The 286,857-nt window shown below is 45.5% G+C and overlaps 7 protein-coding genes and 3 non-coding genes across 23 annotated transcripts; 8 read left to right on the top strand and 2 right to left on the bottom strand.

Annotated features, from left to right (window-relative positions):
• The first annotated feature begins 34,727 nt into the window (after nucleotides 1-34,727).
• On the top strand, nucleotides 34,728-34,800 carry TRNAE-CUC. The gene has a single exon. It is a non-coding gene; the product is annotated as a tRNA-Glu (tRNA).
• Nucleotides 34,801-44,398: 9,598 nt separating this feature from the next.
• On the top strand, nucleotides 44,399-49,717 carry LOC117040704 (autophagy-related protein 101). Of its 2 annotated transcripts, none has more exons than XM_033138651.1 (3): nucleotides 44,399-44,491; nucleotides 47,256-47,512; nucleotides 48,484-49,717. In XM_033138651.1, the coding sequence occupies exons 2-3, from the start codon at nucleotides 47,261-47,263 to the stop codon at nucleotides 48,886-48,888; spliced, it is 657 nt and encodes a 218-aa protein (XP_032994542.1). In that variant the 5' UTR covers nucleotides 44,399-44,491; nucleotides 47,256-47,260; the 3' UTR covers nucleotides 48,889-49,717. The 2 variants fall into 2 exon arrangements, with proteins under 2 accessions (XP_032994542.1, XP_032994543.1); XM_033138652.1 differs by lacking the exon at nucleotides 44,399-44,491 and adding an exon at nucleotides 44,543-44,672.
• A 1,188-nt stretch (nucleotides 49,718-50,905) lies between these two features.
• On the top strand, nucleotides 50,906-57,493 carry ATP5F1B (ATP synthase F1 subunit beta). The gene is made up of 10 exons (XM_033138650.1): nucleotides 50,906-51,053; nucleotides 52,419-52,601; nucleotides 53,426-53,600; nucleotides 54,313-54,434; nucleotides 54,711-54,895; nucleotides 55,249-55,407; nucleotides 55,814-55,936; nucleotides 56,141-56,353; nucleotides 56,539-56,740; nucleotides 57,262-57,493. The coding sequence occupies exons 1-10, from the start codon at nucleotides 50,921-50,923 to the stop codon at nucleotides 57,354-57,356; spliced, it is 1,590 nt and encodes a 529-aa protein (XP_032994541.1). The 5' UTR covers nucleotides 50,906-50,920; the 3' UTR covers nucleotides 57,357-57,493.
• On the top strand, nucleotides 52,653-52,725 carry LOC117043060. The gene has a single exon (XR_004426140.1). It is a non-coding gene; the product is annotated as a small nucleolar RNA SNORD59 (small nucleolar RNA).
• On the top strand, nucleotides 54,573-54,644 carry LOC117043062. Its single transcript, XR_004426142.1, has one exon. It is a non-coding gene; the product is annotated as a small nucleolar RNA SNORD59 (small nucleolar RNA).
• Nucleotides 57,494-91,593: 34,100 nt separating the features above from the next.
• BAZ2A (bromodomain adjacent to zinc finger domain 2A) lies at nucleotides 91,594-131,983 on the top strand. Of its 6 annotated transcripts, none has more exons than XM_033138649.1 (29): nucleotides 91,594-91,768; nucleotides 99,053-99,190; nucleotides 101,694-102,239; nucleotides 103,879-104,043; nucleotides 107,269-107,490; nucleotides 108,407-108,598; nucleotides 108,702-108,762; nucleotides 108,887-108,995; nucleotides 111,278-111,379; nucleotides 111,864-112,074; nucleotides 113,633-113,694; nucleotides 115,019-115,099; nucleotides 115,191-115,424; nucleotides 116,932-117,186; nucleotides 118,773-118,987; nucleotides 119,674-119,748; nucleotides 120,169-120,331; nucleotides 121,227-121,286; nucleotides 121,482-121,626; nucleotides 122,904-123,484; nucleotides 124,550-124,778; nucleotides 125,286-125,441; nucleotides 125,537-125,700; nucleotides 126,384-126,667; nucleotides 127,820-127,952; nucleotides 128,324-128,470; nucleotides 128,784-129,022; nucleotides 129,416-129,559; nucleotides 131,411-131,983. In XM_033138649.1, the coding sequence occupies exons 2-29, from the start codon at nucleotides 99,055-99,057 to the stop codon at nucleotides 131,577-131,579; spliced, it is 5,280 nt and encodes a 1,759-aa protein (XP_032994540.1). In that variant the 5' UTR covers nucleotides 91,594-91,768; nucleotides 99,053-99,054; the 3' UTR covers nucleotides 131,580-131,983. The 6 variants fall into 6 exon arrangements, with proteins under 6 accessions (XP_032994540.1, XP_032994536.1, XP_032994537.1 ...); XM_033138645.1 differs by having other exon boundaries at nucleotides 91,651-91,768; nucleotides 122,907-123,484; XM_033138644.1 differs by lacking the exon at nucleotides 91,594-91,768 and adding an exon at nucleotides 92,628-92,647.
• Nucleotides 131,984-146,445: 14,462 nt separating this feature from the next.
• RBMS2 (RNA binding motif single stranded interacting protein 2) lies at nucleotides 146,446-213,259 on the bottom strand. 4 transcript variants are annotated; one of them, XM_033138642.1, is made up of 14 exons: nucleotides 213,191-213,259; nucleotides 166,445-166,635; nucleotides 160,956-161,014; nucleotides 159,969-160,060; nucleotides 158,655-158,812; nucleotides 153,726-153,805; nucleotides 153,395-153,504; nucleotides 152,426-152,472; nucleotides 152,138-152,231; nucleotides 151,820-151,870; nucleotides 150,608-150,718; nucleotides 150,432-150,512; nucleotides 147,277-147,363; nucleotides 146,446-147,045 (listed from the first exon to the last, which is right to left on the bottom strand). In XM_033138642.1, exons 1-13 carry the CDS (start codon nucleotides 213,242-213,244, stop codon nucleotides 147,283-147,285), a joined length of 1,209 nt encoding a protein of 402 aa, XP_032994533.1. In that variant the 5' UTR covers nucleotides 213,245-213,259; the 3' UTR covers nucleotides 146,446-147,045; nucleotides 147,277-147,282. The 4 variants fall into 4 exon arrangements, with proteins under 4 accessions (XP_032994533.1, XP_032994532.1, XP_032994531.1 ...); XM_033138641.1 differs by lacking the exon at nucleotides 213,191-213,259 and adding an exon at nucleotides 212,966-213,143; XM_033138640.1 differs by lacking the exon at nucleotides 213,191-213,259 and adding an exon at nucleotides 167,185-167,319.
• A 19,811-nt stretch (nucleotides 213,260-233,070) lies between these two features.
• On the top strand, nucleotides 233,071-260,789 carry GLS2 (glutaminase 2). Of its 5 annotated transcripts, none has more exons than XM_033138635.1 (18): nucleotides 233,071-233,275; nucleotides 236,091-236,190; nucleotides 237,664-237,785; nucleotides 238,006-238,135; nucleotides 239,404-239,483; nucleotides 240,972-241,135; nucleotides 242,389-242,447; nucleotides 244,462-244,494; nucleotides 246,056-246,114; nucleotides 246,351-246,417; nucleotides 247,364-247,414; nucleotides 249,952-250,128; nucleotides 252,512-252,643; nucleotides 254,152-254,238; nucleotides 256,367-256,428; nucleotides 256,908-256,984; nucleotides 258,443-258,506; nucleotides 259,401-260,789. In XM_033138635.1, the coding sequence occupies exons 1-18, from the start codon at nucleotides 233,094-233,096 to the stop codon at nucleotides 259,555-259,557; spliced, it is 1,803 nt and encodes a 600-aa protein (XP_032994526.1). In that variant the 5' UTR covers nucleotides 233,071-233,093; the 3' UTR covers nucleotides 259,558-260,789. The 5 variants fall into 5 exon arrangements, with proteins under 5 accessions (XP_032994526.1, XP_032994525.1, XP_032994524.1 ...); XM_033138634.1 differs by having other exon boundaries at nucleotides 254,152-254,244; XM_033138633.1 differs by having other exon boundaries at nucleotides 254,152-254,259.
• Nucleotides 260,790-261,329: 540 nt separating this feature from the next.
• SPRYD4 (SPRY domain containing 4) lies at nucleotides 261,330-264,790 on the bottom strand. The gene is made up of 2 exons (XM_033138639.1): nucleotides 264,681-264,790; nucleotides 261,330-262,232 (listed from the first exon to the last, which is right to left on the bottom strand). The coding sequence occupies exons 1-2, from the start codon at nucleotides 264,769-264,771 to the stop codon at nucleotides 261,685-261,687; spliced, it is 639 nt and encodes a 212-aa protein (XP_032994530.1). The 5' UTR covers nucleotides 264,772-264,790; the 3' UTR covers nucleotides 261,330-261,684.
• Nucleotides 264,791-272,851: 8,061 nt separating this feature from the next.
• Nucleotides 272,852-281,308, top strand: LOC117043031 (aquaporin-4-like). The gene is made up of 5 exons (XM_033142655.1): nucleotides 272,852-272,866; nucleotides 276,034-276,477; nucleotides 278,310-278,474; nucleotides 279,859-279,939; nucleotides 281,070-281,308. Exons 1-5 carry the CDS (start codon nucleotides 272,852-272,854, stop codon nucleotides 281,271-281,273), a joined length of 909 nt encoding a protein of 302 aa, XP_032998546.1. The 3' UTR covers nucleotides 281,274-281,308.
• Nucleotides 281,309-286,857: the final 5,549 nt, after the last annotated feature.

Genomic DNA, 286,857 nt, shown 5'->3' with positions numbered 1-286,857 from the left:
CACCCGACTTTTGAGATTTAATTTAAAAATAAAATAAAATAAACCGACTTGGTGGAACGGTCTGTCACAAGAGACCAGGGCCCTGCGGGATTTGGCATCTTTCCGCAGGGCCTGCAAGACGGAGCTGTTCCACCTGGCCTTTGGGTTTGGCTTCAGTTTAACCCTGATGTTTCATTCTTTTGGTGTGATTGGTGGGCTACTTAAAAATGAGGCTGCAGTCTAAATTAAATTTTAAGTTGTATTTTAATCTGTATTTTAATGAATTGTTTTATGTTTCTGTTGTGGTTTTATTGGTGTTAGCCGCCCTGAGCCCAGTCTGGCGGGGAAGGGTGGGGTATAAAAAAATTTATTATTATTATTATTATTATTATTATTATTATTATTATTATTATTAAAAGTAAAAAAGTAAGCCCCTAGGCCAACTAGAAAGTGGTGAAGCAAAAGTGTGCAGATAATCTTCTAAGCAATTTCTGTATAATGAGCAAGTCTGGCTGTTCCTGTCCTTTAATGCTTTTACTAGCCAGTGAATGAAGTCAAGAGCTGTGATTGACAAGTCCGTTGTTTCGACTCTAGGCAATAACAATCCCTGGGGTCCCAAAGAGCTGCTTCCCCCCCCCTCCTTCTAGTGCACTTTTCCTGCTTCCGTCTCATTTTCTAGTGCCTAAAATCTCCTTGGTTTCCCCCCCCCCCCAAAAAAAGCAACCAGGATGCTTTTTTCCCTGTGGTGGGTTCGTCTGAGATCAGGTACTCCTTCAATTACTACTCTACAAGAATGTGGTTAGATATTAAAGACTGTTCCCCGCCCCCATGACAAATGCAAAATGTGAAAACTTTGTTAAGAGGCTTAGGCACTCACTAAGAATTCACTTAACAGTAGAATGCTTTACATGTCTACTCAGAAGTAGGTCTATTTGTGTTTCATGGGGCTTACTCCCAGATAAGTGGGCACACAATTGCAGCCTAGGTATTGGTTATGTTCAGTACTATTTTTCTATAAAAAGAGGTGCCGGAACTCACCATAAACACCCTCATCCCCTTAGAACGGCAATGGCGCCCACCTGAGAAGTGCCAGAACTGAGTTCTGGCTGGAAAAAAGCCCTGGTTATGGTTGGCATTGGGATAAATCAGGGGTCTTGTAACAGCTATGACACAAAGCAGATGCATCTTTTATGCAAATCTGGTTCCCCTTCCGTGAGTTGGTTGGATGGCCCAATCCACACACTACTCCCATAAAATCCTGTTGGGACGCCTGAAGTCTTTGGGATCTTATTACCCCTGTGCCATAGAACAGCAGGAAGTGGGAAGCCATTTGGCAAACAGGTGAAGCAGTCTGGAGCTCAGAAGAGCTGGAAGTCTCCACCAATCTCCTTGGTGAGATCTGTATTTTATTACTTTTTTGCAAGCTGAGCAGATCCCAGCTTGGGAATCCAATGGAACCGTTCTGTTGCAAGGGAGGTTGCAGCATGCAACATACTAGTTCTGTCCTACTCCTGCCATTTTGTGTGGCAGCAGAGTCCTTAGTTAATGCTCTTGTACTCAGGCATGTTGCCAAAAAGAACCATGCTCTGCCTACTGGCTCTGTCCACCCTTTTGTGTGATAAGCATACAACACAGAGGTCAAAGCTGGACAAATGGGTAGAATCCTCTTTCTCCTCCCCGTTTTTTCAGAGTGCCTTGAATAAAATTATATGACAAGTATGGGCCAGTCCTTTGTTACGAGCAAATTAACATGCAGTGAATTAACAGAAGCTACCACTACTATTCTCCGACTTCTCGATTTTATCTTCTTGTAAGGGCTTTCCAATATCTCCTTTGTTCCTCTCATGCCTCAACACCATCCTTTCATCTTGGCATTACACAGTTATTGCTGCTGTTGTTGTTGCCAGTTTATAATTCTTGGCCCATGCAGCTTTTTGAAATGGAGAACAGGTGAGAATGGTTTTTAGCCAATATGCAGGATGCGCTTCGCCAGGTGGAAAGCTTGACAATATTTCGTTTCATTTGTGAATCACTTCCCATGAAACATCCCAAAGCAATTAATATATATATACTGTGTGTGTGTGTGTGTGTGTGTGTGTGTGTGTATACCATTTCAAATCCAATACAGATAGAGGGCATTTCTGGATGACATGTTTGTTGAACATCATATGTTTGCAGGGAGACTAGACAATGTTGGCTATTTAATGAGCATTTATTCTGATTTACTTGTGGGAAGCTGAGGTGACATTGCATCAAGGAAAGTGTTATCTCACACTTTCCAGTGTGTGTGTGTGTGTGTGTGTCTGTCTGTCTGTCTGTCTGTCTGTCTGTCTGTCTGTTTGGCTTGTTGTAAGTCACTTGAGCTTACCTTGGGCAAGATAAGATGACTAACAAATTATTATTATTATTATTATTATTATTATTATTATTATTATTATTATTATTCCAGTGCATTTTCCTTTTACTTTCCTTGCTGCAAAAAGTCCGATCTATTCAGGAAGCGAGTTTGCTTTGCAAGACTCGCCAATCAGTTTATAATTGCACAACCTAAATTTGCTGGTACGTGATTGAATCCCACCCAAAAAAAGAGTTGGGAAGTGTCCACAAAACTGGAATAAACTACAGCAAACCTTTTTAGAACTAAAATATCCGCCTGATGAAGTTAAACAACAGATCAACAGAGCCAGAGTGTTAACCCAGAAAGAACTTGCCGCAAGACAGACCCAAAAAAGAAAACAACAGAACACCACTAGTAATCACATACAGGTCACAAGTTAAAACAGTACAATGCATCATCAGAGACCTAGACAATGACAGTTCTCTTTCTCAAGCTCTGGGAGGAAGACATTTCATCGCGTACAGACAGCCACCCAATCTTAAACAACTCCTCACCCACAATAATACAACAGGACTCAACATGGACACTGGTACCAGAGCCTGCAATAAACCCAGATGCCAGCTTTGCTGCCACATAAACCCGGACAACACCATTACTGGCCCCAACAACATCAAACATACCATCTCAGGACTATTTAATTGCTCATCTTCTAACGTTGTGTATGCAATCAAATGCCAACTTCAGCTCTCTATATTCAGCTCTCTATATTGGACAAACAGGCCAAACCCTATGCCAAAGGATAAATGGACATAAATCTGATATCAGGAATCACAAGACAGAGAAACCAGTATGAGAACACTTCAATCTCCCAGGACATTCTATACAAGATCTCAAAGTAGCTGTCTTAATACAAAGGAATTTCAGAAATAGACTGGAAAGAGAAGTTGCTGAATTGCAACTCATTACCAAACTCAAAACCACAGAGAGACCTGGTCTGAACAAAGACATTGGATTCTTATCTCATTATACATGACAAAGCTATCTTTAGCCATCTCACCCCTTGCTTTTTCCTTTAGGACTAATTGCATTCGTTTACAGTCATCAACAGGTTTTCCACACCCATCAGCCAATCACCCATTCCCACCACCCTTCTGAGTAATACCCCTCCTCACTCTCTCACTATATATAAGGGTCTGGTGACTTCTATTTCAGTGTATCTGAAGAAGTGTGCATGCACACGAAAGCTCATACCAAGAACAAACTTAGTTGGTCTTGAAAGTGCTACTGGAAGGATTTTTTTATTTTTTATTTTTGTTTGGAATAAAAATATCCACTTAAAAGATGTTGAAATGGTAAGGTCTTCAGCAGATGTCCTAAAGCAGGCTTCCTCAACCTCGGCCCCCCAGATGTTTTGAGACTACAATTCCCATCATCCCTGACCACTGGTCCTGCTACCTAGGGATCATGGGAGTTGTAGGCCAAAAACACCTGGAGGGCCGAGGTTGAGGAAGCCTGTCTAAAAGGCTCTAGAAATGGCAAGATGCCTTCTCCCACCTCTCAGCTTTTTTAGCCAATGAGTGACATCAGAACTGAAATTGACAAGTGTGTTGTTGGGACTCTAGGCCAGGAGTGGGGAACCTCTAGCTCCCAGGAGACCATTTCCCCCAAACCACGCCCACCTGCCCATCAGCTGATGTCACTGGGTCACATGACATAGGTATTTCTTACACAGCCCCAGGGAAGGTGCAGGAGAGGCTGCCCTAGCAATTTTCTCAGGGGTTGATGGTTTTGTCAGGAGCCGATGAGAACTGTTCTTCTTGACCTGAATATCCTCCTGCCTTGTAACTTCTCAAAAGCAGCTGCAATAGCTGTGGTCAGAAGGCAAAAGGACCCCCTTGGCAGAACGAGCAACACAGCAGGGCTGCATTTTGAAGTCAGTGAAGTAATACACAGCACCATCCAAAAAGGCTATTAAATTACCTCCTTGCCCCTTTGCTCCTCCAATAGAGCTGCTTCCCGATCAAGACTCTAAGCAAATAATTAGACCACAGGGAGTTGTGCCAATGCAAGGAATCCCCTCTCAGATACTAGAACCCCACTGTGGTTGGAAGGCATCTGGTTGCCACGGTAACATTCCCAGCTCCTCTTAGAGGAGCCTCATGGGCATGTCTCAGGTAAGGTAAATGATAGGAGCAAGCAGCTGAGCTTGGATCCAAACAGGCGGCCGAGACATTAGAGGTTTCTGCTCACCTCTTGCCCACAGTCCCCGGATTTTCCTCTAATTTCAGGAACCAATTTGCACCCATGCTCTTCAACCTCTCCCAGGCTGCGTTGCACTGTCAATATTGTTTGTGCGATGAAAGTTTATTCCTGCATTGCAAGGGGGTTGGACTAGATGACTCTCGGGGTCCCTTCTGTCTCTGCAACTCTATGATTCTATGAAAGTGGCTCGGTCACCCTAGCACCGCACAACAAATTCACCTTTGTCCTTTAAACCGACTTCTTGCCTTTTATAAAGTGATGAGGTGAACAAACAGTGAGACAGAAGACAAGGAGAAACCCAGCTGCAAGCTAACTGGGATGGATGCTTATTGTCATATAACCACCCCATAAGCAAATCAGAATGAATGCTCAACAGAGACTTTGGGTCTTTTCAGGCACATTGATTATGGAGCTATTTGAAGGGAGATTTGATGACCACTGGCTATTTAATGAGCATTCATTCTGCTTTGTTTGAGGGGGTGTCAGATGCTGCTGCATCAAAACTAATGTGACCTCCCTGGCAAGAACATGGAAAGGTGAGGAGGTACCAACAGTGGAAGAATGGCAAATGAAGATGATGGACTATATGGAACTCGCAGAACTGACCGCCAGAATCCGGGACCAGAGGGAGGAGAAGGTGTCACAAGATTGGAAAAAATTCAAAGACTATTTAGTTAAATCAGTAAAATTGAACATTTGAGCAGAATTAAATAGAAGATCGGCTTTAGTAGGTTTATGTTAGATAAATCTGTTAGGAAGAAATTTTTGTGTGATGATTTATTTGTTAGAAAATATGTTAAGATTCGGTGTTTAAGTTAAGATTTATATTTGATGAGGTATTTGATTAAGTAAAGTTAAGCATATTAAAAATTGGGCAAATGTTAATGGAATAAGATACAAAGCTACCTAGAAGATAGATATGATTTTGAAGACAGTGGAGGGAATGGGGGAAGCCCCCAAAACAGAGAAGATAGTACCAAGAAAAGTAAGAAGATAAGTGTTAGTTTAAGGTTTGTATATGTTTCTCTTTATTGTTATTGTTTGATTGTGTTTATGTATTGTGTTTTTATAGTGTTAATGTTGGTGTTTATGTTATGTTTTCTTTTGTGTTAATGGAAAATAATAAAAATCTTATATATATAAAAAAAAAACTAATGTGACCTCCCACTTTCCATCACTTTCCTTAGTGGGGAAAAAACCCTCCAATGTTTTGGGGATCTTGTTGTGCAAGACCTCCTGATCAGCTAGAATTGCACACCCTGAGTTTGCCAGTATGTGATTAAAACCTACCCAAAAACAGCGACAATCTGGAGGCTCCCTGGATATAATCCAAATGATGTGTTAATCATGGTGCGAGCAAATAAGAATGAATGCTTGATAAACAGGTCACCTGGAGGTGCCAACACACACACACACACACACACACACACACACACATTCTCCAAATAGAAGGATCCTTGCTGAGGCACAAATAACATTTCAGCACAGAGTACCTCCTTCAAGATGGATATGAAAGAGAGAAGCACCTCTTGCAGAGCTTGACCAGCTACCTAGCTGAATCTTTTGCCAGGTATGCTCTTTCCATGGGAATTGAGGCTCACAGAGAGCTGGGTGCGAGGAGTGGCAGCATTACGATGGGACAGTAGCTCGGTGCCAAGAGGTGGGTGGGATCACAGGACGGTGAGCCCATGTGGAAACTCTGATGCCCTTGAACAGTAAGTAATATCCCCCAGGCAGCAGCTGTAAGGCTCACCACCTGTTGTGCTGTTGATTTGTTCTCCCCAAAATAGGCCAGGAATCATGATCTCTCTGCTCTTCCCCCACTGGCTGGAATAATTCTCTACCTGGCACCAAATCAAAGGCTGCCTAGTGTCCCTGCCTGTAGTGGCACTCTCCTTTGGGTAAGGGTTTCATCAGGTCGCTGAAAGAATGGTGTTTAAATACAGAGAGGAAGCAAAGAGAGTCCCGTCTCCTCCTGAGGAATATGTGACTCACCAGCTATATCCTATGCAATCCACAAGGGAGAGATTGAATCAGCTATGGGAAAGGTTGCTTTGCACAGAGCATTGGGGGCTGGAAGAATAGCATTGTGAATCTTTCAGTCCAGAAACCAGAGGGGCAGAACCTGTAACCCCAACGGCGCAGTGTGCAGGGGGCCACAGGGGCAGTCGCCCCGGGTACCAAGTTGTTAGGGGCGCAAAATTTCAACACCCAATGCTGTCTCAATACAGCTGTGCGCTTCCATCGTTGGGTTCCGTTGAAAACGGGTTCTCCATGCAAACCAGGAAGTGACCTCTCCAGACAAGGAAATGACTCCTCTTATCATTGCCGCTGTGATCTTCTGGGTGACGCGGACACCGTTAGGCAGTTAAATGCACATGTGAACTCTGTCCTTTCCCCTCCCTCCGCAGCCCGGGGCACTGGCAACCCACGCTACGCCACTGCACCAAACTACAAATCATAGAATTGTAGAGTTGGAAGGGACCCCGAGGGTGATCTAGTCCAACCCTTTGCAATGCATGAGTTTCAACTAAAGCATTTATGGCAACTGGCTTTAAAACCTCCAATGAAAAAACAGCAGGTTTCTTTGATAACAATTCATTAAAGAAATATGAAACCGATATAATTGTGAGTTGTAGATACATAAGAACATAAGAGCCTGCTGACATACCCTCCAACATTCCTCCAATGAAAATAGGAAGTCCTAAGGAAAAGCGGAACATAGTAGGTGGATTTCAACCCAGGTCTCTGAGCCACACTGGACCAACAATTATAACTATCAGCCTGAGTTGGGGAGGGCTCAACTCACGGCCATGTTCTTTCAATTATGTTGGCATTGCCCTCCCTTCCTTGGAGAAAAAACATGGGCCTCCAAATCTTTGAGGCTACTTTCGAATCCCAAGTTGCCCTTTAAAGTTATGATGAGCCAGGAGAACATGAAGTTCAATCCGTCACCCAAGAGCCAACACAAAACTTTCCTCCAAGGATCAATGCCAGGCGAGGCGGCAGCTCTTCTGGCCAGATCCAGTTAATAGGCGGGCTGCCTATGTGAAACATCTCGGTTATCCTGAAAATCAGGAGTGATGGGTCGGCGGTCGGATGTAGCCAATGAGACGAACTCGGAGCAAAACACCCTGCCTCAGTGATATACCTTAAGCTTCTCAGCGGGTCCCCTGCCTCAAAGCCATGACATGGAACTACTTGTACAGTGTGGTGACCCGCTGGCATGATGCCCACGCTGAAAGAATGTGTGTGCCTGTCTCACACCTACACATAACCAGCACAGATATTATTCTTAGTAATACAGTGGTCACTGTGCCTCATTAGATCATCTATTTTAAAAAAAGCAAGAGCTTTTATATATTTATTAAACTTATTAGTTGCTTTCTTTCTTTTTTTTACAAAAGTAACTCAAGGAGACTCGGGTGACAGGCAGATGCTCAACAGATGCAGCACTGCCAATCATGGGTGCCTCCACGCTGAAACACTACACCTTTGTGGAGTGCAGCTGGCGATACCCTACCCACAAAGTAAAAATCCAGCAGCAATCTTTAATAGTATAATAATTTTAGTATTTGTACCCCGCCAATCTGATTGGGTTGCCCCAGCCACTCTGGGCAGCTTCCAGCATATACAAAAACATAATAGAACATTAAACACAAAAAACTTCCCGATACAGGGCTGCCTTCAGATGTCTTCTAAAGGTTGTATGGTTATTTATCTCCTTGGCATCTGATGGGAGGGCGTTCCACAGGGTTGGTGCCACTACTAAGAAGGCCCTCTGCCTTGTTCCCTGTAACCTCACTTCTTGCAGTGAGAGAACCGCCAGAAGGCCTTCGGAAGACCAGTGTCTGGGCTGAATGATGGGGGTGGAGATGCTCCTTCAGGTATACAGGGCCAAGGCTGTTTTGGGCTTTAAAGGTCAGCACCAACACTCTGAATCGTGGAAACAAGAGGTTTACAGCTCCAGAGGTTGGTTCATGTTTCCATGAAAGTAGCCCCTTTGACAGAGGTGGTATTGCATTCTTACAAAGCAGGTAGCACTAGTGTCTATTTGGAGAGGAGTGTGCAATGGTTACCTTTCTCCGAAGGTCACACCTGACTCCTTAAGTGCTCAGTAAGTAGTAGGTCGCAACTGGGTCTTCTTCTCTGCCTCCCCAGAACGCCTGGCAGCAGCGAAATATTCTAGGCTTCATGAACTTGTCATTCGTATACATTCGGTGCCACTCTTGGAACGAGACAGCCCTACCCCCTGGCAATGAGATAATAAAGGAAGCGATGTACAAGTGCCTGGTCCTGTAGGAAAGGCAAGCTCCCTCCAAGATGAGCGTGTGTGAGAGTAAACAGCAGCAGCAGCTCCTTATTCTCAACCGTCACAAAGTCATGTTCCCAAACAGTCTCGATCCTGGGCTCGTCAGAAAGGCAGCCCTGGTCAGAGAGAGCACAGTCACCTGACCCCCTCGCCCCCCGCACATACTTGGGAACATGTATCTTCCCAGGGAACATGGGATGTTCTAATTAATAGAGGGTGTTAATCGCGGCAAATCTGTTGGGAGCTGCATGCTGGCAATGGGCGAAGCCAGAGACAAACGTGCTCTCTGGATTAATTCATCTAAAATAAAGATCTTTACAAAGAAGCTATCAATCGCCAAGCAGAGTTCCCCTCACAGAGCTATCATTCCCAGTTCCTTGGGAAGAGGGGTTGATTGTTCAACCACTCAGGGGGGCAGATAGGGGTCTCCTAACAGCTCTCAGCACCCCTAACAAACTAGCTTGTTTCCCTACACCTATGGTACAGAAGGACCTTATCAGGATCTAACAAGGAAGATCAGGGAGGAATGCCAAGGTTTTTACGATGTGTGGGTGGAAGGAGAACTCTGTGGCGGATGCCAGCCCTGGTTTTGTGGTCATTAAGGATCTGTTGTCTCTGTTGAAGAGGAATCTAAATGAATTTTAATGCTAGCTGCAGCACACTTTATGAGCCAACAACGGCAGCGAGCGCACCAGATATGCCCCACTGTCTTTGGGTTTATAGACAAGGGAAGAATACACCTACGTACACAGATCTGGGGAACCTGGCTCAATCAGCATTCCCACCTGCATGTACAAAGATCCTTAAAAGACCAATGCACATAGTTGGATGCAAGGGCACTGGCTTGCCCCCGTGATTGAGGGGACTCGTGCCACACGACATCACTTGGGCTCCCATGCTCCTTGCTGACGTCACTCGGGGAACGTGCAAGTGCGGTGAACCCAACTCCCCTTCCTTGACCAGGGACCCAGGTAGCGCTGTGGGTTAAACCACACAGTCTAGGGCTTGCCGATCAGAAGGTTGGCGGTTCGAATCCCTTTGACGGGGTGAGCTCCCGTTGCTCGGTCCCAGCTCCTGCCCACTTAGCAGTTAGAAAGCACGTCAAAGTGCAAGTAGATAAATAGGGACCACTCCGGCGGGAAGGTAAACGGCGTTTCCGTGCGCTGCTCTGGTTCGCCAGAAGTGGCTTTGTCATGCTGGCCACATGACCCGGAAGCTGTCTGCGGACAAACGCCGGCTCCCTTGGCCTATAGAGCGAGATGAGCGCCGCAACCCCAGAGTCGGACACGACTGGACCTAATGGTCAGGGGTCCCTTTACCTTTACCCCTTCCTTGAAAATTTTGAGGGGCCCTAAACCCCCCAGCCCTCCCTAGACAGCTCCCCTGGCAGTATGACAGCAGTACCAATGGTATATGGAGCATGTTTTCTATGATCTCAACCGCATCAAGAGCATGAGAAGCATTACGATGGAGGCAGAATATGACCGGGAAAAGACAAGAGTGGCTGCATCCTTCTGCTGGCAAGGAATCTAACCAGTTCCTTTCGGGACATGTGTGTGTGTGTGTGTATTCTGAGAAGGGACCCTGAATAATATAGGGTGTTCAGCTTTGTGGGTGTGGAATGTTCCGTTCCATCTCAATTCACAGCGGGCGAGGCAGGAAGGGGACTTGGGGGGGGGGACATTTTGCATGCTGGCCGGTCGTGGGTATCTGCTCCCTGCACAGTGGCAGCATTGAGGGCTCGGTGGAACAATGCGTGGGCGGGAAGGGCCATAAATTCAGATGCACGCACAGAGCTCATGCAGCCAGAAAGGCTGGGTCTTCATGGGCAAGGCAAGTTCTTGCCAAAAATCAGACACAATGGCATCTCTCCTCTGTTTTGACGGCAGACTTGGGAGGCGCAAAGCAGCTCCTGGCTCAGAGGAAATCGGTTTTGTTCACCTTTGAATCAGAAAGTACCCAGTTCGCACAGCGATCCTTCGAAATTTGCACTGTGAATGCCGTTCTCCAACCAAAACAAGGCATTTAAAGGATGCATATGTGCATAGAGAACACATATATTTAGTGCAAAGAACATCCAGAAATGCATTGTGTAGAGGGAAGCAGTTTCCAAAAATGTGTGCATTAGTTGCAACCGAAAGTGTGTTTATTAGGAGACAATTTTGCACCAAGGTGCTGAAGAATTTCCATGAGGATTAAAAAACATAGTGAGGAAACGTGGACAGCTGAATTTAAGAGTGGAAAAATGAGAAACTGAGAGAACCAGCACTGACAGATCTGACAATCCCTGGCCTGGCTACAGAGGGGAGCCCCTGGAAAGCAAAGTTCTGTTTCCTTTGCAAACGCTGAGGCTGTGTACACACCATATGTTTGAAGTACCTTCATTTAAAGCACATTCCCAACTCAAAAGAATCCTAGGGACTTTATAAAAGCCTGTTAAAGGTGCTAGGAACTGTTATGAGGTTAACTGCAGTTCCCATGATTCTTTTTTGGAGGTCGGATGTAACTTAAAGGACTTTGAATGTATATCGGTGTGCGTGAAGCCTTGAAACATTGGTAGGGAGGACCACTGGGGACCACTCCCCTTTGTTTCCACCCCAATACAGGGGTATTGACTGCATGCCGCTCCGTAGCCAAAGTATGAGGAATCCTGAGCCAAGCGGAACTGCTGCTGCATCCCATGACTTGTGCACAATGCTCCTGTTAAGTTAACACATCCCAAAATAGGATTTTCTCCCCACCCAACCGCCCGCCCCTTTCTCTACTCTCACCATAGCTGCGCTGCCGATTCAAATTCTATAGGCTTTTGACAATTTTATTGTCTTCCTTCCAGTTAAGCAGAGTGGCGAGTCCAGATTCTCGGAGAGGGCATGGTAATGCCTGCATTATTTCCGTTGAATCTGAGGCCCTGGCAGTGAGATGAGCTGCCCCTCCCCCGACCGTTTGCCCTCTCCAAGCTTGGGGGGGGGGGAGGAGAGAGAGAGAGAGAGAGAGGGAGAGAGATAATGAAAGATGAGCCTTGGTCGTGCCAAAACGCTTTTCTGTGAAGGGTGTGACTGGCAAAGACTGTACATACTGTACTTGGAGGAAACCTGATCTTAATGAGAACATCTGTGGCAGAATAATTCCCATTCCCACTCAGAGCATGCTCAGGCAACTGTTTTCCTTCCCTCCCCCTGACCCTGTGAGGGGGGCTCCCCTCCAGCAGGAGGAGGTCAGGTTAGCTCCAGGGGAGCTCCATTCACCCTCAAAATTTCATAGAATCATGGGACTGCATAGTTGGAAGGGACCCCCACCCTCACCCCGAGGGACTTGTCCAAACCCCTGCAGTGAAGGGATCTCAACTAGACCATCCAACCTCTGTTGAAAAACCTCCAAGGAAGGAGAGCCCACCACCTCTCGTGGGAGTCCGTTCCCACTGTTGAACAGCTCTTGCTGTCAGAAAGTTCTTCCTGATGTTTAGGTGGAATCTCCTTTCTTGTAACTTGGAAGCCATTGGTTTGGGTCCTTGCCTACAGGGCAGGAGAAAAAAGCTTGCTTCACCCTCCATGTGGCAGCCTTTAAGATATTTGAAGTTGTCCGTTTTCCCATCAAATGTTTTGGGCAATAGACTTTCCAATGGTCAAATCTCCCTCCTTTGCGACTGTAATAGTGGTGCCATAGAATCCTTACAGCATATTTTTTTTTGCTGCCCAATTCATTCGGCAGCTTGGTCCAAATTTTTGGTTCCACTTTTGAAGAAAACCCAAGATGGAACTCAGGATGCTAAATTAATTTACTTATTAAATGACGAGGAACCAAATAGAACCCATATGGTTGCTAGGTTTTTGACTAATGTGCCATTTACAAAGAAGAGGAATGGTTCTCTTCCCATTTATGACAATGCAGAAAATAATTAAGACCTATTATTGGTGCGATAAAATAGCTGATAAATTAATTTTAACAGGTTTTTATTTTAATTAAAAAAAACTAGTTCAGTTGGACTACCCAGATCTCAGTGTGACTTAGATGGAAGGGTGTAAATGGGTTGCTTTAAAATTGTTTTCGTACTGTATTGTTTAAATTTGTTAAATTGTTTTACTCTGTGTGTATTATGATGAATGTGTTTTACGATGTGATATGGGCCACATGGCCGAAATAAACCTACCTACCTACCTTTGAAGTTGTCTATCATATCTCCTCTCAGTCTCCTCTTTACCAGGCTACAGGTACCCAATCCCTCAACCGTTCCTCATAAGGCTTGGTTTCAAAGAGGGTGCTCCAAAGCTGTGTTTGCCAAACTTGGGTCTCCAGCTCATTGCAGACTACAATTCCCATCATCCCTGACCACTGGTCTTGCTAGCTAGGGTGTTGTAGTTCAAAAATAGCTGGACTACAACCCCTAGATGTAGTGCGTTTTCTGCCTCTTGGGCAACTCTTCCAGTATTCTGGTCTGAAACTTAACCATACTCAACATTACCCATGATTTGTAGTTGGAGCTACAAATCCCAAATGTACACTGAAAATAATGGTTTAGTTTCCTGAGCTAAGCCTGCCCTGGAAGGGCATGTTAAAAGATATATCAGTGCGTCCTCCTTTACCCTCTTCATGCAGAGAAGTTAGAGAGATGGGGAAACTTGTTTGCTCAGGGTAGATTTAATACTTGGTCTGATGCAGATGTAATGTTTTGCAAACCAACCACAGCTAATGGTTTCACATCCTGGTTTTATGGTCAGGGTTTCCCAAATCTGGGTCTCCAGCTGTTTTGGGACTACAACTCCCATCATCTCTATCTACCAGGAGTAGTGGTCAGGGATAATGGGAGCTGTAGTCCAAAAACAACTGGAGACCCGAGTTTGGGAAACCCTGGTCTAAATCATGGTTTAGGTATTCAAAGTTCAATGGAGGCTTAACCATGGTTGAGGAAAACAATTCACGGTTATGTATTACGTTAAGCATTATGTATTATGCTAAGTATTGTGTCTGCATGACGCTAAAGTAAACCTATAGATGCCTGGAGCCAGATTCTTTGTCTTCAGGGGATGAGGACCAGGACCCTGAAGCAGAAGTGGAAGGACACATGCAGGAGACCAACCCCAGAAGTGCTTCCACTGGTGGAGCTTGTGATACAAGTGCCCCCTCTGGCCTGAGGATCCTGTGTTGCTATCCTCAGACTCCATCACAGAGGCTGAAACCAGAGTCTCCCCTGCTCTGCCAGAATAGAAGACTAATGGAGCTAGGATGCTGGAACTGAAAAGTGATGTTCAGCAGAGAGTGAAGATGCACTTGCTTCCGCTCTATAAGGTCCGGTCTCAATGTGATGCTTGCTGAAGCAGCCTCAGAGTTCTGCTCTCCTATAGCACAGCCTAAGCCCTGCCTGGAACTGCACCAGACATTGCTTTCCCTGAGATCAGTACCTGACCAAAAGCAATAGCCTGCTAATGGATTGAATGACTTTAACATCAAAGTGTGTAACATGCAGCCCAACCACACTACCGTAAGATTGGGTCATCCAGCCCAAACCTCCAGTGGTGGTGGCCTGTCCTCTATGTGTGATGGATCTTATTGGGTTCCAATTGGTCCTTCTCTCCCCCCCCCCACTCTGAACAATAATGATTGTTCCATCTCCTGCTGTGACACCGCATCTTGCTGATAAGTTTTCTCTCACATCCATTCAGATTCAGGTGCCTCCTGTGGCATCCTCAGTCTCTGACTATAGCAACCACTAGGGTGATTTGTTACTATGTATGAAGGATGGTCCATGGGGTCACGAAGAGTCGGACATGACTGAACAACAACAACAATGAAGGATGCAGACAGGGCCCTTTTCTCTGTGCATCAGGTAACCTGGACCCCAACTAAATACAGTGGTACCTCGGTTTACAAACTTAATCCATTCCAGAAGTCCGTTCTTAAACCAAATCCGTTCTTAAACCACTTTCCCTAATGAGGCCTCCTGCCGCCAGTGCCCTTCCACCATTTGGCTTCCGTTTGTACACTGAGGTAAAGTTCACTACTTCCGGTTTTGCAGAGTTCATAAACCGAATAGTGTTAACACGGCTGTTCGTAAACCAAGGTACCACTGTATGCTTGTTCTTCCTCCTTACCAACTGCTGGGGAAGGGTCAGACCCCATCTCTTGGCCCACCCAGCACGCCGTTTCCTGAGCCCCTCATATCCATCTGTTGTTCTAGCTGCAGCTACACTTGCCACCAGTCGACCCGGCTTCAGCCAGCTTTGTCGGTTCTAGTTCCATAATCTCTAGAGGAAATATTCCCTGCCACCAGCAGAAACTTGGCCGTTCTTTGTCTTCTGCCTTGCATGTGGTTCTTGAGAGTAAGGGCGGGGGGCCGGGGGGGGGCTGGCAATAGCTATGCTAACAAGAGGGGCATTGACATGGCCCGAGATAAACAGCTGGCTCCCCGCCCTCTCCGCAACAACGGCCTTTCTGTTCCATATTGATCGCTAATTTCCAGAGCCGTACAATAGTAAAAGGGAATCTGACGTAAAGGCAGGGATGGAATCCCAGGCTGTTCTTTTTTTTTTCCAGGCCTAGATGCCACACGTTTTTGGCCGTGTGGGTTTAGGAAATCCTTGGTCACTGCGAAGACAAGGGCCTCCTTGCAAGGGCGCTGTCAGAGTTCCCGATGCATCAGCCTCCTTCTGTGCTTTTGCCTTGTTATACAATCCACCCCCGGCTGGCTGGGCCAGAACATGGGTCCCTTTGTTGGGTGGCAGTGTGCGTCTGTGTGCGCGTGCACACTGCGGCGCAAAGGCTGTTAAGTAAGATTCCGTGCCCTCCGCATCATATCTGTGCTTGGGGGAAATGCATGTGAAAATTCAAGGCGCAGGCTCCCCCGCGACAAATGACTTAGCACAAAGCTCTGCCGTATCCCTGTGTGAAGTAACTTCAGCTTGACGTCCAACACGCCTTGTCCAAAAAGTATTCCTTAGCAACTTTTCTGTATCCTGAGTGAAAGCACCCTTATTAAAACAACAACAACAGCAGCACCACAGGTGATCTAAAACATGCAACTGCAAAATACAAACACAACATCCAAATGCAATTGTGTGTAGTTTTGTCATAGACTGCAAACAATGGAAACTAATCTACCAGACATCCTAGCCATCATTAAAAACAGTTAAAAGTCATTTCCTTAATTAAGAATGTATTTGAGAACAGAGATAAGACAGAGTAAGGGGTTGTAAACATTCATATTAAATATCATTTAAGCAAAGGGGTTTGTCAGGAAGTCGGTCCAGAGGATGGGGAATATATGTGAAGATTAAACAGGGGAAACCCTGTCCTTCCCCCCCCCTTCTGTCCCTTTTTTTCTTTCTTTCTTTTTTTGTTGTTGGTTTTGTTTTTGTTTTGTTGTTTTTTGTTTTGTTTTGTTTTGTTATGTTTTTCCCCCCTTCTTTTTTCTTTTTCTTTTTCTGCTAATAGAGATGGGTACGGGATATTGTACAATAATCGGTTATAGTACGAAAGTAAGACATAGACAACTTCAATATTACTGCAAATAACTTTATTAGTACTGATAGATTTTCTGTTTATATTTGTTGTTGGATGCATTTGAAATTCTGTGGAAATTTGGATTTATGCAAATAACAATTATCTAAAAAAAACAAACAGTTAAAAGTCATATAACGAACGACTCTGGCTATTGCAGAGAAAATTGCTCAAGAAAGGAAGGCCTGGAACATTTCCGTGTTGTTTGGTAGGATTTTCTTTCTTATGTGTCAAGTTCAGATATGCAAAACTCTCTTCCCATGCCAAATCGCAAAAATTGGCTCTCATGATGTGCTTTGCTGTTTTAATTTTCTTCGAAACAGATTACCTGCTCTGTATTATCTTGAATTTACAACTTTTGCACAGCTCCCACATTTTGCGATTGCGTTTGTACTTTTGACTCTACGTTAGCAACAGAAAAAACCTTGCAAAAAAAAACACAAGAGCGTGAGAAGTCTTGCGGCTCCTTAAAGACTAACAGATTGATTGTGGCATCTGCTTTTGAGAGCTAGATGACACTCCATCAGCTACATTAAGTGTTTTCCTTATTTATATTTCATTTAACTTAAAAAGATTCAAAAGAGTGTCCTGGGAAGTTTACAACAATAACTCCTGTTATTCTCAGCTGGCAGGCATATTAATATATAGGCACAGAAAAATAAATTAGGGCAAAATGACCATGAAATGCAATAAAGCATTGTCTGTGACAAATGCACAATTCATAATAAAGCAGGGGTGGGGAACCTGCTTCCTTGATGTTGTTGGACTACAACTCCCATCATCCCTGACCATTGGTGATGGGAGTTGGAGTCCAACTATACTGGTGGGCCACTTTTGGATGGTGCAAGGCAATTCTCTGATTTTTCTTTCCTTTTTGCTACAACAGCCTAACAGTTATTCCTCTTTCCCTTTGCAGCAGAAAATGGTGCTGGGTAATGGTACATGTTCACCTCTAAACCTCGGTTTATTACCCCTTTCAAAACTCCCAAGTTACTTGAACTCCTTAACTTCCTCAGCTCATAAATATGCCTTCATAAAGGCAAGATTCAATAACTTCCCATCCAATGTGTTGGGAAATAGATTTTCCAACGGACAGATATCGCTCTTATGTGACTGTAATTGCAGAGCCCCAGAATCGTTGCATCACATAATCCTCGGATGTGCTTTTCACTCATCGGCCAGGAATATGTTTCTTGCTCCGTATCTAAAGGGAATTGCAGATGATTCGAACGAAGCCAAGCTGAGATACCTGCTGAATGATGAAGACCCTTTAAGATCACTTTCGGTTGCTAGATTTCTGATCAGCGCCCTATCCCTAAAGAAGAAAAACAGACTTCCGTGCGGCTCGGATAACCCTTTTAAATTATGATCCACGATGCAACTAGGGGCGATACCATATTGATGTCCTGTATATATTTCTGAACAGAGGGAATGTTTTATCTCGCAAATTCACTGTATTGTACTGTACTGCATCTTCCCAAGTTTTGGGGTGTTTTAAAGCTGGAATATAAATCAAAAGTGTATTTATATGTTGTCTTGAGAAATTGCTGTATGATGGGCCAATGGCCGTAATCTATCTATCTATCTATCTATCTATCTATCTATCTATCTATCCTCTTTCCCTTTATTTAGGATCTTCTATTATGTTCTCCATTGCGAGACATATAAGCATTCTGCTTCTGGGCACCTCATATTCACTCCGTGACATCTGCAGTTGATTATAAACTGCTCCTGGGCGCAAGCAATACAGCGCTTGCAACCCCCCATCAGCAAATCTGCCAGGTCAAGATGTTCCATGGAAAATCTCATTATATTTATAGAGTGGTGTGTGGCCTTCAAGATCCTTCCAGGATGGGTACGTGGGAGCCAGATGTTTGGAGAACAGGGGTACTTCATGCAGATCCAGAAGAAGAAGAAAAAAGATCTCAGAAAGAAAGGAAGGAAACCTGCTGCCAGCAATCATCAGGACTGTGGGAGTAGGAGATTACTTGCAAGCACAGCTCAGGGATAAAACAATCCAGTCCCGACAGGCTTGAACCATAAAAGTGACATGGGTTCTTTGATGCCTTAAGACTCTGTCTTGGCTATTAAGTTGCTCGCACTGGGTAGAAAAACAGAAAGACAAGCTAGGAGAAAAAGCAGTCTCAACAGTATGTTGGGAGATTGTAACTTATATCATGATAAAGATCTTTTCCTCAATAATAACGTCATGCATTATATACATGTTGTCACAAAGACTGGTGGGGACGTTTATCCTGTTTTAACAATACTTTCAAATTAGGGTTTCTTTTGTATCTGCAGAGGAGGGAACTTAACATCTTACCCAAGAGCTGAATTTGAAAAACTTGACTATAAACTCTGAGAGTATATCCATCATGTTTTATTAAATATTGACTGTAAAGGAACTAAATTTTATATCAAAAATGGGAGAGAGTTATGCGACATTCTGTTCCAGGCATGTGGTATATTTGAGGGGGGGGGGAGAGCCTCTATTTTTCATTCATTTGAACATTAGTTTTTTTTTAAAGCCCACTTTGTATATTGTATATTTTCACAGGGGAAATTGCAAAGATGTATAAAATAGATATGAGATGTTGTTAAGCTTTGCTACAAAGGCAGGGCTGACTTTTGCATATGTGGTCGCTCTGAAATAAAGCTTTTGTAAAATGAAAGCAGAGACCACATTAGATATATAAAATATTCAACTGCCACCCAATGCCACATGCTATTAGATAATAACAGCCTCGTGCCCAGGGCCGGTGCGTCCATTAAGGCGAGCTAGGCAATTGTCTAGGGCGCCAAAATGGAGGGGGCGCTGGCCAGGCTTGGGCGGGGGTGGGTGGGTGGGACGGGCTAGCAGCAGCTTCTCCGCTACAGCAGAGAAACTGCTGCTTGCCTCTCCACCACCCCCACCTCCCGCTAAAGCAGGCTTTGGCGGGGGGCAGGCAGCGGGGGGCGCCAGAAGGTGGTCTGCCTAGGGCGCAACAAACCCTAGCACCGGTCCTGCTAGTGCCTAGCACTGCTGTGGAATTCCATGAAGCCAAAACAAAATCAGTAGTTTTGAAAGGTTCAGTCTGCCTTCTTGATTCAAAGTAGCATCTAATTGTATCCAAACGTAGATGGCAGCGCGCTCCCTTATCTCCGAAACGGTTGTGCAAAATCTGGTAACGATATCTAAAGAGGTATCCAAATACATTCCAACAAACAACCTTGCAAAATGTATAGTAGATATTAAGTTTTCAATTATAACGAGAAGTAACAATGGGTGGAATTCAGTTGAGCACCAAGGAGATTGTTCTATCCGGCAATGGAATGCTTGTCTGACCCCTTTCCCCCTCCTGTGCTGTGTTCAGGGCAGATCTTCTGACCATCAGAGTGGATGGGGGGGGGGGCTTGGAGGGAACACAAGGGGCGAGAGGGAAACCCCAGTTGAATCTGTTTCATTTCTTGCAAAATGTTATTCCTAAGAAACTGCCGGAATAGGCATTGAACCATTTGTGTAAGATCTGTTTTGGTTTGGGTTTGCATTTTTAAAGCTGATACAAAAATTATGTTTATTTATATCTTGTTGAAAGTATTACAATGAGTTAAAGTTAATAGGGGGGAGCAAAAAAAGGGGGGATCACATTCATTTAAAAAAATTAAAGCAGAAGAAAACAATACATATACTGTACATGTAAATGGATATACTTATTGTTTCCTTCAAAAATACATTGATTCATGCATCACTATGTTTTGATACTTTCCATTTGTCTATGCATAATCTTCGTCTAAAAGCGATCCACTCATGGGTTGCAAGAGATGACATGTTGTCGATCTATTGATCCAAGGAGACCGTGTTTTTATCCTCCCAACGTATCAGTATTAATCTTTTTGCCGACGCAAGGGCAAGGAGAATCCATTTATGCTGACGGATTGTCAAGCCCCATATATTAGGTACCAGTATATAGTTTAGGATGACGTTGTCACCTGAAATTCTGAACTCTTTCCCCGCAAAGGTATGTTCCTGAACATGCCCACAAGCTGAAGGCAGCAATGCCTCTGAACACCAGTTGCTAGAAACCACGAGGGGAGAAATCTCGTGTTCAAATCCTGCCTGTGGGCTTTTCACAGCCATCTGGTTGGTCAGTGTGAGAACAGGGATGCTGGTGGTTTCTTCCAGTAGGTACTTGGTGATTCCCCACTGCTTCCTGCAGCTAGTCCCATTCTGGAGGCTACCTCCCTTGCTTAGTTCTTCGCTCCATCACCAACAACTCTTGCTTAGTGTGCCTTAGTAGCAGTGTTCCAAAGGAAACAACTCTATCTGTCTAAATATTTATCTATCTATTGAGAGGGCATGGGGCTGCATGGCCTGAAGACTCTCTGTAGAAGACTCTGCTGAAGGTGCCCTGCACTTCTGAATGTGCCACAACACAACTGGCAGGCACATTGATGCACGTGAACTGGTGACAACATGTACCCAATCATGGGGAATGCTAGCGAGTCAGGAAAAAATCCTTTCAGCAAGGCAGTCCGAAAAGGCAGAAATACAGCAACTAGAGACGTACCTCAAGGGACAAGGGCAGAAAACAGGCACTGTTCCTGGTAAACAGAGACAGTTGGTACCTACGCAACCAGTCCACCTGAATGAAGCCACGGCACATAAAGACCTCTTTCTGCAAGATGCTCTTTGAGGCAGGTGATTGGATCAACCTCGTTTGTATGATGTTGATCAAATCTCCTTGTAATCCCAGCCTTTTTGGCGATGGTCTAGAAGCAGCTGGGAGTAGCAGTTTTCACTAGGACAGCATGTGCAGGGAAAGGGCACGTCTTCCTCTTCTTACACTCTGGAGAAACAAGCCTCTGAGACTGTCTCTGCCCCTCCTACAGCTGCAGCTTATATTAATTTATAAGCAAGTCAAGGCTAAATTTATCGACAGGAGTGATGATGACATTGATGAGTAACCTTGGGAGAGGAGCCTCAGTTGGCTTCTTTGCTTCCAGGGTAGCTGCAAGTGAAATTCACGCAGCCTCCTGGTTCTGACCTTAGCCTTTGGCAGCAGATGGAGTGAGGACCAAAAACTGTATCTTCCATACATGACTTTTGATGGACTAGATCTCACCTAGATGCAGAGCTTAACTCTGCAGAAGCTGGTGAAAAGCTTAGAGACAGCAGATCCAGCATCAATACCCAAACTAAGCAGGTTCTGACCAGAGAATCCCCTGGAGGAGAGACTATTAGGAAGCACACTGTATGTATATTTTTCTGTCTTTTTTCTGGTTTCTCTAAATGGCAGAGAAACTAGTGTTATAAGAATTTAAGGTCTCAAATATATAAATTAAATGTACAAAGCAAACACGTACATAAATATATAAACCACATGTCTAAAACAGTTACAGGTGGGTAGCCGTGTTGGTCTGCCATAGTCGAAACAAAATAGAAAATTCTTTCCAGTAGCACCTTAGAGACCAACTGAGTTTGTTCTTGGTGAGCTTTTGTGTGCATGCACACTTCTTCAGATACACTGATACAGAAGTCACCAGATCCTTAAATAATGTCTGAAACAGTACAGGAAGACAGTCCTGAAACCATTTTGACTCTCCCAAACTGACCAAATGTTTCTCTGCAAGGAGGGAGGAAATGAAAAACACCTCCCCATTGTCTCTGTGCTCACAAATCCTGCTTTAATAGCACATTTAAGATATGAATAGGGTGAGCATGTGACCTGGATTCAGGAATTAAGTAGTTATTTTAACAAAAGAGTGGCCAAAACCCAGATAATGCAATCAGGCAACCTGGCAGACAGGTGATAAACAACACACTCAGGATTCTACAAAATAAAAAATAAAGAAATTCCTTCCAGTAGCACCTTAGAGACCAACTAAGTTTGTTCTTGGTATGAGCTTTCGTGTGCATGCACACTTCTTCAGATACACTCAGAAGTGTGCATGCACACGAAAGCTCATACCAAGAACAAACTTAGTTGGTCTCTAAGGTGCTACTGGAAGGAATTTTTTTATTTTATTTTGTTTTGACTATGGCAGACCAACACGGCTACCTACCTGTACTCAGGATTCTGTTTTAGACCACCCCCTGTGATGAATTTCTGCTGGAGACCACCTCTTTCTGTGACGTATTTATGATGTATTGGGGTGGATCCTGGGCTACACCCCTTCTGTGATGTATGTATGATGTTTCTGGGGGTGGTCTTGAGTTTGAGGGTGGGCAATTTCAAAAGTCTATATAAGGGCTGACACACCTTTGTTCTGGGTCCTCCTCCTCTCTCCTGCATGTGGGGGGAGAGCACCCTGTTGCAACAGTTTTAATAACGATCAGGCTTACTAGCTGCTTTGCTTCTCAATATACTATGGTTGGCCTATGTTATTTTCTCCTACCGATAGGGAACCCACTTAAGGACTCTATACAGCTCTTGGATAGCCCATAAGGGAAAATAGGGCAGTTTTTGTTTACAACACTAGGAAGCTCCTCTAGACGGTTGGAAAATCTTGGTTTACAGATATTGTCACTCTGCAGTACTTCTGATGATGATGTCCTGAAAACAAGGTTTAAGAAGACTCTATGTGGGAGATCTATAACTATGATATTTTGTTTTCGTTTCACTTCAGGGTAGCCATATGGAGCTGCTAATTTGGACAGGGGCTGTGTTGCAATGGGAAGGGTATTTCACGGTCTCCTCCTTTCGCTTTGTTGTTCAATGTGAATCTCCAAACTCTCAAATCTACAATTACCTATTCAAAGGAGGAGGGGGCAGAACACACCCATTCTTTTTCCTTGGTGGATTGAACAGCAGCTGGGGAAGGGATGCAACTGAGATTGAATAAATGATAAAGGAGGGAAATATTAAAACACTTTCTTCCTCCGCTGCTGCTTTGCTAGTCAAACTAGCAAACTCACACACCTCGTTGGGAGTTTAAGGAAACACAACCGCAAGAAATTCTGATTCATGGGTCTGTCGTGCCACTTTTAGTTGAGCTCTTAGGTTCTTGTGGAGGAAATCTCAGAAAGATGCTCCGTTAATCAGAACAGACTAAGAATCATCAGTGAAATATGGACACAACTCAGCCTGTTAAGCAATTTCAAGGGATGCGGGCATCAGTTAAGGGCTTAACTTTTGTGGGACCACAACAAAGAGGGAGAGGCTCAAAATGTCTGAGTTATTCACTTAGGGACGGACTTGTTTGAAATGGCTTAACACAGCCAAGCCCTCTACCCAGAGAACCCTGGGAACTGAAGTTCAGAGACTAGGATTGCCCACTTATCAAGAAAAGGGAGAGGGGGAACCTGGCCTAGACTGCTCATGCTTGCCAGGAGGAACCTGAGGAAAGAGGCTCTATGGTGGAAACTAACCCCCCTAGCAATCATTCAGTGCTCACCAAAGGATGACAAAAATGAGCCCAGCCCCTGCTCCTCCTCCTGCATAAATCACTCGCAGGAGTTTACTGCTGCTGCGGTACTCAAATGACCCGGAGACTTGTCTGACCTCACACTCAGGTTTAAAAATATGCTTTAATTGCAACAGCCCCAGACACTTAGCTCAGTTGGGCCATATATCAGGGTTAGACATCTCCTAAGTCAGAAGTAACATTGATTTCAGGATGGACGCCTTTGCCGATGAGAGGCAAGAAGGATGGGGGTGAATGGCTATTTCCTATGGCAGCCACCCAATTGGGGACACCTTAGTCAATTCATTGGATGAGCTGTAGCTGATAGAATCTATTGATTATAATTGCACATATTTGCACGTGGGCGAAAACCATAGTTCTGAAGCAAAACACACACATCCTTTTTTGGCGGATGTGCACATGTCATAGCCAGGCATCATTTTTAAAAGAGGCATTGCTTCCTCTGAGAGAGGGGATATGCCTTTTTTAAGATGTTGCCTGCAATTTTGTGTTTGTCTTAAGTGAAATACATTTTCAGAGGGAAATCTGCTGCCTAGTTAATTGGGAACGTATATTGGTGAGGAGGAAACCTGAGTTTGCTATTTGTCACAAGTGAAAAGCGTAACACATACCTTTCTTAAGAGTTGGACTGAGAAACATAAAGGAGAATATGTCTGCAGTACTGAGTTACATGTCCCACTTGTCATTCCCTCTGATAGAAAACTTGGGTGCTGAGTGCTGACAGCACTGGAGCCAAAATGGAGCCACTGAGAACCAAGGAGTTTTCAGCATGTTCCAAGGTGCCCCAGGATTTGTAGAAGCATTTAAAAAAAAAGAAAAGCCCAATCCCAAAAGCAGCTCGATGCCGACTGAGCACACCCTCTAGCCATTGAATATTAAATGTCAGCTGACAAGTAGAAATTGAAGGGGGTTGGAAATGGAGTATTTGAGAATAGGGCATGGCTGGCTGATGGGCACCCTGGGCAGCAACATCCCATGGAAGAGGGATGTTGAACACACTTCAACATCTTCTTGCAGATCCCACTTGTCACTCCCACTAGTTGTAAATAACGAACAGTCAGGTGATGACTTTCAATGGAGATGGATAGGGTCACTGAGAAACAAGAGGAACGTATCAACATGCTTGGGGAGTAAACTCAAGGTTATAAAAAAAAAATTAAAGTGAGTGGGCCAACCCCTCCAGAAACGGCCCAATGATGCCTGAACATGCTAAGTTGCCATGGAATCTTAAAACTGTAGAGTTGGAAGACACCCCAAGGATCATCTAATCCACCCCCCCACCGTGATGCAGGAATCACAGCTAAAGCATCCCAAATGTCCATCCAATTTTTGCTTAAAAACCTCCAATGAAGGAAAGTCCGCCACCTTCTGAGGTAGCTTGTTGCACTGCCAAACAGCTCTTACCATCCTGGTGTTTAGGTGGAATCTCTTCTCTTGAAATTTGAACCCATTGGTTCAGGTCCTACCCTCTGGAGTAGCCAAAAACAAGCTTGCTCCATCTTCCATGTGACAGCCCTTCAGATATTTGAAGATGGCTATCAAATTACCTTTCTGTCTTCTCCTCTTCGGGATAAATATACCTAACTCCCTTCAACTGTTCCTCATAAGGCTTGGTTTCCAGACCCTTGATCATTGAGGTCACCCTCCTCTGCACATGTTCCAGCTCATCAATACCCTTTCTTAAACTGCTATTCCCAGGAACAGGCACAGTACTCCACGTGGAAGAATAGAGAAGAATAGAAGGAAGAACAGAGTCGTATTGTTACTTGCCTTGATCTGCTCATCATACTGTAGTTCTGTTGATGCTGCCTGGAATTGCATTAGCATTTTTTGCCGCTGACTGTATAACACTGTTAAGCTTATAGTCTAAAGAGACCCCTAGATCCTTTTCACAAGCTGGCAAGCTGTGTCCCCCATCCTATATTTGCACATCTGGTTATTCCTGCCGAAGTGCAGAACCTTACATTTGCCCCTATTGAAATGCATTTTGTTAGTTTTGTCCCAGTTCTCCCATCTGTTAAGCAATTCTTGAAACCTGATGCTATCTTCCGGTTTGGTGCCATCTGCCAATTTGATTAGCAGCCCCTCTATTCCTTCATCCAAATTTTTGATAGAGGTGTTGAACAACACTGAGCTCAGCACCCCACTTGCCACTTTTTTCCAGGAGGACAAGGAAACATGGGTGAGCATTCTTTGCTACTAATCCACCAAACAGCAACAATGCCTAGCCCACATTTTACCCACTTCTCTGCAAGAATATCATGGGGGACTTTGTTGAAAGCCTTACTGAAGTCAAGATACATTACATCTAGAACATTCCCCTGATCCACCAAACTTGTAAGTCTATATTAAAAAATATATATGGCACTTTTTTAAGAAACCCATGCTGGCTCTTCATAATCACAGCATCCTTTTCTAAGCGCTCACAGACCAACTGTTTAATACCTTGCCTGGTATCGATGTCAAGCTAACCTCTTTGTAGTTGCCTGGGACCTCATTTCCCCCCTTTTTGTAGATGGGGACAATTGCTCGCCTCCATTCTGCAGGATGTTGGGTGCTAGTTGGAAAAGAAAAATTGAAAGGAAAGGATGGAAAGGAATGACAACGAATGAAGAAGACCAATCCTGTCCAAAGGTGGGGGGTTCCAACTTGTTCTCACAAGAGCTGGAATAGATATAAGAAGAAAACCTCCTATAGTTCAAAACATGATATTGGGAAATGATTGATATTGGGAAATGATTGACGCAACATCCCTATTTGAAACTTAGAAAAACCACCACCTTTCCAATTGTTCCATTTCGATTCTCATCAAATTAGTGTCTTTCAACCATTCTCCCTGAAGATTAAGGAACCACCATTTCCCCCCATGTTTTTAAAACAATAGATGTTGGTCCTTCAGAAAAAGGAGGGGGGTTATTGCTGTCTCTAATTCATGCTTCTAAGATATGGGGTGAAATCTCTCTATAGATCCCAAGACACGCTTGCTCCCCGCCCTGGATTGAAGGTGACCTACTAAGGGTGGCACGACAGAAACACCTGATGTTCAAAAGTGATGCAATCAGCAGGTTATTATTTTGGGCCCGACACTCTAATCAATCATGGTGTAGCTTTACCCTGCCAGGCAGGGTGCCGAGCTATGCGCAGAGGTGGTAACAGCTGTAATCCCATGCAAATTATACTGTCAGAAGCCAATACCACCTGAGTCAGCAGAAGCCGGGGGGGGGGGAAGCATCCCTGGTGAGATGCCTCAACAGGATTCCATCGATGGCGCCCTGTGAAGAGAGCACTTTTGTGCCCTATGCCTAAAATGGCTAAATGTCTAGCATGCACACATGAATTGCACACAGCGATTCCTACACAAGTGCCATAGAACTCTGGAAGTGGCAATGTTCCCTCTTTCCTCCGCCTTCCCCTGCTCCACTGCCCACTGACTGTACTGTACATGCAGCAAGGGGCACTGCCCAAATCATGCCAAAGGGAGAGAAAGTCTGCCCTCAGCTGGTTGGAATAGTCTGCTTTCCCTGTAGCCCTAGGACATGGCCCTCCCCATGATGCTTATTGGAAGCACTGGATTATTACAAGAGTCCAAGTTTGATGCACATTTTGAAATGCATCCACATTTCCTAGAACGGCTTTTAAAATTATTTAGGCGTTTGGAGAGAAGCAAGAAGACATGGATGTGTTGCGAAGCGGAAGACCTGCCTACGCTGAGCCACAAGGCTTTGCCTCAGACTTGTATCTCCTGCCACCGGTTTCTGAACACATTATAAATAGCCACGGCTCTTCATCTTGGAGCAAACCCTACATTTCAGATATGAGCCAAGGGATGGGTTTCACTTGCTCTAGTCTAGGCCAAAGAATCAGAAGCTGCTTTTTAAAAAAAGCCCCCCCCCCCCTACCTCTGCAAATGCTTATACGTAGTGCCTCCAGAAAGGAGGAAGAGTGTGGTATGACACTGCTTGAAATGTATAGTGAAGATGGGGGTCAAAGCCTTGAGGCTCAGTATTGCTGTGTGACAACCCAATCTCCAAGCAGTGCGAGATTCTGGGGGGTTCCAGGCACTTACCCAGGGCTTGTGTTTCCTTTCGGAATGAGGCACAGCAGAGACTGCGGTATCTTTATGATGGATGGCTTATTTACACAGATACTCAACCTAAGATGGAGGGGTTCACAGCATCAACACCCCCCCCAACGGGGTCTTGTTTCTCCCATAGCTGCAGCCCTGGATTCAAAGTGAAAGCAAACCTTGCTCTCAAACATTGCTCCGACTCTCTCTCCAGCTTCCTGCTTTTCTTCCAGGTCACATCACTGCAATCCCAGCTCCAAACTCTGGTTTCATTCTTCTAACTAACCAACCAACCATGAGCTAGACAACTGGCCCCACTCACTTTCCTTTATTTCCCTTAATGGCCTTACCTCAACATAGAAAGCTAACTTATATTTAACACTTGCTAGATCCAGGGGTTAGAAGGGCCACTGCCTACAGACTACTCACCCCCCCCCCCACTAGGGATGCATGATATCTGGTTTTCAACATTGCAATATACAGTATCACCAGCTAAACATTGCAACATACTGATACGATGCCTGAAATAAGGACGGAGCTATGTAGAGGCATTAGCCGGCTTCACGGTTTCCCCCACATTGTGACTTTTGCATTGCACATGCACGCATGCATAATGATTCGCAATATATTGCCAGGTCAAAAATTATCGTGATATGGACTTCAAACCAGTTTTGGACAATATTATATTGCCCAGCCCTACCCCCCCCCCCAATCCGTAATTCATAACAATGAACAGGCCTTCCTTTTCACAACAGACCACTGCCCTTTCTTTTCCCCCTCGCCAGATAATTTTAAAAGCTATATTTAGAATCATAGAGTTGGAAGAGACCACAAGGGCCATCCAGTCCAACCCCCTGCCAAGCAGGAAACACCATCAAAGCATTCCTGACAGATGGCTGTCAAGCCTCCGCTTAAAGACCTCCAAAGAAGGAGACTCCACCACACTCCTTGGCAGCAAATTCCACTGTCGAACAGCTCTTATTGTCAGGAAGTTCTTCCTAATGTTTAGGTGGAATCTTCTTTCTTGTAGTTTGAATCCATTGCCCCGTGTCCGCTTCTCTGGAGCAGCAGAAAACAACCTTTCTCCCTCCCGTATATGACATCCTTTTATATATTTGAACATGGCTATCATATCACCCCTTAACCTTCTCTTCTCCAGGCTAAACATACCCAGCTCCCTAAGCCGTTCCTCATAAGGCATCGTTTGCAGGCCTTTGACCATTTTGGTTGCCCTCCTCTGGACACGTTCCAGCTTGTCACTATCCTTCTTGAATTGTGGTGCCCAGAACTGGACACAGTATTCCAGGTGAGGTCTGACCAGAACGGAATACAGTGGTACTATTACTTCCCTTGATCTAGATGCTATACTCCTATTGATGCAGCCCAGAAATGCATTGGCTTTTTTAGCTGCTGCATCACACTATTGACTCATGGTCTACCGAGACTCCTAGATCCTTTTCACATGTACTGCTCTCAAGCCAGGTGTCACCCATCCTGTATTTGTGCCTTTCATTTTTTTTTGCCCAAGTGTAGTACTTTACAGTTCTCCTTGTTAAAGTTCATCTTGCTTGCTTTGGCCCAGTTCTCTAATCTGTTAAGTTCATTTTGAAGTGTGATCCTGTCCTCTGGGGTATTAGCCACCCCTCCCAATTTGGTGTCATCTGCAAACTTGATCAGGATGCCCTCAAGCCCATCATCCAAGTCATTGATAAAGATGTTGAATAAGACTGGGCCCAAGACAGAACCCTGTGGCACCCCACTAGTCACTTCTCTCCAGGATGAAGAGGAGCCCTTTGGGTTCGGTCAGTCAGCCAGTTACAAATCCACTGAATGGTAGCATTGTCTAGCCCGCATTTTACCAGCTTCTTTACAAGAATATCATGGGGCACCTTGTCAAAGGCCTTGCTGAAATCAAGATAGGCTACATCCACAGCGTTCCCTTCATCTACCAGGCTTGTAATTCTGTCAAAAAATGAGATCAGATTGGTCTGACATGACTTATTTTTCAGAAACCCATGGTGACTTTTAGTGATCACAGCGTTCCTTTCTAGGTGCTCACAGACCGTTTGAATTTAGAGAATGCAGCCGTAATGCTATGCCCAAGCACAGGGCTTCACCATAGGCTGAGGGAGGCTGTTTCCTCAAGCAAAGGAATGTAGGGCAATTGTATTGTAAATATTCAGCCAAACTAGTGGCCATTAAAAAAACCTAAAACCTAAAACCAGCAGCCACCTCTTTCTTGTCTGCCACCATGTTACCAGAGCTGGCACCTGGTTCTCATAGAACTAGGGCAGCATTAGGAAAGCCTCTGGGTTGGATGGAGAGGCCAATGAATGAAGCTAAAATGTTATTAGTGGATCCTCCTCCGTTTAAGAGGTTGAAAATGCCGGCCCCATCCCTCTGATGAGACCAGGCGCCAGCCCTGGCCACATTTTTCTCACTCATTGAGTCTCTGGCAGAGAGCAAGTGAAACCCATCCCTTGGCACATGTTTGAAATCTAGATTCCCAATCTTGCCATGGCTATTTATAATTCGGAATGCCCACAGGGTGTATCAAACTAGCCGCTTCCACATTCAACCTATCTTTCTGAACTATCCGCCCACATATCAAATAAGGTATATATGATCTTGAGACAAACAACAGCTTCAGCTTAGGGCATGTAATTGGAATGGGCAGTGATACTGGGCAAGTGGGGTTGTACATGCACCTTCCTTCTTAAGGTGTACGAGAATCTGAAATACATTGGCCCTAAAGCAGTGCCACCCTGCCACCCGCTCATTGACCCCTTGAAAATTGATGAAGATCCTGGTGGACCACATAAGGATTTTTCTGCCTGTAGTAGCAACTGTAACATGCCGTGCTAGATGCTGCATGGTTTTTTTATTGCTTCTTTTATTTCTTATATTGCATTTTAGTGATAGTTTAGATTCCATAGACTACAGTGCAAAAGACAACAATAATAAAATACAATATAAGAAATAAAAGAAGCAATACAATTAAACATCAACACAAATATTTAATGCACTATGCCTGCTGCATTTCATAGACACACCATGGACCACTTGAATGAAGCCTGTGGACCACTGGGGGTCTGTGGAGCAGTTTGGGAGCCCCTGCCTTTGAGCACAGGTGAGAAACCTATGTCCTATATGTAAATAGTAATTATATCACAACCATGGGACTATTTAATACATGCAATTATTAAAATGCATACATTGGGGGAAGTCCGTTTCGACACCAGAGGTGGAATTCAGTGTTGCGCTGATACCATTGTTTTTTCTACCTGAGAACATATGCTGGAAATGCAAACAACAAGCAGGCATTTTTCCAGGAAGAGACGGTTTGAATCTAACATTGTAATAAAAGTGCCTCCACTGTTGACAAAGAGGAATAATTCTCTGTTCATAAAAACACAAAGGAGCATCCGGTGGCGAAGACTGGATTTGTCTATTATTATACAAATGCTCACTGTTTTATTATGTTTTTACATATGTTGGCAGCCGCCTAGAGTGGCTGGGGCAACCCAGTCAGATGGTCAGAGTACAAATAAATTATTATTATTATTATTATTATTATTATTATTATTATTATTATTATTATCTGCACAAGCATTTCTGCTTGCCAGGCAGAACAATCTCCCCCTCTCCTCCCGCTGTATGCTGTTCTAGGAGGTTCTCCCAGAGACAATGGGGGGGGGGACACAGAGGGAGAGAAGATGAAAAGAGTTTCACTAGCAGGATTTGTGGTGCTGACTCCCGCAAGTGCAACCGTGTGGTTGAATCCGGCCCCAAAGTCTTTTTCGAGTTCGTATAAAAATAAACTTCTGATTTCTCAGGAGAAAAAGTATCGCTCTCAGATTCCAGCTGGAGTTGTGGTTACAAATGATCTGAATCCGACCGGGCAAAGACCATGTGGGTGGGAGGGCTGGCAGGCAAAGCAGAACACCCCCTTCTGGCATGACAAAACAGGAGAGCCTGGAGAAGCTCATCAGATGGCATCGGCCAACTCAAATGTGTTTTTCTTTCCTTGATTGCCAACTGCGGAGAAGAGGCTGCCTTTCAGAAGTGCTGGCTCCCCCTGATGGACGAATGCTGGCCACAAGCATTCCCTCCCTCTTCGTTGTCAGAAAGGAAGCACAGGTTGGATGAGGCAGAGGAGCATGGGGTGGGCAGGAGGTCAGTCCGGATTTGCTGCCAGGTCTCTTGGATGATTTGCAAGGGTGCCGACCCCCACATTGTTCAACAGCGGTAAAGATAACAAAAGAGCTTCCCCTCTAAATTGGGCTGGCATGCTCATTAGAAGACACAAATGCTCCCCTTTGTAACACTCTCGTTGGTTTGAACTTGCACAGCATAAAATGTGATTCCGGACGAGCCCTTAGATTGCATTCCATCTGCACATGGTGGTTAGCAGGGGTCAGCAAACTTTTTCAGCAGGGGGCCGGTCCACTGTCCCTCAGACCTTGTGGGGGAACAGACTATATTTGGGGGGGGGGTAAACGAATTCCTATGCCCCACAAATAACCCAGAGATGCATTTTAAATAAAAGGACACATTCTACTCATGTAAAAACACGCTGATTCCTGGACCATTCACAGGCCAGATATAGAAGGTGATTGGGCCAGATCCAGCCCCCGGACCTTAGTTTGCCTACCCATAGCATAACACTTAGCAGTGTATTGTAGCAGCCTGCAGCTGAATAGTGAATTTCATAGATCTACATAGGGATCACAGAATTGTAGAGTTGGAAGGGATCCTGGGAATCTATTCCAACTCCTGCAATGCAGGAATTAATATGCAGCTGTCCCTTACAAGCATCAAACCTACAACCTTGGTGTTATAAGCACCAAGCTCTAACCGACTGAGCAATTTAACCGCCTGATCCTAAGCATGTCTGCTTAAGTCCCATTGAACTCAGTTAGACTTCCTTTCTGGGAAACATGCTTAGAATTGCACGTTTACTTGGAGATAAGCCCCCTTGAATTCATTGGGGTTTACTCCCAAATCAGCTGGGAGACGAACCTTGCAATTTATCGTTGCAATTTACCGTGCAATTTAACCTTGCAATTTACCGTGCCCAAAGAAATCCGTAAGGATTATCTCAATATCTTATACACAACTATCGTATCAATTATATCCAGCACCCATGCAGTATATCAATTCATTACAAAGACCACTTGAATCCCAGATACACAAAACTGCATAAGTATGTACTCAACAGTATTGCATACACAGATAAATTTGAACTCTGTAGGCAAAGTTGTCATTTTAGCCACATCAGAACTGAATAGGGTTCTCCCCTTATACGGGGGGGGGGGGGTTAATGGTGTCCTCCATTTCTCCCAGATCAAAAGGGAACAACAATTTCCCATGAGGATTATTATGGTACCCGAATTTAACTGCTGTGCCCATTGTCTGATGCTGGGAGAGCACAGAGTGCTCTTTAAAGAGTGGTGGACTTTCAGCCTGAAAGCTTGGCTAATTATTTATCAGAACAAGAAAAGGAAAAATAGAAAAGTTTGGAGATCTGGCTACTCTCCGTGCCTTCTTGCCACTCAGCATCTAGGTGCCAAAATTCGCTTGGCTTTCAGTGCACTTTAATATAATAACAAATCTTTAGCTATTCAGCAAGCAGACTTGGTTTTGGAGGCACCTTCCTCCCAGGAATTAAAACCCACTTCTATAGTAGGTTTAAACAAATAGATTTCCCCTGCACATTACACAGTCATGGAATCCAGCTCCCTTAAGTAGAAAAGGGGGGGGGGGAGAGAAAAGCCCTCTAGGGTACAGCAGAATGCATCCCAAAGCAGCCCAGGAGGTATCTAAGCAACACAGCCGTCTCCTAGGTGAGAAAAGAAATGAGGCTGTGATGGAGCTAATTTATGTCACAACAGTGGCAGAGCCCTTTTCGTAGGGATGAGTAGCAACCAATGAGGATTTCGCAGCTGTCACTAGGCTGCCTGCAGAGCAGTCTTGCAGGAACATGGCTGTTGGTTCCTGGCCTTGAAGGATGCTTCTGTATCTCTAGCACTTGCGTGGTAGAGCACTTAGCTGATGTGGCTTTTCCGACTGCATAAATACAACTCTGGGGTGACAGAAAGCCCCACCTCTACTTTCTGAAGAAAATGGACCAACATTTTCCTTTGTTGTTGTTCAGTCGTTCAGTCGTGTCCAACTCTTCGTGACCCCATGGACCAGAGCACGCCAGGCACGCCTATCCTTCACTGCCTCCCGCAGTTTGGCCAAACTCATGCCAGTCGCTTCGAGAACACTGTCCAACCATCTCATCCTCTGTCGTCCCCTTCTCCTTGTGCCCTCCATCTTTCCCAACATCAGGGTCTTTTCCAGGGAGTCTTCTCTTCTCATGAGGTGGCCAAAGTACTGGAGCCTCAACTTCAGGATCTGTCCTTCTAGTGAGCACTCAGGGCCGATTTCCTTGAGAATGGATAGGTTTGATCTTCTTGCAGTCCATGGGACTCTCAAGAGTCTCCTCCAGCACCATAATTCAAAAACATCAATTCTTCGGCGATCAGCCGTCTTTATGGTCCAGCTCTCACTTCCGTACATTACTACTGGGAAAACCATAGCTTTAACTATACGGACCTTTGTCGGCAAGGTCCTGGAGGAGGAACTGGCAACCTACTCCAGTATCCCTGCCGAGAAAACTCCACAGACATTTTCCTACCTCTCCATGTTATTAGAAACAGAGATCATCCAAGAAGCTGAATGTTGGAAGGTTCAGGACAGGCAGGAGGAGGAACTTTTATCCCAGGAATTTGCTCCCACAAGATATAGTGATGGCTGTCAACTTGGGCTGCATCAAAAGGAAATTAGGCAAATTCATGGAGGTGCAAGCTGTCAAGGACTTCCAGACAGCTGGGGTAGCTCAGTTGGTAGAGCATGAGGCTCTCAATCTCAGGGTTGTGGGTTCGAGTCCCACATTGGGCAGATGATTCCTGTATTGCAGGGGGTTGGACTAGATGACCCTCGTGGTCCCTTCCAACTGTACAGTTCTATAATAGTTGTAATGGCTTTCTACTACCTACAGGACCAGAGGCAGAATGGCAAGAAAGTGAGTGTGAAAGTGCTACTGGGTTTGTATTCCTGCTAGCATGGCCACTGGTCATTTGACAGTGGGAGACACAGTCCAACAACACATCCTGCTGCGTACAGGGTTCCCATAAGGATCTGGCTGGCCAGTGTGTGAAGACAATGAGAGGTCTTGGGTCTAATCTAGCAGGCTCTTCTAATGTTCTTAAGGAGCTCCTTAGCTGGGCATTTATTTAGAAGGTAGCCACAGTCTGGGATTTGTTGGAAACTCTGTAGAAGAATTTGGGTTAGGACTTTCTGGAGGACACCAAAGGATGCATGTGATGATGCAGGCAAGAAGCTCAAATTGCTAGCAGCAGTTACTTTAATGCACGGATGGGGAACTTGCAGCCCTCTGGATGTCGATGAACTACACCTCCCATGATCCTTGACTGTCAGTCATGGGGGCTGGGGCTGATGTGAGTTGAGAGTCCAGTGAAATCTGGAGGGCTGGAAGTTCTCCCCACCCGCTGCTGCTTTAATAAATGGCAATGTGCAAGGATGAGATGGGGCTGTAAGGAAGAACGGGGAGTGCTGCGAGACCAATAGTACCTGCAACCTCCTGCTTGCACCACTGAGTAAGCAAACACCCATTATTTATGACCTGCCAGGGTCAGGTCCTGCTCAGTTCTTGTAATCATCCTCAGCAGCCATCTGCTTCAGCTAGTTTATTTATTCTTATCCGTTCCGTGTGCTTCTTTCTGCCATGCGCCAAAAATGCTCCATCCCTGTAATCAGGAATCAGGAGGGCCCCCCCCACCTCATCCTTGCCCAACCAGCCTTTCCCTCTTGACCTCCGCCTGACCTTAGAGGAAAGGGAATGTTTTGCAATTCACCCACAAAACAGGCCAATCTCGGGAGCTCAAGCAGGAGCCCGTCTGAAGGCTGGGTGCCACATGTGCGCCTGGCAGTCACATCCTGCTCAGGAGACATCCACACACCCTATTCCTTGGCAACGCACCGATATTTATCCATAATTACATGTTACCTGAGCTGGGGAGCCTGAGGCAACTTTGGTGCACGTGAGACAGGGGGACGTTCCCTCGGCACTGTTCTGGCGCACAGCCCAGACGCATGGAAACATCAGAACAGACACGTCTCTGCTGTCACAGCTCAGTGGCACGGCATCCTGGTATCAGGACGGGGCAGCAGTTTGAACGAAAGGGGATTTGAAAAGGGAGTTGGCACCTTTTTAAACTGCCCTTTGCTACTGTTCCTTCAAGATAAGTCTGACAAACAAAAGGTGTTCAGCTTTTCCTGCTGCATGTCTCCAGACCGGGGGACGACTTGCCGCTAAATGTATGCGCACATGTGCAGGCTCCTGTCACAGCAGGGAGAGAGGTGAGGCATGCAACAATGCTGGCTACCCTAAGGAAAGACCACGGGCTCCTGCTGGAACCTTTGGAATACAGAAGCAAACAACTCGGTTGCTGCAGACTGCAAGAGAGGCCATAGTTCAGTACTGGGTTTTTTGTTTCGGTTCTTTTAATTTCTCCTGAACATATGGTGTGTTTCTCCCCCACTACTGAATAAACCCAAAGTTACAATGCCGCCAGATGCATGTTTCTTCAGGACTCTGTTCCGCTGTCTTCATTAGGGTTTACGCCCCAAGTAAGCGGGTGTAAGATTGCAGTCATGGTGACACGGATCTGGGGTTATATAGTATAAGGAAACCCTGAGCAAAGCACATTCAGCCACAGCACTTCTCACTTGAATTTGCTAAAGTTTGCACCTTCTTAAGCTGCCTGCACGCCAACTGTTTGAAGCACGTGACTTTCACCAAAGAATCTGGAAACTGTACTCTACCCCCTCACAGAGCTACAGTTCCCAGCACCCACAACAAATAGTGGTCCCCAGATTCTTTGGGGGAAGTAATGTGCTTTAAATGTAAGTTGAGTGTGCAGCCAAATGCACTATACATTGAAGGCAGTATCGTGCTACTTTAAATAGCCATGGCTTCCCTCAAATAATTTTGGTTTATTAAGAGCGCTGAGAATTCCCTCACAGAGCTACAATTCCCAGGAAGGACCACTCTGGGGATTGTAGTTCTGTGAAGCGCTAATTTGGATCCCTGCCTTTCCCGTGCAAAAACTGCATCGGTTTTCTATTTTAAATCCCCAACCTTAGCAGCCTTCTGTGTGCTAAGTCACCTGCTTAGGAGAGGAAAAACAGCTCCATGGAAAAGCCCCATCTAGAAAGAGCCGGGCGTAATGGGAAAGGCATTCAGGGTGAGAAGACACTTCTCCGCGCTGTGGGTTTCTTGGGGAAGGACTTGGCAGGCAGGCCAGGCCAATGAAATAGAAACAAGATCCGCATTTAGCAGTGCCCTTGACTGTAAAAAGAACAGGCGAGTAACCCATACCATAAATGTCCAGACACAAAGTCATTTTGGACCACAGACAAGACACATGAGATGCAGTTAGCTCGCTCACACTTAAACGCACCCCAATCTGAACCCTGGTCAAGTTCAGGCTGCAATCAACAGGGCACTTGCCTGCACACCTGTGTCTAGGAGGTGGAGGGGTATTGGTTAACTTGTGACCCATCATTCTACCTTTGACATCAGCTGAAAAGCAACTGCTCTTCTTCCAAAGGTGACATAATTGATCATGAGTTAAATAATCCCCCCCACCTCCTAGTTTCTCAGCTGATGTCACTGAGACACCATGAATTATCTCTGAAAATGTGTTGTCTGTGTGTAAGGGAGATCTCCATGGCTGATGGAGTGTTCTTGCCTAGTTTATGTAATGGGACAAAAGCAGAGAGCCTCATAGGTTATTTTTAAGAAAGGGGCAACAGGGAGGGGAAACTCTTGGTTCCCAAACAAGCCGGCCAAGCATGTAAAAAAAACCTTTAAAAGGGTGGGAGGGCAGAAAAAATACTTGATGGGCTGGAAGAATAAAACGGCAGGGACAGGAAAAAAAGGTTGCACAACACATGAGTTTAATGGTGACTCCCTCAGCCATAGGAACCCTGGAAATTGTAGTTTCCAGACTGGGGGTGGGAATATATGAACATAGGATTTTCTGCACCCTCACCACATATCCTAGGATTCTTTGGGCAGTTTTTTTTATAAAGAGTGAAACACTTGGGACAGACACTTATGCCAGATTTGGGTCAGAAGATGTTTACTGCCTCCACTGTCCCTGATGGCTGGGGGTACAAGAGAGACAGTTTGCAGAGACGTGTGTGTTCAGTTTTGTGCTTTTGTGCACATAAATAGAGGCAAATATTAAACCAGACAGACAGAAAGCATGCCTTATGATCTCTTAATATGCGGGAACATATTTCCCAGGAGGAGGGTCATGTTAAGTGAAGTCATTAGTGAGTAACACAGACTTTGCTCTGTTTTCTAAAAGAAGTAAGTTGTCTATCCATGAGGACCTCTAGCAAGATGTCTAAATGGCCAAACAATTAAAATCTTTGTATATTTGCTCAGAAGCAAGTCCCGAGTTCAACGAGCTTTGTTCTTATGTAAGTTTACATAGCTCTCATGCGAAAACAAGGCAACTCTACTTACGGACTAGGGCTTCCTTTCTAAATAATAAAAAGGGTCACTTGGGTTCTTGGGAATGCTAAATTCAAAGACCAGCACCAGTTCTGCTGCTTGTAATAATGCAGCCAAAGAATGCACAAAGGCCTGAGCATCCTAACCTCTGGGTGTTTCATGTTTAGGCTGCTCACAGCATAAAACTCTTTTCTGGCTTCAGTTGCTGGGTGCCCCTGTCTACACAAGTGCCTTTATCTGAGTGTGCTTTTTACCTTACCATCACAACCTCTAATTTATGGTCATAACTAGTTCCAAGTTGGAAATCCCAGCTTATTTTGCTCTGCTTATCACAGCAGCAGATCACAGTGGTTTCATAAAGAGGGAACATTCTGCACCTTCTGTGTTTTCTCTAGCCATTGCTGATCTTTCTGTTCACTCTTGGACCAGAGGCAGATTAACCAGAGAATGTAGCACTCCATTACACAAGGGACTAATATAATAATAATACCTTTATTGTCATTGTACAACCTGTGTACAATGAAATTAAACAAGCCTCCCTCCCCCCCCCCCCAAAAAAACACTCAATCTCTTATCGAACAACACACCGTTCTCTAAGCTTGGCATGGAGCCTAGTTGCTGGGCCTGGCTTTTGGGCAGGTGCAATGGGGAAGTTCTGTTTTAAAGGTTTCCGATCAGAAGCACACTTTCAAGAAGCTTGCACGGTCCATGTCAGGAACGTTGATCCGGCAAGGAAATCAGGCAGCTGCTGAAAGCAATTGGGAGACAGTAAGGCCCATCCGTCAGGCCAGACGCACTAAATTGGTTCTTCACTTTATGCACATGCATGTCTATGAATAAAAGCATCAAGTTGTAAATGGCCTTATTATCATAGAGGCCATTACGAATCAACTTGGGTCAGGCTGAGGTGAAGGGAAACGCAACTTGTGCAGCATTGTTGAATTAATGTATGTAATTGTAATTTCTTAAAACCCTCTAATCTCCAAGATTACTAATGCGTTTCCAATTTTTCTAGGATGCTTTGCTAGACCCAAACAACAATAATACATAGTATTTGGTTCACCCTGCGCTCAGGGATGCCAACAAGTGCAGATCCAGACCAGAAATGAGTTTAAATCCTCAGAATTTATTTCAAACATTGGGGCAATACCCCCATTTTTTTAAATGGAAGCATTAAGAGTAATGCCATGTGGCCTAGAAAGGCTTCCCCTGAAGTACAGGGGGACACAAGGCTGGCTGAAGCTGATCCATAATGAGCGAAAGTTCGTCACTCTGCACAAGCTCAGAGTCATTATTGTTTTATACGCTCCAGAGCAGAGGCCCCAGAGTTAAAATCAAAATTCCTTGATTCGTATCAAAGCCTATTTTGGGCTAATTCACATTCCTTTTTGATGGACCCAGGTGATGCTGGGCTTTCAAATTCAAGGCGAGTAGGCTAACTAGCCCTCACCATTAAATTTTGTTCTTCTGTCTATAGCCCTGTTTTGAGGAGTTTCTACTACACTTTACAGTCACGGGTAACAGTCCACAAGTTTGGCTGCCAGTGACTAGAGACATAGGAGAATTCAAAATGAAACCGGAGAGGAAATTACCAGTTCAACCCATGTCTGGAACAGAAATCAATCCAGCAAAAAGAATCTGTATTCATTGTTGTTTATAGTCTGCAAATTATATGTAACTGATTTCTCTTCCCCCACCCGCCACTTGCATTGGAGTTTCCCTTTGCTTTTAAATGAATGCTGTGCGGCATTATACAATTAATTACATAAAGTGGACAGCTAAACAAATAATGTTGGGGTTTTTTGGTTGGAAACTGAACTGCAGCAGAATGTAAACAGTCGCTGCATGCAACTAACACAGGTCAGAACAGATGCCTTTTTACATCCTTACCAGTGACCATCTCTCCACGCTAAAAATCATTCCTCCTCTGATCCAGACTTCATGCTGCACTTTGAAAGCCCTCAGACCTTCCAAATCAGAGACTGAAGTCAGAGATAATACTCTACTCCTCCCCAGAAGCTAGAGGTCAGAGGATGCATGGGCATAGCTAGGATTTATGTGGGGGGCAGGCAGGTGGCAGACACCCACTTGTCATCAACCTCTGTCTGGCTCTGTCTAGCAGATTCGGAATGAAATGTCTCAACAACAGTTGTTTTAAATTACTTGCTTTTGACCCCAAGTGCTCAGAAAAATCTGCCAAAATCTTCAGTCGTTGGAAAACCAGGAAGTTAAATAAAAAATTAACACCAGGGAGTACCTTTCGTGTGGTTAATGAGTAAGCACGCCTTTTTCCATCTTATTTAAAACAAATCTGAACTAAAAGAATTTTCATCAGATTTGCTGAAAACCTTTTCTCTCCAATTCCTTTTTTTCCAATGCAGTTTTTCTGTGCACACTCAGTAAGCATAGCCCATTGAGGTGCTCCCCTGTCTTTGTTGACCTTAGCCAGGTCTTTAGTCTCTGCAAGGTACTGAATGACGGCTCTACGGTACAAATGGTGGATGGCTGAGCAAGAGAGATGAGCAGCACCTTTTTCTAGGTCTGCTATGTTCATCTCTTTTAATTACTCTTTGCTGAGTTTCTTCTTCTTCCACACAGAGTACCATGGTTCAGCTTCGGAGTCAAAGTCTTGCAACTTATAAAAACTTGAGAACTGCTTGGCTTTCATCTTGAGGTCTTGAACGCTCATCTCCAACATGACAAGGGGGTGTAGAGCCAAAATTGAAAAGGCAGGTGAAAGTTCTTCTGAGAAATGTTGCTCTAACGAAGACACCAAAGAGTAAGGAATTACTAGGAATCTCTTCCAGTACTCTAAAGGGCTGGACGCTGGAGGGTTGGAGCCATGTTGCTGTCTTCCAACAAATCTTGAAACCGCCAATTCCACTCCAACTTCCTCGGCAATCTTGTAGACATCCTCTATGAGCTCTGTAGCAACTTGCTCCGGATCACTGTGGTGAGTTGTTATTACTCTAAGCAGCAGTTTGATGTGCTCTGAACAATGGAGCATTTGCAGACAATTAGACTGCAGAACATTTGTCACAGTTTCCAAGAAGGCGGAATACTTGGCTATCAGAGCAATGATGAATTGAGCTTTGGAGGCACCAGAACGTAGTTGGAATGCCTGTTTCCTTATATTGCTATTTCCTTCTAGCGATAATCTCTCCAACCCTTCAATGATGCTCACAAAATGCTCTTTGAAAACTGGGATACTTTTGGGACCATCGCGTCTCACAGAGGAGTGGAATGTTTAGAGCAGGGGTCAGCAACCTTTTTCAGCCGTGGGCCAGTCCATCGTTCCTCAGACCTTGTAGGGGGCCGGACTATATTTTGGGGGGGGGAAATAATGAACGAATTCCTATGCCCCACAAATAACCCAGAGATGCATTTTAAATAAAAGCACACATTATACTCATGTATAATGAGTAGGCAGGCCCCACAAATAACCCAGAGATGCATTTTAAATAAAAGGACATGTTCTACTCATGTAAAAACACGCTGATTCCCGGACCGTCCGCGGGCCGGAATCAGAAGGTGATTGGCCCACGGGCATTAGGTTGCCTACCTCTGATTTAGAGCGTAGTGTCCGGGCTGAACAATAGGGGTGGAGACGCTCCTTCACGTATACTGGGCCGAGGCCGTTTAGGGCTTTAAAGGTCAGCACCAACACTTTGAATTGTTGGGGTCCCTCTTCCAGGGCTTTTTTTTCAGGCTGAACTCACCAACTCAGTTCCAGCACCACCACTCAGGTAGGCGCCATTGCTATTATGAGAAAACGTGAGAGGTGTGTTCAAGGTGAGTTTCGGCACCTCGTTTACTAGAAAAAATAGCACTGGTCTCTGCCAACCATGGGTGGACTGCCTTCCATCAAGTAAATTTAACAAAAATGAAAATACTTAACTGAAAGTAGAAATTATCAGAATATCTGAAATCACTTGGATGATGTTCTAGCGACTGCGTGCAACTAACACAGCTCAGAACAGAAAATGGTGCTTTTTTACATCCTCAACAGTGACCGTCTCTCCACCCTAAAGACCATTCCTTCCCCGATCCAGACTTCATGCTGTACTTCGAAAGCCCTCAGACTCTCCCAAGTCAGAGAATGAATTCAGAAATAATACTCCACTCCCGCCCAGAACCTAGAGCTCGGAGGAAGCAGTTCAGAATTCCCGCTCAAACGCCTCCCTCACTTACCCCTCTCCCTCTCTCTCCCCCCCCCATCTTTCTCTTCCTCTATCTGCCCCGCCTCTTCCGGTGACGCCGCGGGCCCTTTGCTGAGCCTGCGCATTATTCGGAGGAAGAACAGTTTCCGCCTGCGTTCCAATGACCGGAAGTGTCCGGCTGAGCAGGCGAGGAACTGGTGGCAATGTTCCGCCGCCGCAAAGACCCCGTTAAGTTTGAATATGTAAGAGTGGACTTGTACTGTTCTTGTGGCGCTAGGCCTGCCTTTTTAGCGCCCCCTCCCCACAGGTTCTTAGCAGGGTAGTGGGCTTCCCTCCGTCCTCCCCGATTCCCAGCTGTTTCTGGGGGCCCTGCAGAAAACGTGCACTGGGAGAGAGAGGTCTAGTAGCCACTAACATGAGAATGGGGGTGGAGAAAGGAAAGGGTTTATATTGCCAGAAACAAAGCGGGTTGTGTGTGTTGTGGGAGGGTGTCAACCACTCTAGCAAGGATGATAGGATGTGTGTAAGAGTCTCCACTCTCCCTATAGCCATTTGTTCGGATACAGCCTCTTTTCCCCCTCTCCCGTGCATGTTACTGGAGAGAGAAGGTGGAGGTGGACACGGAAGTGGTTGTGTGTGTGTTTTTTTAAGTAACCTTTCAAACAACAGGTAGGTAGCCGTGTTGGTCTGCCATAGTCAAAATAAAATAAAATAAAAAATTCCTTCCAGTAGCACCTTAGAGACCAACTAAGTTAGTTCTTGGTATGAGCTTTCGTGTGCATGCACACTTCTTCAGATACCAAGCAAGATTCACTTCTCACACTGTGTCATAAAGACAGTGCAGCGAACTAAGACCTTCCCATTTTTAATTCCACTTTACAACTGCATGTGGCGCGGAAAGGCGTTATAAACAAGGGAGATACGGCGTGGTATTTATTATACATTGTACCCCACGCGTGACAATGGCGTTTGAGAAAAGTACCAGCACATTGATGCCTCATATGCAAAAGCAGTTTCCAGTGTGGATTGCACCCCAAAGTTCATCACTGGAAACCTCCCACCCACCCCCAATGTCCTGATCCCCAAAAGCATAAATCTACTGGAATATAAGCCTGCGGGCAACGACGGTGGTTTGTCTTTGTAGTGAACCTTTGTACAGAAGCCTGCCCTCCTTTGGATTGTTACCATCTAGCTTGATGGATTCTGGAAAACCTGAAAGCTTGCACGCTCTTTTGTTTGCATTTTTATTTAATAGTTGGCCTAATAAACGCATTGCCCTTATACGGATTTGGAAAAAAACCACCAACTTTAGGTATTTTTAATGTATACATAAGCGTGTGTTTTTTCAAACCCCAAAGCTTTCAAATGACAGCACGATCCCATAGGAACTATAGATGGCAAAACAAAATAAAAAAATCCTTCCAGTAGCACCTAAGAGACCAACTAAGTTTGTTCTTGGTATGAGCTTTCGCGTGCATGCACACTTCTTCAGATACACTGAAATAGAAGCCACCAGACTTCTATAGGTGGCAACACAGAGATCGGTCCGTTCCGCAGGACCAGGAAGTGGCGCCCTTGTGACGTTCCATTCTCGCTGCGCGTCGCTTGTTTTGTTGGAACGTACCACGAGCGACGGGGGGGGAGCTTGCATTCCCTAAGCCCTAGAAGAGGGAAAGGAGTGAAGCCACGCCTAAAACGAGCTGCATCGGTTACGCAACAACCCCTCTACCATTACACACATCTCAGAGGATGCGGCAGGAAGAATAGCATCGGCTTGCGTTAAGAGGCTAGATTTCTCTTTCCCCCCCTTCCCATTCACCTTTAGTTGGGCTGGTCCGAGGGTTAAGTTGTTCGGCCTGGGAAGCATCAGCGGTTGCGGCAGGTGAGTCTTCAGTTCATATTCTCAAAGGGGGGGTTGGGGGGACAGCTCGCCTCCCTCTTTCCGTACTGTGAGCGGCGCGCGGCCCCTCGGCCTGCTGGTTGCCTTGGTAACCAACCGTCGCCACCCGCTCGTGCCTGTGGCTTCGTGGCCTTTGAGGGCGCCTTGATAAACCACAAAACTGGTAAGGGGCGAGCAGTGCCGGATTTACATATAAGCTAAACAAGCTATAGCTTTAGGGCCTCACTCTCTTGGGGCCCCCCAAAAAAATTGAAAGGGGGGAAAAACCTGGATGTACATTTCCAAAATATCACTGGTTTGCTCATTACTATATATAGGGTGCCTACATTCTGCTTTTTATAATTATTAGTAGTTTGCATCATATATTTACACCTATTATTATTTCATGTTATAGCAAGTTTCTAGAGACGAGATTATGTGTCTTTGTAAATTGCGTTTCTAAAGGAACTTTGGTTATGCCAATGTGTTTGCATTATTAAGTTTGTTATAAAAAAAATCATTTTAAGTTAGAGCTTAATAATTATTTCACTATTAATATACTTCTTCTTAATTGTATTTCACTATTAGTATACAGGGTGAGTCCTTTAAAAGAGGCCCTGTGGATACAGAGTACAGTACACATGTTCCACCGGGGCCTCTTTTAAAAAGACTCACCCTGTACTTAATTGTATTTCAGTTGAACAATTGCTTTGATAAAATACATATTTTGTTATGTGCAAATGGCTTTAGATACCTATTAGGTCCATAAATTACCATATGGCATATATTCAACACAAAAAGCAGCGACAATTTGTTGTTGACAAAGGACAGCTGGACATATAAAGGGCCCCATTACCTTGAGTAGTTTAGGGCCTCATCAAACCTAAATCCAGCCTTGGGCGGGTGGGTCTGTTGCTTTGGTTTAATTATCTTGTATTTTATTCTGAGGACCGCCCTGAGATCTTTTGAAGAAGGACGGTATATAAATTTAATAAAAAATATATAAATGAATAAAAAGCCAAGCACTTATTTTTTGATTGGGTTTAACTGCATATTATGCAGCAGCCCCGCTGCCTCACAAGGTTGTTTGTTGTGTGTTGCCTCACGGAAATTGTCAGGGAGCAGACCTGGTGAACCCTTGCTCGTAAATAATAGCTTCTTAAAACAGGACTGGATTAAGACCTTTTGGCTTTAAGTTTATGGTCTCTTTTATACCCTCCAACATTTCTCCCATGAAAATAGGGACATCCTATTCATAATAATAATAATTTTATTATTTATACCCTGCCCATATGCTTCTAACATGTATAACAACTTCCCAAACAGGGCTGTATCTCCTTTGCATCAGGGTCGCGTAACTTTACTTGACCTGCTGACCTGCGAAAGATAAGCACATAATTTTTTTCCTGGCATGCAGATGAAATGATAGGCAGAGCTTCTCCTGCTTGATTTCTCTGCATGCTTGACTGCTTTTAAAGGGCTCAGGCAGCGATGTGACGTGAAACATTTTCCATAATGGAACATTTGCTGCTCCCGTATTTTCTATAGAAAAATGGTCATTCCTAAAATGCATTGTTACATACCGGTAAATTAGTTACATAGGATTGTATACAACATTGCACAGGCAGCGCTGTGAAGGTAAGAACTGCTGAACCTTCCAAAATTCCCTCTTCTTCGCATCTCTAAAAAGTACAAAAGTTCTGTTCTCTGATTTTGCTAGGGAGCACCTTCCTACAAGACTCCTTCCTTGGGCAACTGTTCTGGGCACCATTCAGGCTAGTTCAGGGAGGATGATATGCACAAGCATGTTTCACAGGATTAATCTGTGCTTCTTTTAATTCTACTTAGGTTTTTTGTATAAGCTTAGAAATGTTGAGCAAAACTCCAGGGTATTTCTCCCACGCTTCTGGGACTCAAGCAATGGTTTCTTATTTAGAAACACTCAATTTTAATATTCTTATTTAGAAACACTCAATTTTAATATTAAATCAGGAACAGATAGCAAGCCTACAGTCTGGCTATATCTCTGTCTTTTCTGATATTTTAAAATTCAGGTTAAAATATATGAGGCATAGATTAAATAATGGAAAATAAGCTATTTTTCAATGCTGTCTCTGATTATAAGAAAACCTCTGAATTGCTAACAAAAATAATCTAAGCTTACTAGCAGAAGTATTGTTAAATGACCACCAATGAATGTCTGCAATGAAATTCAGCTTATTCAGGTGCATTTCCAAACTGAAGCCACACATGAAACCACTAGAGGGCAATCCGGACACTTGCTTGAAGTCAGCTGCTATTTGACATTAAGGTCTACCTTTAAGTCACTCTTGAAGCACGTTTCCCCCCTTGAAGAGTTCTGGGCATTGTAATTTGGTCAAGGATTTCTGGGAATTGTAACATTGTGAGGGGTTAACTACAGTGTCCATAATTCTCTTGAGGGAAAGAGAGTTTGGAGTTGGAATTCCATTGTTGATGTGGAAGAAAGAAGACAAAACAAATCTGTGTTGACTAATTTGATTTCCTTGTAGAGGAAGAAAATGAATCAAGTGTTCTTATTTTCCTTCATCACACACACCCCTTCTCCCATTTGCACAATTATTTTATCCCAGGCTTGTTATTTTCGTTTAAAACCAGCTCAGTTTACTTTCATAGCTTGACACTTTGCTGTTGGGTATTCCTACCCTCCATAAATATTGCCATTCTCTGTTTTGGTTGCACTGCTTTTTTAATGGGAGGGCAGCTTATCTATTTTCCTTTGCAAAAGCCAGGATGAACTGTCGTTCAGAGGTACTGGAGATATCAGTGGAGGGGCGCCAGATTGAAGAAGCGATGCTCGCTGTTTTGCATACCATATTGCTCCATCGCAGCACAGGGAAGTTCCACTACAAGAAGGAAGGGACCTACTCCATTGGGACAGTTGGCACGCAAGATGTTGACTGTGACTTCATTGATTTTACCTATGTTAGAGTTACTTCCGATGAGCTTGACCGGGCATTGAGAAAAGCTGTTGGGGAATTCAAGGTAAAGCTTTCTGTTGCTCACTGTTTATTTTTTAAGTACATGAGACTGCCCATGAAGACAGTTAAAAAACTTCACTTTTTCCAAAATGCAGTTGCGCTACCAAGGTTTGGGCAGTGACCAAGAGAGTGGAACAAGTGACTCTAGTCCTTTGCCACCTTCACTGGTGACCAAGTTCTTTCCAGGCTCATTTCCCTAAATAGCCTGCTACTGGATAGTTTGCAGAATCACCTCATCCCATATAAACCTGCTCAAGAACTCCATTCCTTTTCTATGTCCAGCAAGTCTTTATTGCAGCTGTCCCCAGGTCTGCATGGAATCATTCTCCACATATCTTAAGTGTTTTGTACAGCATGGCTGGGTGATAGTTGTGACCTTTTTAAATAAGGGGATTTAGGACACCAAGGAGTTCTGTCTCCAGTTTTATAAGCACATTGTTTTGCTCAACTGTTCAGTGGAATTGGGTTAGATTTCTATCATATAAATTCCACATACTATCAATTAATGTACATAATTTAGAAGACATATTTTTTAATCTGCATTCTGATAACTATCAGTAGGATGTTCAAATTTGAAATTTGGTAATATATGAGAAAGAAAAATGGATGCCAGGCACAGTGAATGACAATGCCCACATAGGGCTGAAGGGAAAGAATTGGAATGAATGTAGAAAGACAGGGTCTTGTATAGTGTAAATCCATCTAGCCAATTGATGACTGGAGCCAGAGTTAACTCCTTTTAGCAAATGTTGCCTTGAGCAATCCTCAGTCTTGCGAGTCAAGAAAACGTTCTTGATCTTCAGAGTTCTGAAAAGCTTTTGGATCGTATGAAATTTTGGCCACACGACTGTCTATCCACCTTGACTGTGGATGCACAGCATGATTCTTGGTACAGGGAGCAGAGATTTCTATATGTTGTGAAGGTCTTTGAGAATCAGCATTGTAAAATGTTCATTGGTGGTTCTGTATTCCCAGGATGCGCTGCGGAACTCGGGCAATGATGGGATGGGCCAGGTCTCGCTGGAGTTCTACCAGAAGAAGAAATCACGGTGGCCATTCTCTGACGAGTGTATCCCATGGGAAGTGTGGACAGTCAAAGTGAACGTGGTGAGCCTGGCTAATGAGCAGGAGCGGCAGATCTGTCGTGAGAAGGTTGGTGAGAAACTCTGTGAGAAGATCATCAACATTGTAGAAGTGATGAACCGACATGAGTACCTGCCCAAGATGCCCACCCAGTCTGAGGTGGACAATGTCTTTGATACGGGGCTGCGGGATGTCCAGCCCTACCTGTACAAGATTGCTTACCAGATCACTGACTCACTTGGAACCTCTGTCACTACAACCATGCGGCGCCTCATCAAGGATACCCTGGCACTCTGATATCCATGAGACTACAAGACCTGACATTATTGAGAGGCAACATGAGCAACTGGCTTTCTGTCCAAAAGCACCAAATACATATTTTCTCCCAGAAAATCTGGGAGTCTTGATATGCAGGTGCCCTGTTCTAATTTATTAATTTCCAAGTATCTCCAGGGCAAAGACAGAACCAGCCTTGGCTCCTGGATTCAGTATATCAGTTTACCTAGAACACAGCCTCTCACAGCAGAAAAGGAAACCAGGATTCTTCCTTCAGCCCCCTTTTCTGTTAGACTTAGCTCTACAAGCTTAGAAGGTGTGCCTCTTCATGGGAGAAAATAGTGTGTATTTTTTCGTGAGCATTTCCCTAATATAGGACAGATGATAACTCCAAGCTTGGTTCTCTCTGTGACCAGATGCCTTTATTTATTAACCGTAGAGTCTTTTGTTAATGGAAATCTGCCAGAGCTGGGGTTACTTATCTTGGCAAAATGGGTGCCTTTCCTCCTGATAAACCACTCCTCCTCCTTCACCCTCCTCTGACTTTAGGATAATTGAATAAGATTATAAGACTCCCTGTCTTGTGCATGTCTGTTAGGGCAGTAGAGGGCTGCAGACTCATTTTTTCCCTTGTGAGTCCTGGTTGCAAAGAAGAGCTAAGTCCGAAAGACCTGTTCAAAAGGCTGTCTTAACTTGCCAATCTAGTCCTCATCAACCCCACAGTTGCTATTTCTCAGTAGAGTTTGGAAGTCAGGCGCTTGCATTTCTAAAAATAAGGATCTTCAATTACTTGTATTTGTTTTTCCAGTGTAACGTAAATGTATAAGTCTGAGAATTAAAATTAGAAAACTCAAATCTCTGCCTCTGTCATAGTATATACTATACAATAATAGTTTTCAGATGCCGTATACTGAAAAAGTTGGGAAAGTGTCTACCGGTATGGACTTGGGCAGGAGAAACCTAGATTCAAAGTCCAACATTCAGCTAGTAAGTTCACCATTGAGTCTTAGCCAATCATCATCTCAGCTTAGTTTGCCTTTGGGGGCTTGCTGTGCAAATAAAATGAAAGAAAGGAAATTGATCTGTGACAACCGGGAAATACACATGTGCAGCCTTAAGGTAAAGGGACCCCTGACCATTAGGTCCAGTCGCAGATGACTGGGGTTGCGGCGCTCATCTCGCTTTATTTGCTAAGGGAGCCAGCGTACAGCTTCCAGGTCATGTGGCCAGCATGACTAAGCTGCTTCTGGCAAACCAGAGCAGCGCATGTAAACGCCGTTTACCTTCCCGCTGGAGTGGTACCTATTTATGTATTTGCAATGTGTGCTTTTGAACTACTACGTGGGCAGGAGCTGGGACTGATTAACGGGAGCTCACCCCGTCGCAGGGATTCGAACCGCCAACCTTCTGATTGGCAAGCCCTAGGCTCTGTGGTTTAGCAACTGGGTGGGTGCAGCCATACACGCATTCAAATCAGTGTGCTCAAATAGGATCACAGCCTTTCTTGCAGATACACGTGGATTTATATCAAACTTAATTGGATTCTGAAATTACTGGTTCACTTTTACCGGTGGCCCTCCAGATGTCCCTTCGACCTAATGTTGAAAACTTCCAGTTTAAAGCAAGGACAAATCTGGGACACGTGCTCAATCCAGTCTCTTTGGTATACGCTTAAAAGTTAAACCCGCCTCCCTTTATTTTGACTAATCATATCCGTAAGGTTGGGATCTTCCACAATTTCGGACAATGATCAAGCCGGGTTTCCTTGAAAGGCGTCGGCTCTAACCTATAGCGGAGAGCTATAGTGGGAAAGAGCAGTTCCCTGGCCCAATAGGCTACTTGCATCCCCCCCATGGCACCTCCCTTTTCGCTTAGCCCTTTCCACCTCGCGATTGCTCCAGCGGGTGAATGACAAGGCAGCTAACCCAATAAGCTTCAGGGAGCCGAACACACCCCGGCCAATAGCCGATTCGGACGACGCCATCCCGCCCTTCAGCAGGAGCTGATCGAGGCTGTCGGCGGCGGTTGCTCTTTCAGTCAGCCGGTGGCCGCCATGTTGGGTTTCGCGGGTCGCTGCTGCGCCTCTTCGGCCGCCTCCTTGCTGCGGGGCGTGCGGAGCGCGCCGAGCCCGCTCCAGGACCTGCTGAAACTCCGCGGCGGGGTCGCCTCAGCTGCCACCGAGGCCCGTGAGTGAGCGGAGGGCGAGGGAAGGCGCCCGAGGGCGGGGTCACCTTGGGGCCTAGTGGCGGGTGTGAAGCGCTGCGAGGACGGCGTGGGCCTGCGGGGACCCAGCAAAACCTTATGCCGAATCTGCTCCTCTGTAGTTTGCAGGGCTTTCTCCGTTGGTTTAAGTGAAATCTCTGCAGTCAGGCTTTTTATTATGTTCTTATATATGCTGTAAGCCACCCAAAGTGGCTGGGGAAACCCACCTAGATGGTCGGGGTCTAAATAATAAAATTATTATTATTATTATTATCAGGGAGGGCAAACATAAGAGGCTCCTCTGGATGAGCCCCACTTAGCTCACGGTCCCGTTCCTTTTTTGTCGTAAATGTTAATTGATTTTCATGCAATTTAACAAATTCAATTCGGTTTCCGCGCAATATTCCTTTAGCATTTTGATTTCCCAGTCTTAACATCCACGGTGTTCCTGTTCAAATCCTTTTTACCTGCTATCTTAAATATTATACTTCTCTGTGACGGGTTCAGTTCCCATTTGGGGCGGGAGGGACGACACGCATCTGTGCCCCCCCCTCCCAGCAATCGTCGTTCGAAGGCGTTTCTAACATAGCAATCCTAGCGCTTCGGTTGGGGAAGCGTGCACGCGAAAGCCCCGTGAGCGTGAGAGCGCAAGGCAGCCCTTTCACGCGACGTGTGGCCCCTGGCAAGGATCGGTTTTTTGGGACTGGGAAGCGAAGGGGCCTGTTTTAACAGCGGAGGTTGTTGCAGGGGAGCCAACAAAGATGGCGATGGGAAAAGGCTTCCGCAGTGTGTCGGGATGGCGGTGATAAAGGCCTGGTCCTTGGTGTGCAAGCGTTTCCAAAGCACGCGGGACTTAGTGCCTCTGTTTTCACCTGCGACAAGGTGTCCGGTATGAAGGGGCCTGGCCTTTAAGGGAAGGTTATGCCAGAAAGTGGGGAGGGGGGTTGCTCCTGTAGTAGTGAGTGGGGGGGTCTGGGTTGCCAGTGCTGGACTCAGCTAGGCTGGCATAGAGAGCTTCCTTGCAGAGTGTCTGCAGTGTACAGGGAGACAGGTAGAAAAGGAATGGATTGCTGGAGTGGAGCATCTCTGTAGCTGGAAACTGGCTCATGGGTGTATAAAGGGAGCAGTCTGTTCTCTACTTAGTCTCACACTGGTAACCTCAAGGAGTTGGAAATGAGGGTTACAAGGTCACAGCCTGAAGTTCTCCTTGATGCAGTGGGTTCTCCAGGCCAAAAGGGTGGGAGTCTTGAGCTAACTTCGGTCACATTTGCTTCCTTTGCAGCCTTGGGGGTGGGGAAATGCTCTGTGATAACTGCTTAATCGTCATGTCTGCCATGGTTGTCCTGTAGGACGGAACTATGCTGCACAGGCGGCTCCTGCAGCTAAAGCTGGAGTTGCCACTGGGCACATTGTGGCAGTCATTGGTGCTGTGGTGGATGTCCAGTTTGATGATGACCTGCCGCCGATCCTCAATGCACTTGAGGTGCAAGGCAGAGATACACGGCTGGTGCTGGAGGTAGCACAGCACTTAGGTAAGCCCCATTTGTATTCCTTGGCTTTTCTCTAGTCATGTTTTAACACTTCCTTCCTTGATGATCAGTAAAATGACTTTCGTTCTTCTGAGCTTGCTGAAGCCATATTTATGATCTGAGAAGGAATCTTAAATTCACTGCTGACCAGAAGGTAACTGGACGTGGGTCATGTTGACTGGTGGTGTTGGTCAGTGTTGTGGCCCAATTTTAATTACTTATCAGTCTCCAACCCAGGAGAATGTAGGAGTTTCTGAGGGCACTGGCATTTTATGGCCCAACACAATAAGGAGCAGATTACCTATTTGAAATTCTCAAACCTAGAGATCCCTTGCCTTTCCATCTTGACCTTGGTATCTGATTGTAATGAGCTTCATGTTCTAATCTTGAAGGAAATCTTTACTGAAGTGCTTTTTCAGTCATAAAACTGTTAACACAATGTACAGTGGTGCCTCGCTAGACGAAAAACTCGCTAGACGAAGGCATTCGTCTAGCGGAAGGCTGCCCCGCTAGACGAAAAAGTCTATGGGGCTGCCTCGCAAGACGAAAAATTTTCGTCTTTTTTTTTTTCGTTTTGCGGAGCGCGGCTGTCATTGCGGGGCACCACTGTACTGAATTTTAGCTCTATTCTCTGTGTATGTTAAATGAAAAGTACATTGTTTCCATGCCCAATGTTTATGTCATTCTCAAACAGAAGTAAAGCTTCCTTTAGTAATTTACCACAGGGGATTAACATAGAGTATTTCCCCCCTGTAAATATTGAAATTTGTTTGCACTCATTGGGCTTAGTGAGAAATGCAACTTACAAAGTTTGTTCTCCATTATAGGTGAGAATACGGTTCGTACCATTGCTATGGATGGTACTGAAGGCTTGGTGAGAGGCCAAAAAGTTTTGGACTCTGGTGCACCCATCAGAATTCCTGTAGGACCTGAGACCCTTGGCAGAATCATGAATGTGATTGGAGAGCCAATTGATGAAAGAGGCCCAATAACAACCAAACAGTAAGTGTGAATCTGAAGGTTAAATGATAGGCAACCATTCATAGGCTGGTAGCAAAAGCATGTTAATTAGCATACTTTCAATTTTATAGAACTCTTGCTGTCTTCATGTTCAACTGTTGTTGAGTTTAGATAGCAGAGCACCCCTACAGTTTATGAGGGTCTAGAGAATTTTATGGCAGAAGCAATGTTATTTCTTTCATGATCATTCTTTAATCTCACAGTTCTTAGAAGTTCTGGACAGCATTTCCTGGCCATTAAGAGCTACCCTAAGCAATGCAGTGCTAAATTATAAGCCATATTAATAGCAGCATCCTAACTGTACTGCTGCGGAGCAGTTCCTGTATAACATATTACTATAGCTGACACATTAGTTTTAGCACTCCATGTTAGAAAATTAAAATAAACTTAATAAAGTTTTGTTCAAAATACATATTTTAGATATTGCATTTTTTTGTGGACCTAGTGTATAGATTTCAAATCCTGTTTTTTCTGCTCCAACTCTTACTGAACTTAAAACTAGACACGTGCAGTTTTTCTATGATTAAAACACCAATGAAACCATGGTGTTGCAGACTTCTTAGGCCTAAAGCAGGCACAGTGTGTGAATACTAAACTGGGGCTTGGATTTAAGAATTATCGGTAAACACTTTGTGATTACCCAATATAAGAGCACAATTTTTCATAATGTGTGGCCAAATGTCTTTTTTTGCAGACTTGCTGCTATTCATGCTGAAGCACCAACGTTTGTTGAGATGAGTGTTGAGCAAGAAATCCTTGTGACTGGCATTAAAGTTGTAGATCTCCTTGCACCATATGCCAAGGGTGGTAAAATTGGTAAGTTACCAGAGGACCCATGTTGAATAGGTTCTATCTGGGGTAGGGTGGTCAATGTCTTGAATGCCCAAATTTCCTGCCCTGACAATTTGTGTTCCTCTTGTATTAGAACCTAAAATCCTGACAACTGCTTTGTTTCCTTCACTGATGAGTAAATTTATGACTTTCGTTCTTCTGAGATTGCTGAAGCCACTGTTATTTCTGAGAAGGAAAAGAAGGAGAATGGTAGAGGGTGCATAATAAAAGGCTGAATACTAAACTGACTTTCTTTCCCAGGGCTGTTTGGTGGTGCTGGTGTAGGCAAGACAGTACTGATCATGGAGCTTATCAACAATGTTGCCAAAGCCCATGGCGGCTACTCAGTGTTTGCTGGTGTTGGGGAAAGAACTCGTGAAGGAAATGACTTGTACCATGAAATGATTGAATCTGGAGTCATCAACTTGAAGGATACCACATCCAAGGTGAGCAAGCTATTCAGGTGGGAAGGGACTAATCTAGGCCCCAAGAATTCAGTATTGGTTGACTTTATCTGCCATCTCAAAAGAGAATTTTGCAACTTCCACCAGAAATTGGTCACTGTGTTTGAGACTAGTCTATAGAATTCTGAAAACCTGGTCTGGACCTTGCACCAAATGCTCAATAGGAAGGACACAGGCTGAAGAGGGTTTCTTGTTAACATTTGTAGTAGCAAGAGCCTGCCTTTGGAGGAAATACCTTCATATGTCATTTGAAGCTACCTTGGTGTGACCTGGGAAGGGCTGATGAGGGGCATAGAAACTTTCTAGCCCGTAATGAATTTCCTCTTATCCTTCAGGTCGCACTTGTTTACGGACAGATGAATGAGCCTCCTGGTGCTCGTGCCAGGGTTGCTCTAACTGGATTGACCGTGGCTGAATATTTCAGAGACCAAGAAGGTCAAGATGTACTGCTCTTCATTGACAACATTTTCCGTTTCACACAAGCTGGATCTGAGGTAAGGCTGGATGTCCTAGGTTACCCTCCATCAGAAGCTTCAATTAAGCTTCCTAGTGAGAAGGCCTCAGTCTTTAAAAAAAAGAGAGAGTTTCTGCCTTGAGTGTTGGATGTCTCCAGGTGTATTTAGGATCCCCTACCCCTTGAAGGCAGAAATTTCTAGTTCTTGGCGCCTTCTTCCTGTTAGGACCTCTGTTTTTTGCCTTACTCGTTTCCTGCCTGCTTGGAGCAGGCCACATGAACAAAGCCTGGCTAAAGCATGTGTAGAAAAAAAAAACTAATTACAGCTCTTGCCAGTTCTGTGTAAGTATCAGGTGTGTAAATAGTTCTGTTTTGCAGACAGGTAGAAGATCTTACATTTGTCAGCCACACCGGTGTTGAATTACTGCACATTCCTTCTCTTCCAGGTGTCTGCCTTGCTGGGCAGAATTCCCTCAGCTGTGGGGTACCAGCCTACTCTAGCAACTGATATGGGTACCATGCAAGAGAGAATCACAACAACTCGGAAGGGATCTATCACATCTGTGCAGGTAACAACTGTTAAAACAAGTCCTCTCTAAGGATGGCAAAACTGCCCACAATGTTCACTGCTTTGTTTAACAACAAACTTATCCCTTAATTCAATTGCTCTCCCCCTTGAATCCGACACAGCTGTTTTTCTTCCTTCAGGTGGTTAACATTTAAACTGCTTGCATATGCAATATGGCACTCTAATAAGTCTTCTCTCTTCACAGGCCATTTATGTACCAGCTGATGACTTAACTGATCCAGCCCCTGCGACTACATTTGCCCACTTGGATGCCACCACCGTGTTGTCTCGTGCCATTGCTGAATTGGGCATTTACCCAGCTGTGGACCCTCTAGATTCCACCTCTCGTATCATGGATCCCAATATTGTGGGGCAGGAGCATTATGATGTGGCCCGTGGGGTGCAAAAGATTTTGCAGGTGAGGAGGGTGGATTAGGCACACAATTACTTAATATCTCATGCAAAAAAAAAATCTCTGCACAAGTTTATGCCAGTAAACTTTACCCTGGCTGGTAGTACCACTGGAATGTAGATTTGGTGCGTGGCCTGTTCACCTTCAGGGTTCCTTTGCTGCTTTTGGTCACATGCATATGTTCTTTCTAGGACTACAAGTCCCTCCAGGACATCATTGCTATTTTGGGTATGGATGAGTTGTCTGAAGAGGATAAGCTTACCGTGGCTCGTGCCCGTAAAATTCAGAGGTTTCTGTCCCAGCCCTTCCAGGTTGCTGAAGTTTTCACTGGCCATGCAGGCAAGCTGGTACCCCTAAAGGAAACCATCAAGGGCTTCAAAGCGATCCTGGCAGGTAAGAAGTTGTCCTGGTATTTTATTTATTAAATTTGTATACCGCTCTTCATCCGAAGATCTCGGGGCAGTTCACAGAATAAACACAAAAGTACATAATATAAGCAAGAACAAAACAATCCTTCCCTTTCCCACAAACACTTTTAAAAGGATATAGGAGATCAATCAGCCTGGTTGAAGAGGAACATTTTTAAGTGGTTCCTAAGGGTATATAATGAAGGTATAATCCCTGGGGAGAGCATTCCACACCTGCAGCTATACAATGTCAGCAGTTTGCACTTGCACCCAATTTATGGTAATTGGGGTAATCATAAATGGCCCCCTACAATGGGCTTGCAGGTGGCTCCAGGCAGTTCATACTGATTTTCCACTTCTGTCCTCTAGCATGGAAGGAAACCCCCAAAAGGGAACTGGGCGGATTTGCATGGCAGCACTTCATGCTGCCCAGAAACAAGTTTGCCAATCTGCTGCTTTTCCTGAACAGTTTGTTGTCTGACTTGCTGCATATCTTTTCCTTTGCAGGAGAGTATGACCACCTCCCTGAGCAGGCTTTCTACTTGGTGGGGCCTATTGAGGAAGCTGTGGCAAAGGCTGAGAAGCTGGCTGAAGAGCACTAATGAGTCTGTGGCTGAGGGGGAAATTGTTCTGCATCAAACTCCCATTGTTTCATATTGTCCAGGTTCCCAGCTGGGAAGTCATGTAACATGTCTGCAAAGTATTTAAAGTTTTCAATAAAACTTCTGGTGAGATCGTAGAAGTGGCATGTCATGTTGCAAGTGCTGACGTGGGAGGTAATAGCACATCTGCTGTAGCTTGCTGGCTCTCTCTGCCCCTTAACTGCTGCTTGTCATTTCCCCAACAGTAGACCTGCTCATTCCTAAGATTAATGTGCTGGCATGCAGCCAGTTACTCATCTGCAAGCTCAGATTCCTTGGAGACTAGGCCTAAAATGCCTCTTCAGTCTTAGCTGTTTTCTGAGTGTCTTTATTACTAGATAAACATGATGGATAAATCATTGCAGCTTCCAGAATGTGCAATGGACTTTATTCTATCCCGTTTATCCTGAGTGGTACAACTTTTATTGGATGTGCACTTATCTCATGATCAGTAGCAGCAGAAAAATCCAGATAAAGTATCCTTAGTAGGCTTCATCTTGCCTTGACATCCAGTAGGTGGTAGATGATCTGGCCGGATGAAGGGGAAAGTGTAACTCCTCACATACTTGTTTTTAAAACTTGATTAGATATATAGTAAGCCTAGTTGATCTAAAAAGAACTACTGGCCTCACTAGGAATAGAAGAGCTAGCGTATTTTGCCTGTTGCAAAAGCAGCATCAAGTCCAGCACGTATACAAAAGAAATCTCAACGGGCTGAGAGTAGGGTGGGTGCAGGTTTAAGTGCTCCCTAACTTCCCTCGCAAGTTACAAACTTGGAGGACACATGGTGGTTTCTAGACACTTCTTTCAGACCTAAGGTCAGTGGTAACTGGATGAAACAAGCTGTCTACATTCTTAAGTAGAATCTCATGTTATCTTTATGTTAATGGATGGCTGTTCCTCTAAAAAACATGGTGCACTACAGCCTTGTACATAAGCTTGCTGCAGTTTCTATGCTACAGTAGTATGTGTGCGCTGAGACTTTTCCATGTGGTCTTGTCCTCCCTCCCCACTATTAACATTTTTCATTCTTAAACCACAGCTAATGATACCGTATCGGAAAGGAGCTGTACTTTGCAGAGCAGCTAGTACCCACTGCGTTCCTGAAAAATCAAGTGGCATACTATCAAATGTTCAAGCATTAAAAGGTTCTTGCAACACTTCAGTAGCAAGAATGGAGAACCACATCGGCCAGCAGTCTCCATGTATCTTCCAGCCCTTGCTCCACCATTTTTCCCTGGCTGCCTCTTTTAATAAAAACCTAAAACACTCAAGTTAAGTTACACCAGTGATCCAGCTAGTAAGTGGTTTATACAGCTTTTTAAAAGAGAAAGGAAAAGAGTAGGAAGGAGGCTAAAGAGAAGACATATTTTTTATTCTAAAAGATCAGACTACGGGGTTAGTGCCTGTTTCAAAGCAGCTTTTTAACCTCTTGTTGATGCATTCATCTTGCCCCAACTGCAACAAAACATGCCTCTCCTGTATCGGTCCCTACTGTCACAGCAGGCGCTGCAGCCTTCCTGCAGCTCGGCTTCACACCCAAAGGTGCACTTTTGTCTACTGAGACGAGACAGATGCCAGTTACAAAAGTGAATGGTATTCATCTTGTCTTGAAAGCTGGTAACCCTACATCTTGGTAGTGCAGCTGTTACCAGGAGCTCACTGTATAGATGTTGAAATGTATTACTAAGCTTTGTTGCACTGGAAAGAGTAGGAGTCATGATAGCTGTGGTGTGCAAGTAATGTGTGATTAATTCAGATGAAGCCCTTGGGATCTGTAATCGCTCTGTTGCCAATTTCACCATCTTACTGCTCCATTTCAGTCTGCCGGTAGGAGTGAGAGCACAGGTTGCAGGTTGCCTCTGGTCACAATTTTAAAAACAACCATTGTTTGTGTGGTTGAGCTTATCTTTATCATAACTTGCTCTTGAGTAGACAGGGCTTACATTTGCAATGGGCCTGTTTCAAAGTGCCCCCTTGTGGCTGCAATGAGACATCACTACAATAACTTTGGGTGCTTGCTTAGGCCTGCACTGGGGCATGCATAGCTGGATTCTATCGAGGCTATTTCTAGACTGAATTATGAACACCCATGGGCAGGTTTTCTCATTTGCAATTTACAGTCTGCTTTAAAGCATCTGTACTGAAACGAAAGTACTCTTGCTTCAAAGTAAATATGCGTAGGATTGGAGCAGCCTTCTAAGTTTATTTTGCATGGCAACTCTAAATCCCTTAAGCCTGAAAAGACAGACCTGAAAGCATGTGGCTAATATTTGTGGAAATCTCAAAGGAGAGGTTTAAGAGTATTTCCAGTACTCTTGAGCTTCAGGGCCAAGCTTTTCCTCTTTATTCCTCCCCATGAGCAGTCGAAGCAGAATACATTAGGCAAAACTAGCTAACATAACCATGTTGGGACCATTTATGCAAAGTGGTTTTGTTCATTTAAAGCAGCCTTCCCCAGTGTGGTGTCCTCCAGATGTTTTGTTTCTGTATATCTAAACATTCCAAGCAGCACAGCACTGGCTGAGGCAGACAGGAGTAATGGTTTAAAACAGATGGAAAGCACCAGGTTGGGGGAAGCCTGATTTAAAACATCTGTATCTTGTGATTCCTCTGAAGTTCAATGCTACTAACAAGGAATATGCAGAGGCAATATTACAGCTACCCAGTCAAACACTAAAAGCACCACTCTAAAGGAAGGAAGCACAAACAAACACCCCCGTAATAATAGGCTTGTGCAGAACTTAAGGATTTACTTCCTGGATCAGACCAGATGCCTCTGGAAAGCAGAAGACCATGGGTTGGGGGCAACAGTCCTCTCCCATTGGGTTGTTCCCAGGATTTGGTTCCATTTATACCATGGCCCATAAGTGTGCATAGCCTTATCTTTCATGAATATCTCCCTAATGCTTTTTCAGAACCATCCCTACATTAATGGTCGCCACTGCTTACAATAACCAGTTCCACAAGTTTATTATGTGGCCTGTGAAGAAGCATTTCTGTTTCTCTGTTCTTGAACCTGTTGCAAATCAACTTGATTGGCATAATCCTGGGCTCTTGTATAATCACAGTGGGAGTGCAACAAAATTATCGAACCTCTCCGTTCGCAATTTTCATCAGCCTCCCTCCTTAACACACATACATCTTTTATTCTTTTTGTAAACTAAAAATAAAAACGTTTTAACCGTACCTAGTAACACCTGCACTTGCTTGGATTGCCAAAGGTGGAAAGTTCAACCCCTGGCATTCTCAGTTAAAAAAATGATCGGGTTGCGAGTGGTGTAAAAGCCTGAGATCCGCCAGCCAGAAAAAAACAAATAGTATGCCGTGGCAGGAGGTAGCTTCCTATGTGTGCAATCAGGCTTTCTAGTATGTTATTTACAGGACTGACGCTCCACCCTTCAGCCAAAAAAGCTTACGAAAAATCAGTGCTAAGGCCGATCCTGTCCTCAGGCTTATAATTTAAAAAGGCATGATGCAGGAGAAAAAGGGGAATAGGAGTGGAGAAAGCAACCCAGGCAAAAGTTCCTAAAGTCATGGCTCATGCCAGTAGTGGTTCCAGCTGCCTCGTCCTTTAATTTAGTTGCTCCCCCCTGTACCACTGCCGCTATTGTCAGGTTGATGCAGATTCGGTTCATGTTGGCGCAGAATGTTGAATTCGCTTTTTCTTTCACCCTGCGTAGAACCTGCATGCAACCAAACGCCCTGCTGCTGCTGTTGCTGCTGTTCTTTGCCTCTGGCGTCGTCGGTGTACAGGTGAAACTCGAAAAATTAGAATATCGTGGAAAGGTTCATTTCTTTCAGTAATTCAACTTAAAAGGTGAAACTAATATATGAGATGGACACATGACACGCAAAGCGAGATATGTCAAGCCTTTATTTGTTATCAGTGTGATGATTATGGCGTACAGCTGATGAGAACCCCAAATTAACAATCTCAACTTTGGGGTTTTCAGCAGCTGTACGCCATAACCATCACAATTATAACAAACGAAGGCTTGACATATCTCGCTTTGCATGTCATGAGTCTATCTCATATATTAAACTCCAGTAGCTAATGAAAACAATTGCTTACATAAATGGACTTTTCCACAATATTCTAATTTTTCGAGTTCCGCCTGTATATGGGTTTCCCCCCTTCCCAAGAGCCAGCCAAGGAGATGCAGAAGCTTGCATTGGTTCAAGGAGGTCTTTTTTCTTTTTCTTTTTCTCCCTGCTAAAAGGATTGGAAGCTTTGCGCATATCTTAAAAAACAAAAACAAAAAACACAACCTCTTCCTGCGTGGGAAGCCGCTCCCTTGGGAAGCTGCTAACCACCAGGGCAGGCAGCAAAAAAAGAGGAAGAAAAGCAACCTCCAGCCCTGCCTGCTTTGTCACTGGGAAATGCCTGGTCTATTACTGCAGGAGAGCCTTGCCACGTGGTGCTATCCTGCCTCCACTCCCCTTTAATTAGCCAGATGATGAGGCCTGTTTGAGGCCGATCAATGGGAAGAGGTCAGAGTGCTCTGTCTCCAGTGCGGCTAAACAGAAAAGAGGAAAAGCGACGTCTGGGCTTTTCCTTTTCGAGCGCTAGCTTCCGAAGTCCTCATCTAGAAGCAGGGAGGGTGGAATAGAAAGCTGTCCTCTGCTAATTGCTCTCTTTCTTGTCATGCAGGAGATGGCATGGAAAATTGTATTTGGCTGTGAGCAACTTACTGGGGCTGGCACAAGCTATTTAATTGTTTGCGCTAGGTGAAAATAGATGTTGTCTTTTCCCCCCCCACCCCTTGACACACACATGCACAGCACACACCCTTGTGGGGACATTTCTTCAGCAGGGTCTTTACTCTTTCCCCTTGGGGGGGGGGTTTAGTTGTGCGGGGAAAGGGAATACGAGAGAAGTGTCCTAAGACAGCCTTTCTCAACCTTCGGGTCCCAGATGTTGTTGGACTACCAATCCCATCATCCATGACTTGCCCCTGCCGCCTATGGATGATGGGAGTTGTAGTCCAGCAACAATCTAGGAAGCCAAGGTTGAGAAAGGCTAGTCTAAGATGATGCGCTGGGTGTACAGAGCAGTGGATACGGAGAAACTTTACTTTTTCATCATTCTAGGGCTCGGGGACATGTTCTGAAGGTGAATGTTCAGGACAGGCAAAAGGAGGTCTTTCTTCACAAACTAAGCACAGTTAAATGACAGAATTTGGCCACCAATATGGATGAATTTAACTACACCTGGAGGTCTCAGGGCGGTTCACAGAAAAAAAATCACACAATATAAAATCAAAATAAGAACAATAACCCTATAACACCCCCCCCAAAAAGAGCCAGATTTTAAAAGGGTATAGGATGTCAATCACGTCAACCAAAGGCCTGGTTAAAAAGAAACATTTTTGCTTGGTGCCTAAAGGTGTATAATGAAGGCGCCAGGCGAACTTCCCTGGGGGGAGCATTCCAAGATGGGGAGCTACTGCAGAGAAGGCCCTGTTCTTGTGTTGCCACCCTCCGGACCTCAAGGAGGAGGCACACGAAGACGGGCCTCAGAAGATGATCTCAGGATCTGCGTAGGTTACAGACCCCCTGCCTGAAGCCCTGGGTACTTGTGGACAATACGGAGCTAAATGGGACATTGGTCTAACTCAGCATAATGCAGGTTCCTCTGCTGCAAGTTTGTGTCGACAATACCGAGTTTGGCGGTCCGACTTTATATAAGGCCTCTTCCTATGTTCCTTTTGGGGGTTTTCCTGATTAAGCCAAAGGCCACAGCATGCTGCTATCGCAAGCAAAAGCTTTTACCACCTTAGTTTAAGAGGGGAAACTCCTAATTCCTTTCACCCCAAAGATGGCCAGCTTTCATCAGTTGCGATCTGGCCAGAGTTTTGCAATAATAATAATAATAATAATAATAATAATAATAATAATAATAATAATAATAAATTGCAGCTTCAAAATCTGAAGACAGATTTTGATTCTAGGACCTGGGATGGCTGGCTTCCTGCTGGTTGCTTTCTGGTTGCTTGCGCAGTAATCTCACCATGCTGAATGTGGGATCCAGTCTCTGTACCTTGTGAGGAAGGCCTGTATTCAGGGCCACAGCCTATTCTCCCAGCTCAATCTACAGCAGCTGGAAGAGAGGAAAATGTGTGGGGGGGGGCAGATGGAGAGAGGGAAAAGCAGAGGTGTACCCAGGGGTTGGCGAAACCAGCCCCTCCCCAGGGCGCAGGGCTACGGTGGTGGTGCAAAAATCACCTGTCAGACTATGGAGTGTATGACCGTACAGAAGCCGCTGTTGCAGCGAGATCAAACTCAGGAGAAGCGTCCTGGCCTCCTCACTCAACATCTCAAAGGTGTGCAGTAAAGTGCTTTGTGTCGGGAGGGGAGCGATCGTCGATGCAGCTCCTTGCACAAGGGACCCTAGGTACACCTCTGGAGGAAAGTTATAAAAGCGGGCGGGTCTCCGGAAGAATAAAAGGCGAGACTAATTAATATAACAAAGGGAAATGCATTGCATAACTGCCAGGATCTCGTGATCCATCACAAAGTCCAAAGGTGTCCAAACGTACTGTACTCTTCCACAACAAGCCCTCTAGAAATAAGGCACTGCTGATTTGCAGTCTTATATATGCCCAAGAATAAAAATAAATGAATGAATTGTTAACCCTTGCTTGACCGTCTTTTCATGTCTTTTCCCTCCCTCCCCCCCCACCCCGCCCAGTTAAATCTCTTTGCCATCTTCCCCATACTAGAAAGACACTTCTTCCACCCCAGAACCGTTCCACAAAGCACATTTTTCAGAAGTGTAACAGACCTTTATGATTGTTGTTTAGTGATCAGGTTAGGGCAGAAGGGGAAGTGGCAGACTTCAGCCCTACTGGAAAATTAAGCAGCGGAACCCAGTTTGTTTTGCAATCTGACTATAACCTGGATGGGTTATGCCAGTGGTTTTCAACCAGTGTGCTGGGGCACCTTGAATGATGGTCAGGAGTGCCGCGGGCAACACTGGCCTCTGTCCCTCTTTCCTTCCCTCCCTCCTCTGATGCGTCTCTGCCTCCCAAAGGCATGCACAGCTGTTCGTTGCAGCAGCCCTGGCTACAATCTTCCCAGGCAAATGGTGCCTCTGGGGCTGGCCAGGGAGTGCTTCTCAGGCCCCTGTGGGGCAGTGGGAGGAGGCACATTTGGGGGGCAGGAGGGCAGCTCAGAGACCAGGGGCACCAGCTGCAGCTGCCCAGAGGACTCCCAAGGAGAGGGGAGAAGAGAGGAGGCCGAAGGAACCCTCCACAAGGGAGGGGTGAGGGGCTGCCAGCTCTGCAGGCAAGGGGTGACACAACTGGGCTCCTGAGCCCCGCAGGTGCCGCAGAAAATGAAGTTGGTCAAGGGAGCCGTGGACCCCAAAAGGTTGAAAAAAAATTGGGTTACAGATTCAGAGATCAAGAGAAAGGTTGAGAATGTTACTGTTGTATGGGATAACGGCAGCCAGAGTTCGAATAGCCAGAAACGGGAAAAATAAGATACTACCTAACATTACAGATTGGCAGAATCTAATGATAGAATATCTACAGCTAGCGAAAGCTTCTGGAAGGGTAAGAGAACAATCAAAACAAAAAGTCCATAAAGAATGGAAATTGTTTAAGGAGTATATGGAGAATAATGGTATAGGAAAATTCCTATTAGCAGAATTAGACTGAACCAAGTAAGATATTAAATTAGAGTAAGTAAAGAGATAAAAAGAAGGGAATAAAAAAAATGTATAACTGTGCGAAAACTTGGGTAAAGAATAACATATACAGCGATACTAATTGGGAGTCTTTTTATTTAAAAACAAGAATGTTTTAAATTTTGGAAAATATGTAAAAAAAAATTGTTTTGTGTTGTTTTGTTTTTTGAAATTTTTTGTAAAATTTTTTTTTCTCTTTTCTTTTTTCCCTTTTTTGTATAGTGTGTCATCCTTTTTGTTGTGTTTATTAAGTGTGTGAATTGTATGAATGTTTTTAAAATAATAAGGTTTATTAAAAGAGAGAGAGAGAGAGAGAGAGAGAGAGAGAGAGAGAGAGAGAAAGGTTGAGATTCACGGTGGATAAGGTGTCACTTAAGGTTGTGCCTTACTCCCAGTGTCGGAGGTGGTATGCTTCTCAATACCAGTTAGGAACATAGGAAGCTGCTGTCAGACAATTGGTTCACCTGAGTACAGTACTATAATAACAATAATAACAATTTATTATTTATACCCAACTCACCTGGCTGGGTTTCCCCAGTCACTCTGGGAGGCTCCCAACAGAATATTAGTAATAATAATAAAGCGACAAAACATCAGACATTGAAAACTTCCCTAAACAGAGCTATCTACACCAGGGTTCTCCAAACTAAGGCCTGGGGGCTGGATGCGGCCCAATCGACTTCTAAATCCGGCCTGCGGACAGTCCAGGAATCAGCGTGTTTTTACATGAGTAGAATGTGTGCTTTTATTTAAAATGCATCTCTGGATTATTTGTGGGGACTGCATGGTGTTTTTACATGAGTAGAATGTGTGCTTTTATTTAAAATGCATCTCTGGATTATTTGTGGGGACTGCATGGTGTTTTTACATGAGTAGAATGTGTGCTTTTATTTAAAATGCATATCTGGATTATTTGTGGGGACTGCATGGTGTTTTTACATGAGTAGAATGTGTGCTTTTATTTAAAATGCATCTCTGGATTATTTGTGGGGACTGCATGGTGTTTTTACATGAGTAGAATGTGTGCTTTTATTTAAAATGCATCTCTGGATTATTTGTGGGGACTGCATGGTGTTTTTACATGAGTAGAATGTGTGCTTTTATTTAAAATGCATCTCTGGGTTATTTGTGGGGCATAGGAATTGGTTCATATTTTTTTTCCAAAATATAGTCCGGCCCCCCACAAGGTCTGAGTGACAGTGGACCGGCCCACAGCTGAAAAAGTTTGCTGACCCCTGATCTACACTGACTGGCAGGGTTTCAGGCAGGAGTCTCTCCCAGTCCTGGGTCTGAATGTCCTCCTTCCAAGCAAGATGCGCTACCACTGAGCTACTGCCTTCCCACAGTTGCTTTGCAGAGCTCAAATAGAGAGGGTGCCAATTGCATTCAGGTCCTGATGGTGAGCTTCCCGAAACAGGATGCAGACCTAGATGATGAGTTTTTGGCCTGATCCAGGCAGGATTCTTCTCACGTTCTTCGGGGAGGGTTCTGTTATTTTTGCAGTTTGGCAGACCCTGAGCAGCTTCCCCTGACGATACGATATAATTGACGTGGATTGCCAAATGGCTTTGCAAACTAGCACACCCAAGAGCCTGCAGCTTAGAGCCTGCCCTATAGAAATCTGCCTGGCATTTTCACAATTGCCCCTGCTGTCCTATTTTGCTTCCTCTGGGACTCGCCATTCCTGCTGAAAAACCGGCAGTTTCAATCATTCTTAGCATATGATGTTACATGCTCACCAAGCAACTAATTGCCCTGCCCTGGAGAGCTGTATATCACCCCAGGAGCAGGCGTGTGGCACAGTTTCTGGATTCCCTTGGAAATAGGAGGGAAATGTAGAGAATGGGATGTTTTTAACCCCCAAGCACTTTAGACATCCTGGTTTAGACTTCATGTAAACCTAACCCTAGTCCCACAATTGTTTGCAATGCCAGAGCTCAGCAACAGAATTTATGAAATAAATAATATGGCCTACAGTATAACAATCCCAACCAGGACTGGCAGCTCAGGGCATAAGATGCCACTGACCTGGAATGGCTGTTTGGCAGGATTATAAACCAGTTTGGATCGTCAGCTGGCAGGAGCCCTATTTAATGTTTAATGGGTCGCTGCCAGGGAAGCGACTCCATTAGGACAAGCAGGGGCGCTACCCCACCAGCCTCTGCCCTCAAGCCAGTCTGCACCTCCCTGCCTTTTTCCTTGTAACCAATCATGGGGTGGTGTAACTCTGCCTGCCATTTGGCTCTGGCTTCACCACTGTCGGAATACGCTGCACGGATCCGCTATAGGATCCACATTTATTTAATTGTTTAATGAAGTTTTCGGGAATTACTTTTGGTATTACTACGCGCAAAAGCGAAAGCAAAAGTAAGAATGAATAGTTTGGTTCACCAATGAGATTAATCCGCCTTTATTTCATAGTTCCGGTCATGTTCAAAGTTATTAATGAGCGTTAAACTTGCTTCCCGCCTTTTTGGAGGGCAGCAACAGTGATTTTATTGGTTGAGGCATTGATCATGATGTCACGTTTGTTCCTAAATAAAAGGCTGAGGCTCCCCCGCTTAGGCACGTTTTTCCTATGTTCTTTTGGTTCAGTTAGACGACGTTCTGCCTTAGTTTAGTTTAAGGGTATTGGGAGCGGGCTGGATGGGTTTTTCCTTTAGTTAGAGTTAGATCGCGGAAGATCATTCGGTTTAGCTTTAGTTAGGTTTCTTTAGGTTTAGCCTAGGGCTAGGCTTGCGGAAGATATTTCGGTTTTAGTTTATTTAGTTAGCCTTGCGGAAGATTGGGCGCGCAGGGACTTTGAGCTTAGGAGAACTTAGCTTAGGGGACGAGCCTACGCGGGTTCTGCCAAAGCCACTAAAGATATAACCGGTGTCTGTCTTTCTTTGGGGTAAAAGAGGGAGTAAAAGGTTTAAGGTAAAAATTTTAATTTCCTTAAGTTGATCTATTTATTCAGAGTCAGGGCATATCCTATTTCTCGAGGCAACATTTTTCTTTAAAAAGGCAATTAAGAACTCATGCACCTTCGGAGTCATTACCCGGCTTACTCAACCTTCAGATTGTGAGACCTGGCCGGCGCCCGTGCTCAGAAGCACGCAGAACGCTGGCCGCTTTCCCCGCTACTGGTACCTCGTGCATGAGCAGTCCAAGTTTGTGCACGAGGAGCTCCAGCACCCAAACCCCGACACACCACCTGTGCGTATGCCTGCCTCCTGCCCTACCGGTCTTGATGGGCACCAACCAGTGCCGGATTTACATATAAGCTAAACAAGCTATAGCTTAGGGCCCCACTCTCTTGGGCCCTCCCAAAAAAGTTTAAAGGAAAAAAACAACAACTGGAGGTACATTTCCAAAATATAAGATAAAAAAAAAACAATTAAACCTGCATTCAGCAACAGCGTTTTGTGTTGTGTAGGCTCCTATGAGGAGACTCATAGGAGGAGACTCTTGAGAGTCCCATGGACTGCAAGAAGATCAAACCTATCCATTCTCAAAGAAATCAGCCCTGAGCGCTCACTAGAAGGACAGATCCTGAAGTTGAGGCTCCAGTACTTTGGCCACCTCATGAGAAGAGAAGACTCCCTGGAAAAGACCCTGATGTTGGGAAAGATGGAGGGCACAAGGGGAAGGGGACGACAGAGGATGAGATGGTTGGACAGTGTTCTTGAAGCTACTAACATGAGTTTGGCCAAACTGCGAGAGGCAGTGAAGGATAGGCGTGCCTGGCGTGCTCTGGTCCATGGGGTCACGAAGAGTCGGACACGACTGAATGACTGAACAACAACAACAACAAGGCTCCTATGATGTAAGTAATAGGCCCCGCCTGCTAGCCTGCTCCCTAAAATTTCACTGGTTTGCCCATTTCTATATATAGGGTGCCTACATTCTGCACGGACCGGTTGCATGGCAACATGTGCTTTAGATACCTATTGGGTCCATAAATTACCATATAGCATATATTCAACACAAAAAAACTGTGACAATTTGTTGTTGACAAAGGACAGCTGGACATATAAAGGGCCCCATTACTTTCAGTAGCTTAGGGCCTCATGAAACCTACCGTAAATCCGGCCCTGCTCAGGATCCTACCTATCTTGTTTGTGTTTGGTATCTTCTGTTGTTGTTGTTTAAATCTGCTGCTTGTCAGCCTTCGTCCTGAGTGTCTGACCTCCATTTTTGACATCTTGATTCTCCTGCTTTGAGACTGTCCGGCCCATCTGGCTTTAACCTCATTCTGCCTTTGGCTCCCTTCTTTGGCCTTGATGCAGCTGTATCGATCAGCTCTCTTGACTCTTTGCTTGGCAGCCTGACTTGCTCATGGTATTGATCCGGTGCAGATTGATCTCCCTAGGCTCTGATCCTGTGAAGGCTGCTCACGATCCACCCTCGGTTTGATACCAAGATAGGACTCTCCTGACGGCAGTGTGGAACTAACAAGGTCCTAAATAGTTGCTCGGGTAGGTGCTTAAAATTAACTCATAGCTGAGAATGGGTTACTTTTTCTTAAATGCAAATAAAACATCTACCAAAGAACATGATCCAAATGAGAATTTCTACAAATTTCTACAAAAAATCATTGTAACAAGCAGGGTGCTTCTTGAGCTTGCTTTCCTGTGATCAGTTACAGAACAATCCTATATGTGTACTGGAGGGTGCGGCACCAAATAATAATAATAATAATAATAATAATAATAATAATAATAATAATTTATTGTTTATTGTTTATACCCTGCCCAACCACTCTGGGCAGCTCCCAACAGAATATTTAAAACACAATAAAACATTAAAAAACACCTTATGTGGTTATTCATTATGATTTGTGTTCACGACAGTTAAATGCGACCCCATTTCCAATACCTTTTTGGCCTGCAAAAGTTTTGGATTGGAAATAATTCTGCTTTGTTTCCAACCAGTGCATGCCCGACAACTTCCTGCTGAGACCCTGTATGAAACTCTTCATACCACAAAGGTGCCGGGATTGTTGGGCTTGGGTTGTGGTTTGTTTGTTTTTTGTCCCGCTTTCATTGTGCTGTAGCACAAGAGTGTCCCTCCATTCAGCAAAAACGCAGTAACACTGGGGAAGTATCGCAGAAGAACTAATGAAGCAAAATTATGATGTGTGGACAGCCGGGTATAAATCCAGCACAAATGCATTGTGAGTCAATGACATATTGCAGACAGAATATATCTATATAGGCAGACAGACAGACAGACAGACAGAGACAGTCTGGATAGAAGACAGAGAGACAGACAGAGACAGAAGTCTGCCCCATTGAATTCAGTGGGGCTTTCTCCCAGTTATGTGTGTACACAACAAGTATTTGAGGGCTCTTCCTGTTACTTGGTTGGGCGGCGGGCGGACTGCCTGTGCAGATTTATGGCCCCATATTGCCGCATGGGGCAGACCCTCCAAGTGTCCCTATTTTCCAGGAGCAGCATTTACAGAAGCCATCCCGGTTTCTGACTTCATCCCAGAAAGTCCCGCTTTTTCCTTAGGACGTCCCTATTTTCATTGGAGAAATGTTGGGAGGGCAGCGACCCCCAAGTCAGGGAGCTTTCAGAAGGCATCTGACGGCAGCCCTGTAGGGAAGAAGAAGAAGAAGAAGAAGAAGAAGAAGAAGAAGAAGAAGAAGAAGAAGAAGAAGAGGAGTTTGGATTTGATATCCCACTTTTCAGTACCCGAAGGAGTCTCAAAGTGGCTAACATTCTCCTTTTCCTTCCTCACCCACAACAAACACTCGGTGAGGTGAGTGGGGTTGAGAGACTTCAAAGAAGTGTGACTAGCCCAAGGTCACCCAGCAGCTGCATGTGGAGGAGTGGAGATGCGAACCCGGTTCCCCAGATTACAAGTCTACCGCTCTTAACCACTACACCACACTGGCTCTCCTAATGCTTAATTATGTTTTTATTTATGTTGGAAGCCACCCAGAGTGGCTGGGGCCAACCAGTCAGATAGGTGGGGTATAAATAGTATAATAACAATAACAATAACAATAATGGAATAGGATCCCCCTGTTTTCATCGGAGAGATGTTGGGTGGGTATGATGGGGTAGCCTGCCTAGGTTACAACTTCCGTGAGGTTTCAAGGCTAGGTTTTCCCCTCACACTCCAGGTTGGAACAAAAACTATGCCACCCCTTGAGGCCTGTTGACTTGTGAGCAGGCCTGGCTGTGTTTGGCAGGATTTACTTCCAGCCAGGAAAGTGTGCAGTGAAGATTGTTGCCTTAGTTTCCCAGGTGGTTGTGTGTGTTTGTGTGTGACCCTTATTTCGGCTAGGGGCCTAATAACAGGGCCTCTTTGGCCCCTCGCCCTCCATGCCTTGCCTTGAGGGGCCTTGGCCACACATGCCTACTTGCAACAGACCATTAGAGGAGGCATAGGAACCTCTTCCTAGGGACCAAGGTCCCTTCCTCCCCTTCCCCCACAAAAGGGGGGCACCCCCCCCAAGTTGATAGGCATTTCCAATCAATAAAGTGCCAGCCCACAGTGTCATGTGACTGATTTTTGCAGGGTAGGAGGTAAAACTGTTAGCAGGAGGACTGGACTTAGAGTTTAATGGTGAATTTTGGACATAACATGTAAAAGATTCGGATTATTAAATAAAAAATGCAGGAGGAAATGATTAGCAATAGGACCTACAGCAGGGCTGGGTTTAGGTTTCATGAGGCCCTAAACTACTGAAGTTAATGGGGCCCTTTATATCTCCAGCTGTCCTTTGTCAACAACAAATTGTCGCTGTTTTTTGTTGTTGTTGTTGAATATATGCTATATGGTAATTTATGGACCTAACAGGTATCTAAAGCCATTTGCACATAACCAAATATGTATTTGATCAAAGTAATTGTTGAACTGAAATACAATTAAGTAGTATATTAATAGTGAATTTTTTGGGGAGCCCCCCAAAGAGTGGGGGGCCCTAAGCTATAGCTTGTTTAGCTTATACGCAAATCCGGCACTGGCGAGGAGGGAAGTCCAGAAGATTCTTTGGAATCTTGTTTTTATGTTATATATTGGGATATGTGATTGTAAAACTCGTGATTTGAAAACCAAATAAACAAATTAACATATATCAAGATTCTGCAGGGCAGGGCTTATTTGGACACCCCATTATATTATATTCAAGTTGGCACCCCTGAAAGGAGTGCCGGGGCGGGGAGTCCCTTCTTGGCGGGCATCTTCCCCCTCCGTTCACTGCAAGGATTCTCCTCGACGTGCGTGTCCCGCATTTCGGAAGTCAGAAGCGGCGGCGCGGATTGCGCCCCCGCGCGCGCGCGCGCCTATTTCTTTTATTTTTATTTTTATTTTGCAACCTCCCTCGCTGCTTTCCCTTCCGCCTGCAAATGGCTTCTGCACCTTTAAATAATTCATAGCCCTGTCTTTTTTTTTTTTTTTGCCTCTGCCTCCTGCATGGGGCTGGCTGGGGAGGAGGCAGCAGCAACAGCAGCCGCCCGAGCCTGGTGACATCAGCGCCAGGGCTTCAGCAGCCACCTGCTCCCAGCCAGAGAGAGGAAGAGAGAGGAAACTGCTGGGAACCCCCGAAGATCCTCCTGCTGCTGCTCCTTCCAGCCCAGATCTCCCCTCCACCCATCCCATCCCTTCGGGGACCCCTCGCCCTGCAGGTAAGGGGCGCCGATTGCATGGGCCACCGGGGTTGGGAGGGCTGGCTTTCTGCGTGCAGGGAACCCCAGATGATCCCACCGAGCCAGGCGGAGCCTGGGAGTTTTCTCTTCACCATCAGAAAGCTCTTCTTCTTCTTCTTTTTAATTTTTTTGCCTCCTCCTCTTCTGCCTGCAGCAGCTGCAGATTGGAGCCTCCCGGGTCCCAAAGGCAGATGCGTTCTGGGCGGTTTCTGTCTTCCATGACTCTTTTTTAAAAAAGTCAGGAGAGAGTAAGCGGGGAGATCGGGCGGTGGGGTAAGCCCCCACCCCACCCCGGTGCAAGTTGCAGAAAGGAAACAAAAGTTGGCCGGCGCTGCTGCTGCGTAAAGCCAGGAGGTCTTGGTTTGCTGGGAGCGGAACTTGCACTCTGGAACCCCAGCTGCAAGCATGCTGGCCTGCTGGAAATAAGTAAAATTAACCTTGGATCCCGAAAAGGGCTTTGGAAACAAGAGTAGTACGTAGTACTAGGTTGGAGGAAGTTGTCTGGGAATTCGGGGTTCTGGGGTTTCTCAAGAGTGGGGAGGTACCTCTGCAGAGGACATGTGGCCTTGTGGTTAGAGCAAGGGCACCTTATCGTCCATTGTTCAGGAAGTAGCAGTGGGGTGAGAAGGGGACAGACAGCTCTGCAGAGCTGGAGCAGAACCCTGAATTTCAGGTGGGCATCATGGGTAAGAATGGGCGCAGCAATAGAACTGCTGGCATGTTTGCAAAGCTAAGCAGGGTCCGGTATGGTTTCAGATTGGATGGGCAACCTTGTATTGAGACTCCTGCGTTGCAGGGGGTTGGACTAGATGACCATTGGGGTCCCTTCCAATTCTAGAATTCTGTGATTCTTCTGTCATGAGCTGAGTGTGACTGGATGACTATTCCGCTTCAGCTCGGGGTGGGGTGGGGGATATATGTGTATTTATTTTGCACGCTGAGCATTGTCGCTATTCTCTCCCCCCTCCCCTTTCGTTTCTTGCTGAAAAACTGGGGTGCCATTTCTGCACCCCATGCAGGAAATGAATGAGCTTGCAGAGCTCTTGAATGAAGGAGCATTCTGGCTTGGGTGGCCTTAGTTGCAAGATAAGTTCAGACGACAACGCGTGCGCCCCCCGCCCTCCATTTCTGGCCTGGAAGAGGTGGGGAATTCCAACTGAGAATTATCCCGCATACCCTTGTGGGTGCTCTGTTTATAGTGAAAATAGGGGGAGTGGTGTTGGGCAGCAAGCAGTTTGCATTTGGGCACCAGTAAATGCCTGACTTTTCCGTCTGCTGGCAGTGCGGCAGAGCATTCTCTTCTTTGAACGGCTTCCTGTCTCTGGCACCACTCCTGGCTTTCCTGAATTTGTGCAGTTGGCTCGTAGTTCACGACCAGGGGGCTATTCATTCAGTGTGGCTTGATTGAGGCAGGAAATCCCATAAGCGACTCTTCCTCTGCCCTGGCAGTAAAAATAAAAATAAAAATAAAATTTAAATCATGCTAATAAATTAAATAACGAAACCACCTGCCGCCCTTTCAGGACACTCCAAATCAATACCTGCCATCATGGGCATATAATAACTCTGCAATCTTGACCATAGCATTCTCTGAATTAAATTGGATTGTGGGTGTGCAGCTACCCACCGAGGCGCCACTTCTTGGCATGACTAAGAGAGACAGGCTGGCAGTGTTGGGGTTCCTGAGTTTCCTATCTGCCCAAGGCTGTTGGCTCAGCAATCAAATGATTGGTTAATAAAGGAATCTCGGGGAAGGGGTAGCCCAAGTCATTTTGCTGCCTGAGGCGGAAAGACAAGAAGGCAAAGTCTTGTTCTGAAGCTGACCTGATTGACAGCCGACCCTCACGTCAATACTAGCAAAAGGAGGGACAGTGTGGCCTTAGGGGTCGTAGGGCAGGGCAGGTGGCACACACAGCTCTGCTTCCCAACACCTCATTGTCACCCATTAGTTATTGCTTCATGAAGCAGCTGACTCACTCTGTCTAATGGTAGGGCCAAACATGACCTTGGGAGCTTCATGAAGCCAGTTCCCTTGAATCTCGGATTTGTTTGTGCGCTTCTGGACTTGTATATTTATTCTACCCATCGCTGGTGTTAGGAAGAGTGAAATTACTTGAACTATAAACAAGGCTGTATATGATTTGTGCTTTCCCCTCCCCGCAAAGAAAACTGCAGCAAGAGAAGCTGGGTTCTGTATGCCTCTGTATTGAAAAAAAAGCACGAAACCCCAACACACATAATAAGAGAAATGTGCATATATATATATTTTTTTAAAAAAACCCAACAATTCTGCATTTTAGTATTTTGCATGACTTCTTTTGGTTTTGCTAATCATGAGTAGGGGTAATGAAGCAGCTGGGCATTAAAAGCCTCTCCTCTAACCCACTGGAAATCGTATTTAGCCACCTCTTTTGGCAAGCATTGCCTACACATTTTCAAACACATCTTTGCGTCATGCAGAGAGGGGGGGGGGTGAAATTAGCAGGAGGCTGTATTCTCTTCCGAATACCACAGTCTTGTGTTCTGGCAGAATCACATCCCTTCTTATAAATGAGGGTCAGGCCCCCTTTTGAATGAAACCGCTCTATTAAAATGGTAAAGGAAGTATTATTTGTATGGCATATTGTGCAAAACAGGCCTGTCTTTTGCAAGAGCGTCGATTTCACAATAGCTGATAACTGTTCATGGAGGTTTAAGGAACTAGGGAGATACCAAGGTGTGGAACAACATTTACCCAAATAATGCCGTTCAGGCATGATGATGATGATAATTTATTTCTTTATACCCCGCCCATCTGGCTGGGTTTCCCCAGCCACTCTGGGCGGCTCCCAACAGAATATTAAAAACACGATAAAACATCAAACATTAAAATCTTCCCTAAACAGGGCTGCTTTCCTATGTCTTCTTAAAGTCAGATAGTAGCTTATTTCCCTGACATCTGATGGGAGGGCGTTCCACAGGGCGGGCGCCACTACCGAGAAGGCCCTATACCTGGTTCTCTGTAACCTCACTTCTCGCAGGGTGGGAACTGCCAGAAGGCCCTCAGAACTGGACCTCAATGTCCGGGCTGAACAATCGGGGTGGAAGACTAATTGATTATTGGCAAATTGATAAGTAGTAGCTGTTGTTTTCCTTTCCATCAGGTCAGCTATGCACTGTGGAAGTGGTTTGGAAACCTGGTGCCCTGTGATATTGTTGGACTACAACACCGGTTGGCCTCAGCTACCGGTAGCATGGCCAGTGGTTGGGGTGATGGGAATTGAAATCCAGCAAATATCTGGAGGACCAGAGGACCACTGCCCTGTGCAACTGGACGTTCAGTCTTTGAATACCTCAGCATATTCCTTGCCACATCCTTTGGTTCAGTTTAGACATCCTGCTAAACAATAGTTAAGGAAGTAAAGCATGGCCTGGCGTGGAGTCTGAATTGACAAATCATGGTTTGCCATCAGTCGGCAAATCAGACCTGGAAGCCATGGTTTTAAGTGGGTTGGTTTGCAATCTTCACCTCCAGATTACTGCACTTAGATATGAGAATGCACTTAGATCATATGAGATATGAGATTTGCCTGTACATCGGGGTGCTCAAACCATAATTTGAGTTCTGAACAGTGGAGTGGTTCAGCTATAACATAACATTATAATTTGCTAATTCTTGGGTATGGAAGACAGGCCTAAGCTTGGACCTGACAGCCAAACCTCAGTTAAGATGAAGTCCAAACCAGCTCTGCAGTTAGCAAAAAAACATAATTTAGAATTATATCTGAATGGTAGATGGCACCCAGCCTTCAAAATTACCGTGAATGATGGGATGTTTCACATACTTACAGAACAGCCATAGTCTGAAATATTTTTTGGTCCATAAACATTCAGTGTTTTCCAAAACCTAGGGTGATTCGCTGAAAGAGTCCTCTAGGACCAGTTAACCACAGCCTGGGGGCAAAGTGATAAGGAGAGAAAAGGTGAGCAAGATTCTGGAGTCTGAATTCTGGATTCTGGAGTCTGGGGTGGAGGGATAGGTGTATGTTTATCTGGGATGGAGAGCCTGTGGCCCTCTGGACATTGCTGGTAGTGCAACTCCCATCAGCTCCAGCCTGCATGGTCATTGGCCAAGGATGATGGGAGCTGTTATCCAGCAATATCTGGAAGGATACCCGTTCCCCATCTCTGGCAGGTTTGGGTGGTGGTGTGTTGATAAGTTGCATGAGTGAAGTGCACAAATACTCGATTGCGTTTTTCTCGGTTGGGAGGCGGATAATAAACTTGGGCAATCTTGTTTCGGAGGACAGACAGAGCGAGGAGAGATAATGCTTTCATGTATTTTGTTTGGGGGACGCTGCCTCCGAACAGATCACTCCTCCAAGGCCACTTTCCCACTGGAAAGTAGCTCAGTACAGCAAGCATCTGTGTGTGGGCAGCAGCCTGTGCCCACGTGGGAGATATCGCTTTCTGTGTCTCTGGTAGCGTCGGGAGGAGAATATCTCACAAAAGCCTCTCCTCGCACACTCGAGATCACAAACTGGGTAGCGCTCCTTAGCCTGCTTTCCACTGCAGCCCTGTGCATTTTTATGCAGAAGCAAATCCTCTGCCGGCAGCAGGGCTTACTCCCAGGGAAGCTTTTCTAGAATCGCAGCCTCTCAAACGAGCACACGGTGCTGCTGACAACCAAGTGTGGGCCAGGGAGACCACCACCCTTTTGCAAGCATCCTTGCGCCTTGATAGCTCAGCTGGTTAGAGCAGGGGTCCCCAAACTAAGGCCCGGGGGCCGGATGCGGCCCAATCGCCTTCTAAATGCGGCCCGCGGACGGTCCAGGAATCAGCATGTTTTTACGAGTAGAATGCGTCCTTTTATTTAAAATGCATCTCTGGGTTGTTTGTGGGGCCTGCCTGGTGTTTTTACATGAGTAGAATGTGTGCTTTTATTTAAAATGCATCTCTGGGTTATTTGTGGGGCATAGGAATTCGTTCATTTATTTATTTTTCTTCAAAATATAGTCCGACCCCCCACAAGGTCTGAGGGGCAGGGGACCGGCCCCCTGCTGAAAAGGTTTGCTGACCCCTGGGTTAGAGCGTGGTGCTGATCATGCCAAGGTTGCAGGTTCGATCCCTGTATGGGACAGCTGCATATTCCTGCATTGCAGAGGGTTGGACTAGAATGATCCTCATCCAACTCTACAATCATATGTCAGTAGGGGTGCTAACCCGATCCACTTATTTCGGATGCATGGGTGGTTTCTGTTTCTTTCTTTTTTTAAGCGTCCTTGTGCGTAGGGCAACCTCTTTCTCAATCAGACGGTGTCGCTCGGGGCGGGGATGCTTGTCGCGAGTGTCTCTCTTTCTCTCTCCCCCTGCGTGTGACTCACAAGCAGGCAAGAGGAGAGACGACTGCTCTGGCTGAAGGCCTGGAGGAGAAAAGTGTGTGCGCGCCCGCCCGCCCGCCCTCCTGCTTGCTTGCTTGCTTGCTTGCTTGCTGCTGCTACTTCTTGGCTGCTTGGAAAAGGAAGTGTTTGGCTCCAGCAGCTGGGGAAGAGGAGGGGCTCCCTTTACAAAAAGCCCCAACCATCTGTCTCTCCTCGCCCGCCCGCCTGCACCTTGCAGCAGTGCCGCACCGTGCAGGGCGCGCAGCCTCCAATGGCCTCCGGGGGTTGTTTGTTTGCATGCGCGGGTGTGGGCGGCTGCTTTTTCACCAGATCCTGTGACACACAAAAGCGGAGTGGGGGGGGGGGGAGAGAGGGAGATGGAGGAGTTTCCAAGCCTCCAGGGAGAGAAGCAATCTAGATCTGTCCAGCCCACCTTCGTCCTTAGCGACCACCACCGACCACCCACCCAGGAGCAGCGCTGGGCGCATTTCGCAGGACATGGGAAGCGCATGTTGATTCTCGCTGATCCCCAGCCATCTTCCCAAGCCTACACCCCCCACCCCTTATGCTTTGCTTTCTCTCCTCGGCCCCGCCTCTCTCTCTCTCTCTCTCTCTCTCTCTCTCTCTCTCTCTCTCTCTCTCTCTCGATCCTCCGAGGGAGCGAGGAAATAGATGGCGAGGCAGCGGCGTGCCCCGAGGAGGAGGCCGGTCGGCTTGTTGTCTGCAGAAGCTGCGAAGCGGGTGGCTGAATGATGCGGCGTGGGCGGCTGGCGAAGAAAGCTCTCTCTCTCTCTCTCTCTCTCTCTCTCTCTCTCTCTCAGGGAGAGGAAGGGGGGGAACCCTAAGGGATCTCGCCAGGAAAGAGCCTCTATGAAGGATTCCCCCCCCCACACACTTGCAGGAGGAGTGCACCTCGAAACTGCTCGCCTGTGCCTCAGATTGCCTCATTCCTTTTATCCAGAGACATTCACTTCTCAACTTGGGTTCTCTTCTGCACTACTGGCCCGGCCTCTTTCTTCCACACAGACCCTCCAAGGGTCCCTATTTTCCAGGATTTTCAGAAGCCGCCCCGGTTTCTGATTGGATCCCGGAATGTCCCGCTTTTCCTTGGGGAAAGCCCCTATTTTCATTGGAGAAATGTTGGAGGGTGTGATGTCACACTGGGGCTGACTTCCCCATCTGCTAAATGGGCATAACACTCGGCCCTAGGTTTCTAGAACTAGTGACACAAGAAACCTCCCTGGCATTTTTGCCCTCGGCCTTAAACTTTTGGAATTAGCCTGGTTATAAGCCTTTCTCCAAAGCTTTAACTTTTCGAGTACATGGAGGTGATATACACAGACACGATCCCAGTAATCCTTAGCAACAGCCCAGGAGGCTAGGTCATTACTATCACTCCTGCATTTCAAATGGAGGAAAGCTGAGGTACAGCGACTCCTATAAAGCCATCTGGCAAGGTCATAGCTGAATTTGAACCAAGGACTCCCCGCAGACAAAGAATGCCTTTGGTCTCCGGAAGGACCAAGACTAGCAGTTTTCTTCCATTTGGTTCCCTTGCGTACATTTTGGACCACAACTCCCATCAGTGCTGGTTGGGAGTGATGGGAGTTGTAGTCTAAAACATCTGGTGGGCACCTAGTGGGGAAAGACTCAACAAGAGGGTCTCGGAACTGAATCCAGCTTTCTGCTTTAGATCAGCCTGACCCTAGAAGGGTGAGGAACCTCAGGCTTGGGAGCCTCTCTATATCTGACCTTTGGAAATCTTCCCAAGGACACAACCCTCACCGGCCCTAGTTTGCATAAAAACACAAAAACCCCCAGTGTTTTTGCGTGGCTGTATTGTGTCCTTGAACTCCGACAATGCCTCCTGCTTGTAGAAGCAAGCCCACTGTCCAAAGTTTAACATTTACATTTGTTTCTCCATCCCACTGGTCTCGCCCACCTCTAGCATGTGGGGAAGGTCGCCCAGAAGGGAGTACTGTCCGCAGGCTGGGGCAAAAAACAAAACAACAAAAAAACGATTCCCCTTCTGTAGAAGGTCCCTCCTTCTCACTTGGCGACCTGCAGTCAACAAGGCCACAGGTCAGAAGGGGACAGACAAGGGCAGGCCTTGCAAAGAGTATAAAAATGCAGCTCCTCTGCTCTCTCAGCAGACAGAGGAAGAAGCATGCTGTGTCTTGTCTAGGGTTGCCATATTTCAAGCAGTGAAAATTCAGACAGAAAAGTTGGGCAAAAGCACTTTAAAAATGCCGTTTTTGAGCTATTTTTATGGGAAAACGGCACTGCCGACTTGGACTGCCGTACACCCGGATTTCCCAAATTGTTTTGTGTTGCAACGAGGAGGGGAGGAGATCTGAGCAGCTGTCAGATTCAGTGTTTGCGTGCCCCCCCTTTCTCCACCGTTACAAGAGATTGCAGTCTGCCCCAGCAGATTATTGTGGGGAGGGAGGCTGGTTCACACATGCATGCAACGTTGCTTGATTTCTCATCGCTTGATGACTTAATATACTGACCTCCTTCGAGCATAGAATGAAGCTGCAGAGCCATCCTGCCCTGCAGGGACCTGCACCCACTCAGCACCCGCATATCAGCTGCGGATGCCATGGAAAAGCACAGAAAGCAAAGCCTACACACATAGACACTTAGGTTTTCATGCGTTCTGGATTTCATGCTGGGTTCCAGAATGCATGGTAAGTCTGTATGTTTTACAGGTTTATGCAAGTGGACTTTCCTTTGCAGGTGTCCGCAGTTAAAGTGTGGACGTTGGGGTCAGGAGTAACGACACCATACAACATTGGGAGCAGGGCCTGTAGTGCAGCCCTGCAGCTCAGTTCTACATAGAATCATAGAACTGTAGAGTTGGAAGGGACCACGAGGATCATCTAGTCCAGTGTTTTTCAACCTTTTTTGGGCAAAGGCACACTTGTTTCATGAAAAAAACCACGAGGCACACCACCATTAGAAAATGTTAAAAATTTTAACTCTGTGCCTATATTGACTATATATAAAGTAATTCTCTTGAATAGGAATCAAATAAACAAATTTTTCCCACGGCACACCAGGCAACATCTCGCGGCACACTAGTGTGCCACGGAACAGTGGTTGAAAAACACTGATCTAGTCCAACCCCCTGCAATGCAGGAATCTCTTGCTCAACGTGGGGTTCGAACCCACAACTCTGAGATTAAGAGTCCCATGCACTAACAACTGAGCTATGTGATACCCCATCCTCTGATGTATGCCCAACAGAGGGCTTTGATGTCTCAAAGCTGAACGGAGTATTTTGTTAGAGGTGCAGTGAGTTCTGCAATGGCTCGTTCAGTTTCACACTCTCATCTCACCCCTTGAGGAACATGTGTACCAGGTAGGAATTGTTTTATGTCCGGAAGGTGGTTGATCTGTGCTTTTCCTCCAGATGATCTTGGATTCCAGCTTCCATCAGCCCCAGTTGGAATGGCCAATGGTTTGAGAGGATGGAAGTTGTTGTCCCACAGCAGCCGTAGGTTAGCCATCCGTGATCCATGTGACCTGAGTGTCTTTTTCAGCCATGATGGCACTGAACACATAGGACTAACCACATGAGGACAAGCCACAATTTGCCCCGTGGAAGAAGCCTTCCCAGTTTTTATGAAGGTTGTTGTTGTTGTTCAGTTGTTCAGTCGTGTCCGACTCTTCGTGACCCCATGGACCAGAGCACGCCAGGCACGCCTATCCTTCACTACCTCTCGCAGTTTGGCCAAACTCATGTTAGTAGCTTCGAGAACACTGTCCAACCATCTCATCCTCTGTCGTCCCCTTCTCCTTGTGCCCTCCATCTTTCCCAACATCAGGGTCTTTTCTAGGGAGTCTTCTCTTCTCATGAAGTGGCCAAAGTACTGGAGCCTCAACTTCAGGATCTGTCCTTCTAGTGAGCACTCAGGGCTGATTTCTTTGAGAATGGATAGGTTTGATCTTCTTGCAGTCCATGGGACTCTCAAGAGTCTCCTCCAGCACCATAATTCAAAAGCATCAATTCTTCGGCGATCAGCCTTCTTGATGGTCCAGCTCTCACTTCCATACATTACTACTGGGAATACCATAGCTTTAACTATACGGACCTTTGTCGGACCTTTATGAAGGAGCATGCAAAATCTGCCTCCACAATGGAGCTCAAGGCCACTAGGACACAGACCACACAGCTCAGGCTTGCTTAGCTTCAGTGAAGTTGCTTTGCCTTTTTAGTACCACGTCATGGCATAATGGTGATTATGAATTATTCAGGGGCCCGGTTTACAATGTACGCTGCGGACAGGAAAAGCAAAGGCTGGCCCTGGTGAAAAGGGCTCTTGTCTCTCAATGCTTAGAAACAGGTGTGCAGCTCTGTGTGTGATAGAAAAGATGGAGGCAGAAAAAAGATGAGGGCAACCTGTTATGTTACCCATGTTAGAAATACTGAGCCTCTTGGTGTCCAAAATCTGGAGCTTCCAGGAAGGACTCGGCGGTTAGGGGCCTGGTTTGCACAAGTTTCTTCTGGCGTGAATTCCCAGCTTGGATTTTGATCCATTGTCTCAAAACTTTGCGTTTTTCCTTATTCCTCTTCATTGCTCCTTCCCATCACCTTTGTTCCACTTCCTCTATAGGTTGTGTTCATATAGAAGGATGGGTTGGTTTCATCTTGTCTGGGTATAATGTATAAGTTGACCCTTTGGAGGATTCGCACTGCAGCCCATCATAATCACTGGTACGGTGGCTGCTTTAGGGTCTGCACTTGCAATATTTGGCTGTCCTGCACTGTCTCTGCATTTCCAGGTAGGGAAAAAAACAACAACCCTGAGCCCTTCCTTCCACATCCTGCTCTTTAGCAGAGGAAAGTAGACACACAGCTTTTAGCCTGTGGACCTTCTCTGTGCAAGGACCATGTCTTTGCCATATTCTGTACCACATGGAAAGGTATGTGGTGAACCAGGTGTTTTTCTTGCGATCAGGTATTCCAGAGAGTGATTGCAAATAAGTTTAGGATTCTTGGATACGGATATGATGGAATCTAGAGTGGCAACGAAATAAAGCAAAGCGAGGAGATTAAGTCCTGTCTGCTTTACAACTCCAAGTATCCTTTCTGGAGAAGAAACGATCTATCCTCAGTGTTTTATTTCGGCTTCAATTTATCTCATTTGCATCCTGCCTTCCCTCTAAAATGCTGTGGTATTGTGCATGCAGGTAACCAATTTTGCACAACAACCATGTAAGGTCAGTTAGATAGAAACTTAGCCCAAGTTTAGCCAACGAACTTGATGGCTCAGGATTTGAACCCAGGGTTCAGTACTCTTACCTAGTGCATATATTGCCTGATTCTCAGCAATCCTTAAAACAGTCCTGCATGGTAGGCCGGTATTCTTATCCCCATAGGGGCACTGGGAAAGAATGGCTTGCGAGTTCCGAAGCAATGGTTCACTTGCTTAATTCTTTCTGGAACTGGCAACCTGCAAGTCGATCTCTTGAATCTAGCAGGAAAAGGTAAGATAAACACCATTCTTGTACAGATCTAAATATGTTGTCACATACAAGTGTTGGCAAACAGGCATCTCCTCTCCATCCAAACACTGTCACACTTTTGAGTCACAGCATGGACAGGCATATATTTGTGTATGGGGAAAGGGGGGGGGGGAGAGAGAGAAGCAATGGGATTTTCTCCTGCATCTGTTTTATGTTTCCCTCTGCCAGCCAGCCAGCCAGCCAGCCTTTCAAAGCTGTTCCATCCCCCACCCTACGCTAGAGAACACAGGAAGATTTCTGCAACTCACTCCATAACCTACTTTTGCCTCCAGCAAAGGAGACGGGCAAATTTCTCTTTCTTCACTCATTGGGTTAAAAGGGATCTGAGTGCTGGCTGCTTTTGCTTTAATGGGCCTGTCTGGTTCATCCCAGCACCCCCTGCAGGGAGTCTGGTTCTGGAGGTGCTGGGCAGACTGGGATTCTTAGCGGCAAGTGGTGAATGGCCCCAGGCTGGATGGAAGATGAGCCACTGTGTTTTCACATTATCTGCATGGGAGAGGAAGTGTTTGGATGGTGACATCATGTAGGCGTGCATTCCTAAAATGGCTGGGTATCCCTTTTTCCTCCACCCGCAAGGTCACTGGAACCCTGCGCAGCTAGGAACTCGGCGCTGGCTCGGTGTTCCTCCTACAAGGACAGTACCCTTTGTATCTGTGTGATGTCTGAATGACTGAGGGTACGTTGTGTTGTTTGCTGTTAGCACCAAGACTCCAGAATGTGCCGCATCTCTAGAGAACATTGCTGTTAAAACAAAATAATTGCACGTCTGTCCAAAAGACTTGGGTTGTAAATTATCGTGTTTTAAGCCTCAAAGCTGAGGTTTTTGTGCTGCTGACCTTTATCTTCAGCAGCACGGTTGTCCCGAAATATGAGATGAAATAAAGAAGAAGAAGAGTTTGGATTTGATATCCCGCTTTTCACTACCCGAAGGAGTCTCAAAGCGGCTAATATTCTCCTTTCCCTTCCTCCCCTACAACAAACACTCTGTGAGGTGAGTGGGGCTGAGAGACTTCAGAGAAGTGTGACTAGCCCAAGGTCACCCAGCAGCTGCATATGGAGGAGAGGAGACGTGAACCCAGTTCACCAGATTACGAGTCTACCGCTCTTAACCACTACACCACACTGGCTCTCAGTGTGGTGTAGAGGGGCACGTTTGTGTGTGCATAGAGTGTCTTTTCCTCATAACTGAAGCCACAGTCTGCCACCACTTAGTCAGCAGTAAGGGTTGGAGTCTTATAAGAACGCTAGAAGAGACTGATGGATCAAGCCAATGGTCGGTCTAGTCCAGCATCCTGTTCTTACAAATGTCAGTGCAGAAACCCGGAAGCAGGATCTGAGCACAAGAGCACTCTTCCGCTCTTGTGTTTTCCAGCAACTGGTATTCAGAAGCATTACTACCTCTTTGGCTTTCTGGCAAGTTAGCCACCCCCCGCCCCCATATTATCTTTTTTTATGTTGTGCTTAATTTTTTTTAAAAAACTATTTTTATTAAAGATTTTCTTGATTTACAGAGGTAATGCAATGTCTCTCTCGTATTTTTCCATATACCAGGTAACATTTTTACAAATCGGTTGTTGTTGTTGAGACATTAGGGAGAGAAGGGGGAGAGAGGTGGGTGGGATGGGGAGATGGGTGGGGTAGGATGACGATGTTTCTGTTTTACTTAATATGTGTAGGGTTTGGTGTCAGCGTTGTCTGTGCAGGTTCTCTGTTGTTCGCTTGTGCTCCTTTGGTGGTTGACGTGGGGCGTGATTGTTCTTTTGTGGTTGGCTGTGGTGTTCTTTGGTCTCCTGTGTGAGTGGGCCCAATATTATCTTTTAACGAAACTGCAATCCTATACTTACTTACCTGGGAGTAAGACGCATTGCACTCAATGGGGTTTACCTTTAATAGATGAATGAGATTGCATTGCATTGTGTGTTGGGGGGGATGTAGGGTATCAAGTCAAAGTTTATTTGTTGTTGCAACCATCCTGGTCATTGCAACCAAAAAGGTGGAAAAAGTATTATATGCATGCTGTGCATAGAATATGCATAGATACACTGTTAAAATGCAATTATAACCAAGTTATACATATATACGTTAAAATTCAGACCTACACAAATAAGTTTCTATATTACATTACCGATCAGTCTTTACAGTCCACCATATTGATGAACGTTCTCAGTTTTTGGGCTGCAACCGCGAATCTTGCAGCTCATGAACTTACTGGATCCAGACAGCAAATATGTGATCTTCACTTGATCATCCACATCAGGCATATTACACAATACTTGTAGTTCACAAATGTATTTAGCTCTCAGTTCAGAATCCATAGGGCAGTATAGTACATAATCGTATAGATGCAGGTATAATCCAGATTAATAAAAAGAAGTCAGTGTTGATTCCAATGTGACGTTGACTGTTCTTCCTTACGGCGCAATCCTATGCAAGTCCCATTGAGTTCAATGGGACTCACTCCCAGGTAAATTGTGTTTAGGGTTACATCCTAAACCACAAGCTTATTTTTCTTTGCGGTAGCCTGATTCACAGTGGTGACACTGTGGGCCTTATTGGCAGGTTTAATTTATTGCTAGCGGATTACGATTTCGAGAGCTTGGATTCCTTATTGGAATACTGGAGTGGCATATGGTACGCTTTTAACACCTTCATGTTTTGTGGAAGCAGGGAACAGAACGATGGTGTGTGTGGTTTTTGGTTTTTTTTTTTAAAGAATGAGGAGGGTCTTCTTTCAGTTCTCCAGCCCTAGGAAATGTGATGTTTTGTGTTCTTCAGCAAATGTTTCATTTGACTAACCATTGACATCAGTCTATGGATACAGTCCAGGCACCAGGACCTATGTGGTAGGATTCTACTGTATTAAGCTGCGATGACTGGGGTTGATGTGAGTTTTCTTCCGAAACATCTGGAAGGCACAAGTTGGCAAAGGCTGTTTTAAAAGCCTGGGGGGGGGGTAGAAGTTGCTTGATGGGTGGAGGAGGGGGCGGCACATTTGCAGGTAAAGGATCTCTCCATAAAGGCTTGCACCCAGCCTCGAGTGGGCTGCAATATACTGGCACTTTCAGCAAAGCCTGCAGAGCTACTGTGAGCATGTGATCAGAGGGAGCAGGCAGCGCTGTGACCCTGGAGTCTCCCTCCTTCTGCTGACTGTGTGAGACCTTGATGAGAGCGCCGGGCCGCACCGCGGCAATCTGTGCCTCAGTTTCTCCATCGGCAGAGCACAGCCAAACCCCTAAACAATGATTAATTAATGACTGCCTTCCAACGCTTTGAGGTGGGAGGCTGAGCTGAGGCTAGATAACAATGATGAGTTGTTTTGCTGCGTCTGGCTGACTCAGCTGCCTGGATTCAGCACAGAATGGAGCTAATTGGGAACTGAGGAAGGTTTGTTCTGTCTCATTCCTCCCCCCCAATATCTGATCTGTGCTCCCTGTAAATTCTGGATTTCCCTATTGCCCTTTCTGGGCAGGGCGAGAGCACATGGATGTATATATATAATTTTCTACCAATCTCTTCTGTTGTTTGTGGGATTGTGTGTGTGTGTGTGTGTGTTCTTCCTGTGTCCTCCATCTGCCCTCTGGTGTCTTGTCCTCTGGCTCAGCTTGTCCTGCAGCCACAAGAGATGTATTTTTTGGGCTCTGTTGATGCTGGCCTCTGCATCTCAGGGAAGGAGGAGCTGGCAGGGCTCTGGCAGCTCCAGTCTCCTAATAACCACAAGTGCTGCAAAGCCAGAGCTGGCAGGGAGTGGAGCGTATCTGCACAGGGGAGAGCACCGCAGCTTTGAAGGCTCAACATACGTGTCTTCCATTGTGCGGGCTTGTCAGAAGCTGTTCAGAGTATACCAGCCCTGAAAGATTTGCTAGCACTTCAGCCTGTGAATTGTGTTAATCCTAGAACTATACAGATCAGAGTGCCACATAGTGAAGCAACCGCCCACAAAATTGCGATTGAGGCTATCAAGTCTTCAGTAACTTGGAACTCAGTAGGGGAAGTTTAGCTCCATCATTTGCTTTAAAGCAGCGCGTGCACACACACACACACACACTTCAAAAGGTTGAAGCTCTAAGGGAATATAAGCAGCCAAAAAAGAAAGGAAAACCAAAGACATATTGGAGGAAATTGCACATGGTTGAGAGACTTCACCTTTTGTAGCATGAAATTTAGACACTTCCCCCCCCCCATATGTCTTTCCCACAGCTACAGTGTGATACATATCATTGTTCACCAGTATAAAATGTTCATCTAAAATAAAGTCACTTGCTTTTATTAGGACTAACTAAAATGTCACAGTGGGCACACAAAGCAGCAAAGGCACATTAAAAAAAAAAGTACGAGGAACATCATATACACCAGTGTAGTGAGAGGAGTGGAACAAATAATCTCTCATTCACTTTTAGAAAAGTGTGCTGAGACAAATATATGCTGACAGAGCTCCCAAGCCCATGGTGAGTGTACATTTTAGGGGAGACAGGCACAAAAACTTCTTTTTTCTTGGTCACATCCAGAGATGGCACTTATAGGGCAGCAGAAGATAATGCTATAATTCCTGAGCTAAAGAGTCAGCCCAAAGAACTAATAATATGTAGAGTGCTCCATCACCAGCCTACAGAAATTCTTCCACATTGTATTGCTTTTTGGACTCAGGGTGCTGACCCCTGTAACTTGGTAACTACACCTTCATCCTCCTGGCATCAAAAGGCCTATCTTGTGGCATTTGTTTTCCTCCATCATTTTTTTATGTGAACATCCCTCACGTGCCTCTGCTGAACTACCTATCACTACACTTCCACCTTGCAGATTGTCTGACAAGTTGTTTAACACCCATTTCTACATTTCCACAATGACCCCAGAAATAGGTCTCTTAGCAGTCAAAGGTTCTCATCCTGGGCTCTCTGGCTTTCCCTCTACCCTCCCACATGAGAGCCTCCCATTTATTTCAGTGCATGCCTTCCCTTGCGCCCCCCCCCCCCCGTGCTTTAAGGAGGCTCTTCTCCATGTGCCTTTGGCAGGTGAGCTGTGGAATGTCCTCCTCACAAGTACAACAGGTGCTGACATTACTATTGTGTCAATTCACAGTATTTGTTTGCTCAGGTATCTTACTTATCTTAACTCTTTAGTGGGTGATCATTTTAGCTGCACCTGTTTTGTATTTTGATGAATTTGCGTTTTAATTGACTTGGTTGTTGTAATTTATTTTGGATTGTAACCTGCCCTGATATTGGTATCAATGAAAGGTGGGCTGTAAATTTAATTAATTAATTCATCTCACTTTGTTGCTGTCTGTAGGCAAAACAAGGAGCCGGGTCATTCCTCTAATTTGATAAGTATCAACCATCTTCCTTTTAGTCTTGTTGCTCCTTCGAATGAAGGAATCTTTCTTTAGTGTTGGTAGGCATTAACTCAGCCTATTGCCACTTGCCTCTAGGTGACCACAATCCTAGTAAAAGCCATTCCAGCAACAACACCCCCCGCCCAGCAATATGAGCCTTCTGCACTACAGCAACCGTACTCCCATCTCCTAGCCACTGTCCATGCTGACACAAAACCCGCAGTCATACATCTAAAAAATGAGAAGCTACTATTGTCATGTAATCGGGCTCCTCCTCCCTCATTGTTTTAGCATTGTCCCCCTCCATCAACCATGCTCAAAAAAATTAAAACTCACCGCTCCTCCCGCTCAACTAGACCAGAAATCAAGAACCTGTGGGCTACAATTCTCACTAAACTTGGGCATGTGTGCTAGGAGCTGAAGTCCACCAATGTGGATTTTGTGTCTCCCACCCCTGCAGTAGATACTCCACACCAAACTAGGGCTTTGCCCTGAAACTTGTTTACGGAATGGCAGGATGCAGCCATTGGACAGGTGAAGTTAACAACAGAGAGAAACTGAGAGCTGGATCACACAACAGAGCACATAATTTGCTTTCCCATCATTTGACAGTTTGATTTGCAACTGTATCTTTAGTGTTTACATGGCTTCTCCCTGTTTAGATCCCCATAAAGCACATTTGCATTAGGTTAATCCCTTGCCGACAAAGGTCCGTATAGTTAAAGCTATGGTTTTCCCAGTAGTAATGTATGGAAGTGAGAGCTGGACCATAAAAAAGACTGATCGCCGAAGAATTGATGCTTTTGAATTATGGTGCTGGAGGAGACTCTTGAGAGTCCCATGGACTGCAAAAAGATCAAACATATCCATCCTTAAAGAAATCAGCCCTGAGTGCTCACTGGAAGGGCATATTTTGAAGTTGAGGCTCCAGTACTTTGGCCACCTCATGAAAACACCCTGATGTTGGGAAAGATGGAGGGCACAAGGAGAAGGGGACGACAGAGGACGAGATGGCTGGACAGTGTTCTCGAAGCGACTGCGGGAGGCAGTGAAAGATAGGCGTGCTCTGGTCCATGGGGTCACGAAGAGTCAGACACGACTGAACGACTGAACAACAACAATCCCAAGCTGGAGTTCAAGGTCGGGTTTGGGTTCTGAAAAAGCCAACCCTCGTGTCTAGCCTCTGCACCAAGATTGCTGTGTTTAAAGTACTGTATATATATGAGTGGCGTTTAACCAGTGATGGTTCACTCACACATGCAAATCATTGCAACAGCTGTTGTGTTGTTCACCAAGTAATGTGAATGCAGATGGCAAACCTGTGTAGGTAGACACTCTGAGCAGGTACAGTGTGCCTATCCTTAACCACTCCCGTCCCACCCTAGCATGGAATGAGAGGATGCTAGCCCAGAAAGGTGGCATAAAAAAACATACAAATGCTTGAATCAAGCTTGTGTACATATCATACTTTTAAAGCACACTCATCCCAAGAATCCTGGGAACTGTAGTTTGTTAAGGGTGCTGGGAATTATAGTTCTATGAAGGGTGAGCAACAGTACCTAGGATTATTTATACATATGGTGTGCATTCAGCTCAAGGGTGGTTCACTTGTTGCCCTCCAGATGTTGCTGGACTACAACTCCTTTCACCCCTTCCCATTTATTCCCCTGCCCTGGGTGGTCTAGTATTGCAACTCAGCAACAAGGGTTACCCACCCCTGACATAAAAGATAAGGCATTTTCAAAGGGCAGTAGGAAGCAACCTTATACTGAGCCAAGCCTGGTCAGTTGGTTTTGCCTGCTCCTCCGAGTGGCAGTGGCTCTCCTCAAGGTTTTATAGAATCGTGGGTTTGGAAGATACCCCTTAGGGTCATCTAGTCCAACACACTGCAAAGCAGGAATCTCAGCTAAAGCATCCATGACTGTTGGCCACCCAACCTCTTGTTTTATAACCTCTGAGGAATGAGAGCCCACAACCCCCTGAGGGAGACCGTTCCACTGTCCAACAAGATCTTCCTGCCAGAAAGTTCTTCCTGGTATTCTCTCTCCTCCTTTGCAACTTGAAGCCGCGGGTTCGAGTCCTACCCTTCAGAAGAGCTGGAGAAAACAAGCTTGTTCCCTTTTCCACGTGGCCAGCCCTTGAGTTAGTCGAAGGCAGGAGGCTCTTCTTCCCAACCCTACTGGAGAGGCCGGGAATCGAACCCGGTTCCTCCTCTTCCATACGAAACGTGGGCATCCCTTTCGCCCGGAGCTGAGTTGCATGGTGTCAGCAGAGGAAGGTCTCTTTCTCCAATTCCACCCAGCCCTTTTGCAGGGGCTTTCCCTCCGCTCCCGCAGCCAACTTTACTCGCTACGTCTTTATGCAGTTACGTGTTCCCTGTTTGTTTATTTGGAGGGTCTCTCGCCTAGGAACCCCGGTCGCTCCCCTTCCCCTTCCTCTCCTCAGAAGGCGGCGGCGCTGCTGCTGCGCTTTGCCGGGTCAAGCCTTGGCGGTCACAGCGGCTGCGGCGGGGCGCTAGGACCCGGCGGCGAGGCGCCGCAGCCGACGACGCTCGCCCCGGCGCTCGCTCGCTCGCTCGCTCCTTCGCTCGTTCGTTGGCTGAGCTCGGGCTTCCTGGCCAGAGACGACGACGACGACGACGACGGCCTCGCCTGGTGCGGCTTCGGCCTGCGCCACCCTCCTCCCTTCCCACCAGCCTCAGGCGGTGGCCGCCGCCGCCGCTCACCCTTTCCCGCTGGCCATGCTGCGGCGCGGGGTCCGACCCTTCCCTCAGCGCGGCGGGGCCATGTGAAGAGCCGGCTGACACCTCCCTCAGGTGAGGCGTCCGGAGTGTGAGGTGCGCGCGCGCGGGGGGTGGGGGTGGGAGTGGGGGTGAGGAAAGAGAGAAGGTAAGCGAGAGAGTATTACGCGGGGCTGAACCAAAAATGCGGACGGCGGGGGGGGGGGGAAGAGGCGCGCGCAAGCGAAGGTGCGTGTGAGAAAGACGTGGCCCCTGAGGGGGGAGCCGAGAGAAGTTTGGCCCGAGTCGTTGTGAGGGGGAAAGGGAGCGAAGCAAGTTTCATCTTAGGTGGGGGAGGGCGGCCGGCGGCGGTTGGTTTCCCTCATTCGGCTCTTCCGAAGTGAGGGGCGAAGGCCTAGTCAGGAGAGGAAGGCAGGGAGTGAGCGAGGACACGAAGCCCTCCTGCTTCGGGGTGAGACAGGGGGCCTCCTCCTCCTCCTCCTCTTGTTCCCCTCCCCCCACCCCAAAAGCCCTGAGGAGAAAAGAGGCTCCTTCGGTGGGGGGAGGAGAAGCCCGTTGCCGAAGACATAACGCCTCCCGGGGGCTGCGCGTGTTCGAAGCGCCGCGCCAACTTCTCTCAGGAGTCGTGTGGGGACGACGACGACGACGACGGGCTGGAGTTGGGAGCAGGCCCCGCGGGGCACCGGCTCTCGCCCTCACGTCGATGTGGCTGGGTTCCCGTCTTCCCCAGCCCGGCATGGCGCGGTAGTCGAGGGTGGGGAGGAGGAGTTGGCTGGCGAGTCCCGGTAGCGGCAGCGTCGAGCGAGGGGAGCGTGGCCGCAGCTTCCCTTACCTCCGCAGGCGAGCTGAAGAAGGGCAAGGCCTGGCCTTTGGGCTGGAAGCGTTTGGGTTTTTACTCCCGGAGAAGAATGGCGGCGGCGGCGGCGTTGTTCGCTGTGGCTTAGTGTATAGGAGGTGGGAATTGTATGTGTTTTAACTCCACTTGGAAGTTGGGGGAAAGGCGCCCTGGGCGTTTTGTCGGGTGCCCTTAGTTGGCTTGGAGAGAGGGGCGGCCAGTTTTGCGCGGCCGCTCCCTGCGCTCCAGCTCTTCTTCCATGGCGGCGAGGAGGGCTGCAGGTCCTTGAGTCTAGGGAGATAAGGCTGTGGGAAGATGAGATCTGTGGGCTTCGGCTAAGGATCCCATTAGAACGAGGAGAAAAGGTCGCTCCCTTCTTGGGAGTACGGACGTGACCCGGGAATCCTGGCTTCCCTTTAGGGATCTCTAAATTTGGTGGTGTCGCTTGTGGAGAGAATGGTTTGTAAACAAGGATGCAGATACCTGGGAATCTTATTAGCACATACACAAGTCATTAACAGGGCTGGTGTTTGGAGGCAGAAATGCCTTTTTGACAAGTCTTTGGAAGAAAACCCAGGAATTCTGCTTTGTGGATGGAGATTATAATCGGGGATTATGGCTCCGAAATTTGGGTCTGCCCTAGTTTTCATATTGGGCACCGGAAGGATTTTCTAGTTACTGTGGGTCCCCTTCAAAGATAGTTTCTGATACTGGAGTTTTAGCATGTGTACAGGAAGTGTTATTTGTATGTAGGTGGCATGGGGCAATTTCAGATGGCAGTCTTCCATGTATTTCGGAAGTTGAGACGCCAAGATCTTAGTACCATGAGGGAGGCTGCAAATGTGGTTTGGCTGGATGATGGTTAGGGCTGGGAGCCCTTTGTGTATGTGTGGAGGTGGGGTGTGGGCATAGGGAATCCCCGGTGACTGGCTTGAATGGGAGCCCAGAGCTGTCTCTTCCCCTGCTTACAGCACCTTGATGCAAACAGCCCTCTTTCCTCTGCTCCCTCCCCCAACCTTGCAGGAAGTGGCCGGGAAATGGCAGCTGTGTTTGTTGCTTTCTGAAATGTCCTTTTTAATCAGATTTGGTTTCTGTTTCTGGCTTTCCCTAAACTCCTTGGCTAGATTAGCCCTGTTCCCCAGCAGCCAGTTGGCACAAGATCGTGTAGTTTAGGGTTATCACCACCTTCTTTTTAAAGTTACATGGAATTTAAAGAGGCAGTCATATATATTAGCAAAACGGGAAGCTCCAAAGCAGGGGTCAGCAAACTTTTTCAGCAGGAGGCTGGTCCACTGTCCCTCAGACATTGTGGGGGGGCTATATTTTTTTTGGGGGGAGGCTATATTTTTTTGGGGGGGGATGAACAAATTCCTATGCCCCACAGATAATCTTCATACATGTCACACTTACATATAGTTCTCAAGTATATACAGTACTTATTTTATGATTTGCCTAGAGTGCTGCCTAGAGTACACCATTTATCCTGAGGTATTTGTTAGCGGGTCATTCTTTGTTCTATTCACAGAGCATTCTGCCTTTACTTTTTGTTGCATTTCAAGTGAAGCAACATAACCACAGAAAACCAAACACGTAAGGTTACTAACAGATATATTGTCATTGAGAGGTAAATTATGGTAGCCTTCCTGAAAGAAGTCTATCCATGATCCCTTTTCATCTTTTATTTCCTGCAAATTGAATCATGTGGCCCATATTTTAAAGCACAGATTGTGGGGCACGGCTTGTGTTGTGACCTTCCTAAAGTTGTTGATCTACAACTCTCTTCATCCTTAAATGTTGTCCATGCTGCCTGGGGTTGATGGGAGCCAGAGTTGAACAATATCAAGAGAGCTATAGGGTCCCCATACATTTAAAGACATTTTTGTGTTTACAGGGGCTTGGTTGCATTGCACAGATATAGAACTTGGCAGTCCTCAGCAACTGAAAAACAGTTACTGGTTAAAAGGTTCTAGATTCTTCTTGGTGTCAGCCAATGGTAATCTTTCACAAATGTCATAACATACCCAGGACCTCTCTCTTTCATAAAAAGAAAGCTTTAATAAGATAGTGGATCTAATTTAACTCCTGTTCCCAATTTGTAGTCTTACAAATATGTTACTGTAAAAAGAAAAAGTAATTCTACATGAAAAGTATTTATGTGATTAAAAAAAAATCAAGGGTTTTGTTGTTAATTTCTGCTAGGGCAAGAAGAGCATTTTATGGTGAAGTATGGAGGTAGGACTTTCAAAGCAGGACTGAGCACATTGTCTGAAGCACATTTTGACAGCTTAGGACAGGAGGTCTTAAACATAGGCAAAGTGTCTCATTTCTGTTGCTGGAGAGCATGAGCATGCGTCAAACTCCACACCCATTCACTAAGAATAGTTAAAAACAGAAGAGGCCCTGACTCGACAAGGCTGTAACCCATCTGTACATACTATTGACTACTTGCCCTGCCCATGGGGAGAGATGAACGACTATGGTTTCATCCTTTGCCACTTTATCAGGCTATAGGATCCCCTGCTCCCATCCTTTTCATACATTTGAAACATCTGCTTCTGCTGGGATCACATGAGAGACATAGGCCTGAGATATTTACAAATAGGACTGCTGTCTATATCAGCTGTTCCATGTTATTCTGGCTTGTGCAGCTCCTGTCAAACCACACCCCTTTAAACTGTTTCTGTCATTGTTGTTGGCTGCAATTAATTCATCCATTTTGCTTGGCTTCTTTCCTAACAAACCATTCCACCTTCCCCTTTAATTACAAGGCCTTCCCAGCACTTCACCTCAGCTCCAGCTCTGCTTGTCCCTGTGCTGGAGCAGCAGCTGCCTTTTCTGCTACTACCCTGGCCCTTAAAGGGATATTCACAGTAATTTTATGGTTCAACTCAGCTGCTGTGCACTGTCAGAGTAGGATCCATTGCTTTTTGAAGGGGGAGCAGCAAGTGGAATAGGGTGGCCTTAGTGCATTGCAGAGATGATTCCTGACAGTGCATATTGAGTTGAGTGAAAGGCATTTTCCCTGCTGCTATTAGTAGAAGCCTTTCCCCACCCCCATCTCTGCAGCTACAGAAGCCTTGCAGTTTAGGTGGTGGAGCTTGGCATGACATTGCAGTAACAGAGGTGTGTGTGTGGGAGAGAGAAGCTTCGTGATGTGAAGAAGATTGAAGCAGTGAAGCAGAAGCTATGGATGAAATGCATATTTCATTAACATTTAGTTTATTTATTTTTACACCTGGTTTGGGTACATAAATTTGATTTTGACAATGATTACTTCCTGGGGAGAAAAGGGCAGGGTGATTGATTTTGACCTGGTCAATTATCTAAGTATGTCAGCTTGGCAGAAATAAAGATTCTGAAAAAGAAGCAGCTCTACATTCCGGTTTTTTCTCTCTAAATGACTTTTTGACTTTACATTTTGGTCACTAGCACTTTTCTTCCTGGCATTGAAGCATTTCTAAGCTCTGTCCCTGTGCAAGGGCATTTGGAAGGGTACTGTTCTTCATGTTTTCTGCCCAAGCATACAGATGGGGGTATGGTGTATGTTTTAAGCAGTATTCAGACTCTTCTAGAGTTAAGGCTGCAACTTTTTTGGCTATGGAGCCCACCCCTCGGAAGGAATGCACATGCCTAGAGAGGAGGAGCCCACACCCTACTGCTTAGCTCTCTTTCAACCACGACTACAGTAGCAGGGGGGAATTTCTCTGTGGAATGTGCTAGGTGGTTTTTGTCCTCTTCTCTGTAGCTTTCTTCTTAAAAGCCTTTCCATTATTTTCCCTTTTGTCCCACCCCCATATAGCTTTTATCTGTCATTCTTAACGTTCACTGTATGCTTATGGCACAGCAGCCTTCATTTAAGCAGTGTGAGGGGTTTGACAGTTTATTGACCATGACAGGTGGCCATTACTGGTACAGTGGTACCTCGGTTTAAGAACAGTCCTGTTTACAAACAATTCGGTTTACGAACTCTGCCAAACCAGAAGTAGTGTCCCGGTTTGCGAACTTTACCTTGATCTAAGAATGGAATCCGAACAGTGGAAGGGCACTGGCGGTGGGAGGCCTCATTAGAGAAAGCACGCCTTGGTTTAAGAATGGTTTCAGTTTAAGAACGGACTTTGGGAACGAATTAAGTTCGTAAACCGAGGTACCACTGTATTGGTTCTGTCTTGAGGCACACAGGATGGGCACCTGTTCTTAGTGGCAAAATTTATGAAGTAGGTACTAGGTTCAGTAAAACTTTTGAAGCAAATAGCAAATACAGGAGGGGAAGGAAAGATACTCATGACTTTGCTTTTAATGTGTTCGTTCGCAGACTGTGAACTGTTTGAGAGGGTTGGTGTCATCTCTCCTGTTAAGTAAATGGACCTGTGCCATCATTATTTTTGAGGGGTATCCTAATATTAGGTCATTCCATAGGAGTTTCCCGAGTGCAAGTGTCATATCTCTCTACTGTTCATACTCTTATATATACAGGGCGCCACACTATATTCAAGGTTTGTTGAAGTTTGTTCCGAGCTTTGAGTGGAAGAATTATTATTTAATAGCGAGGCTTCATGGCAAAGCTCTGGATTCAAGATGTAATATAAACTGTGGCTGCCGTAATTATTTTAGTAAGGAAGTTTCCTTGGCGACTTATTGTGATGTATGTGCTTACTTATGCAGAAGATGTATATTGTCAGACTGGTCTGAATCTGTAGCTTGAACTCCATCCTCGTTCATTCATCCATGTGTTGCCTTCCTTGGCAGCTGTCCAGACCTGCCTTGAGCATTTTCTCTTTAGTCTTCTATTTCAAAGGGGTGGGGAGGGAAAGGTCCTGCCTGAAGCTGATAGGACTGCCATGTTTGGGAGCCACAGATGTCCCACTGGACATGCAGGGAATGGACTAGGCCCCATGCCAAGAGATTATGCCCTCTGCTTTATTTTCATCCAGCTTCTTTGAACAGGGCATCTATTTAGTGCATTAATTTCAGTAACAGGAAATGGTGGCTTTTTCCCAGAGCTGCAGAGAGGCGAAAGTTCATCTGCATCCCTGTGGAATGAGAAAATGACTAGCTAGGCGGGGGTGGTGATGCTTTGGTAAAGCTTGCATCATCTGATGAGGAATTTTCACATACTACTTTGCAGTGCATGAAGCCTAGAAAGCCACAGAAGGAGCAAAGACTTTGCAGTCAGCCTGCTCAGTAAAATGTTTTTAAAACAGGAAAGGCCCTGCATTAATACATTGAATCCCTCTTTTCCCAGTAGTAATGGAGCCTTTTAATCACTTTTCCAGCACTGTTTGGTCCTTAGGTTTCCTCTCCAAGGAAAGCATTTTAGGGGCCTATTTGTGTGGCAAGTGGACTTTATAACTACATATTAAGAACCATCCTGTGGACACATTGCTATTTGATAGTTAAGTGAGAGTAACCTTGAAGCGTGCAAAAAAGATGAGTTTAAATAGATTCTGGTATTAGAATGGAGTGTCTGAGTGGATTTCAGAACCCCTGGTTGAACTTTCCCCATTCAAGATGAGTTGAAATTGGTGCTGCTGGTCACCTCATGACATGCTGTATTTTTCCATGTATAAGACTAGGTCCCCCCCCCAAATGATGTAAAAAATCAGGGGGTGTCTTATACTCTGGGCCATCTCCCCCATTTTCTTAAATCTGAGTCCCCCAAAATAGGGGGCATCTTATACATGGGGGCGTCTTATAGACGGAAAAATACGGTAATATTTTTCTTATAAGGATTTCAATGTGAGGACTTACATTGTGTGTTATGGAACTTCCCCTTTCTCCTAAGAGGCAGAGATCAATCAGTCAATGTTGAACTTAGTTGCACAGCTTCGGATGAAAGCCTGGGTTTTATCAAAATGGACACAATAGCTTTAAATATATGGATATTAAACTAACTGTCCTATTGGTATAGCATCTGTCCTGCTTGCTAATTTTGAGAGCTAGTGTAGCATAGTAGCTGCAAGACTGAGGTGTTAGTTAGGAAATCACTAGTGCATCACCTGGCTGGCCATAGTAAGCCATTCTGTCTCAGCCTACCCCCCATTTGTAATATGGGGGTAATTGCTTTACTTTACAATACAGTGGTACCTTGGTTTGCAAATAGTCTGGTTTGCATATGTTTTGGATTACAAACACGTAAAACCTGGAAGTTTGTGTCCCAGTTTGCAAACCTTTTTTGGATTACAACCCATGTTTTTGGGTTACGAACATTTTTTTTTTGGACGCCCCATTAGCGAAACTGCGCCTTGGGTTACAACTTGTTTTGGTTTACAAATAGACCTCCGGAACCGATTATGGTTGTAAACCAAGGTACCACTGTATTTTGTTCTAAGGATTATTGGGATAAGATGTGAAGCATTTAGACCACTCTTGAGTTATATAAAATACTAAATGTCTTGGTATCTTTTGTTCAGTCACTGGCTAACATGTCATGTTGGAGGATTTTTTCACCGCTGTCTGTGAAAAGCAGCATCTATGTAATGACTTTAACTTTCTGTTGCATGTTTTGCATTTTCTTTTCTCTTTAGAAATGGAGGCGAACAACCATTTTAATTTCACTGGCCTTCCCTCTTCACCTGCTGCCTCAGGACAGAAACCTGCGCCTTCCTCAGGGGACAATGTCTACACAAATGGATCTCCCATGAACTTCCCTCAGCAAGGGAAAAGTAAGTGTGGGGCAATGAACCTGGGTCTTTTTACCTTAGTGACAGGCATCAGCATTGATCATACATGGTCTTATAGCAAACACTCCTAGCCCTTGCCTTTATAGATTGGGGTTCCAGTTCTTTTCTGAGTATCTCTTTGCAGAATGGTAAGGAGAACTGTGTGGATGATGGTTGTGCCTCAGGAGGAGTGTAAGGAACTTGAATACCACAGCAACAGGCAAAGTTGTGTGTATTCTTACAGGCCACTGTAGAAGCACAACTGGATCTGATGTGAAAATCTGATGCCTGCTTTCTTATTGTTAAAGGTGGCAGAAAGAATTAAGGCTAGTCATGGAGTAAAAACTCAGATGAGTGCTGTTTGCCTGCTAGGAATGGAACTTATGGGAGGAATTCAACTTTGCACTCTTCTGAACATTCTGTCAGTTCAAGCATTTCTTCTTGCCAGGTGGAATACTCTCCCCCCCCCCTCACCATGTTCTGTTCTGGGGATTCTCCTGACCCTCTTGAGCATATGGGGGGAAGGGGGGGAATACCTGTTGTGCTTGTGGGAGCCCTTGCGCTGGCTTCTGCTAGCATGCTGGGTTACATGTATCTGGGCTCAAGAGTTGTTGCTGTTTCAAATATGTTATAATTCAGTTAAAGCAAGCTTGGAAGGGCTTGTGAAGATTTAGGATAATCCGTGTAAGGCATTTCCTAGTGTGCAGTTTTTATCTGACCTTGCATAATTTCTTCAGTAGTGGTGTTGCTTCCCAAAGGTTTATTAATTTTAATTAATTAATTTGGCAGAATATTAAAGTGAGGCTATTGCTTATAAACTAACAAGAGTGCACAGAGGAGCTGGGAATTGGAGAACATATTTTAAAAACAGCAACAACCTAAGGCAAATCTCAAAAGCTGCTGAAGAAAAAGTGGGTATTCCTGAAAACATTCCCAATTTACAGATGTTGGAATATGACCACTCTTTAAGAAGGCACTTTAAGAAAAAGAAGGTAATTGTAAATTGAAGAGTTTTCAGGGGGGGAGACCTTTTTAAGTTCACTTCCTTGTTTGGAGGAGAGGGTTGGAAATGGTGGTGTCCTTTCCTCTCCCCCTTTATAGATGTTGAAGAACTTTCTAGCTACATTGAAAGGAGAGAGTCTGCTTGGGTTATGACACCACTTAGCTCAAAAGAGGAGCCTAACCTGGCTGCCTTTTTCTCCTTAAGATGCCTACTGAATACAAGTATGGAAGGATGAAACACTTTTCAGTTTCCTTCTAGAGCGTGGAAATGCTGCTTTGTCTTTGATTGATTGTAGTTCTAATCTTTACATGGATGACCAAGACATCACCCCCCCCCATATCCCCTCTTTTCCACCTAGGCTCAAAAAATAAAACAGGGTTACTCAATTTTCTTTATCCAGAAATGTTCTCCCCACTGGCTTGCAAAGAGCTGATAGCCTTTCTAGAATTCTGTCTATCTGGTCATATAGGGTAAAGGTCTTCAAAATAGACCAACACTCTACTTCTGTTGCTGTTTCTGTTGTTCAGTGGGCCTCTGCCGTTTTGGCCATCAGGACCCTGTCTAGTTTGCAGTCCCTAGCTGCTACCACCTATTTTGCCTTTTCCACTCAGGTTCTGATAAAGTTTCTTCCAAAAACCTTTAGAATAAGTACAGATACAGCCACCCCAGAAACAGTAGCGCTATAAAGGTCAGCTCAGCCATTGCAATCCTCATTGATTAAGGATGGAAACGGATCAAAATTAGCATCATCTTTTTCCAGAAGACAAGAAAGAAAATACATCCCGATTACAGCTCTTCTCATACTGAAGACATACTAGGTGGAAAAGACTACATACATTGGGAGGTGAGGGGAGAAAGGTGGGCATGTCAACCTTTGTTAAAGGCTAATGCATCTTTTATCACTTGTAACCAAGAAAAACTTAGAAACATGACGAGAATGTGGCAAAAAAAAAAAAGAAATCAGTAGGCATGGGGAGGAAATAATTTGGGGGGGGGGTTCCCTTTTTTGCCTTTGCAAAAAAAGGGAATGGGTTCAAATACTGCAAATGAGAGATGTAGATGCACTGTGAGGTGTGTGTGTGTGTCAGTGTCTGTGTCGTTTTGCCTTGCCCATCCTCCAAGGAGCTCAGGGCAAAGTTCATGAGGTTATTTCATTCAGTCCCTTCAACCATCTTGAAATATGCTAGAGTGTTGGGTTGGGTGATCTTAAAACAAGACTGAGTGTTGAATTAATCTCAGAGCCCCCTCTGTAAAATCAGAATAGTGACCTACCTCATAGGGCTGTTAAGAGGACAGAGACTGTAAAATTCTTTTTCAAAGTACATGTCAATACACATTTCTTATCCAGTTTACTCAACTTCATTGTGTCTTGTTTCATCTCCCCACCCCTATTTTGTAAAAAGAGACAGGCTCAAAGGTAGATAGAACTTTCTCCTCAGTCAGTGTTCCTTGCATTTGTTGTGAATTTTTAATAGCTGCTTTCCTTCCTTCTTTTGTTTGCAGGTTTGAATGGAGATATGAATGTTAATGGCTTATCTACTGTATCTCATGCTAGTACTTCAGGGACCCGCTCCTCAACCAACTCACACCTCCAACACCCCTATGACTATCTCTGGAACTACTCTCAGTACCCATCTGGCAATGGCAACAACCTCAAGGACAGCCCACTGTTCTCCCAGTATCCACTGAATGGTATTGCTGGAGGCAATCGGCAAGGCTCACCGGGGCACACCACCAATGTGAGGGGAAGTGGCAGTGGGCAAGAGTTCTGGGCAAACGGCACTCCAGGGACCATGGGACTTAACTTTGATTCAACAGAGCTCTATGACTCTTTCCCTGATGATCAGAATTTTGAAATCCTGCAAAATGGCCCATCCAGCTTCTACACATCATCTCAGCCTTCCCCTATGCTTGGCTCTGGCAGCCAGGACTTCTCGCCACAGCAGGATGAACCAGGCAATGAGGAGCCAGTGAAGGAAACCTCCTCGGCAGTCTCAGAAAATGGCACCAGATTGATTGGCAGCATGGAGCTGGAGAACACGCAGCCAGGTATGACTGCCAATGGTACCCAAACTTTTTATTCAGGAAACTTACCTTTGCAATATGATACCCCTGCCTGCCTGCCCCAGAACACACTCATGTCTGGATTAATCATTAGGCTATGGTAAAAGGCAGGGCCCTTGCTAGACTGAGAGTCTTATTACAGTGTAATTATCTAAGAGCATCTCAGGATGGAGATTTGCTGATCCTGCTCATTGTGCCAAGCGCCGTTAAAATTCTTCACAGTTCAGAATTTTATGGTTTTCCCCCTATTGCATGTTCTAGCTAAGGGAGCAGTGATAGAGAGAATGAATCATTATGCCTGCTTCACTTGGATTTTTTAAAAATACATTTACAATATTTATAACCTGTCCTTCACTGGTTACCCAAGGGTGGAAATATATACATCATTAAAATACCAGATAACTACTCAAAAATCAAATGCACCTAAAATATTGAAAACTAATAATTAGAACATTCAACACCCCTGTTTCATTAAAGCTAGCAAATAAATTTCAAATTGGTGACTAGCAATATTAATCCTCCCCCACCCTCCCAAAGTCTAGGCAGACAGGTGTGTCTTCACCTGCTGGCAAAAAGCAAATAATGGTGCATGACGCAACTCCTTATGAGGACATTCCAGACATGCGGTCCCACCACAGAGAAGACACTGTTGCATCACTGCCCCTGAACTTTGCCTAGCAGGGAAATCACACGTAGATCCTCCCCTGCTGATCTTGGTCTATGGGCAGGTTAATATGAGGTGATGCTTCTCCTGGACTATTCCTATCTATGGAGTCTACTTCAGTGTGATTCTAGACAACCTTCTACTTAAAGTTCCTATCAGACTTGGCTTTAGGAGGCCTCTAGCTGTCTTGCTGCCTTCCTGCTCTGGCCAGATTTCGAAGGCCAGTTTGCCACCTGAAAAAAATCTGCAGGACAGCTACTTGAAAATGCAGAGGTTGCAGAGAAGCAATCTTTCTTTGCCACTACCACCACCTAAGTTTATACCTGGGAGTTTCAGTCATGTAGGCCCTGTGATGATCATGAATTGCCCCTTAAGTCACCAGAAGGCACTGGCACTTAAGGGGGACTAGAGTGACAAGTCCACACTGGTGTTATTCATGGATTTTTGGAAAATCCTGTGAAAGCAAAATGAGGGTGTGAACTCAGGCAAATACAGGTCACATATCAGCTTTGAAGAGGAATTAGGTTGAGGTGTGTTTGAGCAGCAGAATAACTTATTTTGGTTCAGTGTCTAAAGACCCTGACTACAGATAAGCTATACGTGTGGACTTTTAACTCAAAAAGCTTTGCAGTCCCAGAAGTACCCCATGGACTTGGAGCTTGCTGTGTCATGTCAAAGGCTATTCTTAGAGTGGGTGCTTTTGTCAAGCAACATGGCATTATCTGACACAGCTTTCAAGCTACATTGGAGTGATATGTTATTGATTTGCTTTGGGGACATCATCAGACACTTTGTTCCACAAAAGGCAAACGTTCCTGACTTTACTTTGCCATCTATGCTGATTAGCTGTTTTGTGATGTTCTGTTCATTTCCGTACCTTCTCTGGTTCCAATTGATGGCTGACTTTTTAATGATATGGAAAGTATAATATTAGCTTTTAAAAACAAAAATCTCTCGCAGAGTTGAAAATATGTGGCTACAGTGGTCCTTCTCCTGTTGGTGAGCCTCTCAGCCAGGAAGCTTCTGTCTTGGAACCTGATGCTGGAGGTGGTTGTCTGGAAGATGCTTCTCGGATTCCTCCTCCACTGGAGGACCCCTTGGAACCATTCGAATCACTGGACAGAGGTAAAGGGGTGGGGTTTTGCTTTTGTATCATTTCCATGTAGTCATCAGTTATGGTGACAGCTATATGGAGTTTGCTGGATAAGGGGCTTCTCTGGATAGTTTGTCCTGAGGCCTGTGTAAATGCAGTCAGTAGCAACTTCTCTGCTGATCACAAAGTGTTCTGTGCCCTGTCTGCAACTAGCTCCTATGTGTGAGCATGTGCTGCTGCTGTTACAGATGTGCAGGCTCTGCAGTAACATTGTCCTTGTGCCTTTTGATACTTGCCCTCTAAGCCTAGGCAGCTATGGGCAAAAGTTCTACGCCTGTTTTCCCTTCCTGCATCTTACTGATGATTGTGGCTAGCTGCTAAAGCAAAAACATTCAGATAGGATTAAATAGGAGACTCGTCAGTGTAGGGACCCCGGTCTAGTTAATGGTATTAAAGGCACATGCTCACTTTTGAATTTCCTCTTGAATCCTGCTACTTGACCAAATAAATCAGTTATCTCTAATGCTTTGGGCACACTGGTTTCGGGATCCTGTAAGGATAATACCAAATCATCCGCAAAGGCTCTCAATTTATATTCTTTCTCTCCCACCCTTATTCCTTTTATTTGATTCTCTGTTCTAATCATATTCAAAAGAACCTCCAGGACCGTAATAAAAAGCAATGGAGATATGCCAAATGGACGCTTTGAGAGTCCCAAAATAGCGATTTAGGGTCAGTTTGTGCTGTATAAAACAGTAGACAGGTGGCAAATAGGATACCCTGAAGAGAGCAGCTGGCTCGTAAGTTTGGCACAGGAAGAGTTATTGACTCCAATTTTGGCCCACTACTTAAACTTCATACCTGACCTTTGATCCCAATACTATGGTCGTGTTTGGAAGCAAGTTGCCTTAAGGGTAGCTAAACACCTCCTTGCAGGATCTTTATTTTCCAGCAGTACTTTAAGCCAGAGATTCACACTGAATGCTTGTAGCTTTCTATATATAACTCCATTAGATGGTTAATACTGTCAATTTTATTAAACTTTATCCAGAATAACCCAAGAAAAATAAATATTGCAAGCTTCACAAAAGCAAGAAGAGCATGCACGCTGCTATATATATATATATATATATATATATATATATATATATATATATATATATATTGAGCTCCACAATGCATATTCCAGTAACTTCAAAATAGCTTTTATCTTCATTGGCCTAAATAGCTCTACCCTTAGCATTATTTATCCATAGATAATAGGTGTTTATCAGTCATTACAACTTCATTATTTCTTGTTTTACCATGAAGTTACAATTCTTGTTGCTCCTAATAGATTTTGGATCAGATATATTTACTGGAAACATATTACAATATCCCAATAATTAATCAATATATAGGTTAATTGACCATGCTCTAACACCTTCTCCCAACATGCTTTAATACCCATATCCTTCAATTATCATGCATTGCCTCGTGTTTATAAGCCACTATACTGACCACATCTTTCCCAGTATTTGCTATTAAACTTTTTATCCACTGTAAAGACAATTAACACCCAAATTAATTATTTTAACTCCCTTAAGATGAGGAAAGTGGCTGACACTGATGAAGGCATATATATTTCTTCATCTTGAGCATCTTTCCCAATTTAAAACCTCAGTTGAGGATAATTAAAATCAAAATTATATATTATTCCTTTATCCACCTTCCTGAGTAATAGGTTTGCAACATTGGAAGAGGTATGAAAACATCATTGTTTTCCTAAACAAAAACATCAAATTTTATTAAAGTTGATGAGGAAGTTGTTTCTCATCAGTTTTTCTAATACCTTTTCGTATATAGATGATCCAATTTATAATCTTGTTTTTCCATATTTCTGAGAATTCTCCCAGGAACTGGGGAAATCTAATTACAGTGGTACCCCGGGTTACGTACGCGATCCGTTCCGCTGTACGTAACATGGGCGTGCGTATCATGAGCGCAAGGAAAAAAACCCAAACCCCCCCGGAAGAAGTGCAATTTGAGTGCTTCTGCGCATGTGTGAAGTGCGCAGAAGCTTCTGCGCATCCGGGGGTTGTGTGCGCTCCGGAAACACTTCTGGGTTGCGGGCGTTTGCAACTTAAACGTCTGCAAGATGGGGTGTGCGTAACCTGGGGTACCACTGTACTGTGTTGGTTTTCACTTTCATGAAACCGCAGGCAATTACCTTCTCCGTGTGAGAAATGTCATGTGAACTGGGAAGTCCCTGGTTCAAATTCCCCTTCTGCCATGAAGGTGTTGGCCTTAGGTGTGCCTGTATTCCCTCTGCTTCAGTTCTCTCTGTGATATGGACATAATACTGCTCCATCTGTAGTAGAGATTACAGAGCAAGATATAAAGTATGTGTCAGGGAACTGTCCCTGGCGCAGTGTAAGGTGGTGGAAGGGCTCTCGGGATGCTACAGAGAGCCCCGGCCCCACCTGACCAGCAGCACCTCCTCTGGCAGTGGAGGAAGCAGCGAGGCTTCCAGTGGGGAGGGGCATGCGTTTCAGGGTAAGGAGGGTAGAGGCTCTGAGGATGCTGGAGAGACCCTCCACTCCCCTAGCTCAAGGGGTGATGAAGGAGACATGCAGCTTCTGTCGCCCCAAAGGCGTCGAGGGGTGAAACGAAAGGATGGGAGGTGGGGTTTCCGTGTACCGAAACTCTTTTGTTGGGGTCAGAACCGGAAGGGGCCATTCTCAGATTCTGCCGACGCTTGATACAGACTTGAACTTATTAGCTCTGCACTGTACATAGTTTGCACAATAAAACTATTAAAGGAAACTTGGAGTTTTGCCTGCTTACTCATGAGCAACTAACCGAGGACCTTACAGTATGCTATAAAAACGCTGTTATTAACAAGAAGACACTCATGGTTTTCTATCTTGTCTTAACTTTACTTTTTTAAACGGTGGTTTTCTAAAAAGAATTGCATAGAGGTAAAAGACAGTGTGACCAAGTGGTTAGAAACTTGACTGGATTTCAAATCCTTAGTAAATAATGAACTTGGACTGGATTTCAAATCCTTAGTAAATAATGGTTGGCCTTGTCCAAGTTGCAATCTGTTTTCTCCCTCTCTTTAGAAGGGTAGTGTTAAAGACCAGTCTTATTTTGCAAATTAAAAGTGCTCTAGAGCGTGTAAGTGATCATATTATCCTAGTTGAGATTATTGTGGGGATGAGACTACTGAGTTGGATGGTAAGCAACAGATGTGTCTCCCAATTCATGAATTGCAGACCCAGGGACAGGAGATCTTTATGAAATGGATACATCCGAGCTGGTGAGTGGCAAATCTCCTCTGGAGGACCCTTCTGACATCTCTGCCCTGGATTGTCCTGGCAGCCCCTCTCTCAACCCTTCCGACTCATTCAGTCTATTGGCAGATGACAGCCAGCCTGACACCTCACTTTTTGGAAATGCCAGTTTGGCACCTGTTCTTGAAGAGTCTGTTTTGCAAGGTGAGAAAGGACTACAGGTTTTAAGAGACATAGCTGCCCCGTTGTTTAGAGGAATATTGAACTATAAATTTTATGGTTTGACTCTTCTGGGTTGTAACAAAAGAAATCTAAGAGTCCTGGTGGGCTGTGTTCTAGTAATAAATTATCTTGTAATTATTGGCAACATTGCAGCGAAGGTTTATACAGCAATTATGTTTTTGTTTTGGTATAGATGAGGATTAAATTTCTTACATTGTCTGAGGATATTCATAATCTTAACTTCATAATGTCCTGGAGGGGGGTGCTGTGATAATGCCCAGTAGATTGTTATTAAACTGTACTGAATTATATTAGCCATTATTGGAGAGGCTGTATATCTACTTTTTGAGGTGCATGTAGACATTGCATCTCATAGCAACCACAGTATAGAATGGAAAATGTGTGCTAACCCTTGAGTAACTTCAGTACAGAAGATAAGGAATTGGTTAAATTTGTCTCTTTTATATACTGTGAGGCCTTCAGTTTTCTCCCCTCCCTTCCTTGAAGTCTGTTTGGAAGTGTCTTAAACAATGCACAGTGGGTAAAACTATGCTGGGAACAGAACACATAGCCAAGGCAGGATTAAACCCTTACCTCCTGCCCATCGGCTGATGTCACCAGTGGCATCAGTTGATCGATGGGTTGGTGTAGTTTAGGGGAAACAGCCTCACAAGTCAAATTGGACCCCCTAACGGGCCAAGATTTACCCACAGGCCAGGGGTTCCAAACCCTGACTTAGGGCAAAGTGAGTAATTTATGTGAGTACTCTTTAAGTGTGTAGATAGATGTATAACTAAGTACTGTTAACCCCTACTCTTCATCTGTGTTCGCTTTTCTAGATTATAATTATTTTCCTCTCTGCATCCCCATTTACCTGTTTTTGCCTTCTTTGCTGCAGAAAGCAGCCTGGAGTTAACAGCTGTGAGTGAAGTAGGACAAGAGGGCACAGAATTTCTGGATTCACAAGCACCACTTGAACCAGAAGCTCTAGGTAGCCAAGAGGTAGCCAAGAGCAGTTGCCCAGAAGACTCCACATCCATGATAGATGGGGACAGTAAAGAGGCCTCAACATTTAGTGTGTCAGCAAAAAGTAAGTAGACCCATTTCCTGAAGACCTCTCAGCTGCATAGACTGCATTTTAAAACATTAGCCGGTGCTTGTTAGTGTTGGTAACAGTAGTTCTTTCTGCTCAGGTGATGTTCCAAGAAGGCGGATAGCCACAGCAGAAGAGGTGCGATACCCCTTAAAGCATGGGTAGGTAGCATCATCTGCTTGGTGGGGTGGGTTTCGGTTTTGTAAAAGGTGCTGATCAAGGCATGATGCCTTGAATTGGACAGTGCCTGTATATAGTCTCTTAACAGGCCATCTTTATGTTTAGGTGGCGAAGGGAGGTGTATATCAAGAAGGGAAGCAACCGTTGGCAGGGAGAAACCTGGTACTATGGGCCCTGTGGCAAGAGGATGAAGCAGTTTCCGGAGGTGATAAAGGTAAAGTGTAGTTCTCAGAGGGGAATTGGTGGTGACTTGAGCTCTTCTGGGAACCACTTTTCCCTAGACACAGTTCCTGTTTCTTCACTCAAGGGCAAAGAGACCTTCTACAGGAGTAGATTCACTTGCCTTTGAACTCATATAATTGTTTTTATAGATAATCTCTTTGGTATGTTTCATGGGAAGTGAGTCATAAATAAAGCAAAATAATCATTTGCTGTAACAACCAGAGCTCTGGTTTTTACTGTGCCACAGTGGTAGAGGAAGACAGGATGCTGAGTTGCTATGGAATTCTTCCTTGCCTTGGATCTGTTGAAGGCAGTCAGCCCTATGGAGCAGCAGTTTGGCATTGAGATGATATATATAGTGACAGTTGATAAACTTTTGTCATTTATACAGTATGGAACAGAGGTTTCCAACCTTTTTGAGTTCACGGCTCTCTTGACCAACTATATTCTTTTTGTGGCACCCCCGTGAGGCTGAGGAGACCAGTTATGTCACTCCACGCCTGCAGAGCTGGCAGCTTTTCAACCTTTTTTGTACACATTCCCTTGTGGAGTGTTCCCTCAGCCTCTCCTCTTCTCTCTCCTTGGGAGTCCTCCAGGCAGCCCCTGCCCCTGGTCTCTGAGCTGCCCCCCCACCCCAGAGAGAGGTGTCTCCTCACATTGCCCCACAGGGGCCTGGGACTTGTCTGTTCATTCCCAACAGCAAGGGCTGGCAGACTGACTGGCTGGGCTCCCCTGCCCACTTGCTTGCTTAATCCAAGGCCACCTCAACTCCAGGCAATCAGCACCCCCTGGCTAGCCCCAGAGGCACCATTCGTCTTCTGAACTTGTAGCCAGGGCTGATGCAGCAAACAGCCACACAAGCCTTTGGGAGGCAGAGATGTGAGAAGGCATTAGAGGAGGGAGGGAAGGAAAGAGGGACAGAGGCCAGTGTTGCCCGCAACATCCCTGACCATCATTCAAGGCACACCAGGGTGCCATGGCATACTGGTTGAAAACCACTGGTGTAGAGAACTGTTTGGAAAGCAATGTAGTACCGTGTTTCCCATAAAATAAGACGTAGCCATAAAATAAGACGTAGCAGGATTTCTACGTATTTGCAAAATATAAGCCGTACCCCGAAAATAAGCCATAGTGATAGGCGCAGTTCTGGAGGGCGCCAAAAGCCCCCACAAAGCCCTTGGAGACCCCCCTCCCCGCGCCAAGCAGCACCTGCCCTCCAGAGCTGGTGGGGATGGCAGAGGGACGGGGGCTTTGAAAGCGAAGAAAAGTCTGCTGTCCCGCGTCCTCTCTTTCTCTCCCCACACTTGCCAGGCCCCTCTGGAGAATTCCCTCCTCCACTCCTGCTGAGGGGAGAGCTAGAGGCCGGTCAGCTGCGAGGTGCAGAGCAGGCAACTCACCCGTTGTCGCCTAAGGGGTCCCGCCACTGCCACAGCCCCCCTTGCGCCCCCTCACAGGGAGCCAGCGAGCGAGAGGCTGCCGCGGCCTCCCCTCCCCAATGACGACTGAGGGAGCATGAAGCGCCATCACGTGCGAGGAGATAAATGTCTTAGCTTTGCCCCAAGGACCACAAGAGCAAATAAACCAAATAACAGTTTTTTTGTGGGGGGAAACCCCAATCTCGCTGCGCCACCACGCCAGGGAGGAGGAAAGAGACTGTCCCACCACAGAGGAGAGGTACCGGTAGGTGGACAGAGGCCTAATAAAAATAAGACATCCCCTGAAAATAAGCCATACTGTGTTGTTGTTTTTTTAGGGGAAAAAATATAAGATGGTGTCTTATTTTAGGGGAAACACGGTATGGGGATCAGCACTACTTGACTCTCTCTCGTTGTTGTTCTGTTGTCCTGCATCTCAGATTGCCTATGTCTCTTCAATCTCTTCCCCTGCCCCCTGCTTCAAGCCTTACTTCCTCTCAGACATGACTCACGGTAGCCACCCCCCCCCCCATTTCCTTCACTTGGAGCTTGGGAACTATTAACTGTGCTGAATGTGATTTCTGCCTTAGAGCATCAGCCCAGAAATCCGCTTCACCCTCTTCAGATTCTTTCTACCAGACAACAAGCAGCCTAACTTGTTAATGCATTAGCCCTTTCAGTAGACAACACCCAGCATCAATTTCTTGGGTGCCTTTTCCTTCTCGAGATGAATTCACCAAGTCTCATTACCGCCAAACGGCATGGTGTCCACCTCATAGAGAGCCCCTCCCCTAGTAAGAGACTAGATGCTACACAGGATCTGATCAGCTCATATTTTGGCCATTTACTTCCCTTTCAGTATCTGAGCAGAAACATTGTGCAGAATGTCTGTCGTGAACACTTCAGCTTCAGTCCTCGAATGCCAGTAGGAGACTTCTTTGAAGAACGAGATACACCCCAGGTTAGTAATGGTGTTAGTCCAGAAGTTTGCTAGGGACCACTGGCACAATCTTGTTTACAGCTGCCTGTAGGTGATCATGTGCTTCAGGGGAGGCAATACAAATGAAGTTTTATAAGGCGCAATATGTTTCTGTGCTTACTATCAGTTTCATAACTATGACGCAAGGAGGGCATAGCTCCATTCTCTGATTCCTGTGACATCATTGCAAAACCAGGCACTGGTGCCATCATAGGGCCTTGGCACTATGGGTTAGTAAACTGTGAAGAAAGAGTTTGCCAACCTCTTCCCTACCCCACAGTCCCTTTCTTGGCATCAGTTCAGAATCCGTGTTCAGGAATGACTGAACTTACTGGGGTGTACAGGAAGCACCACTGGGAAGCATCACTTTTCCTTGCAGGAGGGAAAGCTGAAAGACCTCTGCACCAGTTGGAGTTGGTAGAGATTGGGAGGGATCTATTTCTGTATCTCTATCTTCCTTTCACAGGGCCTGCAGTGGGTGCAGCTGACACCTGAGGAAATTCCTTCCCGGATCCAGGCCATCACAGGCAAACGTGGCCGACCCCGCAATACTGAGAAAGCCAAGGCGAAGGAAATGCCCAAGGTGAAACGTGGCCGGGGCCGACCTCCCAAAGTGAAAGTGCCTGACCTGCTGAGCAAGATGGATGCCAGGGTTCTGAAAAGACTGGAAGCCCAAGGTACCAGCTGGACAAGCCCTTTCTGCATGCCGGTAGCTTTCACAAGAAAGAGCTTTAGTTTGCGGCAGGAGTTGTTTGTCAGTCTCTGGAGGCAGGGTTGTTCATTCTGTGTGCCAAGAAAATTCAATTTTTGCTAAACTAAAGCATATCAACAAGATGCATGCAAATCTGCTTATTTTACATAGATTTCCATTTGCATGCCTTTTCTGGAAACTAATGTTTGAGTTTTTGCAAAATTTGGAATTTCTTGTCAAGGAGCGGTGTGGCAGCAGGAAGAGAGAAACGGATAAGCAAGGGGCAGTAGAAGTATATAGGTAAGAGAACATGACCGGAGACTGAGGGGAGGGGCAGGTAACTAAACATTGCATCAAAGCTCTGCCCTGGAGGATTGGAAGTACTTGCAGACATTGTCTTCCTAGCTTTCTTTTGTGTCTCCACAGCAATGAGGGATAGAAACTTGTGTTTTTTTAATATATTTTAAAGATAAGCTAAGTAGAAATACGACTAGAATTTTATGTGGGTTGCACACAAGCAATCTTTAAACAGATTGTGGTCAATCCTGGTGCATCACGAGTAGCTTCCAGTCAGCATTGGCTAACCTTTTCCTACCCCTCTGAGGGCTGCATGCAAGCAGTGGATGTGATCAAAAGTGTGTATGGCCAATTTACACATGTGCGTTCACACAAAATGTACCATGCATACACATTCATACCTACTTCCAGCCCAACACACATTCAGGCAGGCAGATAGACAAATAGACAGGTACATACGATCAGACAATCATCTTGTCTGCCCCACCCAACTGGCTCTTCAGCTGCTCAGCAGAGGAATGGGTGGTGAGAGGAGTCCTCTGAATGGCAGTATGGCTGCGGGGGTGGGGTGGGGGTGGCAGGGAGAGGAAAATGCTCTCTCTGCTTACCTTTCAAAGACATGGGTTATGGCTAGGAGGAGACGGGAAGGAGCACTGCTGCTTTCCTGAACACAAAGACCTCCCAACTATAGTGGTGTGTCTGAGAGAGAAGTGGTGACTTTCAGGGGTGAGAAATGATTTGGTGATTCCTGTCAGCTGTATCTGTACAGTTGACAAAACTCTAAAGAGAACATGTTGGTTTATGTCTTGCCTTGGGATCTTATGTAGACTGATAGCAGAGCAGGTAGTAATGAGAGAATTTGTGGTTTTAGATGCTCATTCAGGGTTGCAGTCATTAATAAAAGGCATTTTTGGAGAAGGATATAAAACTGACAATTGAGATAGAGACACACTCACCTTTAGTGTTTCTTAGGAACATACCACTCTAAGTCTACATCTTTTGGAGAAATGGTACCTTATGTAAAGCAGCCTTACCCCACCTAGTCCCCTTCAGATGTTGTTGGACAACAGCTCCTCTAATTCCAGATCATTTCAACCATCACGGATGGAGTTTTGCTCCCAAAATCTGGAGGGCACCAACTTTGGGAAGCCTGCTATAAAGCATAAGGATAACTGTTAGGTATGGAATGGAGGGCTGGTCTAGTTTCACAAATTTTTAATTTCCTCATTCTCCATTTGTATTTGCAGAGGTGCTCAGTGATGAAGATAAGCTGAAGATGAGCAAGATCAAAAAGAAAATGAGGCAAAAGGTACATACAGTAGAACAGGACAGTGTATTCTTGGTGGGAAGGAGGCACAGTATTCTCTCCCCATGCAAGAGGGGGATACTTTTGGGATGAAAGGAGCATTTCCCAAGCCAAAGGGGTGAGGTGGGGGATGATGAGAGCTTCCTTCTTTGTTTGCCAGTAAGGATGTGTGTGTACCCCAAGACAGACATTCCAAATTGTGCACCCAAGTCTGGAATATGTCCAAGTCAATTGGCATAACACTGCTTTCACACTTAAAAAGGATTTATTTATTTATTTGCAAAGGATTTGAATTGCATAGTGGAATGTAGAAAAAAAATTACATGGGTTTGTATTTTAGGGACAGGAGAGCAAGGATTGAGTTTCCCAGTGCTGTGCGCTAATTCGGTGTGATTCTAGGCATTTCTCTACAGCTGTGAGGGATGGAAATGTTTACTCACAGCTGAGATGTTCAGAATGCCAAATCCCACCGTTGATTGTGTGGTGAATCTAAGCAGTGTGTGAATTTATGCTACCCTAGTTAGCTGTGGAGTGCGGCATTAAGGGTCTGTCCCTTGGGCTCGGCTGAAAGCTCCAGCTGGTGCAGAATGTTGTTGCTAAACTCTTGGTGGGGACACACTACCAGTTCATAACTGCAGTCCTTAAAAGTTTGCACTGACTGCTTATATATTTCCGGGTCAAGATTAAGGTTCTTTTATTAATTTTCAATGCCCTTAACAACTTGAGTCCAGGATACTTGAAGGACAACCTGATTCCTTATATCCCTGCCTGATACAAGATATTCAGTGGTGTCTCTGTTATTGATCCCTCATGGTTCAGCTGGTATCCACTAGGAGCCATGTTTACTGTGGGCCCAATTTTGTGCAGTTCCCTCCTAGATGAGATCAGACAGGCCCCCTCTCTGTTGAATTTACAGGTTCTTGACAAAGAGCTTTCTATTCAATTAGATATTTTAAGTAAGTTGTGTGAGACTTCTTTTAGGTTTTTACCTGTGGTTTTTACTGTTTAAAACACCTGTTTTATTATTTGACTGATGTGTTGTAAGTGCAGTGATGCATTTCTTTATTGCTTTGTAAAGCACTTGGAAACCACATTTATTGTGAAAAGCAGTCTATAAATATTGAAAATAAATTAATGAAATAGAGGAAAAGAATTTCCCAGTTAAGCTGAAAAGCAGTCAAACTTTAATTGATAAATGTTCCCAGTAAATGTTTTGGGAGCTACTACTGTAAAGATAGAGCAATGGCTTTCCTCTCCCCCTTAGGATTCTTCTTTTTAAGTGGATTCTCTCCTTGACAGAATTCCTCATGCTTGCTTTTTTCCATAGGTGCAAAATAAGCAGAGGCAAGAGTCCAAGGCACTCAAGTCCAAAGAGGTCAAGGCCAAGGAAGTAAAAAAGAAGCCGAAGGTGGGTCAGGAATGGCCCTTTGAAAAGTTGGAAGGTTGGCAGGTCCTGAATAATTGCATGTAAACCTTGCCATGTCTCTCCTCCTCTCCAGGTAAAGAAGGAGAAGAACAAGCCAGAAAAGAATAAGCCAGAGAAGCTGAAGGAGAAGGCAAAGCTGAAAGAAAAAGTGAAGCCCAAGGAAAAAAAGCTGCCAGTACCAGCCAAGGTTCCCCGAAAGGTGGATAAGAATCTTCTAGCTCGGCGTCAGGAAGAACGACAGCGGCAGCAAATGATTCTGGAGGAAATGAAGAAGCCCACTGAAGATATGTGTCTAGGGGACCACCAGGTGCATAGAATTGCTTAACTATTTAGAGGTTGGGAGACAGCCCCCTATTCAATTTATTCATTCATTCATTTTATTTAAATCAGTTTGTTTGTTTGTTTTAAAAAATGTGTAAAACGAACAAATAAGCATGGAAAAGAACATATAGCGTCTCCACTTTCAATTCACAGAGCCTTTTTCACAGTCTGTTTATTTTCGGTATGAGATACTATTGTCATAGGCATTGAGGAGAAAGAGGGGGGAGAGAGATGGGGACATAATGATCTTATTGGATAATGATATATATTGCATAATGCTTGTGCAGGGATTTTTGTGTCAGCCTCACGTGGGTAGGTCCTACATATAATTATTTTTGTTGGCATTGCAAGAGATTGGGGGATCCGGAGGTTGGTTGCAGTATGGTTTGGACAGTCTTATGAAAGATGGGATGCATTGGCATTAAGGGTAGAGATGGGGGAAGAAGAGTCATGGGCAGAGGTGGGTAGAGAAAGCTGTGTAGGTAGTTGAAGCCTTGCCAGCTGATAAAGGAAACCCTAGGTATCTCCTTATCTTCTAAACATCTGCCACACTATTAACTATCCTGTACAGCTTTGGCTAGAATTACATGATACGTAAAAGCAGAGCCACTATGAAAAATAGCAATTGAATGTTTAATTCCTACCTTCACCTCTTAATATCTAGAGGAGCTTGCCAGAGTTATGAAGTCACAGTATGGTATGTTTCTCTGCCGCATGCCAACGGTAGCAAATGATGCAGCATAGAACAGTGCACCATGCCTATACCATGCTGTTCCAAATATTATGAAGGGGAAATTTTCAAACCTGTAGCAGCTATGTGTTTATCGTCACATGAAAGTCCTCATCTCTTACTAAGGTGCTCCTGTCCAAGCAACACTATTTTGTTGTGTAGCATCAGCCTAGGGGTCTTCTGGGTTTACCACAAAATGAAATCTGGCACTGGAGCACTGAAACTGAGGTGGTGACTCTGGCTCAGACATTAACATCTCAGGATGCCAGTTTCCTGCACCAGATTCCTTAATTGTACCAATCCTAAACAAACAGTGCATTTTTGTTTAAATATGTGAACCTTTCAGTACTTTCCTATATTTGTTCAGTTGAGACACTTGATTGTCTCACAACATTGGTCTGTCACCTATGGTCAATTATCTGATATAGTGTTCTGTCATATATTTACTGTGTTGCTCATTTAGTTCTTCCACCAAAACGCTAAGTTTGTCTGAGCTATTTAGTTCTCTGTATCTATTCATGTTGCTGAACGGACTTGATCTGTCTTGGTGGAATTTAATATAGTTTGAGACAGGGAAAGCTGGGCATCTGGCTTTGGAGGGCTGGCAGACTTTCCACACTGGGAAAATGTTCTCTGATTTTCTAGAACACTGTTTAGTATCAGCCTTTCGTGTGGCTGAGTTGCGGTATGAGCAGGGCTAGCTGTTCTGCTAGATCACAAGTCTGTACTGATGCTCTCTGTACTGATATTTTGTCTTTCCCAGCCTCTTCCAGAATTTTCTCGCATCCCTGGATTGGTTTTGCCCAGCCATGCTTTCTCAGACTGCTTGGCCATTGTGGAATTCCTACACAACTATGGCAAGGTGCTGGGCTTTGATGTAGCCAGGGAGGTTCCCAGTCTGAGTACCCTGCAAGAGGGCCTCTTCAATGTAGGCGATAGTTTGGGTGAAGTGTTGGACCTCCTGGTAAAGCTGGTGAAGGCTGCACTGTATGATCCTGGCCTCCCTCCCTTCTGCCAGGTAGGCCCATGTATGTATGTTCTGGGTCACATCAATCTGCATGTTTGAATGTAAGAAATCATATGGGCTGAAGTGCTGGTGTAAAAAGGGTATGGGTTTGTAGTCTGGTGCGTGCCTAATATTCTAATGGTATGATCAGAGCTGTGTGTTAACTGTGTCTGTGAGAGAGTTTTTAGACAACCCCAATTTTGCACCAAGGAAAATTGAATACATTTGCACAATTTCTCTTTATTTTTGCATATTCCGAGTTCACTATGAGGAAGGGCAGCAAACTTCACTGAAACTCTGCCCCAAACACTGAAAATCTCTTTCAACAATCCCTCTTTCTTCTGAGATGTTAGTAGGCATTGCCTACACACTTTTATGCAAATGAAAAGCTCAGAAAGCTAGAAAAATGTTGCATATTTTTAATTGAAACGAAAGCTGAGAGTCTCAGGAAGCTGCACCCAATACCACATTATGCAAGTTTCCTGTTCTCCCGTGGAATTGTGGTATACATGCAGGCCTGACTATTGTGGGTTTTTCCCCTGTATCTACTTTGTGAGTAGGGTGTAGACTAGATTTCTGTGTATGGAGGATAGGAAGAATCATCATTGTCAGGGATCTTGGCTTGCTATAGCTGCAAGCCTGCTGCTAGTGGCAGACTGTGGCTTGCAGTGCAGGTTCCTGAGAATATAATTTTTTATTTTATTTTATTTTTGAAAAAGAATGCTTCTAGCATTCAAGGTTTCAGAGAGGACTTAAAAGTTGCATGGAATGATCTGCTAAATGCTTTTATGAGAGGGAGCTTGGAGGGAGGCTTCATTGACCATGGTGTGAGATCTTGTTGCTCTTCATGGCCCTTTTCCTCCCCAGTGATCTGTTTGCATCTGTTCTACTTATTGCCATGAGTTCTATCCAGCCCTATGTAAATTTGTACTTTGAAGGGTCGAGGGAGGCAGCTTAATCAAAATTCTGCACCAAGAAAAGATAAATTGTGTGGAATCTAAAACCTGCAAATTGGACGTATTAGCACATTTGCCTGTTTCGCTTAGAACCATGGAGAGCCAGCATGGTGTAGTGGTTAAGAGCGGTAGACTCGTAATCTGGGGAACCGGGTTTGTGTCTCTGCTCCTCCACATGCAGCTGCTGGGTGACCTTGGGCTAGTCACACTTCTTTGAAGTCTCTCAGCCCCACTCACCTCACAGAGTGTTTGTTGTGGGGGAGGAAGGGAAAGGAGAATGTTAGCCGCTTTGAGACTCCTTCGGGTAGTGATAAAGCGGGATATCAAATCCAAACTCTTCTTCTTCTAACCGTGGGGCAGTCTCAATACATTGTGGACCCAACACATATTGCCAACCATACTGTTGTTCTTTTTTTTTAAAGAGGACAGTTTAGAGGTGACATTAAGGTGGTGGAGGAGGCTAATTATTACCCCATTGTCATGAACAGATTACTCCCTAGTAATGTTTGGCTTGGTGGTGGTAGTTTTCTCCTACAAGCTTGGTGGTGGTAATTCTCTGAAAGAGTCTTGAATGCTCTGCGGAATGTTCCTGTTGGCATGGCAGACACATCTTGATTATTGTCCTTTCCTTTCTCCTGCTAGTCGCTGAAGATCCTCGGTGAGAAGCTCTCTGAGATAAGCCTGAACCGTGACACTGTGTCTGAGATCCTTCGCTGCTTCCTCATAGCCTATGGGGCAGATGAGAACCTATGTGACTGCTTGCGCACTAAACCCTTCCAGGCACTAGCCCCTGACAAAAAGGCTGCTGTGCTGGCCTTCCTCGTCAATGAACTTAACAGCAGTGCCCTTATCATCAAGTAAGTGGTGATAGATTAGGCAAGTTGCTGAGTTGTGTCTCTCATGGCCATGTGTATGTGACAGTCTGAACTCAAAATACGTAGATATGGATGGGGAGGCCTCCTGCCCCATGATACTATCTTACTGTATTGAGCTGAGAGAGGAAAGCAAGCAGAGGAGCTAGATGGTTCAGCATATCTTAGATGTTTAGTGATCACAGTAAGGTTGCAAGGCTGTAGGCAGGGACTATCTTGTTCATTGTTGATTTTATGCAAGCTGCACTGGGAGCATTTTTTGACTGAACATTGGGGTAAAAATGCTGTTAAATGCACTCTAAATGCACTCTAGCACGTGGCCTCCCAGATTGCACCCAGGCTTTGTGTAGAAAACATGCTGAACAGAGAACAAATTGTTTTCTGGGAAGATACCACTGGGAACAACAGATTACATTAGTATTGGGCGTCCAAATGTCCCTACATAAGCTTTGCATGTCTGCCTTAAAGGAATGAGTGACTGCCTTACTCTTCCGCTGACAGATTCTCTTGTACACTGGACTGTGTATGTGTAGTGGGGTGGATCTTCAATGGGCATTGTGCATATATTGATAAAATGGAATATTTTCCAATTTTCTGCAGTTGAACTTTTCCTGTCGTATACACTCTACCTGACCCCACTTCTCTTTCTATTTTTTTTAAAACTCTTGCAGTGAAATTGACAAGACCCTAGAGAACATGTCTAACCACAGGAGAAATAAATGGATCATTGAAGGAAAGCTGCGCAGGTACATATCCATGGATTTAGTTTTGACCCAGTGTAACCAGAAAGCTCAGTGGGTGTGGGAGGGGCACTCAGATGAAGAGGGCTGAGATCATTTCACTCATATTTATTTAAGTCAAGTAGCCTCTGGTGGTGTGGAATCTTACTGTGACTATAGGAGCCAAAGTGATTATTGATTGCATTATTTTCCACCATCTTGGATTTACCAGAGGATTTAGGGGAAAATAACATTTGCCCTCTGGTTCTCCTCCCTTTGCTATGTGGGTCACCTAAGGAAATAATTCCAGATGGCTAGTAGTTGTGCATCAGCTCATGCAGGCTCAGTGGCTGGCTAACACTTGCCCTGAGTCACAATCCCAGAGTCCCTTGCTGTAATGTATCATGTCCCTTTTCTCTCCATTACTGGTGCCTTGTTGCACTGTAGGTTAAAGATTGCTCTAGCCAAGAAGACAGGACGCCCCGAGTCAGAAATCACAGGCTTGGAGGAAGGGCGGTGGCGGCGGAGCTCACGCATTAATGAAGAGAATGAGGACATGGAAATGGAGGAGGAGAGAAGCAGAGCATGCAGGACACGGAAAGACAATGAGGTAGGTGAAGGTGTGATGGAGTAAACTGAGAAGGGAGTATGCAGTGTCCCTGAATAACTGCTCTAATAGCAAAGTGCAGGTTTGGAGGGAGCAGTGTTGGTCATATGGCATGAAATGCAGGACAGTTTGAGCAATAACCTCTATTGGAACAACTGATTTTATTTTATTTCATAAATTTATACACCGCTTGATTGTAAAAAGCCTCAAAGCGGTTTGCAAAAAGATAAAACAATAAAATCAAGAGAAATTCACAACCCTCCTTGAAAACATATAAAAGTTAATATTTTAGAATAGATTTAAATTACCCCCGCTTTCTAATTAGAGTGGTATCCCGGGTTACGTACTTAATCCGTTCTGGGTTACAGTACATAACCTGAAAAGGACGTAACCCGAACAATTTGTTCTGTGCATGCGCAGACCGAAAAACCCGAAAAAAGCGGAAAACGCTGCGCATGCGCAAATTGTGCGCACGTCGGGTTGCGCTTCCGGGTTAGCGAAGTTCGTAACCCTAAAAGTACGCAACCCGAAGCATACGTAACCTGAGGTACGACTGTACTTCAAAGTAGTGTGACCCTTGGTAAAAATCATGTTTGGCCATGGAAGTTGAGGCAGATCTAAGCTTGTCAAAATAACCAGTTCTTTTAGCAAGATGCAAAAGTCTTAAGAAGTGAGTATATATTCTCTGTGTTGCCTCCTGTAGAATAAGAGGGAACCCCCCCCCCCGTCTCTTAGTGGATTTTGCAACTTCATAAATTGCAGCAGCTGGATCCTCCCCTCTGCTCATCACTTTCCCCTTTTTCTTACTAGCATCTTTTTAATGTATCCAAAGCAATTCAGCCTAGATTTGCTGGGAAACACGAGGGTTTGGCTCTAAGTTATCTTCTTTCTTTCCCAGCATGACACTCCGGTTTCCAGTGTGCCTGAGCTGGAGAGACAAATTGAAAAGCTTTCCAAGGTAAATGCTTCTATTTGAAAAGATAAGTGAGTACAGAATGGAAGGAGCTGTTGTAGCAGCTAGACTTAAAAGGGTGTATTGGGGATTGTTAATAGAATAATCAGGGAGGTGTGTCACTCTTTGCTGTGGTAACCAGAGCTTTGCACAGGCACTTTATAACACTCGGTGCTCTTACTGGTCTCCTCCTTGCTGCAGCGCCAGATGTTCTTCCGCAAGAAGTTGCTCCATGCTTCACAGCTGCTACGGGCTTCATCCCTGGGGCAGGATCGATATCGACGTCGGTATTGGGTGCTGCCTCACCTAGGTGGGGTCTTCGTAGAAGGTTGTGAGGTTTCAGCAGGTATGTGGAGCCTAGGATGTACAAATGCTAAACCACTTGGGACCCTGATAGTTGAGGGGACTTCTGTTCCTATATTGTCCTGACTGAACATTTAAGTTCTCCTGCGGGGAGGGGCCCCTTGGGAGCTATACATTATGTGGGAATGTGGGAGAGAGCCTTGGAATTCTCTCCCTTCCCCCAGAAGCCTAAGAGGCACAAATGGCAGCCTCTTTTCAGCTCTCAGTAACAACCTGACTCTTCATGCAGGTATTTGGAATGTACTTGTGGCATTACTGGGTTGGGGTCTGCCTATTAGTTTATTTTACAGTTTATTAATTTGTGATTTTATAGTTCCTGTTTTATCGTACAAATTGTGGTTTTTGTTAGCATGTGCCTTTCCCTAATAGTTATTTTATTTTATTTTTATTTATCAGTTTGCTTTTCTATTATAAAGCAAGAGATGGCACTGTAGATCCCATCACTTGGTCTGACGAGGAAGAACACATGTTTCTTGTGGTGTTTCTTGTTTTTTGTGGGGTGGCTCCCTCCTCAGAATTTGGGGCCACAAGGATTGTTGCAGCTGGCAAAATAGATAAGAATTAATTGGCTAATTAGAAAGAGCCATGGGACAGCTCAGAATATGAAGCAAGAACAGCAGAGTAGAAGTGGGAAGTGGAACCAGGAGGGTTGTGTGTCTGTTTTTAAATCTGTGGGCCACATTTCACTTTTTAAATTGAAATGCCAATTTGACTGAAGTTTGCTGAGGGTGCAGAGGCAGCATGGGATATATTTGGATGGGTGGAGTAATTTAATAGGGCATTATATCTGTGAACCAAATTGCACTTTAGGCTTCAGCTGTGTGTAACATTTGGCCAATGACTCCTTTGTTGAAAAGCTGATGCTTGATCTTTGGTGCGCTAGCGGCTTTTTCTCTCACTGTTGTACCCGCTCAAGAAAGCTGCACACACATCCACAGTGATTTGAATCAGTGTTTACCTTGCAGTCAGCGGATGGAGGCAGGGAAGATACTTTCCAAAAGAAAAAAGATCTGCTGTACCTGTGCTTGCCTCCTTCACTCCATACAGAGATGATGAAGCGGTGGCCCTTTAGGTGACATTGGACCCTCAAAATTTCCATCATCTCTAACCATCAGCCATGCTGCTTGGAGCTGATGGAAGAGCATCTGGAGGGCCACAGGTTCTCCCTGCACCCACCCCTGACTTCGTATTTTTGAGATAAGTTTTTAGCACCATCTTGTGGCAAAACCTAGGTAGATAGCATTTTTGTTTCCTCCCAAGCAGCTTCCCCTGAGATATCCAAGAACTTGCCAGACAAGGAAGAGGCCCTGAAGGAGGAAGAACCTGAGGCATTGCCCATCAAACAAGAGACCACTGAGACACCACCGGTTACTGATTATGTAAATGGCACAACTTCTTGGTCGTGGAGCCGGCCGTGGAGGGACAATATGCTGCTGCCTGAGTCGTCGGAGCCCAAGTTGCCAGAGCCCGCCCCCATGTCTGTCAATGGATTTTTGGAGGATTGTGTGCCCATGGGCCAATCCCAGCATGACCTCAGCCAGTCGGCCTTCCTGTCCTGGCTCAGCCAGACACAGCAGGCATCCTCGCTGCTCAACAGTTCTGTGCTTACCCCAGACAGCAGCCCTGGCAAAGGGGACCCGTTACCCCCAGATGAGCTGCCAGACTCTGCCGCAGAGGATGAAAGTGCCACAGAAACACAGGTTGCCTGGTTCAATCTGCTGCCCCGGGCACCCTGTAATGACTCTCCAATTACTACCTCCGTTGAACAACCCTCTATAAAAGCTGCCCCCCATACCTGCAAGCCCCCGACCAGGGACCAGTCAAAGGCTTCGACCCGGCAGGTGAGTGTTGTCTAGAGACCTTTCATTAGCAGGGAATGCAAGCTCCAGTTCTGATCTTGACTGGGTCAGTAGAGGAACAAGGGACATGATGCCTGCATTAATACAAGGAATTGAATTTACCTGCATCCTGGGGACAGTTCCCTGTGACTGGTCTGTTTCCATGTAACAACTACAGCGTGGGGTTGATGGTGGTAATGCTATTTCTGAATTGCTCTGCTTTTCTTATCTGTCCAAGGTAGGAACTGTCAGGCAGGAAGCTGTAATGTCAGAAAGGAAACTACTGTTCATAGAGAATCGGACAAAAAGTAATAGATTAGAATTCAAGAGGTAGATTTAGAGTTGTCATCAGGAAGGATTTCCTAACTGTGAAAAGTCATTCAGAATGAGCTTTCTCGTTGAGTGGGTATATTTATGCTTCAGCTTTTATTGGTGGGTTAATTTGAAATTGAGACCTGCAGTTTTAATTGAATTTTTAAATTTGTATTTTAATCTGTTATTTTAAATTGATCGTTTTTATGTTTTTTGTTGTGATTTTAATTGATGTTAGCCGCCCTGAGCCCGGTTTTCTGGCTGGGAAGGGCGGGGTATAAATAAAATTATTATTATTATTATTATTATTATTATTATTATTATTATTATTATTATTATTATTATTATCTTTTCCTGTGAAGCTTTCAAGGCAAAAGTGGAAGTGGCATCTCTCAGAGATGCTTTAGGTTATAAGATTGTCCTGCCTTGGGACACAAGCTTGGTCTAGATAAACTATAACATCCTTTGTTGATCTCATTGTCCTCTATCTAGTTATCCTCTTACCCTGCTAATATACACCATTCCCTGGTGCCTTCCACTAGTTTATAATAGCTAGCAATAAGACAACAAATGACTTCAGATAAGGTAGTAGCTGAGTTTTTTCAAGCCCGCATAGTAACCTATAAGTGTTGGCATGATTGAAAAAACAGCCAGGCAGCTCCCTGAGCAGATGGCAACTCCACTAGAAGCGTGACATTAAAGCCCTGTTAGAACTCATGCCTCGTCTGATGCATCCTGATCTTTCCCTCTCCACAGCTGAATGGCCTTTCCACCGCCAGCCCAGCATTGCCACAACTGGCCTCCACCCCTCTCCATTCCAGCTCCAGGTTTCACAGTACTTGCTCCTCAAGAGCCAAGGACATCCCCATTAAATCCCAGGAACCGCTAGGGCAGCCGAGACGACGGGGGCGCCCCCCTACAAAACTCTTCAAGCAAATTGAGCAGAAATATTTGACACAGTTGACAGCACAGCCTATACCTCCAGGTGAGGGAAACCTGCATCTCCTTCTGTATAATTTGTACTATGTGCGTATTCTGAAGTTACTGATATCATGGTTTGGAAAAGTATTGTGAGGGAAGATGAAATGGTTTGCCATTTGTAAGAAGACGCGACTGAGAATCCGCCATGAGTGACCATAGGCATCTCCTAACCCCTGGAAGCATCACCCCACAGTCTCTTCAGTTTGTAAGACCTTGTAGAAACTGCCAATGCAGTTTCACGTTTTTCCCATGAGGACTAAAAATTCTGTTCTTAAGGACAACCCCCTCAAGTACTGCACTAGATAGGGTTGTCTTCCACATTACTTAAAGGCTTCCTGAACCTTGAAAGCTGCTGATGTGCAGTTCCTCACATGCATGCTGACCTGACACAAGACCCAGAGTGCAGCATTTGGGAGCTAACAGGCAAGCTGTGCGGAAACAGTGGCTTATTCAGTGGCCCCAGACTCTGAGCTGGTTCACCTCCCCCTCCCCATTCTTCTCTTCTTTGCAGAGATGCAGAGTGGCTGGTGGTGGCTGCAGGATCCAGAAGAGCTGGAAGCCGTGGTGCAGGTTCTGCACCCACGAGGGATCCGCGAGAAAGCCCTGCACAAGCACCTTATCAAGCACAAGGAGTACCTACGGGAGGTGTGTGCCCGAGCTGCCAATGGTAAGAACTTCTCATCGTATGGCTGGAGTGAGGCAGGGAGCCACGTTACCACACCCCTGACTTCTCTAATGGACTCTTCTGGCCTTCCCACCTAGATCCCATCTTCCAGACCCATCCTGAGGATGCCGCCCACCCTGTCTCTCAGGAAACCTTGGCCCAGTGGTCGATGGCTGAGCGGGCCTTTGAGGCAGACCTGTCTGTTCTGCAGTGGGTGGAGGAGCTGGAGCAGCGGGTACTCATGGCTGATCTACAGATCCGAGTAGGTACCAAGATCCAGGGTAGGCTGAGTCCCTCCTGATAACTCTACTTATTATTGTGGGTGGGGTGGGGGAGAGCCTCACGTTGCACAGATCACCCTGGGGGGTGCCTGGTAATCTCTAGATCTGCCATAACAATTCAAAACATAACATTGAGATATCTCTTTGTTTCTGGAGTTGGAAAATTGAGGAGAGAAATTAATTACCCAGGTCACCTTAAAATCCTACCTTGGCATTTCCATTCTTGCATGTGGGCATTACTTCCCACCTGGCACATTTGCAGCTACACTGCCCTGCAGAAAGCTAATCAATTTAAGAGCAAAGACTTCTCTTTTTTTGTTGTGGCACCTTTAGAGGTCCATGTACATTGGCGGCACCATATGATGATTCAAGCTTCCTCATTTTGATGGGCTATCTTAATACTGTGAGTGTTCTGGTACATGGGGGCTCCTTTGCACATCTGTGCCAGAGGCATCATCAGTATTTGGTGCAAATATTTTTCATTGGCAACAGGAATAGCACAACCTTGAAAACTGTGTACCTGCACGAACTGGTTTCTGTGGGTACATGGAAAGAAAATTCCCAAATGCACCTGGGGTTCCCAGAGTATGTCACAACCACCTCTTCTTCCTGCCATGCCCTGATCTCACATTTTTGCTTTGTTGTGCTTCCACCTCCCCTCCAGGGCTGGACAAGTCCAGAGCCTGATTCTGCTCGGAACGACTTGCAGTACTGTGAGCATCAGCTGGAGCTTCTGGAAGACATCACCATAAAAAACCGGCGTGAAGGACCAGCTATGAAGCGTGAAACCACCAACCCTTTAGACCTAGCTGTGCTTCGCCTGACAGAGCTAGAGAAGAACTTGGAGCGGAGATACCTCAGAGAGCCCCTCTGGCCTCCTCACGAGGTGGTGGTAGAAAAAGCTTTGCTGAGTAACCCCAGTAACCTTGAGCTGGGTACCACAGAAATGTAGGTGTATTCTTTTACTGTTGACTGAATTGCCAGGGCCCTACTCCTAACTCTGAGAATCAGGGTCATCCCACTACTTATAAAAAGCTTTTTTATACCTTTCCTTTTAACCCAGGGACTCCTAAATCAGTTTACATTAAAGTAAAATAGTAAAAACCCACAGGAACTAACATTAAAAAAACTTCTTGTGGAAATGGGAGAATACAGTGGTACCCCGCTAGACGAATGCCTCGCTAGACGAAAAACTCGCTAGACGAAAGGCATTCGCTAGCGGAAGGCTGTCTCGCAAGACGAATTTTTCAATGGGCTTGCCTCGCAAGACGAAAAAATTTCCGATTTTTTTTTTTTTTCCTTTTTTTCGTCAAACCGCTATTCTCTCGTTGGTGCTTCGCAAGACGAAAAATTCGCTATACGACAGCACTCGCAGAACGAATTATTTTCGTCTAGCGAGGCACCACTGTATGGACTTTGTTGGGGGCAGGGCTCCTGATAAATTCCAGGTCTGATTGCATTGAGATGAAAGGAAAAAAGCTGCTGCTGTTGGTTGTTTTGACATGAGGCTTTTTAGGCAATAGAAAGTGGTAAATGTATGCATTGCAGCAAAAGTGAGAAATCTGGTGAATGTTGACATTTACCAGTAAGTTTTATGGTTTTACAAGGCCCAGCAGGAAATGTCAGAAATCTTACTGGCAAGAATCTGTTTCTCTCAGGCCTGAGGTATGATAAATACAATTTTTGCTGCATATGATGGAAATGAAAATGATATTTGAACTTAAGGCTATTGACATTTAATCCTGTTAGATTTCCTTCTGGGCCTACTTAAGTCTTTGAGGCTTAACAATAAGTGTCAAAGTTCACCAGATTTCTAATGTTTACCTAGCATGCTTATGAGCTAGGCGATGATGGACGTTAATGAGAACTAAATATAACAGGGATGTAGGTGGTTTAGAGCAGTAAGACTCTGAGCCAGAAGCTATAGATTCCCCTGACAATTCCATCCTGGAGCTTCAGATGATGCGCCAAATGTCTGCCATCTCTCACAGTATGTTTCCATTTGGAATGGCCCCAAAAGACTCCAAGTGAAGAATTTCCTTTGCTGGGTAGGATTGACTTTCCCCCATCTTAATGGATTGCTATTTTTTTCTTTTGCAGTGCATACGAGATCACACCGCGGATGCGAATGTGGCGCCAGACCTTGGAGAGATGCCATAGTGCAGCCCAAGTTTCTCTGTGCATCTACCAGCTGGAGCGTTCTGTTGCCTGGGAGAAGTCCGTTGTCAGAGCGGTGAGGAAGGAGTACTGGGTTGGGGGTAGGAAATATAAGGAAGTATAAATGAAGAAATCAAAGTGAACATAGGTAACTTGTGAAATCCCTGGTGCAGAGAAGAGAGTTGATCCTCCTTGTGTGGCCTTTAGACGCACATGTGTGCTTAAGCCTGTACTAGGAGGAAATGAAGCAGCTGTGGGATCTGCAGAAAGATCTCTCTGTTCCAAAGGGGTTGCTTAGAGCAGAGCCGTGGCTTGGATGAATTTAGCTGGGAAGGAGCTCAATTGGGGGACAAGGGAAAAAGGGAGAGCTCTCAGAGCTCGACTTTGGCCTTGGACCTCTGAATGTGGTGCTGGTCCTCACCCCTCCTTGTTCTCCCTGCCCTTCAGACTTGCCTAGTGTGCCGGAAAGGGGATGATGATGAGAACCTGCTGCTATGCGATAGCTGCGATCGTGGCTGCCACCTCTACTGCCACCGGCCCAAGATGACCGAGGTGCCGGCCGGTGACTGGTTCTGCTCCCTCTGCATCGCTCAGGTGCTGGCTCCATGTGGGCTAGAATCTGTCCCATCCCAAACTCTTTGATATGTCCTCCTTGATTGGCAGGGCTTCCTTTGCTCCACAATTTGTACTGAGATGCATTACAAGGGAGGGAGTGTTGAATGTTGGAGTGTGTGGGGGCGCAACCGTGTGGACCGTGCAGTATCCCTAGCGGATAGCTCTAGACTTTTTGTGCTGCCTTTGGGAAACCCTTCCCTGAAGTGGGATTCCTAAATCCCACTTTATGGTTCTTTATTTCCCCCTCTCTCACACACATCCCTGTCGCCCCTCCAATTTCTCTATGCTACAGATGCAAAGAGAATACCAGGATGACTATGGCTCTCCACGACGCGGCAAGAAAAGAAAAAGTGGAAGTTCCGGGGCTTTTTTTGGAAAGGAAGAGCTCAGGCCCCGATCTCGGTCATCAGCAAACCAGCAGCGCAGTAACCTGGCCAACGTACCGCCCCGATACTCGGGTGAAGGCCTATCTCCTTCCAAGCGAAGAAGAGTGTCTACACGAGGCCAGAGTGCCGACCTCACCTTCTGCGAGTAGGTGTCACCTTGGAGTTGGTGTCCAGGGGAGAAGGGTATGGAGCAGAATATGCCATAGGGATAAGCTTTCAGTTAGGTTTGAATGGAGAGGAGAAAGGACCATTTGCTCTAAGACTTGCTGTGGCCTAGAGATTCAGAAGCAGAGAGAGGCAGCTGAGGGGGAAACTTGTGCATACCTTTGCCCACCATAGCAACCCTTGCCTATTTAGTTGCATTAGTAAGCTGCCACAAGAACCTCTTCTTGCATGAATGATCCAAACAAATAATTTGGTTAGTGTGTCAGTAAATCTCCTCTAGGGCTCCTCCTGCTCCTTGGGAGACCTCATCAGCTTGACCAATAAGCTCTCCAGTTTCTTTAGCCCTGACTCTATGTTGGCCCTTTTTTGTCAGGATCATCCTGATGGAGATGGAATCACATGAAGCTGCCTGGCCTTTCTTGGAACCAGTTAATCCCCGGCTAGTGCCTGGCTATCGGAAAATCATCAAAAACCCTATGGACTTCACCACCATGAGGGCACGGCTGCTGCGCGGCGGGTGAGTCCAGGGAGGGAGCTTGCTGATGGCACGGCCAGCTCAAGGCATTTGCAAATCCAAATGGCGCACACACAACCCCTTTTTAATTGTGGGGGTTGGTCCTGGTTGGAGGGTTTTGTGTGCTACAAATGGGGTAGTTTTGTGCAGGTGGAGCTAGCACACGCCTAATGGTGGCCCCATGCAGTATACCACAGCCCTTGGACTTGGCTTCTTTTGCAGAGTTACTAAACTTGAGGTCTCCAGAGGGCTTACTGAGGGAAAGGTGATGGTGCGCAGGGAAAGGAGTGTATGACGAGGCCTGCCTTGGGGAGGCCAAGCGTTGTGATGTAGGAATGGCAGAGGTAGTGATCGCAAAGCTGGTGTCCTTTGCAGTCATGCGAAATTTGAGTTAAAACTTTTTAGAAAAAAGGCGCAGTGTTTTATCCACCACCTGGGCATGATATTGGAAGAGATTGGTTTTTTAAATATATATATATACAGTGGTGCCCCGCTAGACGAAAATAATTTGTCCTGCGAAAATTTTCGTCTAGTGGGTTTTTCGTCTTGCGGAGCGGCAATGACAGCCGCGCTCCGCAAAACGAAAAAGAAAAAAAAAGACGAAATTTTTTCGTCTTGCGAGGCAGCCCCATAGACTTTTTCGTCTAGCGGGGCAGCCTTCCGCTAGACGAATGCCTTCGTCTAGCGAGGCATTCGTCTAGCGGGGCACCACTGTATATATATATATAGAGAGAGGGGGGGGGTGGTAGCTGTGTTTGTCTGCTTCAGAAAAACCACCCAAGAGTGTTGTAGCATCCTGAAAACTAGCCCCTTTATTAATGCATGAGATTTTGTGGACCAGAGTCCAGATGTATGGAGCATTACCCCACATTGGCAAAAATATATATTTATTTCCCTCTGATGTCACTGCTTTATTCTCTCCCCCCCCCCCCACACACACACCTGCCAACTTGGAGAGCACTTCTACATCTGATGAGCTGGACTCTTGCTCATGAAAGCAAGTGTGTTAGTGTTAGTTCTTAAGATGCCACAAGATCTTTCCTTTCTATTTCTTACAGTGTAAATTAAGGTCTTCCTGTAAATTAGCCTGCCGCTAGCTGCTCAAGCTCAGCAGCCTCCTCCCTTTCCTAATGACACCTGCAAATGGTGGTAGCCTAAGCAAGGGAAAGACTGGTGGAATTGTCCCAAGTGTATACATGCCATACTGCAGTCCTGTAGGGAGTCATTCCTACAGTTGGCAGGTCCCAAATCCAAATTATGCCATAGCCTACAGCTGTTGAAAAAGAAGCCGGTGCAGTGTAGTGTTGGACTGGAGACCAGGTGTCAAATCATAACATTGTACAGTTGGAAAGGACTCTTGAGGAGCATCTAGTCCAACCCCCTGCAATGCATGCAGGAATACGCAGCTGTCCTATACAAGGATTGAACCTGCAACCTTGGTGTTATCAGCACTACGCTTTAACCAACTGAACTATTCAGTGCTGATTCAAAAAGCACGTTCCCCACTAAGTTATGAAGCTCACTAGGTGACTTGGGACTAGACCCTGCCTCACAGGGTTGTTGTGGAGGTAGAACAGGGAAAGGGTGTGCCACTTGGTGTGGTATAAATGTAATAACATGATAATAATCTGCCCCTGCATTATAGCCATTGGGAAGAAACGAAGGAAGGGGGAGAGCTTGGGAGGAGGGCGATTCCCAGCAACTAAGAGCTGGCTAAAGCAGTGTGCATTGAGGCTGCCCTCACCACTGAGGGATAGGATTGTGGTGTTGCAGGGTGCCTGCAGTTTCTACCTGAGTGCTGGACTTCTTAGCTGCTTCCAGGAAGCTGACTGCTGCTCTCTTTGTCCTCCGCAGGTACACAAGTTGTGAGGAGTTTGCTGCTGATGCTGCCCTGGTGTTCGACAACTGCCGGACCTTTAATGAGGATGAGTCCGAGGTGGGCAAGGCAGGGCTGACCATGCGCCAGTTTTTTGAGAGCCGGTGGGAGGAGTTTTATCAGGGAAAACAGGAGACAGACCCATGAAGCTGGCAGAATGGGGAGAGATGAGAGGAGCCAAAGGCGAAGCCCTCCCATTTCAAAACCCTGTGCTGCACACTGTCTCTTCTGGAGCTCATCTTGCTACCTGCTGATTAATGTTTCCCCCTCTCACAATGATTGGACTTGGATTGGCATTTAACAATGGGGCGGCTTTACTCACCGCCTGGATCCTCAGAAGCCCCCCCTCCTCACTTCTTCGCTCTAAACAACACAAACTCTGAACTGTGTAAGCCAAAAAAAAAGTTCATTTTTTTCAAATGGAGAAACAACCACCCACAACCCCAGCTTAGCTGGGGCTATTTAATAATAGCAATAGTTCTTAGTGAATGTGTAAGAACACTTTTTTCTGTGCAGTGTCAGTACCATGCATTAATGGCCAGTAACGTGAACGTTAAGTTTTTCTCCTTTTTAGAGTCGCGTTGAAAATGTATAAAGCAGATCACTCCTGCCTCTGGGAATGACAACCTTGATGACACTGAAACATGCTGCTTCTACTCCCCACCCCACCCCACCCCTTTGCCCTTTCCCACTCTGTCTCAACCGGCCTCTTCTCCCCACCACTGCTGAACAACCACTGTAGCTGTGGACAGTTCCTTCCCCCAGTTTCCAATGATCTTTCTGAAACCAAGGGTATATGGCTTAGAGCTGGTGTTCATCTGGAGGAGTTGGGATGTCGAGGTACTTTTGCCCATGTGAATGCAAGGTGTACTCCCTTCTGAAGGGTCTCACTCCTGTGAGCCACATTCTCTTGGTTCAACTAAGATGTGCTGCTTCCAGAGGGGTGGTCATAGCTTGAGCTCTTCGTATGAAAATGGGGTCTTGCATTCCTATATTTGGTTAATCTGCATCACACACACCCTTTGCTCAATATTGGTTTGTTCCAGATTTAGTTTCTAAGGGAGTTGAACAAAATGGGAATAATCCAGAACGAGTGTGTACCAAGAAGACAATATCAACCAGATAATCCCCCCTCATGCAAACCACAGTTTAGCTGGAAGAACCTTCCTACTAGCCTCTTCCCCACCCGATTCCACAGGGAACACTTCAGCAGGGGCAGCTCATGAGTCCATTGCAGTGCCCAAGTCTCAGCTGCAAGAATACAGCTCTTCCCCCCCTCTTAGTTGTGGGTAACATTGCTGAATTGTATCACTAGGCTTCAAGGGACCAAAGTAAAGTAGCTTTCAGGAGTGGGGTTGATGTAACCTGCATTTTGGGAGGAAGGATTTTCTGATGCCCCCTTCCAGCTCTTCAGAAGATCATGTCATGGGATTCTGGCCTAATTGAGTGTTGTCCCCACCCTGCCCCCCAACTCTGCCCCAGCGTTATTCCTCAGGGATGGCTACTGTCTACAAAGTTTGATCTGCAATCTCTCTGTACGTTTGGTAGGATTGTTGTTTCCTGCCTTGGAACACCATTCCCAATCTATCGTAGGTATTTCCTCCTCGAGACAGATGTGGGATTAAGCCCATTAGAAGGGAGGGAAAACTGCCACCATTTCATCTTCCTCCATGTTAGGTTCCTGTCTCCTGACCATATTTTTAACCTGTGGGGTCTAAATCGTGCTGCCTCCTTTGCTTATCTTGACTGAGATTCAGTCTAGAAGGGCAGGTTTGGACATTACATGCAAGTGAATAGAGAGTAGTCCCTTGTCTCTCCTTGAGGTGCATGCCGCTGTGGAGGGCACATGCAAGTGCTTGCTGGAAGCATGAAAGGAAGAAGCTCATGCTTCCACCAAGTATGGCCTTTGCAGAATGTCCACAGCTGCCCTCAATCTAAAGATCTGGAATTCATAGGTATTTACTTTTAGCTTTTGTCTACATTTTCTATATAGTATTTTACCTTAGACTGCCACTCATACATACACCATGTGAACATTCTTAACATTTTAGCCTTTTTTCTAAACCAGATTCTGATTGTTTTCAGAGGAGAAATAATTGCGGTTCCATTCATCGTTATTTTTGCCACGTGGGCAAGAGTAGCCTGTTTCAATGAACTATCATTAACTCCAGTGCCAGAACCACCAAAACCAGAATTTGTTTTGAAGCAGCCTGAGCAGATATAGAGTGGTCTGTAGAGGGTCCCACCCCCAGGCCCTGTTCCATTGAAGCAATGCATGGCTCCAGCTCTGGGAAATGATTTAACAACCTGCGCAATCCACCGAGAACAACTCTTGCACAAGCGTCCATGGAGATGAATGTGCAGGTGTGGGATTCTTTGCTTTCCAACCTATGCAGGAGATGTTCTGGTGGATGGTTGCCATATTAAAGCATGAGAAAGGAGCCTGATGCGAATAAGCAGTTGTGATACTTTCTGTATTTGGGTTTCTGGTGCTAAGCACTTGGCAGATTCAAATATTGGTGGCTGAAGCCAGGTGATCTCATGTTCAATCCTTCCTGCTTGCACTTGGTGTTGGAGCAAGAGAGGGAATGCGGTTTTAACAAAGTCTTTAAAAATACATATTTAGGTCTTTAGCCTTTTAAAAAAATAATAATACCCCAAACAGTCCACAAGGCAGTTGTTAACAAGCATCATTGATCATCTTGTTTCTTGCAATTCAGCAACTCTCCATCATTCACCCCCCTCGTGGTGCATGGATGCCTACTAGCAATCTGTATTCGAAGTAATAACCTGGTCCCAGAGCACCCGCATCACACTGTTGCTGAGCAATGGTTTCTAAGGAGACTGCTGTCTGGGAAACAGATTCACCCGACCCGTATTGTATTCAGGAGCCATAGGCTTATATCCTAGTCCACCCCAGCTGCCTCTGTCCTAGTACAGGGGCGTTGCTGCCATTGGTTTTTCTCCAGTCTGTTTCAGGATGCTGGTCCAGTATTCTTTGCCATGGTGCAGATGCATATAGGAGGCATATAGGAGAGATAAAAGAGGAAACAACTTTCTTCTTTCACTTTTCTTCCACCACCCGGGTGGATCAGAGTGGTAGGAAGGCCATCTCCTGTAACCTTAACTCCCTAGCTGCTTTTCATACCCAGCCTTGCTCCTCAAACCATTGTAAATTACGGGTATCACTTAGGGGCAGATAAACGGCTGGCAGGGTCCCATCAGGAGATGGCTTTCCTTCCGCATTTCCACCTGTGCTACAATTGAATGAGGGGGTTGTGTGTTTGTGTTTTCCCCCTACCCGCGTCGACCAATCCAGTTGCAAGAGCACTGATGTAAGTAAAATGCAGCCACAGGTGATGTAGCCTGGAGACTGAAACCTCCCTTACTGTGCTTCCTCTACCCCCAACCTCACTCCCCATCCCCAGTTGTTTTCAACAAAACGTAGCCTTTTTCTATCAAATAACCTCAAACTTTATTTTATTTTAAATTTTGGGATTTTTGTTTTGTTTTGTTTTTGCTTTTAAAATAAAGAGGTAGATTTGAAGTCTATTTGAAACTGACTTTATATTATGCATAAATATTTATATTTTATCTAAACTTGTGCTGTAACAGCTTCTTTTTGGTGGTGTTTTTTTTAAAAGTAATTCCCCCCCCCCTCATCTGTTGGGATTTTTTTCCTCGGCTATGAGAAAGCTCTAGAGAGTTTGGAAGTGTTAATTGTTGGGCTTTTGTTTTGTTTTGTTATGGAAATGTTAAAATTTTTAGATTCAAACCCTCACACCTTAAAAGAATGAATCCAGGTTTGTCCTAATCTTGATCTTCATTAGGGGAGTCAGTGTATAAAATACCTTGTTGTTTTTTGAAAGTTACATGCATTTCCCCCCCCCCCCCCACTGGATTTTGAGAATTGCAACTAGAATAATTGGCCTTATCATCCAACTACTGGCTTTTTCTTCCCCCTTCATCTTGATTTGATATCAGAAAGGAACCAACCAACCCAACATCCTGTGAGATGCTCTGAACAGCAGGAAGAGGGGCATCACACTTTTTATATGAATAACCAAATGTGTTTGTTTTAGTGAATTTTTGATAATGTACAGTTTTTTGTGAATTTAAATTGATTTCTTTCTATATTTTTAGGACCAACCTCATTTTTAATAAGGTTTAAAAGGAAGAAAAAAAAATCTAGAATTCCTGTTTGTTTCCTTGTGATGTTTCCACAAGTACAGATGTTAGAGTGCTTGTCAAGTTTCAAAGAATAAACAAAAAAACAACCCACGTTTGATAGAGAAGAATGTGCTTGAGAATGTTGTCTTTTTCTCGGGGCGGGAGGGGAGGGCGTTGCTCTGCTACAAGCTGAACATTAACCACTCTAGACATGGACTTGTTCCCCATCCTGCTCTTTGGCAACCTGCCTCAGTACCCTGTTAAAATGTGGGCCAGGCTGTGTATATGCAATGGGTGCCAGAAAGCTTGAAGAGGCATCATTTTTAAAAACAACAACAACACATGCTCTTAATGTTGAAGTAGAGGCTGGGCAGGTGCATCTGTAGTCTATGATTTCATTGTGATACCGCAGAATTTAGGGAGGATGGTGAGTGGCGGTTCTTGGTGGACCAGTTCCTTCCAAATTGCATGATCCGTACAGGTGAGGTCACTGAATGTTTCATGACATTGGTATCTCTGGTCTACAAGTTGGGTGTTGTTTATGTTTATACAGACCAGCTGTGTTTTGTGTGCCTGGGTAGCTCAGTTGGTTAGAGCATGACACCGACAATGCCAAGGTTACATGTTCGATCCCCATATGGGAAAGCTGCATATTCCTGCATGCATTGCAGCGGGTTGGACTAGATGATTATCAGGGTCCCTTCCAACTCTAGAATTCTATGATCTGTGATTTCTAAAAAGGACGCCCTCTCCACCTTGAGTGTACATATAGCTTAAATTAGAGCTGTGTGGATCATACATGGAGGAAGGCCCAGTCTCTACAACTGGAATCCAGTCCAGCCTTATCTACTTTTAATTTAATTTGGCACCTGAGGTGGAAAAACCCAAAAGATCAGCTGTGCTGGAGAGAAATGTTTCCATCATGATAGCGGGCAACATTTCATGGAGGCTTTTGAAATTTGGTGCTTTTTAGGGCAGTGGCATTTTGATGAGGCTTGGATGCAGTGAACTATCCCAGCAACATCTTGCAGAGATACTGTAGTTTTCAGAAATCTTAAATTCTGTGGGTTTGGATGGCACCCAAAGTCCCATAGCCTGAGCCTCTCTTTACCTCCATGGTAAGGCAGTTGCTACTCCCACTAGTGTGTATAGAAAATTGTAAAATGAACATACAGAAAAAGTCCAGTAACCCCCACAAAGTGTGGAAAGTCAATTGCAATTCTGTTTACAGCTTGCAGAAAGATCGGTAATTCATTAGTGCTAAGTAGTGTGGAAGTTGTGTAAGAGACCAACTACAAGGGAGATCTTGCAATACAAGACCTGGTATGCACCTGCCACTGTAAAATAACGTACCTGAGTTCTCAAGTAGCTCCACCGCCCCGCCCCCCCTTTTGCAATCTAAAGAAGCTGAGATGAAGACCTTTAACAGTTGGCTGGGCTACAGAATATTGTGCTGGATGCAGACATCAGCTTCTAGGTAAACCAAAACTTCACACACAACCATTTCTTAAGATTGTGGATTAGTCCTCCATTCCAAGTTGGGGGAAAACAGCCTTCGCAGCAAGCATACATTTCAATCGGTGGGGCAGCCTTTTTACTGTTCTTTAACATGAACCTCTTGTGCATAATAGGACAGTTCAATTACGTTGAAACTCTTGACTTTCCAATGCTCCACCATTTCGGGGAATCTTGCTATCTACATTGCCAAGGTGTTCTAGAGCAGATTGCCAGTTTACAGGAGACCTGGCCTTCCGATATGCCCCATACATTTCAGAGTATATCTAGAATACATATGATCGCAAATAGCCGCCCCCAGGGAAAAGACTGATTGAATTTATTGGGTACTCTTCATTGGTAGCAATCCCGCTACTAGTGAAAGGATCAGTAGAGCTGGTGAAGTTGTCTGCCAGCAACACTGGTCCATCATCCTTAACTTTGTCCCCAATAAATTTCCACAGAACCTCAAGAGTTTCCTGGAACATAGTTTGAAACCCATTATAATGACATATTTTGTCTTAAATCGCTTTAATAGGGAGAGCATGACCAGCATCTCCTTGGAACTGTTTAATGATGATGACGAGCTAAAAGTAACTCTCTTTCCAAGAAGCAGTCAAGCCACGTTTTTTTTCCACCTTTTATTTAAAAACAAAAATTTGTTCAAAATGAGACCAGTCAGAGCTCCACAGAGGGAAAGGTGTACAGGGGTTGAGAGAGAGAAACAGGCCTGGCTGTAGCATGGAAGATACAAAACTATAGAAACTTCTCAATTAAAAAAAACTTGTACAAATAGTCCTAAGTATATAAATAAAACTAGCAGGTAAAATGAACTGAGACTGTGGTTGCGGGCGGGCCAAGAACTCTCACTGTGTCTGTGGCAAGTGGAAGCACAGAAGAGTTGCCTTTTGAGAGTTCCCGGGAGCTTTGAATGACTTGAGTCAGAAACAGGGCAGAGGCATCGCTCAGAGTGCCAAATGCATGTTTACAGGAGACTCATTTACATCCATGGCAAGCATGTGGTGGTGGTGGTTTTTAAAGCAACAATTTAGCTGTTATGTTCCAATGTTATGATGATGGACTTGGGTGTTAAAAAACACACTAGCCTGTAGCCTTGCTGTAGACATGAACCAGCATGAGATGGGTATTTTTTAAGAGTGGGTGCCTATTGCTATCTGCTTTAAAGGCCATTTGCTACAGGGCAAGGCATCAGTGCAACCATCTGAACCACCAAGGGCGTATTGCTCCAGAGGAAAGTGCCGACAAGCTATAAACTTTGTCCCAAGGTATGGGGTGGATTGGGCCTTGTGTTAGCTCCAAGCAGAGCTTGAATCCCCACCAGAGCTTCCTCCTAGAGACGGGAAGGCAAAGCTGAAAAACACAAAGTGCTCTGCAATCAAGAAAACCCTTTCTTTAAAAAACAAAATTGTTATTCTGGTGTGATCCTAGCGAGTAAAGTATTTCGAGGAAACACTTGTTGCTGACCCTCACTTTTTTTTCCTTGCCACTCAGAATGTTAGTAGCATAAACTGTTTAGCTCCTGGACAGACAAAAAGTGAGATTTTTGGAAGACAAAACGTTGACTTTTCTCCTTTTGCCCAACTCCGAAACAATCGCCAACAGCTCTAGGGATGCTGCCTCTGACAAGAGGAAATACGTGGCAAAAACAGAAGCAGGAGGCCATAGCACAACCTTGTGCCCTGCTGGAATAGAATTGGTTTGGAATACTATCTGCTTTATTTACTAGCCTGTCTGGAATTGCCTCCACCCCACTGCCTACTTTGATGGTGCTGGGTACGTGTGTGTGTTTTGAGCTGAGGTATTGGTATTTGTCAAAAGCATCACTTCCTTTTGGATAGAAGAGTCTCCCCAAAGAGCAACAGCTGCTGTTTGACAGCCATTAGCTCGGAAGTGTCTTACTTGGCTGTGCAATCACTTTTGGGCAGCTTAGAGCAGCCATCCTGTATTGTAAGACAAATACATCCAGCTCCCTATCCTCTACAATGAGCCAGTTCTGGAAATTCTAACAGCACAGCAATACCAAAAGTACTCTACCCCCTCCAAATTTCACTGACCTCTGCTCATTTTGATTCTGCAAGCCGTGATGGCCCAGGGCAAAAAGTTCATTCCCTCAAGTATCTTTTGCTAACAGGGATCGTTGCTAGTTGAGTTTGGTGGTTTGCAGTCACCTCAACACCCAGAGAGAGATTTAACCTTCAGAAATAAGCGTCAATGGTTTAGGTGGAGCTGTATAACCTGGGGCCAGTGATTTCTTTTCTCTTAAGGAAACCAAATTCCTGCAAACTCAGTATTTAGCTAGAGCCAGAGTATGGAGTCTGAAAGCCTGTTCATGGCAGGCTGGTTTAAAGGCAAGATCCCTTGTGCTGTTATCCTTTGACCATTCAACTGTTCCCAGGGGGGTCCAAATAAATCCACTGTTTTGCTTCAGCGAGCACTTTTTAAAAATAAAAAAGGCCGTTCTGAAAACCAACAATGGCTTATGCCATTCCTGGACTTCACTTCTAGGTGGAAACTTTGCAGCATTCATCACTTGTACTCACTTACGAATTCTTGCCGTGCTTGGGGGGGTCTCACATTGAGGTCACAAAACTGTGCCCTACCTGTGTATCAAAGAATCCTGCTCAAGTTCAAAGAAACGAACTAACGCAGCGTCAGCACACTTTACAAAGGAAATTTTTAAAAAGCAAAATGTGGTACATCTTAACAAAACTCTCCAGTAATTAGCAGCAACACAGGGGTTATTAATCTTTTTTTTTTTTAAGAAAAAGACAAACATTTCTCTTCCACACACCCCCCCCCCGAAACAAAGCAGAGGAGCCCAGAGGGTTTTCTAAGGGTGAGGTGGGGGAACTTGCCCCCCCCGGAGAAGGTGCAGTTTGCCGGTTCAGGATGTACAAATGAACTGCAAGTACGTGTGAGGTAGATGTGTAGCTAAGAATGACAAAAAACTGGAACTGGTGAGCATAAAAATGAAGGGACCTTCTGAACCGGGTTTCTTTTATTTCCCTCCCCCGAATAGCACCAACAACTTCCAAGGAGGACAGGGTTTTGATGCAAGCATGGAATCGGCAGGCAAAGAGTTCTGGATGGAGGAGCTGGTTTTTGTTTCGTTTTTTTAAATAAAAAAGTTACCAGCATTTAGGAGAGACAAAGGTTTTGAGGCTCGTCTACAGTCTACTAGGTCTCTGAGGCAGCCAGCTGCTTCCTCCTCCTCTTCCAGCATGGTGGGAAGGCTGGGTGGGGGCAAGCATGATGCAGGAGATGACAACAAGGGCGGGTGGGCTGGTTTGTGCAGAGGGAAGCTGGGCCAGAGAACAGCACAGAGGCCTTGTTGGGCATAGAGTGGGACAAGGCTGCAAGGTCCTTTCATTCACAAAGTGGAGAAGGAGCAGATCAGGAAAGGCCTTAACTAGACTGGAAGTTTAAAGTGCAGGGACTGGTTCCCCCCACTGGCAGAATGGGATAGGGGAAATCAAGGCACAAGATTAAAAGAAAAATCTAGCAGCTTAGAGGTCCATGCTCCTAGGTCCCAGGGTTTTTGCTCTTTTTTTGCCTTCGGTCCCTATGCTACGCTCGCAAATCATGCTTTTTGCGCAGTGGTCAATTCCCAGAGTGTAGGAAGGAGCAATGAGGATGTGAGCGGAAAGCTCAGACCGTGACTTTGCTCATCGTCTCCCATGAGAAAGCTGCAGCTCGGGTTTAAAGCAAAGGTGCTGCACGAAAGCAGCCAGAAGCCTACCTGGCGCAGGCGGGGGGCGGGGGATGAGCGGCGCCATTCGACAGCTGGCCTCTGCAGCCCACGGAGGTTGTTTCTCCTAACTGCCAACCCTCCTTCCAGACCTGGGACGATGGGGTCAAAGGGGGATAAATGGCCCCAAATGCCATGATTTGTTTGTCTATCATAGGTGTGCCCCTCAGGAAAAGAAAAGCTAGGAAGTGCTTTAGTGAAGGCGGGGGGTGTGAGAACAGGGCTTAAGACCATGGGTAAGCTTTGCAGTGGTGAAGTGTAGGGTCTCTATCTGGGCCCACAGCACACAATCTCTCATGTCTGTGCACGTCCACCTTTTCCCCCACTGCAATCTTACTTTCTCTCACACTGCATTAGCATCCAGCCTTATGCATACCCTAATTCTTCCCTTTACACCCTATCCTTTCTCCTTACCCACCCAGCCCTGGCCACAATCTCTCCCTTGCCCTTGCCCTCACTACCCCCACCCTCGGCTTCCCCTCCTCTCATGTCGTTTCCTCGCTGTTGTTTAACCAGTCCTTGCTTCCTTTCTGCATGGGACCGGGCCTTAACAGACAGTTGCATCTGACTTAAGACTCGGCTCAGGTAGAAACCACACTCCATTTCTGTTCTGGTGCAGAGTGGCACCAGATTCGCCCTAGGAGACCTTGTTTATATCTTTGGCAAACAGAAAAGAAAAATGGGGCAAAGAAGAGGTAGGGACATCGGCATGAACGCTTAGGCCGAGGCTGCTCCTGTCTTCCCCCTCTGCTGGGTTTCGACATACACGAATACATCTCCAGTCCCAAAGGCTGCCTTGATGCAAAATGGCACCCAAACTCTTGCCTTCCTCTGCGTTCCCTCCTCTCACCCCATTTCCACCAAGAGCTACCTCCTAGTCCAAATGAGAGTGTGACTGACCAGTAAGCAAGCTTGCTCCGGGGGGGGGGGGGCTGGAATAGAGGGAGCTCTTAAACACACCGGAGGAGAAAGCAAATGAAACAAGTCTGCAGAACAACTATTTTTTAAACAGGATGAGAAGGAAGCATGGGCAACAGCTAAGCAATTTGCCCCGATCAAGAAAACTGGGGCAGCGGCTTAGGATGGCTCGTACGCGCAGAACCCTCCACTCAAACCTGGATGGAAAAGATTTGTAGGGGGCTGCCAAGTCTGTTGCTGCATGGGATCTGTTTAGTTTTGTGCTGCTGGCTGCCCAGGGCAGCTCCTCTTGAACAAATGCAGAGAGACTTCCCAGCAGATAGATTGGAGTCCCTAACATACGACGGATACGGTCTGTGAAATGCTGACCCTATAGTAAAGCCAATTCCTTCAGGGCAGTGAGAGAGACGAAGGAACGCAGAAGTGAAATGCAACTAGCCTAGGAAAACATTGCGACGTAGCTACTGCCGAGATGGACGTCAACCTCAGTTTTGGGAAATGAAACTTATTTAATAATATAGCTGCATGCCAGCCGTGAAACACACACACACATTGAAAAGACCATTCCCACAACATTCCAAAATACACTCCTTTCTGAACTGGAATTTAATCCCAAAAAGATTCGTAATCCACGAAATCTGTGGCGCGCACAGCAACCCCACCAGGAAGGCTAAAGACTGCAGTCCCAGGTTTGAAATCAGAAATCATTTCATGGAGGGTGATGCACAGTCACTCTGAAACCAGCACAGAAGTATTTGTATCCATGATACCGAGAATTCCTTGCCTCCAAACCAGCTCTTGTTATAGATAACTAGTCACAAATGGCAATTGGGCCGTTTCAGGTGCATATGCATTCCTATGCACAATGAACACATCCAGCCAGTTCAGAAAGACCCAGATAAATATTGCATCCAGATATACATCTAGATTAATATCTGCAACTGCATCCCTACGCACTTCACAATGCTGTTTCTAGGCATGGACCTCCCTTGATGGAGCTGCCACACTTTGCTGTGTTCCTTATTTCCCTAAACAGAATCTTACGCATCTTGACTTACTGAATTCATGGGACTTAGAGGATTGCACTTTTTGCTACAACTAACTTTTGCTGGACTGAGTTTATTTCTTTGTTTTATATTTTGCTAGCACTGCAGAGGTGGAACCAGAGCAGGGTCATAATCGAAACTCAATTAATCTGAAAAAAGGGATAGTGGGAGTCCCATAGACACCATGTTTTGAGTGGGGTTTGTTTTCCTTAACCATGGTTTAAGTGTCATGCCTAAACCATGGTTAAATGTTCCTTCTCCACTGAGCAAACCATGGTTAAGACAGTTTCTCCATCCTTTGGCCTGCAAGATGACAAGCAGATCTTGCTGGTGTCTTATATACATGCCCTCTAGGAGCAGGTTAACAGAAGCTAACCATGGTTTCAGTATATTCTGAAATACTAATCAGAGGCGGCAGCAAGCCATGGCTAATGTGAACCATGTTTAAACATTATGTTTGTATTGAACCATGGTTACAATTTAATTCTAAGGACATTCTTTTGAAGAAGATCAAAGCTTTTCCATGGCCACGTGCATCTTACCTACATGGGTTGAATAAATCATATCCTTGGCTACCAGCATCAAATGTCTATATCTAGTGTATTTCAAGCTTTGCTAATTTATCTGAGTTTATCCATTAAAACTTTGTTATCAGAAGCCTTATATAAAACGGTAATTAAAATAACCAATGTAAGAGGGGAACATAATTTCATGCTCACATACTTAATTGGTTCTGCAATAAATCAGACGTAAATCTAAGAAAGAAGGCTCAATATACTGTTTTCACAAATCTCCATGCTCCTTTTTTCTCTTCTTTCAAAACCTGGGATTCTCTAAGCAGTTACGTACTACCATTTGCCTGAAATACCAACACATCTGATCATGTTGGACAAGCAGAACCCGCAGCAAGGAAATTATCCTGCGTAAGTTGTATTAAAATTAACGACAGTGGCAGAAGTGCTCCTGGGAAGCTTCTAGCCATGTCAATCCCAACAAAACTTCCTAATGGATCGGTGTGATCCAGAGGGATTGCATAGAGGACTCAGCCGAAAACTTAGAAAGTGACTTCTGATGATGTGCAATGTATTTTTTTATATATTTATATTTTGTGGCGGTGGGGGTGGGATATCAGGAAATCTGGTGCAAGAGTGGAAATGTTCGTGCAGACCAAAAGTATTATTTGGGTTGCTGACCAGATTTGGAGCACACTAGAAAACCAATTAACTGAGCATGAATCTTTACAGCCTGATCTAAGGAACTGCTGCGGACGGCACAAGTTGGGCGTGTCATGTGCTACACCGAAACTACATTTTTGAATGCTGTGGTATGCTGGCACCCAAATGAAGTAAAGACGGAGTTGGGGGAAAATAAGGCAACCAGCTCTCATTTTCTGGAAACTGCCACTTGGGTAACAGGATGGTGATGTGCGTAGGGGGAGTTGTTCTGCACCCATATCTCTATGGTGCGGTGCCCTTTTGGCCATTTGAGTGGAACACTGTGACAGGCGAAGTTCAACAGAAACACAAGACACCTTTTGCTGATTAATTTTGGCCTAAATCTCTTCCCCTACTCAGTCGGCTGTTAGGTCTCACCCTGCAGACGTCAGTTTAGCCCCTGCTGAAAAGCTTTCAGCGATGAAGGTGAGCAGGGGCCCTATGCCCAAATGAAGGCACTTCAGTTTAGCTCAGCACCTTGGGGTAAATCGTCAGCTTAATTTGATTCAGTCTAAGCTCCAGGCCAGGGAAGGGGCACGAAAACAGCAATTCTGGGAATCGACTGATGTTACAAGCAGGGATTCCGGTTGCTTATACCGAGACCTCTCCCTTGCCGATATTTGAGGTATTAAATGGGGGTGCCTCGGTCCTGTGTTGCCACCAATTAAGGGTGCAAATTGGGGGGGGGGGGCTGAGGACAGACAACAAAGAATGACTAAGGAGCTATGCAAGGTGGGTGGGTGTAATGCACCCTTATCTTTCCAAAACCTCAAAGACTCCTGTTAGGGAGGAAAACCTGATCCCACTTAACAGTCAGGACAAAGTACAGATCCTTTAAAAAGAAAAGAAAAGCCCAGTTCTGCAGGGATACCTTCTCCCAGTGCCATCCTACATGTGCTGTGCATACAAACACACACACACACACACACACACACACACACACACACTTCCACGCTCTCAATCCCTGGCTCACATGACCACCCGTATGGCCCTCTGCAATTAGTCCTCCCTGATTGTCAGCTGCATAAGAGCTATTTCATCAAAGGTATGAGTTGGGCATCAAGAAAGGAGGAGGGGGAAGGTTTCTCATGATCGCGTCCGGAGGGGGGAGTGGGAGGCGGGAAGCAACATCTAAAAACAAGGTGAAAAGGGTCAGCTTCATGCCAGCCGGGCTGATTTTATGGTGGAAGAGAGGATAAGTCTTTTAGCACCATCTGGTTGGGAGAAAGCAGGGTTTTTTCGGGGGGGGGGGGGAGAGGAGAAAACGGAGAGAAAACATGCAGAGGTGTCTAAAGCACTTGGTACCTTCGAGAGGTTCTCCAGGGAAACGCGCTGTAGGAAGGGCCGGATTATTGCACATAGTCTCCTGCTATTGCGAATCTGGGGAGCCAGAAACCAAGGGCTTGTTTGGAGGGGGGCGGGTGAGGAAGGGAAACGTGCATAGTACTAGGATATCTGTTTCGAGGTGGGGGTGGGGAACTCAGCCATCCCCTGCAAGGTGCTAGATGCTCCATTTTGTGTGTGAGGGTGGGTTTTTTTTTTAAAGCATCCGGAACAGACCTCCCCACCCCCGCCCCCCCCCAAATCCCCGCCAGCTGGAAGCATCGACCTCTGCGCCCCCAACTGGTTTGCCAAGAAAAAGAGAGGCTCTGTGCACCTGGGTTTGACAGGCATGCAGGAGTCGGAGGGGGGGGGGGGCATACGGCAGCACAGTCCGGACCGCAGGCAGCAGAAGGCACTGTGTGTGTGTGTCCCAAGGGGGGGTCGGGAGGTGGGGCAGGAGAGGGCAGGAGGGCGAAGCGCTGTTGCTGGCAACGCGTCCATTCAGTGTCCAAGAGTCCGGAAGCGACGACACATCACGGGGCAGAGCAGGTTCCTCAATCAGTTTATTGTTCCCCTGATCCAGAGCAGGGCGGGCGAGGGGGGGAAGTCCGTGTGAAAGCAAAGAAGGGTCTGCGCAGAAGCTCAAAACAGAGTCCAAAGCAATCCAGCAAGAACCGGTCCCGTCGGACAGGGTAGAGGGCAGAAATCGAGGTCTGGAGCAAACTTTGTTTCTTTCTTTCTCTCTCTCAGCTGGGGCAGAACTTTTGCCCCCCCGCAAAATAGTCCGTTCATCAAAAGCCACCAGCCACTTCATCTCCCTCCTCCAACTTGACAAGTTTTTTTTTGCAAGCCTCTCTTGCTGCCGTCAAAAGTTCATATTTTTTTTTGTAGTTTTCATTTTTTTTGTAGATTTTTTTTGTAGGTTTCCTTTTTTGTTTTTTTGTAAATTTGTCTTTTTTAGAAAAAAAAAATACCCTCTTGAAATAATAAAATAATCCTTTCAAAGCAAAATTCCCACCCCTCCCCACTCCCACCCCAAGGAAGAAAAAGAAGAAGACGTCTGCATTGATTTTGTTTCCCCTAACAGCTGCGAGGTGGGGCTTTCTCAGAGCATTTTTTTTCTTATAAAACAACAACAAAAATATTCAAACACTTTTGCATATTTGTCCTTTAAAAAATCTTTTAAATGACCAAAGAAAATAAAACAAAACAAATTCAAAGGAGCAAAAAATAAAAAATAAAAAAATTCCTCCCAGAGTTGGAGAGCCATCTTTCCAAAAAAGAGAGCGAGGAAAAAAATAACAATAACAATTGTTCTTCTCTGGGGAATTTTGTGGCATCCAAAGCGTTTGACTTTGCTGTTAACAAGAAAATTAATGCGCAAACACACGCACACACAAAAATGTTTTCCTTGTATTAAAATAGTCCTTAGTCCATCTGTACATCTAAGGGTCGGGGGGCCATATCCTTTCCACCCCCACGCTAACCTCCTTTGGTTCCTCGGTGTCAAAAGTCTATTGCGGTTATTTCCTTTTTTAAAACACAAAACAAAAACAAAAACATCATTTTTTCTTTGCAGGAAAAAAAATGGTTCCATCTTCTAAACGCAGCACAAATTAAACAAAAATAAAAGTTGTCTCCCTCGAAGTGACTGCTCAGAGCTGAGCTGCTCGATGGTGCTAGAAGGATGGAAAATGGAGGTAATTACGAGGGCGGGTGCTATCCTGAGTAGGCCCCTGCTGAGCTTGTGGCCCCAGGGTCAAGTCGAAGCGGTCCAGCCTCTGGCACCATCCCCAGCCCTCCTGGAACTGGCTGATAACCAGGCCTTAGACAGATGTTGCTTTTGCCCTCTGGGAGAAATGGAGCTGTCCTTCCGTGCCCTACACAATACCTCCCCACTTCCACCTTACCTGTTGTTACTTGTTGTACTGGTACGAGTAGGCAGCATGATCCGATGGGGACTCCACTGTCACATGGCTCTGCTGGCCACTGTTCTCCTGTGACAAAACACCATTAGGGGAATTGGGGTGGGAGACTTTTCTTCCCGAACCGAACCTATCAGGTCGACTAAGTTGAGCAAGGCCAAGTTGGATCTGCACGGGTGTGTCAGGCCTACTGTGCACAGCGACTCATCTCCGGTTGGTCTTGCCCCCATGAAGCAGCTGGGAAGACTGAAGGTCCCCACCTCCCCACAGCTGCCTAAGTCCCCTCCTCTCCAGAGTTCCCCCCCCCCAAGCAATCTGAGACTGTGCCTGCGTGAAGTGAACTTCTCCTCTGCCCTCTTCATGCCTCTCCTGGTTCTGGGAGAGCAGCGGGGAGAGGAGCTCATTGCAGCAAAAGCTGGAGACCCTATGACTCTTCACTAGCCTGTCTCTGATTCTGGACTTCTCTCAGCCACAGACTCTCCCTGCTCATTCAGCCCTGTTACCTCTTCAGTTGCCAACACCTCCTCCTCCCAGTCTTGTCCTTCTGACAACTCATTGTTGTCCCACCACCACTCACCGGGCTCTGAGCCTTCTTCCCTTGGGGGTTCCCCAGCTGGTGCCTCTCACCATTCCTCTGACAATCTCCTAGTGTAGGCCTTGCTCTCCACCCCATCCCCTCACTTCCCTTATTGTGTTTTTCGGCGGCTCTAATTTGCCACCTCGTCACACACACACACACACACACACACACACACACACAAGTTTGCTGCTAAGTTGTGTAAGCAGAGAAATGTGACACCGCCTCTGTTGCTTGGCAAGAGAAGGTTAAAGGGCTCTTTGGCCAGGCCTCCACCTGCATGGGAATGAGTCAGCTGGCCGAGGTGATCTGGATGCCCCCTCAAGCCCTTACTCAGTACAAAGATGATCCTTGTTAAACATTAGCTGGAAACCAAAGTCCTACACCAACTTAAAATGGTTCGGTAGAATGATACTTTATATCTCCTAAAGCCAGAGGGCAGTAGTGGGGAGGAAGATGGTTTCACAAAGGTCCAAACAGGCCAGACCATTTTGGCAGTGGGATTGGGAACTAGGTTTATTTCTCATGCATGCAAGCACTGCCTTTGAACACGGTGGTTGGGGTCTAGGCCTGGGCTGTGTACACACCATAATTTAAAGCGCGCGGGCGCACACACACACACACACACACACACACACACAGTCCTGGGAACTGTTAAGGGTGCTGAAATGGTAGCTTTGTGCAGGTCCTAAGATTGTTTCAGAAGTGGGTGCTTAAATGTGTCTTAAACTTATGGTGTATACAGTGTTATTTTTCTAGAAAAGAGGTTTCAGAGCTCGCAATGAACTTCTCCCTTGTTCTCTTAGAATGGCAATGGCATTCACCTGACAGGGGCCGGAACTGAGCTCCTGCAAGTTCTGGCTGAGGGGGGGGAAAAGCCCTGGGTGTGTATACACACTGGATTCCTCCCTCCCTCCCACCCACCCACTTGCCTGTTTTAAACACACAAATGCGAAAAAAGCTTATTGCTGCAAGCTAAAGAATCTCTGCACAAACAGGTGCCTCATCCCTACAGCTGTCCTTAGGCCAAGATAGCCTGGCCACTATAATCCATGCTCTGATAATCTCAGGATTGGATTACTGCACTGTGTTCTAAGCAACCCAGGAGCAGAAACTAGCGTTGAATGCTGCAGCTCCGGTTACTTTACGGCAGGGGCGGGGAACCCCTTTTTGGTTGGTGGGCTGGATGCAACTGTGGCCAACCCTTCATGAATCACATTTGACGGCAGGGCTGCCAATCACATGACCTCACACAACACCAGGAGGACCCGACCCCTGGTCAAAGCAGCACGTCTCGTATTCGGTGCCGCTAAACGCAAGCAGCAGTGGTAAAGGGGCAACCAGGAGCCTGCTCTCCCAACTGTTCCTTTGCAAGCATGTCTTGCACTCAGCAGCCTTTAAATTTGGCAATGAATGCTAGTGGGTTCCTGCGTGGATCCAAGCCCAGCAGCACAGCTTGCCCCACGTCGCTTATGCCAGCCACACTTGTGAAGGCACAATCAGGAACACACTCTAAGGCTCTCAATTGTTCCTTTGCAGCTGCAGCTTCATCTGATGTCAGGTGAGCGACAGGTATGCCTGGATGGGGGATGGTAACTTTGTGGGGCAAATTAAGAGTCCTGGCAGGGCCAGAGGTTTGCCATGCCTGCTGTATGATGTCCCAAAGTGGAATCTTTCAGGAGCGGCCCTGGTTCCTGGGACTGATTTAAAGTTTTGACCTTAGTTGCCTAAAGATGCAAACGGCCTAGGGCCCAAATACGTAGCAGACAGCCTCTCCCAGTGCATGCAACCTGGGCTTTAAAATGAGTGGGGAGGCCCTGCTGGCAATGTCTGTTATAGGCACCCAGAACAAAGCTACCACAACAATTACAGAAGTCCTTCCTATTAGAGAGATGACTGGCCAGTATTGCCTTTAGTCATCTTTTGAAAGCACTCCCCCCCCCCACCTGGTTTCTGGAAGAATGTGACCTAGTGCGCCGCATTCAGCTTCTTGCAAAATATTCAGAATTGACTGTGATGGTGTCTGCTGTGGAATACTTTGTACAGCTGTACCTTGGAAGTCAAATGGAATCCATTCCAGAAGTCCGTTCGACTTCCAAAACGTTCGGAAACCAAAGCGCGGCTTCTGATTGGCTGCAGGAAGCTCCTGCAGCCAATCAGAAGCTGCGGAAGCCCTGTCAGACGTTCGGGTTCCAAAGAACATTTGCAAACTGGAACAATCACTTCCGCGTTTTGATGGTTCGGGAGCCGATTTGTTCGGGAGCCAAGGCATTTGAGATCCAAGGTACGACTGTACTATGCATTTTGTAATATAGTATTTTGTGTAGGATTCCGCCCTCTGATTGTCAGATGAAGAACGGTCTAGAAATAATGGTTACAATAATGATCAGTACTAATAAAACAGTCCCCAGCTGTGGTGTGTGTGTGTGCGTGCGTGTGTGTGTGTGAGAGAGAGAGAGAGAGAGAGAGAGAGAGAGAGAGAGAGAGAGAGAGAGAGAGAGAGAGATATTGGTGCCTGGCATGCACCCCCAACTTAGGAAGAAATAACAAAAGGGCCTCTTACCTCAACTGCGACACTAGAGGAAGGCACAGGTGTGTACTGGGGGATGTAGGCTCCTTGCATAGCTGCTGCTGCTGGCATGTACTAGTGGGACGGAGGGAGAGGAGGATGTCAAAAAGGCACAGGGGATGTGGGCAAAAGCCCCTCCGACAAGGGTAGAGGAGGAAGAAGACACTTACTGTGCCAGCACTGCTGAGGGACAGGTGGCCCAGCTGCTGAGTTAGGGGCCCCATCATGGAAGTGGGCTGGATGGAAATCGCATGGTCCATGGTAGGTGTCAGCACTGTGCCCTGCTTAGCAACAATGACGAGAGAGAGAGAGAGAGAGAGAGAGAGAGAGAGAGAGAGAGAGAGAGAGGTTAAAGAAAAAAAAGTATGGGAATAAGGTAATGGAAGGAGAGAAGTGTCCATAAAGGGCCTGGAATAACTCATGGCAGCGGAGACACTGGCAGCAGTTAAAGGTGGGGCTCTATGTGGGGCTACCTTTGAAGGTGACCCGGAAACTACCATTAATCCAGAATGCGGCAGCTAGACTGGTGACTGGGAGTGGCTGCTGAGACCATATAACACCGGTCTTGAAATACCTACATTGGCTCCCAGTATATTTCTGAGCACAATTCAAAGTGTTGGTGCTGACCTTTAAAGCCCTAAACGGCTTCGGCCCAGTACACCTGGAGGACTGTCTCCACCCCCATCATTCTGCCCGGACACTGAGGTCCAGCTCCGAGGGCTTCTGGAAGTCACCTCACTGTGAGAAGCAAAGCTACAGGGAACCAGGCAGAGGGCCTTCTCGGTGGTGGCGCCTGCCCTGTGGAATGCCCTCCCATCAGATGTCAAGGAAATAAACAATTGTCTGACTTTTAAAAGACATCTGAAGGCAGCCCTGTTTAGGGAAGTTTCTAATGTTTGATGTTTTATCGTGTTTTTAATATTCTGTTGGGAGCTGCCCAGAGTGGCTGGGGAAACCCAGCTAAATGGGCGGTGTATAAATAAATTATTATTATTATTATTATTATTATTATTATTATTATTATTATTATTATTATTATTGAAGTGAAGTCAGAAGAAGCCTCTGTGATGTAAAATAATTAGGTGGCATATGCTGGCTGCAAGCCAGGGGTGAAGTTTTTTCTACATTCATCGTGGTCCCCTCAGCTTTCTGACGGCCTTGGGGAAAGGGGGTGTCATCTAATATCCTGGACCGGAACTGGACAAGGGCCTCAAGCTTTAGGTTGCTCTCTCATGTGATGCTTAGATGACTTTTTGCATCTTCTGCTCTGCATTCTGCATCAAAATTAAGTTTATGTTCCAAACAAAAAGGGTGTTACTTGCAAAAAAAAAAGCCCTTAGACAAGAACTCCAGGTGGATATTATGGGAGGAAGGGGTCTCACCGTGGGCGGCATGAGGTATGACTGATGGTGCATCCATGACGGGCTGTGAACCTAGAGAGAGTAATAGAAGTAGATAGTTATCGGTAACACATTTCACTTAGTAATTCTTGGAAAAGCTCTTAAAAGTCGGCCAGTCTTACTATCCCCATATCACTGATAGGCAAAGGGCCGAGAGATAAGTGTCTGAGGTGAGATTTGAAGCAAAGGCTTCCAGATTTGCAGCTCACACTCGTAGGCCCAAAACAGCTCTATGACAGTAGATGTTTAAATCAAGGCCTGTGCTGATCACATACAAAGCTGGGGATAAGAGAGAAGTACCTGGTAGGAAGAAACGGGTGACGGGAGATAAGGAGAGAGCGCAGTCTGGGCAATCATCCTGTTGGGGGCCAGGCTGTAGGGTGTTGTGTAGAACCTGCAGAGGGTGTGGGGAGAAATCGTTAAAGCGCTTCATACGGCTTCAGAGGAGGCTAAATGTACAGCCCTTCCCATAGCCTCACACATATGCAGATCTTATTCTGCCAGGTCTCCTCAAAGGCTAGGACCAGATCGCCTACCAAACTATTTCTTGGTTACAATACGAAGAAACAGGGAAAGGAGAAGACATACCCATTTTGTAGCGCTGTTGTGGGGTCATAGGTCAAGGTCATCCCACCCTGCATGGAAATAGTAGACAGTTCATACGTGGCACCTCCCATTCTCCTGACCCACCAAGATCTCAGCTCAACCAATCAGCAACTGCTTCTGTGCCTTCCTAGGGGCAGGTTGCAAGCCTCACCCTGCTTAGTGGAACCCCTGATGATGCCACCTCAAGTAGTCTCACAGGCAAACTCCTGCAACCAGCCAGGACCCTAAAAGCAGGGGCGGGGAAACTTTTCTGCCCAATGTGCCAGATCCTAATCTCTCCAACCCGTGGCAGGCCAAATTGGGCAGGTGGGTGTCCCCCTGTCAATTACCTGACGTCCACCAATTCTGCACTTTGAAGCCCCAATTGTCGGGGCTTCAAAGCACAGCACAGGGCTGTTTGAAAGCCCTTTGCAAGCAGTGCGGTGATACGCCTTAAACCTCCAAAAATTGAAGGCTTAAAGAGCTCGCAAAAGGCTTTCATACAGCCCAGCACTGCCTGTTTGGTTTCTAGACGTTCAAAGAGCAGCACTGGAAAGGAGGAGCGGTTTCCACTGATTGGAGCAGCTTTACCTTCCTTGTTCAAAGCGCACTCTCATCATCAACTGATGGGGGGTGGGAGCGCACTTTGCTCCATCAAAGGAACAAAATGAGCTCACTTTAAGCTCTGAATTGAAAGTCTACTCTTACCTGCCCCACAGCTGACGTCGTGTATTATCTCAGGTGTAGGGCGTGGCTTCCAAAAAAATGGGGAGCCCTGGCAGGCGATGTTCAGCCTGTGGACTGGAGGTTCCTCACTCCTGCCCCAAAGAGAATGTCTAATCCCCAAGCCTGCACAACCTAAGGCCAGCCCACTAAACCAAAGGCCGTCCACCAGCTACACGAAATAGCCATAGGGCTGGTCTCTACCTGCTGCTGGGCGCACCCCCCATTCCCTGCTGCCCCCTCCCTTACCGTGTCATTCTCCCGTGGCCAAGCTCGCCCGTTCTGCACGTATTTGCCCTGATTCTGGCGCTTCTTCTGGCCGCCATCAGCAAATTTGCAAAGCAATGGATCTGGAGGTGCTGCAAAGGGAAAGGAGCATTTTGTGAGGGGGAATCCAGCTGCACTGCAAAACAATACAGCATAGGAAAAGCTTTATCGCTTGACTCTGCGGCATGCAGAAAATGGCTCAGAATTCTTCCTTGCTGTTCCTCACAAGCGCAGTCCACACATCCTCCCGAGACAGTCTTAGCTGCCAGGCTCCCACCACCACTCAAGCCTCACAGCCAATGGTGCTTCTCACCTGGGACCCCTGGAGGTGTTTTGATATATTTGCCATTGAAGTGCGTGATGATAGCTTCACACTTTTCTGTAGACTCCATCCTGGGGGAAGAAGCAGGAAAAGAAACAATTGAGGATGCTGGGCTGGGGAGGGTGTCAATGTACCGGTAAGTGGAGGGGCCACACTTAATTGCAAAGTTATAGCCCGCCTGCTCCAGGTCACACTGAGATTCCTACAGACGTGAAGCAAAAGCGGCATAAAAAGAGAAAGAAAAAAAAAGCAAATGCTGTTCTAGGTTGCATCAACAGAATTCTAGTGTCCAGATCGAGAGAAGTAATAGTACTGCTCTATTCTGCCTTGGTCAGGCCACAGCTGGAGTACTGTGTCCAGTTCTGGGTGTCACAAATTAAGAAGGATATTGACAAGCTGGAACGTTTGCAAAGTAGGGCGGCCAGGATGATCAAGGTGTTGTAAGAATTTTAAGGTATTTTATTTATATGTAATAATTGTTATTAATGTACCAAAACAAATAAGGCCACATGTCTGAAAAACAGCACAGACAGGCCTCACTCCATTTTGACTCCCAACTGACCAAGTATTTCTTTGTCTCAGGAACAAAGGGGGGGGTTGCCCCTCCAGCTACTCAGCAGCCCTCTGCCTGAGTGATAATCTCTGGCAACCTGATATCTGAGTGTCAGACAAAAGGGTGTGATTAACTTGGCTGGGATATAGGGAAATGTAAATATCTTTTGTTTCACCTGATGGGTTTTTGGTGGAGGGCAAGAGGAGACATGGGGGCAGGGTCCAAGATGCTCAGATCACTGCTACCAGACCCTCCCAATTTGTGATGTAATTCTAATGTATGGAGGGGTGGTCTTGAGCTGGAGGGGGGCAATTTCAAAAGTCTATATAGGAGCTTGCGCGCCTTTGTTCGGGGTCTTTTGCTTGCAAGACACCCTGCTGCAGCAGTTTCTAATAAAGGGCTATCGCCTTGCCTTGGGAGATTCTGTATCGTCTCTATTTATTCATAAGTGCTCTTGAGAGGAGGGGAGCCCTACTAAGGTTCTCCCCCGGGTTCGTGGACTCCCTTCTGGGGTTGAACCTAATTTTTATGACAGAGGGTATGGAGGAATGGTTGATGGAGTTGGGTATGTTAAGCCTGGTAAAGAGGAGATTGAGAGGAGGTATGATAGCCATTTGTAAATATCTCAAGGGCTGTTACATGGAAGATGGAGCAAGGTTGTTTTCTTTTCCTGCTCCAGTGGGTAGGACTGGAATCAATGGCTTCAGGTTACTAGAAAGTACATTCCGACTAAACTTCAGGAAGAACATTGTGATGTTAAGAGCTGCCACCCACCTTCTTCCATCAGGGCTTCTGTGCCTATAATGGTTGTGTGTGAGAGAGGAATTCAACAATAACGCTTTCCCCAAGAGAGATATGTAGAGATGGAAAATCTCTAGTTGCTGAATTTCTGCTTGTCAGAAAAACTGCCCGGGGTGAGCTAGCAATCCTAAGTAGAACACTTCTATCTTATGACCAGTTTTTTACTCCTTTCCGCTCAAGGATTCACATGTTAAAAGTGATTCAGTGAGTACACATGTAAAGAAAAGTTAGACAGGAATCAGCTTACTATGTGACTCTACCAGAATCTAACCCACAGACATGATTCTTTAGGACCCTGCCTGCAGATTCCACTTTGGAAAGTTGTGCAATGAACATTTCTTTAAAACTGAATCCAAGAGCTCAAAGCTTAACATTGAAACAGGCCTGGAAAGCCCAAATAACTGAGATTCATTCTATTTTGGGACCGAGCACCTGTCTAGAATCACTTTCATCTCCAGGCAACCAGATGCATCAAATCCAGTGCTGCAAGAAGCTGCTGCAAGGTTGGCATGTGTTCATACACTGGTATGCTATAATAACTGCACACATTGTTAGTATCATAATAATTCCCTTCTAGCTTTTAAGAGCTACTGGACTTGTAGTACCTCATTCCCTGCCACAAGGGGGTGCAAGATAATAATTGGCTTGGACATATTAGAGGAGGATGCCCACTTGGAAATTATGTGTAAAACCACCCGAATTTCTCTCCTATCCCATCAGGAACAATGATGTCCAGTGCCATCAGTTGGCTAGAAAATAAAGTAGAGAAACATGAACTCAGGCCACAACGATGATTTGAATGATTCAAGTTTTTCAAGTCTCTTATGGATTCTTCTTCAGCTAATAGAGTCATAAAGTTTTAAGGTTGACAACTCTAAGCAACCAGTACACGTTAACCTTAAAACTTTAAGACTCTATTAGCTGAAGAAGAATCTCTGAAACAGGGCCTTGTCCTGGCACATTAATTTCACCTGACATATAAACTTTAAGAAATAAATCTATCCATAAGAGACTTGAAAAACTTGAATCATTCAAGTTACAGGTAGGTAGCTGTGTTGAGTCTGCCAGTCAAAACAAAATAAAATAAAAAATTCCTTCCAGTAGCACCTTAGAGACCAACTAAGTTTGTTCTTGGTATGAGCTTTCATGTATCTCGTATCTGAAGAAGTGTGCATGCACACAAAAGCTCATACCAAGAACAAACTTAGTTGGTCTCTAAGGTGCTACTGGAAGGAATTTTTTATTTTATTTTGTTTTGAATCATTCAAATCATTGTTGCGGCTTGAGTTCTTGTTTCTCTGCAATTTTCTGCATAGTAAATAAAGTAGCCATTGTTAAGGTACAATTCCTAATTCTAATTTAGGGAATGGTGCAATCCAAAGTGCCCCCCTTGGGTATGTTGATGATGACAGAAAGCTGCAAGGTGGTGCTGGTTGGAGGAGGAGGAGGAGCCAGGCCCCATCTGGTGTAAAATGGAAACCTGGCAGCAGGGGGCATTGTAGGACAGAACAGGAGAAGCTGTCCCAGCTAATACAGGAAGCAGGGAATGTGGGAACTGAGATGGCTGTGTCCACCCAGATGTGTGTGAGCAGATAAAGACCACCAGGGTACGTCTGCCTAAAAGTACTTCTACAGCCTGGCAAATACCTTGCAGTGAGTTTGACATTTGCAGAAAGGGGATTGATTGAAAAACTCAATACAGTGGTACCTCGGTTTACGAACTTAATCCGTTCTGGAAGTCCGTTCTTAAACCGAAACCATTCTTAAACTGAGGCGTGCTTTCCCTAATGAGGCCTCCTGCCGCCGGTGCCCTTCCACTGTTCAGATTCCGTTCTTAGACCAAAGTAAAGTTCGCAAACCGGGACACTACTTCCGGTTTTGTGGAGTTCGTAAACCGAATAGTTCGTAAACAGGGCTGTTTGTAAACCGAGGTACCACTGTATTGTGAGTCACACAGCGTCTTGCAATAAACCAGGGATGGGCGACCTGTTGCCCCTTAGATGTTGCTAGGCCCCAACTCCCATCAACCTCAGCCAGCATGCCCAATGGTTGGAGAGATAATGGAAGCTGGAATCCAGCAGCCTCTAGTTTTCCCACTCCTGCACTAAACAATATGGCCGCTGCATGTATGTAGGCAAACAGACACAGGGATGTGGATCCCCTTGTTGAACAGAATGCCTAGATCAGCTCAGAAAGGAAACTGCAGCCTTGGACAACTTTGTGCTCCAAGCGAGCAAGAAACAGACAAACCTATGTAACCTCAAGGTTAGATTACTGCAATGCATTATACGTAGGGCTGCCTCTGAAGACGGTTTGGAAACTTCAGCTAGTGCAGAATTCAGCGGCCAGCTTGCTCGCCGGGGCAAGACGGTTTGAGCATATTACGCCAGTCCTGGTCCGACTACACTGGCTACCAATTAGTTTCCAAGCCCAATTCAAAGTGCTGGTTTTGACCTATACATACACCCTTAAACGGCTCAGGACTGCAAAACCTCAAGGACTGCCTCTTTCCATATGAACCTACCCATACCCTGAGATCATCTTCCGAGGCTCTTCTTCATGTGCCTCCTCAACGACAGCTCCGGAGGGTGGCAACACAAAAATGGACCTTTAAGCCCACTGGGAAAATAGCCTTATCTGTGGCTAAATTCCTCTTCCTGGCGCTCAATTGTCGGAAGCGTAAAATCGAATGCCTTGATGCGGGTTATATGTATGAGGTTTACTAGTGCTGTTCTATTTTTAATTGTGTATCCCTCTGGTGTTTTTAGTTCTATAATTTTGTATTGAGAAATGTTTTTCTTCTTTCTGACTATCGGTCGAATAAAGGATTTGAAAATGGACCTTTTCTGAAGTGGCTCCCCATTTGTGGAATGCTCTCCCCAGGGAGGTTCTGCTGGCGCCTTCATTATACACCTTTAGGTGCGAGGCAAAAACGTTCCCCTTTAACCAATTGGCCATTGGCTGATTAACATCAGATGCCCTTTAAAAATGTGTATTTTTATTATGTATTTTGTGTTTTTATATTGTGATTTCATGTTGTGAACTGCCCTGAGACCTGTGGGTATAGGACGGTAAACTAATTTAATTTAACAACAACAACAACAATAATAACCATCCACACAAGGCCCTAGGAATAGGGCATCATATAAGTGGAAATGCAAACATTCCCCCAGGTGAGGGAGCGTGTGTTTGTTCAGCATATCTGCAAACCTTCCATACATAAGGGAGGGTTTGTCCTAGCAAGTCCCTGTGCAAAAGCCCTTGTGGAAACAAATGTTTGGACAAAGGCGTCTAGGTCAAGACTCAGCCAGGTGTGGGCTTGCTAGCCTCTGCGTGGCCAGTGATTTCTGGGTCTCTGTGAAAGCAGAGCGGCGCAGCGACAGAGACAAGTGAGCACATGTCTGCATGGGAAGGTGCACAGGCACGCCTGCCTCAGGGAGCATACCGGCGCAAGCTGCCACCATTGTGTGAGGCGAGATCACATGAGTAAGAAGCCAGACCCCCGGCAAGGGCTGGAGCACAAGGAAGTATGCCTGTAGACAGAGAAAGCCCACCACCCTCCTGACCTGGCAAAGCCGACCCCCCGGCTGGTGCCGCTGGCGTCGCGAAGGATGCGCGTGGAGATGACTTGTCCAAAGGGCTTCAGCATCGACTCCAATTCAGCCTCGTCCATGCCCAGAGGCAGGTTTGACAGGTAGAGGTTGGTGGGATCCTGCTCCTGTTGCTATGGAAACAAGAAAGTCAGGCTGTTGCCTAGCAATCGTCCATCCCGTCCCTGGGGAATCCTTCCTTTCAGGCAGCCCCTTCTCTTCCCAAATTCACGACACTAGCCGTTTCCCAACCTCAGTCATATCACAAAGACTCTCAACGCCTAAGAAGGAGGCAAGGCACAGAATTTGGTCCGTGATCACAGTCTGCACCCCTGGAGAGCCCTGTCGAGAAATACACTAGTCGTACCTCTTGTTACGAATGCTTCAGGATGCGTACAACACGGGTTACGAACGCGCCGAACCCAGAAATAAAGGAACGCGTTACTTCTGGGTTCGGCGGTTCGCGCATGCGCAGACGTGTCAAATGACGTCACATGCATGTGCAGAAGTGCTGAATCGCGTCGCGCACATGCACAGACATGGCACTTCAGGTTACGCACATCACGGGTTACGAATGGGGCTCTGGAACGGATCCCATTCGTAACCAGAGGTACCACTGTACTGTACTGGGATATTATAGGGCATCTTAAGGCTTAGGATTTTGCGTATCAGAGGGACCCATGATTTCATACAGAGAGTTAGCGCTCGTCCGAAGCTCCGTTCGGCCTGCTACTTTCCCCAGGAAACCCCACTCCTTACCACTATAAACGGCAATCAGATTGCTATTTCATAGAAACATAGAATTGTAGAGTTGGAAGGTAACCCAAAGGCCATCAAGTCCAACCCCCTGCAATGCAGGAATAATGCAGGTTTGTTCCGATTCACCTGCAAAGAGCATGTTTTCCAGGGGAAAGCTGCAAAACAGCCTGGACCTGTGCCTAGAAAATGTGGGACAAGTGGAAAACCACTCGGACCCATGCTTTCTAGGCCCGGGACAAGCAGAAGTGTGGTTGGGCCCTCAGGCAGCAGACAAGACAGCTATGCAAGTATTATGACGCTACACAGTGTGGACGATTCATTTGAAAGCCTGACCCAATCATAGTTGCCAAACACATGTACACAGATGTTTAAAAAGACATGCTTGCACTGTGCATGTTTACTGCATTGTGTAGGGAGCTGGCCTGGGATTTGAACTGTAGCCCAGAGGTTGCCCTCCTGTCTTCCCTCTCTCTCTCCTGGCGAAGGAAGGACTGGCATCTCCCCCCATAGATGCTGGGACACAAGTCTTACCTTGGCCATCTGGGCCTGAACCCCACTGGCTTTGAGTGCAGTCACTGCCTTCTGGGCCGCTGTGGGGCTATCAAAATCCACAAAGCCATAGCCTGCAGAAATTAAAGAGATGGAAATAAGAGGACAGGCCTTGCGTATCCTTGCTTTGAAGGTGGAGAAACAGCCTTTGCAGAGAACCACTCAGCTTTCTACTAGCTAGCATGGCCTAGAGGCACCCCCCCCAATGTCTATGGCACGGTAGACCCCTTTCCCTGACCTTCCTCCCACCATGCACACACTTTTCATTACCTTGCAGTGCCACACCCTCCAGCATGCCACAGATGAATTCTGAGCGGGCAATGCTGAGCTTGTGTTACCTGGTTGGTTAGCAAACATTGGCAGGAAATCAAGGGAGGGAGAGCCCGCCCCTCACTGTCAGGAAGACCGCAGAGCGATTCCCCTTCCCCTCTCCAAGCCTCTGTTCTGAGTGGATGCTCCTCCCGCCCTCCCCCCCATCCCATCCCATCCCATCCCTCAGCAATGTCTGGAATGTCAGGAATTCCACTCCCCACCCCACCCCCACCCCACTGGCACCTCCCTCTCACACAGATAACCCTGCCCCACCTCCCAGACAGCACCAATCTTCCCCCAGAAACTTGGCTCCAGAATCTAATTCTCATCCTTTCCTCTCCCTCGCCCCTCTTTCCTTTCCAGAGTTGTGAGCCCATCTCCCTGCCAAACCCGCACCCCTTGAGACTGAGTGAACTTGTGCGGGGAAAAGGTATCTTCTTGGGAAGAAGGCTCGGTCCCCAGAAACGATTGCTGCAATCGGGTAAAGGATGCAGTGAAGCACTCTGGCCTCTTAGCTCTCCCTCTCCAAAACCACAAGGAAACCCCCACGTGCCCCTAGCTGCGATTCCATCCCCATACGCCCTTTCTTTCTCAACGCTGCAGCACTGTGCTCCCCACACCCAGTTGGCCACACACACACCCCGAATCTGCACTTGCCTTTGCATTTGTTGGTCGTTTTGTCCAGGATGGCCTTGGTGGAGACAATTTTGCCATATCTGTGGGGCACAAAGGCACATGGTGGAATTAATACCGTTGCTGTTAATAACCAACATCCAAAAACATGCCACATCCTTCTTCTTCTTCTCCTTCCCTGCTGCGCAGTCCAATAAGCTCCAAGCGTCTAGTGGTTTGTGCAGGTCTGAGCAATCCCCTTGGGAGAAATCCGAGATAGTGCTACATTTCTAAACAGGCCTTAAAAGCTGGCCTAGAAATCATGTCTCTACCAGGTAAGGCCTTGCCCTCTTCTAGAAATCTGAAGAACATTAATACATTCTGTAGGCGATGCTTTCTCCCATCACTACAACTCCTATTGTGCAACTGCTATTGTGCTGTTAGGGGAGGAAAAGTGGCAGACAAGCAACAGCTCCTGGACAGAGGCCTGACTATGGGCCAAATGTCACTTTACATGGCAGACAGGTTTGCTGCTGGCTAGCAGGGCTGGGCGATGTTGGGTTTTCAACAATGCAATGTATCACCAGCCAAACAACGCGGTTTAGCGACATACCCCAATGTTGAAAAAAGCTGCTTTGGCTGCAGCCGGCGAGATGCTGGGTGCATCTGCCACAGCTCTGATCGTGGGAGCTGAGCTGCTTTCACCCCAGCGCCTTGTGGGCTCTGGCCCCACTTTCCTCAGTGGGGGAGGGGGTGTCGTTAATTCCAGGAGGAATGACGCAGCCCACCCGCAAAACCACCCTATCCACGCCTTATGGAAAGGGGCTGCTGGAGGCTGCTGGTGAGTGCTGGGCCTGCCAGCAGCACCAAAGAGCCCCTGCACTGTTGCCTTCCACCGGGAGGGTGGGCTCCGTCTTTCTGAGAGGGAAGGCGCAGCACACCTCCTGGAGAAGGCAGCCAGGCGGGGTTGGGCTGCTCTCCTGATCCCCCTCCTACTGCCGTGCAAGCAGTCCCTCTGCTTCCAGCAGCCAGCTAGTTTGTTTCTCCCTCAGCTCGCTGGGTGGTGGAGGCAGGGGGACTCAAGAGGGGTGACTGTTTCGCCAGCAATACACCACTGAGTGAAGCTGTCATCGCGGTCTGCCCCCACATACTGGTCCTGGGCGATATAGCAATATATCACCCAGGCCTACTGGCTGGTCATATGTCTCCTGATGAAGACTCCCAACATCTGAAGTCTGTAAACATGTAATTGGGATGTGCCAGGGAGCTCCCCTTAAAATGTTACAGGTGCTGATTAGGTAAGATATGTCGCTGTCAGGTGGTAGACTCATTACCCTGGCAGCACCATACAAAGGGAGTGGGTCTAAGCCAGGGTGACCCCTAAAGATGGTGATGAATGACTTTGGGGCAGGTTACCAGTGACAACACAGCACAAGCCGAGCCCAACAAATAACAGGGAGAAGGAGACTTCTAAACCAGGAAATGCCAAATTCGAGCATCTTAATTATGATTACCTTGCATAATTTATTCTGCTTTTCTGCCTGCTATGAGGGAGGAACAAGGAGTGGTGTGGAACACCTAAGACAGTTGCCGGCCAAAGCAGAATAAATTATGCAAAGCAATCAATGTATGTAAATTTGTAACACTAAGGTTTTGAAATTGGACTTTCCTTGGTGTAGAAGTATGGGGGTGCTGCTGTTGCTTTCTAAAATCCCTCACCAGATATTAAAAATCCACTGTTACATGATACGATCGCAGACATTCAGAACGCACAGCGGTCCGATTGTAGCTCTTATGTATATCCAATGCAAACATGCCAATTGCCTTTATAGAGATCTGCTTTAAAATAACCAGAACATTCAAAGTGCCTTAAATGGGTTGTCCATCCTCCCAGCATGCCCCAAGGCAAGAATAAGAAAACCCTGGAGCTGTTGAAAATTGTCTTAACACTGCTGGGGTTGACTTCTCCGGCCAGGAATGTTTTGTACCCCTTGGCATTTCTTCCAACTACTATTATACTACTGTTATATGAAGGGTGCAGTCCAATCTCAGGCATGGTTATTGAGAAGTAATTTCCACTCACTTCAGCAGGAGATTCTCCCAGGGCGGCTGCCTTACGGACACAAAGCATTTATTTAGAAAGTGCCGCTCAACGTATACAGGATTGCAGCCTTAAACATATCCAACCTATTGCAAAAACCCGGTGTGAACGCAGCCACCAATACCCAGTTAGCCTTTCTCAAAACAGGCGACTGGGTCCGATACTCCTTCCCCTCCCCCCAACGCTGAACCCTTCAGAGTCCATCCCAGCTGCCCCCTCCAACCCCAACCCCCCCCCCCCCAATGCTTCCTGCTCACCCTGAGCAGGATTTCCTGCCCAGGAAAGGACAAGCCCAGGAAATCCGACCGGCGCCAAGAACAGCCAAGTTCTGGCGCCTCCCAGCCAGCACACAGGGGAATCCAGCTGCAGGGTTTCAAGAGCAGGATGGATCAGACTGAACGCTGTGGTTGCAGCGATGAAGAGATCTCAGGCTCGGGGAGGGAGGGCGGTGGTGGCGCAGGCTGCTGCTTTGCAGATGTGGGAACCGAGAGGCGGCAGGGGCACTGCACGCAAGTGATGCAAGGCAGTGGCAAAACCAGGAATGCAACCCACAATCCTCAGCTCCGAGCCACTACCAGCATTCAACTTCTAGGCCCCATTCCCTTCCCCACCTCCTCCCCCCTGCTCACAAGCAGCTTGCAGAGATCCCGTCCCTCACACTCAGCCCGGGCAGATTCCTGGTTTTGAAGGAGGCGTGTTTGTCAAGTGTGGCTTTGGGGCCAGATCCAGCATTCCAGGCTGGGGTGAGCTGAGGTAAGAGAGGAACAGCCCCCTGCCCGCCCCTCCTAGCCACTTAGCTTCAAGCACTCTAGCCTATTTCAGTCTTCTCCAGGCAAGGAGAAGTGGGATCGGGCAAGCTATGGCAGAGAACATAAATACACAGGCGTCTCTGTGTCAATACATAACTGCAGTACTCTCTGTGTGAATGCGCACACTAGTAGGCCCCCTAATTGCCACCGCCCCCCAAAAAATCCCTTGCAATAATATTTACTTGGGGTACAGCCATCTTTGACATGGCCACTCGTGAGATCAGGGGTAAGCCAAGGAAATGACATTTCTTGCGACTCACGAGTTATGGTATTAGACAGACTACTGCTGAGGTCCACAAGAGCCCCCAAAAGAGGACAGCAAAGCTGGAACAACAGGAACTGCTATAGCTGTTATTGAGCTCATTTATGTCCTTGGAGCATTGGTGATGGGTAACAAGATTGCTCAAAGGTCACCACTGGCAGGCAGCCGTCCCATCTGGCAGGGCCCCGGAAAAGATTTCAAGGAAGGGGCCGGCCCCCCTCAAAATTCCCTGGCGGCCATGTGCGCACTCCAAGAGGTGTGCTTGCGTCACGCTGCAAGCCACGGGGCATGTGCACAACACATCAGCGGGGTCATGAGTGCCCCCCCCACCCGCAGCATCTGCACGCAGCCTTCTGATGTCGCACAGCCCTGGCTCCCTCAATCGCAGAGGCAAGGAGGCATGTTATGCCACAGGAGTTGCAGGGTCTCAAATATGGGTTGCTTCCAGACAACCTGCTTACTGAGCATTCATCCTGATTTGCTTGCACAGAGTTTGCTGGGAGGTTATATGACACTGCATCAAGTAATTGCTATACTGCACTTTCCAGTGCGTTATCCTGGCATTTTCCTTTCCACAGAAAATCTGATTTTGGAGTGGCGAGGGCAAGGGAGTGGCTTTGTTATACAAAAGCACTAAATCTACTTCAAATGTGCAACCTCAGTTTGCCCCATGCGACTGAATCCTAACTGCAAAATAGCAACAGTCTGTAAGTGCCCCTGGTCAGCTTTCTTGGTCCCATCCAACAACAGCTTCACTGGCAATTCCGGGGGCAATTCAAAGTGCTGGTTATGACCTATAAAGCCCAACACAGCTTAGGTCCAAGCTACCTGAAAGACCATATTTCCTCATATGAACTTGCCCTGGTTTTGGTTTTGAGATCTTTGGGGGAGGCCCTTCTCTCAGTCTCACCATTCTCCAGGACACATTTGGTGTGGATGCAGGAGAGGGCCTTCTCGGTGGCTGCTCCCAGACTCTGGAAACCCTTCCTTGTCCTTCCACCGGCTTTTGGGAACCGACTGCTTTTAATGGAAAGGCTGGTGCCGCGCTGTTTTTATTGTAATTATTTGTATGGCTTTAATAGATTTCACACATGCATATCGTTTCACATCTAACAATGTTTAGCTGTTTTTTTAAATGTCTTTCCTATGTTTTTAAGCAGTTCTCATTTTTATACGCAAGCCAACTTGAGTCCCATCAAGGAAAAAAGGTGGAGTATAAATAAATATGTAATCGTAGTTGTGCATGGAGGTGCTCCCCTTCATGGTGGGTTGGTGGGGACTGTAAAACCTGGACTGGAGGTGAGGATACAGATTCCATGCTGCCCGTTTGCCATCCTCGCATTTAAGGACTGGCATAAAGTGGGCCTCATTGGAAAGGTGCAAACGGCACGGCCGAAAGCAGTTTGTGCTTCTTCTAGTCCCATGACCTCTCCACATGGAGTGTCTTCAATGGGCCAGGAGGCAAAGAGCCAGCCAACCTTTCCACTGATGACTTGGCTCCAGTTTAGTTGAAGGGTGGGGCCAGTCAAAGGTGTAGAGAGTCAAGAGGGAAAATAAACCAGAAGAACGCGCACAAACACACACACACACACACAGGCAACAGGAGATCTGTAGGCAGCAGCAGAATTGCTCTAATTATCTGTCTGCTCTAATAAGCAAGCATGGCATGGATCTGGCCTGTCCTGGCCTACTATAACTAAGGCTTCCTTACTGATTTAGCAGATTTCCCTATAGCAACCTCCATTGGCCACAACCAACCCCCAACCCCTAAGACTCGATCCTTTCGATCCTTTCTCCTCCTAATCCACACAGAATCATAGAACTGAAGAAGTAGAAGGGACCCTGAGGATAATCTAGTCCGAACCACCGCAATGCAGGAATAATATGCCGCTGTCCCATATGGGGATTGAACCTGCAATCTTGGCATTATTAGCACCACGCTCTAACCAGCTGAGCTATCCAGCATGCTGTCAGTTGCAGTAATATTACTGGATCTCTTGTTGTTGTTGCTTCCCCTAAAATCCCTCCTGTTGGCCCTTGACGTCCCACTGGATCTACCGGTAACTCAGTAGCCCCCACCCCTTGTAAGCGTAGGAGGAATCTCTGAAAGCCGTTTACTGCCGATGTCTGTCTTGCAGGGAATACGTTCTGGGCGGCTTAAATGTTAATGCCTCCATTTGAGAACCCTGACCTTAGAGGGGCTGATGAAAGCATCTTCTCTAAGACTGGGGTTTTCACTTGGGGTGGGGAGGGGTTGCCATGGAGATGGCCGGGAGGGCAATAAATTATTGACCCGGTTCTTTTCAGCTTCCGTTTACAGCATGACACCGCCCTCCCGGGTCTCTTCGTCCCAGTAACTTACGGTTGGCACAGCTTGACAAGGTCCTGGTCTGTGGTACCCGGGTGTAGGCCCCGGATGTACAGATTCGTTTTGCTCAGCTGGTCCCCTCCGCCACCTCCGCCGCCTGGCCCGCTGCTGCTGCTGCTGCTGTTGTTGTTGCTGCTGCCACTGGGACTTGGGGGTGCCATCTGCTGGGCCACTGAGACATAAGGCTGCAGGGCAAAGGAAGAGAACAAAATGAGGGTCTGGGACTTGCGGGAAGGTGCAGATGAATTACGGGGAACGGTCAAAAAGATTTAGGGCAGCATATAGTAAACTTGCTAATAGGACTAGACTTCCAAGGGCATGGGAGTAGCAACGTGGAACCCAAATTGCCCCCACTCAGCTCTTTCTTTCACTTCCTCCTAAACTTATGACTTTCTAGGGTATATAAAAAAGAGAGCTGCAACTGTGAGATACATGTGCAGAATGCCTTGCGGAGAGAGGGAGTAGGTGGAAGACAGAAGGCTCAATTGTCTCCTTTTTGCATAAGCTCTCTGAGGTGCAGCCAGTCTTGGACAGCATCAGATAAAGAGGCTTTTGGGACAAAGATGACAGGGCTAACCAGCATTTCCTCTCTTCTTCCACCCCTACTTTAAAATCAACCAGCCGACATGCATTTGTGAGATCAGGGTGGCCTATGCCAAGTTTGTTTCAGGGAGCTTTGAGTCCTTCTCCCTCATACCACCCTTCCTGACCAAAAGAGGTCCCTGGTCAATTGCCTTCAGTCCCCTGATGGGGAGAAGTAAGGAGGTTTCCTCATCCAGGATGATCAGAAGTTCCACCCTCCCAATGGATCTTAACCCCTGAATGCAACAAAAGCCCCCCAACACTGCCACCATCCGAGAAGAGAGCACAAAAAGGAAGGGGTAGCTGCCTCTCTACCATTGGCCAAGCCACCTTTGATGTCATAATCACGCCAGTCAACAAGCAAATTTAGTTGGAACATTCTCATCTCGGGGTGTTTGTAGAGAATCCTTTTCTTTAACTAACAAAAGACTTTCTCAGTACCCTGAACAACAATTTATCACTATTGCTGCAAAAATCTAATACTTCTTTCAGTTAGCATGTCCATTCTTATTGGTGATTGCTATGTACAGCATTATTCCCTGATACCAAAGGTGCTTCCAGGTGGGTTTTTACTGTGAGATGGGTACTCCTCAGGCAAGCAAATTTTCCACAGCACCCACACATCATTGACATCAAAATGCCAGCCTGCATTCCCCCCATTTAATCCAGATTTACCCCTTTGAGGAAAACACTGATAAAGTTTACTATTTAAATTGCCTACAGTAGCTGAATGTCCCATTTACAAAATTCAGCGTAAGTCACACATCCCCTCCTGCCCATACCATTTTGATCTTTTCTTTTTTCTTTTCTTTTTTAAAAAAGCTCTTCTGCTACACTGTTCCAGCCCCCTTAAAAAAAAAGAATATGTTATGATGCTTTTGGCAGTAAACTGGGGGTTCATACAAGTGAATTCACACTCATTTCCTCTTGCCAGTCAATCCTAGGAATTGTACTTCTATGAAATAGGGTTATGGACAACAGTATTCTCAGAACACCACCAAACAACAATTTCCAGGATCCTTTAGGGAAAGCTGAGATAGTTAGTTGCATGGAAACCAAGGTATGTTTGGAATGAAGATATGCCCTTATGCCTTTTGAATAAAATATTTTTAAAATTTGGAAAGTCCCTTGAAGACTAAAGTTGCCAACTGGCCAGAAAAAAAACTGGCTTGGCCTGTTCCCTGCACCTTTAGCAGAAGCTTGTTCTGCAGAAATAAGCAGCTGTTTTCTTTTTACAGGACGGTGATAAACATTATCGCCAATGTCTGCAGATCAAGCTGCTGTTAATGACACAAAAGCAGGGTCTCATGTATATATACCTTGGCAACCTTATACCTATCCTTCCACATTTCATTTCCTTTTTCCACGCGTTGAGGAGCAACTAAGTATTCTTCTTTTATCTTTCCGAGCTTGCTTCCTAAAGCAGCTACAGCAGCTCAACCATCTTCGAGATCCTTGTGGCGTCTCAGAACATTACCCGTTCCTCAGGCCGCTGTCAAGGTCTTGTGACTGCAGGAGGAGGGGAAGGAGTCTAAAATACTGGTTGTGTGAGCATCAAAGTCTTTCTCTGCTCCGGGGCATGTGTGGACTAGACAAGATGCACATGTGTTTGGCCGCGCACGGAGACGCTCCGTTCCCTCATTCATTTGCTAAGTGCGGCTGAAGGTCACCGAGTCTGCCCTGCCCACTGGGACAATTCTGGGTGGGGTATTCATAATGCAAAACTGCTATGCTATCCAGCAGGCCTGCTGAACGCTCGAGAGAGGCCTAAGCTGGGATTGGAAAGGGTAGGAACAGACAGAGGAGCACCAGCAAAGTCAGAGTGGAGGGGAACCCACATGCAAGGACAGCAGGGTGAAATGCAAAAAAGATTGTTGTAGGTTCTTTTTAATTCACTGCTACACCCTGATTACTTTGAATTCACTAGCAAGGACCAGAACCCCCCACACTGCTTGTTAACCATCCACTAAAAGGATTAGAAAAATGCACTTTTATCACTTCCGAACAACCTTATTATTAAGCGGTGTTGCAACTAACATTTCAAGCGATCGTCTCAAGAAAGAAGTCCCACAGCAAAACACTTTACTACTGCGCTGTTTGCCCCCACCATATCAGCGCAGGGTGGATGAGTTAAACAAATGTCCAAAAAAAAGTAAAAAATAAATAAAATCCTTCCAGTAGCACCTTAGAGACCAACAAACTTAGTTGGTCTCTAAGGTGCTACTGGAAGGATTTTTTTATTTTTTTATTTGTTTTGACTATGGCAGACCAACACGGCTACCTACCTGTAACTTAAACAAATGTGATTGTGATCCATGCTCTAATTTCCAAGAAAAATGTATCAACTTGAACAACTGATTTAAAATGATTTTTTTTTCTATTGTGCAAGTTATACTTCCAGAACAAGGGTATATATATTACCATAAAAATTACTATACGACTACCACAATAATTAAAAATGTATTGGTTTAACACCTTTAAACAATCTTTAAAACCTTTATACAATCTAGGAGCATAAACAACCACATTTGAACATATTTACTTACTTACTTACTTACTTACTTACTTACTTACTGCTTACGAGCCAATATGAGCAATGGTGAAAATGAATGGATTTCTGTTTACTTGTCTCTAGGGTGGCCAGATGCAAAACCAGATAGGATTCCTGTACCTTTAATTGCTGTCATGTACGCTACAACTGCTGAAGCTCCCCTCTTATGAACAATGCATCTGGCCATCGTACTCATGGGTTTGGTTTTTAAAGGCAGACTTTCGGTGCAATTCTAGCACGCCCGCATGCATGCACGCCCTCCATGTTGATGGGGCTAGGGCTGGACGGAGCATAATTGCCTCTCCGCTGACTCCCCTGTGGTGGTGATCTCAGCACCACCCAAACGGATGAAAAGCAGTAGCCAGAAAGCCCAACGTGCCTTTCAGGGTGGGGATCCACGGAATCTAAAGCCATGGGAATCCCCCGAGGGGCCTGATCTTCAGGACCGCTAGCACCAGTCTGGAGCTGGCATAGACAGTCCTGACCAGCACAAGCCAGTAGGGCAGCAGACAGTGGATTCACTGTTTCGCTCTAGCCCATCCCTCTGTTCTCTGCCCCAGTGCGGATTGCTCTGCTTAACATGCTGGTTTATGTTAAAGTCAGATTTGATTTTAAATGAGATCATTATTGCAAAGAGATATTCAGGCTGCAGTCCTATGGCCATAGCTGTCAACCTTTCCCTTTTTTTGCGGGAAATCCCCTTATTCCAGCCACAGCTGGAATAGGGGGAAGGTTGACAGCCTCCCCAGAAGGGAAGACAAAAAAAGGGAGGATTGACAGCTATGCCTATGGCCACCGACCTGGGAGAAAGCCCAGCTCAATTCAGTGGTACATATGTCTGAGTAGACATGAATAACAACAAACAAACAAACAAACAAACAAACAACAACAACACAACAAAATTATTTATACCCCAGCCACACTGGGCAGTTCCCAACAGAATATTAAAAACATGATAAAACATCAAACATTCAAAACTTCCCTAAACAGGGCTGCCTCCAGATGTCTTCTAAAAGTCAGATAGTTGTTTATTTCCTTGACATCTGATGGGAAGGTGTTCCACAGGGCGGGCGCCACTACTGAGAAGACCCTCTGCCTGGTTCCCTGTAACCTCACTTCTCACAGTGAGGGAACTGACAGAAGGCCCTTGGAGCTGGATCTCAGTGTCCGGGCTAAATGATGGGGGTGGAGACGCTCTTTCAGGTATACTGGGCCGAAGCCGTTTAGGGCTTTAAAGGTCAGCACCAACACTTTGAATTGCGCTCGGAAACGTACTGAGAGCCAATGTAGGTCTTTCAGGACCGGTGTTATATGGTATCGACGGCCTTTCCCAGTGCAATGAATATGATTGCACTGTTAATACAACTGGGTTAAATGCCAACTTTAAACTGGGGAGGGGGGAGCTGCTCAGGTTTAGTTTTTAAAAATCTGGTCACTGTAATTTTAAACAGATTTTTATCCACCCTGCTTTGGTGAGGAGTACATTATTATTCTCACCCTGTTTCAATCCCAGGCATGATCTTCTATTGCCCCTGGCAATAGGTACTGGGTGATGGCATGACAGCAGGGAATCACACAGCTATTTCTTCCCAGCAGAACAGGAGTTATATACTATTCCTGAACTATTCAAGCAGTCCAAAGAAAGCAGCATGCAACTGCTGCTGGGTCATGCAACCATTGTACACCAAACTGCCACTGGCCAAGCAAAAGCCTTAGAGCAGCAGGACTGCACAGCAGTCCCAGCAGCAATCTGTTATTGTGAATACATCCATAGATATGGGAGTTAAGGAGCACACCAAGTTAACTAACGCCATCAAAAGCAAGAGAAGATTGGGTCCTTGTGCCTTTAATGGCTGAGGAGAAGAGAGAATTTCAGCCGGTGCAGCTTTTCTTGCCCCCAGAAGCACTCTGAATTGGCAAGCAAAACTTCCTGAAACTCCCTCATCTGCAGTGAAGGTTTGATGCAATGTTCAGGTTCAACGAGAGCATGTTGTGAATACCTGTTATCAGGTAGGCTGGCAAGCAAGAGTGCTGGCAGTAACTTCATGTTGTATTTGTGGGCTTCCTGGAAGCACCTGTGATAGATGTGTAAGTTTTAGCTATTAGGTTGCAGAGGGCAATTCAACTGATCTGGCTGCAGGGCCAGGTTTGCGTCAAGGTTTGCAGGCTGCATAGCCAAAAACAAACAAACCACTACCTGGTTTGTTCGTTTATTATTGTGCTTTGTGGCCATCGGCCACAAAAGCAGAGGGCAAGGTCATTTTTTTTCCTGGCCCGGCCAACTTGCTTGCTTGCTTACTTATTTATAGCTTTGCGAATTAGGTGAACAGTTTGCTTTGCTGCTGGGCTTCTCCTCCCCATCCCCAGCCAAAAATGGCCAAGTTGGCTTCGCCTTCTGGTTCCTTCACAGGATCTGATTGGTGCTGTGCTCGCTGTCCCAGAAGGCTGTGCCTAGCTCACAGAGATGTGAAAACAGAAGAGAGATGCACGCCTCGAATTTCTGGTTTGCAATGCAACTTTTTTAAAACAACAACAACAAAAAACCTTCACCAATGTGGAATTGTGAGCTGCCCATAGAAAACAATTGAGGAAGCCAACCTTTTAGTGTGCCTGCATATGGACAATGGGTACCCTTCCCCAAAAAAAGAACAGGTAACAGCTAAAATGGGAGTTGCTACTCTTTCATACTGGGATCTTAGTTTGTGTGGAGGAAAGGGGTTTTGTTCTGAATATTTAGAAGTGTAACCTGTCTGCAAGCAGATCAACTGAGCACAGTGCTCCTGCATGAAACTGAGGGTTTCTCCACACCTCCAACTGCCTTGCCACTTTCCTCAGGAAAACCTGAAGTTTACTGCTGAATCAGACCAAATGGCAAGTGAGTTTTCCTTGAATTGCCGTTTGTTCTGATTCAGTGGTAAAGCGTGTGTTTTCCAGGGGAAAGCTGTGGGGCAAATGCAAAACTGCTCGGATCCATGCTGAGAAAGCATGGGGCAAGCAGAAAACCTCTAGGACTCCTTTCTAGGCACCGAACAAGCAGAAGTGTGAACGAGCCCTTAGACTGGGGAGGAAAACTGAGAGGGCGGTTTAGCCAGATTGCTGCAAACTACAGGGCATTTTACACATTATGACTATTCAGTAGAATATAAATATCTAAAATAGATGGAGGGTGTTTGACTTAAGAATCGAAACCAGCCTCAGTTCCAGCTCTGACCTGTAACATTAACTGTGGACTACACTGCAGAGCTGTTATAAACGACTCTCTTCCAGCACAGCCCAACCAGCAATAGTGTAATAATAACAGTGGGCTACATTGCAAGGTTGTTTGCAAGCTATTCTCTGAACCCTTCAGCCCAAACCTCAAACTGCTACCGAGGTATAATAATAATTGTAGGTTTGTTGTAAGCCATTCTCTCCCCCGTAGGCTAATCCACACAGCCCTTTTGCCCCAACCTGCAATCTTCAGTGGACTACACTGCAGAGCTGTCACAAATCGCTCTCCTTGCCACAGTTGCTAATACAGGGAATAACACTGCACATGAACTTCATTTGGCAGGGCTGTTATTGAAACACTTTGTTTAGTTTTTCAGTATTTAATTTCCCCCCACATGAATAATGCCTGGCTTCGAAAGAGAAAAAAGAACTCCTTTCTTTGCTGCTACCAATTTATCTGGGGGTGGGCATGTCGTGCCCAATTTATCTGGGGGTGGGCATGTCATGCCCAATCACAGCTGTGTTAATATATTGGGTTGAAGAAGAAGTGTTTGAAGAGTTTGGATTTGATACCCCGCTTTATCACTACCCGAAGGAGTCTCAAAGCGGCTAACATTCTCCTTTCCCTTCCTCCCCCACAACAAACACTCTGTGAGGTGAGTGGAGCTGAGGGACTTCAGAGAAGTGTGACTAGCCCAAGGTCACGCAGCAGTTGCATGTGGAGGAGCAGAGGCGCGAACCCGGTTCACCAGATTATGAGTTGCTCCACTGATTTCTCTGAGCAGATCTCAACATGGACCAGGAAATGCCCTATGCAATCACGGAGATAGTTCTGGGGCCTACAATTTTGTAAATTCAAAAATGGGCCACCTTAATCAGTGCCATAGACCAGGCACTCTGGATATTTATTGTCCCTGCTTTGTCAGCAACCCCCATTTCACCTTCTGGCCTTCCAACCAATCCCTCCATTTCTACTTCTCCTGCTACAACATAGCAGGCAACTTCAGCTTAGTTATGTACTCTTCTCCAAGGCTTAGGAAAATAGTGTAAATAGGACTGGGAGGCAGAAATAAAGAAATCTGACACAGCTGCTGGCTCCCACAGGGTCTGTGCTATTGGGCAATTCAGTTCTGCGAATCAAAACGTGGCGTTACATCCCCACTTCCTCTAGTTTTATTGATAGAGAATATGTTGGTTCCCGTCAACCAGCAACTGTTCCAGCACAAGGCCTTTTCCGTATCCAGCTGATTTCAGCAACCATTGAGCAAATGCAACATAAAGACGTCACTTTGTCATAGTGGGTGGATATGCGCTTACTCTAGTAAGTCCCAAACTGAGTGCCGGGCATGTAAGTGTGCCACACGAAAAAATAAACAGAAATAAAATACTTAAAAAGACTCCTGCGAGCGCCCACCCACAGAGGAGGGCTGCCTGCTGCAATTGTGCATGGTTTATTTCTCAGCCATCAGCTCCTTCCAACCAGTCTCTGTTGCAATGGGTAATTCTGCCCTAGCAGGTGTGATAGGAGCGTTCACCAACTCCCCATACAGAGACTCAGAATTAGCCATCTATAGAAAGAGCTGCCTGTTGCTTCCTTGTGCAAATTAATGCTACAGGCTTGCCTGCCTCCTTTCAATAAGAAAGCATGCCCAGAAGAGTCACAGGGAAGCACAGCACATAGGGCTGCTCTGAGCAGAGGGGTGGATAACTCCCACCTTTTCACATTTTAACAGCAAATTGCAAACCACTCCGAGAAGCAATGGGCTGACATTTCATTTTTATTTTTCCAGGTAGGTTAGTGAATTAAAATGGAATTGATATTCTTCTGTGGATAGCCCTGCAGGCTTGCTGGTATGAGGCCGATTTGGTTAAGACCTAACAATTGTCAAGTGCAGCACAGCCGGAAGTTTCCTACTTCTTCACTTGCTTTTTTAATTTTGACATGGTCACACTCACTCCAGTTCCCATTTTCACTTCATGCACAAGGAACATCTGAGAATACAACTTGCTCGTTGTATTTTTAACACTTCTATAGTTTATTGTAGAGGGATAATGTGTGATTCATATGGGAGGGCAGAGTATTACTTTTCTGTTTTCTTTTGTGTATCTGTCATCTGTGGAATATGTCAAGAATGATTGTTTGCTGTATTTATATTGCGGTGGTGTATGGCTTTAAACAATAAGGTTTCATTCATTCAACTGTGAAGATACAGATCAACATCCAAAAAGGTTCTAAGAAACACCAGGCCCACAGAGCTCATTCTCCAGCCGCAGGCCTCTAAACCAAGGCCCAGGGCCAGATCGAGACATACCGAGGCCCCATAGCATTACCAAAAAATTATTCTAACATCAAGGACAACAATGGAAATGTAAAATAAACTTTTCCTTCTGCAAATATACTGGTACAAAAAACCAACTAAAAACAAACCATCTAAATAAAGCATATATTTTGCAACAAGCCTGTTTGCAGACGAAATATTGTATCAGAACAACAATGTCTGTTTTAAGATTCTGTTTACTTTTTTTTAAGTAGTTGTGTCAAATTTGAAATTTAGTAGTTTTTTTTAGTATGCGTCGAGACTTGAGGCCCCCATAAATGGAGGCCATAAACTGTAGTTTACTGCAGACCCTCATGGTGTCCTATTTTCCAGGGGGCAGATTTACAGAAGCTGTCCTGGTTTCTGATTTGATCCTGGAATGTCCTGCTTTTCCTTAGGACGTCCCTATTTCATCAGAGAAATGCTGGAGGGTATGGAGTTATGCGACCCCCCCCCCCCCGGACCAAGTAACTATACCACCTTTAGAAGACATCTGAAGGCAGCCCTGTATAGGGAAAGATTTTTTTAATTTTTTAAAATGTTTTTATATACTGTAATTTGGAAGCCACCCAAAGTTGCTGGGGCAACCCAGTTAGATGGGTGGGGTATAAATAATATTTTGATTATAATAACTATTATTATAGAATAGGACACCCCTATTGTCATCAGAGAAATGTTGGAGGGTATGGCATTTATTTTTCAACAAGTCTGTTTTCATAAGAAATGTTGTATCAGAACAATAAGTTGTTTTAGAGTCTGCTTTCCTTTATTTTTTAAGCAGTTATGTCAAAATTTAAACTTGGTAGTTTTTTTTAATACATGTCAAGACTCGAGGTCCCTCAGAAGTGGAAGCTATAAACTGTAGTTCACTGTGGTTGTTTGTAAAGCCAGCGCAGCCCAGGCCCCTGACCTGATCAGCAAACTACTTCAGCAGGGGGCCGGTCCACTGTCCCTCAGACCTTGTGGGGGGCCAGACTATATTTTTTTGGGGAAAGGGGGGGAACGAATTCCTATGCCCCACAAATAACCCAGAGATGCATTTTAAATAAAAGCACACATTCTACTCATGTAAAAACACCAGGCAGGCCCCACAAATAACCCAGAGATGCATTTTAAATAAAAGCACACATTCTAGTTGTGTAAAAACATGCCAATTCCTGGACCGTCCGCGGGCTGGATTTAGAAGGTGATTGGGCCGGATCCAGCCCCCGGGCCTTAGTCTGCCTACCCATGAGTTAGTCCAACTGGAGGGCCGCTCTGAGGCATGAAGGCCGTGCCCCCACTTCCACACACCTCCAATGGGGTTGTTGACAAGGCCCATGGGCACAGGGCACAGCAATGCTCCCCATCCACACGCAAACCCGTCTCACCTCTGGGTTGGAAATTTGGGAGGCGGACAGAACTCCTCAGGTGGGCAGCTGTGGTACAGGAAGCCTCCACGTCTAAAATCTCTACCCTAAGCCATCTGTCATATGCACATCAATGTCTTGCTCCCAGGGGGAACAGGAGAGCCGGCTTGGGCAACAGCCCGACAAAGCCTGGGCAAACTCACCACCATGCCACCACTTCAGCCTCCTAGGCTAAGCCAGTCAGCCATTTTCCAAGGCAGGGAAAAATGTGTGGTTGCTAGGAGACGGCATTGTATGCTTCTAACCAGACAGACCTGCTGGGAGGGCAAACGTGAGAAGGGCAGGAGGCCGCAGACCTGGACCCCTATTTTTACACCAGGGGTTTACAGTCGGGGGGGGGGCGCTGCGGGCACATTTGCAAACTGGAGAAATAGTCACAAGCACCCCACAACTACTGGCTACAATACAATGCTTCTTTCAAGCTTGGTTTCAACCCTGGGGGGCACCAGGAAAGACCTCTCTGGGCGCATTTTAGGGTACCCACAATTCTAGGGCAGCTCCTAGTCATGCTTATTTTAGATATTTATTCAGACCTATGTCCTGTCCTGTCCAAGCTCCAGGGTGACTTGGAACAATTTACATTCAAGGAACGTGTCTGCACCTAAAGGACTTGGAATCTAAACATGGCCAGTAAAAAGACTTGTAGGGCAACCAAGGAATTCTATATGCGATAGCAAAATATATTCTCTCCTATTATTATATTTTCTCCTATTATTTAAACTAAATATTTAACACTGAGTGTTGTTTTTGCAATCATATATATATATATATATATATCAAATCTATTGAGATACAGTACTGGAAAAATTGTACTGATTGAACAAGTGAAGGCCCATGCTAAACATGAGGTAATTTGAAGAAAGGGAACCTGCTCTGTTTGCTCAGGTATACAAATGAAGCCCTACTCAACTTCCATTGCCACCTGACATCAAAATGAGGGTGAGAAGCTGCAGGGTTTTCTCAGTGATGTGCCCTGTTCCCCATTATGGAATTCTCTACCCCATGGAAGCCTGCGAAGCCAGCTCTCTTTTAGAGTGAAGACAGACCTACAATAACTACCAACAGTTTCCTTCCAGCTTCACAACAGATCTACTGTTCAGGATTTCAGCCTGGGGTCTCTCTCTGCCCTATGCAGAAGCTGGGTATCGAACCTGGGACATTTGACATGCAAAGCAGGTACTCCGAGGCTGAGCTACAGTCTCCCCCCCCCCCATTCCTTTGGATCCCTAACGGAACTAATAGCAGCTTTGGTGAGGGAGACTATTTTCAATGGGAAAGATGCATTCACACCTCTGAGTTGCAACATCTCGGGGCTCTCCAGACATCCTTTTTATTGTGCATTTATTATTATTTGTGTTCATAACGGTACTGGGATAGTCACATCCCATCCTGTTTTCAATACTGTTTGCGTCTGCCAAAGTTTTGGGGTGGTCACACTGTTTTCATTTCAAATCAGGGCATACCCCCACATACCTTCTTCCGCTGAAATCCCGTAACTTTTCATACCGCAAATGGTCTGGGGTTTTTCTGTGTGCCATGCTAGCATTGGGGATCAGGACAACTCCACCACTAATGCACTATTATTGTGTGAAGAACATGTTGCAAAAGACACCAGCAATAAAACACACCAATCTGGAGAAGCCCAAAGTGTGGCTATCGAAAGCTTCTGTGCAACACAGCACAAGAATATATTCAACTTATTAGCAGCATTGTAATCAGGAAAAATATACAAGAGAAGCACTGCAAGAGAGGACCTGCAAGGTCAAGCAAAAACTCTTTGCCCGACTCCTGCAAAGTTAAATAAAGCTTCGCAAGAGGTCAGCTTCAGTTAGATTAGTATTAACAAACAGAGTAGAACACCAGGAAGAAAACACTCTCTTATCCAAATTAATTAAAATAGTGGCAAAGGTTTTTGCTTTTAAGGCAGATTTAGGAATGTGATTTGAACGAATGCATGAAATACTTGACATACATTTATGGGCTACAGCTACCAACATGAGTTTGACCAAAATGTGGGAGGCAGTGGAAGAGTGCCTGGCGTGCCCTGGTCCATGGGGTCACGAAGAGTCGGACACGACTAAACAACAACAAAAACAAGGGATGAGCATGATGAGGAGGGATCTTTTAGGTGGAGGGAGAAGCCTTAGCCTACCTACCTTCGATTGGGAAAAGCTGGCACAATTCTATCACAGTTTTATCCTGTTGATTACCAGCATGTTTGAGGAGCATAATGTTGCTATGCTGAGGTCTAATCGCCGTTTGTCGAGCTCCCCAAGGGCCAAGTCTCCTGAAAACAGCTGATTCCAAGTTCAACCCTTTCACAATTCTGCCACCGGCGGAGTATAATGAACTGCTGAAATGAATTCTGCATAAGGACCAAGGTAAGGGAGCCAACAGGCCCCACCAATGACAGGCTACAGCTGCCATGATTCTCAGTAGTCTGTTGGCTTTGTGACATGATTACCAGCCTTTTTCTATAATGATCCCTGCCTTGTCCTCCAGTTCTGCTTGCCTATTTGGGCCAGAGGCCTGTCTAGGAAGCCTATGAAATGTGCAGGATTGCAGCCACGATGCTTTCCAAACAGTGAGCTCACCTGTTTTCAAAGCTAACGGTGAAAACTGAGCTGTTCCCAGTGGATTGAGCCAACAGCGAGGAAAGTAGTCTAACACGATAGATGGGTGCAGGGGTGTTTGGAGAAAAGCATAGAGTGGGATTGACTTACTAATGAAATTTGGAGCTGGGCCATTCCCAAAAGTGATGCTAAAAGCATCTTGGGCATCTCTTGAAACACTGTTCTGCATGTGTGAACGGCTTTAATGTGGTTTTAAACACATTAGGTTTTTTTAAAAAAAAAACTGGTTGAAGCTGGATTTCCAGATGCATAACAGGCCAGGCAAGCATCTCTGCATATCTGTGAAAAGTGGAGCTCTTAGTGAATTGCCTTAATGATCTTGACCACAATGCATCATGAGCTCAAGCAAGGGTGCCTCCTCTCCTGGGTAAGCTGTGGAGTGGGAGATTGCAGGACAAAAATTTGGAACCAATTCTGGCACGACTGCATTGGTTATCAATTAATTTCTAGGTTCAATTCAAAGTGCTGGTTTTGACCTACAAAGCCTCATGTAGCTCAGGATTCCAGGACCGCATGGACTAAGGAGGGTGCGAAGAGTGGCAACACAAGAACAGGACTTTTCGGTGGTGGCTCTGCGTTTGTGGAATGCTCTCCCCAGGGACTCATGGCCAACACTGGCTGCTTTTAAGCACCAGGCAAAAATATTTATTTTCAGCCAGGTTTTTAGCCTTTAACCTGGAGAGTTTTAGATACTGCGTCCTCCTTTAGTGCTTTGCTTTTTATATTTGTTTTAATTTTTCTATTATACTTTAGATTGCTTGGAGTTCACTTTCCATTACAAAAGCAACCAATAAATACAATAATAAATAAATTTTTAAGAAAAAGACATCCTGGTGCATTAATGCATAATGTTTCCATCATTTGGGCAAACATATTTAGCTCAGCATATGCCCTATGGGTTTGCATTGTACAGGAGATGGTATTCTGCAGAATGTGCTCTTATTTCAATGCAGAAGGGAAGTGAACAAAGGGAAGCGTTTTATTTGATGTGTTTGTTTAATGTTTATGCCTATGTTTATACGTAAATCTTTTCATGTCATAAGCCGCCTTAGATCACAGTTTTATCTATGGAAAGGCAGCATACAAATATGATGATGACGACGACGACGATGAACATGCAAGACAAGGTAAGGACAGAAAAGGACTTTTGGCTGGCCAAAAGCAGGAAATGATAGCCTTGATGGAGTTTCTAACTCTGAATGGCTACATGAGCACTCCCACACTTAAATCTTACTACATTTTTTAAAATTGCAAAATGTCCTGTGTGGCCGGGGAGAGAGGTAGGGAGAAACATGTGATTCATCAGCAGTGATGTTATGGGAACTGTCCAATAGGGTGCTCTCAACATTCACTCATTAGTGTAGTCAGAGAGGAGTTACTAGGACTGGAGCCTGTCTGGAATGAAGGACTCATCCATTTCAAAGAAGCTGTCTGCTTCCTACTTAAGGATGACAAGTTTGCTTGAAGGAATGTGGTTGCTTTTCCAGTTGCAGAAGCAAAGTGCAGAAAGCAACGCTGTGCACTGTGTGCTGGCAATGCATTTGTTATCATAATACACCACTGTTATCGACAGTTTTATTGCTTTGCATTGTTATACCGAATGGCTGAAACAATAAAACGCTTACTGTGAAAGTGTGTCGGGGGGGGGGGGGAGTCCCTATGACAAAATGCTTGGGAGCAGGGGGGAGACATAATATTCTTTCCAACGGGAGGGTTTTCCATGATGGTAGATGCCAGGATTCTCTGAACATTCATTAATTGCACATTAATGGTTTAAAAGAAAAGAAACGCCCCAAGAAGCATATAACTATTTGATCAACAGCTAGCGTGTTTTTCGTTACTGAGGTTTCATTATACAGTATAGTGCAATTGGGAGTGGGGGATTGGCAGGGCTAAACAGTGAGGGAGGATGGGCAGCCTGAGGAAGCATGGGGCAGGGAGGGGGCCTTTAAGAGGCACAGGAGGTAAAAAGAGGGCAGACCATGCAGCAGGGGGTGTTGGCTATAGAAGGAGGAAGTGATTCACAAGCTGCTGCTTTCAGCTCAGTCTTTGCCACAAAGACTGCCTGAGCCTCGAGTTGGAGGCATCCTCCAGGTCCTAGCGCCTGCCTCGTTTATCCCCCCCCCCTCCACCAGCTGGTAGCAGCTGTTGGCTTCTGATGCACATAATGTTCAGCAGCCACGGGCACCTTCTGCCAAAATGGCAAGATTCTGCAAACCAGCAAGATTCCAAGACATTTTCTTGTGACTATAAAAATCTGCAAGATGCTGAGACGAGAATGAATGGGTTGGGAGCTAGCCCCTTTGGGAGACAGCGTTTTAGCCAAGAAGAGGTTTAGTGGAATGTAAGGGAAAGTTAGAACAAGCTGCCTTGCCTTATGTTACTGACTCAAACCAACACTCGGCTCAGCCCACACTGTCGCTCCTTACTGGCAGCAAGTCTCAAAAGAGTCTCGAGGGTTTCCGCACTTAAGGCTCTTCCAGGCTCTGTTTTCTTAGTACTGCTGTATACACGGTTTCAACATGGCAAGGAAGGTCACAGGGTGTATTACATGGGTAGGCAAACTAAGGCCCGGGGGCCGGATGCGGCCCAATTGCCTTCTAAATCCGGTCCACGGACGGTCCGGGAATCAGCGTGTTTTTACATGAGTAGAATATGTCCTTTTATTTAAAATGCATCTCTGGGGTATTTGTGGGGCCTGCCTAGTGTTTTACATGAGTAGAATGTATGCTTTTATTTCAAATGCATCTCTGGGTTATTTGTGGGGCATAGGAATTGATTCATTCCCCCCCCCAAAAAAATATAGTCCGGCCCCCACACGGTCTGAAGGACAGTGAACTGGGCCCCTGCTGAAAAAGTTTGCTGACCCCGGTGTATTACATCTCTAAACCCAGGAACTGCATGGCATAAGCCAACTCAGAACCAGTATCAGCCTTGAGCTGCAAAGAAATGTTACTTACAGTATTTATGGGATACATTACTGCACAGTGAACATCTTTTAGCAGTTAAGAGGCAAACAGCATGGACTGAAAGATGTGCACTGATATCTTCAACTGAATATAGTAAGGATCAGCCATGGGTCACCAGAATTGGAAGTTTTTAGCGTTTGAGCTGCTACATAAATATAACAATGTCTATAGAAATTAAATCTCTTGCAGCAAAAAAAAAAAGAGTCCTGTGGCACCTTAAAGAAGTGTTAGAAACTCAGATATATAAGCTAATCACCAAATGGCACCTTAAACCTAGGTTACAGTCAGAACCGAATGTCTGGGCGCCTTTTTGCCATAGGATATTATTATTATTATTATTATTATTATTATTATATATTATTATTATTTTCACTTCTATACCGCTTTATTTTACAGGGGGGGGGGGAATCTCAAAGCAACACATTATAAACAACACATTATAACATCAAATAAAACAATCCAGAATAAAACAAATTCAAGCTTCAAGGAAAATATTTCAGATCCTTCTATAAGTGACATTTTGCTTTCCCCATATTTATTTACCTACTTCATCTATAGAGCTGCTCCATAGCAGAAGTACTCTAGGAAACCAATGTGGTATACTGGTTAGAGCGCCGGACTAGGACCTGGGAGATCAGGGTCCAAATTTCCACTCAGTCGAGAAGCTCACTGGGTGACCTTGGGAGATGTCAGTCGCCAACCTGGCATCCAGAGATCTCCACATGGTCGCAATTGGACATGCAAAACATGACTGGCGCCTGGCTAATTTCGAACACTGCCTTAAAAGCTAACAAAGATGCTTTGTTGTTCTAACATATGTATGTATGTATGTATGTATGTATGTATGTATGTATGTATGTATTTTAGAAGCTTATATACCCCTTAACACCATAGCTGCTAAGCGGTGTACAATGTGGTTGCAAACACAGGGAACAGGTGATTTAGCAAAAGGAAAGCAGCATGGAAACGCCACCTCTTTCACATCATTTTCCAGGTATGCATGTTTTCAGGTTGCAATCTGATGTCTGTCAATGGTACTACTAGCCGCAATGGCTGTGTTCTACCCCCACTGTCAATATAACTCTGAATACCAGCTGCCAGAAACTGTAAGTGCACAGAGTGTTTGTAGGTTTTCCACAGGATGTTCTCCTTGGCCTTTAGTCTGATACAGAAGTGGTGCTCCTATATTTCTGATGTCTTCCTCTCTCCATACACTGGCTATTGGGAGCTAGCTGTTCACCCCTTTCTTGAGAAGTTTTAGGTTTAACCATGGTCGAGTCCAAAGCATGTTCCCTTGCCAGTAGGGAGGGGGGAATCGCAAAAAAAGCTCCCCTGTGCTTGTCAGCACGTTGCAGAAATGTTGGAAATGAGCATTATAATGAAGCTGCCCCATACTGTGTCGGATCATGGGTCTATCTAGCCCAGAATTATCTATTCTATCCAGCAGCATCTCTCCCAAGGTCTCAAGCAGAGGTCTTTCCCGAAAAGGACTTTCTGACCTAGTAGGGCTATTTTTACTTTCACATGGGGAATATAATGCCAGACTGCATTAGACAAATAGTCCGATCCCAGTCTCAGTGCCCGGGACCGGATGCTTCCAAAGAAAGGAAGAAAAGTGAAAACCTCAGGTCAATTTTAGCAAAACCTTTTCGTTGCCATCATTCACTCATCTTCACACTGTCAGAAATTGGAGACAACCTGGACACGAGGTTTAAGTCACCTCAAGGTGTCTGGTTAAGGGGAACAACTTCAAGTGATCCTTTTTTCATTATGAAGCAAGGAACAATTTCATACGTGCCACTGTTAAGGGCTTCCTCGCTATTGCTCTGCATGTGCAAAAGACAGAAATGCGGTTTTTAAGTGGCCTTGTGCATCCGTTTTCTTAACTGACCAACAGCCATGCAGGAAGGTGGATCTGCAAGTACAGTTCAACCTCCTTGCAGTTTTTATGCGGCCTGTGAACAAAAGTGATCTATCAGAAGTGCATTTTTAGATCTTTGCCCACTTTCTACCTACAGGGTTGTACGCCTCTGGGAATGCTCTCTTTTAAAACCAAAACAAACAAACAAACAACCCTTCTCCTCTCTATATGGAAGGGTCTCTTTGATCATTATTAACAGATGCCATCATCTGCAAGTCACAGAAAGTTACGGTATTTCCTTAGCAATGGATTCCAGTATTGTACAACAGTTCTGTTTTGCAGAACTCTTACAGGAGAGAAAAGGGAAATCAAAAGAGAAAGAAGTTAAGCGAAATATGCCAGAAGCAGCAGATGCTATGCTCTTGTTGGGGGCTTAGTTTTTCCACATACATATTTATACATATCTACATACTATATAGATACATACAGATATACATATCCTTATCTACCTACCTGTCTTTCCATACACATAACTAATCACGATCTAAAAATCTATTTCTCTATAATTCCAAGGGTTGAGGGGTAGATAATATGGAAAGATTGGGCCGCCGGGACCACATAACACCGGTCCTGAGAGATCTGCATTGGCTCCCAGTACATTTCCAAGCACAATTCAAAGTGTTGGTGTTGACCTTTAAAGCCCTAAACGGCCTCGGTCCTGTATACCTGAAGGAGAGTCTCCTCCCCCATCGTTCAGCCCGGACACTGAGATCCAGCGCTGAGGGCCTTCTGGCGGTTCCCTCACTGCGAGAAGCAAAGCTACAGGGAACCAGGCAGAGGGCCTTCTCGGTAGTGGCGCCCGCCCTGTGGAACGCCCTCCCATCAGGGGTCAGAGAGATAAACAACTACCTGTCATTTAGAAAATACCTGAAGGGAGCCCTGTTTAGGGAAGTTTTTAATTTGTGACTTTGTATTGTATTTTAATATTTGTTGGAGGCTGCCCAGAGTGGCCGGGGAGACCCAGCCAGATGGGTGGGGTATAAATAATAAATTTATTATTATTATTATTATTATTATTATTATTATTATTATTATTATTCTAAAAATTACAATTAAAGAATTAGGTGACATCCAGTTGTCGCAATGGTGTCGCAAACCTGACACAGATATAGTCCAAATGTAAAACATTCACACCTGCTTGATTGGTGTCTTAAGGATTGGAATTCTCATACATTTAAAGCACGTCCCCACCACCACCAAGAATGCTGGGAACTGTAGTTTAAAAAGCTACCATTCCCAATACCCTTTTTAAAAAAAAACTACAGTTCCCAGATTTCTTTTTGGGGCAGGGGTGAATGTGCTTTCAATGTGTGGCGTGCATGCAGCCCATGAACACAGCAATGGAGCTCTAACAAAGATTCCCTGTACCATAAAAAACTACAGTGTTCAGGATTCCTTGGGGAGCATGATAGTGAAACCACTTTCAAACAGGATTTAATTTGTAGTGTAGACATATATCTATCTGCTCAAGCTAAGCTTTAGTCACCTGCCTACCCACAGACTACACCAGAATAAATATGCCCATGCCCATCAAATTTTAAATAAAGGTACGGCAAAAAGTTGGTCCACAGCTTCGTTTGCAAGGAAAAGAAAGCATGTTCTTGAAGTTGGTAAGAAATACAAGCATCGCGTTCTTTTAATGTTGCATCTCTGCTTTAGAGCCCATATTATGGTCTGAATGCACAAGCTAAAGCCAAGCAGATCTGGATGGGAGAGGTGGAAACGGTTATACCTTAATGATACCTTAAGGACTTCTTGAGCCCTTGTATCCCTGCCTGGTCACTGTTTCTCATGAGGAGTATGGTTAGTTGCCTCCCATATTACAGAGGCTCGTGTGGCCACAACTAGAAGCCAGGGATTTAGCGTCACTGTCTCCCATGCTGGAAAACATTCTTCCAGCGGAGACTTGGCACCTATCCTCACTTTTAACTTTCAAGCATCTCTTGAAGACTCATTTTGTGTGCCAACCAGCCTTTACAGCTGTTTAATTTTTGATTAGCTAGTCATCTGAATGATTACCTGTAGTTTTGTATGTACAGTATTTTTTTTAAATAAGAAAAATAAAATAATATTTTTAAATGATGTGTTAAGCGTACACTACCTTGATATATTTTACAATGTGGTGGCATAAAAGTGTTTTTAAAAATAAATTAATTAATAAATAGAATATATTTTAAAAGTATTTTTTTATTAAAGGTTTTCTTGATTTACAAAGGTAGTGCAATGTCTCTCCCGTATTTTTTCCATATAACATTTTTACAAATCAATTTCATTTGTTGAGACTTTAGGAAGAAAAGGGGGAAAGAGGTGGGCGGGATGGGGAGATGTGTGGGGTGGGGTGACGATGTTTCTATTTTACCTAATATATGTAGGGAGAAATAGAATATTAAAGACAAAAATGTTCTATTTAGAAAATACAAAACAGATCAAATTGTGCATATCTGCTGTGAACATTTGCTGCAGAACTATGCTGCCCTCACTGCAGGAATGGGGAAGCTGTAGCCCTTCACAATTCCAATCAGCTGAAGTCAGCATGGCCAATGGCTAAGGATGATGGGAGTTGTAGTCCAACAATGTCTGGAGAGCCATCCCTCACTCACTGCAAAATGACAGCAACTTTATTTATGGGTGGCAAAACATATTTCTGGCTCCCAGGCCATGATTAGAAAATAAAAGAACTCATGAGAACCAGTAGAGAAGATGGCCCTCCCCAAACTATTTAGCTATCATGTATACATTCCAAATTTCCTCCAAGAAGCTTAAGGACATTTACCTGATTCTCTCCACCATCACCACCAGTTTATCCTTGCCACAACCCTGCAAAGTAGGTTGACCTGAGAGAGAGTGACTAGTCCAAGGTCATCCACTGAGCTCCATGGTTGAATGGGGATTTCTGAGCTTGACACTCTAACCACCACCCCGCTCTATGATCTCCATGGTCCTGTCTGACTTTAAGAATCTAGCAGCCAAACTTTTGGTTATGCAAGCTTATGCCAACTTGGGGGAAAAGGAAAAGAAAACATGAATCACAGCTCCCACGCCGGGGATGAAAGTTGCTCTGCTAAATCACTCCCTGTAATGACACTCTGATGAGTCACACCCAGACTGACAGCAACCTACAATCTCACACAACAGCCTCTGACTGTTGAGAGAGAGAGAGAGAGAGAGAGAGAGAGAGAGAGAGAGAGAGAGACTGGAGCAGGCTGTCCTCTTTAGCGTTTTTTGGCCTGCAGCGGAAACAGCAAATGACATCATAGGCTCTCACAAGATGCCTCAGCGGTGACGCCATGAGGGTGCGGTGTGGTTGATACCATGACATTCCTGGGTTCTGGCGTCTCCTTTCAGCCCTACTGAGGTCTGGAGAAAACAGCTCTCATTCAAAAGCCATGCCCGAAGGCTGCAAACAGAGCAATAAGTCAGGCAACTGAGTACAGTGTAAATTGTGAGGATGTTCATTCATCGAACCAAGATGGGTATGAATACCGGTAGTCCCCAAATAATAAGATCGATTTGAAGCACGCAGCTCTGCCCCTCTCAAAAGCTTCCTGCAAACCGAGTGGCTTTTTTAACAGCAATCTTGTCCGAGGACGAAGACCCTGAACTAGGTGCCTCTGAGTTAGAGGAGTTCAGAATTTTCTGCAGTGGACTACAAAGGCGACCCTGTGATAGCATCTTGATCTAACAAATGCTGCTGTCCTTGTTCACCCAAGCCACTCTGAATACCTGGTCAACTAATCTACACTTCAGTCAGTCCACATTCCAGGCCATGCATTCCAGATGACAAGCCTTTTCTCCCTCCTGTCATCCTCTACCAACATGATGTGAACTAAAGGACACCCTTACTTTGTCCACCAAGTTCAACAACATTTCCAACAGCGGCCAGCCAAACAGATGTTTCCAGGTGCTCACACACAGGTCATGACAAGAGACAGCCTACTCGTTTGCCCCCAGCATCTAGCAGTCAAAGGTATACTGCCATTGCGCATGGGGGTTCCATTCTTAGCTATGGCGTCTAACGGCTGTGAATTAATCAGTCTCTTCTCACTTTGCCGCAACCTGCACAGATACTTCTGTGCACCACAACACTGAACCATAGAATTGTAAAGTTGAAAGAGACCACAAGGGTCATCTGGTCCAAGCCCCTGCAATACAGGAATTTTGTTGTCCTACATGGGGCTCAAACCCACAACCCTGAGATAAAGAGATCCCTGCTCTACCAACAGAGCTATCTTCTCTCATGGGAATAAATTCCATTATGTGAAGAAGCACTTCTCTTTGTCCTGAACTGACAGCCAATCAATTTCTCTCCGTGACATAATTTGGTAAGCCTCTCTCCTGTTTCCCCTTGGTACTCATACACACACACACACAAACACACACACAAAAACACACTCACTATAATTTGACTGCTTTCCCTCCAGCGTCAGATCTTGGCATGCCTTAAGACTCAGAGCCCTGTCCAAACCTCCTGATGAGCACTAGTCATACGCCAAGTTCCCTGGCTTTGACCTTTGACCTGTCCACGCCTTGACTACGAGGCTCAGCTCATTCCTTGACATATATCCTCCCAGGACTCGGCTTCTGATGCCAAGCGAAACCTTCAGCCACCACGCTGTGTCCCTTGAACTTGTGCACACATTGGGGCAGGGCTTTCCAACGCAGTTGCTAGGCGTTCGAAGCAGGTTTTGAGCTACGGCACCTCTGGGACTCCCAAGCAAGCTCCGCGTAGTTCAAACAGTTTATATCCTAACTCGGCAAATAACCAGGAAGGACATGAGGGCATAACTGGACTGTAGAGCAATTCAAGCAACCAGTTGCTTGACATCACACACCTTGCCGCAGGAGGGTGTTTTGCAACGAAAGCCCTGCAAAAGAGGGGCTACCTTGGGCTCCTTCTGTAGCATATGTGAACAATCAGTGGGTGGACTGGAATTGCAAAAATGCATGCATATATATTGCAAGACAGGGGGGGGGTTGGCTGACTCATTCTTACGTGGCCTACTTTTTTGTTTTTAAGGAGAAGCCCTATAAGATGATATGATTCACAAAGCAAGCATCCATACTTGGGGCCCCTTAACAGTTTGCATCTTTAACTCATCTGTGTTAAGTGATCCTGAGTGTGTCTTCTTGCTCACCTTCTCCAACATTCTGTGCAAGAATTCCAGCAACCAGCTGGCCCTACATCAGGAATGGGGAACCTAAGGTTGGGGGGGGGGGGCTCTCTACTTGGCCCTTGGGAATCTCCCCAGACCACACATCATCCCCAGCCACCCCCTGCTTTGCACCCACCTTGAGTGCACGCACCCACCTGAAAGCTGTGATAATACTGCTTGCTTGCCTGGCTGGAGGATAGGAAAGGACGCACGAACAGTATTAGAAACACAGATAACAAATGGCTCCTTAAAACAAGGTTGCAGTCGCCAAAACGGAATGCCAAGTTGCCACTTTTAAGGCAAGTCTTTTTCAAATGATGGACTGACTGTGATTGATTCTCAGTTAAGCCTCAGGCTAGTCCGGATGACAACCTTGAGCTAGGTTAAGAATGTGAAGAACTTAAAGAAGAAAAGTCGCTTGATCCAGGGACAGTCCACATACCTATCGGCCTATTCCGACCTCTTTTCCTTAAGGGTGGCTGCTCCTTCTCAGGTTACACAGAAAAATCATTTTGGTTCCAGAAATTCATTCCGATTGTGCGGGTAATATATACAGAATTCTACAGAATGGGGTACAGTGGTATCTTGGTTCTCAAACTTAATCCGTTCCGGAAGTCCGTTCCAATACGAAAGCGTTCCAAAACCAAGGCACGCTTTCCCATAGAAAGTAATGCAAAATGGATTAATCCGTTCCAGACTTTTAAAAACAATCCCATAAACAGCAATTTAACATGAATTTTACTATCTAACAAGACCGTTGATCCATAAAATGAAAGCAATAAACAATGTACTGCAGTCACACAATCGATCAATCAATCAGTAGCTGAACTGGGTTCCACACAGTCACAAAAACAAACAAAAAAAGCCACAAAAACGCAAAATAAATAGGAAAAAAAAGACAGACCTCAGCGTAACACTCTAAACGGAGGTGTGGCATGCAAACCAGAGTGTGGCACTCAAATCGGAAGCATAACACTCAAAACAGAGCATGTTTGGCAAAAGGTTTGCAAACCGGAACACTTCCAGGTTTGCAGTGTTTGGGTTCCAAGTTGTTTGAATACCAAGGCGTTTGAGAACCAAGGTATCACTGTACTAGTGTCTGAAAACAGTCCAGATCCAATGATCCCCAGGCATGTATGTCCAGATGGTGGAGATGTCAGGCTCTATACTGGTGCCCAGACATCTTCACTTGGTCACAAGTGGTCAATAGCCAGGTACATAATGCACCTCGTACCTGGCTAATTTCAAACACCAAGTGTATGTAAAAACTAACCTACCGCATAAAGGTAACATTCACATTTGCTGCTCAGGCTGCTTTCACCAGGGGCCCTGCCTGCCACTGGAACATGGCCCCCAGAAGGTTGCTTGCAAAGAAATGTGGCCCTTGGTTTGAAAAAAGGTCCCTCGCACCTTCTCTACAGGCCCTGGCCTACATTCTGCTCATCTGTTGTGAAAGAGTAAAAGGAAATGAGAAAATTTCGGGGAAATTCATAGCCGCAGCAGAATTAAGGCTGTGAAATGCACTCCCCTTGCAGTTTGTCCTTCTTCCTCAGTACTGGCCTTGGGGGGGGGGAGGTGGTGTGCATCTGCATCAAAACGTCACTTCCCTTTGACCATTTGCTCAGCTGGCTGGCTTTGTCTGTCTTGACCGGTGCCCTTTCTCTGCTTTTGTTGGCTGATGAGCTTATATCTCACTGCACACCACTCCGAGTGCAGGAACGGCAGCTCATAAACAGTTTGGATAAATCATAATTCCACCAGTTAATTAACTATTTGCAGGGGTGGGAAAAGGAATATGGCCGAAGGAGTTCCCCATCAATAGTTAAAGACCTTCCAAGTGTCCCTATTTTCCAAGGACAGCCCTGGATTTACTGAAGGCATCCCAGTTTCTGCTTTGATCCTGGAATGTCCCGCTTTTCCTTAGGACACTCCTATTTTCATCGTAGAAATGTTGGAGGGGATGGAGTTATGCAACCTCCGAGCCAAGGAGATAAGTAACTATGCAACCTTTAGAAGGCATCTGAAGGCAGTCCTTTATACCAGTCAGATGGGTGGGGTATAAATATAACAACAACAACAACAACAACAACAACAACAACACAACAACAACAACAACAGAATAGGACAACCCTATTTTCATCAGAGAAATGTTAGAGGGTATGTAGCTATGCAAAGGCTACTGGGCAACTCTAATGGCCCTGAAAGCCAGCTGCAGTTGCCAGGCCACAACCTTGGTGCGGCCTGAGAGCCTTTTAAATCCCCCCCCCTCCGATGTGACAGGAGAAAAAGAGGCAGCCACAGCTTCTCCCCATCAATTCTTCCTCCAAACCTGCCTACCTTGCCTGGCCCGCATACTGTAACAAGCAGCGTCTTCTCAGGTAGGCTGCAGAGGTGGAGCGGATAGAGAAGGTGATAGGTTGAGGGGAGAAACAGACAGAAGAGGCCACAGCTTCCTCTTCTCCCACTGAACAAGGGAATGTAAAACTACATGCATGCCTTCTGGAGAAAGGTCCATAGCTTAGTGGGGAAGCAAATGTTCAGTATACTAAAGGTCACAGGTTCAATTCCTAGGGCTCATGGGAGTTGGAGTCCAGCAGCATCCAGAGAGCCACACAGGTTCTCCATCCCTGGAATTGAAGACACGGAGCTGGATCGACCCCTGGTCTGACTGGGTATATAAAGGCAGCTTCCTGTGTAGCTACGTGATCAGATATCCCCTAAGGCTAGACAAAAAAGCTGCCCTAGGGTTCTGATTGAAGCTGAAGGAACTGACAGCAGAGGTTTTCTTGCGAAGCGGGGAAGAACCCACAATCTCTTTCCCAGCCACAACAGTGAGCTTTTGCTGCAGCCGAGAAAATTCACCTCGGTCACCCTGAGGTTGCAGGAACAGGGTGTTAAGAACTTGGGCAGAGCCTCGCTCAAGAGGGTTTTCCCAGGGTAGAGATAACAGAATAGGAAGTAAGAGGTGCTGCCCTCCCTTCCATTCCCACAACTTCCTCTTTAGGTTTTCTTTCTACACAGGCAGCAGTGCCAAGCTTTTGCTGGGGGGGGGGGGGGGAGACAGAGGGATAGGAAAGGCTTAGGGCTGTGTGCTTCATTGTGTTTTTAATATTTTGTTGGGAGCCGCCCAGAGTGGCTGGGGCAACCCGGTCAGATGGACAGCAGATAAATAATAACATCATCATCATCTTCATCATCTGTGTACGCATGCAAGTGTATGAACAAAAGAACAGTTTTATATGACACTGTTGTTTCTCTGCCTTTGCAAGCCGTAAATGCTTTGGCTAGGTTTTTCATCTTGGCCTTAAGAATGTGAAAAAAGTACTTTCTTTTGTCCATTCTGAATCTTCCAACTTGTACCCCACAAACACTGCTGTTCTGTGCCCTTCTCGGTATTTACATATACAGTGGTACCTCGGGTTACAGACGCTTCAGGTTACAGACTCCGCTAACCCAGAAATAGTACCTCGGGTGAAGAACTTTGCTTCAGGATGAGAACAGAAATCGAGCAGCAGCGGCGCGGCGGCAGCAGGAGGCCCCGTTAGCTAAAGTGGTACCTCAGGTTAAGAACAGTTTCAGGTTAAGAACGGACCTCCGGAACGAATTAAGTTCTTAACCCGAGTTACCACTGCATTTTGAATTCCATTGCAGCAGAAACAACAGAAGAGGCTTGTGCCACCTTAAAGATTTGCACGTTTATTACGGCACAAGCTTCTGCGAACTATGGTCCATTTCACCAGACGCAACAGGAACTGCATCTCAAAGAATCTGAGCAGGAAAATATTTTCTGCAGCTTTCTTAACAAGAAACAACCATGATATGTAAAAGGATGGCTTCCAAGGGCAGGTTAGAGGAAAGATCTCACTTGTCAAGACCTCTCCAATCTGGCTGTCTCTGGACATGGTTTATACTGCTTGCCTAGTACATATCACTGTCTAGATTTTATAACCCTCTCTGTTTTAGACACGTCTGTTTTACGGGCAAATGCATACCTGCCAATAATGGAGGTTCCAAGCCATGGAAGATACAAAGCACAGTTGCTACAATCTCCTTGTCCAAGCTCTGCAACTCTGCTGTATATTTGCACATCTATTCATCTCACAGGACCTTCATAGGAGGCCTTCCCATCAACTTGTGCACTGTGTGAGTATTCTAGTACAGTGGTACCTTGGTTCTCAAACTTTAATCCATTCCGGAAGTCCGTTCCAAAACCAAAGCGTTCCGAAACCAAGGTGCGCTTTCCCATAGAAAGTAATGCAAAATGGATTCATCCGTTCCAGAATTTTAAAAACAACCCCTAAAGCAGCAATTTAACATGAATTTTACCATCTAACGAGACCATTGACCCATAAAATGAAAGGAATAAATAATGTACTGAAGTCACACAATCAATCAATCAATCAATCAGTAGCTGATCTGGGTTCCACACAGTCACAAGAACAAAACAAAAAAGAGCCGCAAAAACAAAAATGCAAAATAAATGGCAAAAACAGACAGAGCTCAGCATAACACTCAAAACAGAGCACGTTCGGCCTCCAAAAAAGGTTTGCAAACCAGAACACTTATTTCTGGGTTTGCAGTGTTTGGGTTCCAAGTTGTTTGAGTACCAAGGCATTTGAGAACCAAGGAACCACTGTATTTGGAATCATTCTCAAAGGGCTCATCCACACGTCCGCTTGTCCTGTGCTTAGAAACCACAGGTCCAATAAGTTTTCCGTTTCCCCCATGCTTTCTAGGCATGGCTCCAAGTTGTTTTTGGTTTGCCCCACTGTTTCCCCCAGGAAAACCCGCTTTTTACCGCTGAAATGAAGCTAACGTCAATCCACAGAAAGCCCAACTGACATCAGTTGTCGGTGTCCGGGGCAGATGCACATGCCCTGGGCAGGGGCACCAGCCCAACCCTTGCCACCGGAGTGACCCCACGCCCACCGGAGCCAAGCAGGGCCACACTGAGCTGCCTGCCCGTCCAAGCAGGGAGGAGCCCAGCCACCGACGCGGCCCTAAGCGGGGTCAGGGGTGGAGAGGGAAACCTAGAGTTACCTGCGTGGGGGCACCTGGTTCACGCCCCCACAAAAATTGTATGCCCAGGGCCATGGCACCCCTGATACCCCACCCATGCTACACCCCTGGGACAAGCAGAAGTGTGCACAAGTCCTGAGATGAGGGGCAACCAATGTTGAATTAAATAAAAAATTTTAAAAAAATTTGAAAAATCCTTCCAGTAGCACCTTAGAGACCAACTAAGTTAGTTCTTGGTATGAGCTTTCGTGTGCATGCACACTTCTTCAGATGCACACGAAAGCTCATACCAAGAACTAACTTAGTTGGTCTCTAAGGTGCTACTGGAAGGATTTTTTTTATTTTATTTTCTTTTGACTATGGCAGACCAACACGGCTACCTACCTGTAACTGGAACAATGTTGAATTGTTTGGGCCAGCCATAATCCAGAGGGACACAATACACACACACATTTCACAGATTTTCCTTTCCAGGAACTGTGTTTTCAGAACCCCAAATCTGCTCTTCAAATCCCCCCACTTTAAACAGAAGCCAGAGAGTTTGAAAGGAAACCCCCACGGTCACATGCACGGTGTCAGTTTTCTGGTTTTCCTTTACACTATTCTCAGGATCCCCAATCTGCTTTTGGAAATCAGGAATGCGGAAATTGTGGCCTGCGAGTTGTGTGGGAGCAGCTAGCCTTAACGCACTGGATGAAATCAAGGTCCATCTGCTCCAGCATTTGGTTGTCTACATGGACTGCTTGGGTGCTTGTGGGGAAGATTATAAATACTGCTGACTCTCACCAGCACCTAGAGCAGGGTCTCCCAAACTTGGGTCTCCAGCTGTTGTTGGGACTACAATTCCCATCATCCCTGAACACTGGTCCGGCTAGCTAGGGATGATGGGAGCTGTAGTCCAACAACAGCTGGAGACCCAAGTTTGGGAAACCCTGATCTAGAGGTACGCTGCCTCTCAACCTGGATGTTCCATTGAGCTGCCTCCTTCCCTCTACCATTCCTCCTCCTTTTGAGTCATTTCTATTAGATTGCAAGCCTTTCTTGCATGGACATGCCTGTTATCTGTAGCTAAATAGTCATAATCATGGTTAATGGCTGTCTATCCTCAAAAACGAAACTCTGCCAAAAAGAGAGAGAGAGAGAGAGAGAGAGAATGAAATTACACAGCCAACCAGGGTTTCTGCAACTTGAGTGTCCAGCTATTTTTGAACTACATCTCCCATCATCCCCTAGCTAGCAGGACCAGTGGTCAAGGATGGTGGGAACTGTAGTCCAAAAATAGCTAGACACCCAAGTTGCGGAAACCCTGATTTAACCTAATGAACAGCAACTTGAGTCGTCTGTTTTGCTCCAAGATGACTTGGCCATCTTCCTTGAGTCATCAGGAGCTATTGCTTTGTATTCTTTGGGTACCTCCTGTGCAAGGCACCTGCTCCCTGCTTGTGGGAAACTTCGGCCATAACTGCACAAGGCTAGATCAAGGGAAAGAACAAGCAAAGGAGTCAGTTAAGAGTCTTTTTGGTCCCCGTCTAGCCTCTGGATTTTATGAAAGTCACGCACAACTCTGCTCCACCGGGTGCACTGCATTAAATATGTCCCTCATGCGAAGAATCTGCCGTCTGGTTTTAAGAGCAGCTTTAGTTATAGCCTTATCTTCAAGAAGAAGAAGAAGAATGTGGCATTAGAAATGGCTACATAGAAAGATGTTGATCGTATTTCCAGATGCAAGTACATCATTGTCTGTGAGCATGGGGTCTCTTGCATAAGAGGATGGCTTTGGCTCTGGTTTTCCCACCATCTGATGGTCAAAGTAACTTCACATGGATCTATGATCAAATGTTGCACCAGATGGGTGCTCGGGTTAAAAATTGATCTTTGCAAAATTGTATACATTACACACACACCTTGCACGGATCGGAATTTGAGAAAATGCACATCTACGTATGCACTTTGAGGCTAATTATTTCAAAGCACAGAGTAATGCAGAAATGGATGAATTCTGAGTAAAAAAAATGCACAAAAGTGACCAGAAACAGTAAGGATCTGTCCATTTCTAGCAAAGGTTAGGAATGTAGCTGGTTTGGTAACTTCTGTCCCAAAAGGGGATTTCAATTTCAACTGGTGCTATTAGGATTGGAAACAATAGCAGTCGTTTGAGACTATAAAGTGGGCTGAATTGTACAAGCAGATTTCTACACATCAAGGTTGTATTGCTTGAGATCTGCTAGTCTTCTAGTTGGTTACTGATTCTGCCTGAAGGGCACTTCTAATGAAGGCGTGGAGAGTCAGAGGCCAAGACCCCTTGACCCCCCAAATGGCTTCCCCCACCCCCACAAGCCCAATTGCCGCAGGTGCACCTGATCCACCCCCCATCTTTCACCTCTGGGGTTAGCAATTAGAGGACCAGATGGCACCAACTTTAGAAACCAAATCCACAGCATCATCAGAGGGCGGCAAATTATCAGGTGCTTATTCTGTGAAAACTATTTTAATTTCTCTCCATATCCCACAATAAAAGCCATACCCCCCCAAACCCTAGAGATATACAAATATGACAATATTTCAAAACCTTCAGGCTTTGAGCCTGCAAAAGCACAAAAAACCCCAAAAGGTCACCAAACAGAAAACTCCAAAGGTGACTCAATACTCATCAAACCCATCTACTGTTCTTATCGTGGCCGATTTGAATATTTAGATTTTCTGCCCTAGGCGTTAAAATGCCCTAGGTCGTACCTAGTTACTATTTGGACAAGTTTAAACTACATCCTTGTGTTGTTGTGAAAACCCAACAAGATAACACAATCTACCTCATCCTGAGCCCTTTGAGGAAAGGAGCAGAATACATATGAATGAAACTGATAGTCACCTTTGTAGGAGACATGGGCATAACCGTCAACATCAATGGAAAAATGGAGATCCTTGAGGTTCCAGAGATGGTGATGACATTTCCAAAGTTTTCTCAACACTCCTGTAGGCTGGGGGCTTTCCTTTTTACATTTAATGAAAGCTGCCCTTTAGAGGGAGAGCAGAGTGCCTTGTGAAACTCACTCGATGGCCTCAGTCAAGACACAAGTCTCTCAGCTTACCTCCACTCTTGGGAATCAGAATGTTTCTGAATACCAGTTGTTGAAGCACTATTTTCCAGGCACAGATTTACAGAAGCTGTCCCTGTTTCTGATTTGATCCTGGAATTTCCTGCTTTTCCTTAGGACACTCCTATTTTCACCATAGAAATGTTGGAGGGTATGGAATTATGCGACTCCCAAGCCAAGGAGATAAATAACTATGCAACCTGTAGACGACATCTGAAGAGAGCCCTGTATAGGGAAGTTGTTGTTTTAATGTTTAATGTTTTATTATGGGGTGTTTTTTTCCATGTTAGAAGCTGTCCAGTGTGGCTGGGCCAACCCAGTGAAATGGGTGGGGTATAAATAGTAAAATTGTTGTTGTGTTGTTGTTGTGTTGTTGTTGTTGAATAGGACGTCCCTATTTTCACTGGAAAAACATTGGAGGGTGTGGCACAAGTGGGATGAATCCTGTTGTGCTCATGACCTGCTTGCAAGCTTCCCATGGGTATCTGGTTGGTCACTGTGAGAACAGGACTAGATAGGCCATTGCTGTTGTAAGGATAAGGGCTAACCCCACATTTCCCACCCCTGAGCTTGTAGGAGGAAGCATTCGGTCTTATATTTAAGCATGCGCCTGGTAACCATAGGCGACAAGCAATTGCATGCAGCTGAGTGAGTGGGCTGGCAGAGGAGGGGCAGATCACAGAATCATAGAGTTGGAAGGGACCCCGAGGGTCCTCTAGTCCAACCCCCTGCAGTGCAGCAATCTCAGCTAAAGCATCCATGACAGATGACCACCCAACCTAGAAGGCTTCTACCAAAAGAGGGAAGTCCCTTCCTCGCCTTCCGGCATAGAAATGCCTAGGCTGCCACAGGAGGGACAGAACTTTCTATCTGTCAGCCTCCAGCAACCTAATTTATTTTTATTTTTATTTTTTTATCTTTATTGCAGGCTGGTAGTTTTTATGGGCTTATTTACATGGCTGGAAGAGCAGGATACAAATGTGAAACAATCACAACGTGCCGAATATTCCAAGCTCTATTACTCGAGCTGTAAGAGTCGCCATATGCTATATATCTTCATCATCCCTGAACAGAGACATCATCAAGAATAGCCACATGCTATTAAAATGGGAGACAGTCCAACGTTTATGAGACTGGTCTGAGAAAGGCATCAGTTCCCAGGATGTGCACAACTATCTAACTATCTATCTATACACACACACAGACACACACAGACACACACACACATACACACGCCCATTTTGCTTCGCCACCACCTATGGGAGTGTTACCTTCGACAGGTGGTAGAAGGCATTAGCCGTTTGGAAGCCTATTCAAGAGAGAGAAAGGGACATAGTGATTTTGTTTCACGTGCCTCCTCTAGCGGCAGCCTCAAACACCTTTTGGAAACAAAACCTTCCAAAATTTTATCCACCAGAGATGAAAGCGTTGCGTTTGTACACACAAGCAACAATCCCTCTTTCACGCTGCCTTCAACTCTCAATAGTCATCCCCAGCCTAACTTCAGAATCCGAAATCTGGCTGCTAGCCTGCCTGTTTGGTTTGGACTCCAGTGACCATGTTAACACTTCCTCTGAAACGCATCCTTCAGAGGGTAACCCTCTACTTAACCATACGGGAGGATTTAAAAACCCTGAAAAGTCTGCAGATCACCATGGTTTATATCAGTGAACTTTATTTTCCAGCCTTCTTCTGAATCCAAAATACCAAGTTGTCTCAAAAGACAGTGGCACGGCGATATAACAGCTATCCCTTTTGCAAAGCTAAGGAGGGTCTGGTATGATTTCAAATTGGATGGGGGACCGCATGTTGAGATTCCTGCACTGCAGGACTTCGGGTCCCTTCCAACTACAATTATTTGATTCTAAAATGAAAAGTTTCCACGAAAGATGGGCAGAAGAGAAGTACAAAGAAAGCGGGGCTCCTCCAGGCAACCCATCTCATTGAGCACTCATCTTAATCTGCTTATACAAAGCTTACATGGAAGTTAGGCTATGTCCACTCTTTGCTGAGCATTTGTTCCGATTTGTTTGCAGGGGGGTTATACAACAATGAACATTCATTCCAATTTGCTGACAGCAGCGTGGTTATACATCTTCCAGTTAGTAATTCATTCAACCCATGCTTTTCAGTGCATCTCCCCTTCACTTTCTTAACTGCAAAAAACATGTTTTGTTTTAAAGTGGATTTGTTGCACTAGGACAACAAAGCACTTTAACCCATTTTTAATGGCACAAACCTCGATTTCCAGACTAAATCCCTCCTGTAAAACACTGACAGTCTGGAGGCAACCAATAATATGTTTGGAGTGCTGCCTCTTGAATTCTGAAATCACTTCTGGCTTGCACATAACATCAAGCCATGGTTCAGCTTAACAGCAGTTTGCACATCCAAACTCGCTGCACCAATGAACTAAAATATGAACAACAAGCCAGGATATGGAACAATGGGTTTGATATCAGCTTTCCATGGTTTCTTGTTACATCTGAAACCCACCATCCTGGCTTAATTCTGGTTTATTTCAGTCCCATGCCCCAGATGCTCACTCATCTACAGAGGTGCAAGGCAAGAGTAGATGCAAAACGGAAACAATTAGCAGGCAAAACAGCAGTGCTTGTTATGTGAGGCTGAGACTGGTTTGTTCAACAAACCATGGCTAAAACAAACCATGGGTTAGCCTTATGTGGAAACGTGGGCAGTGACTGCCTATTTTCAAACTTTGTGGAGGTTTGAAATTTGCTTTACAAAGGAAGGAAGAAAAAGAGGGGGGGGAGCAGAGAGAATCTCAGTAACACACGTGCCAGATTCTACATATGGAGAATCAATGAACAGCGTTACCCCCCACAGATTTGAAGATGCTTTCTGAGTTGAAGAACAGACCACGAGGTGTCTGAATGCTACTCCTGCTAACAGGGAGGGTGAAAAGCAGACATAACATTGCAAGTGCGGCAAGTGGTCTGCAAACACCTTTGCTGCCCTGAAAACACACAGGCATTCTTCTGTCCTGGACTTAGATTAGAAGATAACAAAAATAGTTCTGCTCCCTCCCAGCACCGTCAGCTTGAGCGGAAGAAAGGTCGACTGTGGAGGGCATCTCCTACCCATGATTTATTTTATTAACAGTATTTATACACCTTCCAATAACCATGTTGTCTGGGTGGCACCAGGAGGAGTGGGAGGGGGAGAGAGAGAGAGAGAGAAAGGTAGGAATTTATGTCTGAATGGTACAGCAAGGCTTGGAGACATGGAAGGGAGGGGGCATAGGGAGAGGCACCATCAGAGCTCCAGACAGCAAACTGGATCCCTGGACATCTGCTGAGTGGGGCATACAGCCGTCCCACCCACTCCAGATGCCAAATCCTTTGACATGAGGAAGAAGCCACAACTTGTTCCTCAGTCAGTAGAGAATGAGACTCTTAATTAATCTCAGGGTTGTGAGTTCGATCCCCACGTTGGGCAAAAGCATTCCTGGATTGCAGGGAGTTAGACACCCTCGTGGCCCCTTCCAATTTTATGATTATAGAGTCCGAGTTGCACTTGGTAGGCTGCATGGGCCCAATTCTGCTTTTCAAATACTTATTTTTTTTAAGGCTTCTGTTTCCTTTGATGAAGCAAAAACACAGAGGCAGGACACATATCCGCTGCCCCTCTCACTCTTACAACCATAGGGATGTGCCCATAAACTGGTGTTTCCCACCTCGTGGGATTGAGGGGAGTGGGGTGGGGACTTTTGACCTCTGAATTAAACTAGGTACACTTTTTTAAAAAAAGTTATAATTTTAGAGTGTGCAAGAGTAGGAGTGCTGCCTCTTACTAACCACCCTCTGAGGAGTCCACGCCGGATGAGTCACCGTTTGGAGCCTGCCTCTTCCTCCTCCAATTAATTCTGCTGATTCTTGCTCTCAGGAGTGACTGAATGAAGTCCCTGGTTCCAAACTTCCTTCTGCCATGAATTCACTCCACGCTCATAGGCAAACTTCTGTTCCCTCTGGCTTAGCTTCCCCTGGTTGCCCCTTGCCCGCCTCTGCCTTATGAGAATAACAGCAGCGGGACTGCTGCCCGATTCAAGAGATCTTCTGCTGCTATCCACTAGATCCAATGACCTGGGAGTGACGGCTCGCCCACACTTCCTCTTGGTCCCGTGGGTCTGAGCGGTTTGCCGTTCGCCCCGTGCTTTCTAGCCACAGATCTGAGCAGCTTTGCCTTTCCTCCACTGCTTTCCCCTGGAAAACCAGCTCCTCAGCGCTAAATCAGGAAAAAAAAAACCCGACCCAGCAATACACAGAAAACACACGTTTTCCTGGGAGAAAGCGGCAGGGCAAATAAAGTGTGGATAAGCCCCGCTGGATTCAACGGGGCTGACTTCCACGTAGACATCATCTCTTTCTGAAAATGTCACTTCACTACACTTCATATCCTGCCTTTCCTCCGAGGAGCTCAAGGCAAAATACGTGGTGTGTTCCCCTCCCTCCTTCCAATTTATCTTCACAACAACCCTGTGAGGTAGGTGAGACTAAGAGAGGGAGAGTCTGGTCCAAGGTCACCCAGGGGTAGTCAGCGTAGCACCACCCGAAACATTGTTGGACTCCAACTCCCAGCAGCCCCAAGCAGCATGGCCAAAGGTGAGGGATGATGGGAGTTGTAGTGCAGCAGCATCTGGAGGGCGCTTCAAACAGGCTGTCCCTGACCGGACGACTGCACTGCACTAGCTCCCTGATATGTATAACAGTCCAGTTGGGGGGGAAGCATTCTTCGTCCTTAGATTATTAGGAATGCATGTATCACACCGCTTTCTCTCACACACAGGAAGGTAGGCCTGCTCTAAGACAGTGCTTGTCCCGCTCCAGTACTTACATTATAAATATTTATTTTTAAAATCGCTGCCCGATTAATCAATGACAGCATTTCAAATCAAGTGGTTTATCTGATTAACCAAGTGCTGCTGCCCTAGATAACAGGCTTGTAAACAGCCACTCGCCTCCTAACAGTGGTCTCCAGGTAAGTGTTTTTAGCAGAGGGGATCAGAATGAAATAGTGTGCCGCAAATTACTTAGGCCTATACAGTGGTACCCCGGGTTACGTACATAACCCGAAAAGGACGTAACCCGAACAATTCGTTCTGCGCATGCGCAGACCGGAAAAACCCGGGAGAAACCGGGGGGGAAACCGCGAAAAACACTCTGCGCGTGCGCAAATTGTGCGTGCATCGGGTTGCGCTTCCGGGTTAGCGGAGTTCGTAACCCGAAAAGTATGCAACCTGGAGCGTACGTAACCCAAGGTACGACTGTATAGATAAGTGCGGGACACGGGTGGCGCTGTGGGTTAAACCACAGAGCCTAGGGTTTGCCGATCGGAAGGTCGGCAGTTCGAATCCCCGCAACAGGGTGAGCTCCCATTGCTCAGTCTCTGCTCCTGCCAACCTAGCAGTTCAAAAGCACGTCAAATTGCAAGTAGATAAATAGGTACCGCTCCGGCGGGAAGGTAAACGGCATTTCCGTGCGCTGCTCTGGTTCGCCAGAAGCAGCTTAGTCATGCTGGCCACATGACCCAGAAGCTGTACGCCGGCTCCCTCGGCCAGTAAAGCGAGATGAGCGCCGCAACCCCAGAGTCGTCCACGACTGGACCTAATGGTCAGGGGTCCCTTTACCTTTACCTATAAGTAGAAAAGACTACAGGCTGGCCAGCAAGTAGATTTTTCGGCCAGTAACCTCTGTGAACTCAGCTGCAAGGCTGATTATATTACTGGCCTACCTTCCAGGTTGTTGTAAGGATTGCTAAGATAATGTATGTGGAGCATTTTGAACAACCAAAGGCAGGCTTGGGGACACCTGTAGCCCTCCAGATATTGCTGGACTACAGATCCCATCAACCCAGACCACTGGTCATGCTGGCAGAGGCTAATGACAGTTGAAGTCACCATATAAATGTTGTTGTACACAGTGCCACCCACCAACAGCTGATTACTCAACGAGAGCCAGCATGATGTAGCATTTAGAGTACTGGACTAAGACTGGGGAGAACTGAGTTTTAATTCCCAATCAGAGATGAAGCTCAGTTGAATCAGCTGCTACCTTGCAGGGTAAAATCAAAGAAATAGTGCATTGACTACTAGGAGCCAACATGGTTTATGAAGAATCCATTTTGCCAGATTAAGCATCCATTTTTGATAGAGCTACTAGACCTGTAGATCATAGGAACACCATAGACATAATATATCTTGATTTCAGCAAAGCATCTGATAAGGTGTCCCATAATATCCTTGCTGACAAAATGGTAAAATGTGGGCTGGATAATACAGTTGTTAGTTGATGTTAGGTAGCTGATTGAGCTACCATACTCAACAAGTGCTTACTAATGTCTCTGTGTCAACCTGGATAGACGTCTTGAATAGAAAGCCACGTGGCTTTGATCTAGGCCCTGTGCTGTTCAATATTTTTTATAAATGAATTCATTTGCTTATCAAGCTGGGAGGGGCAGTTAAACACCACAGAAGAGATCATTTCAACTGCGTGTTCATCATGATTTAGACGCATGATGCTACTGGGGCCGTCATACGCCGCCCTGCTTTCAATATGATTTGCACCTGTAAAAGATTCAGGTTATATTGCTTCGGCTGCAAACGGAGCATTTCCTGCTAAAATCTTGTAATGTTTCATTCTACATATGTTCTGGCTCTTTCTTTCCCACTTTTAATGTGCCCAAGTGCAAGGGCGCTGAAATGAAGCCAGCCACTTCTTTGTGATTTGGCCACTTGCATGCTTCCTGTTGTTGCTGGATACTATCATTCAGGGGGTGGGGGGTAAGGCTGGGCAATATCTGCTTTCCAACATCGTAAGACACTGCCAGCTAAACTTCGCAATATGGCGGTGTCAGAAAGGGGGTGGGGAGGAAGAAGGCAGTTGCTGGCCATGCAGACGATTAGCGTCACTGTGCACAGCTCCCGCCTCTTCCTGTTGAGGCCAGGCGGGTGCTGCTGTTCCAGGAAGAGCGTATCAGCCCGGGCACCACACGGCACAGCACCACAGAGCTGCCAGCTTCTCCGGAACCACCCATCGCAGCTCGCAATAATCTCTCGCTGCAAAAGCAGCAACGACCAGGAGCCCCCGTTCCACCTGGAGATTCCTTAGGCTGGCGCTATTTGAATTTGTCCCTAGCAGGTAAACGGAAACTTGGCTCTCACACCTAACCCGCTCTGCCCACCTGACCTTTCAGGCTTGGGCGGCGCAAGCTGCCTTTGCAGACTGCCAGGCGGGCATCGTGGCGCAACGGGGATTCTCGTTACATTTCCTGATCGGGAATTCTAAAATCGCTCTCACGATTTCAAATTTAAACCAGTTTCAGGCAATGTATTAAAACGTCATGCAGGCCTGCTAGGGGATGGAAAGAAGTGATGGTTTATCACAGCCGGAACATAAGAACCTGGCAGTATGGTGTCACAGCGCAACTAACTTACACTCAAAAATAGGCGACAGGCAAGAGAAGCTTAAGTCGTTCCTACATACTTCCTGTTGATGTCTTTTGCTGGCATTCCTGTTTGCTTGCTTGCTTGCTTGCTTGCTTGCTTGCTTTTTCCTGCTTTTTCCTGCAACCAAGCATGGTTGGCACAGCAATTGCAGCCAAAAAATAAAAATTTGGAAATATGGTGGCCTGGTGTCATCAACTTGTGTTCAAGGGGGCAAGGAGCGAATTGGGGGTGGCAGGAGCATAGACAGAGCGAAAGTGTGGATGCATTAAGGCAGGATCATCAAGGAAGCACAGCAACTTATAAATTGGGGAGATGTGTGGACAGTCCCGTTTAAATCCACTTCAAATGTTCTATTAAAGAATCAAACATATGTTGCTTTATACGCCCACAACAAAACAGCAGTCTGGATGGGCCCAGAATCAATATTCAAAATCATCTTGAGAGGCTGGAACGCTGGCCCAAACCCAAAAGATGGGATTTTCACCAGAGATAAATGTAAAAGGAAAAAAAGAAGAAAAAAGATTGAAGCATAGGACAAGAATAAGGTGTCTTAGTGGAGCACAAGCAGGACATGAGCCAGCACTGTGATGTTTGCTACTTGAAAAGTTAAGCAATCTCAGGCTGCATTTACAGGAGATGGACGTAACAGTTCCAATGTATTCTGCATAATGGCTTTTCCCACCTGCTTTGGCCCACCTTCCAGCCCTAGGATCCTTTCCCAGACCATGACTTTAGGAACCACAGAAGCAGCTGGGAAGAGAGGAAGAGTTCAGGGATATTTTTTCAAAATAATTTTATAAGTTGTGTGTCTGTGCTTCTCAATTTGTATTGCGTTATTTTATACAGTGTGACTTCCTGTTATTTTTATTGATTACAGTTTAGAAATTGTTGTAATTGTTAAGAGTGAATTTCTGTTTAATTATTATTTGCTGGTATTTAATTTTATCGTGTACTGTTATATTATAATGGATTAGTGAATATTACATTATTTGATACAAGCTGTTTATTTTAAAGTTTTTATTTTGACGTTTTGGTATTGGATCAGATCGCTATATGGTGCGCACGGTCTTCGTTGCTTCTTCGGCTTGTAAACTGCCTTGCGTATAGTAATAGAGAAAGGCGGTATGAAAATTAAAAGCGAAATGAAAAAATGAAATGAAATGCACTGGCTGGACCACCTCAGGAATACTCTGCCCAATGCTTTTTTAAGTAGAATGTTGACCAAGAGGAGGGAGGTCAGGATGGCGAACAGTTTTGGAAAACAAGTCCTGGGAGAAACAACATTAAGAGCTGGGTGTGCTCAGCCTGGGGAACAGAAGACTGGCATGATAGTTGTCTTCAAGTATCTGAAAAGATGCTACACGGAAAATGGAGCAGACCTGTTTGCCATTGTGGCAGACGGTAGGACCAGAACCAGCGGATGGTCGTTGCAAGGGAACAGATTGTGGGGTAAACATTAGGAGCTGTTTCCTAAGAGAGCTGTTCGGATAGTTCGCTTTGGAAGGAGGTAGGCTCTCCTTAAAGGGAAAGGTACCCCTCACGCGGGTGGCGCTGTGGGTTAAACCACTGAGCCTAGGGCTTGCTGATCAGAAGGTCGGCGGTTCGAATCCCTGCAACGGGGTGAGCTCCCGTTGCTCTGTCCCAGTTCCTGCCAACCTAGCAGTTCGAAAGCACATCAAAGTGCAAGTAGATAAAGAGGGACTGCTCTGGCGGGAAGGTAAACGGAGTTTCCGTGCGCTGCTCTGGTTCGCCAGAAGCGGCTTAGTCATGCTGGCCACATGAACTGGAAGCTGTACGCCGGGTCCCTCGGCCTATAGAGCGACTGGACCTAATGGTCAGGGGTCACTTTACCTTTTTACCCCTGACTGTTATGTCCAGTCACGGATGACTCTGGGGTAGCGCGCTAATCTTGCTCTATAGGCCGAAGGAGCGTGCGTTTGTCCACAGACAGCTTTGATGTGCTTTTGAACTGCTAGGTGAGCAGGAGCTGCGACCGAGCAATGGGAGCTCACCTCTTCGCGGGGATTCGAACCGCCGACCTTCCGATCATAAATTTAAGCAGAGCCTGGATGGCCTCTTGTTAGAGATACTCAGTTGCCTCTCCTGCAAATTCGGAGGTTTGGCTTAGATGTCCTTCCATGCCCCTTACAACTCTACAATCCTATAGTTGTTGTGATGAAATGTGAGAGAGGAAGAACCATATATGCCTCCGTGAGCTCCTTGCAGGAAAGGTAAGCTGTAAATTTAAGAAATAAATAAATAGTAGCAGATGCAACAGGGAAGAAAGAACCCACACACTGCCCAGAACTCCTTGGACGACAGGGGAAAATTCAGATAATTTTTTTCAAAGGCTCATTTGGATCCAATTAAGATCTCCCAATTTTATTTCGTTTTTAAAATTTCAACCATGACCCCATAACTTAAAAAGTTTTAAAAAGTCTTTTTAAAGCCCAAAGTGGCCAAGAAATGCAAGGAGGTATAAATAGCTACGTTTCCAACTGTGAGTATTTCCACTTATTAGCAAACAAAAACAAAAACAAAAAATTGCAGAGTATCAGCAAATTGTAATGCACAGACTTCTCTTTGCTTCCAGAAGACAGTCTTCCCTTGCCTATCCAATCCATTTCAGTAAGATATTAATTTTATACAGTCTTAAGAGAACACAGGTCAATGCTGGGATCAGCAAAACAGTCCACACAGAGTTAGAAAATGCAACTTCCACAACCAGAGACACAAACCTGTGTGTCAAAAGGCCCAGGAAACATGTTTATAATGTGCACATTTATCCGACCCCACAAACAGACACTTCTTTACACATGCAGGCATCATTCTGGTTAGCTGCATTCCGATGAGCAATGCAACAGCTTTTACCAGCTTTGTCTGATCCACCAGCTACAGCCCTATCTTGATCTGGATAACTTAGCCACTGTAGTCCCTGCATGGGTAACAGCAAGACTAGATTACTGCAATACATTCTATTGTGGGGCTGCCCTCGGGCCTGGTCTTGAAACCGTAGCTAGTACAGGACCAGCGTTTGAAATGCACCAGGTGCATTTTGCACCTGGCTATCGGCCACTTGCAAACAAGTGAAGATGCCTGGGTGCCAGGATGGCACCTGGCGTCTCCACCATCTGGAGGTGCATGCCTGGGGATCCTTGGATCTTTGACTGTTTTCACACACTAGCAATGCATCCTGTAGAATTCTATCTGTTATATTTTATCTGCGCCAGGGGTCAGCAACCTTTTTCAGCCGTGGGCCGGTCCACCGTCCCTGAGACCATGTGGTAAGCCGGACTATACTTTGAAAAAAAAATATATGAACAAATTCCTATGCTCCACAAATAACCCAGAGATGCATTTTAAATAAAAGTACACATTCTACTCATGTAAAAACAACCATGCAGACCCCACAAATAACCCAGAGACACATTTTAAATAAAAGGGCACATTCTACTCATGTAAAAACACGCTGATTCCCAGACCGTCCGCGGGCCGGATTGAGAAGGCGATTGGGCCGCATCCGTCCCACGGGCCTTAGGTTGCCCACCCCTGATCTGCGCAATCAGAATGAATTTCAGGAAACAAAAAGTTGTATTGAAAAATACGTCGTTCGAGTCATCGGGCCCCAAAAGGGTAACTAGGTATTTCGTTTTGAGACTGTAACCCTGGTTTAAGGAGCCATTATATATCTGAGTTTCTAACGCTGTACCAAACGCAGCGGCTAGATTGCTGATGGGGGCAGGTGCCCGACAGCACGTGACATCCAGTTGGTTAGAGTGTGGTGCTGATAACAACTCGAGGTTGCAGGTTTGATCCCCGAATGGGACAGCTGCATATTCTTGCTCTGCAGGGGGTTGGACTAGATGATCCTCAGGGTACCTTCCAACTCTACGATTCTATGACCCCTCTGCTCAAACATGTACACTAGCTGCCCCTATGTTACTGGGCCAGGTCCAAGACTCATGTGCCGATATACAAATCCCTGAACAACCTGCGTCCAGGACTGCTTAATGACTGCCTGAGCCCTTGTATCCTCATCAATGAAATCACCCCAAGGAGCACTGTTGGTCGTTTTCCGTGTTACAGAGGCCCAACTCACCTTAACCAGAAGTCGACCATTTAGTGTCGCCAGTCTCATACTGTGAAACGCTCTCCCAGAAGAGATTCAGCAGGCACTCTCGCTTTTGACTCCTGCAAGACTTTTTTGCGCCAACAGGTCAATGCAATTGTTTAACTTTTTTTCTGGAGCAGCCAGTCATTTCAACAATGGTTCCGTGCTGCTTTTAATGGCTTCTTAACCGTTTTATAACGCTGCGCACCACCGCAATACTTGGTGAGAGAGGATGATATAGAAATACTTCTATAAATAAAGAAATAAACACGTGGACCAGTAGCTTAAGTGCCTTCTCGTTGTTGTTGTTGTTGTTGTTGTTGTTGTTGTTATTGTTATTGTCTCGTTATTTCGATCATGGTATTTTTCTGAGTTACCTGCATTCATGTGAACAATGCAACCATAGCTGTCAACTTTTCCCTTTTTTTAAAGGGAAATCCCCTTATTCCGAATAGGATTCCTCGCAAGAAAAGGGAAAAATTGACAGCTATGAATGCAACATGTGAGCCAATAATAATAATAATAATAATAATAATAATAATAATTTATTATTTATATTCCGCCCATCTGACTGGATTGCCGCAGTCACTCTGGGCAGCCTCCAACCAATTAAAACACAGTAAGACATCAACCATTAAAAACTTCCCTAAACAGGGCTGCCTTCAGATGTTTTCTAAAAGTCAGAGAGTTGTTTAATTCCCTGACATCTGACAGGAGGGTGTTCCACAGGGCGGGTGCCACCACCAAGAAGGCCCTCTGCCTGGTTCCCTGTAGACTCACTTCTTGCAATGGGGGAACCACCAGAAGGCCCTCGGAGCTGGACCTCAGTGTCTGGGCTGAACGATGGGGGTGGAAACACTTCTTCAGGTATACTGGTCCGAAGCCGTTAGGGCTTTAAAGGTCAGTACCTACAGTGTCTTGTCATAATCTATACTATCCATTTCGCTCATTACAAATCACAGAAACTTCTGCAGCCAACTTCTGTGAGCGATCAGCTTCCAATGGGCACCTGAAGAAAGACCTCCAATATAATATGATTTCCGGCTCAGAGATAGACAGAACTTGATGCACAAACTCCATGTGCCTAGGCGGCCTTAGACCCACCAGCTGACACCCCACTCTTAAACACAGTGCCTGGAATTAAGATGCATTAAAATCAATGGGTTTCATTTCCATTTCCTGCATTTAGGTCAAGGGTGCTGCTAGCTGAAGCCGAGGATGAAGTATTCCAACTTAGGTGATCCGCATCTATTGTATTTACAGGTAGGTAGCCGTGTTGGCCTGCCATAGTCAAAACAAAATAAAAAATAAAAAAATTCCTTCAGACCAACTAAGTTTGTTCTTGGCATGAGCTTTCGTGTGCATGCACACTTCTTCAGATACACTGAAACAGAAGTCACGGGACCCTTATATATAGTGAGAGAGTGGGGAGGGGTATTACTCAGAAGGGTGGTGGGAATGGGTGATAGGCTGATAGCTGTGGAAAACCTGTTGATGACTGTTAACGACTGCAATTGGTTTTACAGGAAAAAGCAAGGGGTGAGATGGCTAAAGATAGCTTTGTCATGTATAATGAGATAAGAATCCAATGTCTTTGTTCAGACCAGGTCTCTCCATGGTTTTAAGTTTGGTAATTAGTTGCAATTCAGCAACTTCTCTTTCCAGTCTGTTTTTGAAATTCCTTTGTAGTAAGACAGCTACTTTGAGATCCTGTATAAAATGTCCTACATTGTAGTCCTACATACACACATAGTTTCGAGATCACTGATCATCCGTCTAACTTAGAAAAGTCTCACTCTCACACATGGCTACGCAAGGACTACACACAGCAAACGGCCCGACCCACAATCATGATTATCCAAATTCAGCCTTAAGCACCCATGTTAGTTGTCAATCAAATCAAGGATGAGACTGTATACACGCGGCCACAGCTGCACCTGCTCACCTATGCACGCACACAAATAAATGTGCACACAGACACGAGGGCAAGTTCCTGAGCACTGGAGTGGCACCTGCAGCACCAAATCCATGAAACAACATGCTAGCCCCGGGAAAGTCACTTGAAAGTACTCCAAGACGCACTCAAAACAAGAACATTTTGAAACACGCACAGATAACTCATCCATACAACACACCGCTTAGAGGACCGTAATAAAGCAGTATATAAAGTGTCAAAAGAAATAAAATACACACACACCCATGTCAACTTATGCATATGGAGGCATAGGTGGAATATGTGCACATGAGTGTGCGAGCACACACGACTGGTGATATGGTTTCAGTCTTACCTTGAAATCACCAATTATAATAACCGTGCCAGCACTGTTCGCTGTTTGTCCTTCTTGTTGTTGTCTTAACAGGACAAGCCACTAATATGTGTCCACAGCTCACACATCACAAAATGCTGCCCTGCTCCTTATTGGCACAGACAGCCCCTCCATCAGTGCAGAGGTCTTCCCGCCCCATATCTGCCTATTTCTACAAATTCCACATCAGTCAATGGTCAGAACAGGAAAATGTCACCCAGTTTCAAAAAGATGTTGGCAGGGAGGCGCACCGAGATGGCTAAGACAGCCACAGTTCCTTCGAGTACCATACTCATCCCTAATATGGATAAACACAATTAATGCCCCAAATTTGGCCTTCCCTCTCTACCCCAGGTTTCTGTCCAACCTCATTACTATAGTGCCTGCAATTTGCACATTCGCTGTAGCTCTTCCACAGTCCCGGGGACGGACAGAGAGGAAACTGAGGCACAGAACAGGTAAAAAGCTTTTTCTCCCCTGCCACCAACACCCCTTTAACCCAACACCATATGAATACAAGGTCACACAGTGAATCAACAATAGAGATAAGGTGGATATTTAAAATGCCAGAAGTCTGGGCTCCTATTTCCAACTTCCTGGGGGTCTCCCCCTTCTATCCTTCTTCCCTGCCCTGGCCAGAGATATAACCTGGGGTTCCCTGAAACCCTAGAGTACCACCAGACCACACTTCTTGCCAGAGGGGATTATTTATCCACACCCGAGTGTTCAAATAAATACCCAGGCTAGTCAAGATGCATTTTCCAAACCTGACAAGGCTATTCAGGTTCCGAATGACAGCCCTGACGAGGAGGGGGTGGTGTTGGGTTCAACCCCCCATTTCTTACAGCTCCCTCGCATCCTCCTGCGAGCTACATGTCCCATCTTCCCTGGCATGCAGAGTATTCTCGCCTCACCCCAGATGTGGGGAGCAGGAAGGGCGGTGGAAGAGGAAGGGGGGGAAGCCTCCTTTATGGCACACTCTTCCTCAGAACACGTGGATGCCATAGAAACCACATCCTGGAACCCCACCCTCAAGAATACCCCGCTGGGGGTGGCTTCAGAAGTCTCCATCCCCCTGGAAAGAGTCAGGAGAGGGTTAAAAAACAAGGCCTCAGTCTGATCCTGGTGTGAACACCCCATGCCTAGAATTTGAACTGCCTGCTTCCAGTACCGAAAGACCAGACCAGCCCCTCCTGGATGCAGGTCCTCCGTTCCCTCCCCGTAGCAAGAAAAAAAAAACCCAGATGGAAAAATCAAACACATCATAATCAGGGGTGCAGGGAGGAACCCACAGAATATTAATGTCCCAGGGAGATTCACTAAGTGCTGTGATTTCGCTGCCTGTTGTTCTAGTCTACCCAGCTTATTTTTTATTTTATTTTTTTTTGTCCCCATCGCTCCGGACTCAAAGTCGCCCTTGGGAAGACTCCGGCCTTGGCAAGCGGGGTCTGGTGGTGTGAGGGGCGGATGGGGGTCACCCCGGAACAGAGGCCAAGATCAGCCAACCCAGGAGGTGGGCTTCCCTGTTGGGAAGCCCACCTCCTAGCTTCCTAACCTCCCCCCAAATAATTGCCAAGATCTGTCTCCCCTTCAGACACCAACACCACCTCAGCTGGGATATTCGGGGTGGTGAAGAAGGCAACCCTGGTTTTCCTCAACCCCCCCTTTTTTTTAACTTCTCCTCCCTTCTCTAAGCCAAGGACGTTTCCAAGATCTTGGAAATAGGAATCAGAAAGGGGAGGGGAGGTGGTGGGGAGCCAGGACTGGCTTCCTTACCTTCTTGTTGCTCTTGCTGTAGCCAAAAGTGGCGATCCCTGCACGAGGAGGCACAGAAAGGAGCATTTTCGCTTTAATGTTAGAGAGCTTGGGAAGGGAGGGGGAAGAGGGGGAAGAGAGAGAGAGAGAGAGAGAGAGAGGCACACACACACACTCACACACACACTCACACACAGAAAAGAGAGAGAGAGAGAGAGAGAGAGAGAGACAGGGCTTCTGGCTTACGTCACCAAGGCAAGCCAGCTTGGAATCCAGGGCCAGAGTGTCTGCTTTCCGCATGGTCCTAACGCCTGCCTCTGGAGAAAATGGGTAAGGCTCCCTCTTCCTCATGTAGCTGTAAAACGAACTAAATAAATAAATAAATAAATAAATAAATAGAATAAATAAAATGGCAGAAATCAAAGCAGGCTATAAAGCCACACGACTCGACAACAGACAAACCTCCTGACGCAAAAGTTCGCCCTCGAGAGAGAACAACACCCAGGAGGGACTGAGCCGTGAAGTTCACAGGGCACCCAGCGGCCCTGGTGTGGCATCATCCTCTTTACAAGGCGGGCAGTTTTGCCACATGTGATGCAAAAAAACAACAACAACCCACCACTAGGACCGCATGCGATACACTGCAGGGTTGGCGTGCATGCCCCAAAAAACGCAAAAAAAACCACGTGCTTCTGACGCCCGCAGGGAGGATCTGTTGCGATTCCCAAACCACCCAGGGCAGTCAGTGTTAAAATGTCAGGAGGACAGAGGCATTTTCTGTCCTTTTTTTTCCTTTTTGCAAAACTGAATGCCTGGGCAGTTAGCTGAGAGCCCCCTTGTGGTTTGGTGTTTCCCTGGATACAAACTGATTCCTGCACATTTTTATAGTGGAGAACAAATAGAATCTCACAGTTGTTTAATCGCTAAGTCCTCATCTGGTTTTTAGATTCTCTGGAGCACTTGGCTTGCTAGCATCCGCAAGCAGAAGCGAGCTTTCTTTTTTTCCTGACTTAAAACTAGAGGTACCCTTTTTATATCGCACAAGGTCTAGTTACCCAGTCGCAGGGGAGCCTATTCCATGTGATTCTGGCATGGGTCACTGATCTGGGCACAACTCCTGTTTCGAAGGCAAACCAAGAGCAGTCAATCATGCAGAGAAGCAATGAAAAGCCTCCTCTGAGGGCAGGTAATTCTGCTGCCTCTGCATAGGGAATGATTAATTGCTTCAACTTCACCAGATGCAGAGAGAACAGAGAATGAGCCACCCTTGCTCAGAAGGCAGACTGGAAGGAGCTAAAGCCCAGAGCAGGAAATCATGCAGAGACACAGCAGGCAGCCTCCTCCAGGCTCACGGGAGTCTTTAGGTATTTGATCTACTTCTCATGATGCTCTAGTGTGTCCCAACACAAAGGACGCTTCCAGACAGTCTCTTTATTGAGCATTCATCCTGATTTGTTTGCTGGGAAGTTAGACAACACTGCATTATCTCACACTTTCCAGACCCTTTTGCTATTGGTTCACATCTGACAAAAAGTCACATGTAAAGAAGTAGAAGGTTCGTTTTACCACATGTGGTGGACGTGCAAAGTAGCTGAGGAATTTTGGGAGATGATTTATAATGAGTTGAAAAATGTATTTAAGGTAACTGGAGCAGATATCCCCAAAAATCAGATAAATCTATTTCTTTACACAACTATGACAACACGAATATTATACACCAAAAAATGGCATGATGAGGTGGTACCTACCAAAGAAAAATGGCAGCTGAAATTAGTAAAATATGTAGAATTGGCAAGTTTGACGTGTAAAATTAGAGATCAGAAAGAGACTGATTTTAAAGAAGATTGGGAAATGTTTGCAGAATACATTAAAACTCATTGTAAAAATGTTAGAATGCAAATAGGATTTGAGGAAGAACAGCAGTGGGGGTGAACTTTTTGTTTTTATTGTAAGATAAGGCGAAGGTATAGAGTAACCATAATATACAGCATAAACTGAAATTTTGAAGGAACCCTAGAGGAAGGGAAGGAGGAAGAGAGGGAAAGTCATAGATGAAATGTTGTTGAATTGTTTATCTGTTGAAAAAAAATAAAATTAGAGAGAGAGTGCGTCAGATCTCCTGAGGAAACTGGTTTGTTGTAACTGCACAACCTGAAAACAGTGACAGTCTGAAAGCATCCACGGTTAAATCCCAGTCCTATGATAACTCAAATATCCTATGGCCAAAATATTTATTTTCAGTATTTCAAGTATTTCTTGAACTTAGAAAGCGAGTTTTCTTTGCGCAGAGTTTGTCTCCTTATCTGTCCAGCACATAAGGAGTTCCCACTGCCGTACCTTACAGACACAAACATCAGCATCCTCTTCCCACCTATGAAGAGCATCCGTATACAATCAGCAGTCCGGAAACATGTAGTCTAGGACATGCTAATGGGATTATATATAGAAGAAACCTCATCCATTCATTCATTCACACCTCTTTTCCTTATGGCATACGCTGTCCCCAAGTCCCACCGCCTTTAGACAGGTGACCCATCTTCAAAGCTCTTGCAGTCATGTGGAGGAGTCCACCAACTCACCATTCAGGTAGAACTGTATGAAAACTAGGGCAACGGAAGGATCATTTTTCATTCGCTTCTTTCCTCCACCTTCCCCTTGTTTTCTTGACAAATTGAGATGAATGGGCCCTTGCCATCTATGAATTCCTTGTTATGCATGTGGCCCCTTTCAACAGCAGGAATCCTTTGCCAGATCTTGAACCTTCAACTGTAACAAAAAGGTGCTATTATTATTATTATTATTATTATTATTATTATTATTATATAAGCCGCCTTTCAGTACAGAGTAAACCACAAGGTAGTTTCCAGTATAATATTTAAAGACACAATACTGTACAAATAAAATCAAACCACAAAATGCTAATAAACTAAAATTCAATATAAAAATAATTACTAGCAGTAGATCAGACAAACAAAGGTACCAGACACCAGTTAAACCATAAATCTCTCCAAAGGCTTGAGAGAACAGGTATGTTTTAAGACAAAAAAATTAATAACTTGGTAGACATCCAAGGGCAGACTTCCTCGGCTGGGGTGCTACTACAAAGAAGGCCTTGTCCTGTGATCTTTGCACAGTGTGATCTAGTGGCAGTATTCTGCACTAGCTGCAGTTTCTGGACCATAAAAAACCCATATAGAGCACATTACCAGTAATCAAGATGTGAAGATTCTATACCTGAAGGAGTGTCTCCACCGCCATCATTCTGCCCAGACCCTGAAGTCCAGCTCCAAGGGCCTTTTGGCGGTTCCCTCACTGCGAGAAGCAAAGTTACAAGGAACCAGGCAGAGGGCCTTCTCGGTTGTGGCGCCCACCCTGAGGAATGTCCTCCTATCAGATGTCAAGGGAATAAACAACTACCTGATGTTTAAAAGACATCTGAAGGCAGCCATGTTTAGGGAAGTTTTTAATGACTGATATTTTAATGTATTTTTAATCTCTTGTTGGAAGCCGCCCAGAGTGGCTGGGGAAACCCAGCCAGATTGGTGGGGCATTATTATTATTATTATTATTATTATTATTATTATTATTATTATTCAGTACTGCAGTGTCATGGGCTGGTTGGATGCAGAGGAATGGCGGGAGGAACCAACTGGAGAACCACCACCAGAAGAAGGCTCAAAGCCCAGGAAGTGGTGGTGGGACAATTATGAGTGGTCAAAGGGAGAAGACCAGGAAGAGGTGGTGTCAGAAGCTGAAGAGGTAACAGGGCTTAGTGAGCAGGGAGAGTCTGTGGCAGAGAGAAGTCCAGAATCAGATGCAGAAGCTGAAGCAGGAGAGGAGGGAGGCCAAGAGGCAGAGATGAGTCAGGCTGCTGAAGACTCACAATTGTCTCCCCACCCCTCGCTGCGACAAGCTCCCCTGTATAGCTTGTCTCTCAGAACCAGAAGAGACGTGAAAAGGGCGGAGGAGAGGTTGGCTGCATGCAGGCGCAGTCTTAGATTGCTTGGGGAAAGCCCTGGAAAAGAGGGAACGTAGATAGCTGTGAGGAGACAGGGACTCTCGGTCTCTGCAACAAATTTGGAGTGAGACCACCGGGAATGAGCTGGTGCGACTTTGGCCTGACAGCTCTCTGCAGAACGTGCTTTTGCTAATAAAGAGTTAACTTGAACTTTGAACTGTGCTATTGCTGACTGGCATGCTCCTGCAGCCAGGCTTTGAGGAAGGGCCATAGCTCAGTGCTAGAGCACCTGGCTTAGATGCAGAAGGTCCTAGGTTCATTCCCCAGCATCTCCAGGTAAGGCTTGGCATGTCCCTAGTCTGAAACCCTAGCAAGCTACTGCTAGTCAGTATAGAGTCGATACTGTGGTGGATGGATTAATGGTCTGACTAGCATATGGCCCCTTCCTAGGTTTCTGTCCCGATGCAGAAACAGTCATAGTTGGAGAATCAGAAACAGTTGGAAAAAGGCACCCCATCCAGTGACAGTGATGGATCCAGGAGCATCTCAGGTAATACATAGAATATCATGTAATGATGCCAATGGGAAAGGCAATTCCACACCCTCCAACATTCCTCCGATGAAAATAGGGACATCCTATTCAATTTTATTTTATTTTACTTTATTTTACTTTATTATTTTTTATACCCCACCCATCTGACTGGGTTGCCCCAGCCACTCTGGGCAGCTTCCAGCATATACAAAAACTTAATAAAACATTAAAGATTAAAAACCTCCCTATACAGAGCTGTCTTCAAATGTCGTCTAAAGCTTGTATAGTTGCTTATCTCCTTGTCTCAGGCATCACATAACTCCATACCCTCCGGCATTTCTCTGATTAAAATAGGGACATCCTAAGGAAAAGTGGGACATTCCGGGATCGAATCAGAAAACAAGACGGCTTCTGTAAATCCAGGACCGTCCCTGGAAAATAAGAACACTTAAAGGGTCTGCAGTTCAGGATGCAATACTGCAGGGAGTGGTGTGGGGGGGGGGGAGGATCTCAATGAAAGAATAAGCAGGGGGAGGCTCCCCAAAGGGCCTTAATGTTTCTAACTTCTGAAGAAAGTAGGAGCTGCCTGGCTGGATCAGACCAAAAGTCCATCTACTCCCGCATTCTGCTTCTCACAATGGCGAATCAGATGCCTCTGGAAAGCCCATATAAGCTGGGCAGGGAGGTAATATAATATCAATGAGAACCACTGCTATCTACAAAGCAACAACAGAGCATTCCTCAGCTTAGCACCACCCTAAAGGAGAGATGGTGCGGGCCACGTGGAAAATGCGTTCCCCATTCTTCATGGGGAAAGCGATGAGAAAAAACAGAGTGGGTGGAATATCACCCCATAACTTATCCCCCCACAGCACAAGTCTCCTTTGTGTCATGCTGTATTACTGAAGACAGCTGGCATCACGTGCTTCTGAAGGAGCTGCACAGAAGAGGGGATTTCTAGTTTTGGTACCATCCTGATGGAGAGGCGCATATCGACAGAAGTGCGGCCCAGTGGAATCTGGAACTGGAAGAGCTCTGCCTCGGTCTCCCATCTGCGAAATAGGAATGACAATAGCCTACTCCTTAGGCTTCGCTATCCAAATCTTGGGACTGTGTGCTCCTTTCAAGGCCAGGCCCTAACCAGCCCCAGCTATCAGCACCTTCCTTGAGTGTCTTAACCTGGCTGGTAATGCCTTTTGATTGGCTCGATGGAGATGCATGGGGAGTGTGGATCTGTTAACTCTCTGACGTTTGTACGGCTGGAATGCAGGCAAAAGGTTTGGTTAAGAAGGAGGTCAGCTCAATCTACTCCCATTTCCATTACGTGAGCAGGACACTCTAAAAAAGATTTATCCTTATTTCATTATGTCGCAAAGTCCATGCAACCTTGCTTGTGCGTGACTCTGAGTGACCCCTTGAAAGCTTTCCTTGGTTTTTATGAGCACAACTTATTCTAAAGGAATTCTGGGTTTGTTTATTTACCAGGGTACTTCCAGATGGGGGCTTCCCATCACGAACAGGTTGTTCAGATATTACAAGCAGGTCATTAGAAATAATGTTTTGTTTTTTCTTAAACTTATCAGATTTTCCACAGAAAGGGGTGGATCTAGATTAAATGGGAGGATGTAACAGGATTAAATTTGGATGCCGACGGCATTGTGTGGATGCTGTGAAAAACGTTTGTGCACACAGAGCACCAGTTCCATATTAAGCACCCGATTTGAAGCACACCCAGCAGTGTTCCCTTTGGAGCAGTGTTTCCCAAACTTGGGTCTCCGGCTGCTTTTGGACTACAATACCCATCATCCTTGACCACTGGTCTTGCTAGCTAGGGATGATGGGTGTTTTAGTCCAACAACAGCTGGAGACCCGAGTTTGGGAAACACTGCTTTAGAGATTAGTCTGCATGGGGCTCCCAATGGCCGTCCACACATGCCCCGCTTAGCTTTACAGAGCTAAGCAAGGGGATTAAGAATTAACTATCTCATATTAGACTCTCATCTGATCAAGATCTGGGACAGTGTCTTACACTGTTCATACAAGTGAAAGGTGAGAGGGACACAACCAACGCTCCCCTAAAATAACACACAGGCATACACCCACAACATCATTGCCAGCGTCAGAAATAGGGTTACCAACTTTGGAACCAGCCACGTTTTTTTTCAGAGCAGCTTGACGTACACACATTCGCAGGTGATCATTTTAGTAAAAAGCTTCCTCTACTGATTTGTGCTCTTTTAAAACACAGGAGCAGACCAGGCTATTTTTCTTCTGCTTCTCAACAGTCGACAACACTAGCTCCCTCACTAAAATTATATCGTAAAAGTATAGGGGAAAGACACCCTTCCATCATTATTTAATTGCTCCAATTGCAAGTAATTGGCAATTAGTCTGCATTGAAAGGATATGAGGATCCGTACCCACTTCAGGCCTACTGGACTTACCTGAATGAGGGTTTTGATCATTCCCCCTTAACAGAAGCCAGATGCCTGGCAGAAATTCAACAGATGCAGTTTTTCCTACCGTGAAGTCACATAGGGAGAACCTTAGCCTCCTCCACCAAGCATCCCACCAGAAGGATGCCCTGCTCCTTGCCCAGCCCTGCCTTGCCTTCTTAAAATATCACACCTTGTATGCTTTCTTTGCCCTTTGCTGTTCCCAAGCAGCAGCAAGAACGCCTTAATCTCACAGAAGCACTGCCGTCTATTGCTGCAGCAGCAAAACGCTCCCCTTACAGCTGTCAGGCCCAGACCTTGAAAAGGCTCCAGTCGTTTTTTTTTAAAGAGTTGCACACAAACAGGAAATTTTCAGCATACACTGCTTTTCCCATTCACATGCAAAAGTAGCGGGGGAATTTCCAGAGGCAAAGAAGTCACAACAGGCAAGACACTGCCTTCTGCGCAACTCTTACAGATACCGGATCGGCCAGGCATGTGCAAAGTCTGTTTCGGAGGCCTAATCTGGCCTGCCGGTTGGTTTAATCTGACCCCTGTAGCAGTTTATTTCCTGGGGTAAAAACCTCAACAACTTCAATCCTAAAAAAGCTCAGCAAGTTTGGGGTAAAATCATAAAAATGCTCAACAACTTCAATCCTAAAAAAAAAGTTTAACAACTTTGGTTGGCCCTTCACTTCATCAAATCTGGCCCTCTTTGAAAAAAGTTTGGACACCACTTGTTTGACAATACAAACTAACCATTGCCCTAGGTTAGCCTCCCCACAATCTGCAGATGTTTTAGACTACAACTGTCACCAGCTCCTTCATCATATGGCCATGCTGGCTTGGGCGTTGCAGGCCAAAACATCTGCAGGTTGAGGAAGGTACGTTTCTGAGCACAATTCCAAGTGTTGGTGCTGACCTTGAAAGCCCTCAACGGCCTCGGCCAATTTTACCTGAAGGGGCGTCTCCACCCCCATTGTTCAGCCCGGACCCTGAGGTCCACCTCCGAGGGCCTTTTGGCAGCTCCCTCACTGCGAGAAGTGAGCTTACAGGGAACCAGGCAGAGGGCCATTTCGGTAGTGGCGCCCACCCTGTAGAACACCCTCCCATCAGATGTCAAGGAAATAAACAACTGTCTGACTTTCAGAAGCCATCTGAAGGCAACCCTGTTTAGGAATGTTTTTAATGTTTGATGTTTTATTCTGTTTTTAGTCTTCTGTTGGGAGACACCCAGAGTGGCTGGGGAAACCCAGCCAGATGGGCGGGGTATAAATAATAAAATTATTATTATTATTATTATTATTATTATTATTATTATTATTATTATTATTAAGGTTGCTCCAGGTAGTTCCCTCTGGTTGCCTAGCGGGCCTGAATGATTGATGTAGTCTGTGGGGAGTGAATTTTACAAAAAAAAGTAAAATTTACATTAGTACCCCTGGCCCTGCCCAGTATTGACACTAGGCCTCAGGCCAGAAATGGTTCCTCGCCTCATCCAGCCTTGCGAGAGAGCTCGTCCCTTCACCTCTCTTTGTGATGGTAGCATTGTCAAGTAAAAAAATAATTTTAAAAACAGCAGCAGCCTGTTTTTGGCTTGCTTCAAAGTTGGGAAACCTGTGGCTCTGCATCTGCCATCATCACTGCCCACTGGCCATGCCGGCTGAAACCGACGGACGCTGGGAGCCCAATAACATCCAGAGGACTACATGTTCTCTGGTTTGGGTTCCTGGCTGGTTAGAGGGGATGGCTTAAAAAAAACCAAATCTTTCTTTGGGGGCCAGTTGCCATGAAAACAAGAGGAACACCAGTCCTCTCACAAACAACCTCTTTTATTTCTGGTCCCCTGCCCCAAGTGTTGCACCTTGATAAATAGGTTGCAATGGCATGGGGGCTCTTCAGATACGCTAATTTTTTTTCTATTACATGGCTTAAATCTTAAAGGGAGATTATTGGGTTGTTTTTGTTTTTATTATGTATGCTGTGTTTTTATATTGTGATTTTATGTTGCGGGTATAGGCAGTATACAATTAATAATAATAATAATGGTAATAATAATTATGATGATGATGATGATGATGATGATAATAATAATAATAATAATAATAATAACAACAACAACAACAACAACAACAATAATAATGGTTGTGGCCTGGTTTTTATGGGGTAAGTGAAAACAGAGGTATCCTATGCCAGAAAGAGAGTCAGAAGTCACAATGCAGAGAACTCGTCGGTAGAGAGCAATAAATCATAGGGTTGCAGAAGAAACTATTATATGATACTCACCTATCAACTCACCAGTAGGGCATGCTTTGCTGTGCATGAAGTTATACCCTCAAATCTCATCCCAAAGCCCATACATTTACAGCAAACATAACCTGTGACAATATTTTGTGGGTGTCCTGCAGGAAGGTGCAGGTGCACATTCTGTGATTGCTGAGAAACAACTACCAGACCCCATAAATTGCAGGCAGGCCTAGTTCTCTTCACAAGAGGATCCCCCTTCTGGGTGAGATGGAAAACCTGGCTTGAATTTGGAAAGGCAGCCATCTTGGTGAATTCAGCAAAAGCTGAAATGATATTTCTTTTGACGTGCTGTACATAGTATTTCCAAGGTTTTAGGTACTACCTTTCCATACCCTCCAACATTTCTCTGATGAAAATAGGGACTTCTCTAAATCAGGGACGTCCCTGAAAAATAGGAACACACTTGGAGGGTCTGCCTTTCTGCAGAGCTTTACAAAAATACAAGATAAAATACTGCACAAAATTAGAAACGAGCATGTTAAAAGGCAAAAATATATTTTAAAGCCCGGGAGAATGTTTTGAACAGACGATTTGCCTAGCACACAAAAAATTACAATGTTGGCGCCAGGCAGGCCTCCCTCGGGAGGTCAATCCATAAACAGGGCGCCACAAATACAGCATCATGAGTAAAAATGGTTGGATCCTTCCCATTTCTTATCCAGCCCATTTCTTTGATCAGCTTTGGGTTAGACAAGACCAAAAAAAATGTGCCTAATAGGGGCAGGCTTAACTCAATGCAGCCTTGTACTGTATAGGGTAATTTTTTAGATGTCTAATGTTTTATTATGTTTTTATAGATGTTGGAAGCTGCCCAGAGTGGCTGGGACAACCCAGTCAGATGGGCAGAGTATAAATAGTTAAATTAAATTATTATTATTATTATTATTATCATTATTATTATTATTATTATTATTAGTGCTTTTTGGGGGGGGTACGCATGGGTTTTTTAAAAGAAAGAAAGCACTTATTATTATTGAAGGTGTCCCTACTTTCATCAGAGAAATGTTGGAGGGTATGGATCCTCGATCACTGAGCTATTGCTCTTTCCTTTCAGAAAAGACAAACAGAGCGAAGGAAGGAATCTTATTATTTTTAAAAAGAATGCTACGGTTGAAGCCTAAATGGAGCCATGCGCTCCATCCTGACAAGTCTCTGCTCTCTCACCCCTGTATTTTAAGGTCTGCTTGCAACTGCTGGGCGTTGATGGAAGTGCTCTCTGGACAAGCTGATATAGTTTCTTTTTTCTAGCGTTAACTTATTATTTCACATGACCCAGAGCTGAGCTCCGGCACAGACAACAAAGTCCCAGGGTTGACTGCAACCCTGGCAAGCCCTTGCTTTGAGGCAGTGTCGTCTTTGCTAACTGGAGGAGGTCAGAAGGAGCCCCCCTCCTTTCTCCATAGAAGTAAAAAAACTGCCTCATCCGAGTGGAAAAGGGTGGGATCCAGCACTGGGGAAACAGCCAGGCTGGAGAGGCCTTTGCTGGCGTCACAGCCTCTGGGTTTTCCAGCTGGCAAGACCCGACCATAACTGCAGATGTGCTGGATGCCAGCCCAACTATCCGTGAGGGAGGGGGCAAAATGGTTGGGAAATATGTGGCCAGCTTGTTTTGGCTGAATGACAGTTTCTGTCCCGGGCTGGGGGAAGGGTATGAGAGGGCCTTGCTTTGCAGCGACCCCAAATGGCTAATTTCAAGGATTGTAGTCTTTAGGTCATTTGAGAAGCCGAGCCTGCCTTCCACTGCTTGTTTAAAGGAAGCATGCGAAACAAAACCATCGCTATATGGTGTTCTTTAATCATTCTGCACAGCTCCAAACCTGGGTTTACTCTGGTTATAGAATCCAGTCCAGGAGTTACCTGTTGCTCTCTTAAAGTATGCCATTGCTTGTCTAAATGTACTTACACTTAGAGCCAGACAGGAAAGACTGATGTGATGCAAACTGTCTCAAACCCTACAAGTGTCCCTACTTTCCAGGGACAGTCCTGGATTTATAGAAACCCCCCCGGTTTCTGATTTGATTAGAGTAGAGATGCCATATTACAGAAGGTGAATTTTTTTTCACAGAAACAAAATCGCCACTTACGATATGGGTTGCCATACGTCCAAATTTCCCTGGGCCTTAAAGGGATTCCTGCCCGGACACAGTTCTCAACGGCCGAATCCTGGGGAAATCTGGCAACCCTAGATTTGAGCCCAGAATGTCCCACTTTTTCTTAGCACATCCCCATTTTCATCGGAGAAATGTTAGAGGTTTTCATCGGAGTTATGCGAGTCCCAAGCCCCGTAAAAAAACAACCTTAAAACTTAAAAAAGCACAGAATCAGCAAGCCTCGCCTTTGAATAGGGGGGTGGGCACATGATGCAGGGGTTTAAAAGAGAATGCAGGTTTATATGGGAGAAGGTGGTCCCCCACCCCCAACCCAAATACTTTGATCCCAAACCATTTCGGTCAAAAACAGCACTTTGAACAAAGAAACAAAGAAGACGACAGTTAGGGGCCCCCTCCAGATGTCCTTTTTATTGTGGATGCATTATGATTTGTGTTCATGACGATATCGGCAGAGTTTTACGTGATCCTGCTTCCAGCGCTCATTACCCCTACAGAATTTTTTGGGCAGACACACTGCTGAGTTTCCAATCAGTGCATGCCCTGTAAGTCTCTACTTTTTACAACACAAGTGATTCTAGTTACAGGTGGGTAGCCGTGTTGGTCTGCCATAGTCGAAACAAAATAGAAAATTCTTTCCAGTAGCACCTTAGAGACCATGCACACGAAAGCTCATACCAAAAACAAACTCAGTTGGTCTCTAAGGTGCTACTGGAAAGAATTTTCTATTTTGTTTCGACAAGTGACTCTGTTTTAGTTGCACTAAAATGCAAGAGTGGCCCCTGCCCCAGATACCAACTGTGCAGTAACACTGGGGAAGCATCACGGAACAACAAAAAGCAGAATGATGCGTGGACAATCCAGTTTAAATCCACCTTTATGATTGACGTGTTGCAGAGTACATCTACTGAAACAAGAAACCACCAGTCTGGAGGGACCCATTATCTTTTGTCACATTCTAGCCTGACCTGTGACTATTATTATAATACTGGCTGGCTTAAAATAAATAAAATATAACACAAGGTGGATTAAAACAATAATGTTAAAAGCGACATAACAATGGTATAAATAGGTTAAAATGAAACAATGCATGCCAGATAAAATTACGTGCAAGGGGGCCAAGACACAGATCCTAGAATGGGGCTTGACAGCTAGAAGCAAGCTTGATGTTGGTGGAGCATGGGACTCCCAATCTCAGGGTTATGGGTTCAAATCCCACGTTGGGCAAAAGATTATTGCATTGCAGGGGGTTGGACTAGAGGACCCTTGGGGTCCCTTCCAACAATTCTATGGTTCTATGATTGCCAGCAGCTGGGGTCACGAGGAGAAGGGAGAAAGTTTAGCCTCCTCCTCAGTGGTATTCCTGAGTGCATCTCTGTATTTCTCATATAAATCACTGGCTGTCATTCACCGATTAGTATGAAAGGATAGGGGTACACTTTACGCATTCATTCTATGACAACACAGCACTAGGAGATAGCATTACAGTGGAGCAAAACCTGCTTGACTATCCATCCTCCACAGACAAGAGACACCATGGGAGGGAGTAGGTCCAGCCCTACCTTGAGGCAGAGAGAGGGAGCCACCTTGGGCAGCAGATGCTCTTAACAGCTGGAGGATAGAGCTGCACAGCATCCTCTAAACTAGTCTGCTGCCTTCAGGCCTTGGAGAAGAGCCTGTTCCATCACCAGTAATCAGCTGCCAGTTTGGTTGTCTTCAGCGCACAGAATGAGGTTTTTGGGGGTGGACACAGTGCTGGTGCCACAGTGCTGGTGCCAAGGCTATTTTGCATCCTTGGCAAGGCTAACGATTTGCCCACCCACCCACCCACCCCCAAATGCTAACATCAATTTTCAAAAACGCAGAAAAAAATGAAAAGCACAAAACTCTAAACTGCTAAGAGTTATTTTAAACTGCAAGGATAAGTAATGCAACAATCTTCGATTATCTTTCTCTAATGCAAAAGGAAATGTTTTAGCACACAAGTCAAATTGTAGTGCTAAAATTTAAGCCTCTTAAAAGTTTCAGTTTCAGGGACATAAAGATTTCACTCTGCTTGCCTTTTCCTTTGCAAAATTTGCCACCAATTCCTTCAGGTCAGGTGCTGACGCTTGGGAACATTCAATTGATATAGTTGGCAAGCCAGCTGGTCTCTTTTGCAGTATTGTTGAGCATATTTAAATCTGAGCTTTCACCACTTGTCGATGACACTGGAAGTGTGAGAAGGATCCTTAGGGCAACAGAAATATGAAGCACATTATCCAGAAGTTTTTGTGGAAGTATGAAGAGTTGTACTCCTTACAGCGGCATAAATTTTGGAAGTCTTGGAGCTACTGCTGTAAGTTGACAGTCCAGATGTTCAGCATCAATACAGTATCTGTTTCCATTGTGCATCCACGATTTTTCCAAATTCTTGTAGACCTTAAGGACATCTTCAGTTGATTTTTTTATTGATATATATCATACAGAAAGCCAAATAGGGAATTATATTGTTGTAGCTGTTGAAATCTCTCTTCAACAGATTATATGGCCGTGTCTAAACAGCACAGTAGAAACCTACTTTGGATCATGCATTGCCTTTGCTTGGGTCTCATACTCAAACTGCCATTTCTTTTTCTTTCTTTTTTAACTTGTTCCATCTCAAAGTTTGGTAGTATTTCTAGCTCCTTTGCCATCTCAGTAGCATCTATCAAAACTTGTCTATCTGTTTCATATATTCGTAAAATAAAATAAAAAACATTTCTAATATATTAATTTCTTCAAAAACAATTATTCAAAATATAAAAGTAAAATATTATCAGAAATTTATAAGGCATAACAAAAACTAATCTTTACAAAACTGTACATTTAAAGCACATTGTTTACCCCAAAGAATCCCGGGAGCTGTAGTTTGTAGAGCTATAATTCTCAGAAATATGTTGAATGCGTATGTCTAGAGACAGTGGATAAAACAAACACCATTTGTGCTTAATGGTTATCGTATTTGTATTTGCTTAAAAATCAATAAAATATGTTTAATAATAATGATGATGATGATAATTCTCAGAAATAAAACCCCCTCACAGAACTACAGTTCCCAAAATTATGGGGGAGGGAGAACTGGTGTGCTTTAAATATATGAATCTTTCCATGCACATAATTGGGCCTGGCGAGGGCTGGCCAGTATCTGGTTTTCAACATCGTGATATATCACCAGCTAAACATTGCGATATACTGATATATCGTAATGTCTGAAATGAGGATGGAGCTATGCCTAGGCACTAGCCGGCTTCACGGTTTTTCCTACATTGTGATTTTTGTGTAACATACACACACACACAAACACACACATCACGGTTCACAATACATTGCCAGGGAGGTATTCCTCCCTCGCTTTCCTCAGGGCCTGGAGGCCATGTTTGGTTGAGGGACAGGTTTCAATATACAGCACCTGGTCCTTGCTCCAGTCTTTGGCAGTGGTCTTTCCACCCAGCCCACCCTCTGCCCTCCCACCTCACCCCTAAACAACCGCTAGTGCTTAAACAATTAATAATAATAATAATAATAATAATAATAATAATAATATCCTTGCAGGACCATCCTTTCCCACATAGGCAAACCCTCCCAAATTTCCCTATTCTCCAGGGATTAAGAAAAGGCAATGCATGATCCAAAGTTTCCCTATTCTCCAGATTTAAAGAAGCCATCCCGGTTCCTGATTTGATCCCAGAATGTCCCACTTTTCCTTAGAACATCCCTATTTCCCTCAGAAAAAATGTTGGAGGGTGTGGCAGGATGCCCCTATTTCATCGGAGAAATGTTGGAGGGTACGGAATAAGACGTCGCCGGGGCTTTTTTTTCAGCCGGAACTCTCCGGAACTTTCAGGTGGGCGCCATTGCCATTCCAAGAGAACGAGGGAGGTGTTCCTGGTGAGCTCCGGCACCTCTTTTTCTAGAAAAATAGCACTTGGACGTCCCTATTTCCATCGGAGAAATGTTGGAGGGGGTGTAATAGGATGTCCTTATTTTCACTGGAGAAATGTCGGAGGTTGTGTACAACGTGCCTTTCCACATGCACCATGTCAGGCAAAGGAACCACTAGGGTGTGCGCCGGCGAAACTGACTTGCTGAGGTTAGGAAACAAGCTGTGCTGAGTATTCATATTAAAGCGCCTCAGGGAAAGCCTTGGCCTCTCCCTTCTGCAGCTCTGCAAATGGGAGAGGCAGTCAAGCCAGATGGAAGAGCAGTCTCTCATTTCCCTGAGGGACGGGAGCCTGGCTTAGAGCGAACACAACAGGACCCTGGGCAAGGATGCTTCCATTGTGCGGCACTGAGAAAATTCCTTGCGCGCTCTCTCTCTCTCTATATATATAAATAACACAAAGACCCTTGGTGTCCTGCGATCTGGAGAGGGAATTTTTCTCAGGGCCTCAAGGGTGGAGGCCTTTAGCTAGGTTATTTCCTTGTGCTGGAATTTAAGGACACATGGCGTCATAACCTGCCTTATGCCAGGTCTAAAGGTCCGTCCATCCAGCCCAATACTGCCTGCTCTGACTGGCAGAAACTCTTCAGCGAGTTAGGCACAAGTGTTTCACATCAAACTAGCTTACCTGATCACCTTTTTAACAGGAGGTTCAGGGAACTGAGCATGGGACTTTCTGCATGCAATGGCCTGAGAAGTTCTGGTAGCCTAATGCGTGTAAACATTAAAATTATTATTTTTTAATTAAATGTACGACGCCTTCAAAAATTTTAAATTAATGCCAGGCCCAAATGCTTGTGTGCCTTTGCATGACTTAGAACCTAGAAGCAGAGTTTCCAACTCTTAAAATAAAAATTTAAAAAGCACATATCTGAGAGGGATCCATGGGCAGAGGTCAGGTAACTGATCCCGGAGTGGCTCTGAAACATAGCCAGGCCTGATCCTGAGCACCACTGTATTCAATAGGTCTTACTCAGGGGTAACCATGCACAGAACTGTCACCGCAGGTCCAGTATTCTGGAAGCACATTATTTCAGGGTTTGAATGAAGCTCCCTGGGAGACCTTGCGCCTATCACTGCCTCTCAGCCTAACTTACTTCACAGGGTTGTTGTGAGGATTAAATGAGGATGGGGAAGAGCCATGAATGCCACTTTGAGATCCTTTGAGGAAAGGGTGAGATATAAATACAACAATCAAATCAAGTTCAAAATTTATTGACACCGAGGACCATTGATTGATTGATTGATTTTCTAGTTCTGAGACACTTGGACATAAGGGAATGTCTGCAAAATATTGCAGGTGTCAACAAAACATTATTATATTCCATCCTGTCCTTGGAATTATGAACTCCTGCATGAACTATTGTCCAAAATGATTATTCACCGGAGAATTCTCTTTATCAAAGGCCTGCAAAAATGTTGACACTATTGGTAAGCAGGAAAACTACTGCCACCTAGTGGGTTGTCTAAGCATAGCCCCAGGACCAAATTACTTACCTGTACAGTACAGTACTTTTGTGCTGCGTAAAATATATATAATAGAGCAGTTTTGAACTAGTCAAGAAGAAGGGATGAAAGAGGTGTTTCCAGCTCCCAGATCAGAACTCTCTCTTGCAGCCTACGTATGTTTACTCAGAAGCAACCCCTAATGAGTTTAACAGGGCTGAATTTGAATTAACAGCCCAGTCCTATGCAAAGTTAGCTGCTCCTAAACCCATTGATTTAAATGGCATTAAACCCTGCACAAGACTGAACTGTGTGTGTAGATAGTACTGCAGCCTTCGTGGGACTGAAGGAAGTTAGGAAAAGTTAGGATAAAGCCAGTCTTCAAGAAATCTCCCATTTGAGCAGATAAGCGTGAGGTTGGAGACTGGACTCCATTTCCAGCACATATAATAACCCCTGCATAGTAACACCACTTGCAATGACAATAAGCAAATATTCTGTCCCTGCTGCCCTCCCTCCTAATCTGTAAAGTGGGAACAGCATTGTCTTCAGGATGGTGTCTTAGTATTTTTCTTTTCTTTGCTGTGTGCCAAGGGCATTTGGTCCTAGATGCCTCGTCTCTTGCATGTCAACTAAATTGCACAACACTGAGTTGCAAATTGTTACCCAAATCAGGGGTGGCAAACCTATGTGGGTAATCCTCTCATATTGTGCTTGTTAGCAACTTTATTTTTATATATATGCTGTCTCTTCAACCTTTAGGAGCATATCTGTATATACTGAAAGATTACTACCATACTATTGAAATAGGGACACGGGTGGCACTGTGGTCTAAACCACCAAGCTTCTTGGGCTTGCTGATCGGAAGGTCGGCACTTCGAATCCCCGCCACGGGGTGAGCTCCCGTTGCTCTGTCCCAGCTCCTGCCAACCTAGCAGTTCGAAAGCACATCAAAGTGCAAGTAGATAAATAGGTACTGCTGTGGCGGGAAGGCAAACGGTGTTTCTGTGCACTCTGGCTTCCGTCACAGTATTCCGTTATGCCAGAAGCAGTTTAGTCCTGCTGGCCACGTGACCCGGAAAGCTGTCTGTGGACAAACGCCGGCTCCCTCGGCCTGAAAGCGAGATGAGCGCCGCAACCCCATAGTCGCCTTTGACTGGACTTAACCGTCCAGGGGTCCTTTGCCTTTTTACTATTGAAATGCATTGGTTCCTTCCAAATGCCAACAGGAACATGGTGACAGGGCTAATCTAAAACAAGCCCCATTGAAACAAACAAACAAACAAAACTCCTTCCAGTAGCACCTTAGAGACCAACTAAGTTTGTTATTGGTATGAGCTTTCGTGTGCAAACTTAGTTGGTCTCTAAGGTGCTACTGGAAGGAATTTTTTTATGTTGTTTCGACTACGGCAGACCAACACGGCTACCCACCTGTAACAAGCCCCATTGAGTTCAGCAGGGATTACACTCCAGTAAGTAGCCTGAATTTCAGAATGGCAGATACAAAGCGTGATTGTTCCCTTACACAGTAGTCTTCAGAGAGCCTCCCCAAACAACAATTCTCTTTGGGCTTCATTGTCCGCCAGGTAAATCAACTGAAGAATGTTCTCTAAACCGGCCCTCTAAACTACCGGTAATTTAAATTGGGATCCACAAACTTAAATCCACAAATCCTTTTCAGTTCAAGCACAGTAAAGAGATTTCCACTAAAACCAACAGTCATGTGCTTTTTTAAAAGATGTGTTCTTAAAGGAGGAACTGCACCCCAATGTTTCTTGTCTGCATACAAACACACGCTAGTGGATATACATGACTTTTCTATCCATACAGTATATGCATTTTTCAAAAATGCAGGTTTGTCTGGCTTGCAGACCACGGTTTTTGAGTGTACAGTACGTGCTAAAAAACCAGTGTGCTTCTAACACAGACCTAAGAAAGAAAGCCAGCCATGGTGTGAGCCCAGTCTGGCTCCTCTGCTAAATGATAGGAAATTGGAAACAATTATTTCCTTCCCCTTTGTGCTGGCCTCCTTTCTCTTCCAAAATAAAGAGAGAAATGGTTTTAGTTTCTAGGAAATCGTTAACACATACTTTGCTGGAAAGTGGCAGAGAAAAACTGGGCCTTAGCCCAGTACAACAACTGAGAGTGCATGCTTCTCCAACGTTCCCTAAACCAGTGTTTTTCAACCACTGTTCCGCGGCACACTAGTGTGCCGCGAGATGTTGCCTGGTGTGCCGTGGGAAAAATTGAAAAATTCAAATATCAGGTTTGTGTTCAGCCAAACAGACCCAGGTTGCGCACTGAATAAAGTATTTTATAATTTTTCATATTTCTGTTTACTTACTATTCCATAATAAAGTAATTATAAAATACTTTCTTTGTGTTTATTTGATTCCTATTCAAGAGAATTACTTTATATATAGTCAATATAGGCACAGAGTTAATTTTTTTAACATTTTCTAATGGTGGTGTGCCTCGTGATTTTTTTCATGAAACAAGTGTGCCTTTGCCCAAAAAAGGTTGGAAAACACTGCCCTAAACCAGATAACCTAAACTCCATACCTGGACAAAATTATCTCTCCTTAGAAGAATTTAGCACATGCTAAATTGTGACTGTGGAAGCCAGAAATCCTACAAAGAAAGTTGTTCTATATTATATGATATTTATGATATATATCAGGCATGTCCAATAGGTTGATCACAATCTACTGGTCGATCCCAGGTAGCGATCCTTTTGCCAACCCTCCCTCCCCAAAAAGCTCAACAAATTTTGCCAACCCTCCTCTAAAAAAAAAGCTCAGCAACTCCTGGCAATGACAATGGGTAGATCACAGCCAGTATTTTTACACTGTGAGTAGATCGCAGTCCCTTGGGAGTTGGACGTGCCTGATATGATATATGTATGTTCTTATGCTTATGTGCGCCTTGCACACACAAACGGGGTGAGCAAACCGTGATCCAAGCCTCGGTTATTAAACTAAAAAGTAAATCCATGATGTTTCTGAAAAAAGAGTTGGTGGTGATGCCAGCCGACGCCAGTCACTTTTACAGTCCAGAGGCGGTGCTGCTTGCTCCCTATTCACTCAGTGCCTAAAGGCTGTGCGGTGGGGGAGCTGCATCTCTAACCTGCGAGCATCGCGCTATGACTCACCTGGAGGAGCGGCCTGGAGAAAGCGCACCAAGATCTTCCCTCCCCGATTGGTGCGTTGCGTTTATTTATTTGTGGCTGATAGGCTGGAGCCGCTGCCCATCCCTCCCCCGCCCCCTGCTTGATGCTTTCCTTTTTAAAGGGCCAGAAGGCGAGCTCCTTGTCACTCCCCCGCCCCCCCACCAGCACCACTCCTGGATCCTCTCGCTACCACTTCAGACGCTCTCAAGCCCCTGCGACTTCTTGCTGCCGACATGCGCTCCATCAGGGTCGTTCCAGGAGTGCTGCTGCAGCCTCCTGTACTCCGATGGAAGAGAGGGGCTGGACGCTGCCCTCCCTTGGGCATTGGCAGAGCCGGCTCCTCGGCCTCGGCTCAGGGCAGAGAGGCTGTGATGGTGAACGGGCGTCACCAGCAACACCAGCAGCTGACCGACCAGTAAGGGATGCATGGGCCGTGTGTCGTATCACTGTGGTGGAGGGGTGTGTGCATAGGTGATGTCAAAGTGTGTGTTGGGGGGGGGGTTCTGCCCATCCAGGAACTGTGTAGATTTTGTTAAGCAGGAGCTGGGTGCAGGGCTGAATTAGGGGATTCGGGTGTCCTCCAGATGTTGATAGACTGGGCATGGAGTGTAGTGGTGCAGCAATAAAACGTCTAGCACATTTGCAAAGCTAAGCAGGGTCCGGTATGGTTTCAAATTGGATGGGGAAACCATGTGTTGAGATTCCTGCATTTTGGGGGGTTGGACTAGATGACCGTCAGGGTCCCTTCCAACTCTTCAGTTCTATGATTCTATGACTTCCACGTCTCATCAGCCCCAACCGGCATGGCCAGTGGCCAGAGATGTTGGGAGTTGTAGTTCATCAACATCTGGAGGTCCTGCAGGTTCACCACCCCCTGTATTAATGAATTGACTCCTCTACAATGCAACCTTTTGTTTGGCGCCAGTGAACTTTCTGCACTCTGGTACCTAGCCGTGCTGATATCCTGGCAATAATTCTCTGACCCCACTTTGCTGATATGTTTCTTTGCAGAATGACCAGCTGACGGATGCTGCCATTCTTGGGTTAAACCCAAGGTGGTGTGGGGAAAATAAAAAACCTGGGGTGTCACAATCAATGCGATTCTTGAATTGTGACGCACTTAGGGCCTCACACACTGCCAAGCCTTGCACACTGAAGGGACATGTCCATAGCTGCCAACTTTTCCCTTTTCTTGTGAGGAATCCTATTCGGAATAAGGGAATTTCCCTTAAAAAAAAGGAAAAGTTGACAGCTATGGACATGTCTACCCATGCAGAAGCAGAGAAAAGAAGCTAGGTTGTTGTCGGCCTTCCAGACATACAGCTTTTGTCATTTCCGTGCTCTTATTTTTGGTGCCAATTATTTCCCCCCAGCATGAGACACCTAATGTGCTAAAAGTATTTGCTCCCTGCAGAAATGCTGGTTGCCATTTGAAGCATACCCATAAAAGAGCAGAATTGCATTCAACATGGAAGAAAACACAGGAAATGGGGGGCAGGGGGATTGTGGTAGTGGCATAGCCCCCACTTCTGGTGTCTACGTGATTATGAAAACCTCTACAAGTGATTTGTTTTGGGGGTTTTAATTATTTGTCCAGAATCTGAGCACTTTTTCCTGTATCACTCTATTGGAGGAACTCCTAAAGGTAAAGGTAAAGGGACCCCTGACCATTAGGTCCAGTCGTGGACGACTCTGGGGTTGCTGCGCTCATTTTGCTTTACTGGCGGAGGGAGCCGGCGTACAGCTTCCGGGTCATGTGGCCAGCATGACTAAGCCACTTCTGGCAAACCAGAGCAGCGCACGGAAACACCATTTACCTTCCCGCTGGAGCGGTACCTATTTATCTACTTGCACTTTGACGTGCTTTCAAACTGCTAGGTTGGCAGGAGCAGGGACTGAGCAACGGGAGCTCACCCCGTCGCGGGGATTCGAACCGCCGACCTTCTGATCGACAAGCCCTAGGGCTAAGATGGGATTGTAGTTCAAAATATCTGGAGAGCACCAGGTTAGCAAAAACCGGGTTAACCTGTCCCAAGCCGCATTTTTAGTTCAGGTGGAGGAAATGTGCAGCTTCGCACAGAATATAAAAAACGTAACGTTGAAAACTTTCCAATACTGGGCTGCCTTCAGATGTTTTCTCAAAGTCATACAGTTGTTTATTTCTTTGACATCTGCCGAGAGGGCATTCCACAGGGTGGGTACAACTGCCGAGAAGGCCTTCTGTCTGGTTCCCTATAATTTCACTCCTCAACAGAGAGGGAACCGCCAGAAGGCCCTTGGAACTGGACCTCCACGTCAGGGCTGGACGAATCTCCTTCAGGTATACAGGGTCAAGACCGTTTAGGGCTTTAAAGGTCAGCACCAGCACTTTGAATTGTGCTTGGAAAAGTACTGGGAGCTGATGTAGATCTTTTAGGACCGCTGTTATATGGTCCCGGCAGCTGCTCCCAGTCACCAGTCTAGCTGCTGCATTCTGGATTAATTGTCAGTGTTGGTGATGAGATTTAGAGTTCAACGACAACTGGAGGGCCTCAGGTTCCTCAAATCACCAGTATTTATTTTTAGAAATATATCAGTAACCCTACCCAAGAGGAATATGTTCCTTTGTCCTTTGCTCTATTCCTTTGCCACTCTGTGAGTTCCATTCTCTTCCCCCCCCCCCATATATTTTTATTTTGTTTTCAGCTTATTATAAAGAAACACACTTAAAAAAAACAACTCCCAGAAATCAAATACAAATACTCCGCTGAGCATTGTGACTTCCCTCCCTTCCGTCTCTGGTTTTGTACCTTCACCTCATTCTTCCGCTATTCCAAGTCCATATTTATATTTACATAATTAGGTTATTGTCCGTTTTGTACATTGCAAGTATTGCATCAAATCCTGTCAGAGTTTTCATATCTTTACAATATATTTTCAAATACTCAATAATTTTACTGTTGAGTTCCATTCTCAGGCTGCTGCTGCAGCTGCTTGTTTTTTAACTGTACACTTACCTAAGAGGTTGCCTATACCTGAAATGTGCGACATGAATGCTTTACATCAGTGTTTGCCAAACTTTGCTCTCCAGCTGTTTTTGGACTACAATTCCCATCTTCCCTGACCAGTGGTCCTGCTAGCTAGGGATGATGGGAGTTTAGGAAACACTGCTTTAAATAAATGAATGAATGAATGTTATGTAGGGGTGAAACATGACCTGTTCTCTGCTGTGGCCTCTTGTCTCTCCGCAGGGATGTGTCAGAGAATGGGATGCTGCCTCGCCTTAGCGACCTCCTTTTCTACACAGTAGCCGAGGGTCAGGAATCTATCTCCGTTCATAAATTCACCAGTGTAAGATGCTTCCAGCTGTCCTAAAGGGTGGGTGGGAAAGGTGGGACTTGGGAAGGGCATATTCCCAGGCCTGCCTTGAGATGCTGAGGAATGAACCTGGGACCTTGTGCATTGCAAGCAGATGCTCTGCCACCTCCTACAACCACATGAGGAATCGGGCATCTAGAACCTCTGTCAAAATAGTGAGCAGAGCTTTAAACATCTGCACCCATTAAAAAATCCATAGAAGCAGGAGGCTGGTCTCATTTTCTTTACTGCAAGAGCAGATACTTCCCCCCCTTCAATTTTCACCAAATTTTTATTAGTTTTCTGTAACAAAGTTTCAAAACATTTACAAAACGTTTTGTCATTTTTTAACCTAAACCAAACTTAACGAAGGAAGACTGGATCACAGGTGGATAGAATACAAAGCGCATGATTTTAAAAGGCTAGTTATAGTGGACCAGGTCAATGGTTTCTTTGTACATTTTTCCAATAGCTCAGCTGAGAAAATAAAATAAATGGGAATGGATAAGAAGACAGGTTTTATCCCTCTGCAAGAGCAGATATGATAGATATACCGTATTTTTCCGTGTATAAGACTAGTTTTTTTCCCGTAATAAATTATGTCAAAAATTAGGGGGCGTCTAATGCATGGATAGTGCCGAGTCCATTTTCTTAAATCTGAGTTCCCAAAAATAAGGGGCATCTTATACATGGGGGCGTCTTATACACGGAAAGATACAGTAGGTCATATGCACAGAAAGGAGATGGGAGAAGTTTATTCCAGTCCGTATTGCATTTGAAATTTTGTTTGCGCATGAAATTGCTTTTTAATTGTTTGTATATATGCTGTTTTTCGTATATATGGTATTGTTTTTCATTGTTTCCATTGTTGAATTATTATATTTTTTTACTGTGCAATCACTTTGAGATACTTTATAGGAAGCAATTCAAAAATGGAATCAAATAAACAAATACTCTAACCCGTTCTCATCCCCTCTTCTTGCCATGTGTTCATCTGTGTTGTTGGCATCCGTCTTGTCTCAGGTGGCAATGGAAGAGGGCGCCTTCATTTTTTTATTTTTTTAAAAAAAACTTTATTGGAAAACAATTTACTTATAACAACACAGACAAAGACAATATCTCAATGACAACTAAACATTAACTAACAACACATCGGCTAACATCACACACACTTTTGACTTGCGATTCACCACCTTCTGCTTTCTACGTATTTTTAATCTTTACACATTTCCTGTTACATATCCAGAAATTTTTCTGCATTTATAGTTTTCCTTAATATTCAAGATTCGATCTAGACCTGTCAGGAGATTTGCATTTTCACAATATTGTTTTAAGATATTCTTTAAATGTTATCCATTCTGGTTTGAGTTTCCTCTTATTCTCCCAGTCATTTTCTCAAGTTCCAAGTATTCTATCATCTTCACCTGCCAGTCAAGAGGGCGCCCTCATGTGCTCTTCTCAATTCAGGCCTTGCAAGGCACTGGCCTTTGGACCTCTGACCCACGCCTTCGAGACTGCATGAATCTTCTGCAAAAGGCAGCGCAGGAACCCAGCGCTGGAGGGTTGCTGAACCGGGAACTTTTCCGAAGGTAGGAAATCCTCAGGTGCAGAGAGGGAAGCTAGGAATACATTTGCTAGGCTGACCTAGTTAGTTCCGCTGCCATCCAGGCAAAGGAGCAGGAAGACAGTTAAGGTGGGCAGTGTTGATTCGATTACAAGCAAACACCCCAATTCCCTAGTCCTCATGTCTTATGGCACATTACTCGGCCGCTCCCAATTCAACTCTCCACCTGTCTTTTCTGTCCTCAGGTGTGTGAGTAGCAACATTGTACTGCTGACCCAGGCCTTCCGGAAGAAGTTTGTCATCCCCGACTTCCAGGAGTTCACGTCTCACGTGGAGCAAATTTTTGAAAGCACCAAAGGACTCCAGGAGGGCAAGGTAGAAAGATCAAGCAGTGTATGAGGGCAGAGTCTAAAAATACAAGCAAGTCACAGTGCAAACTTATACATACCTGCTTAGGAGTGAGTGACTTTGAGTTCCCTAGTAAGCATGCATAGCCGGAATAGGGAGCCACTGTCCCTAATTCTTGGCTATTCTGTCTGGGGCTGAAGGGATCTGCAGTCCGACAATATCTGGAGGGCCACAGATTCCCCATCTCTGGAATATAGGATTGCAACCTCAGTTTCTCTATCATCTTCCATCTGTCATTCTGTTGGGCATCAATCAGGGCTGACTTTTGAAGTCCCTTCCAACTCTGGGATGCTAGGATGCAATAAATTATCTACGCTGAGCAGGGAGTGTTTACCCGTCCCCAACAATAATCACCTCCATGAAGTTTATATTGACACCCATCAGAAAGCCTCCCTTCCCACCAATAGATAGTTCAGTTTCTGAATGGCATTTCCGTGCACTGCTCTGGTTTGCCAGAAGCGGCTTAGTCATGCTGCCCACATGACCCAGAAGCTGTCTGCGGACAAACACCAGCTCCCTCGGCCAGTAACACGAGATGAGAGCACAATCCCAGAGTCATCCGCAACTGGACCTAATGGTCAGGGGTACCTTTACCTTTTTTAAGTTAATAGCTACCGAAATTCTTCAGTGGCTGCAAGAAACAGTTCTGTGATTTTTGAACATAGCCACCAAATGAGAGGATTAAAAGTGTGCAGCTGTCAGAGAAGGAATACTGTTGGAAGCTGGTGTGTGTGTGTGTGTGTGTGTGTGTGTGTGTGTTTAGCGGGCACTGTGACAGCTTTAAAAAGACTAGAACCCAAGGTTCGGAATGTATGTTACTGAAGACGTCATAAGTTTCCCATTTGCCATCTTCACAAGAAAATTCACCCTGTAAAAGGTTCTCCTTGAAATTTCCTAGTGCTCCGGGAAATAGCGACCACAGAATAACATCGCCACTTCTGGTGATATGCAGGGTTTTTATTGGAAAGTGTGTTCCTCTGGTGACCAAAGGCTCTTTTGACTCAGCAAAGTCTTCCATCCAGTGAAACAGGGGAAAAGAAGGCAATTAAATAGGCTCCCTCTTCAGTCCACTGAGGAGACCAAAGAGATTTCCATCAGTGGAGTGACAGCACTGGAAGCTGCCTGTGCTGCCTCCATTAGATGGGCAGATAGCTGATACAAGGGAGATAACCATCCTTCACACACACCCATCCCCATTGCTAAATTTGGGGCTGATTTCTCATTCCTTTTTCTAGGTGGCCAACTACATCCCACAGCTAGCAAAGTGCAATCCAGACCTCTGGGGCGTGTCTCTTTGCACCGTGGATGGTCAACGGTGAGTGAAAGGGACCCCAACCTTAAATGTGGGATTGAAGACAAAGAGATAGGAAACAGCTCTCCTGCTGAACTTTTCTGGGTGCTGTCAGGCTTTAGGGATTTGGCTTCCCCCCCACACACACACCTTGACACTAGATAAGCAAAACAAAGCGAAAGGAGTCTCTTACCAGTTAGAGATTTTAATGATCACAGCGAGAGAACAAAGAATCCATTTCTAGGAATGAAGGTGCTCCCAATTAAGGTTTCCACCACTTCCCCCTAGCCACCCACGTCACTACCGTCATTTCCGCATCTTGCAACCTGATCTCGCAACCATTGTGCTTTCTGAGCAGCCACCTTATCTGCTCTCCTTGACCTTGGGCTGAGCAGATGGGTGCTTTCCAGCAAAAGCGAGTCTGTTAACTCTCTCTCCCTCTCCCAGTTCTTCTTCTCCTAGCTGTTCACCACCCAGTTCTTCCCAACTTCGGTCTTCTGAACTATGTCCCTCTGCAAACCACTGTTCCAAATCTACTGTCCCACTGCTCCTGGGAAGATTCAGGATCCTGAGCAGGGGGTGGGGGAGGCTCCCACCATTCCTCCTCAGCACGGTCCCTGACAGATGCATATTGAGGAGACAGAAAAAGATGGTGCCTTCTGTTGTCAGATGTGCCTGTGGACCCCCATAGGGTAAGGCAGGGATGGGGAACCTTGGGATCTGGGACCATATGTGGCCCTCCAGTTTTCTCTGTCTGGCCCTCGGTGTAATTCCCATGGCATGGCAGATCTATTCCTGGATGCAGACTAGGATTCCGGAATGTTCTGGCCTAAGCATAGGTTAGTCAACCATGGGACCCGCAGGGGATTCTGGAAGGAAGAGCTACCAATCCGTACATAACTGTGAGCAAGGAAAGTGCTCTGAGATAAATCTCTTCACGTAACAAACATAGTTGAAGTTCATGTTCTGGTTTTTAAGAGCCCCAGGCCTCTGAACTCGACACCTGAAGCTCTCCCAAAACAACATTTCTACCAACCCTGCTCCGCACCCTCCTTAAATGTTTTTGCTTGGCTAAAATTTGTCCTTGAACTCTGATAACAAGTCCTGCTTACCTGGATAGAGAACAGGGTAGAAATTGGCCCACTGCACAAAGGTAACATTTGCATTCATTACTCCTCTGGCCCCATCCATCACTGGTGTGCGGCCCCCAGAGGTTTGCTGAGAAGGGAATGTGGTCCTTGGTTTGAGAAAGGACCCCCCACTGCTGGAGTTAGGGGTTACAGTAATCCCACCCAGAACCCTGGAAAGCCACTTCCAGTCAGTACAGATAATGCTGAACTAGGTGAACCAATAGCTGGTAGAAGGAAGCTTCCTATGTAACTATGGCTTCTAGCACCCTTAATTATTAAAAATAATAATTTGGTCCCCTTGCCATTTTATCACTGGCGAGCTGAAGGTGGCAGGATTAGGGTGGCATCTTCTGTCCTCAGTTGCCTTGTCTGTCCCTCCCAGGTATTCCATGGGCCACACCAAGACCCAATTCTGCCTGCAATCATGTGTCAAGCCCCTTAAATACGCCGTCGCCGTCAGTGAACTGGGCACTGACCGAGTACACCAGTATGTCGGCAAAGAGCCCAGCGGGCTGCGTTACGACACGCTTTCTCTCAGTGAGGAAGGTAAGGTGGGCAGAATTCCAAATGACGAAGAATGGAGGGATGATGGAGAGAAGCCAGTGTGTGTCTGTGTGAAATACCAAGGTTCGGATCCTCACTGATCCAGCCACAAAGCTTATAAAGTCCTCTTGGGCAAGTCACTAGCCATGCTCACGCGTAACATTAAACCATGGTTTGGCTCTATACAAATGAGCTGAAATGAACCCAAGCAAAGCTTTGGAGTTGCGTGTTTTCTTCCCTCTTCCCATACCCTCCAACATTTCTCCGATGAAAACTGGGACTGTGAGGAGGCGGAGGCTCTCAGTCTCTGCAGTGGGTTTTCATGGAGCGAGACCACCAGGAATGAGCTGCTGTCCTCATTGGGGCTGAACAGCCAGATTTGTGCAGATCATGTTTTTGTTAATAAAAAGTTAGCTGTTGTTTCTTTCTAATAAAGAGTTAACTCCACTTGCTTCGTGTGATCTACTGCTGGCTCGCTCCTGGCACTATAGCATGGGAACATAAACATGCGAGATTGTTACCATCAGTCATTCCAGAATACACTCTCTGTGTGTGTCCCTGTGTCAGACAACCCCCCCCCCCATAATTTGGGGCCAAGCTAAGGCATAATAAGAGGCAATGTTCCATGGTCATGTTCCACAATGATAATTGGTGCCAGCTGTATATTTTTATATACAGTCAAGCCTTGGTTCCCAAACGCCTCCATTTTGGATCATTTCGGCTCCTGAACGCCGAAAACCCAGAAGTGAGTATTCCCAGTTTTCCAACGTTTTTTGGAAGCTGAACATCTGACACAGCTTCTGCTTGAGTGCAGGAAGCTCCTGCAGCCATTTGGAAGCTGCACCTCGGTTGTCAAATATTTTGGAAGCCGAACGCGCTTCCGGAGTGGATTACGTTCAACAACCAAGGTCTGACTGTATTTGTATTTCATTTTCTTACACTGACATCCAGCCTTTCTTCCAAAGTTGTGTACATGTAACTCCCTGGTGGTTCCCCATCCAGGCACTGACTAGTCTCAGATCTGCTGAAGAAGAAGAAGAATTTATTATTTATACCCCGCCCATCTGGCTGGGTTTCCCCAGCTACTCTGGGCAGTTTAGCTTCAGTAAGATGTTGTATCATCTTCATGCTACACCCTTGGTATATAATTGGATAGGCAAACCATATTATGTTATTGGGCCGGCTGTAGGTTTTGTCTTGATGGACTTAAGCAAGGTGAAGTTTGAGTAACCCTGCATTTTTCTTTTTGCGTCCAGGGATTCCCCACAACCCTATGGTGAATGCAGGGGCCATTGTCATCAGCTCTCTCATCAGGGTAAGGCACCTATAGCCAAAGTTCCAGAGGTGGGCTTGAGTTGCCCTGCACTCGATAGTACAAAAAGAAGAGGGCACATCACATTAAGGGGGTAGAGTGAGCACACCTGTGCATGGGCGTACCCGGGGGGGCAGGGGGGCACCTGCCCCCCGAAGCAAAAATAAAAATAAAAAATTAAAATGGTTATCGGCAGCCTAAAAGGAAAAAAAAGCTCTCCTAAAAAAGCTCAACTACTGGTCTTTCTCCCCCTCCCAAAATCTCAATAACAATTGAGCTCTGCCAGCCACTGCGTGTGTGTGTGTTGCGCCGGCTGATCGTTGCAAGGGAGCTTTGGAAACTGAGTTCCCTTGCATGGTGAGTAGTTCGTTTGCGAGGGCTGAGGATCCTGGGAAACTGAGTTTTTCAGCCATTTGGGGCTTTCTGTTTGGGGGGGGGAGTTTTTCTGTTTTTTGAAGCTGTATTTGTTTGCTGTTTACATAATGTGGTCAGTAATCTAAAAACGAAACAAACCCCTAAAAAACGGGGCATTCCTCATTCCCAAAAAAGGTCAACAACTTTGAGCTGAACCCCAAAAAACGGGGGTAGATCACTGCTGAAAGTAGATCACAGTCTCTTGGGAGTTGGCCACCCCTGGTATAAGACATGTAACTAGAATAAAAATTTTAAAAAATTTCAAGCAAATAATTGTAATGACTACTGTAATAAAGCACTGCTATAATTATATATAATTTTCCTAAAATTTTGGTTTCATTCGCCTTTCTGTGCTGAAATGTCACAACCTGAACGACCATGGCTCCCCCCCCCCCAGTTTGATCCTGGGTACGCCCCTGCACAACCAAACCCTGTCCTGAAGAATATGAACTGGAAAGGAAAGTGGTCCAATGCTTGAGAACCACTTTTGTCCTTGGAAGTTCTCAAGTCATGGACAAAACTTAACAGGAATAACTGCATGAGGATCGCCTTTGTTGCCACCCAACAGCAAGCAGAATCACAGAACCATAGAATAATTTAGTTCACAGCTCAGGGTTGTAGTGAACTAGCAGAAGAAGAGAAGTTTGGATTTGATATCCCGCTTTTCACTACCCGAAGGAGTCTCAAAGCGGCTAACATTCTCCTTTCCCTTCCTCCCCCACAACAAACACCCTGTGAGGTGAGTGGGGCTGAGAGACTTCAGAGAAGTGTGACTAGCCCAAGGTCACCCAGCAGCTGCATGTGGAGGAGCGGAGACACAAACCCAGTTCACCAGATTACGAGTCTACCGCTCTTAACCACTACACCACACTGGCTCTCAGCTTTGTACCTGGTATCGCTTGGATCTTCTAAGAAGCCAAAAAGACAGTGCAGTTATTGAAAGGTTCAGTCGGACATCTTGTTTCAAAATGACACCCAAATTGTATCCAAACACAAGACCAAAACCTGCTCCTTGGTCTCAGCAACGATTGTGCAAAATTCGATCACAACATTTTAAGAGGTGTTCAAATGCAGAGTGAACTGACAAGCATTTTTTTTCCAAACTATATAATAGATTATGTTGGTGTACCTCAGTCAAGTTAGTGGTTGTCTTTACCAATGGGCTGTAACTTAGAACGGTACTGAGTACCAAGTGTGGCCTTCCTTCCTCGGTAAAGTGTAAATCTCACAGCTTTACCTGAGGTCTGGACTACAGCAGTTGTGGAGGGACTCCCAGGTTAGGTGACTGACCCACAGCATCAAGATCTGAATCCAGATTATTGCCCCTAATTTGAACACATGATCTGGGGTCTCTGTGGTTGACCTGTATCTCTAAGATACACAAAATCATAGCCAATGTTGGCAGAGGCGTAGTGTGGGCGGTGCTGTGACATACTCTCTGCCGCTGAATCTTAGTCCTACTCAGAGTAGATCCTTTTAAATCAATGGACATGACTAACTTAGGCCTATTAATTTCACTGAGTCTACTCTGGGCGGGACTTAGCTGGGTGCAACTCCAAAGTTTTTCAGAACTCAACTGTCTCCTTTCCTTGTTTTCTTTTAGATGGGCTGCAAGAAAGCTGAGAAGTTTGACTATGTGAGTGTGTCTTATTTCAAATCTCCATTTTACAGTTTCTCAAGGCCCAGGTTTCTCAGGATGGCGGAAACCTATTCACTGGACAGACAAAGTCATTTCTTTTGCAAAACAATCCTGAGTTCTGATTTGGCCTGGGCTTCCAGAATCCCTTGGAAGCTAGTGCTGGAGGGTGAGGAACTTGCAGGGCCCACAGAGGTGTGCTTTCAAATGTTGTTTGCAGAGGCGTAGGAAGGTCAGGTGGTACCCGGTGCGGAAAATTTCTTGTCAACCCCCCCATTGATTCCCCCCCCCGCAAAAATGGTTTTACGTTATTTCATATTTTCTTACAAAGGAATAGTAACAAGTAATAATAATTTTTAAAAACTTTTATTTATATCCCGCCCTTCCCGGCCGAAGTCGGGCTCAGGGTGGCTAACATCAGATACATAACATTGGTATAAAATCAAACAATAATTAAATTACCTCCTAAAACATATCAAAATCAAATTAAAGTCTAATTAGATGACTTTCCACAGGGTTAGGGTTGGGAACAGTAAGTGCTCCACTGAACTGAAATTTCAGCCTTCACGACATAGGAAAACAGCCAAGTAAACAGCTATTTTGGTGGAGGAGGGTCAAGATATTAACCAATATGCATGAAATTTCATTTATTGCTATATCATCCCTAGTATAGTAAGATAAGACTTTTGGAGCAGGCATTTTCAAAAAATAAATAAATAAATTAGTAGGGCAGTAATTGTTCCTTGATAATTTGTCACCCCCTCCATTATGGAACATGGGGTGGCCCGCCCGGCCCTTGCTACGCCCCTTGTTGTTTGTCCTCAGCTAAATCGCAAAACGACAGCAATATTTCTGAAAGGTCCAGTTGGAGTTTGACTTGAGGCAGCTCTAAACGACCTCGGCCCAGTATAACTGAAGGAGCATCTCCACCCCCATCGGTCCAGCTCCGAGGGCCTTCTGCCGGTTCTCTCACTGTGAGAAGTGAGGTTACAGGGAACCAGGCAGAGGGCCTTCTCAGTAGTGGCGCCCTCCCTGTAAAACACCCTCCCATCAGATGTCAAGGAAATGAACAACTATCTGACTTTTAGAAGACATCTGAAGGCAGCCCTGTTTAGGGAAGTTTTGAATGTTTAATGTATTTATCGTTTTTTTACATCCTATTGGGAGCCGCCCAGAGTGGCTAGGGAAACCCAGCCAGATGGGTGGGGTATTATTATTATTATTATTATTATTATTATTATTATTATTATTATTATTATTATATTTATTATAAATGGCAACCCTCTGTCCATCTTCTGCCATGGGAAAGTTCCCTATCTACAAGCTAATACATGTAGACTATCATCACCGTCATCTATTATTACTGCTGCTGCTACTCAATTAATTGAATACTTCTATTCAATTAATAAATAAATTGAATAAATACTACTACTACTAATGGGTGCCTATTAGTATATTATGTAATTTGAATGAGCAGGAAAAGGAAAGGAGGCTAAAGAGAGATTGGGGTGGTGGTCTGGATCACACACATATCTGGAAGACCTTCTTGCTTTGATTCTAGGTGTTGGATTATTTGAAGAAGATGGCTGGAAACGAGTATGTGGGATTCAGCAATACCACGTAAGGCCAGCAGGAGGGGCAACGGCTTCCTGCATTGCTTTTGCAAGAGATGCTAATAACGCTTGTTTTGCTAGTAGCAGGTGTTGTTTTTTTTCATTATTTAAAAAGTGTGGATGTGATTAAAATTTCCACGTAGGGCAGGGAACTCTCATTTTTAATGTAAATGATAATTCCTGAAGGGTGGGCAACCCAGAATCTGGAGTGCAAAATCAAGGAGTGTGTGTGTCTCTTTATAGGTTTCAATCGGAGAAAGAAACGGGAGACCGGAACTATGCCATTGGGTATTATCTTAAAGACAAAAAGGTAAGGAGGAGGAGGAGGAGGGAGTTCTGTTTATTTTTTGATTGGTTGCTTGTATTTTGTTAAGATTCCAAACAAGGCTTAGAAGCAGAAAATGGGGTAAAGGCGGGAAAACATGGTTCCAGCAGACAAGGGACCCCTCTTGGGTTGCTGGCTGGTGTTGAGAGAGGGTGCCTATAAGATGATGTATAGGTGGTATATTACACCAGCTAAATTGGCAAAAATGCACAAAGGTAATAATAAGTGTTGGAAATGCAAAGAGAATATTGGTTCTTTCCACCATATGTGGTGGGAGTGTAAAAAGGTAAAATTGTTTTGGGATGAAATATATAACGAATTGAGAAAAATGTTAAAGTATAATTTTGCCAAAAAAGAGGCGTTTTTACTAGGCATTACAGGTACAGAGATTAAAAAAGAAGATCTAAAAATATTTCAGTATGCAGTGACAGCAGCCAGAATCCTAGTGGCACAAAAATGGAAGCAAGACCTACTACCGAGTTAGATAAAATGACAGGAAGACTTCGAGAACAGCGAGACCAAAAATTCATAAGAGACTGGACTAAATTTACAAATTATTTGAAAGAAAAAACTCAACTAAACACGTTAATAGGACTACAAGAGGCTTTGTAGTTATAGAAGAAATATTGTTGTAAAATGAAATAAGTAATAATGATGTTAAATATGAATAGTAAAGCAATGATAGATATAAGAGGTATAAAAACAAAAAGAGAAATAATTTTTGAAACCAGAAGGAAGGATTGAAGGAAGTCATGGCTATGAAAGCCAAAGTATTAGATTGGATATGAAATAATAATATGTATAATATGTACAATATACTATATGTTCGGAAAACCAATAAAAATGATTTAAAAAAAAAGAGAGAGGGTGCATTTATCCATCCTTGCTAATGTCTGATGTGGTTGTATTCATTTTCTTCCATGCGCCGCAGTGCTTTCCACAGGGAGCGGACATGACGGCAGCTCTCGACCTGTACTTCCAGGTGAGTTGCTTTCTGGACCCCCCATCTCAGCTGGAAATTTGGGTTCCCCCTGAGTTATTATCCAAGTTAAGAGGATCAAACCTGAAAGTGTAATCCGTGAAAGGGATGAGTAAGCGAGATCTTTCCGCTGGGTGTGGCAGTACTGCAGCTGAACCCAGTACTGCAGTTTTTATTTGTGGATGCCTGGATCTATTAAATTCAGTATGTAACCTTCATCTCAAGGGGAAATAACCATCTGTTTAAAAACATACTAAGAATAGATTATTTAGCTATTCTTAATAGCTAACAGAGATAGCAGGGTCACTGTTTCGAGAGGGCGGGGTGGGGGCTGTTCCCAATGCAGTGCTTTATAACACAGGTTGTTGTTTCTGCAGAGCTCCTGTGCTCTTAAAATGCACAGCTTTTTTGCCATTTAATCTTCAATATATCCAGGATTAGGCCTTCACTTGAGTGGAAATAGTGAGACACTTGAAGACTTCCACAGGTTATACAGGCTAAAGTTCTTTCCAGCGTATCTGGCATATAGCTTTGGCAGCGAAACAGATCTAACAAAGCAAGATTTATTCATTGCAGCACAGTATCCATGTATTGCACACATTAATAAGGCCACATCTGGGTAATACATGCTCATTTTTTCTGGAACAAAACTCTTACCACTGACAGTCACAATCTGCTATTCATTTATCTCATAGTCTGCTCATTTTCTTATGTGTGAAATTATCTTGTATGCCTGTACTGTATCTATTTTCCCTGGCCTGTATTAGCCTGTTATAACTAACCATTGCCTATTACATTTTAATGAAAGTTCAAGAAACACATTTAAAAATATATATTTATTAAGTTATATATTTATTTAATCATTGTATAAGGTATAGCAAGTTTTGTTTCATTATTAAGGGAAGCGTTACACAGACAATTGGAAGTCAATTTTTAATTGTTATTTATAATTTTTCTGTGTTTGTTTTTTCAAATATTATTTTTTGTGGATTATAATGTATAGATTATATGTTTGTTTGTTTGTTTGTTTCTATTGGTTGATTTGATATGGTTGTATTTTAGAAGTCTGAAATTAAATAAAGCTATTTTAAAATAAAAATTATATATATATATATATATATATATATATATATATATATATATATACACACACACACACACACACACACACATATATATATATTTACAGGAGTAGGTCTTGAACCTCAGTGTGAATTTTGTCTCTCCAGCTGAAATCTGAAATGGCACTCCAATCTTTACAGATAAAACATGTTTTTCAAAAATCACAATAACCTGCCCACCCAATAACTTCAGTTATGAAAAGCCAACCTCAATAAGACAGATTTCCCCCAAACACCTGAACAACTGGTTCTAGAAAAACACGGACAAATTCAGGTGCAGATTCTGCAACACACACACACACACAGAGAGAGAGAGAGAGAGAGAGAGAGATTCCCGAGCCATGGTTAGTCTGCTCCTCAAGCAGGTTGAGGAACCTGGTTTGAAATTTCCATAGAATTATATTGATTTGAATCCTTAGTGCCCAACTCTGTCCCAAAGACGGCATTCTTAGAAATTCAATTCTAGGTTTTCTTCTAGGCTGGTAATTCATGACGGAACCAAAAGTTCAGTCCAGTTTTGCTTCTTTTCCTAGAAGCAATACGTGCAGTGGTCAAAATCAGGCAGATTCTAGTTGATTTGGGGATCAGTGCTAAGGTTATTTTAGAACTTACGCAAACGTTCGGGTGGGGTGAGGGAATGGATTGTAAAGCCCATCTTGGACTAGACTGCTTCAAAGTGCAGTTGAGGAGAGAATCTTTTCATGTCTGAATTGCAATCCATATTAAAAAAAACTATTGTACCTAGAATGTAAGTTAAAAGGGATTTCTCCCACAGTGTGAGAAAGTGAGAGCCAGTGTGGTGTAGTGGTTAAGAGTGGTAGACTCGTAATCTGGGGAACCGGGTTCGCGTCTCCACTCCTCCACATGCAGCTGCTGGGTGACCTTGGGCTAGTCACACTTCTCTGAAGTCTCTCAGCCCCGCTCACCTCACAGAGTGTTTGTTGTGGGGGAGGAAGGGAAAGGAGAATGTTAGCCGCTTTGAGACTCCTTCGGGTAGTGAAAAGCGGGATATCAAATCCAAACTCTTCTTCTTCTTCTTCTTCTTCTTCTTCTTCTTCTTCTTCTTCTTCTTCTTCTTCTTCTTCTTCATATGCTACTTTCCCTCATGAAGGGAGATTTTGACATGGGGAGTATTCAAATGCATAATCTCCCGCCTGTAGTCTTTTAACTGGAAAGACTGTACTGCATATTTTTTCTCTTTGTGTTGAACAGACACTTAGTTGTGCCCTGCAATGTCATGTCTCAGCAGAGTCCAGGGTCCATTTCTGGGACTTATTCATAGCTCTAGATACTTGAACCTATTATGATTCTCATACCTTTGAATATTGCTTCTTTGTTAACGATACAATAACGACTTTTCCTCCCATTTCCCCCCTCCCCAACCCTTTCCCTTTAACCCCCCCCCTCCACCCTGCAAAGCTGTGCTCTGTGGAAGTGACTTGTGAGTCCGGCAGTGTCATGGCGGCCACACTGGCCAATGGTGGCATCTGCCCCATCACGGGCGAGTGTGTGTTGAGCGATGAAGCTGTACGCAACACCCTCAGCCTCATGCACTCGTGTGGCATGTATGACTTCTCAGGGGAGTTTGCATTCCATGTAAGTGTCTGCAGTATCTATTGGCGGGCTGCAAATGGGAGACAACTGTGTGTGCTTCAGTATTGAAGGAAGTGTGTTTGTGTGTGATGGTGATGATAATGATGATTTATTGAATGTATATACTGCTCGATACCCGGGGGTCTCAGGCAGGGCGTATGAAGGGGGGCGGAGGGGGCGGTCTGCCCCGGGTGCCACTCGGGGGGGGGTGTGACAAGATGGCCCGCTGCCTTCCCCCAGCTGTAGAGCAGCTGAGGGCACGCACGCAGTCAGTATGGGCGACACTCGTGTGCGCCACCAACAGTCGTCGTCGTCCCCGGATCCTGCCCCAGGTGCTGGAGAGGGTTCCTCCGCCACTGGTCTCATGGCAGTTCACAGAATTAAATCAAGATTTAAAAAAAACCATGAGATACCTATTAAAAATTAAAACAACAACCCTATAGGCCCTCCCCCCCAAAAACACATTTTTAAAAGGCATAGGATGTAAATTGGATCAACTAAAGGCCTGGTTCAAAAGGAACGTTTTTGCCTGACACTTAAAAGTGTACAGTGGTACCTCGGGTTACAGACGCTTCAGGTTACAGACACTTCAGGTTACAGACTCTGCTAACCCAGAAATAGTACCTTGGGTTAAGAACTTTGCTTCAGAATGAGAACACAAATCGCGGCGTGGCAGCAGTGGGAGGCCCCATTAGCTAAAGTGGTACCTCAGGTTAAGAACAGTTTCAGGTTAAGAACGGACCTCCAGAACGAATTAAGTTCTTAACCCGAGGTACCACTGTATAATGAAGGTGCCAGGCAAACTTCCCTGGAGAGAGCATTCCACAGATGGGGAGCCACTGCAGAGAAGGCTGTGTTTAGAGGGGAAACTGTTGGAATCTTTAGATGAACAAGATCCCCCTTGCATTCTGGGGAAATACTAAAGATCACAAGACAGAGGTTAGCATGTCTACATACAGGAAACAGGAGGTTAGCATCTGCACACTGGCAAACCTGGACACTTCCGAGATTTTGCCTCATGCACATTTTTATATTTCACTTGTCCATCTGTGGGATCTGTACCCCACCATGAGTTGGCTGTACGCAGATGTTGAAACAAACCAGGAGATAGAAACGGCAGGTTGAAGCTTTAAACAAAACCAGAGAAGGTTCTCAAAATATGGGGGGGGTGACGACACAGGAGCCCCCCAAAATGAGTATATAAAAATGATTCAAGAAATAGCAAGACCAAAAATAATCCACACCCCCCAAAAAAAACCTACATGAGAAATAAACATCTTTTGTTAGCAATTGGTAGCAATTTTTAAACGTGATGTTCATTGCTTTGGAGGGATTCCTGTGGTTTTGTTTGTTGCTTTCCCAGGCTGAAGTTTTTAGCCATGCCAATTTAGGATGCTTGGGGATTCATACTGGACCCCTTCAAATGTTGCATAGGATCCTGAAAATCACTCTTTGGGTTGCATGTTGCAAGTGTCAAAGGTTAACGCATGTTCTGAGAGTTGTGCCCTGGCATTCACTCTGACATCACACGATTCTCATAGCTAAGTGCACTTCTCAGATTTGCACCTGCACCATTGACGACCTCATTCTGAAGGGTAAGTGCCAGCTGAGCCACCATATAGTGAGAATGGGTGTATTTGGCAGGTGAGGACAATTGGGAAAACCAGACATCCCTAAGATTATGGAGCCCCAAAGCGCTGCTTGGGAGTATTTGCGCAAATGGGCTAGCCTAGCTCTGTGGCTACCTTTGCACAAAAGCACTGTAGATCTCGTGACCCGTTTTTCCCTGTGGCAACTGAGAGTCAGTAGCTGAAGATGCAAACACAGCTCACTTTATTTCTTTCTTTGTTCCTAGCATATCCCAGTGCAATCTAAGCCCTTTTGCACCATGTAGTCTAACCCATTGAGGCTGCAATCCTATCTCCACTTACCCGGGAGTAAGTCCCGTTAAATTCAATAGGGCAAGTGTAGAGATGGTGAGGATTGTGCTGTGAGTCTGCAAAGAGCTCCCTGAATATGATCTTAAGGCTGTAATGTGCTTTAGATCGGGTCTTCCCTATGCCCTTTTGCAAGAATTAACTTTCTCATCCTCCCTTGTTGCATTTTTGGTTTAACATCCACTGCCAGATGCATTATGCTTCTGAATTCCAGTTGCTGGAAACTGCAAGAGGGTTTTGTTCAGGTCTTCCTGGTGCACTTCTGATAGGCATCTGATTGGCCACTGTGAGAAAAGGATGCTGACCTAGATGAGCCACTGGCCTGATCCAGGAAGCTCTTCTTATGCTCTTACAAAACTTGAGGAAGAATTCTGCACCACTCAAAAGCAAGCCCGTTCCTCGCCCTTCATCTAATCCCACCCCCCACACTTTTGCTTCCTCGTTTTCAGGTTGGTCTACCTGCCAAATCCGCCGTCTCTGGCGCCATCTTGCTGGTGGTGCCCAACGTCATGGGTGTGATGTGTCTGTCGCCCCCTCTGGATAAAGGTGGCAACAGCACGAGGGGGATTGGGTTTTGCCAGGTGAGTTTCCCCACATCCATATGAGCTCCGATGAATCAGTCAGTGCGAACCACCTGGTTGAAATGGGAGGGGTGGCTTGATGCAAGTCACTCTCCCAACCTCCATACCTGTGGCGTGTGGTGATTTTTTTTTGCAGGGGAACAGTTAGGGCCAGAGGCACCAGCTTGCGAGGGTGATGGGGGGGGGAATGTTGTGTGTGTGAGCACCGCACCTCCCTCCCTAAGCCAGACAGAAGCTTCCTGGACATTGGGAAGGTCTCTTGCCTCTGACAGAATGTTGGAGCCCTCCTGCCTCCTTTCCATAGTTGGGCGGGCTTTGGGAAAATGGTGGGAGGGCCCTTGTTCCTGTCAGAGCATTATGCCCCCCTCCCTAAGCCGGGCAGAAGCTTCCTGGACTTTGGGAAGGAGGCGCCAGGTTAACATTTAGGGCAGTGTTTTTCAACCTTTTTTGGGCAAAGGCACACTTGTTTCATGAAAAAAATCACGAGGCACACCACCATTAGAAAATGTTAAAAAATTTAACTCTGTGCCTATATTGACTATATATAAAGTAATTCTCTTGAACAGGAATCAAATAAACACAAAGAAAGTATTTTATAATTACTTTATTATGAAATAGTAAGTAAACAGAAATATGAAAAATTATAAAATACTTTATTCAGTGTGCAACCAGGGCCTGTTTGGCTGAACACAAAGCTGATATTCTGGCTGGAATTTTTCCCACGGCACACCAGGCAACATCTCGCGGCACACTAGTGTGCCATGGAACAGTGGTTGAAAAACACTGATTTAGGGGACTATCCTAGTCCCTCCGGTCCAATGACTACACGCCAGTGCTCCATTCCGCCGACCTGGTGCTTTCCTGGTGTTTTGGGCTACGAATCCCTTCAACCTAAGCTGGCTTGAGCTGACAGGAGCTGCAGTTACATGTTGGGGCACCAGATGGATGAAAAGCTGTTTTAGGAGTAAAATGAAAATAACAGCAAAACTTCATCCGCACTGAATGTTGAAGTCGGTATGCTTCTGAATACCGGTTGAAGGGCGTTGCAGGAGGGGAGAGGGCTGTTGAGCTTTGGTCCAGCTTGCATGCTTCCCGTAGGAATCTTGCTGGCTGCTGTGAGAGCAGGAGTAGATGACCCATTGACCGGATCCAGCATCACTCCTCTTCTGTTCTTAAAGGAAGAAAATGCATTTGCATAATCTGTAAAGATTTAGAAGTTGCCCGATTTTTTTTCTGGTGCAGACTTCGGATTTTATTTAAAACTTTCAAAGTTTGGGTTTCCCAAACTTGGATCTCACACTGTTTTTGGACTAGAGTTCCCATTATCCCTGACCACTGGTCCTGCTAGCTAGGCATGATGGGAGTTGTAGTCCAAAAACAGCTGGAGAGGAGACCCCAAGTTTGGTAAACACTGGCTTAACCCTTTGAAAGTTTTATGGTGAAATATTCTTCTTGTGACTTCTGACCACTTTCCCTTGTGCTCCACATGCTCCCTCCTATTTCTGCAGGAACTGGTCTCGCTCTTCAACTTCCACAACTATGACAACTTGCTGCACTGCACCCGCAAGATGGACCCACGCCGCGAAGGAATCGAAGTTAGAGTAATGACAGAAACGGTTGTCTGAAATACAATGACAGATTTTAGTGGAAGGGGGCAGAAGTGAAGCTTGGGATGGGATGATTAAAAAATATATAAAAATTGCACCAGTGACCCATCAGCATATTATGATAATAAGCTCTGGATTCTACGCTGTTGGGTGCTTTGAAGATAAAAACTTTTTACTTGTCAGGCTGGCAACGACTGGACAAGTATTATTTACAAACTCCTCCAGATAGCTTCTGTGATAAGTCCCCGCACCTCTCACCTTCTCAGTCAATAAATAACTCACAGAAATATCCAAGCAGCTCCCAACCGCCACCTCCTTTCCCCAATATCATCAATTCGTTCTGAAATACATTCCCAATTAAATTACATTACAAATACTAACATTTTTTGCTTTAGTTACAGGTAGGTAGCCGTGCTGGTCTGCCGTAGTCGAAATGAAATTAAAAAATTCCTTCCAGTAGCACCTTAGAGACCAACTAAGTTTGTTATTGGTATCTGAAGAAGTGTGCATGCACACAAAAGCTCATACCAGTAACAAACTTGTTGTTGTTGTTGTTGTTTAGTTGTGTCCGACTCTTCGTGACCCCATGGACCAGAGCACGCCAGGCACTCCTGTCTTCCACTGCCTCCCGCAGTTTGGTCAGACTCATGTTGGTAGCTTCGAGAACACTGTCCAACCATCTTGTCCTCTGTCATCCCTTTCTCCTTGTGCCCTCCATCATTCCTAACATCAGGGTCTTTTCCAGGGAGTCTTCTCTTCTCACGAGGTGGCCAAAGTATTGGAGCCTCAGCTTCAGGATCTGTCCTTCCAGTGAGAACTCAGGCCTGATTTCCTTAAGAATGGATAGGTTTGATCTTCTTGCAGTCCATGGGACTCTCAAGACTCTCCTCCAGCACCATAATTCAAAAGCATCAATTCTTCTGGTCCAGCTCTCACTTCCATAACAAACTTAGTTGGTCTCTAAGGTGCTACTGGAAGGATTTTTTTTATTTTTTGCTTTAATCAACATGCGTACGTTGGGAGTGTTGAACACCTCCAAAATGAGGAGGACTAGAAATCACCGTATTTTTCGCTCCATAGGGCGCACCGGACCATAGGGCGCACCTCGTTTTTAGAGGAGGAAACAAGGGGAAAAAATATTTTTCTGGTTTTCCTCCTCTAAAAGCCCTGTTTTTTGAGGATCAGCTAAAAGTTTTGCAGCTTTTTTTGCAAAGGGAAAAGCCCTGTTTTTCTGAGGATCAGCTAAAAGTTTTGCAGCTTTTTTGCAAAGGGAAAAGCCCTGGGGTTTTTTTTGAGGATCAGCTAAAAGTTTTGCAGCTTTTTTGCAAAGGGAGAAAAACAAAGCTCCTTTTGCAAAGGGGGAAAAGCAAAGAGGAAAAGCCCCATTTTATGGGGTTCAACTCACATTTCTGCAGCTTCTGAAGGAAAGGGACCCATTTCTACAGTTTCCAGACAGATAATCTAATCAGCCAGTCACATGTCGCTGGGGAAACAAACAACCTCCCTCTGCAGCACATTCAACAAAGGAGGCCTGGGCAAGGGGGCAGGGCTGAAAGGGAGCCGGGACTCTTATCTCTCTCCCGATCTCTTGCTGATCAGCTGCTGACCAGGGTCCTTTCAACACCCCTTTTTCTCTTTGTAAAATAAAAAGCACTATCTGCTTTTGGCCCCTGGGCAATTCGGCTCAAGGGACCACCATTCGCTCCATAAGACGCACAGATATTTCCCCTTAATTTGTAGGAGGAAAAGAGTGCGTCTTATGGAGCGAAAAATACGGTATATACCGGACATAACATTTTGAGTACTGTGTGTGTGAAGTCACAGAATATGAATAGTCCCAGCTGTAGCACATTCCATAACGTTCAGAACGCTTTAAAATAGGATTAGGCAAATTCATGGAGGGTAAGTCTATTGGTGGCTGCTAGCCACAAGGGCTATGCATCGCCTTCAGTTACTGGGAATCACAGTTGGGAAGAGTGCTGCTGTGCCTGGGTTCTGCTTGCAGGCTTCCCATGGGCATCTCATTGACCATAGTGAGAACAGAAAGCTGGACTAAATGAGCCTTTGGCTTGATCCAGTAGGAGTCTTCTTAACACCTTGTTCCGTCTCTTTTCAGAACAAGACTGTGGTGAACCTGCTGTTTGCTGCCTACAGTGGCGACATCTCTGCTCTTCGGAGGTACGGGCCAGCTAGACTAGGGGAAAGACAGTGCTGGGGAGAGATTTCTTGAACTGCCTTTCATCAGGGATGGGGAACCCATCAGCCCCAGCCAGCATAGCCAGTGGCCTCAAGGATGATGGGAATTGTAGTCCAAAACATCTGGAGGGCCATAGGTGCCCCATCCTTGATCAAGTTCAGCGTTTCCCAAACTTGGGTCTCCAGCTGTTTTTGGACTACAATTCCTATCATCCCTGACCACTGGTCTTGCTAGCTAGGGATGATGGGAGTTGTAGTCCAAAAAACAGCTGGAGACTCAAGTTTGGGAAACACGGATCTAGTTTATCTGACTATACGGTAGTTTAAATTGCTCTGTGTGGTAGTCCTCCTCAGAGTATAAATTAAGATACATGACTAACAGCCCGTTAATTTCTATGGGTCTACTCTGAGCAAGACTAGCACTGGAAATAACACTGGCTCCCTTCTTGGCTTCCCTCTAGATTTGCCCTGTCAGCCATGGACATGGAACAGAAAGACTACGACTCCCGCACAGCTCTTCACGTAGCTGCAGCTGAAGGTAACATGCTAGGGGCACAAATGTTTCATGAGTCTAGGGCCATGTTTGCACCTTGCAGGCCTGCACAGCCCCAATGCACCTCAGAACTTCGGTCATGCCCAGTGTTCGAAATTTTTGCACGTGGCTATGGACCACTTTGTGACCAAGTGACGATGCCTGGGTACCAGGATGGTGCCTGACATCTCCACCATCTGAGGATCATTGGATATGGACTGTTCCCATACACCAGTACCCCACCCTGTTGAATACTATCAGTTATATTTTATCTGCGCTCCGGTATGAGAAAGAGGGAGCCCTCCTCTCTCCTTCCAAGTCCAGAAGAGCCCCCCTTTCTTTCGGAGGTGCGCGCGAGGGCAGAGGCTGGCTCCCTCCCCTGCCTCCACCTCAGCTCTGCCCCGCTGCTGCCTTGGCCCTGCCTGAACGCTCCCCTGCCGCGCCTCCACCTCCAGGCAGCTCAGCCAATCCGGACCCAGCCGATAGCAGCGGCGGCGGTTGCGGCAGCGCCGCTACTCCAGGGTGCTGCACTGCGAGTGGGCTTCACACGCGCACTCTTGGAAGGAGAGAAGAGGGCTCCCTCTTTCTCATACCGGAGCGTGCCTGAAGTACTGGTAGTCCGAGGGAAGAGAGGACGGGTTTTCCAAGCCCCTTTTCTCTCCCCGTTAGGGTGGCGCTGCCGGTGGGGCTGGAGGGTGGAGGCGCCCTCCAGGCCCTGTCGCCTTGCGCCAGTAGCCTCAATGGCTAAGACTGCCCTGCCTGGACCCACCATTCCAAGATCTTGTTGGACTCCAACTCCCATCAGCCCCAGCCAACGTGGCTGATGCTCAAGGATGGTGGGAGGTGGAGTCCAGCAGCATATGCAGGTTTCTCTCCCCTGCTCTAAACTTTAACATGTCTCCACAAACTCTATGCAACCTTAGGGGTAAAAGATGCCGGAATCTCTCTCTCTCCCCTCCCCTCCCCCCTTACCTTCCCAGCTAATCAATTTTCTGTGTTTTAAGAAAAAAATTAATTTCAAATATTTTGACTAAGCAGGACTGTATAAAGTAGTGCTTCTTTTACACTGGGACTGGGAAAAGTCCCAGGCTTTAATGTAGGTTAACGGGCATTTTTAAGGCTCTGTCTTAATGGGAAGTTAGCAGACTGTCACAGCTCATACACAAGGAGCCTCCGGTTTTGTAGCAAGAATGGGACCTCAGATTAAACCATCACTGTGCTCTCTGCAAGCTACAGGGGTTTGGGGGCAGACCAGGGTGCATTTAGGAAGAATTAAACCTGTTTCAAGGCGGCATAGGTTTACAGTTTTGCTGTGTCCATCTATTGTTATGAGTGAGCTACTTGCTCTGTAATGACCTTCCTGCAACCCACCAACTCTCTGCTTAAATAACTTTGTGACTTGTTGCAGGTGGGCCAAGAGGTTGAAACTTATAATTCTGTGATTCTCACCCCCCCCCCGCCCAGGTCACCTGGAGGTTGTGAAGTTTCTGGTGGAAGCCTGCAGAGTAAATCCATTTGTCAAAGACAGGTGAGGAATAGCAGGCTCATGAAGGACTGGGGAGGATCCAGTTTGACTCCATCCTTTTCTGGGACATCAGGGATTGCCACAGCCAGAGACAAGTTGTCAGAGAGCCTGTTGGGCCTTCCCATTTGGCCCACTGGTGTATTTTGGCCCAACCCACTCCTACCTGTCAATCTGTCCATCACCTGATGACATACAACATCGGATGCATGACAAGTACAGTGGTACCTCTAGTTGTGGACAATCTATTTTGGGGTATCGTTCGCACCCCAAAAAGTCTGCAACTAGAGCGCCTCTTCTGCGCATGTGCGCGGCCCGATCTAGTGCTTCTGCGCATGCGCAAAGCGCACAGAATGCTTCTGCGCATGTGGGGAAACCCGGAAGTAAACACTTCCGGGTTTGCCACGTTCTTAAGTTGAAAAAACGCAACCTGAAGCGGCTGTAACCCGAGCTATGACTGGAAATGCATGGAGCCAAACTGAACAGGATTAATTGGGCACAAACTTTAACCTTGCTTCTTCCTTTCCAGTAACATAAGACACTTTTTGAATGAGGTACCCATCTATGGTGGTGAGAAAGTCACCCATTTTTATTTTTTTAAGCACCAAATTCTAGCTTGATATGAAGAATCAACTACGTACTTAAGAGTATGCTCCCAATTAATCCTTTGCAGCTGCAACCATGGCTTGAATTCAAACTGCACCAACAAAGATGCACTCCTCCTTCTTCCTTTGAACTTGAATCACCTAGCAACATACCTCTTGTGGTGACTGACAGACGGGCAGTCCCAGCCACCCGTCAAAGTGTCCTGTGTTGAGTTCTAGATCCGGCCCACTGATTGGATCCAGTTTCTAGATAGATGGTAGCTGCACATGCCTTCATATCTTGCCTTCTCTGCAGGTGGGGGAACATTGCCTTGGATGATGCTACCCAGTTTAATCACTTGGAAGTGGTGAAGCTACTCAAAGATTACCAAGACACCTACATATTGGGAGCCAGCCAGGCCCGGGAAGCAGCTGAGGACCTTTCCAAGGAGAACTTAGAAAGCATGGTGTGAAAATTGAGAGCTATTATGTTAGCTGCGTTTCAACACAAATTTAACTAGGTCACTTGCTCTCATTTCCGAAAGGAGGCAGACACACCAGTAGACTTACTTCTGCTTAGGATTTGAGCTGAGATGTGGGTGGGTGGGTCCATCCTAAAGGCTCTTCCTGAAGTTTCATGCAGTCAGTCTCCCAATTCTTGGGTTATAGGAAACACCTACACCAGTTAGTTCCATGCACAAGCTCAATACTTGGTGGCACAGCAGTAAACTTGGTAAGAGTCCACAGAAACTGAGCTAGCATCTACTGGAGGGAGACACCAAAGTGGGACCTTGTCTTAAGAGCTAACACTTCACGCTGCCTGTAGATCTAAGCAGACATGGCTACATAGGCAAAAGGCATTTAAGGGCCAAAGTAGGCCTGCCCCTTTGCCCTACACTGTTATCCCCATTAAGTACTATGACTTTCTGTTGCTCCCTTCTTTCAAATAATTAGGAACCTCAGCATGCAGTCCTAGTATTTGTGTAACTGGGATGGGGGAAGCTTTCAGGCTGCGACTGCAGAGTTTTATCTTTTTTAACATCGCCGTTTGGATATGCAATTTGTTAGGGTGGTTTGCAAAACAAAAAACACCAGCTTTGAAGACCAGAAAGGGGCAAAGTGCACACCCACATCGAGCAGTGCCTGCCTGCAATGCTGGAGATAAGACAATCTCTCTGGGCCTTAGTTTTCTAGACAAACTAAACATTGCCCTAACTTTCTAGACAAGTCCAAGGATAAAAGTGGCAAGATCACGAGGTGTGGAATGATGTGGTAATACGGGTAGACAGAGTTACAACCCTAAGCATATTTGTTAAGTCCCAACTGAATTTGCATGAGTTGAACAAGTGCATTTAGAATAAAGAGAGGAGTTCAGAGGAGACATTGCATCTGGCTCCCAAATGGTAGTCTTTTCTTCACAGAGCCTATCTCCTTTCAGTAGCAATTCTAGACTGAAGGGTGTTTGTTTGTTTGTAAGCTTTTCTTAAACCATGGGATGTTTTCAGGAAAAAGCACTGGTCAGTCCAAAGCAGCTTAGGAGAGCACCAACAGAAAATACAATGTTTCAGATAAATTTATTTTTATTGATTGTGATAACTACACAACAGCCAACACACATAGTTAACAGAATGCTGCTCTTCCTTGATTAAAAAAAAAGCTCCTTGTTGTCTTCAAGTTGTGTTCAATAAAATAAAGCATACCTCTGGAGAACGTGTTAGCGTGCTACATCTGAGAGAACTGTGAATAGTGACCATAGATAGCTGTATCAGAACATTTCTGGCTTGATTTGTTACCCATATATTGCTGCTCCATTAAACATAGACAAAACCCTGTACAGGGAAACTCCTGCTAAACCAGGGTATAATGGAATGAGGTGGGATTATTGGGCTGTGTATTAAAAGAAAGTAATTCCTATATAACTGATCATGTGCAGTAAAATTTATCATTACAGGAGGATTAGAGCTCCAGTGGGTATGTCAGCATCTTAGATGCAGGCTTAGTTTGTCCTCCAACTGGCCCAGCAGAGGGCAATGGTGGCTATACACTGTACACAGAGAGATCCAAGTGGAGTTTCCCTGCCTCCAGACATCTGAAAGCCTAGGCAGATACTTAGGCTGAGCAAGGGGACTCTATACATTATTAAGTACCGGTACATAGGATAAGAGCACCAAAAGGTGTGGCTGATCACACACAATAGCTGCGAAGAAACAATTTTGACCATGGAGCAACCACATGCATTTTTCCATATGGACAAACCCTAATTTAAGCCAAACGTATCCCGTGTTTGTAGACAGCTAACCAACCTCCTTTTACGAGAATAAAGGAGCAGAGACAGAAAATCAAAATATGTGGTCCTCAATGCTCTGAATAACATCTTACTACATTCCAAATGAGATACGTTTCAACCCGGAATCCAAAGGTCTCATCTTTTCCTAAGGGAAAACAGTCAACGGGTTGAACGGTATATATAGATATGAAACTTTGGCTCCTATGACAAGGGTATTGCAGGAGAGGGATTCCTTCATTTATGTACCACTCTGAAGCCTCATATTCCAAGCAGTTTGTCCGTCTCTCCAAACATCACTAAGCTTGAGAGGTTTTCAGTTCCTGTCGAGATTTTCAGGTACATCGAGGCCTGAATGCGTGATCAGTTCACCATCCCATAGGGCAAAGGCGGGCACTACGGGGCCTTGGAACTCAGCAAAGATGCTGTGGACGGACACATATTGGCTTACATCCACCAGGCTGAGTTTCTTGCTGTCGTAGTCCAAGAACAGACCCACTCTCTCTGGGTGGCCGATGTTGTTGATTGGAGTGGTCTCATTAGCGAACATGGCATTCCAGTGCCGGTTCGCATAGGAAAAGACCCAGGAGCGGTCATCTACTCCAACACAACCTTCCCGGGAGATGTCCACGTCTGCTACCCCTATGCGGAATTGCTGTGATTCTTTGACAGTCACTTCCCAGTAGTGACGCCCACTGGAGACAGCCATGTCACCCAGTACTACAGCCCAGTCTCTGAAGCGTTCAGGATTCCGGGGAACGCTGGTGGGGTCAATCCCCAGCATACGGTAAATGACACCAGTGTTCTTTTTGAACAGATCCAAGCTGCTGTGGGCCGTTCTCTCATCTAGCTTGAAATTGATCTCTGCAGTTAGAAAGAAAATTGCCTTACAGTTACATTTGTTGAAATAAGGGAGCTATTATGTTTCCTTCAACATACTTTTACTATTAGAAAAATGGGTGTACTTGCTAAATAAGACAAAGCATAAGATCAACTTAAGAAAAAAAGGTTAAAGGGATAGGGCTATCATTCAGTTAGACATTTTAGTTGTTCCAATCAAAATCTGCATCAGTTTCTGTAAGAATTAAAAAAATGTTCTAAAAACAAAAGTATGGTTTTTCTTCAGATTCATGTATTTTCCCAAGATTACCTCTTTTTATATTTTTTATATTTTATCAGAGCATAGACAACAGAAATTAGGCTATCCCTGTCCAGTTAAGGGCATAACTGGGCCACCAGCCATAAATATGGAGGGGAGAGTGGATTATAAACAAGGTCATTCAAATAACAACACTCCCCCCTGCAAAATGCAATTCCCACAAATGCTATGGTTACCAACACAACCATTCAGAAGTAGGCTGGGTAGTACCCAGCTGTGCCATGTGGTAACTTCATCATCATCATCATCATTATTAATTCAGCTGGCACCTTCGTTATATACTTTTAGGCGCCTGGCACAAACATTCCTCTTCAACCAGGCCTCTGGCTGATTAACACCCGATACCTTTTTTAATGTGTTGTGGCAGACGATGGGAGGTTACGGGTTTGTTTCTATTATGTGTTTTGTGTTTTTTATCTTCTATTTTAATGTTGTGAACCGCCCTGAGATCTACAGAGGAAGGATGGCAAACTGATTTAATAAACCACAACAGCAACTGAAATAATAATATTTTACTGGATGAACACTCTACCACTTTATAGCCAAGAGTCGGCATTCAGCAGTCATCTATGTAGCGTTATGAATCAAAATGCAATCTTACCCCAGAAGCTACACAGTTACACACTCTCTGCTTCTGTAAGGGATTTCATAGCAGCATAACTGTGCCTTTGTGGTAATGTACTGTATAGACCACAGTAGATCAGATAGATAGATAGATAGATAGATAGATAGATAGATAGATAGATAGATAGACAGACAGACAGACACACACTTATTGACTTACATTAGGGATATCTGGAATCAAATAAGGAACCTCCTGCCTGCAAAGCCTGTGTTTTAATACTGAGCTACAGAAGCCCTCTTTAAATCATACAATGAAGAACTGCAAAACTATCAGCAAACAGTCTTGCAGGAGAACCACCAAGCATTATAAATGGCAGCCATGGGCTTAGCCAGGATTTATGGGGATGGGGGCAGAACCAACCTATCTGTGATGCGATGGGTCAGTTAGTTAAATATTTTAAATATTTCCTTCTGGGAATTATAGGGGTAGAACTACCTAAACAGTATAGTAATTTATTCATGTATGCAACTACAGCCGCAAGAATGTGATTTGCCCAAAAATGGAAAGATCCGACAAAAGAACAGATACAAAAACTTACGGACTATACAAAAAAGGCGAAACTTACGGGGGGGGGGGGGGGGTAAGAAATCAAGATAACCAACTTTTTCCAAAAGAATAGAAATGGTTTATTGAATATTTGCAAATAAATTGTAAATAGATAAGGACATTGGCAGGATCATTGTAATAATTGGCAGTTTTGTAAGAGTATATAATTAAAGTAGATGAATAAAATAATAGGTTAATTTAGAATGTGCAGGAAAAGATGAAAAAATACATTTAAGAAACCACAGAAAGAGGAGGAAGTTGAGTCTTGAAATGTTTAAATGACCGTAGAACTACTGAAATGTATATAACTGAAAATTACAAAGTATTTTTATTTATTTGTTTGTTTTAGGAGGACAGCTAACCCCCCTGCACCTCCATGACTGCAACAATACATATTATATTCAGCTTTGTGCCTAGGCTAAGCTGATGTATTTATAGCGCTTATACACCGCTTTAATAATAATAATAATAAATTCTAAGCAGGTTGCATACAACATTCTATAAAAGTCGCAACAACACACACATGCCATGCTAAACTCATTTTGCTGGCTAAAAATCAGATGTTCTGAGGCCCTCGAGGTATCCCTTCTTTATGAAGGGATTGGCAAACTACTCATTGCTACTCATTGGCAAATAATGGTATAGCTATTATTTATTATTATTATTATTATTATTATTATTATTATTTATTATCTACTTAACGCGAGTGACTCAAGGACCCTTAATTGGCAAAAGTGCAAAATAGTCGACTCGACAGAGGTCACGCGCGTTTAAGAGCACCGTAACAGGCAGAAGTTCAACAGGTGCAGGTTTGCTCGATGTGACGATGCGGAGCCCTCTGCCTGCTGAATTTCTACCTGCCCCTCAGCTATCATAGCCCAACGAAAGGATGACTAGCAACCCTAAACACGGTGTCATCGTGCCCTTAGAAAGAAACATTCGTAAGCAGCGCAGAGCCGCCATTGGGTATAACTGCAAGTACCTCTCCGGGGCGCTTCTCCCCCTAAACGGCGTCCCGCGACACACAGCCTCCAGCCTCGCTGCTTCACACCCCTGAGCATGGGCGCCGCCATTTTTGAAAGGGCACTGCTCAACTACGCGCGGACGGCGCCTGCGCGATTGCTCTTTAAGGCTGCTGCGGCTGCCATCTTGGAGGAGGGCAACAGCCGCCCCCGCTCCCGCCTGCGGCTCTCTCCCGCCATCTTAAAGCAGCCAGGCTGTCGCTATTGGTCCGGGAGAGCCGAGCTTCAGGGTCGCCATCTTCTCATAGGGCGCAGCGCTTTCCGACACCAACGGCGCCATCTTGAAGCGGAGGGAAGCCCTGCGAGGCTGTCATTTTGTTCCTGTTAGCGGGGTAAGCTGTGGGCTAGAGAAGAGAAATTGTTGAGGTTCTTTTGGGAACAAACCCAAATTGTTGAGGGTTTTTTTTGGGGGGGGGATTTTCCCCCGCCCCAGAAAATAGTAATTTTAAGCTTTTGGTTTTTATGTATATAATTTTTATTAAAAAAAATTTGTTTTACAACTTAGAATACTCATTTAAACATTCTTAAAATATCCATGACTTCCCTTCTCTTTCCATGGTTCATTTTACGTACCATAAATCCCTGCATGCTTTACATAAACGAAAGCATTCAGTGTTCCATTACTGCACCCATCAAAATGTATTTTTACTGTTGAATTTATCTTCATGCTGCCAACGTTTTCAAGCGTACACAATTTCCCCCCATATATTCAGTAAACATTTTCCAATCTTCTCTAAACGTATGTTCTTCTTGTTCTCTTATTCTATATGTTAAGTCCGCAAGCTGCACATACTCCAGATTTTAAGCTTTTGGAGCTGTTACGGCTGCCATGCATCTGGGTTTTCCCTGACATTTTGATGGTTCGGCAAAATTTCTCCCTGTTGCCATTTTTACACCCAAAAACCCAGGACATGTTAGGATTTTTCTTGACATATGGGAAGCCTAGTTAACCACTTTGCTAACAAGTGCATCCGGGAAGAACTTTACATATTGCGATTTCTATCTGCTCTTCAACTTTGCTATAGGCCATTCCCACAGCATTCCTACAGGGTGTATTTTCCAATACCCCTCTGGATCTTCGACTCTGCCCTTGCAACAATGGAAAGATAGAGGACTTTATTCACTTCTTCCTCTACTGCCCACTATATGCCTTAATAAGATCCAGGCTTCTCTCTCTAATCCCGCTGACTATCGCCAGGGATGTTGACCGCATGAAATATCTACTCGTGGATGCCAACCCCTTGGTTTCACGTGGAGTGGCCATCTACATATTACAGGCCCTGAAACTCAGAACCACCTTTTTGGCCAACTCCCCCTAGCCTTAGCCTTATGCATATTCCCAACATGGAGATTGTCGTCACGTCTGCTAGTGCTTTTTATTTTTACTTTTATTCTATTTGTTTTAACCTGTTCGATTTCACTCCCAATTGTTTTAACTGTTGTATTCTCTGTATAATCGTGTCAGGCTACTGCCTGGTCTTTTACCATGTGCTATGGCCATAGGGCTAATGCAATAAATAAATTGAGTATTTGCTATAGGCCTGCACAGCCCCAATGCACCTTAGAACTTCAGTCATGCCCAGTGTTCGAAATTAGCCAGGCGCTTTTTGCACCTGGCTATGGACCACTAAAGGGACGCGGGTGGCGCTGTGGGTTAAACCACAGAGCCTAGGGCTTGTTGATCAGAAGGTTGGCGGTTCGAATCCCCTACAACACAAGGACAATTTTTTACTTTATTGACTTGTAATTAATATTGTCTTTATCACTGTTTTTATTTGTTTTTTGTTTTGTTTTTTTCCTTTTTTGGTGTATCAATAATAATAATAAAGAATTTGTAAATCTGGGCAGAGAATTATGCATGGCTGTTTCAGGCCTGTGGCAACACATCTAAAAAGGAATATGAGCCTATTAAAACTACCGGTACTTGTGGTTGTGTAAACAGGCCTGGTTTGTTTTATGTTTAATGTTTTGAGCCAGAGTTTTAGCATGACTAAACCGCTTCTGGTGCAACAGGACACCGTGATGGAAGCCAGAGCGCACAAAAACACCGTTTACCTTCCCACTGCTGTGGTACCTATTTATCTACTTGCATTGGTGTGCTTTCGAACTGCTAGGTTGGCTGGAGCTGGGACAAAGCAACGGGAGCTCACTCCATCGTGGGGATTCGAACCGCCGACCTTCTGATCAGCAAGCCCAAGAGGCTCAGTGGTTTAGACCACAGCGGCACCCGCGTCCCTGTTATAAACTTTAGTTGGTGTGTACACACACACACTTTGATTCACTCAAACTGATAGCCAAAAATAATAACCCAGTGCCTCAATTTCAGCTTCGTAAAAAAGTTCATAAGCAACAAAACTAATTGGACTGAGATTTGGGAGATTTGGGTTGGTCTTAGGCCCCAAGCTACATACTGTATCTGAGAGCTCAATGATTAGGATTCCTAACTTTTTTTATTGTGACTTCAAATGACTCAACTTTGAATAGGATCAGTGCAGTACTTGTGATGGAGGACATTTAACCCTTTTATTCTGTTGCAGTTTTCCTGATAGAAATCCCTGCTTCCTTCTGATGCTGCTGTTGGCCTGCAACTGGGAAACAACAACTACCACAAATCTTTGCATCTTCCCACACTGCCCTAAATGCAGGGGTAATTGGAGCTGAGAGGCATTTATATTGGGGAAATGGTGGGGGTGGTTGTCATGGGAAAAGTTTAAACAAGCACATAGTAGTGGTGCTTCAATCCAATTTACGCTTATCCCTGTGGCTGCTTTTATGTAAAAATAAAAACATTGGCATATGTCTGTGTAGATTGGCACAGTTAACTGCAAATGTTTAAAAAGGTTTGAAAAAACACACTCTCAAGTTCCATGTCACTTTTGCAAACTGCTTATGTTTAACCTGACAGAATCACTGTTTGCAGGCGAATTAAGACAGTTGTTGTTTGGCACCAGTGGAAATTCAGTCATATAAGACATAATAAAATGATGCAATAAAAAATAAAACACAAACAGGTTTTTTTTCTTCCTCCTTGGATTTCAGTGACAAATGTACAATAGCACTGAGAGTTTTTGATGGGTTTATGGTTGTAGTTCTAGCAGTGAGTAGTTCACCACTGGTATTAAGTTACTGCTAAAAGATTCAGCAGTTTATTGCCGTTTCCCTGGGTTGCATGGAAAAATGAAGTGCATAGAGCAGGAATGGAGAACAATTTAGTCCTGCTATCACAGGCAGAAATAGTTTGAGTAGAAAATCCTTTACAATTGCAGTGTTGTCCATACGTCATTATTCCGGGCAAGGGCATATGGAATTGCACATAGTTATCTGTTGCATCAACTTCCATTAAAATTGTGCATCTCCATTAAAATTTGTTGAGTTTGGGCACATATCAGCTCCCTCAACTGGATTAACATCAAATCATTTATTGCACTTTTAAGAACAATGAAGTCCAACTCAGCGGATTCTGATTGCCAGTTACTTCTACAGCCTTTCCAGTCTCAGTTTTCCTAGTCACTAGTGTATTTCTTATCCCCAAAGCAAGGATGGCTCAAGGGATGGTGTTTTATTGTTGTGGCCACCTAGAATCCTTTGTGCCATTGCAAAGGATTGTGGGATGCATTGCACTACAGTAATTATAATTTGTCCAGGAAGTCAGTCATGCTGGACATCAGATTTGCATGTTGCTTTATATATAGTGGTTGTACCAGTGGTCATTTACAGATGTGTCTCCTTTCTTCGCTGTACAACCTGAGGCCTTTTTGAAAACATAAAGAGTCACTACCTTGAAAAACGGGTATGTGAGATATGGATGATGGTGATGTCACTTCTACAAGAACCTCTTGCTATTTATATACCGCTTATTATCAGAAACATTCTGCATACCGTACGCCCCCATTGGTGTTCACTGCCCCAGTTTGAAAAGATCCCCCTGTAGATTTCAAGTTGAAGCAGATTATTTAAGCCTTCCACTTTTGGGCAGAAGACAGTCAGGGATCTGTCCTGCTCTCCATTGCCGGCTTCAAAATGGCTGCCATATTGTTATGTTTCCAATCTTTCGAGCCCAAAGACTCTGCTGGATGCTAATTAAATGTGACAGGGACATATGAACGCTGCAGGCTGTAGGGAGGTGGCCTTTGTTCCCACCTTTTCATTGACAGGATTGTTCTGGCTCTTTGCAGCAAGTCAGCAAGCGGTAGCCAAAGAAAAGAGATGAATAGAGAGAGAGAGAAAGCATATGCCAACGAGAGGTCAACAGAAGGCCTTGCTTTTGCTGAGCCAGGTGCTGACTTTACAGAAACCAGGAGAGGGACTCTACTGAGTTGTCAACATATGGCATGCAGTAGATTTGAAGTAACCACCCAGACCACTTCCTAAACCTCGTTATGGTCTCCCTTCAGTACTTTTAAAGCACACATTCTGGTGTTAGGAACGGAGGAAGCCGAGCAGTGACTTCTGAAAGCTGGGGCGTGTTTTCTGCTAAATTAAAATCGGAGGCGCGCTTCACTCTTTGCATTTGAAAAGCTTTGGTTTTAGAGCGTGTTAAGAGTTAGCATTTATCCGCCCTCAAAGCAGCTGATCCCCTCGTGTTCCTGCATGTCATTGGAACGAGGCATATCCAGAGCAGTGACTCCTGCAGAGACACAACAGGCGAGTCTCCTGTGAGCAAAGGTGTTTCTGCTCTCTGCATCAGGAGTGATAAAAATGTTCCAGTCACCGGAAGCAGCAAAATGACTTCTGCTTCGTAAGTGGAGCATCAGAAGAAGTCACAATGGGTAGTTTCTGTGCATACGCGGGGTTAACAGGAGACTTTACCTTAAATCATTTCTTATGGCATGTAAGTTCTCACAACACATTATTGTGTCCCATCACATCACCTGAGAACTTTTGGGATCAAGTTTGGAATCTTGCATTCTGTTTTCAGACCTTGGAGGGGTGCCCGTTTTTAAGTTGGCCCCTCTCTGGAGCCACATTTGCAGTGGAGAAGACTTAACCTTCCCATTGCCTGTCAATTATTCTCCACAATCTCCCTTTTTTCAGTTTCTCCAGCCAAGACCCCAAACCAGAAGTAAACCCAGCTGAAATAAAAACAGCTGGGGAAGGGGGAGGAAGGGTAGCATTTGCAACTCTCTGTGGGACACTTTATGAAGTTTAAACATCCTTGCTACATGTGCTAAGCAAAGCACCTTTGCACCACTTGTAACAGCCATGGCTCCCCAAGGAATCCTGGGAAGTGTAATTTAACCCCCTGAGTTAAACTTCCCAGCATCCTTAACATAGTTTCCAAGAGTGCTTTCAATGTAAGGTGTGGATTTGTGTACAGTACTGTGAGCATGGCAGCAGCCCATTCACCAGGGCCATCGATTGCTTGGTGTGATATTAATGGGCTGGCATCCATGTTCCTGAATGGGGTAACTGTGCCCCTGAAGGACCAGGTGGGAAGTCTGGGAGTCATTTTGGTCTCACAGCTGTTCATGGAGGCGCAAGTCAATTCTGTGTCCAGGGCAGCTGTCAACCAGCTCCACCTGGTACACAGGCTGAGACCCTACCTGCCAACAGACTGTCTCACCAGAGTGGTGCATGCTCTGGTTATCTCCTGCTCGGACTACGGCCATGCGCTCTACGTGGGGCTACCTTTGAAGGTGACTCGGAAACTACAACTAATCCAGAATGCGGCAGCTAGACTGGTGATGGAGTGGCCGCTGAGACTATATAACACTGGTCCTGAAAGACCTACATTGGCTCCCAGTACGTTTTTCCGAGCAAGATTCAAAGTGTTGGTACTGACTTTTAAATCCCTAAGCGGCCTCAGCCCAGTATACCTGAAGGAGCGTCTCCACCCCCATCGTTTAGCCCGGACACTGAGGTCCAGCTCTGAGGGCCTTCTGGCGGTTCCCTCACTGTGAGAAGTGAGGTTACAGGGAACCAGGCAGACGGCCTTCTTGGTAGTGGCGCCCGCCCTGTGGAACGCTCTTCCATCAGATGTCAAGGAAATAAACAACTACAGTATCTGACTTTTAGAAGACATCTGAAGGCAGCCCTGTTTAGGGAAGTTTTTAATGTTTGATATTTTATCACTTTATTATTATTAATAATAATATTCTGCTGGGAGCCACCCAGAGTGGCTGGAAAAACCCAGCCAGATGGGCGGGGTATGTATGTATGTATGTATGTATAAATAAAGTTAATTCATTTAAATGTGACCAGGCACACATGGAAAGCTTACAAGTATATTACCTTCTCCTGTAGCCCTCAAGCAACATAAAAGCAAAGACAGTTAAAGGTACCCCTGACTGTAAGGTCCAGTCGCAGACGACTCTGAGATTGTGGCACTCATCTCGCTCTATAGGCCGAGGGAGCCGGCATTTGGCCGCATACAGCTTCCGGGTCATGTGGCCAGCATGACCAAGCCGCTTCTGGCGAACCAGAGCAGCGCACGGAAACGCCGTTTACCTTCCTGCCGGAGCGGTACCTATTTATTTACTTGCACTTTTTGGTGTGCTTTCGAACTGCTAGGTGGGTAGGAGCTGGGACTGAGCAATGGGAGCTCACCCCGTCGCGTGGATTCGAACCACTGACTTTCCGATCGGCAAGCCCTAGGCTCTGTGGTTTAGACCACAGCGCCACCTGCGTCCCTAAAAGCAAAGACAGAGGAAACCTCAAAAGAACTCTTGAGAAAGATTATTGTGTCCTATCACTCTTTTTTCAGGGGCAACTTTGTCTGATGTCATCCGTTCGAACACATCCAAATCAGTTTCCTACTATAGCTCTACAAGCTGGGAGGGTGGGCAGGAAAAAGCAAGGAAAACCTACTGTTCGGTGCCATATCTGTGCTGTGCTGGACTTCTGTTTGCAATGCAAAAATACTCGGAAGTGATACAGTTCGTTCTACCAATTCAGAACTCGTAACCAGGCTTTTCCCAAAAGTCTTTGCTTAGCTGGCTGTGTCATTGACATAGATTTTGCTGCAGGTTGTTATGCCTTTTGTTCCTTGCTAAAAAGGTGAGTAGCTGTTTCCTTGGTGATGGTGTTGCATGTTGTCCTTCGTGTTGCCTTTATTGTGCCTTGCTGTTTTTGTTTGTCACTTTGGGTTTGTCTTGAGTAAAATGAGGTGACAACAACAACAACAACAACAACAACAACATTTGTAGGGCACACACTATTGCTGCAGTCTTGGAAGTAGATGCAAGAGGAACTGTCCCAGACAGAACAAGAACGTTGTGATACAAGACGCTGCTGTTCCAGGCATACAAACTGAGTTTGCTGCATTGGCTTCATAATCTCTTCCTTCCTCCTCTCTCATATTGCAAAGGAACTGAGGATCAATCCAGACTGGGCCTGAGAATGGCATGTGCCTGACTTGGTTCTGCAAAACATTACCTACAGATTCATGCCCACTAGGATGCAAATTTGAAGTTGGAAAAGTCAGCAGCACATTTAACTGCATGATCTCTCTTTGGGGGAGCGGAAAAACACATCTATTGCCTGTTTCATATTTAAATTCATTGAAATGTGTGCTATCTATCTTTGATCATACAGAAATTAGTTCCATCCCGGGGCAATGGTAACTGTGACAACCCTCTTCAGATGAGCTTCAAAGGAACCTGTTGCCTTGACATCTTCAGTGTCAACCCAGAGATTCCCAACATGCACACACACACATATTAAAGCGTATATATATATATATATATATATATATATATATATATATATATATATATAGTGTTTTCCCTCCCTAGAGATTTCCCCCTTCCCCTCGGACCCTGGACGGGGAATAACAATGTTGATAGTAGGATGTTAGTTGACCAAACCCAGCAGGGCTGTGTCAAAGGCATTGTAAGAAACTGTGTTATGACCAAGTATCATGAGTTGAGGACATGAGTTGAATAATGGGCTTTAGAGACTACTTTGGACATCTCATGAACTCCAGCACCAAATTCTACTTCTGATCATTTGGCTGTTCCTTGATATCCTCCGTTCATCTTCCTCTGGATTGTTTCTGCATCACCCTTATTAGGATGCTAGCAGGGGAGGGTGAAGGGAGGGAGGGAAGGAGGATGTGGGAGAAAGGTAGACCACTAGATTACAGCAGCAAAGCAGTTTCCCTCACTCAGATCAGAACTTGCAGCCAGACACCATGGGCATCAGGGAGGTAAGAACATCCTTCTGTGAATATAGGAGGCAGCCAAATTGGATGTATTTTGATAGTGTTCACCCACAACTCCCTTCCTATCGTGTAGTTGATGTCCACCTGTTTTCCCGTGTAACAATCCACCTATGTGTCCATCTATACACTCCACCAGTCATTTCTGTCAGTAGGTTGTGTCCATTTCACCTTTTCTGATCCCTCAACACATTTTGCTTCAGTTCATCGGGCCACTTTGAAAACATTCACCAAATCCAAAACGGAGACAATGCAGACAGCATATTTTCCTCAGGGCCAGTATAAGTTCAGAATCAGAAAAGAAATGTTTTAAGTAGCTAGCAGATACTGTAACTGACGGAAGGTACGGAATCATTTTTGTCAATGGATGTTTTTAAAAATCAGGTGCCCCATACTCGTGTCCCTTAAATCAAGTCCTGAGTCGCCAGCAGAAAACCAATGGGACAGCTAGAAAGCTAGATGGACTAGATATCTAGCAAGATAGCTAGGATAGCTAGATGGACCAATGGCATAGTCTGTTATTGGGACTTACCGGTAAATTGATTGAAAACCTTGTGTGTCATTCCAGTTTGTGATGCCAATTCTTTCGTTGTTGTTTTTCTTGCATAACACACAAATGGCTACATGCATCTTTCGTCTTCTTCTTTGGCGATCACTCGTGGCCGTGTAACATTGTCTTCCATAAACACGGTTTTAAAAGTGAGTCCGTAAGTGACAGTGGAGGCCAATTCTGGATCCACACATCCTTCCGCAGTGGGGACATAGGTTTCCATGCGGGAGTTGATCGTGATGAGGATTTGCCAAGTGTGCCTTCCTCTTAGCGCATTTCTCCCTTTCATCCTGAGTTCGAGCGTCTTCAAAGTCCATGGCACCTTTGGTAAAGGCTGTTCTCCTATTGGAGCACTCACAGGCCAATGTTTCCCAGTTTATGGTACATTTTTAAAGATTTGCCTTGAGAGAGTCTTTGAACCTCTTCTGTTGACCACCAGCATTACGCTTTCCATTTTTAAGTTCGGAGTAGAGTAGTTGGTTTGGAAGACGATAATCAGGCATTCGCAGAACAAACACCATGGTGTGCACTAGGGGTTGGAGGGGGAGATTCCTAATCCTGTTGGCCAATGGAGCACAGGTTGTGTTTTCAAAGTCAGTATACCTTTGACTGCCAGATGCTGGAGACAACTATGGGATGGATATGCCACCAACAAGAGTTCTTTTGTGAACACCCTTTGGCACCCGTTTGTCCACTGGTGGGACTCCTGAATGGTCCCTTGTTCTCACTAAGCCGTGATTCTTAGGTTATGTTTGCACATACTATGTTTCTGCAGTGCATGAGATCAATGGATCCCACACTGAGATGCCATTTCATTATATTTCTATGCTGCTAGCAACACAAGGAGCTCAGAGTGTCATGCATGTTACTCTCACCCCTCCCTCTTGTACCATCAATTTCATCTTCACAGTAACCCTTGAGGTAGGTTAGTCTGGCTAAGAGAGAGTTACTGACCCAAGGGTCACTCAGTGAACTTCATGGCCATGTGAGGAGTTAAACCCAAGGTCTCTCTGGTTCCATCTGACAGTGACTACAACACCATGCTGGCCTCCGTGATCTTAGTGCTTGATTTCTCTTACCATATTTATTCTGGTGGTTCAGTAGATATGGGGCTGAGCCTGCATATTGATCACCAGGATCAATCCTCTGCCAGTTGGGGGGTTTTAGAGAAAGAAGTTGCCTCTGAGAGGCATTACTGCTTACATAGACACACTGAAGGTACTTCATGTGGCCTGCATCACATGATGGGGTGAGAATGCATAAGAAAAAAAGTTTCTGTACTTTGAGCCTCGAGGGACAGGCATTAGGAAACAGACTAGGGCTAGGCCAGTTGGAATCCCATCCCAAACTGGACTCCCTCCTACCGCTTAATAACTCCTTTTAGATCAGGAGGTAGGAACCTCCAACCCACAGACCAATTTTAGTCCACCAGGGGTTTCAATTAGGCCCACAAGGTGGTGGTTGGGTTGTTGTTGTTTTGCCTACCCGCCAATCAGGTGACATCACCCAACAGGAAGGTGGCCTAAGCTGTTGCTAGGTTTGGCTGTGTGAACAAATCGCCTGTAGCTAGCCTGCAGAAGGCAGGACCGAACCCTTGCTTGTCAAATGATTATCCCGTGGGGAACTCGCATTTGTAGCCATTGCCTGAAGAATAGGAGAGAGAGAGAGAGAGAGAGAGAGAGAGAGAGAGAGAGAGAGAGAGAGAGAGAGAGGTGTAAAAAATAAAAGAAAAAAACTTTAATAATAATAATTTATTTATACCCCGCCCATCTGGCTGAGTTTCCCCAGCCACTCTGGGCGGCTTCCAACAGAATGTTAAAATACAATAATCTATTAAACATTAAAATCTTCCCTAAACAGGGCTGCTTTCAGATGTCTCCTAAAAGTCTGGTAGTTGGTTTTCTCTTTGACATCTGGTGGGAGGGTGTTCCACAGGGCGGGTGCCACTACCGAGAAGGCCCTCTACCTGGTTCCCTGTAACTTGGCTTCTCGCAGTGAGGGAACTGCCAGAAGGCCCTCGGCACTGGACCTCAGTGTCTGGGCAGAACGATGGGGGTGGAGACGCTCCTTCAGGTATACTGGACCGAGGCCATTTAGGGCTTTCAAGGTCAGCACCAACACTTTGAATTGTGCTCGGAAACATCCATTGGCTGGAAGCAGAAGCCTGCTTGAGTCAGGTATCAGCCCTCGCCCACAGACCACCTTTGACAGGACAACCCACTTGCCAATCATCTGACGTCAATACGATGTCAAACAGTCAACACATCGCATGGTTGATCCCATTCACCCTCCAAAGCTGGCCCACAGATTAGGGAGATAAGGATATGGCCCATGGGCTCAAAAAGTCCCCCACCCTTGATTTAAATTAAGTCATTCATCTCAACAAAGATATTAACCAGGGGATGCCCAGCTGTTCTGTTGCATTCGGGGGCAATGCGGTGAAGAGATATTCCAGCTCCTTCCTGCGTCATGGACTGGTAAAAATCCATGGAAACTGAAGACTGGAATTTGATTTGCTATTGTACTTTGGCCATGTGAAGGTGATAGGTCTGATGTTAAAACATATGTAGAGAATTGCTTGCGTTGGCAGGTCAGATGGTTGTAGTGGCCCATTCCCGGAACAAGCAGAGTCTTCTGTGTCCATCTGCAGGTGATAACGTCCCTTGACTCTTCCTTCTTCCCTCAACTCCAGGAACTGCAGAGCCGTCAGTTTTGGTGCTGCCTGCTGGCAGAGGCAGGAGGCACCCTGATCTTCGTTTGGGTGGTGCTGGGCGCCTCATCCCCTTCGAGCCCCAAAGGGGTGCTTCCTTCCCCTCTTCAGCCAGCTCTTGCTGCAGGGCTGGTAGCTGTCAGCTTGGCTCACTGCTTTGGCGACATCAGCGGTGCCCAAGTCAACCCGGCGCTCACGGTGGCCTTCCTCTGCACCCGCAAACTGGATGCTCTGCATGCAGCAAGTTATATCCTGGCCCAGTGCTTGGGCGCCATCTTAGCTTCAGGCGTCTTCTACCTTGTGTTGCCCACCTCAGCCGTGGGGCAATTGGTCACCAAGGTGAGTAAGCCACACTCCTTTCTCCCTCCTTCTTTGGGACTCCCTCCCCGTGAGACATCCGCCTTTCAACTTTAACGCTGCCCACTTTAGCCAAGAATAGAAATAAAACAGAGTAGCCATATTTTGAAGAGCAAAAAAATGAGGATGCAATGGATAAAGTAATTTACAGTTTTGTTGTTGTTTTTTTTGTGAAAAATCAATAAATAAGATTTACCCAATAAAAGAAAAGGAACATCCTAAGAAAAAGCGGGACATTCCAGGATCAAATAAGAAAGGACAGTCCCAGACTTGTGTAAATCTGGGACTGTCCTTAGAAAATAGGGACACTTGGAGGGTCTGTGTTAGGAATGAGCCAGCTCCAAGCAAAGGTTTGAAGCCAACTGCTGAAAGCAGCCAGGAATAGAGAAGCTTAGATGTTAGTGAGGCCAGGGAGAGCTGGCAGCTGCAGATTTTGGCTCTTCCTGATCTTGATGGTCTGGCTGATAAGGCAGTAGACGAGAGCAGGCTAGAACACAGCCAAAGCTCGCAGGAAGTACAAAAAGCCATGAATGGATACAATCTTTCAGAAAAGGAAGAGGTTGGAGCTGATCCACTAAGTCCGAAGAGTCGGTGAATGGGAGGGCTGCTAGATAGGAAGCAAAACAAGAGACGTAAGGGTCGTAAATTCATTATCTTCTGTCACCACCAGAAGGAGTTTTCCGAAGGGTCACCTTGAGTAATGATGCCGGAGGCTTTGTTAGAGTCGTCCGGAGCTATCTGTTTGTTTTTGCAAAAAATCCTCCTCATTAATTACCTACGCTTACTGTGTTATCAAGCTGAGAACCTGGACTCTTGACAGTCTGGGCCTGTGGCGGGTCTTGAATTTAAATGGGTGACCTTAGAAATGTTACAAAGGGAATCCAGCTGAGTGCCATCATCCCTCTCTGGGCAGTGAAGGGAACTACAACCAAGGAACTGCCTGGTATCAACAGGTAGATGATTATAGAAGAGCTTCCAAGGAAGCACTGATGGCTGTTCTGAGCAAATAGGAAGCCTTGCTGGCTGCATGGGACCATTGCTTTCCTCATGCTCCAACTTTACCACTCCCTGCCTTCAGCTGCTGACTTGCTGACCGCATCCCAGCAGCCCATTGCCCACTTATGCCCCCACTTCCCATAGGCTACAAGTGACCTTTTTCTGCCAACTACCCGGTTCTTGTCTCAAACTATCTCTTGAAACAACAGGTCCTTTTGGATTTTCCTTCCCACCAACCACCGTCAAAAGCCACTTCGTTTCACACCATTACGGACATTAACTCCACATTTCCACCCCCTCTTTTTTTTAAAAAATGTATTTTCTCTTATCCTTTAGCTACATGTGTGCATATCTGTGAAGGAGACAATGTGCAAGTAAATAGTTACCTGACTATAAATGGTAGCCATCTCGAAGTTATGTCGTATGCAGAACTAAGAAAGCACAAGTTACCCTATTGGTAACGTGACTTACAATACTACCCTCCATTTGTGACAGTTTCAAAAGACATGCAAGCTGTTGGCTTCGTGTTTATCTTGTTATTTGGACTCCGCATCATGAATGCAATGAAGTATTCTGACCGATGAATGGTTTTAAAGACATGCAAAGATTACCCAGCTGCCATGAACATTCTGGGGTCGAACAGTGATGCATATAGAACTGGTTTTAAATGCAGTCATAGAATTTGGGGGTGGGTGTTCCTCAGAGCCCATCAAGTCTACTCACACGCTGAGTGCAGCAGGAAGACCAGCTGGTTGAAGACATTATGCAGCATACTAACAATTTCAACATTAAAAACAGTTTGAACTACAACATTTCAGGTCAGCAGCGAAGGGAACGCCGGACAGGCCTTGGGGATGGAAGCTTTTTCCACTTTCCAGCTAGCTCTCACCATCTTTGCTGTAGAAGACCATCGGAGGCGTGAGTTGGGTGAGCCTGGAATCTTGGCCATTGGCTTCTCTGTAATCGCAGGAGCACTAGCAGCGGTAAGAGCCTTTGCTCATGGTTTATAAAGTCCAGTATGGTTGAATGTTTTGTGGCTAGATACCTGGGGCCAGCATCTCAAGTTGCCCACGACTGAAGGCTGATTTTTAACATCATTCCCCCGCTTCCCCCAATGTGTCAGATGATAGCATTCCCTCCTACCGCTTCATAAGACACATGGAATGTCAGGTTGAATTACAGTGGCACCTTGGTTGTTGAACTTAATCCGTTCCGGGAGTCCATTCGGAACTGTTCAAAAACCAAGGCGCAGCTTCTGATTGGCTGCAGGAGCTTCCTGCACTCCATTGGAAGCTGTGGAAGCCGCGTCAGACGTCCGGCTTCCAAAAAAATTTTCACAAACCGGAACACTCACTTCTGGGTTTGCGGCGTTCGGGAGCTGATTTGTTCAGGAACCAAGCCGTTCGACAACCGAGATACCACTGTACTTAAACAGAGCTATATCCTAGTCCTCATGACTTCAGAAAACAATATATATACAGTGGAACCTCTACTTACTACCATAATCCTTTCCAGCGGCCCGTCCTTTAGGCAAAATGGGTCGCTGGTAGAAGCGCTGTTGTGTGCATGTGAAGATGGCAGCAGCCGCTTCTGCGCATACGTGAATCGCGGCAAACCCGGTATTTACTTCTGGGTTTGCCGCGATCGCGACTTGGATCGTGCCCAAGTAGAGCCGGTCATAAGTAGAGGTTTTACTGTAATTTAAAAGGTGCTCTGTCTGCAAAGCTTTGGCCACATTGGCTTTGTAGTTGATATGCCTCCCAAAGTACAATCTTATATTCTTTGTATTGCTGGCTATACCCTTCAGTGTCAGCCAAGCTATTGTGACTAAAAACTAGAGATCGAAGGAATCATGCAATCATGGCTGGATGAAGTCAGAGTAAACTCAGGCCTGAAGCAGGGAATTGATTTAAACAGCTGCACACAGCACTGAATTCAGTACTGCTGCACAAAGGAGGGCCGACAAATCAGAAAGTACACTAAAACCAACACTGGCACACACGGGGGGAAAGTTTGTAAGGAAATATATGCATATTTGCACAACGGATTCAGATCGCAGAATGTGGGGATTCTGGCTGAAGAATCTGGCTTTTTCTTTGTGTTTGTGCAGAAACCTTTACTAGTAATTCAGGAGCGAAGCAAATTTAATACCAATGATTGGGAACAGACTGTGAGACCCTATGGACTTACTTCTTATATTTATGTAGCACCTAGCACACATTAAAGTCATTTATGAACAATAGATGATGTTAAGCAAGACACTCTTGGCTGTTTTTGAGATAATGACAACAAACTAACTCACAGAACAATCTGCCCAAAGGAGGGAGGTGGGTGACCACTGACTATGCCATTATGATATCTCTGCAGGGCACTTTCTCCGGAGGCAGCATGAACCCAGCACGGTCCCTGGGACCAGCTGTTGTGACAGGAATCTGGGAACATCACTGGGTAAGCGGATCATGGAGGAGAGCCTTTTGAGAGACGAGTGGTTCTTGGTACTCCCCTTTTCTGACTTCATGTATTTCATGTATTTCCAGTTTTTTTCCGTTCAAGCTTTTCTGGCTTAGTATAATTATTTTTCATTTTTAAATATTCTTTATTGAAAAATAAAAAATTACAGAATTGCAAGTGCGCTGAGTAAGATAAGACATAGGTAGCCGCCCAGAGTGGCTGGGGAAATCCAGCCAGATGGGCGGGGTACAAATAATAAATATTATTATTATTATTATTATAGGTAAAGGTAAAGGGACCCCTGACCATTAGGTCCAGTCGCGTCCGACTCTGGGGTTGCGGCGCTCATCTCGCTTTACTGGCCGAGGGAGCCGGCGTACAGCTTCCGGGTCATGTGGCCAGCATGGCTAAGCTGCTTCTGGTGAACCAGAGCAGCACACGGAAACGCCGTTTACCTTCCCGCTGGAGCGGTACCTATTTATCTACTTGTACTTTGACGTGCTTTCGAACTGCTGGATGGGCAGGAAGGATAAGACATACACACACACAAAAAGAAGAAACAAGAAATAGTACCCATATAGAAAACAAAACAAAACAGAAAAACAAAACAAGAAAAACATTTTGTGTGCCTTACAAAAAAAGGGGGGATTGTTATTGTAGTTAACAATTGTACTTAATGTATTTTAGTTGGCCCTCAGTGCTCCGGTTTTTATTTTATTTATTTATTAAAACTGCCAGGGGTGCCAACTTGAATAAAACATTGGTGGGGGCAGGTAAGCCCAGACCCACATAATCGATCGCATGATGCGACGCACATACCCTATTTGAATGGCAGTGCTCATCAACTTAGGGGAGAGGCCTCCCCCAAATATTTTACTGGAGGGGCTGAAAGTACCTCAGCCCCTAGGAGCTGGCTCCTGTGAAGACTGCTTAGAAACCCTGAGTGTTGTGATTCCCTGCCTCTCTTGGGATCCCACCAAGCTGATTCAGATACTTTAAAACTGCCTCCCTTAACCCATCCTGGTTGCTTTCGGGCCATCTTCTCTAACCTCACACCTTTCCCAAGGATGAGACAGGTGCTTCAAGCTGCCTCTTTTGTGCTCTCTCTCTCTCTCCCCTCCTTCCAGGTGTACTGGCTCGGCCCCATCTTTGGCGCAGTCCTTGCCGGTGTCTCCTATGAATTCTTCTTTGCCAACAATGCTTCGCGGGAGAAGCTGGTTGCCTGCCTGACCTGCCGCGACATAGAGATCGTGGAGGCGGCCAGCATGTCTCGTTCTTCTGTCTCTGCCGCTGCCAAGCCGCCTTGCAATGGGGAACACAGCACTGAATAGAAGGCAACGACTTTCCATCTCCGGCTTCCTGCTGCTACCCCAATGTGACAAAACCCCCTCCTCTTAGCAAGGCTTCCTTTGCCACTTTTACCCAGCTGCTCTCTTCCATATATGATCATCTGCACTCTGGCACTAGGATGGGACTGGAATCTGAACCCCTAAAGATGGCACAGTCTGACATTGATGGCACAGAGCATGGCCACTGGTTCTGGCCCCAACTTAGAGAGTATGGGCAAGAGCTGGAAACCAGGATCCCTGGGTTCTCTTTGGGTAAGGTCCAGCAAGCTAGAATGTGGTGCTCTGGTTTCTGTTCCCAGGATGACGGACATGGCAGACGAGGAAAGGCCTAGAAACCAAGGCTGCTAGGTTCTATTCTACACTCCGTTGGCGATTTCATCATGTAAAACTCTGGGCCAAGAAGTTGACAGAAGACAGATCTGGGTTCACTGGTATATCTCCAGGTGATTCATAGGTAAATCAGCATGGAGTTTGGTAATTCCCAATTGTTTCAACAACAGCAACAACAACATAACTCCCCTCCCTCTCTCCTCAATTATACTGCCAAAGAAAGCTTGGAGCATCCACATGTGGATTTTGTGTGTGTGTGTATGTGTGGAAGACATGTGATTTCTGGTTTTTCTCGTTCTTTAAAAAAAAGAAACCACATTTATGGGTTCAGAAGTATAGGTCTTTTGCTGCACGCTCTGCACACCCTCTGACATTTCTCTGATGAAAATAGGGTTGTGCTATTCCATACACTCTAACATTTTTCCAATGAAAATACAGTCGTACCTTGGTTCTTGAACAGAGTCCCAGGGCCGTCTCATCCATTGGGGCTGGTGGCGCGGCGCACCAGGGCGCAATGGCCTGGAGGGCGCCTCCGCCCTCCAGCCCCGCTGGCAGCGCCTGCCGGCAGCGCCCTCCAACTGCCCAGCGGAGCGCGAGCTGGCCAGCCGCGCCGCGCCCTCCGGCTGCCCGGCGGAGCGCGGGAGCGCGAGCCGGCCGCCCTCGCCTCCCGTCCCGGAAGCACTGGAAGGGCGCGCAGAGCCCCACGCCGCTCCAGCGCCACGCCCCTCATCCCCCGCTCGCCCACCCCCCTCCCAAGGGGCAGCAAGCGTGGGAGGGAGGTGGCGGAGAGGCGGCATGGCGGGGGCGCCAGAGGGATAGCCGGACCAGGGCAGCCGATCTCCTTAAGACGGCCCTGCGGAGTCCGTTCCGGAAGTCCGTTTGACTTCTGAAAATGTTCGAAAACCAAGGCACAGCTTCCGATTGGCTGTAGAAGCTTCCTGCACTCAATCGGAAGCCGCGTCGGACGTTCGTGTTCGCAAACCAGAACACTCACTTCCAGGTTTGCAGCATTCGGGAGCCAAAACGTTTGAGTAGCAAGGCGTTTGAGAACCAAGGTACGACGGTAGGGACGTCCTACCAGGCCCTCCAGCATTTCTGTAATGAAGATAGGGATGTCCTAAGGAAAACCGGGGCATGCTGGGATCAAATCAGTAACCGGGGACAGCTTCTGTAAATCCATCCCTGGAAAATAGCGCTTCCCAGTAATTCGTATTCACTCTGGGCGGCTTCCAACACATATAAAAACATCATTAAACATTTTAAAACTTCCCTATGCAGTTCTGTCTTCTGACGTCTTCTAAAGGTTGTACAGTGGAACCTCAGTTTTTGAACGCAATCCATTCCAGAAGTCTTTTTTACTTCCGAAACGTTCGAAAACCGAGGATCAAAGGGCTGGCTTTTGTAAATCTGGGTCTGTCCCTGGAAAATAGGGACACTTGCTGGTGGGTTTGGGGATGCTAGTAACAGCAACAACAAAAGAGTAGACGCCGCAGGCTTCAAGGATGTCCATCCCTACCCCAGGCCTGTGTCTCATTTGCCCCAATATTAGGTGCAGCGTTGGAGAGAGCATCTCAGAGAGCCACCACTGTGCCGCTCTGTTCTCTTTGCCACATGGGTGGAGTTCAACAACAGGTCTAAGCTCTAAACCCGATGCACACAATCGAGCGCAGTGGGGAGTGCCATGGAGTGAGTAGGGGGGGGGGAGCGCATGCCGCCTCCCCTCCCCCTGTGCCTGGAACACGCTGGGCCAGGAGAAGTGCTGAGCCCAGCAAGTCCCATTGTCCTCGCCCCTTTCAGGCCAGGTCGTTTCCCTCCCTCCTGCCCAATCACAGAGCAAGCTGGCAAATCCCCTGGAGCCCAGAGAGAATTAAGAGTCCCTTAAACAGATCTGACTTAACCTCGCCTCCAAAATGCTGCGGTGACAAATATCCCAGAGGGGCCTCTTTCTAAGCACAGAGGGGGCCTGGTTCCATCCACACACCCACACCCCTCTTTTTTTGCTGAGTGTTTAACCCCTGAGACTCCAGCCACAGGAGTCCTGTGTCCAGCGTCATCTCCTCTGTACAGTTTTGTTTGGCTCCTTAGCATACCCTCCAACATTTCTCCAATGAAAATAGGGATGTCCTAAATAATAATAATAATAATAATAATAATAATAATAATAATAATAATAATTCCCAGCCCACCTGACTGGGTTGCCCCAGCCACACCGGGCAGCTTCTAACATGGGGGGGGGGGAAACCATAGTAAAACATTAAACATTTTAAAAAGAAACCTTCCCTATACAGGGCTGCCTTCAGATGTCTTCTACGGGTTGTATCTCCTTGGCTTGGGAGTCGCATAATTCCATACCCTCCAAAATTTCTCCGATGAAAATAGGGATGTCCTAAGGAAAAGCAGGAACTTCCAGGATCAAATCAGAAACTGGGGGCAGCTTCTGTAAATCCGTCCCTGGAAAATGATGCTTCCCAGTAATTCGTATTCACTCTGGGCGGCTTCCAACACATAAAAAACATCATCAAACATTTAAAAACTTCCCTATACAGGTCTGCCTTCTGACGTCTTCTAAAGGTTGTACAGTGGAACCTCGGTTTTCAAACGTAATCCATTCCGGAAGCTCTTTTGACTTCTGAAAGGTTCAAAAACCGAGGATCAAAGGGCTGTCGGCAAGTTCAATGGGGGAAACTGAGAAACGCACCTTGGAAGCCATTTGACTTCCGAGGTGCAAATATGGAAGCATTCACTCCCGGGTTTTTGGTGTTCGGCTTCCGAAACGTTCCACCGTATAGTTACTTACCGTATCTCCTTGGCTTGGGGGATGCAAAATGCCCATCAACTTGGGGGGACCATGGCCCCCTCAATATTTTTTTTGAAGGGACCTTAGCCCTTAGGAGTTGGCTCCTATGGTCCACAGCCACTAGGCCTTGCTGTACCTTGTAGCACAAGTAAACTTAAGAATCCCAAAGGTTTGGCTAGAATAGGAGGACCCCCAGGATAAGGTATGGGGATGTGAATGTGTTTGCTGGGATTAAGGGCTACTCTAGAGCCTGGGAGTGATATGGCTTTGGTTTCAGATGAAGGAACCATTATGGGGACTGGAAGGAACGGCAGTTCAGCAGCCCCCTGTGCTAATATTAGGCTGCCATACACACCAGAGGTTTCTCTTTCCTCAGTCCAAAGCCCATGACATGAAAGTGATGGCAGGTTCTCCCAGCTGAAGTCAATACAAGTACACCCCCCCCCCCCGCATGGATCGACACATCTCAAATCAACCTTGTGAATGGTCTTGATCTCAACATAGCATAGCTTGCTGCAACCTACCTTTCAGGGGCGTGCCCAGGATCAAAACTGGGGGGGGGCAAGCCATGGTCGTTCAGGTTGTGACATTTCAGCACGGAAAGGCGAATGAAACCAAAATTTTAGGAAAATTATAAATAATTATAGCAGTACTTTATTACGGTAGCTATTACAATTATTTGCTTGAATTTTTTTAAAAAATTTTATTCTGGTTACATGTCTTATACGAGGGGTGGCCAACTCCCAAGAGACTGTGATCTACTTTCAGCGGTGATCTACCCCCGTTTTTTGGGGTTCAGCTCAAAGTTGTTGACCTTTTTGGGGATGAGGAATGCCCCGTTTTTTAGGGGTTTGGTTCATTTTTAGATTACTGACCACATTATGTAAACAGAAAACAAAAACAGCTTCAAAAAACAGAATAACTCCCCCCCCCCTGAACAGAAAGCCACAAATGGCTGAAAAACTCAGTTTCCCAGGATCCTCAGCCCTCGCAAAGGAACTACTCACCATGCAAGGGAACTCAGTTTCCAAAGCTCCCTTGCAACGATCAGACAGCGCAAAACACACACACACACACACACACACACAGTGTTGGCCAAGAGCTCAATTGTTATTGAGATTTTGGGAGGGGGAGAAAGACCAGTACTTGAGCTTTTTTAGGAGAGCTTTTTTTTTCCTTTTAGCCTGCCGATAACCATTTAATTATTATTATTATTATGCTACCTTTTGGAGGGATTTTCTCCCCGAGTAAACTAAAGTACATTTCAAGATGTGCAAATCCAGTGGGAGGAAATTCTCCACAATATCATCAGAAATTACCGCTCAGTAAATAGGTTTAGATTGGTGCAGAAAACTTTGTTTCCCCACTACAGTATTGCTTTTCATTTCCTAGTTTCCTATTTACAGAGCAAGTTACACTGGGGTGGGGAGGGAGATGCCTCGCAGCTCTACTAGTGGAATGGCAGTGGAAAACATGTCGCCAGGAAAGACATAAAACAGCGTAAAAATGGACAGAGTCCCTGGAAACAGGGAGCCCAACACAAGAGGATAAGCCAAGGGCATGCCTGTCATTTGCCACATCTCGATGCACAAGAAACACAGGCAGCAAGGCAGCAGGCACAGCCAAGGGAACCCTGTTGCACAGCCTTATAAAGTGAAGAAAAACACACAAGGAACATCACTGGTTCAAACGTAAGCAGACACTTTAAAAAAGGACATAATTCCAGGAAGGCTGCAGCAATAAGCAAGCCAAGGAACCCAGTGGTTAATCTGCAAAGCATGTGCAAACATACTCAGCACCTGGGATAGCTCAGTTGATCTCAGGTTCATGGGTTCAAGCCCTACATTGGGCCAAAGATCCCTGCATTGCATGGGATTAGATGACCCTCGTGGTCCCTTCCAACTCTATGGTTCTATGAGGAAGCTGCTGGTTCAAATCCACACCTTGGCTTTCTATTTTTACCCTTCCCAGTTGCTATTGAACAGGAGATGATCAGAACGCTTGTGGAGACACATGAAGACACCTGGGTATTGGCAAGGAAGGTCCGGGACAACGGAGGGCAGAGAGGGGAGGGGGCAAGCAGTGCTTGGCTCTCAAAAGTCAGAAATATCCCCACTCTGGCTATCACCCCCCTGGTTGGTGAGGAGTGATGCATCACGTACTGACAGGAGGACACAGGGCCCATGTCACTGCAGAAACCACTACTACACAACACAATTGGCTGGAGGGAACCCACACTTGTCAAAAGGGTCCCTGGCATTACAACCACGGCCCCAGAGTGGCATGCATGGTTGTGAAACATGCATTTGGGAAGTTGAAGAAGCGTTGATGGCGTCTTAACCGCACAAGGTGGGTGAGTGTGCATGCACGGACCAGGGACATCCCAGAAGATGGCAAGGTTGAGAAAGTGTGCGTCATACTGCACAACATGGCCCAGAG

This window comes from Lacerta agilis, chromosome 2, assembly GCF_009819535.1.
Source record: "Lacerta agilis isolate rLacAgi1 chromosome 2, rLacAgi1.pri, whole genome shotgun sequence".
NCBI lineage: Eukaryota > Metazoa > Chordata > Lepidosauria > Squamata > Lacertidae > Lacerta > Lacerta agilis.
Note: the sequence above shows the minus strand (reverse complement) of the source record. Positions and strands in the feature narration are given on the sequence as shown.

Coding starts and splice junctions, on each gene's coding strand:
- ATP5F1B (XM_033138650.1), top strand. CDS start 50,921: ATGTTGGGTTTCGCGGGTCGCTGCTGCGCCTCTTCGGCCGCCTCCTTG. Junction 52,602..53,425: donor GGAGGTAGCACAGCACTTAG/GTAAGCCCCATT, acceptor TCTCCATTATAG/GTGAGAATACGGTTCGTACC. Junction 55,937..56,140: donor GATCTATCACATCTGTGCAG/GTAACAACTGTT, acceptor CTCTCTTCACAG/GCCATTTATGTACCAGCTGA.
- GLS2 (XM_033138633.1), top strand. CDS start 233,094: ATGCGCTCCATCAGGGTCGTTCCAGGAGTGCTGCTGCAGCCTCCTGTA. Junction 236,191..237,663: donor CCGTTCATAAATTCACCAGT/GTAAGATGCTTC, acceptor TTCTCAATTCAG/GCCTTGCAAGGCACTGGCCT. Junction 239,484..240,971: donor TGCACCGTGGATGGTCAACG/GTGAGTGAAAGG, acceptor TGTCCCTCCCAG/GTATTCCATGGGCCACACCA.
- RBMS2 (XM_033138640.1), bottom strand. CDS start 167,304: ATGGTGGCAGTGTTGGGGGGCTTTTGTTGCATTCAGGGGTTAAGATCC. Junction 151,871..152,137: donor CACCCGTTTCTTCCTACCAG/GTACTTCTCTCT, acceptor TACTCTCTCTAG/GTTCACAGCCCGTCATGGAT. Junction 150,513..150,607: donor CCCTCAGCAGTGCTGGCACA/GTAAGTGTCTTC, acceptor CCGTCCCACTAG/TACATGCCAGCAGCAGCAGC.
- SPRYD4 (XM_033138639.1), bottom strand. CDS start 264,771: ATGGCGGCGCCCATGCTCAGGGGTGTGAAGCAGCGAGGCTGGAGGCTG. Junction 262,233..264,680: donor GGGAGAAGCGCCCCGGAGAG/GTACTTGCAGTT, acceptor TTCTAACTGCAG/AGATCAATTTCAAGCTAGAT.
- LOC117043031 (XM_033142655.1), top strand. Junction 276,478..278,309: donor TGGGGCAATTGGTCACCAAG/GTGAGTAAGCCA, acceptor ACAACATTTCAG/GTCAGCAGCGAAGGGAACGC. Junction 278,475..279,858: donor TCGCAGGAGCACTAGCAGCG/GTAAGAGCCTTT, acceptor ATATCTCTGCAG/GGCACTTTCTCCGGAGGCAG.
- BAZ2A (XM_033138649.1), top strand. CDS start 99,055: ATGGAGGCGAACAACCATTTTAATTTCACTGGCCTTCCCTCTTCACCT. Junction 117,187..118,772: donor GCCTCCCTCCCTTCTGCCAG/GTAGGCCCATGT, acceptor TTCTCCTGCTAG/TCGCTGAAGATCCTCGGTGA. Junction 129,023..129,415: donor GCCGACCTCACCTTCTGCGA/GTAGGTGTCACC, acceptor CTTTTTTGTCAG/GATCATCCTGATGGAGATGG.
- LOC117040704 (XM_033138651.1), top strand. CDS start 47,261: ATGAACTGTCGTTCAGAGGTACTGGAGATATCAGTGGAGGGGCGCCAG. Junction 47,513..48,483: donor AAGCTGTTGGGGAATTCAAG/GTAAAGCTTTCT, acceptor CTGTATTCCCAG/GATGCGCTGCGGAACTCGGG.